Genomic DNA, 258,352 nt, shown 5'->3' with positions numbered 1-258,352 from the left:
CCCAGCGCAGAGGGCGCTGATTCCCTCTGTCCAGCCCTCAGAGCTTTATGTTTGAGGTGACATTATGCTAAACTCCAGGGAATAAAGATCAGTATCTCCACATAGAATAATCTGCAATCAGTCTGTTCAATCAGGCTGCCCCTTGATGTTTAAATTCTGTCTGATATGACATTTCTCCAATGAACATTAGAATTGCTAGATCTGGAAGCCTGCCAGACATGATATTATTGCTGGCAAGTGAAAGAAGCTTGCCTCCAAGTGAATTTGTGTCAAAAGCACATATATATGGGGCATTTAGTGCCAAGTGTATGTTCAGGGTCCGCTGCCCTGCTCACTGTTGCCTCTTATGGTCAGAGAATACTATTCCAAGGGAGTATAAATTGATGTGGAGATGCCGGCGTTGGACTGGGGTAAACACAGTAAGAAGTTTAACAACACCAGGTTAAAGTCCAACAGGTTTATTTGGTAGCAAAAGCCACACAAGCTTTCGGAGCTCTAAGCCCCTTCTTCAGGTGAGTGGGAATTCTGTTCACAAACAGAGCTTATAAAGACACAGACTCAATTTACATGAATAATGGTTGGAATGCGAATACTTACAACTAATCAAGTCTTTAAGAAACAAAACAATGTGAGTGGAGAGAGCATCAAGACAGGCTAAAAAGATGTGTATTGTCTCCAGACAAGACAGCCAGTGAAACTCTGTGGGGGTTACAGATAGTGTGACATGAACCCAATATCCCGGTTGAGGCCGTCCTCGTGTGTGCGGAACTTGGCTATCAGTTTCTGCTCAGCGACTCTGCGCCGTCGTGTGTCGCGAAGGCCGCCTTGGAGAACGCTTACCCGAATACCAGAGGCCGAATGCCCGTGACCGCTGAAGTGTTCCCCAACAGGAAGAGAACAGTCTTGCCTGGTGATTGTCGAGCGGTGTTCATTCATCCGTTGTCGCAGCGTCTGCATAGTTTCCCCAATGTACCATGCCTCGGGACATCCTTTCTTGCAGCGTATCAGGTAGACAACGTTGGCCGAGTTGCAAGAGTATGTACCGTGTACCTGGTGGATGGTGTTCTCACGTGAGATGATGGCATCTGTGTCGATGATCCGGCACGTCTTGCAGAGGTTGCTGTGGCAGGGTTGTGTGGTGTCATGGTCACTGTTCTCCTGAAGGCTGGGTAGTTTGCTGTGGACAATGGTCTGTGCCGGATCATCGACACAGATGCCATCATCTCACGTGAGGGTAAGCGTTCTCCAAGGCGGCCTTCGCGACACACGACGGCGCAGAGTCGCTGAGCAGAAACTGATAGCCAAGTTCCGCACACACGAGGACGGCCTCAACCGGGATATTGGGTTCATGTCACACTATCTGTAACCCCCACAGAGTTTCACTGGCTGTCTTGTCTGGAGACAATACACATCTTTTTAGCCTGTCTTGATGCTCTCTCCACTCACATTGTTTTGTTTCTTAAAGACTTGATTAGTTGTAAGTATTCGCATTCCAACCATTATTCATGTAAATTGAGTCTGTGTCTTTATATGCTCTGTGAACAGAATTCCCACTCACCTGAAGAAGGGGCTTGCAGCTCCGAAAGCTTGTGTGGCTTTTGCTACCAAATAAACCTGTTGGACTTTAACCTGGTGTTGTTAAACTTCTTACTGTATAAATTGAGGCAGAGGGTTTTGGCCACATTTAGAGTATTTTGTACGGTTCTTGACACCTAAGTCAAGGTGATCTTTAGGAAACACTACGGCCCTTTTTACACCTCCCACCCACGGTCACGACCCTGACTTTGAAAAAGCCTGTTTTAGATTGTTTCTCTGTGTGCTTTGTACTAAAATAAATCACTTCATTAACTTAGACAATAGGCGGAAACATAGAAATAGGAGCATGGCTGACTATCCAACTCCTGCCCCTCGCTGCCCCCCCCCCCCCCCCCCCCCCCCCCCCCGGACCCCCCGTCCCCAATCCTTTGATACCTTCACCCCAAAGTTATATCTATCTCCTTGAAAACAGCAGTAGGGAGACAAGAGAAGTTTGAGGACAGCACAGAAGTTAAAGAGAGCACATTAAGTAGTAAAGGCAGTGTCAGTAATCCTAGTACCAGACAGATCAGGCAAAACAGGACAGAGAGCAAGGGAAGTCCAGATTAAACTGCATTTGTTTCAATGCAAGAGGCCTGATGGGCAAGGCAGATGAACTCAGGGCATGGATGGGTACATGAGATTGGGATATTACTGAAACATGGCTAAGGGAGGGACAGGACTGGCAGCTCAATGTTCCAGGGTACAGATGCTATAGGAAAGATAGAACAGGAGGTAAGAGAGGAGGGGGAGTTGCACTTTTGATTAGGGAAAGCATCACGGCTGTACTGAAAGGGGATATATCCGAGGGTTCGGCCATTGAGTCCATATGGGTAGAACTGAGAAATAAGAAGGGGGAAATATCTTTGATAGGGTTGTACTATAGGCCCCAAAATAGTCGGCGGGAAATTGAGGAGCAAATATGTAAGGAGATTACAGATAGCTCCAAGAAAAATAGGGTGGTAATAGTCGGAGATTTTAACTTTCCCAACATTGACAGGGACAGCCATAGTATTAGAGGGTTGGATGGAGAGAAATTTGTTGAATGTATTCAGGAGGAATTTCTCATTCAGTATGTGGATGGTCCGACTAGAGAGGGGGCAAAACTTGACCTCCTCTTGGGAAATGAGGAAGGGCAAGTGACAGAAGTGTTGGTGAGGAATCACTTTGGGACCAGTGACCATAATTCTATTGGTTTTAAGATAGTTATGGAGAATGATAGGTCTGGCCCAAAAGTTAAAATTCTAAATTGGAGCAAGGCCAATTTTGATGGTATCAGGCAGGAACTTTCAAAAGTTAATTGGGGGAGTCTGTGGGAAGGCAAAGGGACATCTGGTAAGTGGCACGCTTTCAGAAGTGTGTTAACCAGGGTTCAGGGTAAACACATTCCTCTTAGAGTGAAGGGCAAGACTGGCAGAAGTAGGGAACCCTGGATGACTCGGGATATTGAGACCCTGGTCAAGAAGAAGAAAGAGGCTCATGACATGCATAGGCAGCTGGGATCAAGTGAATCCATTGAAGAGTATAGGAGGTGTAGGAGTAGAGTTAAGAGAGAAATCAGGAGGGCAAAAAGGGGACACGAGATTGTTTTGGCAGATAAGGCAAAGGAGAATCCAAAGAGCTTCTACAAATACATAAAGGGCAAAAGAGTAAGAAGGGAGAGAGTAGGGCCTCTTAAGGATCAACAAGGTCATTTATGTGTGGATCCACAAGAGATAAAATCATTGGGCGGCACGATAGCACAGTGGTTAGCACTGCTGCTTCACAGCTCCAGGGACCTGGGTTCGATTCCCGGCTTGGGTCACTGTCCGTGTGGAGTTTGCACATTCTCCTCGTGTCTGCGTGGGTTTCCTCCGGGTGCTCCGGTTTCCTCCCACAGTCCAAAGATGTGCGGGTTAGGTCGATTGGCCATGCTAAAATTGCCCCTTAGTGTCCTGAGATGCACAGGTTAGAGGGATTGGCTGGTAAATATGTGGGGGTAGGGCCTGGGTGGGATTGTGGTCGGTGCAGACGCGATGGGCCCAATGGCCTCTTTCTGCACTGTAGGGTTTCTATAATTTTAGATGGATGAGATCCTAAATTAATATTTCTCATCATTATTTACTGTTGAGAAAAGCATGGATGTTAGGGAACTTGGGGAAATAAATAGTGATGTCTTGAGGAGTGTACATATTACAGAGAAGGAGGTGCTGGAAGGCTTAAAGCGCATCAAGGTAGATAAATCCCCGGGACATGATGGTGTATCCCAGGACACTGTGGGAGGAAATTGCGGGTCCCCTCGCCGAGATATTTGTATCATCGATAGTCACGGGTGAGGTGCCTGAAGGTTGGAGAGTGGCAAATGTTGTGCCTTTGTTTAAAAAGGGCTGCAGGGAAAAGCCTGGGAACTACAGGCCAGTGAGCCTCACATCTGTGGTGGGTAAATTGTTGGAAGGTATTTTGAGAGACAGGATCTACAGGCATTTAGGGACGCAAGTACTGATTAGGACAGTCAGCATGGCTTTGTGAGTGGAAAATCATGTCTCACAAATTTGATTGAGTTTTTTGAAGGGGTAACCAAGAAAGTAGATGAGGGCAGCGCAGTTGATGTTGTCTACATGGACTTTAGCAAGGCCTTTGACAAGGTACCGCATGGTAGGTTGTTGCATAAGGTTAAATCTCATGGGATCCAGGGTGAGGTATCTAAACAGATACAAAATTGGCTTCTTGACAGAAGCCAGAGGGTGGTTGTAGAGGGTTGTTTTTCAAACTGGAGGCCTGTGACCAACGGTGTGCCTCAGGGATCAGTGCTGGGTCCACTGTTATTTGTCATTTATATTAATGATTTGGATGGGAATATAGGAGGCATGATACAGATGACACTAAGATTGTGGCATAGTGGACAGTGAAGAAAGTTATCTCCAATTGCAACGGGATCTTGATCAATTGGGCCAGTGGGCTGACGAATGGCAGATGGAGTTTAATTTAGACAAATGCGAGGTGATGCATTTGGGTAGATTGAACCAGGGCAGGACTTACTCAGTTAATGGTAGGGCATTGGGGAGAGTTACAGAACAAAGAGATTTAGGGGTACAGGTTCATAGTGCCTGGAAAGTGGAGTCACGGGTGGACAGAGTGGTGAAGAAGGCATTCGGCATGCTTGGTTTCATCGGTCAGAACATTGAATACAGGAGTTGGAATATCTTGTTGAAGTTGTACAAGACAAGTGTGCCCTATAATAGAAAGGATATTATTAAGCTGGAAAGAGTGCAGAAAAGATTTACTAAGATGCTACCGGGATTTGATGGTTTGAGTTATAAGGAGAGGCTGGATAGACTGGGACCTTTTTCTCTGGAGCGTAGGAGGCTGAGGGGTGATCTTATAGAGGTCTCTAAAATAATGGGGGGCACAGATCAGCTAGATAGTCAATATATTTTCCCAAAGGTAGGGGAGTCTAAAACTAGAGGGCATAGGTTTAAGGTGAGAGGGGAGAGATACAAAAGTGTCCAGAGGGGCAATTTTTTCACACAGAGGGTGGTGAATGTCTGGAACAAGCTGCCAGAGGTAGTAGTAGAGGCGGGTACAATTTTGTCTTTTAAAAAGCATTTAGATAGTTACATGGGAAAGATGGGTATAGAGAGATATGGGCCAAATGCGGGCAATTGGGATTAGTTTAGGGGTTTAAAAACAAAAGGCGGCATGGACAAGTTGAGCCAAAAGGCCGGTTTCCATGCTATGACTCTATACAATGTTTTGGCCTCAACTACTTTCTATGGTATCGAATTTCACAAGCTGGCCACTCTCTGGGTGAAGAAATTTCTCTTATTCTCAGTCCATAAGGTTTACCCTTTATCCTTAGACTATGGCCCCTGGTTCTGGACTCACCTATCATTGGAGCATCCTGCATCTACCCTGTCTAGTCCCATTAGAATTGTATAGATTTCTATGAAATCCCCCCTCATTCTTCTGAACTCCAGCGAATGTAATTCTAATCGATGCAATCTCTTCCCATATGTCAGTCCTGCCATCCCAGGAATCAGTCTGATAAACCTTTTCTGCACTCCCGCTATAGCAAAATAAATCCTTCCTTTTTTTTAGTGGAGATTTATTTATTTATTTTGCAGTTAATTTTGTGTGTAAAATCGGAGGGTTTTTTTCAAAACCGGAAGTAGGCCTGGGGAGGTTTGTTGCTGGCTTTAAAAGGCAGGCAGCACTTACGAGCGGGCAGTGTCGGGAGCGGGCAGTGGAGTGTGTGGGAAGCAGAGTGAGAGCTGTCAGGGCTTTGGCTCACAGGGCTTAGGCGGTAAGGGCGAGGCAGGGTAAGTTATTTTTATCCAAACCTATATAGGAAAAGGGTAACTATGAATGATAGGCCAGTTTGGTGCTTCCGGTGTGGGATGTGGGAGCTCCTGGAAACACCTAGCCTCCCGGAGGACCACTTTTGCACCAGGTGCGTGGAACTGCAGCTCCTGAGGGACCGCGTCACGGAACTGGAGCTGCAGATTGCTGACCTTAGTCTAGTCAGGGAGAATGAGAGAATAATTGACATAAGTTATAGGGAACTAGTTACACCGGGGCATCGGGAGGAAGACACATGGGTCACCGTTAGGAGGAGTAAAGGTCAGAAGGGTAACGTACCAGAGAGTATTCCAGTGGCTGTCTCTCATAATAGGAAGGGCTCGGCGACAGATGTGAGAGGGGAGGAGAGGGGAGTGAGCAATTAGTGGAGGGGTCACCTGTGGTTGTCCCCCTCCAAAACAAGTATATTGTTTTGGATAGTGCGGAGGAGGATGACTCTCCAGGGGTAAGCCATAATGACCAGGTCACTGGCACAGAGTCAGGCTCTGTGGCCCGGAAAGGAAAGAGAGGGGTTAGGAGAGCAATAGTGGTGGGGGATGCGTCGGTTAGAGGCACAGACAGGCGATTCTGTGGGTGCGAACGGGACTCCAGGATGGTAGTCTGCCTCCCTGGTGCCGGGGTAATGGATGTCTCCAAGCGGATAGGAGGCATCTTAAAAGGGGAAGATAAAGAAACGGATGTCATTGTACACATTGGTGCGAATGACGTAGATAGGAAGAGCAGGGGGATCCTACGAGAGCAATTCAGGGAGTTGGGAAATAGGCTAAAAAGTAGGGCCTCCAGGGTGGCCATCTCTGGGCTGCTCACAATGCCTCGTGCCAGTGAGGCTAAGAATAGGGAGTTAGTACAATTGAATGCTTGGCTAAAGGACTGGTCCAGCAGGGAGGGCTTCATTTTCCTCGATCAATGGGAAGTTTTCAGGAGAGGATGGTAACTGTACAAGAAGGACGGGTCACAACTAAGTTGGAAGGGCACGAATATCCTGGCTGGGAGTTTTGCTAGTGCAGTTCGGGGGGGTTTAAGCTAGTCGGGCAGTGGGGTGGGGATCAAAATATTAGGTCTACAAGTGTAGAGGCTGGGGACGAGCTTGGGGCTGGGACAAGGCTGGCAAAGAAGAAGAGCACTCTGGGGGAGGATGACCTCACTGGGCCTGGAGGTCTGGAGTGCTTATACTTCAATGCAAGGAGCGTAGCAGGTAAGACAGACGAACTTAGGGCCTTAATGCTCACGAGGAATTTGGATGTGGTTGCGGTGACAGAGACTTGGTTGAAAGAGGGACAGGACTGGCAGCTGAATATTCCGGGGTAGAAGTGTTTTAGGCGAGACAGAGGAGGGGCCAAAAGAGGTGGGGGAGTAGCAGTATTAGTTAGAGAGCATATTACAGCGGTGCAGAGGGAGGACAATTCAGAGGGGTCGTGTAACGAGTCACTCTGGGTGGAGCTTAGAAAATGGAAGAGTGCAGTCACTATGTTGGGGGTATACTACAGGCCCCCCAACAGCCCAAGGGAAGTGGAAGAACGGATATGTCAGGAGATACTGGATAGGTGCAGGAAAAATAGGGTTGTTGTAGTGGGAGACTTCAATTTCCCTGGCTTAGACTGGAAATCGCTGAGAGTTGGGACTCTGAATGGGGAGGAATTTGTAAAATGCATACAGGAGGGTTCTTTGGAACAATATGTAGATAGCCCGACTAGAGAGGGGGCTATACTGGACCTAGTACTGGGGAATGAGCCCGGTCAGGTCTTCACAGTTTCGGTAGGGGAACATGTGGCAAATAGTGACCACAATTCTGTTAGCTTTAGGATAGTGATGGAAAAGGTTGAGTGGTGTCCCAAGGGTGAGGTGTTGGATTGGGGGAAGGCTAACTTTAGTGGGATTAGGCAGAAATTGGCAGCTCTTGATTGGGAGAGGCTGTTTGAGGGTAAATCCACATCTGGCATGTGGGAGTCTTTTAAGGAACAGTTGTTAGGGCTGCAGGACAGGCATGTGCCTGTAAAAAAGAAGGATAGGAAAGGTAGGATTCGAGAACCGTGGATAACCAGGGAAATTGAGGGACTGGTCAAAAAGAAAAGAGAGGCGTATGTTAGGTCCAGGCAGCTAAAAACGGAGGGAGCTCTGGAGGAGTGCAAAGAAAGTAGGAAAGAACTCAAACGGGGAATTAGAAGGGCAAAAAGGAGTCACGAAATGTCCTTGGCAGACAGGATTAAGGAGAATCCCAAGACATTTTATTCATACGTTAGGAACAAAAGGTTGTCAGGGAAAAAATCGGACCTCTCAGGGACAAAAGTGGGGAATTGTGCTTAGAACCCAAAGAAGTAGGGGAGATCCTAAATGAATACTTTGCGTCGGTATTCACAAAGGAGAGGGATGTGTTTACTGGGAGTGTCTCGGAGGGGAGTGTTGAACCGTTGGAGAAAATCTCCATTACAAGGAAGTGTTAGGTTTGTTAGAAAATATAAAGACTGACAAATCCCCAGGGCCTGATGGAATCTATCCAAGGCTGCTCAGGGAGACAAGAGAGGAAATCGCTGGGCCTCTGACGCAAATCTTTGTCTAGTCACTGGACACAGGTGAGGTCCCAGAGGATTGGAGGATAGCTAATGTGGTCCCGTTATTTAAGAAGGGTAGGAAGGATAACCCGGGTAATTATAGGCCGGTGAGCTTGACGTCCGTGGTGGGGAAGTTGTTGGAGAAGATTCTTAGAGATAGGATGTATGCGCATTTAGAAAGGAATAAACTCCTTAATGATAGTCAGCATGGTTTTGTGAGAGGGAGGTCATGCCTCACTAACCTGGTGGAGTTTTTTGAAGAAGTGACCAAAATGGTTGACGAGGGAAGGGCCGTGGATGTCGTCTATATGGACTTTAGTAAAGCGTTTGACAAAGTCCCTCATGGTAGGCTGGTGCAAAAGGTTGGATCTCATGGGATAAAGGGGGAGGTGGCTAGATGGGTGGAGAACTGGCTTGCTCACAGAAGACAGAGGGTGGTAGTGGAAGGGTCTTTTTCCGGCTGGAGGCCTGTGACTAGTGGTGTTCCGCAGGGCTCTGTATTAGGACCTCTGCTGTTTGTGATTTATATAAACGATCTGGAAGAAGGTGTAACTGGGGTGATCAGTAAGTTTGCGGACGACACAAAATTGGCAGGACTTGCAGATAGTGAGGAGCATTGTCAGAAGCTACAGAAGGATATAGATAGGCTAGAAATTTGGTCAAAGAAATGGCAGATGGAGTTCAATCCTGATAAATGCGAAGTGATGTATTTTCGTAGAAATAATGTAGGGAGGAGCTATACGATAAATGGCAGAACCATAAAGGGTGTAGATACGCAGAGGGACCTGGGTGTGCAAGTCCACAGATCCTTGAAGGTGACATCACAGGTGGAGAAGGTGGTGCAGAAGGCATATGGCATGCTTGCCTTTATAGGACGGGGAATAGAGTATAAAAGTTGGGGTCTGATGTTGCAGATGTATAGAACGTTGGTTCGGCCGCATTTGGAATACTGCATCCAGCTCTGGTCGCCACACTACCAGAAGGACGTGGAGGCTTTGGAGAGAGTACAGAGGAGATTTACCAGGATGTTGCCTGGTATGGAGGGGCTTAGTTATGAGGAGAGATTGGGTAAACTGGGGTTGTTCTCCCTGGAAAGACGGAGGATGAGGGGAGACTTAATAGAGGTGTATAAAATTATGAAAGGTATAGATAGGGTGAACGGTGGGAAGCTTTTCCCCAGGTCAGTGGTGACGTTCACGAGGGGTCATAGGTTCAAGGTGAAGGGGGGGAGGTTTAACAGATATCAGAAGGACGTATTTTACACAGAGGGTGGTGGGGGCCTGGAATGCGCTGCCGGGCAAGGTGGTGGAGGCGGGACACACTGGGAACGTTTAAGACTTATCTAGGTAGCCACATGAACGGAGTGGGAATGGAGGGATACAAAAGAATGGTCTGGTTTGGACCAGGGAGCGGCACGGGCTTGGAGGGCCGAAGGGCCTGTTCCTGTGCTGTATTGTTCTTTGTTCTTTGTTGTTGTTCTTTGTTAGATAAGGAGGTCATAACTGCACACAATATTCCAGGTGTGGCCTCACCAAAAGTCCTGTATAATTGCAGTAAGGCATCCCTGCCCCTGTACTCAAATCCTCTCGCTATATAGGCCAACATACCATTTGTTTTCTTTACCGCCTGCTGCACCTGCATGCTTACCTTCGGTAAATGGTGTACAAAGACACCCAGGTCTCATTGCACATTCCCCTCTCAGCTTACAGACATTAGATAATAATCTGCCTTTCTGTTTTTGCTACCAAAGTGGATAATCTCTCATTTATCCAAATTATATTGCATCTGCCAGGCATTTGCCCACTCACCCAGCTTGTCCAAATCACACTGAAGTACCTCTGCATCCTCCTCACAGCTCACCCTCCAACCCAGCTTTGATCATCTCAAATTTGGAGATATTACATTTAGTTCCTTCATCTAAATCATTAATGTATATTGTGAATAGCTGAGGTCCCAGCACTGGTCCTTGCGGTACTCCACTAGTCATTGCCTACCATTTAGAAAAAGACCTGTTTATTCCTACTCTTTGTTTCCTGTCTGCCAACAAGTTTTCTATCCATCTTAATTCACGACCTCCAGTCCACGTGCTTTAATTTCACTTGTTAATCTCTCACGTGGGACTTTTGTCGAAAGCCTTCTGAAAGTCCAAACAAATCACATCCACTGCCTCCCCCTCATCAACTCGATTGCTTACATCCTCGAAGGGTTTGTCAAGATTGGTCAAGCACGATTTCCCTTTCATAAATCTATGCTGACTCTGTCTGATTCTGCCACTGTATTCCAAAAAAATACTTTAAATTTCATTTGCCCTCGTTGGCCCATTCCAACAACTTGTCTATGTAGTGTTGAAGTTCTAAACTATTCTCCTCACAGTTTACAATTCTCCAAGTTTTGTACACAGATATTGAAATTGTGCCCTGTACACCATGGTCTCCGGGTGATTAATGTACATCAGGAAGAGGAGGGGTCCATTGTGACTTTTGAACTGAACTATTCTGCTCATTTCTGGCCGGCTTCCAATTCTCCACCTGCCATTAACCAGAGTTTCTCTAAAACTCTGCTGCACTTCCTCTTTTTCGTATTCATTCATGGGAAGTGGATGTGGCTGATAAGGTCAGTATTCATTGCCCATGTCTAATTGCCCTTGAGAATGTGGTGGTGAGCTGTTCTTGAACTGCTGCAGTCCATGTGGAAAAAATACAGCCACGTGCTGTTAGGAAAATAATCCTCGGATTGTGACCCAGCGACAATGAAGAAACTCAATAAAATGATTTCAGGAAAAAAAATTGGAATTAAAAGTCTAATAATAATCATGAAACCATTGTCGATTGTTGTAAAGCCCATCTGGTTCACTAATGTCCTTAGGGAAGGAAATCTGCCGTCCTTACCCGGTCTGACCTACATGTGACTCCAGCCTGACACAGTCATACTCACAGAATCATACCTTAACATCTCAGACACCACCATCACCATTCCTGGGTATGTCCTGTCCCACCGGCAGGAGAGACCCAGCAGAGGTGGCAGCAGCACAGTGGTGTACAGACGGGAGAGAGTTGGCCTGGGAGTCCTCAACATCAACTCTGGATCCCATGAAGTCTCATGGCACAGGTCAAACATGGGCAAGGAAACCTCCTGCTGGTTATCACGTACCACCTCCCCCCCTTCCTCTCGGCTGATGAATCAGTATTCCCCCATGTTGAACAACATTTGGAGGAAGCACCGAGGGTGGCAAGGGCACAGAATGTACTCTGGGTGGGGGACCTCAATGTCCATCACCAAGTATCGGTCGCACCACCACAGACCTAAAGGACAGAGCTGCTAGACTGGGACTGCAGCAGGTGGTGAGGGAACCAACAAGAGCGAAAAACACACCTTACCTCATCCTCACCAACCTGCCTGCCGCAGATGCTTCTGTCCATGATGGTATCAGTAGGAGTGACCACCGTCCTTGTGGAGGCGAAATACCATCTTCAAATTGGGGAAACCCTCCATCATGTTGTGTGGCACTATCATTGTGCTAAGTGGGACAGACTTCAAACAGATTTAGCACCTCAAGACTAGGCATCCATGAGGCGCTGTGGGCCATCAACAGCAGAACTGTACTCCAGCACAATCTGCAACCTCATAGCCTGACATATCACCCACTCAACCATTACCACCAAGCCAGGGGATCAATCCTGGTTCAATGGAGAGTGCAGGTGGGCCTGGGTAAGATGCTCTTTCAAAGAATTGGGTGCAGACTCAATGGGTTGAATAGCCTAGTTTTGCACTGTAGGGATTCTGTGGTTCTATGGTACTTGTGAGTCAAACACCATAAACAGCAAGTAATAGACAGAGCAAGTGATTCCACAACCAACGGATCAGATATAAGCTCTGCAGTCCTGCCACATCCAGCCGTGAATGGTGGTGGACAATTAACTCACTGGAGGAGGCGGTTCCACAAATATCCCTATCCTCAATGATGGAGGAGCCCTGCGCATCAGTGCAAAAGATAAGGCTGAAGCATTTGCAGCAATGTTCAGCCAGAAGTGCTGAGTGGATGATCCATCTCGGCCTCCTCCAGAGGTCCCCAGCACCACAGATGTCAGTCTCCAGCCAATTAGATTCACTCCACATAATATCAAGAAACAGCTGGAGGCACTGGATACTGCAAAGGCAATGGGCCTGACAATATTCCGACAATAGTACTGAAGACTTGTGCTCCAGGACTTGCCGCTCCTCTAACCAAACTCTTCCAGTACAGCATCTACCCGATAATATGGAAAATTGCCCAGGTATGTCCTGTACATAAGAAACTGGACAAATCCAACTGGATCAATTGCCACCCAATCAACCTACTCTCGATCATTAGTGAAGTGATGGAAGGGTCATCAACAATGCTATCAAGCAGCACTTACTCAGCAATAACCTGCTAAGTGACGCCCAGTTTGGGTTTCGCCAGGGTCACTCAGCTCCTGACCTCATTACAGCCTTGGTTCAAACATGGACAAAGGAGCTGAATTCAGAGGTGAGGTGAGAGTGACAGCCCTTGAAATCTAGGCCACATTTGACCGAGCGTGGCATCAAGGAGCCTCTGAAACTGCAATCAATGGAAATCAGATGACTAACTCTCCGCTGGTTGGAGTCATACCTAGCAATGAAGGAACATGGTTGTGGTGGTTGGAGGTCAATCGTCTCAGCTCCAGGACGTACAGGAGTTCCTAAGGTGATGCCCTAGGCCCAACCATCTTCAGCTGCTTCATCAATGACCTTCCCTCCATCGTACGGTCAGAGTGGGAATGTTCACTGATGATTGTACAATGTTCAGCACAATTTGTAGTTCCTCAGATGCTGAAGCAGTCCATGTCCAAATACAGGTTTGGGCTGGCAAGTGGCAAGTAACATTCACACCACACAAGTGTCTGGCAATGATCAGCTCCAACAAGAGAAGATCTAACCATCACCACTTGACATTCAATGGCATTAACATCACTGAATCTCCCATTATCAACATCCTGGGGGTTAATATTGACCAGAAACTAAACTGGACTAGCCATATAAACACTGTGGCTACCAGGGCAGGTCAGTGGTTGGGGATCCATATGGACAGTGACTCACCTCCTGACTCTCCAAAGCCTGTCCACCATCTACAAGGCACAAGTCAGGAGTGCAATGGAACACTCCCCACTTATCTGGATGAGTGCAGAACCAACAACACTCAAGAAGCTCAACACCATCCAGGATAAAACAGCACACTTGATTGGCATCCCTTCCACAAACATTCACTCCCTCCACCACCAACAGATAGCAGCAGTGTGTACTATCTACAAGGTGCACATCAGGAAATCACCAATGTTTTTTAGACAGCTCCTTCCAAACACAGAACAGCTACCATCTAGAAGGATAAGGGCAGAAGGTCCATGGGAACACCACCACCTGGAGGTTTCCCTCCAAGCCATTCATCCTGACTTGGAAATGTATCATTGTTCCTTCACTGTCGTTGGGTCAAAATCCTGGAACATCTTCACTAACAGCATCGTGGATGTACCTATACCTCAGGGACTGCAGCGGTTTAAAAAAGCAGCTCACCATCACCTTTTTGACCAGTTCATCTACCTGGCCAGCCACCCTCAGGAATCAGAGAACATGCACTCCCTACACTCGTCAGTACTCTAACCATTTATTCTGTGCTCCCATTTCTCAGACACATGACCTCATATTTCTTTGGATTAAACTCCATTTGCCATTAACCTCGCTGACTGGCCCATTGATATAGTCCTGTAGTCTACAGCTTTCCTCTTCATCATCAACCGCACAGCCAATTTTTGTATCATCCATAAACTTCTTAATTATACCCATGATGTCTAAGTCCAAATCATTGGTACGTAACAAAAAAAACAAGGGAGCTAGCACTGAGTCCTTGGAACCTCATTGGAAACAGCCTTCTGGTCACAATTACACCCAATAACCATTACTCTTTGTTTCCTGTCTCTGAGTCAGTTCTGGATGCCTTGGGGTTTTACTTTTGTGATCAGTCTGTGTGTGGGGCCTTATCAAAAGTCTTGTTAAATCCATATGGACAACATCAAATGGCCCATCCTCATCAGCCCTCCTTGTTACTTACCTCCTCAAAAATTTCAATCACGTTAGTCAGTCGCAACCTTTCCTTAACAAATCCATTCTGTCTTTGATTGATTTGTGAATTTTGTAAAGGTTTATCCCGTCCCTCAGAATGTTTCCAATAGTTTTCTCCAAGCGAGGTTAGATTGTCCACCTCATTACTCAGTCTCCTTTCTCCCTTTTTAAACAATGATACAAATTCTCTCCCATTTTCACTCATATTTTTCTCTAACCTTTAATCTCTTTCTGAGTGTTTTCTTCTATTCTTTCTTTTCCCTTCTTTAGTTGTCATCCTGTTCTCTGACACCATATCTGAGAGGATTGCAAAATGATGGTCGGAACCTCCACCATTGCATTCCTTGATTCCATTCTGGGAATTTAACTACTTTCACAGATGTCAAACCTCTTAATATTTACTCTCTTACCATTTCAATTTCATCTAACATTTCACACCATCCCCCATGAACTGCAGCGGTTCAGAAAGCACCATCTTCTCAAGGGCAATTGAGGATGGGCATTGAATGATGGCCCAGCCAGCGACGCCCACATTCTCAAATGAATAATCCTCAATTTCTGTTGCAAGCATCCTTTCCCCCCGCTTTATGCCCCTTGACAGGGGCCTCTGGATTTATCAGATCTACTTTTTCTTTCAGGGAATATTCTTGCTCTGAAACCTGTCTCTGTTGAATGCCTCCTACTGAACTACCTTCAAATAGCTGTTCCCAGTTCACTTTAGCTGAATCATATCTCAGCTTTGTAACATTAGCCTTTCCTCAATTGAGAACTTTTATTCCTCCTGTCTTTATGTCCTTTTCCATAAGTACCCTCAATTTAATTGAGTTATAATCTCTTCCATCAATGTGCTCCCCAACTGATCACCCTTCCATTTGCCCAATTTCAATCCCAAGAACTAAATCCAGTCTTTTTTTTATTAATTCATGGAACATCACTGGCTGGCCAGCATTTATTACCCATCCCTAGTCAGCCTTGAACTGAGTGGCTTGCTAGGCCATTTCAGAGGTAGTTGAGAGTCAACCACATTGCTGTGGATCTGGAGTCACATGTAGGCCAGACCAAGTAAGGACGGTGGATTTCCTTCCCTAAAAGGACATTAGTGAACCAGATGGGTTTTTCCGACAATGGTTTCATGGTCATCAGTAGATTCTTAATTCCAGATTTGTTTTATTGAATTCAAATTCCACCATCTGCCGTGGTGGGATTCAAACCCTGGTCCGCAGAACATTAGCCACCTCCCCCCCCCCCCATTCTTCCTCAATGTACCTGAACAGAGTGTGGCGACCAGGGGATTTTCACAGTAACTTCATTGCAGTGTTAATGTAAGCCTACTTGTGACACTAATAAATACTAATTTTAAAAATGTAAACTTTGGATAGTGTGCACACTATCAGTTTGTGTATCTCATAAAATACCTTGCTTTGAGTAATGAGTGACTAAATCAAAAGTTAAAATGTAAACATTTGCTGAACAAGAGACGTGCTGCCAATGCTTTTTGTCTTTGATTCATCAGGACAGAGGCAAAAATGCCAAATTTCAAAGGAAGCAACAACTAGTCCTGCATGAGAAAAGGGTGATTGCCAAGTCGATTGTTTGCCAGGAAGTGATTGTCCCCCACTCTTTTACTTCAAAAAGGGCACAATGCCCTCTTTTTAGGTCAAACCAAATAAACAAACTCAGATTAAGTCAGGACAAAGTAAAAGGGGCAGCTCCCCAAAAGGAGGGGGAACAGCCCGAACAGAAATCAATGGTCATGTTCCTTTTGCCTGCAGAGGACAGGATGAATATCTGTAGCTTCTGGCAAACTTAAGTGAGCTACGTTGCAAGCCTAACTGATAATCTTAAACTGTTTCCGAGTATAACTCTGAGCACACATGGGGCAGCACTTACTGAATAATCAAGCCACCCCTGCCAATTGTGTGACTAATCAGAGCCTCTCCGTCAATGGGGGAAGAGAATCTGCTCACCTTCAATTTTTGATGGTTGCAAGGCACCCCACTGCAAAAGGATGACTTGGTAACTGAGTTAGTGAGGCCTGCAGACATTCAGAGCACCGGGAAAATTGGATTCCTTCCTCCTGGGTCAAAAGACCCCCAGCTGAACAAGTTCACTCAGTGTGAATATGCAGCATAGTTTCAGCTGGTTAGATTCCAGCATGAACCCTGCATGAAGCTATAGCTCCCTGAACTTACAGAAATGAGGGGTGGGCATCTCACATGCTAAACTGTATGTGTGGGGAGACTCCTACCACCCTGCAGCCAGCTGATCAAACCTCCACATTCTTTAACCCTGTTGATAAATGTCCCTCCCATCTCATGTCCTGATTGATTGGGAGAGGCAGTCGACACGTTGGCTCCAGGGTAAAGCACCCTCCTCCCTGCCCCAGTGCACCGTGGAACTCCAAAGCCACAAGAGTACCAGTGTTCCTTATGCACCATTTTCCATTGTCCACAGCACTCACTCTGTAGTCTGGAATTGGACAGAGTCAGCAAGGAAAATGATATTAGCAATGGAGCAGGAGAAAGCAAGTGTAAATCCAGCATGGTGACTGCCCGAGAAGCAATTTACAGTTAGCACAGCTCTCACACTCACTCAGGCCAAACACAGACATCAGGTTATGAAAAGAAAGTGTTTATTGACAACAAATCATAAATTGGACATCACGTCATACTACAGAATTATAAAATAACAAATACACAAAGCAACCCTGGACCTTCTTCTGCGTGACGGGAAAGGCAGAAACAGCTTCACCTTCTCTTCTGGAAGATGTTTCCACGGCCCATCCCACGGCCTCGCCCTCGGGCAGCCACTGGAAAGAATCACAGCTTGTTAATCATTTGGTCTTAGCAGCTTTGCAAGGTTCCAGGAGCTCCCAGGAACAGATTTTCACTTTTGGCATCATTGTTTGCAGGGAAGAGACATACTTGGTTATGCTCCCTCTACACTGTCACCATCAAAACTCCCAGGACAGGTAAGCACGGGGTTAGATACAGAGTAAAGCTCCATCTACACTGTCCCCAAACTCTCCCAGGATAGGTACAGCACAGGTTTAGATACAGAGTAAAGCACCCAGTCCACCATCCGCATCAAACACTCCCAGGACAGGAACAGCACATAGTTCAATTCAGAGTAAAGCTCCCTCTATTGTCCCCATCAAATTCTCCCAGGACAGGTACAAACACGGTTAGATACAGAGTAAAGCTTCCACTACACCATCCACATCAAAACACTCCCAGAACAGGAACAGCACATGGTTAAATACAGAGTAAAGCTTCCTCTCACTGTCTCCATCAAACACTCCCAGGACAGGCAGACCAGAGTTAGATATATTGTTCCATTATTTTCTAACCAGCCACCCCATCATTCCAGATGTAAAGCTAATGAAAAAAAAACTGATGATTTGGACTGAAATGTCTTGTCCAATCCACCCCAAGAACTTTTTCAGATCGCAGATTGTGGAGGATTTGATCCCTCAAGCGACTTCTTGCAAGCTGTGCACAGCATACCATCTAATTCTATCTTTTACTCTCGTTCTGTGCTTTTAAAACTCACTAATTCTTATAAATTCTAACAACTCTCTAATTCAATCTCCCTGCTAACTTTTAAATGGACTTACCTCGCATTAAGTTGATCTTTCTCTAAACCCTAGCTACGACTGTAACACTACATTCTGCACTCTCTTTTCCTTCTCTATGAACGGTATGCTTTGTCTGTATAGCGCACAAGAAACAATATTTTTCACTGTATACTAATACATATATCAATAATAAATCAAATATATCCAGTGCAGTGACCCCAGCAGTAGCTGTAATGTGGGAGCTGATTCTAGCTCAGCCCATGGTCCCGGAACAGGACAGTTCAGCCACAGCATCACATCAGCTCAATGAAAGCATTGAAGGATTAGGGTTTAAGATGCAGATATACTGACCTTGAGCTTTGAGGATTGCAGCTTTCCCTCGGCCAGCCCCTGTACCCTGGTTTTTATTCTTCATGCTCTTTAACATGGGGGCATTTTTCAGCATGTCCGGCAAGATGAGGAAGCGAATCTTGCTGCCACGGATGTACACCTGCTCCAGCTGAGCCACACGCCCATCGCGGTAGGTGACAGTGATGTTGGACATCTGCAGAGGAAAGAGGAACAGGGTCAATACGACTGGGTTCACAGGACCAGCAAAACTCAGAAGCTTATTAACTACCAAGGCTCCTTCAACAGGATAAGAACATAAGAAATACGAGCAGGAGTAGGCCATCTAGCCCCTCGAGCCTGCCCCGCCATTCAATAAGATCATGGCTGATCTGAAGTGAATCAGTTCCACTTACCCACCTGCTCCCCATAACCCTTAATTCCCCTACCGATCAGAAATCCATCTATCCGTGACTTAAATATATTCAACGAGGTAGCCTCCACCACTTCAGTGGGCAGAGAATTCCAGAGATTCACCACCCTCTAAGAGAAGAAGTTCCTCCTCAACTCTGTCCCAAACTGACCCCCCTTTATTTTGAGGCTGTGCCCTCTAGTTCTGGTTTCCTTTCTAAGTGGAACGAATCTCTCCACTTCTACTCTATCCAGCCCCTTCATTATCTTACATGCCTCTATAAGATCCCCCCTCAGCCTTCTAAATTCCAACGAGTACAAACCTAATCTGCTCAATCTCTCCTCATAATCTACACCCCTCATCTCCGGTATCAACCTGGTGAACCTTCTCTGCACTCCCTCCAAGGCCAATATATCCTTTCGCAAGTAAGGGGACCAAAACTGCACACAGTATTCCAGCTGCGGCCTCACCAATGCCTTGTACAGATGCCGCAAGACTTCTCTGCTTTTATATTCTATCCCCCTCACGATAAATGCCAACATCCCATTTGCCTTCTTGATCACCTGTTGTACTTGCAGACTGGGCTTTTGCGACTCATGCACAAGGACCCCCAGGTCCCTTTGCACAGTAGCATGTTTTAATTTTTTTCCATTTAAATAATAATCCAATTTGCTATTATTTCTTCCGAAGTGAATAACCTTGCATTTGCCAACGTTATACTCCATCTGCCAGATCCTCGCCCACTCACTCAGCCTATTCAAATCTCTCTGCAGACCTTCCGCTTCCTCCACGCAATTCACTTTCCCACTTATCTTCGTGTCGTCAGCAAACTTTGTTACCCTACACTCAGTCCCCTGCTCCAGATCATCTATGTAAATAGTAAACAGTTGAGGCCCCAGTACCGATCCCTGCGGCACACCACGAGTCACCATCTGCCAACCAGAAAAGCACCCATTTATTCCAACTCTCTGCTTCCTGTCGGATAGCCAATCCCCAATCCACGCTAACACCCTACCCCCAACTCAGTGTGCCCCAATCTTCTGCAGCAACCTTTTGTGAGGCACCTTATCGAATGCCTTTTGGAAATCCAAAAACACCACATCTACCGTTCCCCCCCCGTCAACCGCACTAGTCATATCTTCATAAAAATCCAGTAAGTTCGTCAAACACGACTTTCCTCTCATGAATCCATGCTGCGTCTGCTTGATCGAACCATTCTTATCCAGATGGCCTGCTATTTCTTCTTTAATGATGGATTCCAGCATTTTCCCAACTACAGACGTTAAGCTAACCGGCCTGTAGTTACCCGCCTTTTGTCTACTTCCTTTTTTCAACAGCGGCGTAACAGTAGCCGTTTTCCAATCAGCTGGCATTACCCCAGAGTCCAGTGAATTTTGATAAATAACCACTAACGCATCCGCTATTACCTCTGACATTTCTTTCAGTACCCTGGGATGCATTCCATCCGGGCCCGGGGACTTGTCTACCTTCAGTCCCATTAGTCTACCCAGCACTGCCTCTCTAGTAACAATAATTGTATTGAGTTCCTCTCCTCCGAGGGGGGGGGGGGAGGGGGGAGGGAGGAGGGAGGAGGGCGAGGGAGGCGGGCGGGCAGCGGCGGGGGCGGGCAGCGGGGGACAGGGGGGGGCGGGCAGCGGGCGGGCAGGGGGGGGCGGGCAGCGGGCGGGCAGGGGGGGCGGGCAGGGGGGGGCGGGCAGCGGGCGGGCAGGGGGGGGCGGGCAGCGGGCGGGCAGGGGGGGGCGGGCAGCGGGCGGGCAGGGGGGGGCGGGCAGGGGGCGGGCAGGGGGGGGCGGGCAGGGGGCGGGCAGGGGGGGGCGGGCAGCGGGCGGGCAGGGGAGGCGGGCGGGGGGGGAGGCGGTGGCGGGAGGGGGAGGGTTTGGAAATGGAACCGGCGGTCGCTCCCCGCCGGTCCTCGACCTTCGGCTGGGGCCTCACCTGACAGTTCATGTTATCCTCGGCCTCGATTAGCTTTCCCCGGTAAACCTCTCCGGTGTTGGTCTCGCAGGTCACGACATGGCCCTCGGCCTCATGCAGCACTTTGATAGGAACTCCAATCGACATGATTTCGCCTCACAGCACCGCGCGGTTCAACTCTGACTACCCCTCCACTATCCCAGAGAACACCGCGCCCTTCAACTCTGACTGATCCTCCACAATCCCAGAGAGCACCACGCGCTTCAGCTCTGACCGATCCTCCACAATCCCAGAGAGCACCACGCGCTTCAGCTCTGACTGAACTTCCACAATCCCAGAGAGCACCGCACTGTCCCCGGATAGCCTGAAGCGGAAGCTCAGTTTGGTGCACCGCAGTCAGTCCCACCCTTATCTGCTTCCCCAGTCATTGGCCTTTCAGCTGTTCTACCACACTGTATCTCCCAGCAATGGCCGTCCGGGGTGATTGTATCCCAGCGGCGCCGCCCTTTCGCCCGGTGAAAAAATAAAGCGGTTGTCGGGCCCTCGGTTGTCAGGGAGAGTGTAACCGGGAGAGAGGTTCCCCCGGCCTGGGAGCGATCGCCACTATGAAACCCACAGAGAGGGAGAGGCTGAGGGGTAAGTGCGAACCTGGAGCCTGGGATAGTGAGTGAGATGAGAACCGGGTTTAAACACAGGAATTTCTCGGCCTTTTGGCTAAGATCAAGTGTAGTATGGACAGGCTGCGCTTGGTTGAGGTCATTAGGTTACATTTAAGCTTCATTTGAAGCAATTTTAAAAAGCGGCATCTCTGCCTTTTAGCTAAGATGCAAATGATCAAGCCTTGGATGGAGGTGAGTCTGCACCTACTCCAATCAGCTTGGCTCATGTAGATCAGGCCCAAGACAGGAGTGTAGGCCCTGTCTTGTCAGCTTGGATCGGAAATGTCTTAACTTGTTGAGACTCTGAATTGGACTTGATTTGATTGAATTGGAAAAGTATTTAAAAAAAGGAATTTCCCCGGGAGAAAGGGGAAATCTTATTCGGCTGCTAACTCAGTCTGTTTTTCTCTGTGTCTCTCCTAGATGATCTGGTTCAGTTAAATGTTCCTGTCATTCAGCAATCCTTTCACTGGGATTGTGGACTCGCCTGTTCCAGGATGGTGCTGCAGTAAGTGAGAGAAAAACCCATTGAAACCCTTACCCCATTCCTGTTTAAAGTGTACAACATTGCAGAAAGAATCATTCTCATATCCTAATGGAGGGAGAGTACAGGAGCTCTGGATAAATCCAGTTTAACGTTGACAAATATGGAGTAAAACATTTCCGAAACCGAAAAGTTTCTAAGTGTTAAGGCAAAATACTGCAGATGCTGGAATCTGAAACAAAAATGAAAATGCTGGGAAATCTCAGCAGGTCTGACAGTATCTGTGGAGAGAGAATAGAGCCAACGTTTCAAGTCTGGATGACCCCAAAGGTCTATTCTCTCTCTACAATGGCTGTCAGACCTGCTGAGTTTCTCCAGCACTTTTTGTTTCCAAAAGTTCACTTTGTGGCAAGATCTCTAATCCAAAATGATGGGACAGAGAAGCTGCATAAATAAATAAAGGAGATTGTTTGGCCCATCATAGACTTAATCTTTCCATTGTGACACCAGGTTTCTTCTATGATTCCAAAAATATTGTCTTTCAAAGTCCATTCTAGATATCGATCAAAGTCCATTTTGGATATTGATCACAGTTTATGTCAAGTTATGCTTCCTAACAGTGTTCCCAAGCTTGCTTTGTATCTTTTTATGCATTGAAATAGTGCTGAATAACGTTTGCATACCTCGTATTGTAATCCATGACCCACTGGGTTACAATCTGCCCCAGTGCTACATCCTGACCAGCTCCCTACCATGTGTAACTGACATCATTGCCCTGCCAATGAAAGACCATAAGACATGGCAGAATTGAGCCACTCGGCCCATTGAGTCTGCTCCGCCATTCAATCATGGCTGATATTTTTCTCATCCCCATTCTCCTGCCTTTTCCCCATAACCCCTGTACCCCTTATTAATCAAGAACCTATCTATCTGACTTGGCCTCCACAGCCTTCTACGGCAAAGAGTTCCACAGATTCACCACTCTCTGGCTGAAGAAATTCCTCCTCATCTCTATTTTAAAGGATCATCCCTTTAGCCTGAGGTTGTGCCCTCTGGTTCTAGTTTTTCCTACTAGTGGAAACATCCTCTCCACATCCACTCTATCCAGGCCTCGCAGTATCCTGTAAGTTTCAATAAGATCCCCCCCTCATCCTTCTAAACTCCAACGAGTATAGACCCAGAGTCCTCAGCCCTTCCTCATATGACAAGCTCTTCATTCCAGGGATCATTCTTGTGAACCTTCTCTGGACCCTTTCCAAGGCCAGCACGTCCTTCCTTAAATACAGGGCCCAAAACTGCTCACAATACTCCAAATGGGGTCTGACCAGAGTCTTGTACAGCCTCAGAAGTGCATCCCTAGTGTATTCTAGCCCTCTCGAGATGAATGCTAACATTGCATTTGCCTTCCTAACTGCCGACTGAACCTGCACATTAACCTTAAGAGAATCCCAAGTCCCTTTGTGTTTCTGATTTCCTAAGCATTTTCCCATTTAGAAAATAGTCTATGCCTCCATTCCTCCTTCCAAAGTGCATCACCTCACTATTTTCCACCTGATTTCCACCTTTTAAAATTGCCAAGTTCCATTTGAACCACAGCTGGCCAGTCCTAAGGAGTAACCACTGCAGTCTCAGTTGGGGGCCATTGAATGGTTGATAAACCATATCTCCAGAATCCAAGCCTCCAAGTCTCTTGTGGACAGTGATGTTCTGATTCCAATATAGCCCAATAACTTAAAAAGGAAATTGAAATTTCATTTGGAAGGATAACACCAGAAGATTACACATTGAGACTTTTACTGTAATTATGTTTGTAGGCAGCTTACAAGCTACAAAAATGGCCCCTTTTAATTTACACACAAATGAAAAGCCCATTTCCGAGGTACATACTTTACACTGTCCTATGACTGTCCATCAGTTTTCCCAAACCCAGTCCAAAATGCTGCTTAGTCCCTGAGTGTTTATTTGCTGTGATGTTGCAAGGAGCTGGGGATAGGTGGGGTGGAATTCACTCAGTTCAATCGCGCTCACACTTTTCAAATACAGAAAAAGTGAATGTTTATTTAAAGATCTTAATATACTCAGCAAAAGAGAAAATGAAAGGAAATAAAAACCCAGCTCTTTTTTGGCCTAACTTCATGCACAATATATTTATTTTCAAATCTGGACAGCGAACCCGTTTCCCAGGGAAAACTCCACTCAGTATATAACAGCGACAGTCCTCCAGGAGGGTGAGGAAGGTCAAAACACCAGCGAGGGTTCTCATATAGATCAATGTTCAATCCACACCAGGGTTTGTGTACAGTCTGAGGTCAGCCACAAACACAGCAAATTCTTCACCCTCCTCACATTCACCAAGCTGCCTTTCACTTTAACACGACTCAGTGCTCTGCTTATATAGTCTGGCAAGGCTACACTGCTGATCATCATTGCACTGATTTCTGAAAGAGGTTTTCCATCGTCTGCCATGTGACTTCCAGGTTGACTTCCTCTCAGTAGGGGGAATCAACCTGTATCTGAGAGTTCCAGGGATAGCTTCCTCTCAACGTCCACCTAAATTGCAATGCAAAACACAAGGACCTTGTATTCAGGTAGAAGAGCTGATAAGCCATCCTTGAGACCCCAACACACTTATTGTGGAAGTAAATGGACACTTAAAGTACAGCTGACATTCTCAACACCTTCTTGGGAATTTGAAGAAACATGGATACTGTTGCCATTGCCTCAGTTTCCAGTAAAACAATCCAGACATCTCTTCAATCTTTAACAGACACACAACCCTGGCCAGTTGTTGGGCAGGTGTCAGAACAGGTCTTGTTCTGACGCCCCCCCCCCCCCCCCCCCCACTTTCCCTCTAAATTAAAGGGACAGTCCCAAAAACGTAACATTCTTAACAGCGATCAAAGTGGAGTAATGACTCATTTCATTACAACAACCATCAGACGCCACCAGTATCTCAGTTTATAGAAGGTTTGAGCAAAGTGCGACTGAACCATGTAGATGTGGGACCCAGTCTGGGCTGAGTGAGTTAATCCCAGGCCAGAGCTGCAGCAACTAACCTGAGATAAGGATAATCAGTTAGGTACCCTGCTCCTCGAGGCTGTGCTGTGTGGTCTTGGTGGACCCTCCTGACATTGAAGAATTGGGTGAATGTTCCTTCCCTTAACCATCCTAACTCCCTGTATCAGCACCCAACCACAACCATCCTAACTCCCTGTATCAGCACCCAGCCACAACCATCCTAACTCCCTGTATCAGCACCCAGCCACAACCATCCTAACTCCCTGTATCAGCACCCAACCACAACCATCCTAACTCCCTGTATCAGCACCCAGCTACAACCATCCTAACTCCCTGTATCAGCACCCAGCCACAACCATCCTAACTCCCTGTATCAGCACCCAGACACAACCATCCTAACTCCCTGTATCAGCACCCAGACACAACTATCCTCACTCCCTGTATCAGCACCCAGACACAACTATCCTCACTCCCTGTATCAGCACCCAGACACAACCATCCTCACTCCCTGTATCAGCACAGACACAACCATCCTAACTCCCTGTATCAGCACCCAGACACAACTATCCTCACTCCCTGTATCAGCACCCAGACACAACCATCCTCACTCCCTGTATCAGCACCCAGCTACAACCATCCTAACTGCCTGTATCAGCACCCAGACACAACTATCCACACTCCCTGTATCAGCACCCAGACACAACCATCCTAACTCCCTGTATCAGCACCCAAACACAACTATCCTCACTCCCTGTATCAGCACCCAAACACAACTATCCTCACTCCCTGTATCTGCACCCAGACACAACTATCCTCACTCCCTGTATCAGCACCCAGACACAACCATCCTCACTCCCTGTATCAGCACCCAGACACAACCGTCCTAACTCCCTGTATCAGCACCCAGACACAACCATCCTAACTCAGTGTGGCAACACCCAGCCCCAAACAGCAGAAAGACCCAGTGCCAATCCTGCACCCACTACTGAACAAGCTTCCCTCACTCAGGGCTCAACTCCCCAACACTGAGGAGGAGCAGAAATCAGCTGGGATTTTCATTCCTTTTAATTATCCAGGCACCACAGGCAGCAGTGTCTGGGAATGAGGATGGGATGACACTGAGCTGCCACCTCCCCGGCCTCTGACTCTCTCATCCTCAGACAATCCTATCATCTTAGGAATCAGTGTGGTGAGCCAGTGCTGCACTCCCTCTATGGCAGATATTTCCTTCCTTAAGGTAAGGAGACCTAAACTGTACCAAGTACCAAGTACAGTCTCATCTATATCATTTCAATAACACTCCTTTACTCCTGTACTCAAATCCTCTCGCAATAAAGGCCAAGAGAAGACCAGAGTGTGTGTAACATTTGAGATTTAATTAGGCATTGTACAGTCACTGGTAACTCCAACTTGTAACTCTCTCTCGCTCTCTTGGCCTCTCTCGTGTGTAAAGGTATCTCCATCCTGTGAGTGAGGAGGACTTCCAGACAGCCTGTTGGAGGTTGCAGCTCAATGAAAGTGTCTGGACGATAGACCTGGCTTATCTAATGCAACAGTTTGGAGTGATGCACAGGTTCTGCACACAGACACTGGGAGTGGACAAAGGCTATCGATACCAGGTGAGCTGACACCACAACCATGGCAGCATCCAATGTTTCACTGGTCCCCTCCACTCTGTCATATCTTTCACCCTTTCCTGCTGACAGTACGTTATTATTTGAAAGCTGACACACAAGCCTGTCCTTCTCCACTTGATGTGGAGATGCCGGCGTTGGACTGGGGTGAACACAGTAAGAGTTTTAACAACACCAGGTTAAAGTCCAACAGGTTTATTTGGTAGCAAATACCATTAGCTTTCAGAGCGCTGCTCCTTCGTCAGCTCCGAAAGCTAATGGTGTTTGCTACCAAATAAACCTGTTGGACTTTAACCTGGTGTTGTTAAAACTCTTACTGTCTTCTCCACTTGTACAGGAGTCTTGCAGGGGTTAGGGTTCACTGGCACTGTGGTACCTTGGCATCTCACCCAACTATCCGGAGCTTACTGGTGATGGCAGGGTAATATCCCCCATTCAAACAGACCCTGTCTCTGGTTGGACGTTTGTGTTATTGGGGCAGGAAGATGATTGATTGAATTTGCTCTTGCCTCCCTAAGGCCACATTGCTTGCTCCATATACCCTGTTTCTTTCAGTGTTAATATCTTCAGCGTTGTTGCAGTTAGTCTGAGATTATTGATTGCAGGGTCGGGGGGGGGGCTTCTTAATTTGTGAGACTGAACATAATCCTACCAGCCGCAGCAGTATTGCACTGAGGCCTTGTCTCCCTCACTCACAGCCCCATCTCCACATCCTCCTCCTCCTCCCCCCGCTTTATAAAATTCAGCCTGTCACTGATCCTGCAATGGAGGTTAACAGAGAACAGCAACACTGGTGTAGTGTTTGTCACTATTTGCTAATCCTTGTCAAACTCTTCATTTCAAACACGGTCTATTGTACAGATTCACTTAGACTTTCCTGGATGACTGTTGTTTTGATTTCAGAGTTTCCAATCCAGGCCCTTCTGCCCTCTTGTCCTTCCCATGATCCTCCATTTTATTTGGGGAGGGTTTATGCCTTTCTCTTGGATGTAAGGTTGGACGTGTTTGTTTGATTAGAGTTATTAGTGAGGTGGCTTTTACTGTGTACAGGCAGCACAGTGGTTAGCATTGCTGCCTCACAGCGCCAGGGACCCGGATTAATTCAGGCCTTGGGTAACTCAGTGTGGAGTTCTTTCCGTGTCTACGTGTGTTTCCTCCGGGTGCTCCGGTTTCCTCCCACAGTCCAAAGATGTGCAGGTTAGGTGGATTGGCCATGCTAAATTGCCCCTTAGTGTCAGGCAGATTAGCAGGGTAAATATGTGGGGCTACAGGATAGGGTCTGGGTGGGATTGTTGTTGGTGCAGACTTGATAGGCCGAATGGCCACTCCTGCACTGTGGGGATTCTATTCTAATCACATCCATGAGATGTATGAAAACCCTTAAAAGCCTATGAATTCTATTGTTCCTATTATTGTCGGTCTGTCTGTGTGGGGAGAATCCAAAGGTCTGATCAGTCATGATCAGGAATCCAGGTGATAATGATTGCAATTCTTTACACATTCATTGACCTCTTTATCTTGTCTGTAATTGCGTAACGGCTGAAAGAATTTACATTTATATTGTACCTTTTGAAACCTCCGGATGTTGTTTGTGCTTCACAGCTAATGAAGTATTTTGGAGGTGTGGTCACGGGTAATGCGGCAGCTAAGATGGCCACAGCAAACTCCCAACAGCAATAATGAAATAAATGATCACATAGCCTATTTCAGTGATGTTTGTTGAAGGATTAGAAATATCCTGTTCTTCCACAAATACGGCCATGAGATCCTGTATGTCTAGCAAAGAGGTATAAAATCTTACCTGAATGCCAGCACCTCTGACAGTGCGGCACTCCCTCTGCGTGGCACTCATAATTAGCTCATGAATATTTGTTAGCGCAGTTTCAAAGATTATAATTTCAAAAAAAAATCTTCCAAATTTTAGGGTAGTTTACCTGAATTTTCAAGCGTAATAGGCAATTTAAAAAGGATTTATTTTTCAATAACAACCTGTTTTCTAACCTGAAAAAACAATGATCATGAGTGGCGCTGAATGCCCTGTGCCGGAGGATTTTCTAACCATCAACAGTTCATCATGGCAGATAAGAAATGGGGGCAGATCCCTCGAGCCTGCTCTGCTGTTTCACACAGTCTGGGCTGACACTAGCCTCAACTTCAATGTTTAAATAAATAAAATTTATTATCGTCACAAGTAGGCTTACATTAACACTGCAATGAAGTTACTGTGAAAACCCCCTAGTTGCCACACTCTGGTGCCTGTTTGGGTACACTGAGGGAGAATTTAGCATGGACAATGCACCTAACCAGCACGTCTTTCAGACTGAGAGGAAACCGGAGCACCCGGAGGAAACCCACGCAGACATGGGAAGAACGTGCAAACTCCACACAGACAGTGATCCAAGCTGGGAATCGAACCTGGGTCCCTGGTGCTGTGAGGCGGCAGTGCTAACCACTGTGCCACCGTGCCGATCAATGTCAGCACTTGTTGGAATAAATCCAGAGAATTGAATTTCTTTGTTGAAGAAGTAAGAATTGCCATTGGCTGCTGAGTGAGTGATTCCTGTTGTTACATCAATTGTCTGGATGGAACTTTACAAATTTTGCACATTGCTGTGAATTGTGGCATTAAAGAAACATAAAGCTGAATGGATTCTATTTAAACGTTATTTGATTTTGTTTGAAATCTTGCTTTGACGTTAGTAATTTCACCTGAGAAATGGTGGGCTGTTTGTCGCAAAGGGAATTTTGAGTGATTTGATTGTACCATAGGTTTGTCAATGAACCAGTGTTTACCTGTACAATCCTGTTATGTTAGAAATTTCTATTCAGAATGTTGATGTGTGTATATTTCTGGGTGGGAAGGATGGATGATGTTTTGTTAATGTGCCTGTGCCACCTCAGGTCCAGTTATCTCATGAGAGCTGTTTGGAATATGATTTCTCTGAGAAAAGTGACCAGCTCTCTCGTTTCTTTTCCTCAGTCGTTCTATCGGAAGCATTTTGAGACGGAGGAAGACCGGGTGAACCAGCTGTTTGCTCGCGCAGAAGCAAATGGCGTTCAGGTAGAAAAGAGGTGAGAAGCTGGAGTGCTGCGTGCAACTTCAATCTGACTCCATCATCAGTGAGGGTGACTCAGAGCTCTGACAAATGGTCATCCAGACTCAACGTTGGATCTATTCTCTCTCCACAGAGGCTGTCAGACCTGCTGAGATTTTCCAGCATTTTCTGTTTCTGTGTGTGAGGTGGAGTCTAGGCCCTTGTTATTTACGAACCGCACAAACTGGTGAAGGGTCCCGAGGGTGGATGGTGTGGGAAATGGGGAGTTTGGTCGATGAAGTTAAGGGAGCTTTTGGGCTAAAAGGAAAGCTTTACCCATCACAACTAAACTCCAATTCATTCAAATATCAGATCACTGATCATTCCTTATTTCCTTTACCTGTATGTATGCTAACAAGGCTGGAAAATGAATGAACACAAATAAATGGGAGAACATTAGGACTTCGAGTATACATCTGGGCGGGGGGGTGGGTGGGGCGAGGGTCGGGACGCAGTGGGGGGTGGGGGCTGGGTCGGGGTGAGGGCCGGTGGGGGCAAGGGTCAAGGTGCCATGAGCCAGTGTCACAAGAGATTCCTAGTAATATATGAAAGGTTTTGTGCACAGCATGCACTTCTGATAAGATACTTGTTGTCCATTATATCTACATCCTGTTGCTGATTTATACATCCTCTAATCTCCTCTCTGCAACATCTCAGTCTTCAAAATGAAAATCCTAAAGTGAAAATAAATGTGTTCTAATTTTGACTGTTCCGACTCCAATTGAGATTGCCCATTTCCATTTCTTCCTTTTTGTGAGCCAGAGATAGAAACGTGGCTACCTCACATCCATTGACTCTGTCTACACTTCCCGCTGCCTCGGCAAAGCAGCCAGCCTAATTAAGGACCCCACACATCCCGGACATTCCCTCTTCCACCTTGTTCTGTTGGGAAAAACATACAAAAGTCTGAGGTCATGCACCAACCGACTCAAGAACAGCTTCTTCCCTGCTGCCATCAGACTTTTGAATGGACTTACCTTGCATTAAATTGATCTTTCTCTACACCCTAGCTATGACTGTAACACTACATTCTGCACTCTCTCGTTTCCTTCTCTATGAATGGTATGCTTTGTCTGTATAGCGCACAAGCAATACTTTTCACTGTATGTTGATACTTGTGACAATAATAAATCAAATCAAATCCTGGAGCGGGATAGCCCTGCGGCATCGAGAAGGTTCCAAAGCAAGTGGCAACTGCAAGTGCTGTAACTGTCTCAGCATTTGTGCCCCCAGTACAGTTAACAATGACTTGAATGATGGGGCCTTCAGAATTGTCAAGCCATGTAGCAGGTCCTGATGATCAGGGTGAAGTGAGGCACTGGGGATTGGGAGTCCATTTGTTGGTGGCTGTGGGATTGGGTCGGTGTGTTGAATCATTTCTTGGAGGCTGAGGTGATCTCTCTTTGTCCCTTGAACAGGTCTGTCACCATCCAGGAGATTCAGCAACATCTGGCCAAGGATCACGTGGTGATTGTCCTGGTGAATGCGGTTCTGCTTGTCTGTGACCTCTGCTCAGCTCCAGTCAAGTTCTGTTGCCTCCTGCCCATTGGACAGAAATGTTTCTGCAGGAAGCCTGACTATCAGGGACATTTTATTGTGGTGTGCGGCTACAACAGGAACTCGGGCTGCATCTTCTACAATAACCCAGCGTATGCTGACAGTAAGTGGAGTTCAGTGATCCACTGAGGGAGGGAGGGAGGGAGGAGGAAGCTCCCTGAATCGTTCATCGGGACCAGACTTGTGGATTTCCAACAAAATTCCCTCTTCCCTCCAGTCTCCACTGGAACCAGCCAGAAAAGAAACGATTATCGATTTTTGTGTAATGAGGCAGAGTTAATTAATCTCATGGGAAAGAATCCTCTACAGAATATTGACCATAATATAGAATTCCACATCGAGTTACTGAGTGACATCATTAAACTAGAGTAAAGAAAGTCAACATAAAGTATTGGGGGAGAGTTGGCTGAGGCAGATGGGAAATTAAGTTAAAATGTAGGTAAGCGTTGGTGAGCCTTGCATTCCAATGAGAAATAAAAACTCCATAGGAATAGGAATCCATCTATGACTAAATATCAAAGTGAAGGATAGTATTAGATTAAAAGAAGGGATTTCTAATTTTGCCAAGCAGAGGAGGAAGCCTGAGGATTGGGAGAGTTTTAGAAACCAATAAAGGATGACCAAAAGTTTGCTAAAGGGGTGAAAACAGATTGAGAGTAAGACAGCAAGAAAGTATAAAAATAGAATGCAAGAACTTCACGTATGTAACAAGGAGAGTAGCTAAAATAAATGTTGGCTTCTTGGCAGCAGACACAGGAGAAACTTATCATGGCAATGGGGAAATATATTAAACAAATGTTTAGTGTCTTGTCTTTCAGTAGCAAAGACTGTAACAATTCAAAAATGGGGAATCAAGGGTCTAATGAGAGTGAGGAGCTTAAAATAATATTCGTACTGGAGAAATTAGAGGTTTTGTGGCTCAATAGGAGGTGCCCCACCTCTCAGCCAGGAGTTCCAGTTAGAGATGGTGTTCAATTCAAAAAAGCATACAAATTGGCAAGAAAAAGCAATAGACCCTGAGGATTGGGAACAGTTTGAAATTCAGCAAAGGTGAGCCAAGGGATTGATTAAGAAGGGAAAATAAGAGTATGAAAGTAAGCTAGTGGGGAACATAGAAACTGACTGTAAAAGTTTCTAGAGGTATGTAAAGAGAAAGATGACAAAATGAAAGTAGGCCCCTTACAGTCAGAAATGGGAGAATTCATAACGGGGAATTAAATTTGTACTTTGCTTCTGTCTTCAAAGGAGCTTCAAAGGAGCTCTGTCTTCAAAGTAAGCTAGCGGGGAACATAGAAACTGACTGTAAAAGTTTCTAGAGGTATGTAAAGAGAAAGATGACAAAATGAAAGTAGGCCCCTTACAGTCAGAAATGGGAGAATTCATAACGGGGAATTAAATTTGTACTTTGCTTCTGTCTTCAAAGGAAGACATGAATAATGTACCAGAAGTTCTGAGGGAAACAAGTTTTAGTGAGGAGCTGAAGGAAATCAGTATTAGTAGAGAAATAGTTTTGGAGAAATTAATGGGATCGAAGGTGGATAAATCTCCAGCTCCTGATAATCTTCATCCCAGGTTAGAACATAGAACATTACAGCGCAGTACAGGCCCTTCGGCCCTCGATGTTGCGCCGACCTGTGAAACCAATCTAAAGCCCATCTAACCTACACTATTCCAATATCATCCATATGTTTATCCAATGACCCTTTAAATGCCCTTAATGTTGATGAGTCCAGTACTGTTGCAGGTAGGGCATTCCACGCCCTTACGACTCTCTGAGTAAAGAACCTACCTCTGACATCTGTCCTATATCTATCACCCCTCAATTTAAAGCTATGTCCCCTCGTGCTAGCCATCACCATCCGAGGAAAAAGGCTTACACTGTCCACCCTATCTAATCCTCTGATCATCTAGTATGCCTCTATTAAGTCACCTCTTAACCTTCTTCTCTCTAACGAAAACAGCCTCAAGTCACTCAGCCTTTCCTTATAAGACCTTCCCACCATACCAGGCAACATCCTGGTAAATCTCCTCTGCACCCTTTCCAATGCTTCCACATCCTTCCTATAATGTGGCGACCAGAACTGTACACAGTACTCCGAGTGCGGCCGCACCAGAGTTTTGTACAGTTGCAGCATGACATCATGGCTCCAAAACCCAATCCCTCTACCAATAAAAGCTAACACACTGTACGCCTTCTTAACAACCCTATCAACCTGGGTGCCAACTTTCAGGGATCTATGCACATGGACACCGAATCTCTCTGCTCATCCACACTACCAAGTATCTTACCATTAGCCCAGTACTCTATATTCTTGTTACTCCTTCCAAAGTGAATCACCTCACACTTTTCTACATTGAACTCCATTTGCCACCTCTCAGCCCAGCTATGCAGCTTATCTATGTCCCTCTGTAACCTGCAACATCCTTCCGCACTGTCCACAACTCCACCGACTTTAGTGTCATCCGCAAATTTACTAACCCAGCTTGCCCTCATCCAGGTCATTTATAAAAATGACAAACAGCAGTGGCCCCAAAACAGATCCTTGTGGTATACCACTAGTAACTGAACTCCAGGATGAACATTTCCCATCAACCACCACCCTCTGTCTTCTTACAGCTAGCCAATTTCTGATCCAAACTGCAAAATCACCCTCAATCCCATGCCTCCGTATTTTCTGCAATAGCCTACCGTGGGGAACCTTATCAAACGCTTTACTGAAATCCATATACACCACATCAACTGCTTTACCCTCATCCACCTCTTTGGTCACCTCAAAGAACTCAATAAGGTTTGTGAGGCACGACCTACCTTTCACAAAACCGTATTGACTATCCCTAATCAAATTGTTCCTTTCTAGATGATTTTAAATCCTATCTTTTATAATCCTTTCCAAAAGTTTACCCAGAACAGAAGTAAGGCTCACTGGTCTATAATTACCAGGGTTGTCTCTACTCCCCTTCTTGAACGTTTGCTATCCTCCAGTCTTCTGGCACTATTCCTGTAGACAATGACAACATAAAGATCAAAGCCAAAGGCTCTGCAATCTCCTCCCTAGCTTCCCAGAGAATCCTAGGATAAATCCCATCCGGCCCAGGGGACTTATCTATTTTCACACTTTCCAGAATTGCTAACACCTCCTCCTTATGAACCTCAATCCCATCCAGTCCAACAGCCTGCATCTCAGTACTCCCCTCGACAACACTGTCCCTCTCCAGTGTGAATACCGACAAAAAATATTCATTTAGCACCTCTCCTATCTCTTGGGACTCCACGCACAACTTCCCACTACTGTCCTTGACTGGCCCTAATCTTACCCTAGACATTCTTTTATTCCTGACATACCTATGGAAAGCTTTAGGGTTTTCCTTGATCCTACCTGCCAAAGACTTCTCATGTCCCCTCCTGGCTCTTCTTAGCTCTCTCTTCAGGTCCTTCCTGGCTAATTTGTAACTCTCAAGCGCCCTAACTGAGCCTTCATGTCTCATCTTTACATAAGTCTCCTTCTTCCTCTTCACAAGAGATTCAACTTCTTTAGTAAACCACGGTTCCCTCGCTCGACCACTTCCTCCCTGCCTGACAGGTACATACTTATCAAGGACACGCAGTAGCTGTTCCTTGAACAAGCTCCACATTTCGATTGTGCCCATCCCCTATATATTTCTTCCCCATCCTATGCATCCTAAATCTCGCCTAATCGCATCATAATTTCCTTTCCCCCAGCTATAACACTTGCCCTGCAGTATATACCTATCCCTTTCCATCGCTAAAGTAAACGTAATCGGATTGTGGTCACTATCACCAAAGTGCTCACCTACCTCCAAATCTAACACGTGACCTGGTTCATTACCCAGTACCAAATCCAATGTGGCCTCGCCTCTTGTTGGCCTATCTACATACTGTGTCAGGAAACCCTCCTGCACACATTGGACAAAAACTGACCCCTCTAAAGTACTCGAACTGTATCGTTTCCAGTCAATATTTGTAAAGTTAAAGTCCCCCATAACAACTACCCTGTTACTTTCGCTCCTATCCAGAATCATCTTTGCAATCCTTTCCTCTACATCTCTGGAACTTTTCGGAGACCTATAGAAAACTCCCAACAGGGTGACCTCTCCTTTACTGTTTCTAACCTCAGCCCAAACTACCTCAGTAGACGAGTCCTCATCAAACGTCCTTTCTGCCACCGTAATACTGTCCTTGACTAACAATGCCACACCTCCCCCTCTTTTACCACCTTCCCTAGGTTGACCCTAGAAGTAGTCATTTTCCAAAATTGTTTGGACTCTGGACAGTTCTTACAGATTGGAGGGTAGTTAATGTAAGCCCGCTATTCAGAAAGAGGGGTAGAGAGAAAACAGAACTATAGACCAATGAGCCTAATGTCAATACTAGGGAAGTTGCTAGAGTCCATTATCAAGGATTTCATAGCTCAGCATTTGGAAAGCAGTGATACAATCAACATTTACGATGTAAAGTTAAAGTGCATGGAATTGCAGGTAGTGTCTTGCGATGGATAGAAAGCTGGCTAGCAGATAGGAAGCAAAGAGTTGGAATAAATGGATCTTTTTCCGATTGGTATATATGGTACTTTGTAGATTCCTGGTCAGCCATTCTTCATGCGGAATGCTGCCCCTCAAGCCGCTAACCACTTGTCTCTGGGGAAGAGATGCCTATGGTCCCCGGTGGACAATACTGGGACTAAAGGCCAACGTGACCACCCAACCGAGCAGAGATAGAGTTGTAGAAATAGTGGATGTATTGGCTGTGATCTTCCATAATATCCTAGATTCTAAACAGATCTGTGCGGATTGGAAGGTTCAAATGTAACTTTACCATTCAAGAAAGGAGAAAGAGACCCTAACTTCTGACCTAGAAAATACTATTGTTATAAAAGTGATTACAATGCACTTAGAATATTATGAAAGGGAAATTGCGTTTGACAATTGTGTTTTCTTTAGAATCTAGTTAACAGGGTAGATAAGGGACACAGTGTAGTTCGATTTTCAAAAGCCATTCCGTAAGGTGCCGTTCAAAATGGTTCATGAGGTGAGGGCTGAATTGAGGATTGGCTGGCAGACAGAAAATGAGTAGGGATAGCGGATCATTTTCAGGTTACTGGGGTAAGGGGGTCACCCGTTTGGGACGGAGGCACCAGTGGGTTGTGCCAAGATCCATCGTTCACCATTTACAATCTGTATTGATGCTTCAGGTGAAGACTGAGTGTAATGTAGCCAAAGATCAAACTAGGTGGGAAAGTCAGCTGCAAAGAGGATACAAATAAATATAGATAGGTTATGTGAATGAGCAGATGGAATGTAAGGTGGAGAAATGCTTTAGCAGGAAAAATAGAAGAACAGATTTTAGTAAAATGGTGAGAAAATGTTAAATGTTGGTGCTGAGAAGTTTGGGTGTCGTACACAATAGCAAAAGTTAGCACATAGGCACGGTAAGCAATCAGGGAATTCAATGGTATATTGGCCTTGACTGCAGGCACCAGGGCTATGTTCATGCCACACCTGGAGTACTGTGTACTCCACTTTGGAGTCTATCTAAGGAAGGATATATCTGCTTTCAGAGGGGGTTCAATGAATGTTCCCTCGATTAATTTCTGGGAAGAGGGGTTTGTATTATGTGGTGAGATAGTGTTGAATGGGCCAATAGACTCTGGAGTTTAGAAGGATGAAAAGTGATGTATGTGGTGAGGAAATCCAGTAGTGTTTCAGGAGATTTTAGTTGTCAGAAGTGCATTAGATTGCAGCTTCTGGAGGAGCGTGTAAAGGAGATGGAGGGGGAGTTAGAGGAACTCCGCATAATTCAGGAGGCGGAGGTGGAAGTTGATAGGAGTTATAGAGAAATAGTAACTCCTAGAAATGAGGCTTGGGTCAATGCCAGGAGGAGGGGTAAGAAGCAATCGGGAAGACAATCCCCTGGGGCGGTTCCCCTCCATAATAGGTTTTCGGTGCTGGAGGCTACAGTTGAGGAGGAATCAACTGAGCATAGAGAGCAGATCTCTGGGGGTGAGCCGAGTGAGAAAGCTCAGGTGGTTAGGGGCTGTAAAAGACTGGGCCTTGTGATTGGGGACTCCACAATTAAGGGGACAGATAGGAGGGTCGGAACTAAAGGTAGGGACTCAGGGTTGGTGTGTTGCCTACCAGGGGCTGGGGTCCGGGATGTGTCTGACAGGGTATTCAGGACTCTTAGGGGGGAGGGAGATAAACCACAAGTTATTGTACATGTGGGGACACACGACATAGGGAGGATAGGGGAAGGGGATATTAGGCAGGGATTTATGGAGTTGGGGTGGAAACTAAAGGCCAAGACTGACAGAGTGGTTATCTCTGGACTCTTGCCTGTACCACGGGATAGTTTAGAGAGGAATAGGGAGAGGGAAGGTTTGAATTCATGGCTGAGGGGATGGTGCAGGAGGGAGGGGTTCAGGTACTTAAGCAATTGGGGCTCGTACTGGGGAAGGTGTGACCTCTATGAGAAGGATGGTCTACACCTTAATCAGAAGGGGACCAATATCCTGGGGGGTAAATTTGCTAAGGCCATGCAGGGAGGTTTAAACTGATTCGGGGGGGGGGAGGGATCCTGAGTAGTGGGGCTGAAAGTGAGGGATGCATGGATGGGGACTGCAATGCACGGCATTGCAGAGGTGGGGTGGAGCAGGGTTTGAAATGTGTATACTTCAATGCCAGGAGTATTCGCAATAAAGTGGGTGAACTTGCAGCGTGGATCAGTACCTGGGACTTCGATGTTGTGGCTATTTCAGAGACATGGATAGAGCAGGGGCAGGAATGGATGCTGCAGGTCCCGGGGTTCAAATGTTTTAGTCGAAGTAGGGAAGGAGGTAGAAGAGGGGGAGGGGTAGCATTATTGGTCAGAGATTGTATCACAGTGTCAGAGAGGAGGTTTGATGAGGACTTATCTGTTGAGGTAGTATGGGCGGAGATTAGAAATAGGAGAGGAGAGGTCACCCTGTTGGGAGTCTTTTATAGACCTCCTAAAAGTTCTAGAGAGGTTGAGGAAAGGATTGCGGAGTCAATCCTGCTTAGGAGTGAAAGTAATAGGGCAATTGTTATGGGGGATTTTAACTTGACTAATATTGACTGGAATTGTTATAGCTCTAGCTCGTTAGAGGGGTCAGTTTTTGTTCAAAGCGTGCAGGAAGGTTTTTTGACTCAGTATGTAGACAGGCCAACTAGAGGTGAGGCTATATTGGATCTGGTGCTGGGAAATGAGCCAGACCAGGTGCTAGACTTGGAAGTTGGTGTGCATTTTGGTGATAGTGACCACAATTCGGTTACGTTCACCTTAGTGATGGAAAGGGATAGGCATGAACCTCGGGCCAGTGGTTTTAGCTGGGGGAGGGGTAATTATGAGGCTATTAGGAGAGAATTAGGAAACATAGGTTGGACTAGGAGATTACAGGGACTGGGAACGTCCGACATGTGGAGTTTTTTCAAGGAGCAGCTACTGCGAGTCTGTGATAGGTATGTCCCTGTCAGGCAAGGAGGAATTGGTAGGGCTAGGGAACCGTGGTGCACCAAAAAAGTTTCTTTGTTGGTTAAAAAGAAAAAGGAGGCTTATGTTCGGATGAGACGTGAGCACTCGGGTAGTGCACTAGAAAGCTTTAGATTGGCTAAGAGGGAGTTGAAGAGCGAGCTTAGAAGGGCTAAAAGGGGACATGAGAAGACTTTGGCGGATAGGGTTAAAGAGAATCCTAAGGCGTTCTATAGGTATGTCAAGAACAGAAGGTTGGTTAGGGCAAGTTTAGGGCCAGTTATAGATGGCAGAGGGAAGTTATGTGTGGAACCGGAGGAGATTGGTGAAGCATTGAACCAATATTTCTCTTCGGTGTTCACGCAAGGGGACATGAATATAGCTGAGGAGGACACTGGGTTGCAGGGGAGTAGAATAGACAGTATTACAGTTGATAAGGAGGATGTGCAGGATATTCTGGAGGGTCTGAAAATAGATAAATCCCCTGGTCCGGATGGGATTTATCCAAGGATTCTCTGGGAGGCAAGAGAAGTGATTGCAGAGCCTCTGGCTCTGATCTTCAGGTCGTCGTTGGCCTCTGGTATAGTACCAGAAGATTGGAGGTTAGCGAATGTTGTCCCATTGTTTAAGAAGGGGAACAGAGACTTCCCCGGGAATTATAGACCGGTGAGTCTCACTTCTGTTGTCGGCAAGATGTTGGAAAAAATTATAAGGGATAGGATTTATAGTTATTTGGAGAGTAATGAATTGATAGGTGATAGTCAGCATGGTTTTGTGGCAGGTAGGTCGTGCCTTACTAACCTTATTGAGTTTTTTGAGAAAGTGACCAAGGAGGTGGATGGGGGCAAGGCAGTGGACGTGGTATATATGGATTTTAGTAAGGCGTTTGATAAGGTTCACCATGGTAGGCTTCTGCAGAAAATGCAGATGTATGGGATTGGGGGTGATCTAGGAAATTGGATCAGGAATTGGCTAGCGGATAGGAAACAGAGGGTGGTGGTTGATAGTAAATATTCATCATGGAGTGCGGTTACAAGTGGTGTACCTCAGGGATCTGTTTTGGGGCCACTGCTGTTTGTAATATTTATTAATGATCTGGATGAGGGTATAGTTGGGTGGATTAGCAAATTTGCTGATGACACCAAAGTCGGTGGTGTGGTAGACAGTGAGGAAGGGTGTCGTAGTTTGCAGGAAGACTTAGACAGGTTGCAAAGTTGGGCCGAGAGGTGGCGGATGGAGTTTAATACGGAGAAGTGTGAGGTAATTCACTTTGGTAGGAATAACAGATGTGTTGAGTATAGGGCTAACGGGAGGACTTTGAATAGTGTGGAGGAGCAGAGGGATCTAGGTGTATGTGTGCATAGATCCCTGAAAGTTGGGAATCAAGTAGATAAGGTTGTTAAGAAGGCATATGGTGTCTTGGCGTTTATTGGTAGGGGGATTGAATTTAGGAGTCGTAGCGTTATGTTGCAACTGTACACAACTCTGGTGCGGCCGCTCTTGGAGTACTGTGTGCAGTTCTGGTCCCCACATTACAGGAAGGATGTGGAGGCTTTGGAGAGGGTGCAGAGGAGGTTTACCAGGATGTTGCCTGGTATGGAGGGGAGATCCTATGAGGAGAGGCTGAGGGATTTGGGATTGTTTTCGCTGGAAAGGCGGCGGCTAAGAGGGGATCTTATTGAAACATATAAGATGATTAGAGGTTTAGATAGGGTGGATAGTGATAGCCTTTTTCCTCTGATGGAGAAATCCAGCACGAGGGGGCATGGCTTTAAATTGAGGGGGGGTAGTTATAGAACCGATGTCAGGGGTAGGTTCTTTACCCAGAGGGTGGTGAGGGATTGGAATGCCCTGCCAGCATCAGTAGTAAATGCGCCTAGTTTGGGGGCGTTTAAGAGATCCGTAGATAGGTTCATGGACGAAAAGAAATTGGTTTAGGTTGGAGGGTCACAGTTTTTTTTTTAACTGGTCGGTGCAACATCGTGGGCCGAAGGGCCTGTTCTGCGCTGTAATGTTCTATGTTCTATGATCTCAATGAAACATTAAAATTGAGTAAATGAGACAGGGATGGGCACCCAGGATGGTGTTTGTGGTGGGGGGGGTTGGTGCCGCTGATGGGGCAGGGCAGAGGGCGAGGGGCACAGCTCACGGGGTTGTTTTCCACAGGTTGGAGAGTCTAGAACTAGGGGTCATAGTCTGAGGATAAGGGGTCACCCATTTAACATCGAGATGAGAAATTTCTTCACTCAGAAGCCCTGAATTTTGGAATTTTCCACCGTGGAGAACAGTGGATGCCCAGTTCATGAGTATGTTCAAGGTGATGCTTAATAGGCTTGTGAAATCTTAAGGGAATTGAGGGATATTGGGAGAGAGCAGGAAAGTTGGAGTTGATGTAGATGATCAGTTATGGTCTTTTTGAAGGTGGATTGGGCTCAGTTGGTTTATGGCTGGGTCCAGTTCTTATTTGCAATATTCTATCTGACTCTGGGCACTCAGTCTCTCTCTCACTGACCAGGTCAGAAAGGTGAGAAGAGGTTGTGTTTATAGAGGATCTTTCAGAACCACAGGAAGTCCCAAAGAATGAAGAACTTTTGAAATGTGACAGGTTTGAGCTTTTCTCTGTAACAAAGCTGTTTCTGCCTGGAACGTGTTTAATGGAATAGTGCTGAGGTAGCTGGATCTCATGGATATTGGCTCAGGGATAAATATCCATCTGGACACTGGGAGAATCAATCCCATCAAATCCTTTACACCTACCTGAGAGGCATGTGGAAAAACTGGATATTTTACAGGAACTAAACAATAAGGCTGTTCTTTTCTATAAAGATTTTGAGTGAAATTATTTAAATTCCCATCACTTTGCTTTTCTCAGATTTACTTTCTCAATCAGTCTAACTGTTGTGGTACTGGACAAAAGTATTCCGTGTTCAGTTGTTTCCCTCTCTTGAGTTCTGTAACTTGCTCGTGTGCTTCCTATTGGCCTGTAAGTCAATTCCTAAGTCACCCTGCATTCCCTTACCCTCTCCCTGCAAGAGTTTTGAACCTTTTTGGGGGCTGCTTATTTGGCTTAGATTGCAATAGGCCTCAGCATCCTGAACTAAGGGAGGGGGCAATGTGTGTGTGTCACATTAGCTGAGGGTGGGATTTGTCTTGGCCGTGACGCCTCCAGTACTGGAATAGCTAGTCCACACTCGGGTGAATTCTGACCAGGTGAATGGGGTCACGTTCCCAGTCAGGGGCCAGAGTCCCTCAGAAATAAAAACAATGAGGGCGGTTTTTGAGTCGTGCTTGGCTGATACTTGCCTTGTTTCTACTCTGCAGGAGTCTGCTGCACGACTGTGAGTAACTTCAACGAAGCTCGCATGAGTTACGGGACGGATGAAGACATCCTGTTTGTTTACAAAGACAGCTGATTACAGAGTATGATTCCGACTCCAGTTCAAACACAACTACCTAAGGATACAAGATGGTGGCTTGGCGATGCATTCCTCACTTCGCACAGTGCGTTTCTGATCTCAGTCCCTGCTCGGCACCAAGGCTAAATGCCTACCCCCACCCCTGAATGAAGGTCACAGATTGGACATGAACTGTTGTATGACCCCTTTCCTCCTACTCGGAATGTTCTGGAGAATCATGATCTGGAGAAAAGTGACTCGCTCCAGCCCAGGAAGATGGGCCCAGGTGTCAGCGATCACATTAGCTCTCCATAGCCTGCTCAGCTTGCTAATTGCAAACCTCTGCTTTAAAAACACCAGAGTCAAAGCTGATTGTTTCCATACTTTAGATTTTTCTATAGGACTAAGAAGAGCTTTAATTCTTGTAAATGCTTTGGCTCTACCCACCAAGGATGCTGCTGCTATGTTTTTTTTTTAGGGACACAAAGGTGAGGGACTAGTGGGCACAAATATTGAGTACAGTACAGGATATAGTCTTCTGGCTAGTACCCGGATAACCTCAGGATCAGTCTCTTGCACTTGGGTCACCAGACCCCAGAACCTGTACAAATCTGTCTGATCATGGGCAGCGTGACATGAGAGCTGGCCACCTAGAAAGCTCTGGATCTGAGTTCCTGAGCTTGCTCTGTGCTGGTGTTTAATAATTGGGGCGGCACGGTAGCACAGTGGTTAGCACTGCTGCTTCACAGCTCCAGGGTCCCCGGTTCGATTCCCGGCTCAGGTCACTGTCTGTGTGGAGTTTGCACATTCTCCTCGTGTCTGCGTGGGTTTCCTCCGGGTGCTCCGGTTTCCTCCCACAGTCCAAAGATGTGCGGGTTAGGTTGATTGGCCAGGTTAAAAAAATTGCCCCTTAGAGTCCTGGGATGCGTAGGTTAGAGGAATTAGTGGGTAAAATATGTGGGGGTAGGGCCTGGGTGGGATTGTGGTCGGTGCAGACTCGATGGGCCGAATGGCCTCCTTCTGCACTGTAGGGTTTCTATGAATTCCAAGTCAAACTCCAGTCTAACTGTGGAGTAGTGTGCAGCTCAGTCTCGCCCTCTGCTCAGTGGCTGAGAGAAGAGTTTTCCTGATTGTTTCCACTGGAGACAACATTGGGATCTCCATCCATCTGCCTTTCAAATAGGAATCTACGCATCAACTGCTAAACAGCAAACTGTGTGTCTGGAAGCTTATTTTTTTAAAAAGGAAAATGATTGCTTAACAGGAAATTTTGAAAAAACTTTATAGAGAGGACAATATCCCAACCAATCTGCTTAGGAAATCAAGATCATAAAATGAAAGCTTATTGCATCTCAAAGGTCAGGATCACAGCCCCAAACCCTGGCTGTAACCTCCCCTCCCCACCCCGAGACTCCAGCTGTAACTCCCCTCCCCCAGAAACCCCAGCTGTAATTGGTCAAACCTTGTCTAATCTTGGAATGGCTAAAGGCAGTCACTCTATGAGCTGCTGCCATCTCCCTCGAGTCTATCAGGAAGTCTGTGCCCAGCACTGACACTGGTGTCTGATTCTGTGCAAGGTAAGGGCCAAACCCTGGGGCATTGTTGCAGCGCGCTCATTTCTCCTTCCTGTTCATGTTGTACTCATCAATGTTTTCATTGCGTTTACAATAAGTTTTCTTTGAATATCATAGGGTCCAAATAAAAGGTGATTTGATAAGTATTCCAGGTCTGATTTCTCAGCCATCTTCTCTGATGAATATTTCATTACACTGGTGGGGGAGGGCTTGAGCGTAAACACATCGAATTTCCACCCTTTAGAACGAAACCTTAACCTCCTTTAGGACGCTCCATGTAATCCGATACTTGGTTTGCTCCAATATTCCTACGTGGGTGTCACGTTTGGTTCTGTGAGGTGCCAGTGAACATTATTCTATGTTTGAGGGGTTCTATAAGTACCAATTGTTCTCTAGTTCCTGGCTAAAGGTTTGTGTTCTGTGGTAATGGGCACTGCATATAAATGGGATGTGCACAACATCTGGGGAAAAATAGGCAGTTTAAATTTCCTTTTAACAAGAAAATAGCTGCACCGTGGTCTGGATTAACAGCAATGTACACTTTAAAAACTTGCCACTCTGTGATAACAATCGGCTAAAACAGTGACAAAATACTGCAGATATTGAAAATCTGAAATACAAATAGAAAATGCTGGAACTATTCAGTAAGTCTGGCAGCATCTGTGAGAAAAGATCAGATCCAGTTCAGATGAAATGTCATTGAGCTGAACCGTTGGTTCTGTTCTCTCTCCATAAATGCTGTCAGACCTGCTGAGAATTTTCTCTTTCATTTCGTGACTAAGTTGCTTTTTAAGTAGAATAGGAATTCTCCGCTGCTAACTAGACCTGGAACATTCATCATCAACTGGCTTGCTCGTGGTTTTAAAAGGAATGACAAGGTGAACTTGATGCTAGACTTAGTTATTGGTACAAGTGAATTGTTTGTAGTAATTTCTACCTCGTTGGTCACAGCTCCCTGCTAAATACGACTAGAATGGACCTCCCTGCAATTTACTAAGTGTTATAATCTTTGCTGTTTCTGGGTGACAAACCCTGAATTGCAAAGCTCTAACGCGCACAGTACAGCAGGCTGTACCAAGTCACACTCCACTCCATTTGTTACCCAGGTTCAGATGTGAAACACTATTAACTTCTGATTCTGTCTCCCCTTGCTGGTGGGTGCAAGGATTGGTGGAAAATGGGAGTATGCCCATGAATTTGAAGGACTGTGGGTGGTAGGGAATAGCCACAGTCCTGAAACCACTCGAATCAAAGGTAAGAATAACATTCTATGTGACATTGACTATGGTAATTCCCCCCTCATTCTGCACACCTTTCTGCAGCCTCTATAATAGTTAAAAGCAGCACCATCCTCCAACACTTCACTGTCATCCAGCTGAGCCCATTCCTAGCTTTCGGTTATAGACAAAAAAATCACCTCCACATGCTTCCTGCTTCCATCATCCACCATAACCTCTGCCCCTAAGCCCTCACCCACTTACTGTACATATTTACCTTCTCCCTGGCTTATCAAAGTGGCTGGGATCTTTAAAAATACCTGCCCATCCCACTTGCCCAGCTTTGTTACCGCACCCTCTCTTGTAGGATCTATTATATACTGGCTTAAAAAATTCTCCTGGATGCATTTTAAGAATTCCGCTCTCTAAACCTTTCACACTGTGACTAACCTAGTTAATGTCGGAGAAATTGAAATCCCCCACTATCACTACACTGTTACTTTTACACTTCTCTGAAATTTGCCTACATATCTGCTCTATTTCCCTCAGAATGTTAGGGGCCCTCTCGAACACTCCCAGCAATGTGATTGCTCCTTTTTGGTTTTTAAGTTCTATCCATATGGCATCATTAGAAAAGCTTTCTAAGATGTCGTCCCTCCTTGATTCCCTGTTCAAAATTGCAACATCCCTTCTCTTTTACCTCCTTCCATCTCACCTGAAGATCCCATATCCTGGAATATTGAGCTGCCAATCCTGCCCCCTCTCAACCCTGTCTCAGTGACAGCAATGACATAATACCCCATCCTTTAATTTGAGGACGGGGATCTTTGGGCATGTGCAACGTGATGTCCCATGTGGTTCTGGAGATTGGGAGTTGTTCCTTCTCTGCTGCTGCTCTGCCTCATCACAAAGACTTTGTGATTCAAAGCGTGATACAGCTCGATGGATACGTTGTCGCCATTTTGAGGACTGGTAGTGAACTCCTCTCAGTTATTAATGTCAATGCTCTCACGCTTCAAGGAGAGAATCAAAGTGTCTTTGAAGTGTTTTCTTTGTTCTCTGGAATGTTGGCCATTTGAAGGTTGAGAAAACAGGACCTTGCAGGGGAGATGCTCTGGGTAGTCCTACAGTGCTGTTAAGAAGTGTCAGGATGGTGTGTGTTTTGGAGAGGATCTTGCAGGTGGTGGAGCTGCCCTTGTGTGTCAGTGGTGGAGGCAGTTAAGGTTGGAGGTGGTGGATGTGGTGCCAATGGTGCAGGCTGCTTTGTCCTGAATGGTGTTGAGCTTCTTGAGTATTGTTGGAGCTGCACTCATCGAGGCAAGTGGGGAGAATTCCATCACGCTCCTGACTTGTGTGTGGGGAGTCAGGAGGTGAGTTACTCACCACAGTATTCCTAGCCTCTGACCTCCTCTTGTAGCAACAGTTTTTAAGTGGCTAGTCCAGTTCAATGGTAACCCCTAGGCTGTCAATGCTGGGGATTCAGCAATGGTAATGAAGTTGATTATTACTCAACTTCCCTTCCCAGTCCCCAGATTGGTTGATAGTGTCAACTGTTCTTTCTCTTCTGTTCTCCATCAAAATTTCTGTCATTACTCCTCAAAAAAAGCCTTTATCCCTCTGTAAACTACTGCCCCATCTCCAGCCTCCCTTTCTTTTCCAAACTTCTTGAATTGCCTCCCTAATCTGTGCCAATCTTCCTCAAAACTCCATGTTGGAATCCCTCCAATCAAATTTTGCCCCTTCCTTGGTAGTGAAATAGTTGGCACAGAAAGCCAATGATCCACATTGACCTGACAAAGGCTAAATATCTTCCTCATCCTTCTCAACCTGTCTGCAGAATTTGACATGGCTCACCATTTCATCCTTCTCAATAATCTCTTCACTGTCATCCAGCTTCAGTTTTATCTACAGCCAGTGTATCACTTGCGATGACTTCTCTTCCTGTTCTTTCCTCTGGTGTCTTCCAAGGATCTATCCTTCGCTGCCTCCTGTTTCTTGTCTGCATGTTCCCCCAAGGCAGCCTCTTCTGAAGGCACTACTTTATTTTTCATGCGTGCTGATGACACTCACTCTTCCACTGATGTCTAGCCATGAGTCTGCTGAGCTGATATCCAGTACTGGATGAGCAGAAATATCTTCCAATGAAACAGTGGGATTTGGTCCTGACTACAAGTTTGGATCCCTAGCTGCCACCTCTCTCTCTGTGGCTAAATAAAACGGTTTGCAGTCTGTGCCAGATATGATGTCAAGGTGAGTTTCTGGCCACAGACCCATGCCATCACCTGATGAAGGGGCAGCGCTCCGAAAGCTTGTGGCTTGTGCTACCGAATAAACCTGTTGGACTTTAACCTGGTGTTGTGAGACTTCTTACTGAGGAAATGACAGCAGCAAACCCAGCTCAGTCAACCCTACAAAGTCTTCCTTACTAAAATCTGGGAGCTGGGGCCAAAAGTGGCTGTCGCACAGACTGGTCAAGCAACAGTCTGACATGATCATTCTCAAAATCATACTTTAGAGGTCATGTTCCGGACACCACCATCACCATTCCTGGGTATGTCCTGTTCCTCTGGCAAGACAGACCCAGCAGAGGTGGTGGCACAGTGGTATACGGTCAGGAAGGAGTTGTCCTGGGAGTCCTGAATATTTACTTGGATCCCCATGAAGTCTCATGGCCTACATGTGATTCCAGACCCAAAACAATGTGGTGACTCTTATATGCCCTCTGAAATGGCCTAGCAAGTCATTCAGTCCAAGGGCAATTAGGGATGGCAATAAATGCTGGCCCAGCCAGCAACACCCACATCATATGAACAAATTAAAAAAGTCAAACAAGGGCAAGGAACGTCCTGTTGATTACCACTTACCATCCACCTTCAGCTGATGTTGATCACTACTTGGAGGAGAAAGCACCGAGGGTGGCAAGGGCACAAAATATACTCTCTGCCAGAAGTGCTGAGTGGATGATTCATCTCAGCCACCGCCGGAGGTCTCCAGCATCATAGATGCCAGTCTTTAGCCAAGTCAATTCACCCATGTGATATGAAGAAATGGCTAAAGGTACTGAATACTGCAAAGTCTATGGGCCCTCACAATATTCTGGCAATAGTACTGAAAACTTGTGCTATAGAACTAGCACCTAGCCAACAGTGTTATCGTGTTGTCTTGCTTAGAATAACCTGCTCAGTTTGGGTTCCGCCAGGGTCACTCAGCTCCTGACGACATTACAGCAAAACTGGGAAAACTCTGTTGATTGTGGTGGTTGGAGGCCAATCATCTCAGCTCCAGGACATCACTGCAGGAGTCCCTCAGGGTAGTGTCCTCGGCCCAACCATCTTCAGCTGCTTCATCAATGATCTTCCCTCCATTATAAGGTCCGAGGTGGAGATGTTCGCTGATGATGTTCAGCACCATTCGCCACTCCTCAGGTACTGAAGCCGTGTCCAAATGCAGCAAGACCTGGACTTGAGCTGAGAAATAACAAGTAACATTTGCACATTGCCAGGCAATGACCATCTCTAACAAGAGAGAATCTAATTGTGCTAATCTATTATTGTAAAAGGACATTTTAGTTAAAAGTGCTATATAAAATCTGCTGATAGGTAGAGTCCCTGATGCATTTCTCAGTTGTGTAGAAAAGAATAAAAGAGGCCTTCCTATTCTGGCAGGCAGTTCAGTAGCAGATATGTGTGTGTGTGTTTGTATTCTCAATTGTTTACAAGTGATAAAACACTTCACCAGCCATTTCCTATTCACGCTCAATGGGATTACCACCACTGAATTACTCACTATCAATATCCTGGGGGGTTACCATAGACCAGAAACTGCAATTGCCATATAAATACTGTGGCTACAAGAGCAGGTCAGAGACTAGGAACACTGCGGCAAGTAACTCACTTCCTGACTCCCCAAAGCCTGTCCACCATCTACAAGGCACAAGTTAGAAGTGTGATGGAATACTCTCCACTTGACTGGATGGGTGCAGCTCCAACAACACTCAAGAAGCTTGACACCATCCAGGCCAAAGCAGCCCGCTTGATTGGCATCCCATCCACAAACATTCACTCCCTCCACCACCAGCATACAGTGGCAGCTGTATGTACTATCTTACAAGATGCACTGCAGGAACTCACCAAGGCTCCTTAGGCAGCACCTTCCAAACCATCACTCTCTACCATCTAGAAGGGGAAGGCCAGCAGATCCCTGGGAACACCACTACCTGGAGGTTCCCCTCCAAGACACTCTCCATCCTGACTTGGAAATATATCACCATTCCTTCAGTCACTGGATCAAAATCCTGGAACTACCTTCCTGACAGCACTGTGGGTGTACCTACAACACATGGACTGCACTGATTCAAGAATGTAGCTCACCACCACCTTCTCAAGGGTAATTAGGGATGGGCAATAAATACTCACCTAGCCAATGATAACCCGCTCCAGAGACAAAAGTCTCAGTCTATCCAGCCTCTCCTTACAACTCAATCCATCAAGTCCCGGTAGCATCCTAGTAAATCTCTTCTGCACTCTTTCTAGTTTAATAATATTCTTTCTATAATAGGGTGACCAGGATTGCACACAGTATTCCAAGTGTGGCCTTACCAATGTCTTGTACAACTTTAACAAGACATCCCAACTCCGGTATCGAATGTTCTGACCGATGAAACCAAGCATGCCGAATGCCTTCTTCACCACTCTGTCCACCAGTGACTCCACTTTCAAGGAGCTATGAACATGTACCCCTAGATCTCTTTGTTCTGTAACTCTCCCCAACGCCCTACCATTAACTGGGTAAGTCCTGCCCTGGTTCAATCTATCAAAATGCATTACCTTGCATTTGTCTAAATTAAACTCCATCTGCCATTTGTCAGCCCACTGGCCCCATTGATCAAGATCCCGCTGCAATTGGAGATAACCTTCCTCACTGTCCACCACGCCACCAATCTTGGTGTCATCTGCAAACTTACTAACCATGCCCCTTATATTCTCATCCAAATCATTAACATAAATGACAAACAACAGTGGGCCCAGCACTGATCCCTGAGGCACACCGCTGGTCACAGGCCACTAGTTTGAAAAACAACTCTCCACAACCACCCTCTGGCTTCTGTCAAGAAGCCAATTTTGTATCCATTTAGATATCTCACCCAGGATCCCGTGAGATTTAACTTTATGCAACAACCTACCATGCGGTACCTTGTCAAAGGCCTTGCTAAAGTCCATGTAGACAACATCAACGGCACTGCCCTCATCTACCTTCTTGGTTACCCCTTCAAAAAACTCAATCAAATTTGTGAGACATAATTTTCCACTCACAAAGCCATGCTCACTGTCCTTAATCAGTACTTGCATCTCTAAATGCATGTAGATCCTGTCTCTCAAAATACCTTCAACAATTTACCCACCATAGATGTGAGGCTCACTGGCCTGTAGTTCCCAGGCTTTTCCCTGTAGCCCTTTTCAAACAAAGACACAACATTTGCCACTCTCCAATCTTCAGGCACCTCACCTGTGACTATCGATGATTCAAATATCTCGGCTAGGGGTTTCCTCCTTATGAATGTGCAATTTCCCCCCTAGCCTCCCACAACGTCCTGGGATATACCTCATCAGGTCCCGCAGATTTATCTACCTTGATGCGCTTTAAGACTTCCAGCACCTCCTTCTCTGTAATATGTACACTCCTAATATTTTGTAATATGTACAAAAGAAGGATAGGAAGGGTAGGATTCGAGAACCGTGGATAACCAGGCAAATTGAGGGATTGGTCAAAAAGAAAAGAGAGGCGTACGTTAGGTCCAGGCAGCTGAAAACGGAGGGAGCTCTGGAGGAATACAAAGAAAGTAGGAACGAACTCAAACGAGGAATTAGAAGGGCAAAAAGGGGTCACGAAATGTCCTTGGCAGATGGGATTAAGGAGAATCCCAAGGCATTTTATTCATACGTTAGGAACAAAAGGTTGTCAGGGAAAAAAATCGGACCTCTCAGGGACAAAAGTGGGGAATTATGCTTAGAGCCCAAAGAAGTAGGGGAGATCCTAAATGAATACTTTGCATCGGTATTCACAAAGGAGAGGGATGTGTTGACTGGGAGTGTCTCGGAGGGGAGTGTTGACCCATTAGAGAAAATCTCCATTACAAGGGAGGAAGTGTTAGGTTTTTTAGGGAATATAAAGACTGACAAATCCACAGGGCCTGATGGAATCTATCCCAGGCTGCTCAGGGAGACGAGAGAGGAAATCGCTGGGCCTCTGACGCAAATCTTTGTCTCGTCACTGGACACAGGTGAGGTCCCAGAGGACTGGAGGATAGCTAATGTGGTCCCGTTATTTAAGAAGGGTAGGAAGGATAACTCGGGAAATTATAGGCCAGTGAGCTTGACGTCCGTGGTCGGGAAGATGTTGGAGAGGATTCTTAGAGATAGGATGTATGCGCATTTAGAAAGGAATAAACTCATTAACGATAGTCAGCATGGTTTTGTGAGAGGGTGGTCATGCCTCACTAACCTGGTGGAGTATTTTGAAGAAGTGACTAGAATGGTTGACGAGGGAAGGGACGTGGATATCGTCTACATGGACTTTAGTAAAGCGTTTGACAAAGTCCCTCATGGTAGGTTGGTGCAAAAGGTTGGATCTCATGGGATAAAGGGGGAGGTGGCTAGATGGGTGGAGAACTGGCTTGGTCACAGAAGACAGAGGGTGGTAGTGGAAGGGTCTTTTTCCGGCTGGATGCCTGTGACTAGTGGTGTTCCGCAGGGCTCTGTATTGGGACCTCTGCTGTTTGTGATTTATATAAATGATCTGGAAGAAGGTGTAACTGGGGTGATCAGTAAGTTTGCGGACGACACGAAAATGGCTGGACTTGCAGATAGTGAGGAACATTGTCAGAGGCTACAGAAGGATATAGATAGGCTGGAAATTTGGGCAAAGAAATGGCAGATGGAGTTCAATCCAGATAAATGCAAAGTGATGCATTTTGGTAGAACTAACGTAGGGGGGAGCTATACGATAAATGGCAGAACCATAAAGGGTGTAGATACGCAGAGGGACCTGGGTGTGCAAGTCCACAGATCCTTGAAGGTGACGTCACAGGTGGAGAAGGTAGTGAATAAGGCATATGGCATGCTTGCCTTTATAGGACGGGGCATAGAGTATAAAAGTTGGGGTCTGATGTTGCAGTTGTATAGAACGTTGGTTCGGCCGCATTTGGAATACTGCGCCCAGTTCTGGTCGCCACACTACCGGAAGGACGTGGAGGCTTTAGAGAGAGTGCAGAGGAGGTTTACCAGGATGTTGCCTGGTATGGAAGGGCTTAGTTATGAGGAGAGATTGGGTAAACTGGGGTTGTTCTCACTGGAAAGACGGAGGATGAGGGGTGACCTAATAGAGGTGTATAAAATTATGAAAGGCATAGATAGGGTGAACGGTGGGAAGCTTTTTCCCACATCGGTGGTGACGTTCACGAGGGGTCATAGGTTCAAGGTGAGGGGGGGGGGGGGAGGTTTAACACGGATATCAGAAGGACGTATTTTACACAGAGGGTGGTGGGGGCCTGGAATGCGCTGCCGGGCAAGGTGGTGGAGGCGGACACACTGGGAACATTTAAGACTTATCTAGATAACCACATGAACGGAGTGGGAATGGAGGGATACAAAAGAATGGTCTAGTTTGGACCAGGGAGCGGCGCGGGCTTGAGGGCCGAAGGGCCTGTTCCTGTGCTGTATTGTTCTTTGTTCCTCAAGACATCAATATTTAATTCCCCAAGTTCCCTAACATCCATGCTTTTCTCAACAGTAAATAAATACTGATGAGAAATATTCATTTAGGATCTCACCCATCTCTTGTGGATCCGCACATAGATTACCTTGTTGATCCTTAAGAGGCCCTATTCTCTCCCTTGTTACTCTTTTGCCATTTATGTATTTGTAGAAGCTCTTTGGATGCTCTTTGCCTTACCTGCCAAAACAATTTAGTGTCCCCTTTTTGCCCTCCTGATTTCTCTCTTAACTCTACTCCTACACCCCCTATACTCTAATTGACACCTCGAAACAGTTTGAATGGATTACTGTGATTAAAAATGTGCTGGCTGTCTGCATTGTATTTCAGATTCTCAGAATCAGCACGCAAGGGGTTAACACCCAAGTGTCTCAAAGATCAGCATTCAGTCAGATGCATTCAGAAAGGGCCATGCTGCTTTGAGGAGGCCTCCACAAGCTGGGACTTTCTGAGCAAATACAATATTGTGCTGGAGATATTAATAATTGAATTGATTGAGTCGTCACAATCCAGCACTAACTTCTCTGGACTGACTCTTCTGAAAAGCAGTGCTTTAACTGCCTTTTATTCCAGTTAAGCGGCCGAGGTGAACTGTCACAGAGACACAGCTTTAGAATCATAGAATCGCTACAGTGCAGAAGGAGGCCATTCAGTCCATCGAGCTTGCAAACAATTCTTGCCCTGCCCTATCCCCGCAATTCCACACATTTACTCCGCTAATCCCCCTAACCTACACAGCTTTGGATACTCAGGGGTATCTTTGGAGTGTGGGAGGAAACCAGAGGAAACCCACACAGACCGAGGGAGAATGTGCAAATTCCATACAGACAGTCATGCAAGCAGGGAATTGAACCCGGGTCCCTGGAGCTGTGAGGCAGCAGTGCCAACCACTGTGCCACCATGCCAGCCAGGTTCGAACCTGGACAGTAGTAGCTCTGACATCTTTAAGAAAAGGAAGGTAATTGATTGGTTGGAGCCTTTTCTGATTTCTCGAGGTTTCCAATGACATTGGATGTTGTCCTGGAGGTGTCTGCAGGGCCAAAGCCACCTGCATTTCAAAAGGTATTTTCACAGGGTGTGAATCCGAATAACAAGATTAGCAGTTGTAGACAGACCAGAAGAAATACATTGTCCTGCTAGTAGGAAATATGTTGGGAAGACGTTTGCACTATCCAGGGAAGGCATACATTTGTTAATGTTGGAACTAACAGAAGCTGAGAGGACAGACAGCTAATACAGAGAGAGAATCTTCAAAGGGAAATAATTGAGTTGTTTTGGAAGCAGGAGGCAGAGTCCAGCTAGCAGCCTGTAAGCCAGTGCTGGTGAGCAGACCAGAAGCAAAAGTGCAGAAAACCTTTGTGAAGGTAGTTAAAATATACATCTTCACTTAACCAAGAAGAGACATTCCCCAGAATAACTACTCAATCATATACAGGATGGGAACTATAAGCTGGCCTTTACTTAGAGATCTATTGGATTGGATATTGTTTGGTCCGAGGGAAATCCTAAAAGATCTTGTAAATGTACTTTGGATCAAAAGGCAGTCCAGTCAGTTTGCTTCTCTGAGTGTGGGTGTTTAGTAGTCTCTTCTACGTAAATGTTTTGGATCATTATGGTCCTGTTAGTGTATATGTGTTTTTTCTGTAGTGTAATAAATAGTCTTTAATAATGTTATACTATGACTGGGCTGGTTACTGTTCTCACTGGGTATCACAAGTGGCCTCACACTATTCCTGTAAACAAAACTATAAACCATCAACTGGTGTTTGCAAGTTGGAACACCCTCACAAGTAACATCAGCCAGGTTCATGTCAGTTTCTGATGTTGGGTCCACAATGTGAGACTGGACATCCTGACCTAAATTTTTACGCTCGAGGTGGCTAAACGAGGCTTTACGGAGAACCCAGACATCTATTGCTCTGGTTGAAAGAGCTGTGACCCAGTGAACACACAGTTTGACTGACAGCTCAGACTCTCTGTCAATTTCACATTATTTATCTACACATGGTTAAACAGTTTCAAGGACTTGCAGTGTCTGTTACTGACACTTTAAAAGGTCTGGATGATTGACACTTTTATTGCCTTGCAGTGAAATGGCTTTTTTAACACATTGCAAAATTATGCATTGATTATTTTTAAAGCTTTTGTTTACACATCTTATTGTCACACTTTCTATACAATGTATAGTGGGTCAATGGGCATGCAAGTACCATATCTTGGCAATGGCGGTGCAGGTGAGGGCAATAGCTTAGCACTGGGGGCATGAGGAACACCTTTCAAAATCACCTTTTAAAAGGTCCCCTCAAGCAGACAAGGTTCCTCACAGCCGAGTATGGGGAGGAGTTGACATGCCAATTTCTGCAATGGAGCCAGTCAGGTCAGCAGTGCCGGGTGCAAGTTTTAACAGCAACTAGCCTACATCTTTTAAAGGCATTCCCAAAAATCAGGCAGCCTGGGAATTGGGTCAGGAATCCTGGAATCCAAAACCATTCACCATGTTGAAAGGGCTCCCTAGTCAGTTTTAGGTATTAGATACATAGTGTGAAATTGGATGTTGTGTACCAGTTTGTGCAGTGAGCAGGTCAGATACTCTGTGTCAGGAAGCTTTAACCAGGCATAGTCGCTGGGCTAGTTTGGAATCACCAGTCTCTTTACACAAGGTTTGAAATGAGATCCATGCACTTGGTGACTCTGAAACCAAGGAAATACCTGGTGTGAAATCACAGTAATGCCCTTGGACAAAAGGAAGTCAGAATTAAAGAGAGCATGGCTGAGTGAAACAATATATTTCCTGATTAAACACTGTTATTCTCTGGTATTGCCTCCATACTGTGTGTCCAGGAACGTCAATAATCCACCACTATGTTGGGCTGAAACTCAGGGTACGTCGCCTCAGTCAGTTCCGCAGCATACAAGTCAAGTCTTCCTGTCATCTGAGAACAGAAATAAGATACAAGAGCGAGTGTCAAGAATAACTGGAGACAGCAATGTCCTGCCCAAACTCCGTTAACGTCGAGAGCACTGGCAGTCCAGTCAATTTGCTTCTCTGAGTGTTTCCCCTGTTACATAGAAACATAGAAAACTACAGCACAAAAACAGGCCCTTCGGCCCCACAAGTTGTGCCGAACATATCCCTACCTTCTAGGCTTACCTATAACCCTCCATCCTATTAAGTCCCATGTACTCATCCAGGAGTCTCTTAAAAGACCCTATTGAGTTTGCCTCCACCACCACTGACAGCAGCCGATTCCACTAGCCCACCACCCTCTGTGTGAAAAACTTCCCCCGAACATTTCCCCTGTACCTACCCCCCAGCACCTTAAACCTGTGTCCTCTCGTAGCAGCCATTTCCACCCTGGGAAAAAGCCTCTGAGAGTCCACCCGATCTATGCCTCTCAACATCTTATATACCTCTATTAGGTCTCCTCTCATCCTACGTCTCTCCAAGGAGAAAAGACCGAGCTCCCTCAGCCTATCCTCATAAGGCATGCCACTCAATCCAGGCAACATCCTTGTAAATCTCCTCTGCACCCTTTCAATCTTTTCCACATCCTTCCTGTAATGAGGCGACCAGAACAGAGCACAGTACTCCAAGTGGGGTCTGACGAGGGTCTTATATAGCTGCATCATTATCCCCAGACTCCTAAACTCAATCCCTCGATTGATAAAGGCCAGCACACCATACACCTTCTTAACCACCTCCTCCACCTGCGGGGCCGATTTTAGAGTCCTATGGACCCGGATCCTAAGGTCCTTCTGATCCTCTACAGTACAAGAGTCTTTCCCTTTATATTGTACTCCTTCATCCCATTCGACCTGCCAAAATGGACCACTATGCATTTATCTGGGTTGAAGTCCATCTGCCACTTCTCCGCCCAGTCTTGCACCCTATCTATGTCCCTCTGTAACTTCTGACATCCCTCCAGACTATCCACAACCCCACCAACCTTCGTGTCATCGGCAAACTTACCAACCCATCCCTCCACTTCCTCATCCAGGTCATTTATGAAAAAGACAAACAGTAAGGGTCCCAGAAGGGTCCCTGGGGCACACCACTGGTGACCGACCTCCAATTAGAAAAAGACCCATCTATGCACACTCTCTGCCTCCTTTGGGCATGCCAGTTCTGGATCCACAGGGCAGCAGCACCTTGGATCCCATGCCCTCTCACTTTTTCTAGAAGCCTTGCATGGGGGACCTTATCGAACGCCTTGCTAAAATCCATATAAACCACATCTACCGCTTTCCCTTTGTCAATGTGTTTACTCACATTTTCGAAGTACTCCACCAGGCTCGTAAGGCACGATCTGCCTTTGACAAAGCCATGCTGAGTATTCTTGAGCATACTAAACCTCTCTAAATGCTTATAAATCTTGTCCCTCAGGATCTTCTCCATCAGCTTACCAACCACTGAGGTTAGACTCACCGGTCGGTAATTTCCTGGGCTATCCCTATTCCCCTTCTTGAAAATAGGAACCACATCCGTAATCCTCCAATCCTCCGGCACCTCTCCCATCTCCATCGACGATGCAAAGATCATCGCCAGAGGCTCTACAATCTCTTCCCTCGTCTCCCACAGTAACCTGGGGTACATCCCATCCGGACCCGGCGACTTATCTATCTTGATGCCATTCAAAGATTCCAGCACAACCTCTTTGTTAAAGTCCACATACTCAATCTTTTCAGTCCACCGCAAGCCCACAGTACATCCACCCAGGTCCTTCTCCTCTGTGAAAACCGAGGCAAAATACTCATTAAGGCCTCTGCCATTTCTACAGGTTCCATACAGATTTTCCCGCCTTCACCTTTTATAGGCCCTATTCCTTCACGTCTCATCCTTTTACTCTTCACATATTTATAGAACGCCTGAGGGTTTTCCTTAATTCTACTTGCCAAGGCCTTCTCGTGACCCCTTCTGGCTCTCCTAATTTCCTTCTTTAGTCCCTTCCTACAAGCCGTATACTCATCTAGATCCCTATCTTTGCCAAGCTCTCTGAACCTTTAGTACACTTTCCTTTTCTTCTTGACTAGGTCCCGCACAGCTTTCGTACACCACGGTTCCTTTAACCTACCAACTCCTCCCTGTCTGCTCGGAACATTGTCCTGTAGAACTCTAGACAGACATTCCTTGAAAAACTGCCACCTCTCTTCAGTAGATTTCCCCGAGAATACCTCCTTCCAATTTACTCCTCTAATTTGCTGCCTTATGTCTTCATATTTCCCCTTACTCCATATAAACGCTTTCCTAGCTTGCCTGATTCTCTCTTTTTCCAATGCAAGCATAAAGGAGATGGAGTTATGATCGCTATCCCCAAGATGCTCTCCCACTGAGAGATCTGACACCTGTCCAGGCTCATTGGTCAGTATCAGATCAAGTACAGCCTCTCCTCTTATGGGCTTGTCCACATGCTGTGTCAGGAAACCCTCCTGAACACACCTAACAAACTCCTCCCCATCCAATCCCCTTACCCTAGGGATATTCCAATCTATGTTTGGGAAATTAAAGTCTCCTATCACAACAACTCTGCTATTACTGCAACTCTCCAGGATCTGTTTCCCTATCTGCTCCTCCACCTCCCTGTCACTATTGGGCGGCCTATAGAAAACTCCAAGCAAAATGATCGACCCCTTCCCACTCCGAACTTCCACCCACAGAGACTCTGTAGACAATCCCTCCACAGCATACACCTTCTCTACAGCTGTGGCACTATTCCTGATCAGCAGTGCCACTCCATCCCCTCTCTTGCCTTCCTCCCTGTCCTTCCTGAAACATCTGAATCCCGGCATCTGGAGTATCCAGTCCTGTCCCTGAGACATCCAAGTCTCCGTAATGGCCACCACATCACACTTCCAGGCATTGATCCACGCTCTGAGCTCATCCCCTTTATTCACTATACTCCTGGCATTAAAGTAGACACATCTCAATCCTTTGGTCTGAGCTCTCCCCTTCTCTGTTGCTGCAGCATAATGTGACCATGCACAACAACACTCCCCATGACAGCCACCCCACCTCAGCCTCCAACACCTCCCCGTCTCCGACACTCCCCCTATCTCCGACACTCCCCCCTCCCTTCTCCTGTAATTCCATCCCCCCCACCCCCCGCATCTCCCACACTCCTCCCACATTCTTCAACCACCATCCACCCGCCGTGTTCAGCACTGAGGACAGCCTGGGGAGCAGGCAGAGAAAAGGACCGGAAGCACGAGGAGGGGACCAGGCGCGCGAGGGGGGGCCGGAGGGAGCGAGGGGGGGGGGGGGGGGCGGGGGCGGACGGAGCGAGGGGGGGCGGCCAGAGGGAGGGGGGGCGGAGGGAGCGAGGAGCGAGGGGGGGGGGCCGGAGGGTGCGAGGGGAGGGAGGGCAGAGAAGGCGAGGGGGTGGGGCCAGAGGGAGCGAGGGGGGGGCCTAGAGGGAGCGAGGGGGGGGCCAGAGGGAGCGAGGGGGGGGCCCAGAGGGAGCGAGGGGGGGGCCAGAGGGAGCGAGGGGGGGGCCAGAGGGAGCGAGGGGGGGTCAGAGGGAGCGAGGGGGGGGCCAGAGGGAGCGAGGGGGGGGCCAGAGGGAGCGAGGGGGGGGTCAGAGGGAGCGAGGGGGGGGCCAGAGGGAGCGAGGGGGGGGGGGGGGGGCAGAGGGAGCGAGGGGGGGGGGGCCAGAGGGAGCGAGGGGGGGGCCAGAGGGAGCGAGGGGGGGGGCCAGAGGGAGCGAGGGGGGAGCCAGAGGGAGCGATGGGGGGGGTCAGAGGGAGCGAGGGGGGAGCCAGAGGGAGCGAGGAGGGGGCCAGAGGGAGCGAGGGGGGGGTCAGAGGGAGCGAGGGGGGGGCCAGAGGGAGCGAGGGGGGGGGCCAGAGGGAGCGAGGGGGGGGTCAGAGGGAGCGAGGGGGGGGCCAGAGGGAGCGAGGAGGGGGCCAGAGGGAGCGAGGGGGGGGGCCAGAGGGAGCGAGGGGGGGGCCAGAGGGAGCGAGGAGAGGCCAGAGGGAGCGAGGCGGGGCCAGAGGGAGCGAGGCGGGGCCAGAGGGAGCGAGGCGGGGCCAGAGGGAGCGAGGCGGGGCCAGAGGGAGGGAGGAGGGGCCAGTGGGAGGGAGGGGGGGACCAAGGTGCTCAGTCCCGTGGCGATAGCAGTTAGTTTGGGAATAATTTATGGACGCAGCAGTCAGCCGGAGCAGAGATGGGCTAAATTTCAGACTGAATAGAAGTAACCATCGTAATGGATTCGCTGTGGGCTGCGGAGGTCTAGGGGTCGAGGAAGGGCTGGGCGGCAGGGGAGGGCTAAGGGAGTAGGGGAGGGCTGTGGGGTGGGGGTGGCTGGGGGGTTGGGGGGAGGGCGGGGAGGATGGCTGTGGGGGCAGGTGGGGGGGTTGGGGCAAAGCTGATCCAAGGGTCAGTTCGAATGAAGCAGGATTGCATCGCCTTGATGGGAAACATTAAAAGTGGGCATTGTGGAACAGGACTGGATAGCAGTACAGAGACACGGTGTGTGTCTGGCTCACCCGGAAGGCCCACTTATCACTCATCTGCCGACACAGGTTGAGATCGAGCTCAGCAACTAGCAGCCCATCCCTGGTGCGAGACAGCCCGGGGGTCCGAGTCCCATCAGGAGCAGCTACATAACTGGAGCCATAGAAATGGCCAAATTCATGATGGGCTTTTGAGAAAAGACAGAAATACAGCGTTAATACAAAACACAACATCCGTGTCGATGGAAAATCTGTCTCACTCAGCCTTGCATAGATTCACTGAACCACTGCTCTCTGGGAAGAGAATTCTAAACACTAACTACCCTCAAAGGAGAACTTCTCCCCTTTAGAACTCCAATGTCAACTTTAAATCATCAAAAGCACTGCCATGTGGGAGACCGGAGATTGTAAATCAGAGAGACTCAAATAACTGTAATCCATAAAAGTTTATGATCTTTATCTGTACCCAGTCTGCGTGTGTGTGGGCGTGCGAGAGTGTGTAAGGTTGTGTTTAATCAGGGTGAGTGTGTGAGAATAATTAGCTTTCTTTATTTTTAAATTCAGGACAGCTTGCTGCTGGATTATTCAATAGGAATAGACATTTTAATCGTAAGAAAGTACACACCACTTTCCACACAAACATCCTGATCACAGGCAGCAAGGTACATTCTCCCTCAGACACTAAATCATGGATTGATTTGCTGGGTGGAGTTTGGAGTTTGTGTAAATGAAGTATCAGAGATCACAAAAGGCAATGATCGCCGACAGAAACGGCAGGGTTGAGCAGGGGAAAGGGGGGGGGTGCGGGGCGTCTGGGAGGGGGGGGGCGCGGAGGGTCCGGGAGGGGGGGGCCCGCAGGGGGTCTGGGGGGGGCTGCGGGGGGTCCAGGAGGGAGGGGGGTGCGTGGGGGGTCCGGGAGGGGAGGGCCGCGGGGGGTCCAGGAGGGGCGGGGGCCGCGGGGGGTCCGGGAGGGGCGAGGGCCGCGGGGGGGGGGGGGTCGCGGGGGGTCCGGGAGGGGGGCCACGAGGGGTCCGGGAGGGGGGGCTGCGGGGGGTCCGGGAGGGGGGGCCGCGGGGGGTCCGGGAGGGGGGGGCCGCAGGGGATCCGGGAGGGGGGGCCGGGGGGGGGTCCGACAGGGGGGCTGCTGGAGTCGAGGAGGGGGCTGTGGGGAGGGGAACAGAACAGCAGTTACCCTGGCTGGGGAGATTGGGAGGGGGTTTTATAGTTGGTGTGAGGGGCAGCAGGAGTGGTAATCCACAGATTCTGGGGTGGTTTCTGTGGATTCAAAGGTTGCAAATGTAACCTCAATGTCAGAGGGCAGTCCTGATAACAGTCATTAGCAGGATGCTAGAATCTATCATTAAGGACATGGTAACAGCACACTTACAAAATCATAATATGATTACGCTGAATCAATATGGTTTTATGAAAAATATATCGGTGTTTGACAAATCTATTTTTTGAGGATGTATCTATCAGGATAGTTACAGGGGAACCAGTGAATATGTTATATTTGGATTTGAGAAGGTATTTGAGAAAATGCCACATGAGAGATGGTGTGTAAAATGAGGGCTCATGCAGTTGGGAGTAAATATTAACCTGGAGCGAGGACTGATCAATGGACAGAAAACAGAGAGTAGGAATAAATGGGTCTTTTTTGGGTTGCCAGGCTGTAACTAGTGACTCAGTTCTGGGGTCTCAGCTGTTTACTATTGATGTTAAAGGACTGAATTAAACAAAGTGTTGGATTTCCCCATATTCAGGAAGAGGGTTGGGGGAGGTGCCCACCAAGGGGTGCGCCATCTACACCTGCAGCTACTTAACAGCCGATTGGGAGATGGTGGCGAAGTGGTAATGTCTCTGGCTAGTAACCCAGAGAGCCAGACTAATGCTGCAGGGACACGGCAGCTGGTGGAACTTAAATTCAATCAATAAATCTGTAATCAAATGACCATGAAACTATAATTGATTGCCAGAAAGGTCCATTGGAAATCTGCTATCCTTACTTGGCCTGGCCTACATGTGACTCTAATGCACATGACTAGGGAGGTGATGGCCTAGTGGTATTATCATTAGACTATTAATTCAGAAACTCAGCTAATGTTCTAGGTACCCGGGTTTGAATCCCACCACGGAAATTTAATTTAATTTTTAAAATGTGGAATTAAGAATCTACTGATGACCATGAAACCATGGTCGATTGTCAGGAAAAACCCGTCTGGTTCATTAATGTTCTTTAGGGAAGGAAATCTGCCATCCTTACTTGGTCTGGCCTACATATGATTCCAGAGTCACAGCAATGTGGTTGACTCTCAAATGCCTCCAAAGGCAACTATGGATGGGCAATAAATGCTGGCCAGCCAGCGACACCCACGTCCCATGAATGAATTAAAAAAAACTCTTAACTGCCCTGTGAAATGGCCGAGCAAACCATTCAGTTTAAGGAAAATTAGGGATGTGCAAAAGATGTTGGCCTTGCCAGCGATGCCTACATCCTGTGAAGAAATGACTTTTTAAAAAATGTCCATTCAGCAGGAGGTGGGAATTCAATGTCTCTGGATCAGGAAGTCCCGCCTCAGAGAGCTTCTGGCCAATCAGAGGCTGGCAGCTCCCCAGCACTTCAGGATGCAGGCACGTGGCGTTGGATTAGGAATTGGGTCAGTGTCAGGGTACAGGGGTCTCACCGAGTGCCAAGCAGGCAGTCCTGGACAAGGGAGGGGGGCTGGTGGTTTGAGAGACCATGGAATAAAACCATAGGGTGGCTCGCCAATGGAGACAGATGGTGTTCAGAAGGGAACTCCCCACCTACCAGCAGACTGTGCAGGGAAATCTGCTGGGTCATCTCTCTGTTAAATCCCGGGGGGGGCTGCTGGGTCATCTCTCTGTTAAATCCCGGGGGGGGGGGGGGGGGGGAGAGGGCGGCGGCTAGAAAGAGGAAGAAGAAGCTGGAAAGGTTTCCTCCTTACCCTTCTGTCCATCACCGGATGTAAATTCATTCTTGAAATACTCCTGGATGGTAAGAGAAAGAGAGAGGACAGAGTTATTGCAGGGGAAAGAACAGGGTACCCAATGAAAGATTAGTGAGAGGGCTACAATCAAAGCAGCCAGAAAATCCCAGCCTCCTAGATCAGTTACTGCACCACTCAGTTAGAGAACAAACAGCCCACACTAGGCAACTTAATGTTCACAATATTGACACTGTGACTGTTACATCTACACATGCACAGGAGTATCAATCATATATTCCCAAGATAGTGTCGGATACATGTAGCTGTCGCTGCCCCACTCCCCTCCCCTCCCCTCACTGCACCCCACTCCCCTCACTGCTCCCCCTCCCCTGTCCCCCACTCCCTTCCCAGCCCCATCCCCTGCCGTGGCCCCCTCCACTCCCCTCCCCTCCCCGAAACCCGGGAATGGGGTTGAGAATCACAAAATCTGGACCTGCCCACTAATTTTGAAGGGCTCCCAAGTCGTCCTGCCCTTGTTGAAAATCCAGCTCATCATATTTGCAACACTAACCCACAAGAAAACCAACCAAATCGGACAATCAGGGTTTGAAGTTCAAGTTTATAGAGTTCCAATCTTCCTGCAGATGAGTTTATTTTACCAATGGGGGCTTCACCCTCGTCCAACGTGAGCAGGAAGTCTCCTTTGCCATTTCACACAGTCTTTACAGTTTGCCCAGTACTTGTCTAACATGTTGCACCTGAGCTTCATATTTCTCATGCTGTTTTTGAAAACCTGTTTGGGTGGTGGGCTGTTTGGATCCAGGGATAGTATTCGTGCAGCTTTTTGGTTTCTTTGGTCTGACAAACTTCCTCACGAACATCAATTCTGATCACTGACAAATCATCTACTTTCTGCATACTGGTTGTTATGATCTGGGACTTAAGGAATTCCCTGACATACCACTGGATTTTTAAAAAATACTTTTCCAATTCAATCAAATCAAATCCAATTCAGAGTCTCAACAAGTTGAGACATTTCAGATCCAGGCTGACAAGACAGGGCGAGCGACCAAACCACCCTGTCCTGGGCCTGATCTACATGAGCCAAGCTGATTGGAGAAGGGGGAGGATCCTCCTCCAAGACTCGAGCTCATCTGCATCTCAGCCAAAAGGCCGAGATGCCGCTTTTAAAAATTGCTTCATATGAAACATATGAAGCTTCAGCGTAACCCAATGACCTCAACCAAGTGCGGCCGACAATGGGGTGCCGACCATACACTTGATCTTAGCCAAAAGGCCGCACTGGATTTAGCAATACTCCTTGTTTTTATTTGGAGTCAGACACTAGATCACCATTAGAGCTTTCTTTGGTGCTAGCTTCAGAGCTTTCACCTTTTAATACAGGTGCCAAACTATTCTGCCTGGATGTTAACACCTGATATAGAAACAGAAAATGCTGGAAAAACTCAGCCTGTCTGGCAGCATCTGTGGAGAGAGAAACAGAGTTAACGTTCCGAATCTGTATGATTTCTTCAAAATCTCCAGTTTTTTTTACCCGTCTGTAGTTTTATGTCCAAAAATGTTTGAGCCAGCCAATCATCTGAACTGAAATTCACAGCAGCTGAATTTGTTTCATCTGGTTTAAATTCAGGATCAATTTAGGTTCTTCTTCATGACGTGGCCTTCAATCTCTTTTTCCAGGAGACACATGCTTCACATTGTCTCCTTTAGTGAAAGCAGTTCATTTTCCTGCCAAGTCAAATGCTCTTTAGCTGCTTTGGTTATTTCAATGGTCAGCCAAGAAAGCTTGATAATCCTTTTTATTCAGTTGACACATTTTCCTACTTGTCTCCTGTTTTTCCATAGCCCACTGAACTTGAGCCTTGTCTAAGTCTATGCTAGCAAGAGAGATTTCTTCCTCATTCTGAGGTTTTAATTTATGTTCAATAACATAATTATTTTTCCTCACAGCTCTGAAACGTCAACACTGGACTCAACTTTTCCACTCTCTTTCAAAGAATGTAGGTAGGAAGAGCAGGGGGGTCATACGAGAGAAATTCAGGGAGATGGGTGCTAGGCTAAAAAGTAAGGCCTCCAGGGTAGCAATCTCTGGACTGCTCCCGGTGACTAGTGCAAGTGAGGCTAGGAACAGAGAGATTCTACAGTTGAACGCATGGCTAAAGGACTGGTGCAAGAGGGAGGGTTTCAAATTCATAGATAACTGGGAAGTCTTCAAGTCAGGATGGCAACTGTACAGAAAGGATGGGTTACACCTTAACTGGAAGGGAGCAAATATCCTGGCTGGGAGTTTTGCTAGAGTGTTTCGGCAGGATTTAAACTAGTGTGGCAGGGGGGTGGGGACCAAAACAGTAGGTCAGTAAGTACTGAGGCTGGGGTTGAGCTGGGGGCCAGGGCAAGCCTAGCAAAGAAGAGGAGCACTCTGGAGGAGGATGACCTGAGTGAGCCTGGAGGTCTGGAGTGCATCTGCTTCAATGCGAGGAGCGTAACGGCTAAGACAGACGAACTTAGGGCCTTAATACTTACACAGAATTTGGATGTGGTTGCGGTGACGGAGACTTGGTTAAAAGAAGGACAGGACTGGCAGCTGAATATTCCGGGGTATAAGTGTTTTAGGCGAGACAGAGGAGGGGCTAAAAAAGGTGGGGGAGTAGCGATATTAGTTAGGGAGCATATTACCGCGGTGCAGAGGGTAGACAACTTAGAGGGGTCATGTACTGAGTCGCTGTGGGTGGAACTCAGAAACAGGAAGGGTGCAGTCACTATGCTGGGGGTGTACTACAGACCACCCAACAGCCCACGGGAAGTGGAGGAAAGGATATGTCAGGAGATTCTGGATAGGTGCAGAAAAAATAGGGTCGTTGTAGTGGGGGACTTTAATTTCCCTGGTATAGACTGGAAAGTGCTTAGAGCTGGGGGTCCGGACGGGGAGGAATTTGTAAAATGTATACTGGAAGGTTCTTTGGAACAGTATGTAGATAGCCTGACTAGAGAGGGGGCTATACTGGACCTAGTTCTGGGAAATGAGCCCGGTCAGGTCGTCAAAGTTTCGGTAGGGGAACATGTGGCAAATAGTGACCACAATTCTGTTAACTTTAGGATAGTAATGGACAAGGATGAGTGCTGTCCTACGGGCAGGGTGCTAAATTGGGTGAAGGCTAACTATAGCCGGATTAGGCAGGAATTAGTGGACGTTGATTGGGAGAGGATGTTCGAGGGTAAGTCCACGTTTGGCATGTGGGAGTCTTTTAAGGAACAATTGATAAGGCTGCAGGATAGGCATGTGCCTGTAAAAAGGAAAGTTAGGAAAGGTAGGATTCGAGAGCCGTGGATAACCAGGGAAATTGAGGATCTGATTAAAATGAAAAGGGAGGCGTATGTTAAGTCCAGGCAACTGAAAACAGATGGAGCTCTGGAGGAATACAGAGAGAGTAGGAAAGAAGTCAAACGGGGAGTTAGAAGGGCAAAAAGAGGTCACGAGATGTTCTTGGCAGGCAGGATTAAGGAGAATCCTAAGGCATTCTATTCATATGTTAGGAACAAAAGAGTTGTCAGGGAGAAAATCGGACCTCTCAGGGACAAAGGAGGGGAATTATGCTTAGAACCCAAGGGAATAGGGGAGATCCTAAATGAATACTTTGCATCGGTTTTCACGAAGGAGAGGGACGTGTTAACCGGGAGTGTGTCGGAGGGAGGTGTTGACCCGTTAGAGAAAATCTCCATTACAAGGGAGGAAGTGTTAGGTTTTTTAGGGAACATTAAAACTGACAAAGCTCCAGGGCCTGATGGCATCTATCCTAGACTGCTCAAGGAGACGAGAGATGAAATTGCTGGGCCTCTGACGGAAATCTTTGTCGCTTCTTTGGACACAGGTGAGGTCCCTGAGGATTGGAGGATAGCGAATGTGGTCCCGTTGTTTAAGAAGGGTAGCAGGGATAACCCGGGAAATTATAGGTCGGTGAGCTTGACGTCCGTGGTAGGGAAGTTGTTGGAGAGGATTCTTAGAGATAGGATATACGTGCATTTAGAACGGAACAATCTCATTAGTGACAGATAGCATGGTTTTGTAAGAGGGAGGTCGTGCCTTACAAATTTGGTGGAGTTTTTTGAGGAAGTGACAAAAACGGTTGACGAAGGAAGGGCCGTGGATATCGTCTATATGGATTTCAGTAAGGGATTTGACAAAGTCCCACATGGCAGGTTGGTTAAGAAGGTTCAGGCTCATGGGATACAAGGAGAAGTGGCTAGATGGGTGGAGAACTGGCTTGGCCATAGGAGACAGAGGGTAGCAGTCGAAGGGTCTTTTTCCGGCTGGAGATCTGTGACCAGTGGTGTTCCGCAGGGCTCTGTACTGGGACCTCTGCTATTTGTGATATATATAAATAGAACATAGAACATAGAACATAGAACATTACAGCGCAGAACAGGCCCTTCGGCCCACGATGTTGCACCGACCAGTTAAAAAAAAAACTGTGACCCTCCAACCTAAACCAATTTCTTTTCGTCCATGAACCTATCTACGGATCTCTTAAACGCCCCCAAACTAGGCGCATTTACTACTGATGCTGGCAGGGCATTCCAATCCCTCACCACCCTCTGGGTAAAGAACCTACCCCTGACATCGGTTCTATAACTACCCCCCCTCAATTTAAAGCCATGCCCCCTCGTGCTGGATTTCTCCATCAGAGGAAAAAGGCTATCACTATCCACCCTATCTAAACCTCTAATCATCTTATATGTTTCAATAAGATTGATTTGGAAGAAGGTGTAACTGGTGTTATCAACAAGTTTGCGGATGACACGAAGATGGCTGGACTTGCGGATAGCGAAGAGCATTGTCGGGCAATACAGCAGGATATAGATAGGCTGGAAAATTGGGCGGAGAGGTGGCAGATGGAATTTAATCCAGATAAATGCGAAGTGATGCATTTTGGAAGAAATAATGTAGGGAGGAGTTATACAATAAATGGCAGAGCCATCAAGAGTATAGAAACACAGAGGGACCTAGGTGTGCAAGTCCACAAATCCTTGAAGCTGGCAACACAGGTGGAGAAGATGGTGAAGAAGGCATATGGTATGCTTGCCTTTATAGGACGGGGTATAGAGTATAAAAGCTGGAGTCTGATGATGCAGCTGTATAGAACGCTGGTTAGGCCACATTTGGAGTACTGCGTCCAGTTCTGGTCGCCGCACTACCAGAAAGATGTGGAGGCTTTAGAGAGAGTGCAGAGAAGGCTTACCAGGATGTTGCCTGGTATGGAGGGTCTTAGCTATGAGGAGAGATTGGGTAAACTGGGGTTGTTCTCCCTGGAAAGACAGAGAATGAGGGGAGATCTAATAGAGGTGTACAAGATTATGAAGGGGATAGATAGGGTGAACAGTGGGAAGCTTTTTCCCAGATCAGAAGTGACGATCACAAGGGGTCACGGGCTCAAGGTGAGAGGGGCGAAGTATAACTCAGATATCAGAGGGATGTTTTTTACACAGAGGGTGGTGGGGGCCTGGAATGCGCTGCCAAGTAGGGTGGTGGAGGCAGACACGCTGACATCGTTTAAGACTTAACTGGATAGTCACATGAGCAGCCTGGGAATGGAGGGATACAAACGATTGGTCTAGTTGGACCAAGGAGCAGCACAGGCTTAGAGGGCCGAAGGGCCTGTTTTCCTGTGCTGTACTGTTCTTTGTCTTTGTTTGTTCTCTCTTTCATCATTAGCAGTGAATACTGCTGCTATCTGCTTTGCCACACATTGCTCATGCTTCTTCAATTCAGACTGAATTGCCAGAGCTTCAGACCGGAGAGATTGGGCTGAAAAAAATCTGAATTGTCAATTGTCATGAGTAGGAAAACTAGTAAGACCTGAGTAAGACTCTATTCACACTCTGTGTCTAGGAAGGGGGGGGGGGGAGTGCATGCCTAGGCTGGAGAACAGGTCCCAGTGGGGTGGGGAGGGAAGAGAGCAGGCCCAGGCACAGGCCCAGGGGAGTGGCTACTCAGCCTTGCCGCAGGCCAGACCCAGTTGTGGTCTGCAGCATGAGCCACTCCTGAGGAATGGAACTTTGGGTTGGATTTTCTGTTCTGGAGACTGAATGCAGTGGCGGCTGAGAAAGGTGGAGTGGTTTCTGCTGCCCAGTGTGATGGGCTGCGGCGACGGATTATCCGCTTTCTGTCCTCATGTATATATGACACGTCCACCTCCCTCCCCCATACCCTCAGCGGCTCTTATTTCTGGGTGCCATATTTAAATGGCACTTGACCAGGAACTGCTGGGGTGAGTGATGGCAATGAGAAGACACAGATGCCCTGCACCCAGGTTCAGTGCCAATGGACTGCTGGCACTCCTCCAGGCAGCCAGACCCCCGTGATGGGAGCCAGAAGTGAATCGCCTCACTTCTTGGGCTTGAGAGGAGATTGCCAGTGTGGTCAATGCCAGCGCTTGGGGCAGGAAAAGACTGAATGATCTCATCCACTCTGCCCGGGCTAAGCTAAACGTCTCACCTCACACTCTCATACAAACAGCTAATCTTCCGAGGCCACATGACCCTTCTACAGTCATACAGACTGGAAATGTTAACTTGTGTTTCTCTCCGCACAGATGCTGCCAGACCTGCTGAGTTTATCCAGCATTTTCTATCTTTATTACAAGGGACATCATCACAGACAAAGTTACATCTACATTTCATGTCACATCATTGGCCTGCACATTGGTCTACTCAGCACACACAGAAGACAGACAAGCTCATCATCCTGTTCACAGTTTGTCCGTCTGTCTTTATGCCGGAAACGATCAGCTACAACAGGGAGAGATCCCAGATCGGAGGGAGGGGGGATCCTGGAGCTCAGGCCCCTCACCCTCTGCAGCGGCAGAGCAGGCTGGCGGAGCTCGGGGGGGGGGGTGGGGGGGATCAGCCCTCAGACAGATGTTGGAACTCCAAAGACAGGATGGGGCACATCAGGCAGGGAGTGTCAGAGCTCATTAGCAGATTAGAACGGAGGAATCTGTCCATGTTCAGTCCAATGTCTTGGCCCCGACATGAACACTGGAAGGATGGTGTCCACAATGGAGACCCTGGTCCAGATGAGGACAGACACAACATTGCTTCCAGCAGTAGCTAGGCAAGAGGGTGATGGGGCTCCTCAATCTCCCTCCAGGAGTCCCTTCTCATGAAGGAGCCAGAGAGGGGCATTCGGACATCCACAGGGAGAGGAATGAGCCAAACAACTGAGTGCATCCATCCAGGACTCTCCTGGGACAGCTAACCACTCCAAGGACCCAATGCTTGTGACCCCATCAACTCCAACTCCTCGGGCCGAGGAGGGGGCACCTGCAGCAGGAGACTCCAAGCAAGCCGGGGCCACCCAGGCCTCAGCCCCTCAGAGGATGCCTGCCAAGGTCATCACAGACAACAGGGCAGAGTGGTTAGCAGGCAGTCTGTGGTGAACCATCGTTGGTTCCCACTGGGTAGTGCTGAGCCTGGGGCTGGCCAGTACTACAAGGATGTACATATGTTACTGTTGGATTGTGCTATTGTTGCTGTTAGGGTGGGGTTGTTACACCTTGGTACTGTAGTGTTGTGGCACATCCCAGTCGGGCTCCGCCTCCCGGGAGAGGTATAAGAGTCCCTGCTCTGGCCGGGACCCCTTCAGTCTGGGATAGTGTATATAAGTTCTGGTAGCTTCATTAACAGTAAATAAAAGCCTTTCATTTACTGAGCTTCAAGCCTCGTGTCTGAATAGCGCATCAATTTTATTTACTGTCGTTAAACTCTCGTCGAGAAAAAAAAGAGAGTATGGAGCAAATTCTGAAGCCGGAACGCCTTACGCTAGATCCACGTGTGGTGGGCGCTTCTAACACCTTCGACCACTGGCTGAAGTGTTTCGAAGACTACCTGGCAGCCTCCGCAGCGGTCACCACAGATGATGACAGACTCCAGGTCCTCCATGCGAGGGTAAGCGACACTGTCTACCTCACGATCCGTGCGGCCACCAATTATCCTAAGGCCCTCGAGCTTCTAAAGAAGCGCTATACCAAACCATCTAATGAGATACACGCTCGTTACCTCCTAGCCACTCGACGACGGCAGTCTAGCAAAACGATGGAGGACTATGCGAATGAGCTCCTACAGCTAGCCAGGGGCTGTGACTGCAAAGCTGTGTCGGCTGAGCAGAGCATGTACGACCTCGCCCGAGATGCGTTTGTGGCCGGGGTCGGATCGTCGTACATTCGACTTAAACTGTTGGAGAAGGGTAACTTTAATCTTACCCAGGCCATCGAGTTAGCAGAGATGCTCGAGTCGGCCTCCAAAAGCTTAGTTTTATATCCGGAGGACCATGTGGAGACAACGTGGCAGGAGCAGTCGCAAATCCCTCCTCGTCCCTCGGGTTCGAAATGCTGTGTAATGGCGTGCTCCCATTCGGGCCAGACGACGGCAGCAGCCCCGGGCGGCCCGCGGTGCTATTTCTGTGGAGGAGCGAAGCATACTCGGCAAAAGTGTCCCGCTAAAGCTGTGTTGTGCACCGCATGCGGTAAAAAAGGGCATTATTCAAAAGTGTGCCGATCTAAACCCAGGAACGGCAGTGCGGCCTGCGATTCTTCAGAGCTCGGGTCTTCGTCGTCGAAGTCGTCACAGGGTTCGTCCACGTGCGAGACCAGGACGACGCCATTACGGTCGATGGAGTCGGAGGAGTATGACCACCAGGGGTCGCTGAGTTTGGCGCCCTCACCCACGTGCGATTCATGGGGGCAGCCATGTTGGTCGACACTGACCACGAACGACCAGCAGGGGTCCTCCTCATCGACTTCAGCTGCCTGCAGTGGCGCTCATGAACCAACGGTGGCGTCGATCATCCTGGACCAGGCCAAGCCTCATAGACTTGACAAATCTATGATGAATATCCAGGTAAATGACCACGTGATTTATTGTCTGTTTGACAGTGGGAGCACTGAGAGCTTTATCCACTCAGACACTGTGAAGCGGTGTGGACTCCAGATTCAACCTGCCAAACAGACAATCTCTATGGCATCAAGGTCCCGGTCTGTTGCCGTGCTAGGGAGTTGCGTGGTAACCTTGAAGGTGCAAGGCACAGTTTACGAGCGTTTCAAGCTCCTTGTGTTGCCGTATCTTTGCGCGCCAATACTTCTCGGACTAAACTTCATGGTCCACTTGAGGAGTGTAATCCTACAGTACGGTGGGCCACTCCCTTCACTGGCAGTGGGAAAACAGCAGCAGCCTCCAAATTGCCCAACGCGCACCGCCTGCAGCCTCTCGACGCTGAAGATCACCACACCCTCCTTGTTCCAGAATCTTGTGCCAGGCTGCAAGCCCATCGCGACTAAAAGTAGGCGTTACAGCACTGAGGATCGGATCTTCATTAGATCTGAGGTTCAGCGGCTCCTCAAAGAAAGGATCATACAACCCAGTGCTAGTCCGTGGAGAGCGCAGGTCGTGGTGGTCAAGAGCGGGAACAAACCCCGGATGGTCATTGACTACAGTCAGACCATTAACCGATATACGCAGCTGGATGCGTATCCCCTCCCGCGCATATCTGATATGGTCAATCAGATTGCACAGTACCGGGTGTTCTCCACCATAGACCTCAAGTCTGCCTACCACCAACTCCCCATTCGCCCAGAGGACCAACAATACACGGCTTTTGAGGCGGATGGTCGCTTGTATCACTTTCTCAGGGTTCCCTTTGGTGTCACCAATGGGGTCTCGGTCTTCCAGCGTGCTATGGACCGAATGGTGGACCAGAACGGGCTGCGGGCTACCTTCCCGTACCTGGATAATGTCACCATCTGCGGCCATGACCAGCAGGACCACGACACAAACCTCCTGAACTTCTTACGCACTGCATCTCGCCTGAACTTGACCTACAACAGGGAGAAGTGTGTGTTTCGTACGTGCCGTTTAGCCATCCTAGGATACGTGGTGGAAAACGGGGTCATTGGCCCTGATCCAGACCGTATGCGCCCCCTTTCTGAACTTCCCTTACCTGCTAGTGCAAAAGCACTGAGAAGATGCTTAGGCTTCTTCTCTTATTATGCGCAGTGGGTTCCCAACTACGCGGATAAAGCCCGTCCGCTCATTAAGTCCACGACTTTTCCCTTAACGCCAGAGGCCCGATTGGCCTTCGATAAATTGAAAGCCGACATCGCGAAAGCTACGATGCACGCTGTAGACGAGTCCATCCCCTTTCAGGTGGAGAGCGATGCATCTGATTTCGCCCTGGCCGCCACACTTAACCAGGCGGGCAGGCCCGTCGCATTTTTTTCCTGCACCCTCCAAGGCCCCGAAATTCGGCATTCAGCGGTGGAAAAGGAGGCCCAGGCCATTGTGGAGGCCGTCAGGCACTGGCGCCATTACTTGGCGGGAAAACGGTTCACCCTGATCACGGACCAGCGGTCCGTGGCGTTCATGTTTAACAACACGCAGAGGGGCAAGATCAAGAATGACAAGATCTTGCGGTGGAGAATTGAACTCTCCACCTATAACTACGACATCATGTATCGTCCAGGGAAACTCAATGAGCCCTCGGATGCCCTCTCGCGTGGAACATGCGCTCGTATACAGGAGGACCGTTTGCACGCCCTCCATAATGACCTGTGCCATCCTGGGGTCACTCGGCTCTACCACTTTATAAAAGCCCGCAACCTGCCTTACTCGGTGGAGGACGTCAGGTCAGTAACAAGGAGCTGTCGGGTTTGCGCGGAATGCAAACCGCACTTTTACCGACCTGACCGGGCACATTTAGTCAAGGCCACTCGTCCCTTCGAGAGACTGAGTGTCGATTATAAGGGCCCCCTTCCCTCAACAGATCGGAATGTGTACTTCCTCAATATCATTGATGAGTACTCTCGGTTCCCTTTTGTTGTTCCCTGCTCTGATACATCCGCTGCCACGGTTATCAAGGCATTCCGTGATCTCTTTACCCTGTTCGGGTACCCCAGCTACATCCATAGCGACAGGGGCTCGTCGTTCATGAGCGATGACTTGAGGCAATTCCTGCTCTCATACGAGATTGCCTCTAGTAGGACCACGAGCTACAACCCTAGGGGTAATGGACAGGTGGAACGCGAGAATGCTACAGTCTGGAAGGCTGTCTTACTGGCGTTGAAGTCAAAAGGTCTTCCAGTCTCCCGTTGGCAAGAGGTGCTCCCTGATGCGCTCCATTCTATTCGCTCCCTCCTGTATACGGCAACCAATGCTACTCCCCACGAGAGGATGTTCTCATTCCGTCGGAAGTCTTCCTTGGGGGCCTCATTACCGTCTTGGTTGACGTACTCAGGACCCGTCCTCCTGCGGCGACATGTAAGGGCCCGCAAGTCCGACCCGTTGGTCGAACAGGTCCATCTCCTCCACGCCAACCCTCAGTATGCCTATGTGGCATACCCTGACGGGCGAGAGGACACGGTCTCGATCCGAAACCTGGCGCCAGCAGGGGACGAAGCAACCCCTGTCGCTCCCATACCCCCTGTTACAAACCCTTTATCTCTTGTTTCTTCCCCGGACACGGCGCGGGCAGCATCGGGACCATTGCTTAACCATTTTACTCCCATGTACAGCTTGCCTGAGCCCAGAAGATGGTCGCCACCGCAGGGCGTGTCAGGATCCCCTGGACTACCGTCACCTCAGGGTCGACCGGCCTGTGAGTCCGTGGAAGAACAGCTGGACGCCGCTTTGGGGAGAACGCCACCGCAAGTGCCTACTCCAGTGTCACCGCCGGTATTGAGGAGGTCACAACGACGGTGCGGTCCCCCTGACCGTCTGAACTTATAGACTGCTGACACTTTATTCTGTTTTTTTGTACCCCGCCGGCCTTTGTTCTCAAAGGAGGGGTGAATGTGGTGAACCATCGTTGGTTCCCACTGGATAGTGCTGAGCCTGGGGCTGGCCAGTACTACAAGGATGTACATATGTTACTGTTGGATTGTGCTATTGTTGCTGTTGGGGTTAGGGTGGGGTTGTTACACCTTGGTACTGTAGTGTTGTGGCACATCCCAGTCGGGCTCCGCCTCCTGGGAGAGGTATAAGAGTCCCTGCTCTGGCCGGGACCCCTTCAGTCTGGGATAGTGTACATAAGTTCTGGTAGCTTCGTTAACAGTAAATAAAAGCCTTTCATTTACTGAGCTTCAAGCCTCATGTCTGAATAGCGCATCACAGTCTTTACCTCTGCCTCGGAGGTCAGGGATGCATCTAGACACAGCGTTAGAATAAGACAGTTTGAGATTTCAAAGAGCATGGGCGTTCACAATCTATGTACTATGCACATATTTCTGTGAACTTATCTAGTGAATGGCTCTTTGATCAGATGTAATGTTCTGAGATCATAAGTTTGGCAGAGGCTGCCCCATCTCAGATATCTCCCATCGTTTGCTTCAGGCCCTGGTGTCTGGCGCCATCGCGTTACAGAGTCGTCTTTCTGTGCACAGCAGAGTCATGAGCAAGGCCTCTGGCTCCTCAACATGCTAATTGGGCAATGCATATTGACTGAAGATGCTATAATATGGCCTCATGAGTATAGCTGTTGCAGTCTGGTTTATTCAGCTGATACTTCTGCACTGAAGAATGGTTCATGTGATCTGTGTATGCTTGAATGTTGAGCCATGTGAGAGTCAATTTCAATTGGTACGTCTTTCAATGGTTTCTTTCAATAGCCTCAATGTGATGACTGTCAGGTTTGAGTGCAGGTTACATCTCGACCAATAATTGAGCATCTTATAGGTCCCTGGTGGCCTGGTTGTGTCTGGATTTACAGCTTGATATCAGCCCTACAGCAGTCCCCACTTGTCCACCTGCACACTGCTAAGCTATGGACCCAGCTAATATTTGGTTACTCCCAAAATACTTAGGGTAATGACTATGCAAGATCAGAGGTTTGTGTCATAAGGGCCCCAGATGCCATGGAGGGGTGTCTCTCTGGACCTGAAGGCCTGGCTGACATGGCAGAGGCAACTCTCTGATGGGCTATCCACATGGGAATGTTGATGGTGGGAATGCCGTCAGTGTGCCTTGCTTCCCTGTAGACATCTGACACTTCTGGAATAAAAATGTGGAGGTTTCAAATAGGATCAGGGCAAAGCTTCACGACATCTGCTGTATGCTTGTCACAATTAACACCAAAATGGTGTTAATTAGTTAATCGTAACAAGCATCCAGCAGGCTCAAAAAGCAGCAGACACACCAGGAAGCATGGAAAACGTGCAGGTCTGCAGGTGAGTGTGAAACAATGCGGTCCCAAGGCCCCCCCTCTCCCCAGCTTACTGCTTGCAAATGTCCAATCTCTGGAAAACAAGCTACACAAACTTAGAGCCAGACTCACTTTCCAAAGAGAACTGAAGGACTGTTGTGTACTCTGTTTCACGGAGACATGGCTCACTCCTGCTTCACCGGACAGTGCCATACAACCAGAGGGCTTCTCAATCGATCGAATGGAGAGGCAAGGCTAGGGGAGGTGGGGTCTGCTTCCTAATCAACGCCTTGTGGTGCCTAGATATAACAACACTGACAACTTTCTGCTCCCCAGACCTAGAATACCTGACGCTACAATGCCGTCCCTACTACCTTCCACGGGGGTTCACCTCCGTTATCCTGATGGCAGTTTACATCCCACCCCATGTGGACGTGAAGATCGCGCTGGACGAAATATACACCACTACGAATAGCCTTGAGACGAAACATCCCGGGGCCTTGTTCATTGTGGCCGGGGACTTCAATCAGGTCAAGCTCAAGAGCGAACTACCAAGTTACCACCAACACGTCTCCTGTTCCACCAGAGGCCCAAACATCCTAGACACTGCTACACAAATATCAAACATGCCTACCGCTCTATCACCCGCCCACACTTTGGCAAATCAGGCCACAAGCCTGTGCTCCTGCTCCCAGCTTACAAACAAAAACTGAAGCGGGAGAATCCATCAAAGAAAGCTGTGCAATGTTGGTCTGAGGAAGCGGATGATCTCCAACGGGGCTGCTTGGAGTTAGTTAACTGGTCAGTATTTAAAAACTTTGCGACCAGCCTGAACGAGTACGCCACTACTGTAACTGACTTCATTAGTAAGTGTGTAGAAGACTGTGTGCCAAAGAAGCAAATCTGTGTTTTCCCCAACCGGAAGCCATGGATGAACAGGGATATCCACTGCTTGCTGAAGTCCAGGTCTGAGGCGTTCAAGTCAGGCTACACTAACCTATATAAGAAAGCCAGATACGATCTAAGGAGACCCATCAAAGATGCCAAATGACAGTACCGGACCAAGCTAGCGTCCCAGGCTGGCCACATCGACCCCACCAACTATGGCAAGGTCTGCAAGACATAACAGGTTACAAGATGAAGGCATGTAAAATCGCCGGCTCCAATGCACCCCTCCCTGATGAGTTCAATGCATTCTACGCCCGTTTTGAGCAAGAGATCAGCGAGAGCATGCCCTCCACCCTGGATGAACCTGTATCTGGGTCACCATTGCAGATGTCAGAGCAGCTTTCTCGAAGGTCAACCCATGGAAAGTGACTGGCCCGGATGGGGTACCCGGGCGAGCACTCAGATCCTGCGCGGATCAGCAGGCGGGGGTATTCACAGACATCTTCAACCTCTCTTTACAACAATCTGAGTCCCTACCTGCTTCAAGAGTACGACCATCATCCCGGTATCTAAGAAAAACCAAGCAGCGTGCCTTAATGACTATCGGCCGGTGGCTCTGACATCCATCATTATGAAGTGCTTAGAAAGGTTAGTCATGGCACGAATCAATTCCAGCCTCCCGGACTACCTGGATCCACTACAGTTTGCCTACCGCTGCAACAGGTCCACAGCAGACGCTATTTCCCTGGCCCTAGGTAACAAGGACACCTATGTTGGACTCCTATTTATTGACTACAGCTCAGCCTTCAACACTATTATTCCCACATCTCCAAACTTCGTGGCCAGGGCCTCCGCACCTCCCTCTGCAACAGCATCCTGAACTTCCTAACTCACAGACCACAATCAGTAAGGATAGGCAACAACACCTCCTCCACAATCATCCTCAACACCGGTGCCCCACAAGGCTGTGTTCTCAGCCCCCTACTGTACTCCTTATACACCTATGACTGTGTGGCCAAATTCCCCTCCAACTCGATTTTCAAGTTTGCTGACGACAATACCGTAGTGGGTCGGATCTTAAACAATGACGAGACAGAGTACAGAAATGAGATAGAGAATCTGGTGAACTGGTGCGGTGACAATAATCTCTCCCTCAATGTCAACAAAACGAAGGAGATTGTCATCGACTTCAGGAAGCGTAAAGGAGAACATGCCGCTGTTTTCATCAACGGGGACGAAGTAGAAAGGGTCAAGAGTTTCAAGTTTTTAGATGTCCAGATCACCAACAATCTGTCCTGGTCCCCCCATGCCAACACTATAGTTAAAAAAGCCCACCAACGCCTCTACTTTCTCAGAGAATTGAGGAGATTAGGCGTGTCAGCTACGGCTCTCACCAACTTTTACAGATGCACCATAGAAAGCATTCTTTCTGTTTGTATCACAGCTTGGTATGACTCCTGCTCTGCCCAAGACCGCAAGGAACTAAAAAAGGTCATGAATATAGCCCAATCTATCATGCAAACCAGCCCCCCATCCATTGACTCTGTCTACACTTCCCGCTGCCTCGGCAAAGCAGCCAGCATAATTAAGGACCCCACGCACCCCGGATATTCTCTCTTCCACCTTCTTCCGTCAAGAAAAAAATACAAAAGTCTGAGGTCACGTACCAACCGTCTCAAGAACAGCTTCTTCCTTGCTACTGTCAGACTTTTGAATGGACTTACCTTGCATTAAGTTGATCTTTCTCTACACCCTAGCTATGACTGTAACACTACATTCTGCACTTGCTCGTTTCCTTCTCTATGAACGGTATGCTTTGTCTGTATAGCGGGCAAGAAACAATACTTTTCACTGTATACTAATACATGTGACAATAATAAATCAAATCAAATCAAATGTAGTGTCTGCTTTCTCAGGCCCACAGATGCTCAGGCGAGGCTGCATGGGATGATGGAATAGTCCAGATGCAGGCAGGGTGATGGGTAAATGTCAGCTGTTGCTGAAACTCACACAAAGGTGGCCTGGTTCACCAGCATGTGTGATGGTGATAGAGGACTGTATTATAAAGAACCATCTCATGCTGTGGACTCTACGATGACCAGCCCTGAGCATTAATCTTGCATGAGGGATTGCGTCTGGACAGATCCCACAGACCGGATTCAGATCATAGAAATCATAGAAACCCTACAACGCAGAAGGAGGTCATTCGGCCCATTGAGCCTGCACTGGCCACAATCCCACCCAAGCCCTATCCCCGTAATTATCCTGCTAATGCCCTGAGACTAAGGGGCAGTTTATCATGGCCAATCCACCTAACCCGCACATCTTTGGACTGTGGGAGGAAACTGGAGCATCCGGAGGAAACACACGCAGGCACGGGGAGAAAGTGCAAACTCAACACAGACAGTGATCCAAGCCAGGAATCGAACCTGGGTGCCTGGCGCTGTGAGGCAGCAGTGCTAACCCACTGTGCCACCAATTAGATCTCAGACATCAAAGCAAGAACCCTGCCCCCCACAACCATTCCCTCCCCCCACCCCTCGCCCCCCCCCCCCCCATCCCCACCACACGTGCACACACACGCACACAAACTACTCCGCACCTCTCCCCAGAATGAATCGTGCTGTCTACAAGCAGGCTTATAAAATTTTTCTCTGGCATTGCTGACAACTGTGAAAGCTGCAGAATCTTCCGCCACAGAGGGGAGCTACAGGCTCATGTACCTGCATCCTTTGAGCAGCTAATGTCACTCGGGAACGGATCTGTTTGCTGCAGATCCTTCCTTGTGGCTGGAGCAGGAGTTGGCTCTCTCTCCAGCTGTCGCGGGATCACTCTCTCTCTCCAGCTGTCGCGGGATCACTCTGACAGTCATGTCATTTTGGACTCGCCCAGCTCGCTCAGTTATGGGGCTTCAGAGCCTCTCTTGATGATGGGCATTGAAGTCCCCCACCCAGAGTACACTTTGTGCACTTGCCACCCTCAGTGCCTCTTCCCAGTGATGTTCAACATGGAGGAGTACTGAAGAATGGGGCGAAGGAGCTGAGGATGAAAGTCAGCAGAAGGTTTCCTTACCCTTGTTTGACCTGACGCTATGAAACATCATGGCATCTGGAGTCGATGTTTCTGATTTAACTTCATGATGCTCTGCAGTGGGGGGGTTTGGGGGTGTGAGGAGCAGTGGGGGGTTCCGGTGATAATGGGCTTGGAGCATCTGAGAGACTCAGGGATAAGTGCAATGCGTCGTTCACTGACTTTCTGACCCAGTCACTGAACTTCAATAATATTTCCTGAGTAGTTCACATGAATGAGTGTGATGATCATAGAATAGAATAGAATCCCTGTAGTGCAGAAAGAGACCATTCTGCCCATCGAGTCTGCACTGACCACAATTCTACCCAGGCCCTATCCCCATAACCCCATGTATTTACCCTGCTAATCCCCCTGACAGTAGGGTCAACTTAGCATAGCCAATCAACCTAACCCGCACATCTTTGGACTGTGGGAGGAAACCGGAGGAAACCCACGCAGACACGAGGAGAATGTGCAAACTCCACACAGACAGTGACCCAAGCCAGGAATTGAATCCGGGTCCCTGGTGCTGTGAGGCAGCAGTGCTCACCACTGTCCTGCATTTATGATGACCCATGAGGCTAATTCAACTGAAGTATTCAAAGGCACAATCCAAATGTGGGATTTAATGGATTCTGGAGCTAGGGTTGGAATTGGTAAGTTGGAATCCACACATTGAAACGTGTTATTTAAATCTATTCATTTATTGGTTCGCATTGCTGGCTAGGCCAGCATTCATTGCTCATCCCTAATTGTCCTTGAGAAGGTGGTGTTGAGCTGCCTTCCTGAACCGCTGCAGTCCATGTGTAGATACACCCACAGTGCTGTTAGGAAGGGAGTTCCAGGATTTTGACCCAGCAACAGTGAAGGAAAGATGATATATTTCCAAGTCAGGATGGTAAATGACTTGGAAGGGAACTTGCAGGCGTTGCTGTTGCCATATGTCTGCTGCCCTTGTCCTTCTAGATGGTAGTGGTCATGGCTTTGGAAGGTGCTGCTGAAGGGACTTGGTGAGCTGCAGTGTATCTTGTAGATGGTACACACTGCTGCCACCATGTGTCAGTGGTGGAGGGAGTGAATTTTTAAGGTGGTGAATTGGGTGCCATTCAATTGGACTGCTTTGTCCTGGATGGTGTTAAGCTTGAGTGTTGTTGGAGTTGCACCCATCCAGGCAAGTGGGGAGTATTCCATCACAATCCTGGCTTGTGCCTTGTAGATGGTGAAAATGCTTTTTAGAGGGGGTGAGTTATTTGCCAGAGGATTTCCAGACTCTGACCTGCTCTTATAGCCACAGTATGGCTAGTCCAGTTCATTTTCTAGTAACCCCCAGAATATTGATAATACAGTTATCATGTTAATGCCATTAAATGTGATGGGAAAGTGGCTAGAATTTATCTTGTTGGAGATGTTCATTGCTCGGTATTCATGTGGCAAATGTTACTTGCCACATATCAACCAAACTTGAATGTTGTCCAGGTCCTGTTGCATTTGGACACGGACAACTTCAGTAACGGAGGAGTTGAGAATGGTGCTGAACATTGTGCAGTCATCAACAAACATCCCCACTTCTGACCTTTTGATGGATGGAAGGTCATCGATGAAGCAGCTGGAGATGGTTGGGCCTAGGACACTACCCTGAGGGACTCCTGCAGAGATGTCCTGGAGCTGAGATGACTGACCTTCAACAACCACAACCATCTTTCTTTGTACCCAGGAATGATTCCAACCAGCAGAGAGTTTTCCCGATTCCCATTGGCTTCAGTTTTGCTAGGTCTCCTTGATGCCACATTCGGTTGAATGCGGCCTTGATGTCACGGACAGTCTCTCTCACCTCACCTCTGGAATTCAGCTCTTTTGTCCATGTTCGAACCAAGGCTGTGATGAGGTCAGGAGCTGAGTGACTCTGGCAGAACCCAAACTGAGCAGGTTATCGGTGAGTGAATGCCACTTGATAGTGCTGTCGATGACACCTTCTATTGCTGAGAAGAGATTCAGGACACCAAAGAATGTAGGATATAATTAGAAGGAAGTATGTAGGCTGATCCTTTGAGGTTTTTCTGCATCTAAAGGTTCTCACATATCTGAGCAATGGAGTGCTTCCCATTAAATATTCAACATGGTGATGAAACCTTTCACAGTCTGTGGTGAATCATATTGTTAGTCGTATTGAAGACCATCTTTAAAATAAGGGCTGGATGAATGCCTAGTTGAGAATAAGATTGAGAGATATGACAATTGCTTCTGAGCTCCTGAGTTTACAGAATGTTACAGACTTTGCCCGTGGGAGGAACTTTTGTTGCGAGGATAAAGCGAGGAGTTATGAGCAATCCCATCAGGTGAGACTGAGTGAAGGAGACAGCCAAACAATAATTCCAGTTTGAAACTGCTCACTATCTGATTTCTTCACAATAGCTGCATGGGATGGGATCTGAGGGAAACAGTGCACCCTCAGCAGGAAGAGTGAAGGAGTGTGGGTACATATGTGGGAGGGCAGCTGGGGAGAAATGCAATCCAGACCCTAAAGAGCCAGGTCACTCAGTTCTATTTGTGCATATTGAGAGGGTGGTCTTGGGCTTCATAACAAGAGGCATTGAGTACAAAAGCTGGGAAATTACACTGAACCTTTATAAAACTGTGGTTAGGCTACAACTGGAGTATTGTGTCCAGTTCTGGTCACCACACTTTAGGAAGGATGCAATGGTCTTTGAGACAGTACAGAGGAGATTGACCAGAATTTAGTTACAAGGTTAGGGTGGAGAAGCTGGGGTTGTTCCCCTTGGAGCAAAAGAGGTTGAGGGGAGATTTGATTGAGGTGTACAAGATTATGATACTTTTAGTTAAAGTGAACAGGATTGCCAGGACCGGGGACACGAGTTAAGGTTTTGGGTGAGATGTACAGGGGGATGTGAGGAAGCACCTTTGTACACAGTGAGTGGTAATGATCTGGAATTCACTGTCCACGTGATCAATTATTTCAAAAAGGAAATCCAACAGACACATGAAGGAAATAAATTTGCAGGGCTACAGGGATAGAATGAGAGAATAGAACTGAAAGGCATGCTTGACTGGACTCAATGGGCCAAATAGCCTCTTTCTGTGGTATACATGACTATAATTGCACAATGACAAATAGTGGGAGGCATGGTTCTCCTGAACATTAGAATTGTTAGATTTGTTGTCAGAGATGCCGGTGTCATTTCTGAGCTAGTTGTAAGATGTTTTGAGGCCAAAGTGAAGACATTCCAGGCTCAATCTGCAGACAGGGAGGTGTGAACACCAAGGGGAGAGTTAGAGCTGACCTATAATGCCTGTTTTGTAGTCCATCAAATTTAAAATTCGTATCCTCAGTTTCAAATTCTTCCATGGTCTGTCCCCCTCCCTTTCTCTGTCTTTTCCACCAACCCTGCAAAGCCTCTCTGCAATCTGCATTCCTCTTCCATATCCCTGACTCCACTAGTGGTAGCTTTAGCTTCAGCTGTGTTGGTCCTAAGCTCTGGAATTCAAGCCCCAGACCTCATCACCTTGCAATGTTCATGAAAACCTTACCTTGATAAAGCTTCTGGTCACATGGTCCTATATGGCTCTGTGTTTGACAGTGATGCACCTTGGGATGTTTACCATGTTAAAGATGTCATAAAAATGTCAATTGCTATCTCCTCTGAGTTAATGTTCCTCTTCCTCCACCTCTTTGCCACTATTCCTTCTCCTCTGTCATTCTCCTCTTCTATTCATTCTCTGCTATTTCTTACTAAAGACTGGGCTTGTTTCCACTGGAGTTCAGTAGAGTGAGGGCTGACTTGATTGAAAGACCCTGAATGGATGTTTGCTCTTGTCGGTGAGTCCAGAACTAGGGGGTACTGTTTTAAAGTTAAGGGTCACCCTTTTGGAACAGAGATGAGGAAAAGTTTTCCTCAGAGAGTTGTGTGATCCTGCATCAGAAAGCAATGGAGGCAGGGTCACTGGATATTTTTAAGGCGGCGATAGATAGATTTACTTGCTTAACAAGAATCTAAGGTTATGGAGGGGTGGGGGGTAGATGGGAATGTGGAATCTGAAACACAAAACAGATCAGCCAGGGTCTTATTGAATGATGGAGCAGCCTTGAGGGGCTGAATCAAACAGCAACTTGTTCTCTCTCTAAAGTGGGACGCTCCCCCAGCTAACCTGACAGGGACTGCCTGATTGCATCAGGATTTTGACCTTACTTGGTGCTCCCACTAACAGACTTACCCAATCTCAGGTCACATTAATGAGTCAGGCTAACAGTCCCGAGACGACGATGCTCTTGGCTCAGTCATTGTCCAGCCCAGTCTCCCCCACACAGTCCAACTTCATCTCAAATTACTTTTACCCCAAACGTGACTCAAGGAAGGTGGACATTAGTCAGCAGTTGGTAAGTGGGAAATGTAGTGTTGAGCCCTCTGCAGATAGAAACGATATGCTGTGGGCTCTGCACTAGTGCCTTGTGAGAAAGGTGAGTTAATTGTGACCATTCTCCTGATCACAGCAGGAGCACACTGTACCCACCTGAATAATGGTTCCAGCAGGTATGGGTACAAAGCTTCAGCAACAGCTTCCCACTGAGATCCATCGTGGTGGGTGCTGAATTCTGGCTGGATGAACATCTCAGATAACAGCTCCCAGCAGACATTGCCTGGAGTCTCACAGCTCCATCAACTATATAATGATGTGGAGATGCCGGCGTTGGACTGGGGTGGGCACAGTAAGAAGTCTCACAACACCAGGTTAAAATCTAACAGGTTTATTTGGAATCACAAGCTTTCGGAGCGCTGCTCCTGACTCATCTGATGAAGGGGCAGCACTCCAAAAGCTCGTGCTTCCAAATAAACCTGTTGGACTTTAACCTGGTGTTGTGAGACTTCTAACTATATGATGGACATCTACATTCAGTTTGTAGATGTCCTTTTGATTCTTTCAGGCCTGTGGGCATTGCTGGCCAGGCCAGGCCAACACTTATTGCCCATATCTGCCTTTGAGAAGGTATACTTGTATTTACCATCTCGATGTTAGGGATGTCGGAGTCCAGACTCGCGCGCGCTGACTTGCCTCAGTGCAGGCTCATGCTGCCTGCCTATGGTACGACCTCACCCTGGCCTCCCCAGCCCCTTCAGCTCTGGCCTGGGGCTCGAGTCGCCCCTGCAGCTGATCCCCTCAACAACCTAAGCTGGCAGGTGTGCCGGTGGCTTGCTGGCTGCCTGGCTGCTGCTGCTGCATATCCGACTTGGCCTCTGCTCTCGCCTTCGCCAATCCGGATGTCCAGTCCTCCTCACTCTCAGTCCTGGCCTCGGGTCAAGCGCCCCGCTGCTCCCTGAAAACCGTGCCAGCGCCTGTCTGGCCCTCGCACCTCCCAACTCCTCACCTCTGACTTGGGCAGCTATGCCTCGAGCCTCGAGGACTGCATGTGCTGCTCGCTCACTGCCTGGCTGCTGCTGTCTTTATCTGGCCTGCCCTAGCCGGGTCGGGCCTCTCTCCTTTCTTTGGTTGGTTGCCTGCCCACCGTCCTCAGCCTTGGTCTGGAGTTTGAAAGTCACCCTGTGGACTCACTGCTCCATCGTAACCCTTTTAAAAAAATATCCCATACATTTATTGTGTCAATGCAAAAACCATCCCTGACTCCCACCTCAGGCCACCTGTCTCTTGTTCTTAAAGCTGCTAACGTCTTGTTGCAATCTCTCACAGCTACAGTTTAATATCCAACACATTTCTCCTTTTCTTCACTTGTGATGAAGAGTCAAATGGACTCGAAACATTGACTCCATTTTCTCTCCCTATGGATGCAGCCAGACACCATTCTCTGTTCTTGTTTCAGATTCCAACATCCACAGTATTTTGCTTATTTAACTGTTCCTGTTTAAATCTGTGCATGGTCTTACCTCTCACCAGCTCCTATACTCCTCCAGTCCTATAATGTGTCTCTCAGAACTCTGTGCCCCATTCAATCTGGCCTTTTGAGCACCTGTGACTTCCTTTTCTCCATCAGTAGCGGCTGTGTCTTTATCCACCGAGGCCCCAACTGGGTCTGGAATTCCTTTACAAAACCTCTCTGCCTCCTACATTTTTGCCTTCCTGCAAAACCTTCCTGAAAACCGACAGCAAGATTTGAGCATCGCTGCTAATATCTTATTGGGCTTGGTTTCTATTTTTGATTGAATAAGCTCCCGTGTCTTTTAAAAACAAACAGGTGACATTCTAATGCACTTTGTTCTAAGAACATAAGAACTAGGCGCAGGAGTCGGCCATCTGGCCCCTCAAGCCTGCTCCGCCATTCAATAAGATCATGGTTGATCTTTTTGTGGACTCAGCTCCACTTACCCGCCCGCTCACCATAACCCTTAATTCCTTTACTGTTCAAAAATGTATCTATCCTTGCCTTAAAAGCATTCAATGAGGTAGCCTCAACTGTTTAACTGGGCAGGGAATTCCACAGATTCACAACCCTTTGTGTGAAGAAGTTCCTCCTCGACTCAGTCCTAAATCTGCTTCCCCTTATTTTGAGGCTATGCCCCCTAGTTCTAGTTTCACCCACCAGTGGAAACAACTTCCCTGCTTCTATCTTATCTATTCCCTTCATAATCTTATATGTTTCTGTAAGATCTCCCCTCATTCTTCTGAATTCCAATGAGTATAGCCCCAGTCTACTCAGTCTCTCCTCATAAGCCAACCCTCTCAACTTTTGAATCAACCTAGTGAATCTCCTCTGCATCCCCTCCAGTGCCAGTATATCCTTTCTCAAGTAAGGAGACCAAAACTATACACAGTACTCCAGGTGTGGCCTCACCAGCACCTTATACAGCTGCCACAAAATCTCGCTGTTTTTAAACTCCATCCCTCTAGCAATGAAGGACAAAATTCCATTTGTCTTCTTAATTACCTGTTGCACCTGCAAACCAACTCCTTGAGATTCCTGCACAAGGACACCCAGGTCCCTCTGCACAGCAGCATGCTGCAATTTTTTACCATTTAAATAATAGTCCATTTTGTTGTTATTCCTACCAAAATGGGTGACCTCACATTTACCAACATTGTACTCCATCTGCCAGACCCTCGCCCACTCACTTAGATTATCTCTATCCCTTTGCAGACTTTCAGCGTCCTCTGCACACTTTGCCCTTCCACCCATCTTGGTGTCATCTGCGAATTTTGACACACTACATTTGGTCCCCAACTCCAAATCATCTATGTAAATTGTAAACAATTGCAGTCCCAACACTGATTCCTGAGGCACACCACTAGTCACTGATCGCCAACCAGAAAAACACCCATTTACCCCCACTCTTTGCTTTCTGTTAGTTAACCAATCCTCTATCCATGCTAATACATTACCCGTAACACTGTGCACCCTTATCTTATGTAGCAGTCTTTGGTGCGGCACCTTGTCAAATGCCTTCTGGAAATCCAGATACACCACATCCACAGGTTCCCCATTGTCCACTGCACATGTAATGTTCTCAAAGAATTCCACCAAATTAGTCAAACATGACCTTCCCTTCATGAACCCATGCTGCGTCTTACCAATGGGACAATTTATATCCAGATGTCTCGCTATTTCTTCCTTGATGATAGATTCAAGCATTTTCTCTACTACATAAATTAACCTAACCGGCTTATAGTTACCTGCCTTTCGTCTACCTCCTTTTTTAAACAGTGGCGTCACATTTGCTGAGACACTAATTGGGCTGACAGATCAGGCTGAGACACTAATTGTTCAGCTAAGTCAGGGATCTTTAACATAGAAACATAGAAACTAGAAGCAGGAGTAGGCCATTCGACCCTTTGAGCCTGCCCCATCATTCATTATGATCATGGCTGATCTTCAAATTCAATATCCTGATCCTCCCGTTCCCCATATCCCCTGATCCGTGTAGCCCCAACAGCTATATCTAATTTCTTCCTGAAATCAGACAATGTTTTGGTCGAAACTACATTCTGTGGTCGTGAATTCCATACATTCACCACCCTCTGGGTGAAGAAATTCCTCCTCACCTCAGTCCTAAAACATTTATCCCTAATCCTCAAACTATGAACCCTAGTTCTGGATTCCCCTACCATTGGGAACATTCTTTCTGAATCTACCCTATCTATTCCTGTTAGAATTTTTAAAGTTTCGATGAGATCTCCTCTCACTCTTCTAAACTCCAATGAATATAATCCTAACTGACTTAGTCTCTCCTCATATGACAGTCCTGCCGTCCCAGGAATCAGCCTGGTAAACCTTCACTGTACTCCCTCTGTAGCAAGGACATCCTTCCTCAGATAAGGACACCAAAACTGTACACAATACTTCAGTTGTGGCCTCACCAACACCCTAAACAATTGCAGTGAAATATCCCTATTCTTATACTCAAATCCTCTCGCTATGAAGGCCAACATACCATTTGCCTTCTTTACTGCCTGCTGTACCCGCACACTTACTTTCAGCGACTGATGCACAAGGACACCATAGTCTCGCTGAGTATCCACCTCTCTTAATTTACACCCATTCAAATAATAATCTGCCTTCCTCATATTTATCCACATTATACTGTATCTGCCATGCATATGCCCACACATTCAGCCTGTCCAAGTCATGCTGAAGCATCTCTGCATCTTCCTCACAGCTCACCCTCCCACCCAACTTTGTATCATCTGCAAATTTGGAGACAATACAATTAGTTCCCTCTTCCAAATCATTAATATATAATGTGAATAGTTGGGGTCCTGGCACAGATCCCTGCGGAACCCCACTAGTCATTGCCTGCCAATTGGAAAAGACCCAGTTATGCCAACTCTTTGCCTCCTGTTTGCTAACCAGCTTTCTATCCATCTCAAAATACTACCTGCAATCCCATGTGCTTTAACTTTACATAGTAGTCTGCTACCTTGTCAAAAGCCTTCTGAAAGTCTAAATAAACCACATCCACTGGTTCTCCCTTAGTTACATCCTCAAAGAATTCCAATAGATTCATTAAGCATGACTTCCCCTTTGTAAATCCATGCTGATTTTGTTTGATTATATCACTGCTTTCCAAATGCTAAGCTATGACATCCTTGATAACGGACTCCAGCAACTTCCCCAGTACTGACATTAGGCTCACTGGTCTATAGTTTCCTGTTTACTCTCCACCTCCCTTTTTGAATCATCATTTCCTTAAGGAGCCACATTCAAATAGGGATTCAGGAAGAATAATGACTGTTTCATCACAGTAAGAAGATTGGCAACCAAGGGCAGAATGAACACAAGCCAAAGAAAAATCTTATCACAATTGGACAAAGATCTCTGAAGGTTTACAATTCAGGATACCCTTCATCCGCACGTTGTTCTGTTCAAGTATTTTAACAAGTGCTTTGGAAAATTTGTTTGATTCACTAAAGCTCTAGCAAAATTTGAGTGCTAATGTACCGTGGTCCTGTCCCACTGACCTGTCGGCAGTTGAAGGTTAAATCAGAAGGTGTTACTCACCGTCCCTACTCGGTTGATGGCACAGGTGAAACAGTGGTTGGCAATGGCAGCATTCCTGGCTTCAATGGGCCACATGGGTTCACTGAAACAGTTACAATAACAAACTTAAAGAAGCACGTCCTTCCCTGGGGGGGGGTCTTTCCACTGCATCAAGAAATTTGGAGGATTGCCTGTTAACTGTGCCCCGTTAATTATATTTATCATTCATAACAACCTCCAAAAGAAAACTCTTGGGATAAAGCAACTGGGATGTAAGTCATAGAGTAGGTGGAAAGCACAAACTCTCCTGCTTAACAATATATTTGTGAGGGAAATGAAGAATAGCTCTCTCAGATTTAGCATGGTATTGGCCTCTTTAATTTTGTCATGGTGCACAATGAGTTAAAAAGCAGATTCCCTCACACAGGAAAATTCCAGCTCAATTTATTATGTTAATTGGCTGATCTGATTGAAAATAAATGTATAGGAGTGTGTGATATATACTAAGTACTAATTTATTTATCAATACATGTTGTTTCTCTCACAGACTGGGGTGGGGTTGGGCAAGGGTGTATAAATGCAGCTAAATGTTGTGGGATTGTCAGCAAACAAGCCTCACGCCTGACCTAATGATAGAGCGAAGGTCAATACTGAAGACGTTTGGACCAAGGACACTTCCCTGATGATGTCTTGGGCCTGAGATGCCTGGCCTCTGACAAACGTAGCCACCTTCTTCCTTGTGATAACACACTCAGTCAGATAGCCCTTGGTGAGAAGTGCAGTCACTCCCACCTTCATCTAATGTCTTTGTCTGGAGAGAGGCTCTGGTAAGCTCTGGAACAAGGTAATTCTGGCTAAACTGGAGCTGAGTAGGTTATGAGTGTGAAAGTGTCACTTGATAGCAATACTGGTAATTCCTTCACTGAGCATTCGGAGAGGCTGATAGGGCAATAATTGCTCGGATTAGAGTTATACACATAGGCTACATCCAGGCAATAGCCCACATTATTGGCCAGCTGTCAACATCATAGCTACACTGAAATATTCCCAAGACTGTAACCAGTATTCCCTCTGATTTTACTCTGGAATGCTGGGTGATTTCCTTCTGTGCGTGGACGCTTTAGATTATTTTTGTGTGGTAAAGTGGCCGGATTGTGCATGGTCGCACCAGGACCAGAGTTCAGACAGAACATTGACTGTAACCCACGATACAGTTAAAACCTTCTCTCAGCAGTGGTATCATGGAGATGGTTTTAGTTTGTGAGAAGCAGTCTAATCTAACAACTAATCTACTGAAAACTAAGCTAGTAAATCCTGCCATTGAAATGTATCTTTCCTGACCTTTTTCAATCAATACTTATGGAATCCTCCTCCAACCACACAGTCAGAATGACAAAAGGAGCAAATATCAGTGAACAAAAAGCCAATATAAAGGTTACAGGGCTGACTTAAACATAATACAGCCCTTTACTGACTGACTCACACACCTGAAATGTATTTTGATCAGATTAATAGAAAGCTACTTACCTAATCAAACTTGTCACTCCTGAGCCCCACTTTCACTGGCTTCTCCTCTTAAAGACCTCTTATCGACTGCAGGATATTAATAAATATCTTCTGTATCCACCCCCCCCCACCCTGCATCGTCTTGACAGCTGTCAAAAATATTTTAAATGAAGCAATGTCCCCTCAGCCTCCTGTACTGTATCAATGAAACACAATACAAGTTCAAGGAGCAGGAGATTTTCCTTTAATTAGGCGCTTTGCAACCTTCCAGACTCAACACTGAGATCAGCAATTTCAAACCCTAACTTTAATCCCTTTTTCCTCGGGCAGCTTTTGGTGGTAATTCCCCTTTTCCCATTTATACCTCAAAACCTACTCTTTCATTTTCTTTACTTGTCCCGTTCCCATCTCTTTTTACCTTGCACAATCATCCCTTTTCTTATTTATTATTGTTACGATCCCAGATGATTTTGTCATGGGACAAGTCAGAATAGCACCTGGCTTGATAGATCCCAACATTTGTTCGAAACTGGGGAGGGAAGGTACTGAGTAAATTCACAGGAATCTGATGAACTTTTAACAGAAAGTATATAACATTTATTAAACAAGAAAGATGAACTATATTACACCTGACAAAATGGTTGGGAAAAATCTCAATACAAACAAAATAAAATAATTCTGAAATTCAATATTCCTTTATCCCAGCTATATTTTTACAGACAGAAATTAGGAAAGATAAATCAATTCACCATATCCAGCTTATACTCTAATATTCAGTATACATGTGAATTAACAGGTGAACTGTAGACAGACACGCTGCACTCCAAAGTAAATGACGGATGTGACCAAAGCATATTCTATGGATTTCTCAACAATCCACCCAAATGCTTGTCACGCTGTGATCCAATCGGTCTCACTGAAACTTTGCCTGTCTGTCAAGGGTTTCCAATCTCCAAATTTGAAGAACGCGCCTTGGAATTCTCTCCAAACCTTGCTCCCACTCAGATGGCTACAACAAGAACCCACCTCCAGGGTTTTAATCTCACCGTCCGAGATTCCTTTCCTACAAGGCTCAAGTCAGAATTGCATGACTCTCACCCAGGTCAAAGTAGAATGAAGGCCCTAGCCAGGAATTGTGTGGTAGCTGGGCATTGACAAGGAAATAGAAAGGATGGTTAGTCAATGCCCGAGTTGCAAAGCTCAACAGGTTTTACCACCACTCGTGAATTTGCATCCATGGGAGTGGCCATGCTGACCATGGGTGAGGTTACATATAGATTTTGCTGGGCCATTCATGGGTCATATGTTTCTTGTGTTGGTAGACGCACAATCCAAATGGTTAGATGTGCAGTCGATGAAGTCCACAACAGCCACGGACACCATTGACAAGTTAACAAAGATATTCGCTATCCATGGCATTCCAGATGTGGTGGTGTCTCGTGGACAATGGCACATCATTCAGGACGGAAGAGTTCCAAAATTTCTCAAGTCCAACAGCATTCGCCATGTGAGGTCGGCACCATGCCACCCAGCATCAAATGGGCTGACAGAGCGGGCAGTGCAAACATTTAAATCGTCAAGAAAAAAACAAGTAAATTTTATGACCTCGCTTGTCCCAAAACCATGAAATCGTGCTCGAGGTCAATGGACCTTTTCATGGTCTGCTCCTCGTCCGCTCCAATTCCCGTGGTGGGCAGGGCGGTAAAATTCTGGCCATTGTCTTATAACACCACCCCAAACATGACCACAGGGGTCACACCAGCTGAGATAATGATGGGAAGCTATTTAAGAACATGACTGGATAGGATATTCCCAAATTTGGCAGGGAAGGTGGAGGTTGGGCAAGCTTTCCAGAAGGAAAATCTCGATTCAGAAAAAACAGAGAGTTCAATGTGGAAGATACCGTCGTTGTTAAAAGCTTTGCAGTAGTTCTGGCATGGGTGACTGGTTAAATAGTGGAGAGAACAGGACCGGTCTCCTACGTCGTGGAGATACAAGGCTTAGGAAACATGTAGACCATCCAATGAAGAGAGCAGTAATGAACACAGGGGATCTACAGGCGACCCCTGCAGACAGTTTGAGGATGTCAGGGTTGGTTATTGTGATTTCATTCAGAATGTGGGAGCAAAGATGAGGAGCCAGAAGCTGCAACGAGATCCTAGATTAATGAGTCTGCCTTTCTCATCTGTCCTGTCTGGTCCTTTAAATGTAGAAGAGCCGAACCGAGACCAACCACAAACTAACTATACTTGAAGGTATCAGGGTCAAGGGTGGGTACCGGTAGACAGGAAGGTGGGTTGAAGTGTGTCTACTTCAATGCAAGGAGCATCCGGAACAAGGTAGATGAACTTGGGGCGTGGATTGGTACTTGGGACTACGACGTTGTGGCCATTACGGAGACGTGGGTAGAACAAGGACAGGAATGGTTGTTGGACGTTCTGGGGTATAGATGTTTCACTAAGTGTAGGGAAGCTGGTAAAAGAGGTGGAGGAGTGGCATTGTTAATCAAAGATAGTTTAACGGCTGCGGAAAGGCACTTCGAGGGGGATCTGCACACTGAGGTAATATGGGCTGAGATTAGAAATAGGAAAGGAGCGGTCACGTTGTTAGGAGTTTACTATAGGCCCCCAAATAGTAATAGAGATGTGGAGGAAGAAATTGCTAAGCAGATTATGGATATGTGTGGGGGTCACAGGGTAGTTGTCATGGGGGACTTTAACTTTCCAAATATTGATTGGAACCTTTGTAGGTCAAATAGTTTGGATGGGGCAGTTTTTGTGCAGTGTGTGCAGGAGGGTTTCCTGACACAATATGTGGATAGGCCGACAAGAGGTGAGGCCACATTGGATTTGGTACTGGGAAATGAACCGGGCCAAGTGTTAGATTTGGTTGTAGGAGAGCACTTTGGAGATAGTGACCACAATTCGGTGTCTTTTGTTATTGCAATGGACAGGGATAGGGCCGTACGGCAGGGCAAGGTTTACAATTGGGGGAGAGGTAATTATGATGCGATTAGGCAAGAATTAGGGGGCATAAGTTGGGAACAGAAACTGTCAGAGAAAGGAACTAATGAAAAGTGGAACTTTTTCAAGGAACAAATACTGGATGTCCTTGATAGGTATGTCCCTGTCAGGCAGGGAGGAAATGGCCGAGTGAGGGAACCATGGTTCACGAAAGAGGTGGAATGTCTTGTGAAAAGGAAGAGGGAAGCTTATGTAGGGATGAGGAAACAAGGTTCAGATGGCTCGATTGAGGGTTACAAGTTAGCAAGGAATGAGCTGAAAAAGGGGCTTAGGAGAGCTAGGAGGGGACATGAGAAGTCCTTGGCGGGTCGGATCAAGGAAAACCCCAAGGCTTTTTACTCTTATGTGAGGAATAAAAGAATGACCAGGGTGAGGTTAGGGCCGGTCAAGGACAGTAGTGGGAACTTGTGTATGGAGTCAGTAGAGATAGGAGAGGCGATGAATGAATACTTTTCTTTCGTGTTCACCAAGGAGAGGGGCCATGTTTTTGAGGAAGAGAAGGTGTTACAGGCTAATAGGCTGGAGGAAATAGATGTTCGGAGGGAGGATGTCCTGGCAGTTTTGAATAAACTGAAGGTCGATAAGTCCCCTGGGCCTGATGAAATGTATCCTAGGATTCTTTGGGAGGCAAGGGATGAAATTGCAGAGCCTTTGGCTTTGATCTTTGGGTCCTCGCTGTCCACGGGGATGGTGCCAGAGGACTGGAGAATGGCGAATGTTGTTCCTCTGTTTAAGAAAGGGAATAGAAATGACCCTGGTAATTATAGACCGGTTAGTCTTACTTCGGTGGTTGGTAAATTGATGGAAAAGGTCCTTAGGGATGGGATTTACGACCATTTAGAAAGATGCGGATTAATCCGGGATAGTCAGCACGGATTCGTGAAGGGCAAGTCGTGCCTCACAAATTTGATAGAATTTTTTGAGGAGGTAACTAAGTGTGTTGATGAAGGTAGGGCAGTTGATGTCATATACATGGATTTTAGTAAGGCGTTTGATAAGGTCCCCCATGGTCGGCTTATGATGAAAGTGAGGAGGTGTGGGATAGAGGGAAAGTTGGCCGATTGGATAGGTAACTGGCTGTCTGATTGAAGACAGAGGGTGGTGGTCGATGGAAAATTTTCGGACTGGAGGCAGGTTGCTAGCGGAGTGCCGCAGGGATCAGTGCTTGGTCCTCTGCTCTTTGTGATTTTTATTAATGACTTAGAGGAGGGGGCTGAAGGGTGGATCAGTAAATTTGCTGATGACACCAAGATTGGTGGAGTAGTGGATGAGGTGGAGGGCTGTTGTAGGCTGCAAAGAGACATAGATAGGATGCAAAGCTGGGCTGAAAAATGGCAAATGGAGTTTAACCCTGATAAACGTGAGGTGATTCATTTTGGTAGGACGAATTTAAATGTGGATTACAGGGTCAAAGGTAGGGTTCTGAAGACTGTGGAGGAACAGAGAGATCTTGGGGTCCATATCCACAGATCTCTAAAGGTTGCCACTCAAGTGGATAGAGCTGTGAAGAAGGCCTATAGTGTGTTAGCTTTTATTAACAGGGGGTTGGAGTTTAAGAGCCATGGGGTTATGCTGCAACTGTACAGGACCTTGGTGAGACCACATTTGGAATATTGTGTGCAGTTCTGGTCACCTCACTATAAGAAGGATGTGGAAGCGCTGGAAAGAGTGCAGAGGAGATTTACCAGGATGCTGCCTGGTTTGGAGGGTAGGTCTTATGAGGAAAGGTTGAGGGAGCTAGGGCTGTTCTCTCTGGAGCGGAGGAGGCTGAGGGGAGACTTAATAGAGAAACCTCTTTACTTTATTCTTTCACAAGATGGGACTGGGTTTCAAATCCCACCACAGTAGAATTTGAATTCAGTATTTGAATTCTCTCTGGAGCGGAGGAGGCTGAGGGGAGACTTAATAGAGGTTTATAGAATGATGAAGGGGATAGATAGAGTGAACGTTCAAAGACTATTTCCTCAGGTGGATGGAGCTATTACAAGGGGGCATAACTATAGGGTTCATGGTGGGAGATATAGGAAGGATATCAGAGGTAGGTTCTTTACGCAGAGAGTGGTTGGGGTGTGGAATGGACTGCCTGCAGTGATAGTGGAGTCAGACACTTTAGGAACATTTAAGCGGTTATTGGATGGGCACATGGAGCACACCAGGATGATAGGGAGTGGGATAGCTTGATCTTGGTTTCAGATAAAGCTCGGCACAACATCGTGGGCCGAAGGGCCTGTTCTGTGCTGTACTGTTCTATGTTCTATGTTCTAACGCCTACCCCCCGAACTAGAGGCCTACTCCCCCCAAACTAGAGGCCTACTCCCCCCAAACTAGAGGCCTACTCCTCCCAAACGAGAGGCCTACTCCCCCCAAACGAGAGGCCCACTCCCCCCAAACGAGAGGCCCACTCCCCCCAATCTAGAGGCCCACTCCCCCCAATCTAGAGGCCCACTCCCCCCAAAGTAGAGGCCCACTCCCCCCAAAATGGAGGCCTACTCCCCCCAAACTAGAGGCCTACTCCCCCCAAACTAGAGGCCTACTCCCCCCAAACTAGAGGCCTACTCCCCCCAAACTGAGGCCTACTCCCAAACTAGAGGCCTACTCCCCCCAAACTGAGGCCTACTCCAAACTGAGGCCTACTCCCAAACTGAGGCCTACCACAGCCCAGAGTGTCTGGACCGATTAAATCTTTGCTGAGTTTTCCAGTGGTTTTTCCTGTTACCTGTTTTCTCCAGAGTCTATTATGAACCTATTAACCAAATCAGTGTTTTTACAGATTTCACATAAACTTCCTTACTTTTGTACTCTATGGCTCTACTCTAAGAGCTGGTCATTGGGATTAGGCTGGATAGTGCTTTGCCAGTCAGCACAGAAAATATGGGCTGAGTGGTCTCCCTCTGTGCCGTAAATCTTATCGTGAAAATCTATTTCTTTAACAAAGCTTCTGGTCTCTTGCCTTAATAAGTTATGTGCCTCAATGTCAAATTTGGTTTGATATTAATCCTGTGAAGTTTGACTTTGTTGAAAACTCAGTCTGTTCTCCATCTCAGTTCCAGCGAAGGGCACTGCCCACCGCTAACTCTCCAGGAACCAGCGATCCTCAGGATGCAACTCCTCATATTGATCCCAGGTTCAGGGCACAGCCAACATGCACAGCTCATACTGGACAAGAGTGTAGAGGTCTTAGCAATTAAATGTCAATGTGAAAATTGCTCTGCCAACATCACTTTGCAGCAGCTGAGAGATACAATATGTTTGGAAATGTGATTTAAATCTGATAATATGCTGACATAGATTTAGAAAGATTCCATCTGGTGAGGAGGACTTCCATCTGTACCTTGCATAGCTTCCTGATAATGTTCTCATTTGCTTAATTGGATTTGCATTACAGGCTAATCATGTATATGGGTTTATAATTTCAAACTGAGTACAAATACAGAGAGATCTCCACCCACCTTCCACCCATCATACTCTATTTGAAAGATTTCCAATATTTGGGGATGTGGGAATTTAGAAAACACAACAAAGTTTTGCCATTTTGAGAAAATATTGTTCAAAGTTCATGATGAATTCAATCACAATGAAAGTCATGGCCATCTGTTCTACCTAATACTGGCATAATGAAAGTAATCAGTGGAAGCGATGCACTGTGTTACATCAATAATTATTTGGCTAGAACATCGTAAGGTTCTTGCCAACCGGAGAGTGAAGTGTGACCAGAGGTACCATTAAAATCAGTCACACTGTTCTCTTACCTCAGCTCCCCGACAGTAGCACTGGGGTTGAAGATAATCTCAGCTCCGTTAATACTGTACATCAACCAGTTCAAAGGGTGGTGCCGACCAAAGCAGATATTAACAGCGATCCGTCCAAACTGAGTTTGAAATACTCTGTGTCCCGTGTTTCCCTCCATGTAGTACGTAGACTATGAAGAAGGAAAGACATCCGTAACTAGAATGAATGCATGCTAAAGACTTTATCAGGAATTCAAAAGGTTATTTATTAACAAGGAAAAACTGTAGAGGCTGGCACCCCCACCCCACTGCCCTGGAGCAGCCCACCAACTTCCCCAGTCCCTACATGTTTCAGACCATCTTCTGCTTAAGAAAGAGCTTCACCCCCTGGGTGATTATCCACTCTCGGTCCCAATTGGTCACTTAAGCCAGGAGACCCACTGCTGCTGTGTTGTCCATAAAGGCAGAATCACCACAGTACCAAAATCACGCGTTTCAATTCCAATGGAAGGTACAAGATCCAAAATGCCTCCAAATCACGCACCATCCTGATCTGAGAAATCAACATCACCATTCCTTCGTCTCTGCTGGCTCAGAATTCTGTTACTCCTTTCACTAGTAGGAGCAATGCAGTCTGCCTTCCTGCTAGCACCTTCAATCAGGACTATTCTATTTTAATTTAGAAGTAGCAACATTTAAATATAATGAAATGGAATATAATTGGATAATTGAGCATTGAATATAGAGGTGGACCACGTCAGAGTTTCACTTTTGGAAGGGCTATTGAAGATGTTTACCTTCTTGCATCAGTGCAGGAAGGTTACACAGAATGTACAGCACAGAAACAGGCCATTCAACCCAACTGCTCCATGCTGGTGTTTATACTCCATATGGGTCTCCTCCCAACCCACTTTTCATCTCTCCCCCATCAGTATAATCTTCTATTTCCCCTTAAATGCAACGTGACCATTCATCTCAATAACTCCATGTAAGAGCCAGTTCCACATTCTATTCACTCTTTGGGGAGATGGTGGGGCATTGCTAATCCAGAGATCCAGGCTAATGCTCATAAAAAACGCACGATAAATACATTGCATTTACACACTTTCATCACACCCTTTTGTTTTGAATTATTAGTGTGAAGGCATCCAAAACGAGGTGGCATAAATATTAAGATATTCACTAATAAACCCAATGGGGAATTCAGGAGAAACCTCTTTACTTTATTCTTTCACAAGATGGGACTGGGTTTCAAATCCCACCACAGTAGAATTTGAATTCAGTATTTGAATTCTCTCTGGAGCGGAGGAGGCTGAGGGGAGACTTAATAGAGGTTTATAGAATGATGAAGGGGATAGATAGAGTGAACGTTCAAAGACTATTTCCTCAGGTGGATGGAGCTATTACAAGGGGGCATAACTATAGGGTTCATGGTGGGAGATATAGGAAGGATATCAGAGGTAGGTTCTTTACGCAGAGAGTGGTTGGGGTGTGGAATGGACTGCCTGCAGTGATAGTGGAGTCAGACACTTTAGGAACATTTAAGCGGTTATTGGATGGGCACATGGAGCACACCAGGATGATAGGGAGTGGGGTAGCTTGATCTTGGTTTCAGATAAAGCTCGGCACAACATCGTGGGCCGAAGGGCCTGTTCTGTGCTGTACTGTTCTATGTTCTAATAGATCTGGAATATAACACTCATCTCAGCCATGGCGACCGTGAAACTATCAATTGTTGCAAAAACCCATCTGGTTCACTAATGGAAGGAAATCTGCCATCCTTACTTGGTCTGGCCTACATGTGACTCCAGACCCACAACAATGTGGTTGACTCCTAATGCCCTCTAATGGCCTAGCAAGTCACTCAGTGCAAGGGCAATTAGGTATGGGCAAATGCTGGCATTGCCAGCGATGCCCACATCTTGTGAAAGAATAAAGTAGAGGTTTCTCCTGAATTCCCCGTTGGGTTTATTAGTGAATATCTTAATATTTATGCCACCTCGTTTTGGATGCCCTCACAATAATAAAAATTCAAAACAAGAGGGTGTGATGAAAGTGTGTAAATTTATCGTGCGTTTTTTATGTTTCAGGAAAATGTTTTAAAGTTCAGGTTTTTTCTACAGATAGCGTGTCTGGCAAAAATACAGCTCAGATGCTGAGAAACAAAATAATTATTCATTTCAACCTTGCAAGTAATTATGTTGAGTTAAAACTTTTGTTTTCTTAAGTTCCCCTGGGATTTCAGGTCAGAGTGATTGACAGGGTCATGTGATATGGTTTGAGTGCAGTCCTGGGCCTGTAACAGAAACAGGTTTTTGCAGAAAGGAATTGGAGTTTGGCTGTTCTGATTGAAGTTAGGATAATTTAGTAGGCTTCTGAAAGCTCTGAATTTCTCTGAAAACTCCAAGGCTGTCTACACTCATTATAGCAAGTATATCGAGAGCAAGTATAGATTGTTAACTATATTTAAAGAGGATTTTTAAATCTGTAAGAAAGATGTTATTCATTTGGAACTGAAATAGTGACAAATTAGAAATTAGAGTGGTTTCTTTCCACGTTTAAAGATTGTTCAACTGTTAGGAGTTAAACTGCTTCATTTTGTCCGAGTTATACTTAAACTGTGTTATGAATAAAAGTTGTTTTGATAAAAGATCCCTAATTTGTCAGTGGAATTACTCAGAGTGGAGCAACCTATCCTCACATTTATGCCAAAATGGAAAATTGTTGGCGTCTAGTCTGACTTCCTAATGTCATTTGGGATTCTGGGCCACGACCCTAACAAGGGAGGCAGAAAGCAGGAAACTATAGGCCAGTTAGCCTAACATCTGTCACAGGGACAATGATAGAATCCATTATTATTGATGTGATAACAGGACATTTAGAAAATCATAATACAATCAGGTAGAGTCAACATGGTTTTGTAAAAGGAAAATCATGTTTGAAAAATTTATTATTGTTCTTTGAGGATGTAACAAGTGGATGGATAAAGGGGAACTAGTAGAAATAGTGTATTTGGATTCTCAAATGGCTTCAATAATGTGCCAAATAAATGGTTACTATACAAGATAAGAGCTAATGGTGTTGAGGATGATTAGCATGAATAGAGATTTGATTAGCTAACAGGGAGTAGATAGTGGGGGAAATGGGTCATTTTCGAGTTGACAAATTGTACATAGTGGAGTGGCATAGGGATTAGTGTTGGGGCCTCAACTATTTCTAATCTAGTAATGATAAGGATGATGTTACAGACTGTGTGGTAGCCACATTTGTTGATTATACAAAGACAGGTAGAGAAGCAAGTTATGATGAGAATACACACTGCAAATAGATGTTAAGTGAGTGTAGAAAAAATGAGCAGATGGAGAATAATGTGGGAAAATGTGAACTTGTCCTCTTTGACAGAAAGAATGGAAAATCAAAATATTATTTAAATGGAGAGATTACAAAATGCTGTGGTATAGAGGGATCTGGGTGTCCATGTACATGAACCACTTTAGCAAGTAGCTACAGCAAGTAATTAGGAAGGCAAACAGAATGTTTGCATTTAGAGCAAGGGGAATGACAAAGGGTCATCTAGACTCAAAGCATTAGCTCTGTTCTCTCTCACCAAGTCTGTGAGGATAATATAATTCACAGCAATATCATGCAGGCAACGCAAGTACCGTCGATGGAATGACACATATGGAAATTTGAGCAGGATTTATAACAGGTGATCCATATAATATCTGCTGCTATTCGACCTGGGCTCAGTATAAAATTAACTCCTACACTTACAGCAGTTTCAGTAGAAGCGGGTTTTTTTTTTACAGAACACAAAGATGTCTTTTCAGCTGATCAAAAGTACACCAGAGATAAAAGCATCATAGTTGCTTATTGTAAACATTTGGATATAAAGATTATTGAAAAGCTATCACATGGAGTGGCAGCAAAGTCATTTAGACGCCTCCAAAGATTTTCTGGCTGTCATATAGTACAAAGTTAGTCGTACACTAAAAGGTTTAGTCTATTTTAATGGGCCTATTTAACCTCTTTCCATAAATCAAGGCACATTGAGCCTTCTTTAAAGGACAAGCTACAAAATACAATTAACTGCTTTAATGATTTTTGAGTTTCAAAAATAGGGGTTATTATTCCTCACACAACAGTGTCCTCTCAGTAAGCAATCTTGCTCTCTCAGTCTGCCGTTATTGAGAGTCTGAAATCAAATCCATTGTGTGAAATTATTGGCTTTGGAGAGAAATTAAAATTTAAAAAGTCGATGTGTAAGCTAAGAACAAACTTGTAGCATTCCTGTAGTGAATACAGAAAAATAAAATCACTCTGTACCTGTGGGCTGTTTGTGTTACATTTCACTTGGAGAAACAAGCTCCAGGGGAACAGGTATTAGGGGAACAGCTGTACAGCACCCAGAGTTACACATGTTCCATACCTTCTAGAAATGAACAAGATGGTGCAGCCTATGAATGGTGTGTCACAATGTGAATTGTGCTGTCACAATGTGTTTAGTTTCCAATTTTGGCCATGCAAGCTTCCATACGGAGACAAAATCAGGCACTTCCCCATCAGGAGGAAGAATGAAAGGGAAAGAGCCAAATTGTCTTGGAGTCGCCCCATGTTATAGTCCAGCTGTTGGCAGAACAGGGAAGCAATTTGCTATTAAATGACAGTTTCTTAACCACCAGATTAAACATCAGGAGCCTAACCACATATGATTCAACTTTAATTATCTCTTAGCTTCAGTGTCAATGGGCTGGATTATACAGGGTGGCATAGTCTCCACACCCCCCAGCTCGAAGGTTAGAGGCTGAACCCACCATCCCGACAACTTCCCCGCAGCAATGCAACACCGGGAGGGGTGTTCATTGCTTTAAGGTGAAACTTCATGCCCCATCCCAGGAGGAAGCCCCACCTTTGGGAGGTGCTGGCCAATCAGATGGCGTAGCTCTGTCTATAATCCCAGTCAGGCATAGTGGCTGCTGCTGAGATTATAGCCAGTTCCCACCATGCCGAGGAGCCCAGCTAAGTCCAGGCTCAGGGATCGCAATAGGTGGAGGCGGGGGAGGGGAGGCACGGGGAGGTGGTGGCTGGGTTCAAGACATTGGCAGGGGGAAGGGTTAAAGATGGGGTTGATTTTGTGGGAGCAACTCCGATTGTCCCAGGGAGCACCCATTCCCCCATGTGAGAAGAATTCTATCCCCCCCCACTCCCCTCTCCCCCACTTCCCACTCCTCACTCCCCCCCCCGGCCACTCACTCCCCCCCACTCCCCCATCTTACCCAACACCAGCCCACACTGCGAAAACTGCCCGGCCTCCTGCCTGGCTTGGGCCTCACCCAGCCACAGGTAAAATATCAGCGGTGCCTGGATGTGGCCCGTGTGGGGCAACTAGAGCTCTCAATAGACCCAAGGGTGGGTGGGCCACCCACCACCTCCCCTGCCCCCTGTAAAACTTCAGATAGAAACATAGAAGATAGGAGCAGGAGGCGGCAATCTGGCCCTTCGAGCCTGCTCCGCCATTCATTACAATCATGGCTGATCATCCAACTCAATAGCCTAATCCTGCTTTTCCCCCATAACCTTTGATCCCATTTGCCCCAAGTGCTACATCTAGCCGCCCCTTGAATACATTCAATGTTTTGGTATCAACTATTTCCTGTGGTAATGAATTTCACAGCTCACCACTCATTAGGTGAAGAAATGTCTCCTCACCTCTGTCCTAAATGGTCTACGCTGAATCCTCAGACTGTGACCCCTGGTTCTGGACTCCCCCACCATTGGGAATATCCTCCCTGCATCTATCCTGTCTAGTCCTGTTAGAATTATACAAGTCTCTATCAGATCCCCCCCTCATTCGTCTGAACTCCAGCTAAAACAATCCTAACCTAGTCAATCTCTCTTCATACATTAGTCCTGCCATCCCTGGAATCAGCCTGGTAAACCTTTGCTGCACTCCCTTCAGAGCAAGAACATCCTTCCTCAGAAAAGGAGACCAAAACTGCACACACTTCTCTAGGTGTGGCCTCACCAAGGCCCTGTATAACTGCAACAACACATCCCTGCTCCTGTACTCAAAACCTCTTGCAATGAAGGCCAACATACTATTTGCCTTCTTTACCACCTGGTCAGGGAAGTTCAGGAAGGCCGACTGCTGGATTTTACTTTCCCCCCGCCCCCATGAAACCTACTGGCGGAGGAATGTAAAATCCAGTCCCATGTGAAAGCAATCCCAATGGACAACTTTCTCTTCCCATGTCCTGTAATGTTTTGTGTGTCCAGGTAAGTTCCTGTACATTTCCCAGGTTCTGAAAACACTCCATTCCTGAAGACATTGTTAATTCAATCCCACACACATCAGTACCTTCTGGTACCTTGTCCAAATGGTGGTGGGTAAGGATAACTAAATAGTTGCTGTAACGGTTGTGTGTCTCACAGGAAGTCTAGAGGCTTGTACGGTCGAATGTGAAGTGTTTATTGTTACCCTGTAACTATTTGCATATCATTGGTACTGTCGTGTTTGGCTGTTATCTCCATGATGGAGACTCTACTCCAGAGTCTACAATCATGTGACTCTGCACGTGGGCAGTACTGTTCTCCAAGTCCCACATTAACCCTCGATCTGCCAAACATCCTTATACTACACCAACCAATATACTTCCCCAAGGCAGGAACATGGCCGGAGACCAGCATACTGACTGACAGTTGAAAACTGTGGCCTGTCTGCCGCCATTCCCGCCCCCCCCCACCATTCCTCCCCCCCCACCCCCCCCCCCCCCCCAGCCACTGTCTCTCCCAAATCCCACCCCTGGTATCAGACAGCAATAGGAGTAAGAGCCAGAAAAAACCTAACCATGTATCAGTGTATGGCGGATAGGGTTAAAGAGAATCCTAAGGCGTTCTATAGGTATGTCAAGAACAGAAGGTTGGTTAGGGCAAGTTTAGGGCCAGTTATAGATGGCAGAGGGAAGTTATGTGTGGAACCGGAGGAGATTGGTGAAGCATTGAACCAATATTTCTCTTCGGTGTTCACGCAAGGGGACATGAATATAGCTGAGGAGGACACTGGGTTGCAAGGGAGTAGAATAGACAGTATTACAGTTGATAAGGAGGATGTGCAGGATATTCTGGAGGGTCTGAAAATAGATAAATCCCCTGGTCCGGATGGGATTTATCCAAGGATTCTCTGGGAGGCAAGAGAAGTGATTGCAGAGCCTCTGGCTCTGATCTTCAGGTCGTCGTTGGCCTCTGGTATAGTACCAGAAGATTGGAGGTTAGCGAATGTTGTCCCATTGTTTAAGAAGGGGAACAGAGACTTCCCCGGGAATTATAGACCGGTGAGTCTCACTTCTGTTGTCGGCAAGATGTTGGAAAAAATTATAAGGGATAGGATTTATAGTTATTTGGAGAGTAATGAATTGATAGGTGATAGTCAGCATGGTTTTGTGGCAGGTAGGTCGTGCCTTACTAACCTTATTGAGTTTTTTGAGAAAGTGACCAAGGAGGTGGATGGGGGCAAGGCAGTGGACGTGGTATATATGGATTTTAGTAAGGCGTTTGATAAGGTTCACCATGGTAGGCTTCTGCAGAAAATGCAGATGTATGGGATTGGGGGTGATCTAGGAAATTGGATCAGGAATTGGCTAGCGGATAGGAAACAGAGGGTGGTGGTTGATAGTAAATATTCATCATGGAGTGCGGTTACAAGTGGTGTACCTCAGGGATCTGTTTTGGGGCCACTGCTGTTTGTAATATTTATTAATGATCTGGATGAGGGTATAGTTGGGTGGATTAGCAAATTTGCTGATGACACCAAAGTCGGTGGTGTGGTAGACAGTGAGGAAGGGTGTCGTAGTTTGCAGGAAGACTTAGACAGGTTGCAAAGTTGGGCCGAGAGGTGGCGGATGGAGTTTAATGCGGAGAAGTGTGAGGTAATTCACTTTGGTAGGAATAACAGATGTGTTGAGTATAGGGCTAACGGGAGGACTTTGAATAGTGTGGAGGAGCAGAGGGATCTAGGTGTATGTGTGCATAGATCCCTGAAAGTTGGGAATCAAGTAGATAAGGTTGTTAAGAAGGCATATGGTGTCTTGGCGTTTATTGGTAGGGGGATTGAATTTAGGAGTCGTAGCGTTATGTTGCAACTGTACACAACTCTGGTGCGGCCGCACTTGGAGTACTGTGTGCAGTTCTGGTCCCCACATTACAGGAAGGATGTGGAGGCTTTGGAGAGGGTGCAGAGGAGGTTTACCAGGATGTTGCCTGGTATGGAGGGGAGATCCTATGAGGAGAGGCTGAGGGATTTGGGATTGTTTTCGCTGGAAAGGCGGCGGCTAAGAGGGGATCTTATTGAAACATATAAGATGATTAGAGGTTTAGATAGGGTGGATAGTGATAGCCTTTTTCCTCTGATGGAGAAATCCAGCACGAGGGGGCATGGCTTTAAATTGAGGGGGGGTAGTTATAGAACCGATGTCAGGGGTAGGTTCTTTACCCAGAGGGTGGTGAGGGATTGGAATGCCCTGCCAGCATCAGTAGTAAATGCGCCTAGTTTGGGGGCGTTTAAGAGATCCGTAGATAGGTTCATGGACGAAAAGAAATTGGTTTAGGTTGGAGGGTCACAGTTTTTTTTTTAACTGGTCGGTGCAACATCGTGGGCCGAAGGGCCTGTTCTGCGCTGTAATGTTCTATGTTCTATGTTCTATGTTCATATATGGTGGAGGGTTCAAAATTATTTGGAAAAGGCAAGAATAGTTGAATATGTTGTTTATGGACTATATCTCAGCAATCTGCTGAAACAAACCCTGCATTGCTTCACTCTGCTTTCTCCTTCTCCACCTCAGTTAGCTTCCACTGCACTCACCCTGACTGCTGCATGTTATTTATACAAATGACATTACATCATATACAAAATAAACAGATTAGGCAGGAATTCAATTCAATATATTTGCCAATGTTAATAAAGTGCAGCAGTGACGCATTTGGAAATGACAAGCTGCTGTCTTGCTGCCACCTATTTGTTATCCTATATTTAGACCCCATTGCACTGAAGGTAGACAAATGTTCATTGTAGGTGTCTGGGTAATAATTGCTTTTGCCTCTGGGCTCAGTCACGTCACAGTGCAGATATTTCACGGATGACATTTACTATAATCCGTCTGTTAAAGGTGTAAAGTAATAAATATCCATGCAATACGAGTTCACTAATGCTTCAGTAAGTTTATTCATTGATCAAAAATATTCCCTGGCCTAATGAATTTGAGAAACAAATAGTATAGAAGCTGCAGCTGAGGCCTAATGATCCTGCACCATGTTCTGCTCACTTTCACCTTTACGTTCCTTCACCTACACTGGCTTCTCACTCCTTGTGCCCCCAATTTAAAGTTCTCGTGCTCCTGTTGACAGTCCTTTGCTGTGTCACTCTTCCCTATCTCTGTAACCTCCTCCAGTCCCACAACACTCTCCATTTCCCTGATCTGCATCCCCCTTCCTTTCACCCCATCACTGGTGGCTGTGCTTTCAACCAAGGAGACCACAGGCTCTGGAAAATAACACTATAACATTCTTCTACCACTTCCCCAGTAAGAAGGCAGACAGAGACAACAAGAATACATGTTAATAATCTTACTGGCTTTTCCCTCCAAGACAGGAAAAGGGTTACCAGAAATTGAACTGGATAGCCATATAAATGCTGTGGTGACAAGAACCAGTCAGAGGCTGGGAATTCTGCGGTGAGTAATTCACCTCCTGACTCCCCAAAGCCTGTCCATCATCTACAAGGCACAAGTCAGGAGTGTGATGGAACAGTCTGCCCTTCCCTGGATGGGTGCAGCTCCAACAACACTCAAGAAGCTCAACGCCATCCAGAACAAAGCAACCCCCGCTTGATTGGCACCCTATCCACAAATATTCACTCCCTCCACCATTGACACACAGTGGCAGCAGTGTGTACCATCTACAAGATGCACTGCGGGAACTCACTAAGGTTCCATTAATAGCATTTTCCAAACCTGTGACCATGACGATCGAGATGGACAAGGGCAGCAGATACCTGGGAACACCATCACCAGAAGGTTCTCCTCCAAGTCACTCACCATCCTAGAGTCATAGAGGTTGACAGCATGGAAACAGGCCCTTCGGCCCAACTTGTCCCTGTCGCCCAGTTTTTATTATTAAGCTAGTTCTAATTGCCTAATTTAATTAACTAATTAAATTAGGCAATTAGAACTGATGACACTGATGACTGATGTCAACATCCCTAATCTAGTTCTAATTGACCGCATTTAGCTCATATCCCTCTATACCAATCTTACCCACATAACTGTCTAAATGCTTTTTAAAAGACAAAATTGTACCTGCCTCTACTACTATCTCTGGCAGCTCATTCCAGACACTCACAACCCTGTGTGTGAAAAAATGCTCCTCTGGACCCTTTTGTATCTCTCCCCTTTCACCTTAAACCTATGCCTTCTACTTTTAGACTCCCCTACCTTTGGGAAATGATGTTGTCTATCTTCCTTATATATGCCCCTCATTATTTTATAGGCCTCTATAAATCACCCCTAAGTCTCCTACGCTCCAGGGAAATAAGTCCCAGTCTATCCAGCCTCTCCTTATAACTTAAACCATCAAGTCCCAGTAGCATCCCAGTAAATCTTTTCTGCACTCTTTTTAGTTTATTAATATCCTTTCTATAATAGGGTGAACAGAACTGTGCACAGTATTCCAAGTGTGGCCTTACCAATGTCTTGTACAACTTCAGCCAGATGTCCCAACTCCTGTGTTCAATGTTCTGACCAATGAAACCAAGCATGCCGAATGTCTTCTTCACTACCCTGTCCACCTGTGACTCCACTTTCAAGGAGCTATGAACCTGTACCCCTAGATCTCTTTGTTCTATAACTCTCCCCAACTCCCTACCTTTAACTGAGTAGGTCCTGCCACGGTTCGATCTACCAAAATGCATCACCTCACATTTATCTAAATTAAACTCCATCTGCCGTTCATCAGCCCACTGGCCCAATTGATCAAGATCCCGTTGCAATCCTAGATAACCTTCTTCACTGTCCACTATGCCACCAATCTTGGTGTCATCTGCAAACTTACTAACCATGCCTCCTAAATTCCCAGCCAAATCATGATATAAATGACAGATAGCAGTGGATCCAGCATTGATCCTTGAGGCACACCGCTGGTCACAGGCCTCCAGTTTGAAAAACAACTCTCTACAACCATTCTCTGTCTTCTGTCATCAAGCCAATTTGGTATCCAATTGACTACCTCACCCGGGATCCCATGAGATTTAACCTTGTGCACCAACCTATCATGCGGTACCTTGTCAAAGGCTTTGCTAAAGTCCATGTAGACAACATCAACTGCACTGCCCTCATCCACTTTCTTGGTTACTGCTTCAAAAACTTAATCAAATTTGAGAGACATGATTTTCCACTCTCAAAACCATGCTGACTGTCCCTAATCAGTCCTTGCCTCTCTAAATGCCTGTAGATCCTGTCTCTCAGAATACCTTCCAACAACTTACCCACTACAGACGTTAGGCTCATGGCCTATAATTCCCAGGTTTTTCCATGCAGTCCTTAAACAAAGGCACAGCATTTGCCACCCTCCAATCTTCAGGCATCTCACCTGTGGCTGTACATGATTTAAATATCTCTGCTTGGGACTGACTTGGAATCAATGTTCATTCCCTCCCTAACAGCACTGTGGGAGTACCTAGACCTTAGGGATTGCAGCGGTTCCAGAAGGCAGCTCACCACCACCTTCTAAAAAGGGCAACTAGGGATGGGTAACAAATATTGGCCTAGCCAGCAACACCCACAATCTTGTGTATGAATAAAAAATAAGCAGTGTTTTCTCCCCCTACTGACACAATCTGAGTGAATGAATTGTAGAAAATGTTTAATGTTCCAGAAATATTAAAACAGCTGAAAAGAAATCAACCAGCAGGAAATGATGGTAATTATTATGAAGTGCTATGATAAAGCAGAAGGAAATTTGTGAGGCACTGCCAATTATAATGAGCTAAGTAATGGAGAATTAGTAGTCCATTAGAAACAGGCTAATCTGGTGAAAATTCCAACCGTGAGGTAAAGCAGACATAGGTAATTACAGATCTATTCGCTGCACATTCATTCAGTGTGAAATGATGGAAGTAATTATCAGGAGTAAAGTTGAAGACAGTCTGAAAAGCAATAACTTAGGCTAGAGGTTCCACACCCCCCTCGCCCCCCCCTACAGTCCCCCAAACCCCCCTTCACCGTGGAGGGGCTGGCAAGCAATTGAAATCTTTGTTCACATTGGCGGGACCGGAAGATCCCACCACCAGTGTGAAGTGTTGGAAAATTCCAGCTTTAGCATACAACTTCCAGTCTGCAATTCCCAATCCACAATTGCAATAGCACTGCTGCCTCACAGCGCCAGGGACTCGGGGTCGATTCCCAGTTTGGGTCACTGTCTGTGCGGAGTTTGCATGTTCTCTCTGTGTCTGCGTGGGTTTCCTTCGGGTGCTCCGGTTTCTTCCCACAGTCTGAAAGATGTGCTGGTTAGGTGCATTGGCCATGCTAAATTCTCCCTCAGTGTACCTGAACAGGCACCGGAGTGTTACGACTAGGGGATTCTCACTGTAACTTCATTGCAGTGTTAATGTAAGCTTACTTGTGACAATAATAAATAAACTTAAACTTAAAAACCACAGCAGGTGGGAGCAGGGACTCTTCCCTGGAGCAGAGATAATGGTGCTAACAGTATCTCAGTTACGCTGAAGCAGCTCAGCATGGAGCAGCGATTCCTTCCTTCCTCAGTGGGCTGCAGTTTACCCCACTCAGGTACACAATTTTCTATAACGAATTTTCCAGCCCTTCACACAGGCAGAGTCTTCCAGTGAACGAAGATTTTGATGGCTCATCGGTCCTGTCGGAATGGCCCCACAAAAATTTGGCCAATGTTTCTATTTTGACTGACCAAAAAGACCAGGACACAGACAGAATAGTTCATCAGTGCAATTCTCCTGTATCTTACAGATTGAAATACTCGGTTCATTAACTCCACGTTCTTACCTCATTAAAATCTCCAACCCGGGGAATGTGGTTCTTCCTGGTCTTGCCAATTACATTGCCAGAATTAGAAATCACCACCGCAGTGTTCCACAGTGTCCCTCCATGAACCTCATCTCGCTCCAAGATTGGGGACACCACAACCATGTTATATTTTCTTGCAAGCTGCAGAGAGAAAGAAAGAAAAACCCCCAAGAATGTATTAAGGACTAAGTTGGTCACTGGCGACAGGCTATCGGTCTGAAATAATACCTCATTTTCTCTGTCCGGATGTTGCCACGACTGCTAAGCAGTTTCCTCATTTTTTGATTTTTATTTCAGATTTCCGGCATTGGCAGTATCGAGTCTGCACCGACTCTCCGACAGAGCATCTTACCCAAGCCCTATCCCACGTATTTAACCCCACATATTTACCCCACTAATCCCCATAATTATACATCTTTGGACACAAGGGGCAATTTAGCATGGCCAATCCACCTAACCAGCGTGTCTTTGGATTGTGGGAGGAAACCGGAGCACCCGGAGGAAACCCACGCAGACACGGGGAGAAAGAGCAAACTCCACCCAGACAGTGACCCGTGGTTGGAATCGAACCTGGGTCCCTGGCGCTGTGAGGCAGCAGTGCTAACCACTGTGCCGCCTGTTTTAGATTTGTAGCTTTTGGTTCAAAAGCTAAGAGGTTGAAAGATGTCGAGTCAATGAAACACTTCCACATGTACCAAATTTTATCAACTGGCACAGAGTCTGTCCTTGTTGCTCAGAAGGGAAGGGGGGGAGGAGTAGAGCATTAGTTATTGGGGACTCCATAGTTAAGGGGATAGATAGGAGACTCTGTGGGAACGAGAGAGACTCACAGCTGGTGCGTTGCCTCCCAGGTGCCAGGGTCCGTGATGTCTCAGATCGTGTTTTCGGGATCCTTAAGAGGGAGGGGGACCAGCCCCAAGTCGTGGTTCACATAGGCAGCCAAGACATAGGTAGAAAAAGGGTTGGGGATGTAAGGCAGAAATTCAGGGAGTTAGGGTGGAAGCTTCGGGCTAGAACAAACAGAGTTGTTATCTCTGGTTTGTTACCCGTGCCACGTGCTAGTGAGGAGAGGAATAGGGAGAGAGAGCAGTTGAACACGTGGCTACAGGGATGGTGCAGGAGGGAGGGATTCAGATACCTGGACAATTGGGGTTCATTCTGGGGTAGGTGGGACCTCTACAAACGGGATGGTCTACACCTGAACCAGAGGGGTACCAATATCCTGGGGGGGAAATTTGCTAATGCTCTTCAGGAGGGTTTAAACTAATTCAGCCGGGGGATGGGAACCTGAATTGTAGCTCCAGTGTACAGGAGGTTGAGAGTAGTGAGGTCATGGATAGGGTTTCAACGTCGCAGGAGTGGATTGGCAGGCAGGAAGATGGTTTGAAGTGTGAACATTTCAACACGAGGAGCATCCGGAATAAGGTGGGTGAACTTGCAGCATGGGTTGGTACCTGGGACTTCGATGTTGTGGCCATCTCGGAGACATGGATAGAGCAGGGACAGGAATGGTTGTTGCAGGTTCCGGGGTTTAGATGTTTCAGTAAGAGCAGGGAAGGTGGTAAAAGAGGTGGAGGTATGGCATTGTTAGTCAAGGACAGTATTACGGTGGCAGAAAGGACATTTGATGAGGACTCGTCTACTGAGGTAGTATGGGCTGAGGTTAGAAACAGGAAAGGAGAGGTCAACCTGTTGGGAGTTTTCTATCGGCCTCCGAAAAGTTCCAGAGATGTCGAGGAAAGGATTGCCAAGATGATTCTGGATAGGAGTGAAAGTAACAGGGTAGTTGTTATGGGGGACTTTAACTTTACAAATATTGACTGGAAAAGCTATAGTTCGAGTACTTTAGAGGGGTCAGTTTTTGTCCAATGTGTGCAGGAGGGTTTCCTGACACAGTATGTAGATAGGCCAACAAGAGGCGAGGCCACATTGGATTTGGTACTGGGTAATGAATCAGACCAGGTGTTAGATTTGGAGGTAGGTTATAGCTGGGGGAAAGGAAATTATGATGCGATTAGGCGAGATTTAGGATACATAGGTTGGGGAAGGAAACTGCAGGGGATGGGCACAATTGAAATGTGGAGCTTGTTCAAGGAACAGCTACTGCGTGTCCTTGATAAGTATGTACCTGTCAGGCAGGGAGGAAGTGGTCGAGCGAGGGAACCGTGGTTTACTAAAGAAGTTGAATCTCTTGTGAAGAGGAAGAAGGAGACTTATGTAAAGATGAGACGTGAAGGCTCAGTTAGGGCGCTTGAGAGTTACAAGTTAGCCAGGAAGGATCTAAAGAGAGAGCTAAGAAGAGCCAGGAGGGGACATGAGAAGTCTTTGGCAGGTAGGATCAAGGAAAACCCTAAAGCTTTCTATAGGTATGTCAGGAATAAAAGAATGACTAGGGTAAGATTAGGGCCAGTCAAGGACAGTAGTGGGAAGTTGTGCGTGGAGTCTGAAGAGTTAGGAGAGGCGCTAAATGGATATTTTTCATCAGTATTCACGCAGGAAAAAGACAATGTTGTCGAGGAGAATTCTGAGATACAGGCTATTGGACTAGACAGGATTGAGGTTCATAAGGAGGAAGTGTTAGCAATTCTGGAAAGTGTGAAAATAGATAAGTCCTCTGGGCCAGATGGGATTTATCCTAGGATTCTCTGGGAGGCTAGGGAGGAGATTGCAGAGCCTTTGGCTTTGATCTTTATGTCATCATTGTCTACAGGAATAGTGCCAGAAGACTGGAGGATATCAAATGTTGTCTCCTTGTTCAAGAAGTGGAGTAGAGACAACCCTGGTAATTATAGACCAGTGAGCCTTACTTCTGTTCTGGGCAAAGTTTTGGAAAGGATTATAAGAGATAGGATTTATAATAATCTAGAAAGGAATAATTTGATTAGGGATAGTCAACAAGGTTTTGTGAAGGGTAGGTCGTGTCTCACAAACCTTATTGAGTTCTTTGAGAAGGTGACCAAAGAGGTGGATGAGGGTAAAGCAGTTGATGTGGTGTATATGGATTTCAGTAAAGCATTTGATAAGGTTCCCTACGGTAAGCTATTGCAGAAAATATGGACGCATGGGATTGAGGGTGATATAGCGGTTTGGATCAGGAACTGGCTAGCTGTAAGAAGACAGAGGGTGGTGGTTGATGGGAAATGTTCATCCTGGAGTTCAGTTACTAGTGGTGTACTGTAAGGATCTGTTTTGGGGCCACTGCTGTTTGTCATTTTTATTAATGACCTGGATGAGGGGGTAGAAGGATGGGTTAGTAAATTTGCGGATGACACTAAAGTCGGTGGAGTTGTGGACAATGCGGAAGGTTGTTTCAGGTTACAGAGGGACATAGATAAGCTGCAGAGCTGGGCTGAGAGGTGGCAAATGGAGTTCAATGCGGAAAAGAGTGAGGTGATTTACTTTGGAAGGAGTAACAGGATTACAGAGTACTGGGCTAATGATAAGATACTTGGTAGTGTGAATGAACAGGGATATCTCGGTGTCTATGTGCATAGATCCCTGAAAGTTGGCACCCAGGTTGATAGGGTTGTTAAGAAGGCATACGGAGTGTTAGCTTTTATTGGTAGAGGGATTGAGTTTCGGAGCCAGGAGGTCATGTTGCAGCTGTACAAAACTCTGGTGCGGCCGCACTTGGAGTATTGCGTACAGTTCTGGTTGCTGCATTATAGGAAGGATGTGGAAGCATTGGAAAGGGTGCAGAGGAGATTTACTGGGATGTTGCCTGGTATGGTGGAAAGGTCTTATGAGGAAAGGCTGAGGGACTTGAGGTTGTTTCCGTTAGAGAGAAGAAGGTTAAGAGGTGACTTAATAGAGGCATACAAGATGATCAGAGGATTAGATAGGGTGGATAGTGAGAGCCTTTTTCCTCGGATGGTGATAGCTAGCTTGAGGGGACATAGCTTTAAATTGAGGGGTGATAGATATAGGACAGATGTCAGAGGTAGGTTCTTTACTCAGAGAGTAGTAAGGGCGTGGAATGCCCTGCCTGCAGCAGTAGTGGACTCGCCAACATTAAGGGCATTTAAATGGTTATTGGATAAACATATGGATGATATTGGAATAGTGTAGGTTAGATGGGCTTTAGATTGATTTCACTGGTCGGCGCAACATAGAGGGGCGAAGGGCCTGTACTGCGCTGTAATGTTCTATGTTCTAACTGTAACCTTGCCATGAGAATATCTGAAACAATGACAGCATAAAGCACTAATCTACCGTGCCACTGAATGGGAAGATGTGATTGGACCGTAATCATCGTCCCTTGACAATTGTCAGTCTCCACTTTCGTTTTATTCATTTACGGGATGTGGGCGTCGCTGGCTAGGCCAGCATTTACTGCCCATCCCAGATTACCCTCGGGAAGGTGGTGGTGAACCACCTTCTGAATTGCTGCAGTCCCTGTGGATGATCTTTTTCAGCATGTTCGGTACAACTGAGTGCCTCACTCGGCTATTTCAGAGGGCAGTTCAAAGGTCTGGTTGAGTTCTTTGAAAATGTGACCAAACACATTGACGAAGGAAGAGCGGTGGATGTGGTCTATATGGACTTCAGCAAGGCGTTCGATAAGGTCCCCCATGCAAGACTTCTTGAGAAAGTGAGAGGGCATGGGATCCAAGGGGCTGTTGCCTTGTGGATCCAGAACTGGCTTGCCTGCAGAAGGCAGAGAGTGGCTGTGGAGGAGTCTTTCTCTGCATGGAGGTCAGTGACCAGTGGAGTGCCCCAGGGATCTGTTCTGGGACCCTTGCTGTTTGTCATTTTCATAAATGACCTGGATGAGGAAGTAGAGGGATGGGTTGGTAAGTTTGCTGACGACACCAAGGTAGGTGGTGTTGTGGATAGTTTGGAGGGATGTCAGAAGTTGCAGCGAGACATAGATAGAATGCAAGACTGGGCGGAGAAGTGGCAGATGGACTTCAACCCGGATAAGTGTGTGGTGATCCATTTTGGCAGATCCAATGGGATGAAGCAGCAGTATAATATGAAGGGTACCATTCTTAGCAGTGTAGAGGATCAGAAGGACCTTGGGGTCCGGGTCCATAGGACTCTTAAATCGGCCTCGCAGGTGGAGGATGCGGTCAAGAAGGCGTACGGCGTACTGGCCTTCATTAATCGAGGGATTGAGTTTAGGAGTCGGGAGATAATGCTGCAGCTTTATAGGACCCTGGTTAGACCCCACTTGGAGTACTGCGCGCAGTTCTGGTCACCTCATTACAGGAAAGATGTTGAAGCCATTGAAAGGGTGCAGAGGAGATTTACAAGGATGTTGCCTGGATTGGGGGGCATGCCTTATGAGGATAGGTTGAGGGAGCTTGGTCTCTTCTCCCTGGAGAGACGAAGGATGAGAGGTGACCTGATAGAGGTTTACAAGATGTTGAGAGGTCTGGATAGGGTAGACTCTCAGAGGCTATTTCCAAGGGCTGAAATGGTTGCTACGAGAGGACACAGGTTTAAGGTGCTGGGGGGTAGGTACAGAGGAGATGTCAGGGGTAAGTTTTTCACTCAGAGGGTGGTGGGTGAGTGGAATCGGCTGACGTCGGTGGTGGTGGAGGCAAACTCGTTGGGGTCTTTTAAGAGACTTCTGGATGAGTACATGGGATTTAATGGGATTGAGGGCTATAGATAGGCCTAGAGGTGGGGATGTGATCGGCGCAACTTGTGGGCCGAAGGGCCTGTTTGTGCTGTGGCTTTCTATGTTCTATGTTCGGAGTCACATGTAGGCCAGACCAGGTAAGGATGGCAGATTTCCTTCCCTAAAGGACATTAGTGAACCAGATGGGTTTTCCGACAATCGACAATGGTTTCATGATCACCATTACTGAGGCCAGTTTTTAAAAAAATTCAGATTTATTTACAGCTATCCTTCATTTAGTATTCCTAATGTGTTCCTAAAACACGGTGTGCTATATGAAAATGTGCTTAATGAAAATAATCTTTTCATAAGAAATCATGCTGGAAGGGCAGGTTACGATTCTTACCTGTAATATCTACGTTAAAAACCTATCGGCTGCCTTGCACCTAACTGGCCCAGAACTTCTTTCACTAACTCTTAACTTTTACTAACTTACTAACACTTTCCCCTGCTCATGGCTTCCCCCAGCCCTCCCATACCCTCTCGATGAGTAACAGCTCAGCACAGGATGGTGAGAGGGAGGAAATGAGAGGGGCTGCAAGTTGCAGGGAGCGAGTGGGAAGTATGGTGGGAAGCAGCAAACAGGAGTGGCAATAAGAGGGAGGGCCAGTGAGATTACAGAAGGTAGAGTGTGGGACAGCAGCCAGGAGTGCGTTGGAATAGATAAGTCTAGAGGTAACAAAGGCCTGGATGAGAGTTTCAGCAGCAGATGAGGTTAGTCGATGTTATGACGTTGACAATGTACAAACAGAAGGTCGTTGTGCTCCACCTTGTCACCTACACCTTGAAGGAGGAGGAAGGGATGTACAAGAATTATTTTCTGTGAGTCTCTTTAGCACTTGGTCAGGGTTTATAAAATCCCATTTCCCTGCACTGACAAAAACAGCCACTGGACTCAAGAAAACCTCATCAAAAACAAAATGACACACAAGCGCAGGCTTGGTCATGCTACATTGAGGGGTAATTTATAGACTAGGTTACTGGCACATGAAGAGCTGTTATTATCAGTGAGCCAAATACATGACTTTAATGAGCCCAATCAGAATGAAATATGGGAAGTGAATGGAAGTGGTGTTTCTTTCCAATATTGAGATTATAAAATTGCCTGAGCAACTGTGAAATACACAGATATATGATGTTTGCTAACTGCCATCCCTTCCCAGTTTCCTCCCCCTGATGATGCAGAATCCTGCTGGGATAAGGTCCCAATAGCACTGGCAGCCATTTCTTGTGTGGCTCTAATTCATTGGGAAATCCAGACAGTTTGTCATAAAATTATTCAACCGTGGAACATAAATGCCAACTTCACCGGGTTTCTAAAATGCACATTCTTGATATATGGGGGTCCCTAGCATTTATTGTTCATCCCTAGTTGCCGTGTACAGCTGAGGGGTTTGTAAAGCCACTTGAGGGTGACTCAGGATAAAGGCTGTGGATCTGGAACGAGACCTGTGTGTGGATCAGGCTGCCGCCTCTCCCTCACAGACATTCCGGATCAGATTTTGCCGACAAGCTGATTGCTTCAGGCCAAGATTAGCAATAGGAGCGTTTTCTCTTAAAGTGATTTCAAAATGTGAAACTAGCAAAATGGAAAATGAAATGGAATATCAACTGGATTATTCAACACACACGCCCCCTCGCTCCCTCACTCACACACATGCACGCCCCCTCGCTCACACACACGCACCCTCATTCTCTCACTCTCACACACGCACCCTCACTCTCACACACGCACCCTCACTCTCACACACGCACCCTCACTCTCTCACACGCACCCTCACTCTCTCACACGCACCCTCACTCTCTCACACGCACCCGCACTCTCTCACACGCACCCGCACTCTCACACGCACTCTCTCACACGCACCCGCACTCTCTCACACGCACCCGCACTCTCTCACACGCACCCGCACTCTCACTCTCTCACACGCACCCTCACTCTCTCACACGCACCCTCACTCTCTCACACGCACCCTCACTCTCTCACACGCACCCTCACTCTCTCACACGCACCCTCACTCTCTCACACGCACCCTCACTCTCTCACACGCACCCTCACTCTCTCACACGCACCCTCACTCTCTCACACGCACCCTCACTCTCTCACACGCACCCTCACTCTCTCACACGCACCCTCACACTCTCACACGCACCCTCACTCTCACACACGCACCCTCACTCTCACACACGCACCCTCACTCACTCTCACACGCACCCTCACTCACTCTCTCACACGCACCCTCACTCACCCTCTCACACGCACCCTCATTCACTCTCTCACACGCACCCTCACCCTCTCTCACACGCACCCTCACTCTCTCACTCGCACCCTCACTCTCACTCTCTCACACGCACCCTCACTCTCTCACGCACCCTCACTCTCTCTCACGCACCCTCACTCTCTCACGCACCCTCACTCTCTCACGCACCCTCACTCTCTCGCACGCACCCTCACTCTCTCGCACGCACCCTCACTCTCACATGCACCCTCACTCTCTCACACGCACCCTCATTCTCTCACACGCACCCTCATTCTCTCACACACACCCACACCGCAACCCTCCCTCTCTCCCTTTCACTCACACTGTTTCTCTCTTGTTAACATAGAAACATAGAAATTAGCTGAAGTAGGCAAATTCAGCCCTTTGAACCTGCTCCACCATTCAATCAGATCATGGCTGATCTCTCCCTGGGTTCAAATCCACCTCCCCACCTGTTCCCTATATCCCTTAAACCCATTTTGTATCAGAAATATATCTATCTCCTGCTTGAAACCATTTAATAATTCAGACTCCACCGCGCTATGGGGCAGCAAGTTCCACAAATTCACCACCCTCTGCGAGAACTAGTTCCTCCTCATCTCAGTTTTAAATCTACCGCCTCTCAACCTATACCTGTGACCTCTTGTTCTAGATTGTCCCACAAGGGGAAACATTTGGTCTACATTTACTTTATCAATCCCTTTTAGTATTTTATATACCTCGATCAAATCCCCTCTCATCCTTCTAAGCTCCAGCGAGTATAAGCCCAAACTGTTTGATCTCTCCTCATATGTCAACCCTTTCATCCCAGAATCAATCTGTTGAACCTCCTCTGAACTGCCTCCAGTGCCACTACATCCTTTCTCAAATAAGGAGACTAAAACTGGACACAATACTCCAGATGTGGTCTCACCAACAACCTATACAATTGCAACACTTCTCTACCTGTTTGTTTCCTCTTTCAGAAACAGATGTGTTTATTACTTCTTTCTATTCCTCTTTCAGAAACAGATGTGTTTATTACTTCTTTCTAGCAATTTTTGTTTAGATTCAATTTTGATTTATTGTCACATGTATTAGGATACAGTGAAAAGTATTGTTTCTTGCACGCTATACAGACAAAACATACTGTTCATAGAGTACACAGGAGAGAAGAAAAGAAGGGTGCAGAATACAATATTGCAGTTACAGATAGGGTGAAGAGAAAGATCAGCTTAATATACGATAAGTCCATTCAAACATCTGATGGCAGGGAAGAAGCTGTTCTTGAGTCGGTTGGTGCGTGATCTCAGACTTTTGTATCTTTTCCCTGATGGAAGAAGGTAGAAGAGAGACTATCCAGGGTGTGAGCGGTCCTTGATCTTTTCCAAGGCAGAGGGAAGCGTAGACAGAGTCAATGGATGGGAGGCTGGTTTGCGTGATGGACTGGGCTATGTTCACATCCCTTTGTAGTTTCTTGCGGTCTTGGGCAGAGTAGGAGCCATACCAAGCTGTGTTACAACCAGAAAGAATGCTTTCTATGGTGCATCTGTAAAAGTTGGTGAGAGTCATAACGGACACGTCAAATTTCCTTAGTCTCCTGAGAAAGTAGAGGCGTTGTTGGGCTTTCTTAACCATAGCGTCGGCATGGAGACCAGGACAGGTTTTTGGTGATCTGGACACCTAAAAACTTGAAGCTCTCAAATACTTCCACTTCATCACTGTTGATGTGGATGGAGGCATGTCCTCCACTATGCTTCCTGAAGTCGATGACAATCTCCTTTGTTTTACTGACATTGAGGGGGAGATTATTGTCTGTGCATCAGTTCACCATGAAGGATTTGCATCTTTTAGCAGTTAAAAGAAAGAAGGTTTAATTGTTGGTGAACATTGAGTGATTTACACAATGCCTTGTTTAGGAAATGTGCAATTAGGGATGGCGCTGTCAATAAACTACACAAAAACAATTGCTCACAGTATCACTCACACCTATAAAGCACTCAAAGGAAGTCGACTGCAGTGAACCAGTGGAGAATTACTGGTATGATTGACACCGTTCCCTGTTTGAGGAGTGGACTGATTGCAATAACGTGAGGTAATGGAGTGATCACAATGTGTCTTCTCCTTTTCCAAGTTACAGCATCTCAAAAATGAGACATTTCTGCTACCTTTACAGAGTGTTCCGTTCTATCTCAGGCTGGATCTGGTAAGCGAGATTGCCTCGAGGCCAGTGACTCATTGTCTTCACTTCACAAAGGATGACAGCACTGTGGTGGCTATATCAATGCTTTATGCCAATTAAAGGAGATTAACTTCCATCTTGCTTAAGGCCTCATTTTATATTCTATCTTGGCAGCTTTCAATTGAATAGTGCTAAACAGTCAGACCTCAAGGAAAGTAGGTCTGTAAATTATTTTCATAGTAGCTAAGAACATTGGTGCTATGGAGATGTTCAACTAATTGAAACTATTGGAGATGCAAAACTCATTAATCGCAATTCTCCATAGTGTCTGTCAATTAACTACACCTCCACAAAATACTTTAATAACACATACTTTTAACTTATTATAAGGCAAGTAGAAGAGGAATAATAGAAAAGGGTAAAGTCTCTTCCTGTTAGTTAAATAAATGAGACAAACCAGGAGCAAAAGAGAAGAAAGGCCATGACAAAAATGTATGAATCTAATTCAGATTTCCAACTACACATTCATGATCAGAGAGAAGGTCTCAGTATTACAGGAAGGTAGGATGAAGAGTACACATGGGGCACAGTGGCTAGCACTGCTTTCTCACAGCGTCAGGGACCCAGATTCAATTCCGGTCTTGGGTCACTGTCTGTGCAGAGTCTGCACGTTCTCCCCGTGCCTGTGTGGGTTTCCTCCAGATGCTCCGGTTTCCTCCCACAGTCCAAAGGTGTGTAGTGTGATTGTCCATGCTGGATTGCCCCCTGGTGTCCGGGGATGTGTGGATTGGGTAGATTTACCATGGTGGGTGCAGGGAGTTGCGGGGATAGGTGGTGTGCTCTTTCGGAGAGTCGATGCAGACTCGATGGGCTAAGCGGCCTGCTTCTGCACTGTAGGGACTATAACAGCAGTCACAAATAAAGATCACAGTGTCAAACTCACCAGGGGATGCTGAGGCAGTATCCTGACAAGAGGCCCAGGGTAGGTGATTTTAAAGAGACTTTAATAAGGAGTAGACCTATCCCAGCTAGGCACCTTGGGCTTCCTCTACCCATATCATGGACTTTTCCCAATCCTCTGCTACTCATAATTTACCTTGCAGGGATCATTTCCATGAGCCTCTGGTGTGGACTGGTTGAATACCTGCCCTGAGTGTCAGGGACATTATTGCTGCAGCTTCAGGTGGGGCTGAATTGCGCAGTCAGTAGCAGAGAATACTAAAGAATACTAGAATGATAAGAATTTGACTGTTTTTAATCATGTGTTGATTCAGTATTGAGCTGTGCTGTTTCGTTTGTTTCTTCATTAACCTGAGCAATTATTTTAAACCTCCACGTACGGAATTGGACAGATGTATCTCCTTTCAGGGGGAGATCAGCAGTGACTGAGTCAGACGTTCCTGGGATCAATTCCTAGTCTGTGGCCTTGAGCACAAACCCTGGGCTGACACTCTGAGGCACTGCTGAGTGATGCTGCACTGTCGATGGCGCAGTCTCCTGGATAGGAAGTTAAAGCTAAGCCTCGTTTGCCCCTCAAGTGGATGTCAAAGATCCAACAACTCTATTCCAAAGGCTTTCTCCCTGGTAACCTTGGGATGAGAGGGCAGGTGGACACACAGCTGGAAACAACGAGGGAAGAGGAGTGAAGAGTAGAGGAAATGCTTCAGCCGCCAGTGATGGACTCCCCCCCTCCCCTCTGACTCCACCCCCCGCACCGATGGACCCCACGCCTCCGTTGCCAGTGATGGACCCCCCCTGCCCCCCTCCCCCCAACCCAAACCCCCTGCCACCAATGGACCCCGTGTCTCCCCTGCCAGTGACGGGCCCTCCCCACCCCGCCAACTCCGACAATGGCAACAGGGTTGGCCCCACCTTCAGCAACAGACCCACCCCCACCTACCTACCTCCGATGACGGACCCGTCTGCCTCCAGTTAAGGACCACTCCCCAACCCCTCTATCTCTGGCAACAGAGCTAGACTATGGTCTTTCATAGGTTGCGGGTGTCGCTGGCAAGGTGGACATTTGATGGCCATCACTAATTGCCCTTGAACTAAGTGGCTTGCTAGATCATTTCAGAGGGCAGTTAAGAGTCAGTTTGTTGCGGGTCTGCAGTCACATGTAGGCCGGGTAAAGATGGCAGATTTCCCTCCCTTAGGGGCAGATGAGTTTTTCTGACAACCGACAATGGTTTCATGGTCATCATTACTGAGCCTAACTTTACAATTCCAGATCATTAACTGAATTTAATTCCACCAGCTCCCATGGTGGGTTTTGAATCTTTGTCCTCAAAGCATTAACTTGGACTTTACCTCCAGGCCAATGCCTCCCAGATCCCACCTCCATCTCAGCCTCCCATTCCTTCCAACCAGTTTTCTAGTGTCTGGTAAGTGGAGGGGAGTAACCTCTTATTCATCACCCCCCCCCCCCGTCCCCGTCCCCCCCCCCCCCCCCCCCCCCCCGTCCAAACCCCCCATCCCACCCGCCGATCCTCTCCCTCCCCCTACCCCCCACACCCCCGACCGTTACATTCCAAGCTTGGAGGGAGGAGGGTAGTCAGAATCATTCTGATTGGAGAATCTGTTGCTGATTTGTAGACATTGAGGAAATAGATTAACAAATCTTTAATCTTCAAAATCAAATTTCCCTCACTGGTAATCACTCTCCTCCAGTTCACAACTTCTGAAATCAGTGAAACAATTGAACAACATGTCCATCTCAAATCATTGAAATAATCTCATTATCCAACAAGCTTCCTCTGAATTTGAATTCACTTTCCCACTTCTCCTTTCACTCACACTGACCGGTCTGGACAGTACCCCGCACTGTGTGGGTGTTGACCACCCTTCCCCCCCCCCCCCCCCCCCCCCCCCGGGCATTGCCCCCAGTGTGGACACTGCTCTCCCTCCCCCCCAAATGCGGACACTGCCCCCAAATGTGAATCCTTCCCTACCCCCTCCCCCCACCATGCAGATACTGCCCCCGTGTGAATCCTTCCCCCTCCCCCCCCGCCCCATGTGGACACTGCCCCTCACGTAAGGCTGCGGTGTGGAGTGAAGGGTGTGGGGGTGGGGCAGGAAATTTCCCAAAACTGATCTCTGCCCAATAAGATGCGATGAAAATTGAACACGTTTGAAAAGTGGGCATGCAAATTGGCATGATGCTACCCGCAGCTGAATAGCCTGACAAAACACTCAGTCCAGGGCCAGGCAATAAACATGGCCTTTGCCAGGGTCATGACCCAGGATAGAGCATGTAGAAACTCCAATGATGTAATCAGTAGATGTTCTTTCCAGGATAACTTCCACAGGCTCCAAGATGTCTTTTATAAAAGAACATATTTCCCCTGAGGGAGAGAGAGGGGAGAGGAAGGAGTGAATTTGGGAGGTTTTGTTGACATTGGGCTGCTTGTGTCCACATCCAGCAGTCAGCTCCAGTAGCAAAGTGTTTAAATCAGCGGCCTCATTCTCCCATCAGCCACTTTGAGGGAGATAACTTCAATGATATAAAATCACTTGCCGATCAAAACTAAATTTGGGTGACAATTTTCTTAAATAACAAAGATTAACGATAAAACACAAAAGGACAATGTGTGCGTGGCAGCGATGAACACTGCTCACATGGAGGGAGCACCTGCAGAGTGAATGAATGGACATCATTAGCAATTCACTGCACAGATCAGAGGCAATCAGTAAAAAGGCCAGCATGTAACGCTACGTGATAAACTGCTCGTCCCAATGCAGATACCTGGCAGTCTAAGCAGAGATTTATTCACTTTTCTGCCTCTCAGTAATACATAGTCTTGCAGCTTGAATGATATCAGAAAACATGTAGGAACTGGTAGGCTTCAGGGAAACAATTTATGACTTTGGAATAAATGTCCACAAGTTTAGCAGCACTGTGATGGGAAATAGTTTATCCTACAGTTTTACTTAAATTCCTTTCACATCTAGCGATGATACTATACAAGGTTAAAAAAAAGTCACACCATCATCTCCTCCCCGATTTGACGAGATTATGGGTTTGCTATCCACTATTGTCATTCTGAACAGAGTGGGACTGCTTCTAAAACAACAAGGGGAACAAACCAGTGGCTTTTCAAAATGGATCTTAAATTGCCATTGCTGAAATGGACAACAGCCCTCAGGCCCTAATCTGCCATCGTGGTAGGAGGAACACGGTAATAGTTTTAACAACACCAGGTTAAAGTCCAACAGGTTTATTTGGTAGCAAATACCATTAGCTTTCGGAGCGCTGCTCCTTCGTCAGATGGAGTGGAAATCTGCTCTCAAACAGGGCACAGAGACACAAAATCAAGTTACAGAATACCGATTAGAATGCGAATCCCTACAACCAACCAGATCTTAAAGATACAGACAATGTGGGTGGAGGGAGCATTAAGCACAGGTTAAAGAGATGTGTATTGTCTCCAGACAGGACAGCCCGCAAGTCCAGGAGACAAGCTGTGGGGGTTACTGATAATGTGACATAAATCCAACATCCCAGTTTCGGCCGTCCTCATGTGTGCGGAACTTGGCTATCAGTTTCTGCTCAGCGACTCTGCGCTGTCGTGTGTCGTGAAGGCCGCCTTGGAGAACGCTTACTTGAAGATCAGAGGCTGAATGCCTGTGACTGCTAAAGTGCTCCCCCACAGGAAGAGAACAGTCTTGCCTGGTGATTGTCGAGCGGTGTTCATTCATCCGTTGTAGCGTCTGCATGGTTTCCCCAATGTACCATGCCTCGGGACATCCTTTCCTGCAGCGTATCAGGTAGACAACGTTGGCGGAGTTGCAAAAGTAGGTACCGTGTACCTGGTAGATGGTGTTCTCACGTGAGATGATGGCATCCGTGTCGATGATCCGGCATGTCTTGCAGAGGTTGCTGTGGCAGTGTTGTGTGGTGTCGTGGTCACTGTTCTCCTGAAGGCTGGGTAGTTTGCTGCGGATAATGGTCTGTTTGAGGTTGCGCGGTTGTTTGAAGGCAAGAAGTGGGGGTGTGGGGATGGCCTTGGCAAGATGTTCGTCTTCATCATGGAACATGGACAGACAATATAAAATCAGGAGTAAAATTCCTAGAGGGGTGGAGGAACAGAGGGAGCTGGGTGTATCTGTGCACAGATCATTGAAGGTGACAGGAGAGGTGGAGAGAGCAGTTATAAAGCATATAGTATTCTGGGCTTTATTAATAGGCATGATGTGGAGATGCCGGCGTTGGACTGGGGTAAACACAGTAAGAGTTTTAACAACACCAGATTAAAGTCCAACAGGTTTATTTGGTAGCAAATGCCATTAGCTTTCAGAGCGCTGCTCCTTCGACACTTCCCGCTGCCTCGGAAAAGAGCCAGCATAATTCAGACCCCATGCACCACGGACATTCTCTCTTCCACCTTCTTCCGTCAGGAAAAAGATACAAAAGTCTGAGTTCACGTACCAACCAACTCAAGAACACCTTCTTCCCTGCTGCTGTCAGACTTTTGAATGGACCTACCTTGCACTAAGTTGATCTTTCTCTACACTCTAGCTATGACTGTAACACTACATTCTGCACTCTCTTCTTTCCTTCTCTATGAACGGTATGCTTTGTCTGTATAACGCACAAGAAACAATACTCTTCACTGTATGTTAATACATGTGACAATAATAAATGAAATCAAAATCACTAGTTAAACCTCAGCTGGAATATTGTGTACAATTCTGGATGCCACACTATAGGAAGGATGTAAACACATTGGAGAGAGTGCAGAAGAGGTTTACAAGAATGGTTCCAGGGATGAGAAACTTTATCGATGAAACTATAAGGATAGATTGGAGAAGTTGGGACTGTTCTCCTTGGAGAGAAGGCGGCTAAGAGGAGATTTGATAGAGATGGTCAAAATCATGAGGGTGCTGACCAGAGTAGATAAGGAGAAACTGTTCCCACTCATAAAAGGATCGAGAATGAGAGGGCAGAAATTAAAAGTGATTTGCAAAAGAAGCAAATATGATGTGAGGAAAAATATTTTCACACAGCGAGTGGTTGCGATCTGGAATGCACTGCCTGGAAGTGTGGTGGAGGCAGCTTCAATCAAGGCATTCAAGAGGGTATTAGATGATTATTGAATGGAAACAATGTGCAAGGGTACAAGGAAAAGGGAGCAGAATGGCACTAAGTCATGATGCTCATTTGGAGAGCCAGTGAAAACATGATGAGGGGCAGCACGGTGGCACAGTGGTTAGCACTGCTGCCTCACAGCACCAGAGGCCTGGGTTCGATTCCTGGCTTGGATCACTGTCTGTGTGGAGTCTGCACGTTCTCCTCGTACCTGCATGGGTTTCCTCCGGGTGCTCCGGTTTCCTCCCACAGCCTGAAAGACGTGCCAGTTAGGTGCATTGGTCATGCTAAATTCTCCCTCATTGTACCTGAACAGGCGCCGGAGTGTGGCGACTAGGGGATTTTCACAGTAACTCCATTGCAATGTTAATGTAAGCATACTTGTGACATTAATAAATAAACTTCAAAAAGGCCTCCTTCTGCACTGTTTTCTAATCTTGTTTCGCTCTTCCATCTTCAAAAGTGACCTTTCAATCTCAATTTTTGTCGCATCTTTCAACTCTCCCACTTCCTGTTCAGTGACCACATGCTTACACTGCAATATAAATAAATAATCAGAAATTTTGCCCATCCAAACAAATTCTCCTTCACTCTGCTAAGTTAATCACATGGCTAAAACAAGTGCACCTCTCTCAATTTTACTCGGATAATCCTTCCTGACTGTAATTATATCCCGTTAAGCCTGAAAAACCGTATAAAGCAGAGAGCAGGAGAGGAGCATCATCCTGTTCTAGCACACTGAGACTTTGGTTTTAACTTTAATTATCTAAGGCAATGTTTCAATAGCCACTTTTTGCAAGATGGAACTGCACATCCTGGCTGTTTACACACTAATAGATTTTATCTCATGCAGATTTTCTTTAAGCTCCTTAAATGGCCACTTAATGGCCTTTTCCCACTCTGCCTCAATTTGATTTGATTTATTGTCACATGTATTAGTATACAGTGAAAAGTACTGTTTCTTACATGCAACACAGACAAAGCATACTGTTCATAGAGAAGGAAGGGAGTGCAGAATGTAGTGTTGCAGTCATAGCTAGGGTGTAGAGAAAGATCAACTTATTGCAAGGTAAGTCCATTCAAAAGTCTGACAGCAGCAGGGAAGAAGCTGTTCTTGAGTCAGTTGGTACGTGTCCTCAGAATTTTGTATCTTTTTCCCGATGGAAGAAGGTGGAAGAGAGAATGTCCGGGGTACGTGGAGTCCTTGATTATGTTGGCTGCTTTTATGAGGCAGCGGGAAGTGTAGACAGAGCCAATGGATGGGAGGCTGGTTTGCATGATGGACTGGGCTTTGTTCACGACCGTTTGGAGCTTCTTGGTCTGAGCAGGAACCATTCTAAGCTGTGATACATTTGGAAAGGATGCTTTTTATGGTGAATCTGTAAAAGTTGGTGAGTCTTAGCGGACATGCCAAATTTCCTTAGTATCCTGAGAAAGTACAGGCATTGGTGGGCTTTCTTAACTATAGCGTTGGTGTGGAGGGACCAGGACGGGTTGTTGGTGATCTGGACACCTAAAAACTTGAAGCTCTCACCCATTTCTACTTTGTCCCCATTGATATACATGATGTGGAGATGCCGGCGTTGGACTGGGGTAAACACAGTAAGAAGTTTAACAACACCAGGTTAAAGTCCAACAGGTTTATTTGGTAGCAAAAGCCACAACTTTCGAAGCCTTAAGCCCCTTCTTCAGGTGAGTGGGAATTAAGGCTCCGAAAGCTAGTGGCTTTTGCTACCAAATAAACCTGTTGGACTTTAACCTGGTGTTGTTAAACTTCTTACTGTGTTTACCCCATTGATATAGACAGGGGCATGCCCTCCACTATGCTTTCTGAAGTCAATGACTATCTCCTTTGTTTTGTTGACATCGAGGGAGAGTTTGTCAGTTTAAAGACACATTCAAATTTGGGCACCGTCCCCTCAGAGACCTGGGAGCTCCACCCAGTTTTTCCTTTGTAGTTTCTGTTGACAGCCCAAGGCAGCAAATGTTAATGAATATGAATTGGCTGTTAATTATATTTCAGTGGAAGGTGTTCACTGGGGATTCAGCTTTGCTCAGATAAACAAAGGCAGGCTGAAAAAGAGGGCTGAAATATAAAACAGAAAGTGCTGGAAAAATCAGCTGGGCGTCTGGCAGAATCTGTGGTGCGAGTAACAAGAGCTAATGTTTTTAGTCCAATATGACTCTCTGATAGATGGCTGTACTATTTAAAAATGCACAATATGCAATATGTACCCTTGCAAATAAAAGCTAATAAGTGAACTAAGTATCCTATCCCTCACTGCTCAGCTATTGAGAACCCAGAAGATTGAGAGATAATCAAGTTTTATCGTCTCACAATGTTGTGGTGGATCATATTTCACCTTCTGGATCCCATTACTTTTAGAAAGTAATATGTTTCAGATGAATGGGATATGTGCAGCAAATCTGGAATTGCCCATTTAATCCAGGGAGTATAAAGTGATGTTAGACTTTGGCAACACTCGCTCGTTGCATAATACAATAAACAGTGAGATCCTAAATGAATATTTCTCATCAGTATTTACTGTTGAGAAAAGCATGGATGTTAGGGAACTTGGGGAATTAAATATTGATGTCTTGAGGAGTGTACATATTACAGAGAAGGAGGTGCTGGAAGTCTTAAAGCGCATCAAGGTAGATAAATCTGCGGGACCTGATGAGGTATATCCCAGGACGTTGTGGGAGGCTAGGGAGGAAATTTCGGGCCCCCTAGCCGAGATATTTGAATCATCGATAGTCACGGGTGAGGTGCCTAAAAAGATTGGAGAGTGGCAAATGTTGTGCCTTTGTTTAAAAAGGGCTGCAGGGAAAAGCCTGGGAACTACAGGCCAGTGAGTCTCATATCTGTGGTGGGTAAATTGTTGGAAGGTATTTTGAGAGACAGGATCTACAGGCATTTAGAGATGCAAGGACTGATTAGGGACAGTCAGCTTGGCTTTGTGAGTGGAAAATCATGTCTCACAAATTTAATTGAGTTTTTTGAAGGGGTAACCAAGAAGGTAGATGAGGGCAGTGCAGTTGATGTTGTCTACATGGACTTTAGCAAGGCCTTTGACAAGGTACCGCATGGTAGGTTGTTGCATAAAATGAAATCTCACGGGATCCAGGGTGAGGTATCTAAATGGATACAAAATTGGCTTCTGTAGAGGATGGTTGTAGAGAGTTGTTTTTCAAACTGGAGGCCTGTGACCAGCGGTGTGCCTCAGGGATCAGTGCTGGGACCACTGTTATTTGTCATTTATATTAATGATTTGGATGAGAATATAGGGGGCATGGTTAGTAAGTTTGCAGATGACACCAAGATTGGTGGCATGGTGGACAGTGAGGAAGGTTATCTCCAATTGCAGTGGGATCTTGATCAATTGGGCCAGTGGGCTGACGAATGGCAGATGGAGTTTAATTTAGACAAATGCGAGGTAATGCATTTTGGTAGATTGAACCAGGGCAGGACTTACTCAGTTAATGGTAGGGCGTTGGGGAGAGTTACAGAACAAAGAGATCTAGGGGTACATGTTCATAGCTCCTTGAAAGTGGAGTCACAGGTGGACAGAGTGGTGAAGAAGGCATTCGGCATGCTTCGTTTCATCGGTCAGAACATTGAATACAGGAGTTGGGACGTCTTGTTAAAGTTGTACAAGACATTGGTAAAGCCACACTTGGAATGCTGTGTGCAATTCTGGTCACCCTATTATAGAAAGAATATCATTAAACTAGAAAGAGTGCAGAAAAGATTTACTAGGATGCTACCGGGACTTGATGGATTGAGTTATAAGGAGGGGCTGGATAGACTGGGACTTTTTTTCTCTGGAGCGTAGGAGGCTAAGGGGTGATCTTATAGAGGTCTATAAAATAATGAGGGGCATAGACAAGATAGATAGTCAATACCTTTTCCCAAAGGTAGGGGAGTCTAAAACTAGAGGGCACAGGTTTAAGGTGAGAGGGGAGAGATACAAAAGTGTCCAGAGGGGCAATTTTTCACACAGAGGGTGGTGAGTGTCTGGAACAAGCTGCCAGAGGTAGTAGTAGAGGCGGGTACAATTTTGTCTTTTAAAAAGCATTTAGATAGTTACATGGGTATGATGGGTATAGAGGGATATGGGCCAAATGTGGGCAATTGGGATTAGTTTAGGGGTTTTAAAAAAAAGGGCGGCATGGACAAGTTGGGCCGAAGGGCCTGTTTCCATGCTGTAAACCTCTATGACTCTATCACTAGGCTGGCAGGGCTAGCTCTGTCACTGGCAAACCAGCCAAAATTCTGGCAGCATCAGTCTGCCCACAAAAGCCACTGTAGATCAAACAGTTGCTCTCCACATATGGGAACTGTGCTCATGGATCTAAGCTGCAGTCACATCAAGCAATTCCACTCACATATGGAACCCCTCATAACATTTAAGAAGTATCTAGATGAGAACTTGAAATGTCATAGTATACAGGGCTATGGGCCAAGTGCTGGAAAATGGGATTAGAATGGATAGGTGCTTGATGGCCAGCACAGACATGATGAGCGGAAGGGTCTCTTTCCGTACTGTAAAACTTTATGAGTTCATGGGGAGGCAATGACTTATTGGTATTATTGCTAGACTATTAATCCAGAAACTCCGGTAATGTTCTGGGCACCCGGGTTCGAATCACGCCACGACAGATGGTGTCCAGATCACCAACAACCTGTCCTGGTCCCTCCATGCCGACGCGAAAATTAAGAAAACCCACCAACGCCTCTAGTTTCTCAGAAGACGAAGGAAATTTGATATAGAAACCCTACAGTGCAGAAGGAGGCCATTCGGCCCATCGAGTCTGCACCGAGCACAATCCCACCCAGGCCCTACCCCCACATATTTACCCGCTAATCCCTCTAACCTACGAATCTCAGGGGCAATTTTAACCTGGCCAATCAACCTAACCCGCAAATCTTTGGACTGTGGGAGGAAACCGGAGCACCTGGAGGAAACCCACGCAGACACGAGGAGAATGTGCAAACTCCACACAGACAGTGACCCGAGCCGGGAATCGAACCCGGGACCCTGGAGCTGTGAAGCAGCAGCGCTAACCACTGTGCTACCGTGCCGCCCTGTCAGCTACAACTCTCATCAGCTTTTATAGATGCACCATAGAAAGCATTCTTTCTGGTTGTATCACAGCTTGAAAGACCACAAGAAACTACAAAGGGTCGTGAACGAAGCCCAGTCCATCACTCAAACCTGCCTCCCACCCACTGATTCCATGTACGCTTCCCGCTGCATCGGAAAAGCAGCCAGCATAATCAAGGACCCCATCCCGGACTTCTCTCTTCCATCTTCTTCCATCAGGAAAAAGATACAAAAGTCTGAGGTCACGTACCAACCGACTCAAGAAGAGCTTCTTCCCTGCTGCTTTCAGACTTTTGAATGGACCTACCTCGCATGAAGTTGATCTTTCTCTAACTCTAGCTATGACTGTAACACTACATTCTACACTCTCCCCTTTCCTTCTCTATGTACGGTATCCTTTGCCTGTATAGCATGCAAAAAAAATACTTTTCACTATATGTTAATACATGTGACAATAAATCAAATCAAATTTGAATTCAGTAAAAAATATCTGGAATTAAGAGTCTATTGATGACCATGAAACCATTGTCAATTGTCAGAAAAACCCATCTGATTCACTAATGTCCTTTATGGAAGGAAATCTGCTGCCCTTATCTGGTCTGGCCTACATGTGACTTCAGAACCACAGCAATGTCCAGCTCTTGAATGCCCTCGTGCAACTAGGGATGGGCAATAAATGCTGGCCAGCCAGCAACACCCATGTCCCACAAACAAAAAATGCAATTGAGTATAGCTGTGTTGACCTGGACACATTGTTCACACAGCTAATTATGAACACCCAAAGCTGTCTATCTGCAGTCTGGGAATTACAATAGAGGTGGGGCAAGTGAAATGCTATAAAGACACACTGAAGAAGAACTTAAATCTTGCAAGATTAACCTCAACAACTGGGAAGACACAGTCACTGGCAGACCACAATGGCAGCACACCTGGCAGGTCAGGTTGAGTGAGTTTGAGGCTGCAATGTTGCTGGGATCTGACACCAAGTGCCTGGCACACAAGACAGTTTCCTCTCCTGCACTGCCTGACTTTCAATGCAATATGTGCAGGCAGGATCAGACTCTCCTTCCATTCTCGTACACTTAATAACGGAGACTCGTGGACAATAATAGATTGTTTGCAATTATCCAGTGCCACGCACAACCTTCTATAAGCAATGAAGTATTTTTTGAAGCTCCTGTTAAAATGTAGGAAAAGCCAACTCGTATGAAGCTTTGAAAAAGTCACCAGATAATCTGTTTGAGTGATGCAGTTTGAAAATAAGAATGCAGAGATATAATATTTAATACTTACCTACAGCCCAAACTATTCACATAAAATATATCTGACAAAGTGCTGCAGTGAGGGAACTGGCAGTATGAAGCTCATTTCAACACCGAACGATTGCACACAAACAAATTGCTCCTGTTTATTCATCCCAAATAATTGCTCTAATTATGAACTAAGTCATCGTAACCTAATCTATTCCATCCAGGTTCAATTTCATGGACATCGGGTTATTCCTGCAGCTGTTGCATTATCAGGGAAATATAATTGGTAACCATCTGGTAAGTAATAGATTGTTTATCTGAAATATTCGTGCCAAAGGTTATAATTAATCAGAAAACTTCAACTAAACATGATTGGCATAACAACTGCTATTTTCACTTCGCAATACATAATTTATTAAAATATTTACCTCATTGCAAAACGAGAATCATAGAATCCCTACAGTGCAGAAGCAGCCATTCAGCCCATCGAGCCTGCACCAAGTCTCTGACAGAGCATTGCACCCAGGCCCTCTCCCCCACCCCCACCCTATCCCTGTAACCCCACGTATTTACCCCACTAATGCCCAAACCTACACATCTTTGGACACTAAAGGGCAATTTGGCATGGCCAATCCACCTAACCCGCACCCGGAGGAAACCCACACAGACACGGGGAGAATGTGCACCCTCCACACAGACAGTGACCCAAAGCCGGAATCGAACCTGGGTCCCTGGTGCTGTGAGGCAGCAGCACTAACCGCTGTGCCACCATGCCGCAGAAAGCAGAATGGAGATTACAAACTCATTCTCCGAGGTGCTGCTGATTTTTCTTGTGGCTTTTTTTTTTTAAGAATGAGATTCTGAATGGAGTTTTTCAATAAAGTACTTGACATGAGCCTGAATTTTGCGAACACAGCGAGTCCCTGATCAGCGGGCCCAGAAGCGGATGTGATATTCATTTCTTGCAAAGTTGAATTTGTGAAGTTGGAATTTGATGTTGGTAAAGATGTAAAAAATTGTGAAAGTGCTCGAGGGAAAAAACGTTGTGGTGTCCCTTAAAGGCTGGTGTATTGCTTCAGTGCTTGGAGGTTTAAAAGGCAAAGTACATACAGAGTCCAAGTTAAACATTTGTATCAAAAAGTCAAGCAATAGTCTTGACAAGACAAGCTATTTTTTAAAAATTTAGTCCAATCAATTTAAAGCAGGCACTCAGCTACCAGGAATCTCTAAAATTTGAATTTGATAGTGCTGACATCAGACCAATCCTATTGTAGGAAAATTGATAGGTCATTACAGGTATAAAAGAGAGCGCAGGGGGGAAAAACAGCAGAGCAACAGAAAAACAAGAGAGCAACTGAAGGACTGCCACCTCTCAACCCTCGAGAGGGAGAGAGCAGCTCTCAACTCTGCCAGCTTCAGATATCTCTTAAGAGAATTAACCATCTAACTAGCGAAAGGTACCAAATTAGTAAGAACTTACAGACAGAGGAATCAATACAGGAACTCCAAAAGATTCCGAAAGCCACAAACCTGGTTGTATTTTTGAAAATGACTGAATTCTATTATTATATATTTTTTGTGTTAATGATTGGATATTGTATTTATTTGAACAGCATTCCAGTAGAATCTTATGTGATTCAGTATGTTAATTGTTTAGTTAAGTTCCCGGATAGTTAAATAAATAAATTGTTAAGTGTTCATTTTAAAGTGAGTGTCAGGTATTTCTGTTAGTTACCCACTAAACATTACTGAAGGACAGTTCACCTTCCCACACACTTAACAGATTAGGAGGCGAGGTATTCCTCTTTGGGGGATTTGGCGTTACTCCTCAAAAGGGGGTCAACCTCCACATCGTAACACACTCCCCGCCGCAATCAGATCTATGACACGATTTCACGCACCCCGACATTGGTACAGATTTGTCAGTGGGGTGGGAGCTTGGTGGGCACCAGGTCCAATGGTGACCCAGAGAGGAAGCTATAAAGAGCACAGTCAGCTCTCTGAAGACTGGCAGGAGTCACTGAGGAGACTCAGAGTTGTCCACAAGAGATTTGCAGACTTACTGTTTTGCAGGAGTCATGGCCTCAGCACCTGCTGAGTATGGCCAACAGGAGGGCAACAACAATGGGTACTCTGCCCCTGCGCAATCTTATGAGTAAGAGTTTTAACAACACCAGGTTAAAGTCCAACAGGTTTATTTGGTAGCCATTAGCTTTCGGAGCGCTGCTCCTTCGTCAGATGGAGTGGAAATCTGCTCTCAAACAGGGCACAGACACACAAAATCAAGGTACAGAATACTGATTAGAATGCGAATCTCTACAGCCAACAGGTCTGGTTGGCTGTAGAGATTAGCTCCGAAAGCTAATGGCATTTGCTACCAAATAAACCTGTTGGACTTTAACCTGGTGTTGTTAAAACTCTTACTGTGTCTACCCCAGTCCAACGCCGGCATCTCCACATCAATCGTATGAGGACAGTGAGTGCCCATGAATGCCCGGCATGACATCCTCATGCTGCAGAATGGCAAGAGAAGGCTACTGCACCAGATAAAGAAGGCCTGGTGGCTGCCCTGGTGAGCGGGCATAATGTTGTGTATCACACATGGATCCATTATTGCTGATGTGGAGATGCCGGTGTTGGACTGGGGTAAACACAGTAAGAAGTCTAACAACACCAGGTTAAAGTCCAACAGGTTTATTTAGTAGCAAAAGTGGCTTTTGCTACCAAATAAACCTGTCGGACTTTAACCTGGTGTTGTTAGACTTCTTACTCCATTATTGCTGCCAAAGGTTCAATGATCTTCTGTGCTCCGGAAGGGTGACTTGACATTGGACCACATTCTTTGTGGTACTCGGGTGTGAGATGCAGAGTGCCAAATGGCATGTGGCCCTGTGCTGGTCAAGCCTGGGAGATACGGCCACTTGCCTTGGGTGAAGGTTGGTATGATGTTGCAGGTGGAGGGCGGACTAATGAATGCACTTTTATCTGTACAGGAAAGGAGAGGCTGGAGTGCACACAAACTGGAAGGGTGGCCAATCTGCTGATACACCGGAGTTTGAAATGGAGGTCCTGGGCATGGAATGTGAACAAGGTTCACTGGTTGCGGAAATGCAGCGTCTTGGAGGAAGGCAAGAGTCCAGTGAATAGGGGAGATGCTGGGGAAATGTGCAAGAAATGTTGGTCCCTCACATCTGTAATGAGAAGCTCCCCATTGCTCGTCCAATCACAATGCCCCAGTGAGGTAGTTGTCCACTGTGTCTAGATATTGTTGTGCACGTACAGTCACTTTGAGGAATCCCCGCCCCTTGATACCCGAGGAGAAGCTATGGACAGATGCATCCACATCACATCCTCTGAACCAAACACCAGCGCAGATACAGCTGCGTCAGTAGGCAATAGTGCGTTGATCAAATGGGTAGTACACCAAGGTGAGGTCACATCACACTGGCGTGTGGAGCTGGTGGAGGCAGAGAGTGCCCAGGGTGCCAGTAATGAGTGGACTGCTGGAGATCATGCCGAGTCTGAAGCAGGTACGAGCCTCTGGAGTCGTCCATCAGGACAGATGCCCATTGGGATGCCCATGAGGATCTGGCGGAAATCCCAGAGGTCTGGGGCCATGGTCTCTGCCTTGGGGGAGCCCATGTGGAGTGTGAGCACTACTCTGCCCAGCAGCTCTCATGGAGAGGCACCTTCAGGGACAGAATCAGAGCTTTCTGGGTCTGTGCTTGGATGTGAAAGCTCACACACTGGCAGGAAACTCAGGTCATCATTGCCAATGTGAGAGATAGATGAGGCACCGAGTCTCTCTAAGCGCCCACCCATCAATGGTGGGCAGGGAGGTTCAAGCCGACCTCACGCTGGCGGGCGAGTTGCCCTTGCATCTGAAATCCCCTCTCATGGTGCTCCAGATGAGGGCAGCAGTTCTTCCGCCCCTGTCAGTGCCCATGGCATCTGATGACACTGTGACACCTGTGGAGTGTCCAGCCATGATGCTGGAAGCTCCCTCCAAGTCAGTACCAGCCAGAGGATGGCTGCCAAAGTCATCAGGGCCGACAGGACATCATTGTCAGCTGGCTGCCTCCAATGTTGCTGCCAGGAAGAAGGGGGCACTAAGGTGCAGCATACTCAAGCGGAAGTTTAAAGTACTGTGAACACAAGAGGGACTGTCATGGGTGATCCAGCATGTTCTCCGTTTAAATTGTGTTTACATAGTCACCAAATAAAGATGTCGTGATGTGTCATGTCCTGAACGTGCTTCATGTTTTTATAGGTGCTGGGAATGGGAGTGGCCAATGACCCGGGGAAGGGCTAAAATCTTTATTTCAGAGGCAATAACTTGACATAAAGATGAGGGATGGCCTCATCAAGAACACTCATTAAGGTGCCATCACCCTTTCCCTCACTTTCAAGCTATGCCCTGGATGCCGAGCTAAAGAACGGAGAATGCAGGCCTCCCTGCCTCCCAAAAGGTTCCTCGCTTCTGCATACACATACTCATCTTGGGCCTCCTCCAGCTCCTCATCAGAGTCATCACTTGAGTTATCCTCTGTAGCCTGTGGAGCAGCCTTGCTATCTTCACGCTCCAGTGGCTCCCCCCTTTAACAGAGCCACATTGTGCAGTGTGCGGGAGACACCGACAGTAAGCAAGACACGCTCTGGAGGATACTGCAGTGCTCCCAGTGATTGGCCCAGGCAGCAGTGGAACCCCATTCAGAGCAGTGCACTACCCTTGTAGAGCCTGACATTTCCTCGTACAATTTCGGATCAACCATGTGCACAAAGTGTAAAAGTTGTTTTTCAAATCAATGATATGTTTGCACATCTGATTGAGGGGAAAGGTCACATCCTTCCCAGTGGTGACCAGAACTGCACACGGTACTCTAGTTGTGGCCTCACCAAAGTTTTATATAACTCTCACATGACTTCCCTGCTTTCGTAATCTATGCCTCAGTTGTTAAAGGCAAGTATCCCATCTGCCTTCTTCACCACCCTACTAACATGCCCTTCTTTTACACCACTAGACACTAGCTTCCAGTCACTAAAGCAGCCTTCTGTCCTCACCCTGTTTCCTACAACTGAAGCAATTTTGAACCCACTTTATTAAATTACTTGTATCCCATGTGCGTTTGCCAACCCATCAGGCCCTCACAGAATATGCTATATGCAAGGCTCACCATCATTGAGGATGGGGAATGGTCGTGGTGGCTCTCCTCTGGTTAACTGTTTAATTGTGCACCATCATTCATGGCTGGATGGAGAGCTTTGAATTTTTATGATGGTTGTGGGATCGCTGAGTTCGGCCTATCGCATGCTGCTTCCATGGCATACAGGCAGTAGTTTCAGCACATTAGTATTTCAGTTTTAGGTATGCCCGATACTGCTCCCGGCATGCTCTCCTACACTCCTCATGGAACCAGGGTTGGTCTCCTGTTTTATGGGTAATGACAGAGTGAGGAATATGGCAGGACACAAAGTTACAGATGGTGATTGAACGCGATTCTGTTGTTGATGATGCTTCACAGTACTTCATGGATATCCAGTTTTAAGTTGCTAGATCTGTTCCAAATCTATTCCATTTAGCATTGTGGTAGTGTCACACAACATGATGGAGAGTACACTCAGTGTGAAGAAAGGACTTCATCTACACAAGTGTGATCACTCCTACCAATACTACCATGGACAGATGTATCTGAGACAGGGAGATTAGTGAGGGTGAAGTGAGGTCGGTTTTTCCCTCTTGCTGGTTCTTTTCCCCACTGTTGCAGACCCAGTCTAGCAGCTATGTCCTTTAGCCACCTTGGCCAATAGTGGTGCTACCGAGCCACACTTGTGTTGGACATTGGAATCGCCCATCCAGTGTACATTCTGCACCCTTGCAACCCTCAGTGCTTCCTCCAAATGATGCTCAACATAGAGGAGTACTGGTTCATCAGCTGAGAGAGGGCAATAGGTTTCCTTGTCCATGTTTGACCTGATACCATGAGATCTCATGAGGTCCAGAGTCAATGCTGAGGACTCTGGTGGTTGCTCTTAATTCTATAATCACTGTGCTGCCACCTCTGCTGGGTCTCTCTAGCGTGTGGTTTAGGACATACCCAGGGATGATGATGATGGAGGAATCAGGACATTCTATCCATAACTCATGCAAGGAATTTTGAAACTATGCTTCATGTGATTTTTGATAAATGTTGTTTGTATTATGACCTGGATTAAAATTTAATTCCCTCACTCTCTCCATGTCTCCATCCGATTTCCCTCTCTGGATCTTTCGCTTTCATTCCCTCGCTATGTGTTCCTTTTCTCCATTCATCCATTCTTTCTATTAATCTCTCTTGCATCTCTTTACTTTGTCTTCCTCAATCCTTCCTCTTGCTTCCTCTCATCTCGCTCATTCCTCCTCTCGATATGTCTCACGCTCTCTCCCATCTGTCAGTTCTTTTCTCTTTGGAAAAACAATTCTGTTCTGTGAATGTCTGCTGCTCAAGTTAAACCTAGGTGCCTTCATGTCATTTCTTCTTTGTTACGGATGCCTGTAGATCTGAAGGGAATTGCTCTTGTTGGTGGCAACAATGTTATTCCCATATATGCCGGTGTTAGTGGAGGGATGAATGTTGACAGGATTTGGAGAGCCCAACAAATATTGGCACAGCCTGTTTGGGATCCATTCGGATACTACAACAGGCAGGCACACCTCAGTCAAACATTCCATCTGCAGGGTGGCACCTCCAACACTTAAAACACCAGCTAGATTGTGCATTCAAATAATGCACTGTGACACACTAAAACCATGACTTTCCTACTCAGAGAGGAGTGTTGCCAACAAGCCAAGCAGAAAGTTTCAATTAGCAGAATGAAGACGGTTATATGGTTTGTTATGGGAATGAACAGGGAAGGAAAAAGTTCTAACTTTTCCATAAATGACTCCAATTACTCCCAAACCGAGCCCAGAAACTGATCATGTCAGTATTCATTTACAAGGTCTGAATGCACCCAAAACAACTGTACCACAGTCACTGTCCTTCAAATAACTTGGTGTTTGTGAAGCACTAACAGCTGGAAAAGTTACAAGAGAAATGCTAGTTTCATTTTTAAGAAATGGGTTTAACTTGTTGAAACAGACAATTTCAATGTGTTTAGATGTCCAAAAATGACAAAATAATGATCGCTGAAATGAAACTGCCATTTAGTGCGAATCGGGGCCTGTGAAAAGGGAATCCACAAAAATGATGGTTATATTGATTTGCCGATGAAAACTCTGGAATGGACTTGTTATGAAATAAGCCACTTTGTAACATTATATTTGATTTGTCCAATTTGAACCCGGGTGCCACCAGATCCACTCTGCTCTTTATGTTAGTTGGTCTGGAACTCAAAAAAGAGGAAAATTGAAGCTCCCAGAATAGTAAAAGGCTTCATTGTTATGTCTATGATAGAAAAGAAATGAGGTGGGGATGAAGTTACATGGGGTTATGGAACACGTGCTGCTGTGAGTAATGAGACAGCGAAAGGACAACGCAGAATTCCTTTCAATGGCTTCCCTTCAGCCACAGAAAGAAATGATAAAACCCATTCTCTGTGAAAATTGGGCGAAAAGGGGGTTGATTTTAACTTGCTGTCCAGGTGTTCAACCAGTGCTACACATCAGCTACTTGTCACAGAAACCCTCTGAGGATGACTGATCACTCCAGTGGAAGTGGCTATCCCTCTTGTCCACACTGAGTGTTTCACTAGTGATAATCACACGATCATTCTCAATTTCCAGAATGCTTTCGGAATTTTCATGCTGATATGAATTCTGTCCATTATTTGAGAGAGCCAGGGGAATGAGTGAGCAGGGGAGTCTGAACAACGACTCAAGTAGTGTGTGTGTGTAAGCTCAATGAAAAACTTTCAGAGATTCAAATCCAATGTGACTCTCATGCTGCAATGTGGGATTCAGCTGAAGGGCATTGAGCGCCTGTGTGAGGGACTGATTAGATCCCCGACTTCCATTCAATAGGAAATCAGAGCATTACATAGCTGAAGAGGTCATAATGAGATTAGAGTAGATCGGTGCATGATGGCTGGCCAAATGAATGGGCCAAAGGGCCTCTTTCTGTGCTGTATGACTCTATATCATTACAGTTATGCTAGACTAGGCTCAGGTTTTTGTTAAGATCCGGCTAGGGACCAATAATGTTTTGTTTAAAATAACAAAGGTTTCTATATGCAGCAAGACCTGGACAATATCCAGGCTTGGGCAGATAAGTGGCAAGTAACATTCACACCATTCACACGCCAGGCAATGACCATCTCCAACAAGAGAGAATCAAATCTTCTCCCCTTGACATTCAAGATGTGGAGATGCCGGCGTTGGACTGGGGTAAACACAGTAAGAGTTTTAACAACACCAGGTTAAAGTCCAACAGGTTTATTTGGTAGCAAATGCCATTAGCTTTCGGAGCGCTGCTCCTTCATCAGATGGAGTGGATATCTGCTCTCAAACAGAGAGAAAACCCTGTTTGAGAGCAGATATCCACTCCATCTGATGAAGGAGCAGCGCTCCGAAAGCTAATGGCATTTGCTACCAAATAAACCTGTTGGACTTTAACCTGGTGTTGTTAAAACTCTTACTATTCAATGCTATTACCAGCACTGAATGCCCCTTCACTGTCAACATCCTGGGAGTTACCACTGACCAGAAACTGAACTGGACTAGCCATATAAATAGCGGCTACAAGAGCAGGTCAGAGGCTAGGAATACTGCGGAAGTAACTCACCTCCTGACTCCCCAAAGCCTGTCCACTATCTACAAGGTACAAGTGAGGAATGTGATGGAATTCTCGCCACTTGCCTGGATGAGTGCAGCTCCAACAACACTCAAGAAACTCAACGCAATCCAGGACAAAGCAGCTTACTTAATTGGCACTTCATCCTGACTTGGAATTATATCACAGTCCCTTCACTGTCACTGGGTCAAGATCCTGGAATTCCCTCCCTAACAGCACTTTGAGTGCACCGACACCACAAGGACTGCAGCAGTTCAAGGCGGCAGCACACCACCACTGTCTCAAGGGCAATTAGAGATGGGCAGTAAAAGCTGGCCAGCCAGTGACGCCTATATTTCATGAACAAATACAAAAAAAACTATCACAACTATCAATGGCAGAGGAGTTAAACAGATATTTTACATCAGTCTTCACAGTGGAAGATACTTCAAACATTCCATTAACACTAAAGAATACGGTGGGGGGGGGGGAATTCAGTACTATCACCATCACTGGAGACATAGTATTCGACAAACTAATGGGGCTAAAGTCCCTGGCCCTGATGGTTTGCACCCAAGGATCCTAAAAGAAGTAACTACAGAGATAGTGGATGCATTTGTTACAATTTTCCAAAAATCCTTGGATTCTGGACAAAGAACAATACAGCACAGGAACAGGCCCTTCGGCCCTCCAAGCCCGCGCCGCTCCCTGGTCCAAACTAGACCATTCTTTTGTATCCCTCCATTCCCACTCCGTTCATGTGGCTATCTAGATAAGTCTTAAACGTTCCCAGTGTGTCCGCCTCCACCACCTTGCCCAGCAGCGCATTCCAGACCCCCACCACCCTCTGCATAAAATACGTCCTTCTGATATCCGTGTTAAACCTCCCCCCCACCTTCACCTTGAACCTATGACCCCTCGTGAATGTCACCACCCACCTGGGAAAAAGCTTCCCACCGTTCACCCTATCTATGCCTTTCATAATTTTATACACCTCTATTAGGTCACCCCTCATCCTCTGTCTTCCCAGTGAGAACAACCCCAGTTTACCCAATCTCTCCTCATAACTAAGCCCTTCCATACCAGGCAACATCCTGGTAAACCTCCTCTGCACTCTCTCTAAAGCCTCCACGTCCTTCCGGTAGTGTGGTGACCAGAACTGAGCGCAGTATTCCAAATGCGGCCGAACCAACGTTCTATACAACTGCAACATCAGACCCCAACTTTTATACTCTATGCCCCGTCCTATAAAGGCAAGCATGCCATATGCCTTATTCACTACCTTCTCCACCTGTGACGTCACCTTCAAGGATCTGTGGACACCCAGGTCCCTCTGCGTATCTACACACTTTATGGTTCTGCCATTTATCGTATAGCTCCCCCCTACGTTAGTTCGACCAAAATGCATCACTTCGCATTTATCTGGATTGAACTCCATCTGCCATTTCTTTGCCCAAATTTCCAGCCTATTTGTATCCTTTTGTAGCCTCTGACAATGTTCCTCACTATCTGCAAGTCCAGCCATTTTCGTGTCGTCCGCAAACTTACTGATCACCCCAGTTACACCTTCTTCCAGATCGTTTATATAAATCACAAACAGCAGCGGTCCCAATACAGAGCCCTGCGGAACACCACTAGTAAGAAGTCTCACAACACCAGGTTAAAGTCCAACAGGTTTATTTGGTAGCAAATACCATAAACTTTCGGAGCACTGCTCCTTCGTCAGATGGAGTGGAAATGTGCTCTCAAACAGTGCAAACAGACAAAATCAAGTTGCAGAATACTGATTAGAATGCGAATCCTACAGCCAGCCAGGTCTTAAAGGTACAGACAATGTGGGTGGAGGGAGCATTAAACACAGGTTAAAGAGATGTGTATTGTCGCCAGACAGAACAGCTCGTGAGATTCTGCAAGCCCAGGAGGCAAGCTGTGGGGGTTACTGATAATGTGACATAAATCCAACATCCCGGTTTAGGCCGTCCTCATGTGTGCGGAACTTGGCTATCAGTTTCTGCTCAGCGACTCTGTGCTGTCGTGTGTCGTGAAGGCCGCCTTGGAGAACGCTTACCTGAAGATCAGAGGCTGAATGCCCGTGACTGCTGAAGTGCTCCCCCACAGGAAGAGAACAGTCTTGCCTGGTGATTGTCGAGCGGTGTTCATTCATCCGTTGTCGTAGCGTCTGCATGGTTTCCCCAATGTACCATGCCTCGGGACATCCTTTCCTGCAGCATATCAGGTAGACAATGTTGGCAGAGTTGCAAGAGTAGGTACCATGTACCTGGTAGATGGTGTTCTCACGTGAGATGATGGCATCCGTGTCGATGATCCGGCACGTCTTGCAGAGGTTGCTGTGGCAGGGCTGTGTGGTGTCGTGGTCACTGTTCTCCTGAAGGCTGGGTAGTTTGCTGCGGACAATGGTCTGTTTGAGGTTGCGTGGTTGTTTGAAGGCAAGAAGTGGGGGTGTGGGGATGGCCTTGGCGAGATGTTCGTCTTCATCAATGACATGTTGAAAGCTCCGGAGGAGATGCCGTAGCTTCTCCGCTCCGGGGAAGTACTGGACGACGAAGGATACTCTGTTCACCGTGTCCCGTGTTTGTCTTCTGAGGAGGTCGGTGCGGTTTTTCGCTGTGGCGCGTCGGAACTGTTGATCGATGAGTCGAGCGCCATATCCTGTTCTTATGAGGGCATCTTTCAGCGTCTGGAGGTGTCTGTTGTGATCCTCCTCATCCGAGCAGATTCTGTGTATTCGGAGGGCTTGTCCGTAGGGGATGGCTTCTTTAACGTGTTTAGGGTGGAAGCTGGAGAAGTGGAGCATCATGAGGTTATCCGTGGGCTTGCGGTACAGTGAGGTGCTGAGGTGACCGGCCTCAGTACTCAATGTCGTCAACTGCCAGTTTCCAGATGCAATTTTACGACTCATCCGCTTCATCCTGGACCACAATGTCTTCACCTTCAACAACCAGTTCTTCATCCAGACACACGGAACAGCCATGGGGACCAAATTCGCACCTCAATATGCCAACATCTTCATGCACAGGTTCGAACAAGACTTCTTCACCGCACAGGACCTTCAACCGATGCTATACACTAGATACATCAATGATATTTTCTTCCTTTGGAGACATGGTGAACAATCACTGAAACAACTATATGATGACATCAACAAGTTCCATCCCACCATCAGACTCACCATTCACTACTCTCCGGAATCGGTTGCATTCTTAGACACACGCATCTCCATCAAGGAGGGTCACCCAGCACCTCACTGTACCGCAAGCCCACGGATAACCTCACGATGCTCCACTTCTCCAGCTTCCATCCTAAACACGTTAAAGAAGCCATCCCCTATGGACAAGCTTTTGCACCAACCTACCACGAGGGACTTTGTCAAACACTTTACTAAAATCCATATAGACCGACATCCACGGCCCTTCCCTCGTCAACCATTCTAGTCACTTCTTCAAAAACCTCCACCAGGTTAGTGAGGCATGACCTCCCCCTCACAAAACCATGCTGACTATCGTTAATGAGTTTATTCCTTTCTAAACGCGCATACATCCTATCTCTAAGAATCCTCTCCAACAACTTCCCTACCACGGACGTCAAGCTCACCGGCCTATAATTTCTCGGGTTATCCTTCCTACCCTTCTTAAATAACGGGACCACATTAGCTATCCTCCAATCCTCTGGGACCTCACCTGTGTCCAGTGACAAGACAAAGATTTGCGTCAGAGGCCCAGCGATTTCATCTCTCATCTCCCTGAGCAGCCTTGGATAGATTCCATCAGGCCCTGGGGATTTGTCAGTCTTTATATTCCCTGAAAAACCTAACACTTCCTCCCTTGTAATGGAGATTTTCTCAAACGGGTCAACACTCCCCTCCGAGATACTCCCAGTCAACACATCCCTCTCCTTTGTGAATACCGACGCAAAGTATTCATTTAGGATCTCCCCTACTTCTTTGGGCTCTAAGCACAATTCCCCACTTTTGTCCCTGAGAGGTCTGATTTTTTCCCTGACAATCCTTTTGTTCCTAACGTATGAATAAAATGACTTGGGATTCTCCTTAACCCTCTCTGCCAGGGACATTTCCTGACCCCTTTTTGCCCTTCTAATTCCTCGTTGGAGTTCTTTCCTACTTTCTTTGTATTCCTCCAGAGCTCCCTCCGTTTTTAGCTGCCTGGACCCAACGTTCGCCTCTCTTTTCTTTTTGACCAAACCCTCAGTTTCCCTGGTTATCCACGGTTCTCGAATCCTACCCTTGCTATCCTTTTTTACAGGCACATGCCTAACCTGCAGCCCTAACAACTGTTCCTTAAAAGACTCCCACATGCCAGATGTGGAGTACTGGAGGATTGGAAAACTGTAACACCCCTATGCAAAAAAGGGAGGCATAAAGACAGTAACTATAGGCAGATTAGCCGAACATCTATTGCTGGAAAAATGTTGGAATAAATTATTAAGGAAGTAATAGCAGCACATTTGGAAAATCATAATCTAATCAAGCAGTCGGCATGGTAGAGTTTTTCGAAGAAGTCTCAACCAGAGTGAGGGGTACCAGTAGGTATTATATTTGGACTTCCAGAAGGCGTACGACAAGGTACTTCACAAACGTTATAAGAGCCCATGGTGTTGGAGGTAGTATATTGGCATGGATAGAGAATTGGCTAATGGGCAGGAAACAGTGAGGGGGGATAAGGAGTTATTTTTCAGGTTGGTGACCTGTAACCAGTGGGGTTCCACAGAGATCAATGCTGGGACCGCAACTGTTTACAATATATTAATGGCTTGGAGGAAGGAAGCGAATGTACTGTAGCCAAATTTTCAGATGACAGAAAATGTGGAAAGGCAAGTTACGAAAGAGATACAAACAGTTTACAGAGATATTGATAGGTTAAGTGACTGGGCAAAAAGTTGGCAAATGGAATATAATGTGGGAAAATGTGAAGTTGTTCATCTTGGAAAGGAAAAAAAGTCTTATTTAAATGGGGAAAAACTGCAGAAAGCAGCAACATAAAAGGGACTTGGGGTAATTGCGCATGAAACAGAGAAAGCTAGCACACAGGTGCAGCAGGTAATCAGGAAGGCTAATGGAACGTTGGCCCTTATTTCATGGGGGTCTTACTGCAACTGTACAAGGTAGTGGTGAGTCCACAACTAGAGTACTGAGAGCAGTTTTGTGCCCCTTATGTAAGGGAAGCTATTATTTAATTGGAGAGTGAAGGGGGCAACCTTTATGCTTAAGACGACTTTTATGCTTAATATCATGGACATTTTTACGCGTGTATATCAAATTTATTTTAAAATATTGTCAGCAGCTCACAGCACTGCGATGATTCATGGGCACCCCTTAATCACTTCAGACAGCCTAATCACTTTTGACTCCAAGCAGGGAAAACATAGACAATAGCTCAACTGATTAGATTATGCAAGAAGCTCAAAACACAAAGGGAACCCTCCAGAAAGAGATCAGCCCAGGGAAATGGGTTCACATCATCATCAGCCACAGATCAATTCCACCTATCTATAATGGCTTTTTAATATCTCGTTATTGTGCCACTGCTTTGTGTTATTAGCAGGCACTGATCATGTAACTGGTAGTAAATGATGAGCCTATTACCATATGTTTGGCGCAAAGTTCAAAACCCTATAAATTGTAAAGTACACAATGGCCAGGAGAGCAGTTGACGAGCAGCTGTCTCTCCCCAGGCCTGCGATTTTTGATATTTTAAACAGAGAATAAAGTTTGTGTTGCCTTTTTGTACTGAACTCATGTCTGCTTGTCTTTTATGCTGGTAGGAAGCAAGAAACTTCTCCTTACAGAGAGGATTCAGAGAAGGTTCACTCAGATGAGTCCTGGTATGGAGGGATTGTCTTATGAGGAAAGATTCAACAGGTTGGAACTCTATTCATTGGAATTTATAAGACTGAAAGGTGATCTCATTTAAACCTACTGGATTCTAAAGGGGCTTGACAGGATAAATAAATGCTGAGAGGATGTTTCCCCTTAGAGTCTAGCACCAGAGGGCATTGTCTCAGAGTAAAGAGGCGCCAATTTAAGACTGAGATGAGGAGGAATTTCTTCTCTGAGAGGGTTGAGTGTCTTTGGAACTCCTTGCCACAGAGCAGTGGGGGCAGAGACCTTATGTTCATTTAAGTCCGAGATAGATTTTTGATCAGTAAGGGTTATGGGGAAAAGGGCAGGGAAAGTGGATGTTAGGAATGTTGGATCCTATTGAATGGTGGAGCAGGTTCAAGGGGCTGAATGACCTATTCCTGTTCCTATTTCTTATGGTCTAACAGGTAATCAATGGTCAAATGTAAACCTTTAAATTGCACCTTAAATGGCTGATAAAACTTAAAAACAGATATTACAAATTGGCTCAAACAGTCTACTCAGATTTTAGTGATCACATCCAGTCACAAATTTCTTCCAACTCTGTCTTCCACATGATGAGTTTAAGTTCCTCTCCTACTGGGGATTAGTCTGATTCACTTGCTGACAGCAGCGTACGACCTGTGGTCTTTATCACAAAATGGCACACATCTGCAGAAACCGCTCAACTTGGTCTGGAAGGGGTAGACTCGCCAATGTTCTCTTCCAGTAACAGAAACAGCTGCAGCAACTTATTCTCAGCTCCTTGATCCGGAGTCCAGCATCCTCAGCTTGCCTATTCGGCACCACTGGACTTATCACCTGCTACTGCTCAGCTTGGACTGATCTGTGTCCTTTTATATCTTTCAAACAGGTTCAATTTGCCAGACATTTTGGTTTCCAAACTTGTTTGTTTTGTTTCTTTACAAACTGAGGTCAGTCTTATTTCTACCTTTACTTGCTCCGTTCACTTTATAGTTTAGTTTCTATTTTAGTCAGCATCTACCTCAAAACTATAACTTTAAGGGCACACATTTCCATATAACCACTTCAACATAATATACCACTACTGTGAAACTAAGCACTCTTAAATCAAGGTTATTTCATGACTGCCAAAAGGGATTCATTATTAATAACATCTGTTGCTTTGGTACAGCTAACCTGATTTTTCTTTCATTATTACTTTCTTTGGACAGACTTCAGTTCACATTTTATCACTTTCCTGTCAGATATCAGAGGATGTCCAAATAATGGAATGTGAACTGCTCTAAATACACCGAGGCTGTCTGGCCTCCCATAAACTGATGTTGTCACTTTGGGTTTTGATGTGGAACGTCAGACAGGATGTTAAGAACAAAATTCACAAGATGTTCTGTTGGGGAGAGGAGAAAATAAATAGTGCTATTTTGGAGACTGGCCAATGCGTCTTTTCGAAATAGCTGAAATGTATGAATGATTGAAAAATACGCAACCACTTTCAAATGTTGCGATTAGTTTTATTTTAAACCAGAGTGGTTAAAGTCTATAGAAAAGAGCATTAACAAAGGTTGGCGACACGAGAAAGCAAATCAGGGTGAGGATGAGCTGGTGTTTGTAAAGATTGATGACTGCAGCTGGGATGGAAGAAGAGAGAAGGGTTTTTAATATCAGAAAAAAAACAGTGAAATAGGGCTGTTGAGTTCTTGCACAAGAAGCATTACAAAATGTCAAGATATGAAAACTGGCCATTTGGCCCATCAGACTTGATTCCCAGTTCTCTCTGGCCCAGATTCAATGTCTACAGCCAAGCCCAGTAAGTTACTCTGGATGTTTCTCAAATAACATTTTATAATGGTCAAATTTCAAATGTATTCATCATTAGTTCTAAAGATATGATCACTCGATCCACTGACCTTTGCAATACTGAGTTCACCGCACCTATTCCTTTACTTACCCTGTTTAAGCTTGGTTCCCTTTGCAATTTTCTCTCTACATTAGAATCCATCAGTGCCAAATGAGACCATTTGGCCCATCATGTCAGTACTGGCTCTCTGAAGGAGCAATTAACCTAGGCCAGAATTTTACGTGAGTGAAGTCGACACGGGCTCGGCCTGAACTCCATGAAATCACGCAAGACGACGTTGTATGTATGTCTCAATGTCACCACGCATGCGTGTAATATCGTCAGTGGGAGCATGTAGGAGTTGGTGCTGCACCTGCCCACAATTAAAGGGCCAATCAAGGCCATTAAAGACCTTATTGACAGCGATTTTACACTGCCCGTGCGATTTTGTGGGTCGTCACATTTTCAACAATTTCTCATCAAAGGGCAGGATATCAGTGCTCCAGAGCAGAATCATTGTCAGTTTAGATTAGAGTTTGGTGCTCTTAAGTTTAGGAGATTTGAGAGGTTTCTCTTTGATTTGTGTTGCATTCTATGCCTGACTAGATTTTTCTTTTAAGGACTAAATTGTCTCACCAGTTTTCTGAGAGAATTTCAGCAGCATACGCCCTTACAGGTAAGAGACAGCGTTTGTGCATTTCTACTAATAGGGATTGTATACTCAGCTTCCTCTGAGGAGGAAGGGAGGGTCAGGGTCAGGAAGGAGTGGAGACAGTGAGTGTCCTTGGGAGCAACCTGTGGGACGAGAGGTGCAGGCACAGGTGGTGCAGAGCGAGCAGGGAGTTCAAGGCGGAAGGATCCACAGCAGCCAGTGTCCAGGCAATGCTCCGCCACCTCAGTATATCTAAGGTCCAGTGTCGAAGGAGGCTCCGCCTCTCTAGGGAGTGTGTCATCATCACATGCCAGATAATTGGGCTGGAGATTGCCTTCAACCATGTGGGTGGCCACCCAATGCTGCGGCTCTGACGGTCACAGTGGCCCTCAACTTCTACACTTTCGATTCTTCTCAGGGGTCAGTGGGAAATCTGTGTGTGCCAAACTGCTATCCACAGTTGCATCAAGCTCGTTCCTGACGCTCTCTTCAGACAGGTCACGATGACATCCATTCATATGGGACAGACAAGGCCAGCCAGGTTGAGATCGCCAGAGGCTTTGTAGCTATTGCTGGCTTCCCCCGTATCCAGGGTTCCATTGACTGCCCTCGTGACCATCCTCGTGTGGCTTCCTCTTGCCATCCCTGGCATCAAGGCTTCACACCTGGCACTGACCTCCACTCGGAGTCTGTCAACTTGGCAGTGAAATGGGTGGGGCACGGGGTGATCAGGCAGAGTGCCCACCAAGTGCTGAGGCCAGTGCAGATGAACAGAATCCTTCTTGTTATTGTTGAGCTTGCCTCCTTAACCTTCCCACAACCTCTGGCAGCCTTCAAGAAGCTGCTGTCACTTTACAAATCCCACAACTCATTTGCCCCCCGGGCAGACCAACCAGAGAAAGCATTCCACACAGGGTGGGTCTTGCCAGCATCAAATCACGTTTATTGCGTGATTGCATCAGGAGCAGATTCTACATCTGTGTCCTGGCCCGTCAACAGGGTCCTCGAGGCACTCCCCCACCTTCCCATAGCCCTGTCCAATCTTCCTTTTCAGATAATAATCCAATTGTCTTTGGAATGCTTCAATTGAATCTGCCTCCACCACACCCTCAGTCAGTGCATTCCAGACCCGAGCCAGTTGCTGCAGAAAAAACTTTTTCCTCAAGTTGCTATTATTTATTTTGCTAATTACTCAAATCCTTTTGATCTTTCCACCGAGGGGTACAGTTTCTCGCTGTTCTGTCCAGAGGCTGGATAGCTTCACCTCCAGGGCAGGATTCCCTCAGCTACAGTCTGTCATGCTCTGTACCTATATGGCTATTCATGCTGCTTCAGAGCAGCCAGTGTGTTTAGAAATAGGAAGTCCTTATGACCACCACAAAAGGATCCTGCAAGTGTTTGCAAGGTTTCAGGGCAGCTGAATTCCTGAGGAGACTGCCTCAGGTGGTGTTTTCAGTATAGTGCAGAGATATGCACCAGACCTGAGAGTTAATGCATATTCCTTGAGGATGTCATCTGTTATTTTAATCAACTCCTTTAGAAACAAAATCCATCATTGTCTCAAGGTTTGTTAGACTCTCAGTTTGGAGAACCTGTTTTCAGCAGAAACGTGCTTCAACCAGCTGGAAGACGTACGGCAGCCTGGTCGGACCCGTCCATACATTTTTCCAGTCACTCCGTGCTGCTGTCCCTCTCTGTAGGGGACGTGCTTCTGTACAGCTTGTGGATAATTCATAAACAGAAAATGTCGCCAATGTTTAGCAGCTCAGGCAGCGTTCCAATCCCACCTGCTGAATATTTTGCAATATTTTTTGTACGGATTTCCTGCAGCATGTTGCCTGTGTGAAGCCATTTCTCTTCCTCTCTGCCCAGTATATTTTTAAAAACAATTTTTGTAAATGTGAGCCCTCTGGTTACTGACCCTCCTGACAGTCTCTCCTGATTTCTTCTATCAAAACCCCTCAATTTCTCAATACGATAAAATCGAACTCTGCAACGATGGAACCAACACCTTCAACATTTGACAAAGTGGTTCTGGTTTCTTTACTTCTCAATGAGAAATGTCAAGTCAGGTAAAATCTAACTCTATGCACGAGATGAAAGACTTTCCGAGAGACAAACCGTTTCCTCTCTGGCAGTCATGACCTAATGCATTATTAGCGTAGGCAGAATTGAACTCCATAAAATAAATGAAAATACTGATGGGAAAGATTGGCTGAAATGCACAAATGTTTAAAAATGACTGCTAAATTACAATTTGTTCCCAGTGCAATTGTTATGGAATCGGCACTAAATATCCATCAAATCATGAAGCTCAAATAGGAACATACACCATGTGTTGTGGCATGGAGCCAAACACATCAGCAGAGGCCAGTTTCAATCTCCAGTCCTTATCGTTAGCTCGACATCAAGCTGAGGAGAGTCCAGATTCCAGCTCCTGAACAAGGACGAATTTAGAAAACTCAGGATAGGAAATGAAAAAAGGAAATAACAGAAACAAAGACAGAATATGAGTAGAGGCTGGCAGTTAACATAAATGGGAATCCAAGAGACTTCCATAGGCTTATAAAAGGGTAGTAAGAGTCAGAGGAGTGGGCCCAATTAGGGGACCAAAAAGGGGATTTATGCATTCAGTAGAGGGGATTGCTGAGGTACTAAATGCGTACTTTGCATCCGTCTTACCAAGGAAGAAGATGCTGCCAAAGTGACAGTGAAACAGGTGGTGTTGAGACACGGGGTGGGCTAAAAATTGATAAAGAGGTGGCAATTAGAAAGGTTGTCACTACTTAAAAGATGATAAGTCACCAGGACCAAATGATGTGCATCTGAGGATACTGAGGGACATAGTGGGCTGGTGAGGGTGATGGGGATTTGAAGTGGTGTATATAGAGCTACAAATGGCTTTAAATAAAGTGCCAAATAATAGGCTCATCAGCAAAGTTAAAGCCCATGGAATAAAAAGGACAGTGGCAGCATGGATACAAAGTTGGCTCAATGACAGGAAACAGTGTGGTGTGAATAGTTGCTTTTCGGACTGGAGGATGTAGTGGGGGTCCCCAGGGTTCTGTCAGTCGAGCACACACTAGTTCTCAGCATAAACAATTCAACTAGTCCCACTACCCCACCTTTTTATTGTAGTCTTGCAATTTCTCTCTCTTCAGGTACTCTGCTTTTCCAATTTCATTCTGAAAGCCATAATTGAACCTGCCTCCACCACACTCGACCCTAACAACTGACTGTGTAAAATAGCTTTTCCTGCTTTCGGTTCTTTCACCAATTACCTTAAATCTGTGTCCCTGGTTCTCAACCCTTCCACCAATGGGAACAGATTCTCCCTTTCTACTCTGTCCTAGACCCCTCATGATTTTGAACACCTCAATCCAATCTTCTCCCAACCTTCATTCCTCCAAAAAGAACAGTCCCAGATTTTCTAATAGAGCCACATAACTGAAGTCTCTCATCCCTTTGAGCCACTCTTGTAAACCTTTCCCACACTCTCTCTAAAGCCTTCACATCCTTCCGAAAGTGTGGTGCCCAGAATTGGACACAGTACTCCAGTTTAGGCTGAACTAGTGTTTTTTTAATTCATTTACAAGATGTAGGTGTCATTGGCTAGGCCAGCATTTGTTGCCCATACCTAGTTGCCCTTGAGAAGGTGGTGGTGAGCTGCCTTCTTGAACTGTTGCAGTCACTGAGGTGTAGGTACAACCACAGTACTGTCAGGGAGGGAACTCCAGGATTTAAACCCAGTGACAGTGAAGGAATGGCCAATATATTTCCAAGTCAGGACGGTGAATGACTCGGAAGAGTACTTCCAGGTGATGGTGTTCCCAGGTATCTGCTGCTCTCATCCTTCTAGATGGCAGTGGTCATGGGTTTGGAAAATGGTGTCAAGGAAACCTTAAGAGAAAATGCTGGAAAATCTCAGCAGGTCTGGCAGCATCTAGGGAATCTTGATGAGTTCCTGCAGTGCATCTTGTAGATGGTACACATGGCTGCAATGCTGTCGGTGGTAGAGGGGTTGAATGTTTGTGGAAAGGGTAGCAATCAAATGGGCAGCTTTGTCCTAGATAGTGTCAAGCTTCTTGAATGTTGTTGGAACTGCACTCATCCAGCAAGTGAAAATTATTCCATTACACTCCTGACTTGTACCTTGTAGATGGTGGGCATGCTTTGGGGAGTCAGGAAGTGAGTTACTTGTTGCAGGATTCCTAGCCACACAGTATTTATATGGTTAGCCCAGTTCAGTTTCTGGACAATGGTAACCCTCATGATGTTGATAGTGGGGAATTCAGCGATGGTAATGCCATTGAATATCGAAAGGAAGATGGTTAGATTCTCTCTTGCTGGAGATGGTCACTGCCTGGCACTTGGATGGTACGAATGTTATTTGACACTTGTCAGCCCAAACCTGGATATTGCCCATGTCTTGTTGCATTTGGACATGGACTGCTTCAGTATCTGAGGATGGTGCTGAACATTGTGCAATCATCAGCGGACATCCTCACTTCTGACCTTATCATAGAATCCCTACAACACAGAAGGTGGCCATTCGGCCCATTGAGTCTGTACTGGCCACATCCCATCCAGGCCCTATCCCTGTAAATCCACTAACTTAACCTGCTAATCCCCCTGACACTAGGTCAATTTAGCATGATCAATCAACCTAACCCGCACATCTTTGGACTGTGGGAGGAAACCGGAGCACCCGGAGGAAAGCTACAGATATGGGGAGAATGTTCAAACTCCACACAGACAGTGACCCAAGGTCGGAAGTGAACCTGGGTCCCTGGAGCTGTGAGCAGCAGTGCTAACTACTGTGCCGCCCATATGACTCCAACCAGCAGAGAGTTTTCCCCGATTCCCATGGACTCCAGTTTTGCTAGGGCTCCTTGATGCCACACTCAGTCAAAGGGCACTCACTCTCACCTCAGGAATTCAGCTATTTTGCCCATGTTTGAACCAAGGCTGTAATGAGGTCAGGAGCTTGATTGTGAGCAGGTGCTTCTTGATAGCACTGTTGATGACCCCACCCATCACTTTACTGATGACTGAGAATAGACCGAGTGGGCAGTATTTGGCCAGGTTGGATTTGTCCTGTTTCTTGTGCACAGGACATACCTGGACAATTTTCCACACTGACAGGTGGATGCCAGGATTGTAGCTGTGTTAGAACTAAGGTTCACCATGACCCCCTTGCTTTGTACACAACCACCTGAACTCTGTCCTGTGTCGAGAAAATTACCAGTTCCTCAAACCCCACCTCGGGAGAAAATGCCCAAATGGTCAGATTTTCATTCTGCAGAGAGGGATGTTAATGGGATTGGGCCTGTCTACACCGAGACAGTTTGTAAGCAGCAAAAGGGTTGCCAGGTGAGGAGTGGGCTGGTCAAAAGCACTTTGCTTTAGCTGCAAAAATAACAATAAAACACAAAAACCCCTCTAGCCCTTACCCCACATGCAGTCTGCATGCCCCATCCATGCAACCTCATGCCCCCCCATCGCACCCATAGCCCCTTATACCCATCATGCCAAGATATGTTCTCCATCCACCATTAGGGCCCTTTAGAGCCCATATGCCAACAACCCCTCCACCCTTTGCCCTACACTTTCCATCCCATCTCGTCCAGTATCCACCATGGGCAGACCTCACGACCCATGCTGGGGGGAAATAGAATAAAGTACTAAGTGTTTTTTAAAAATCCTCATTGATAAAGCTTCATTCGCTGCATTTAAATTCCGTCAACCACTTAATCCCTTAAAACAAAAATTTGTATTCAGAGCCCTTTGTCCAAGAATTTATAAGGACTTGGGAGCTGCCAATGAACTGCGAACTGACAGGCATTCCACTGTGATGATGATTATTGTGAAATTAATCATGTAGAACAACTTGTATAATTTATAATAGCCCTTGGACTTATAACAACAAACAGAGTGAGGTAGTAAACACTGATTTTTTTTTTAACCTGCAGGCTTTTTAAAAAACTTAAAGGCCAGGAGATTGAAATCTTTTGACAGTGTGACTGTTCCAATGAGCTTTGACAGTTCCCTTAACTGCTCCCTTGATGGTTTCAATTGGTTTATCCAGTTTTTAACACACATTCATGTCTAATTTTAACAATCTCATAGGACACCTTAGCTCTCCCAAATGTGTTCCTGTACCTATCCATGGGTATCCTACTTCTCCAAAGAACTCAATTAAATTTTGGAACCTCTCCTGATAGGTCTAAACGGCACAAGTCGTGTTGGCCATTCCACCAGTAAAAAATGGATCTGACTGAAGGTGGTTACACGTTAACATGTGCAGCTGCCTCCATACAAAGTAAAACCTGCTCCCAGTTTTCTCCCCTTGCAAAAATGGTAGGTGCCAGATTCAAGGCAGACTTCCAGAATCCCGCCTCCAGTGCCATTTCAGATAAACTGGAAACTCTCCCTTCGTTGCAAAAATTCTGGCCCATGCCTCTAGTTATAAAGATTAGGATCCTGTATGCCTTTAATCAATCTCTCAATCTGCTCAGCCATCTTCAACAATCTGTGCACATACTCCCAGATCTCTCTGTTTACTGCACTCCTTTTAGAATTGTATCCTTTGTTCTTCCTACCAAAATGCATTAATTCACACTTCTCTGCATTATATCTCATCTGCTGGTGGACATTCCATTAGTCTGACTATATCCTCACTGAGATTTATCACTATTCTCCTCACAGCTCACAACACTTCCACGTTTTGTGCCATCTGCAAATTTTGGAACTGTGCCCTTGTTCACTCAAATCTAACTCATTAAATTATATCAGGAAAAGCAGTGGTCCCAGTACTGACTCCAGAGAACCCCACTGTATACTTTCCTCTATTCTGAAAATCAACACTTTACCACTACTCTCTGTTTCCTGTCACTATCAGCCAAATTCCTAAGCATGTTGCCACTGATCTTTCATTCCATGAGCTCTTAACTTTTTTCACAAATCTTTTGTGTGGCACTTTATCAAATGCCTTCTGGAAGTCCATGTACACCACATTAACAGGACAGCTGCTGAAGGGGTTTTGTTGACGTCAAGGCTTCTGCACAAACTAGCTACTCCCAGTCATCAGGGTGAGCACTTCCTTTGCAATACAGCCAGACCTGGAGAATGCAGGCAAACCAACAACACAATACAACAGCCACAAGCCGGAGAGATCACTTGTGCTGACATCTCACAAGTAATGTTATGGGAAATTTATTAATCTATAATAGATCAGAACACGTGTCATGCTACATATTTACACCACACCCAGATGTCAGATCTATATTTCTGATCCTTCAATCCCTGAGCAGGTTTTGTGACGCAGTGGTAGTGTCCCCACTCTGGGCCAGAAATCCTACATCAGGACGTGTTGGCCATGGAAGGAGCGTTCACGATGCAATTCAACTGGCTGATAATTATCCCAGGAATCCTTCTACTACCTCCGCAATATTCACCAAAGGGAATGAAATGCGTGTGAAAAAACATTTAAAAAATGAATCCCCCCAGCTCCTGATTTGTACTTCCCTGGCACAGTGGAAAACATTCTTACAAGCAAATTGGAAATTTGGTACCATAGATATTGTCATCGTACTTTGGTAAGTTTACTCAGAGTAATTCACTCAGAGCCGATTAAAATGTGCAGAAGCACAGAGTCAGCCAGCATCCCTTCTTGGACAACAGGGCATGTGTTTATAAAGATATTCAGTAGTCTAAAAGTTTTGCTTATTTGGCAGGGCCAAAAGAAAATGACAACAACATTCCTATGGACACTATCCAAGCAAGAAAACCATGTAACCATCATTAACAATAACAGATTGGGAAGCCATTATCTTTGGGCCCCAGCAGAAGTTCCATTTCCTGCCCACCATTTTGATCGCTGGCAATTGTCCTTAAGCTATGAAAGATCCCGTCCAAGTGTGGAGGTGACCCCGAGATGAGTTTTCAGCCACAAATCCGTATCAGCGCTAAGAACGCCTACTTCCGTCTCGACAACACTGCCCGAATCTGACCCCATCTCAGCTCATCCGTTACTGAAACCTTCATCTCTGCCTCTATTCCAACCTGCACCTGGCCAGCCTCCTGTCTTCCACTCTGCATAAACTTGAGCTCACCTGCTGCTGCCTGTATCTTACCTCACCTGCTGCTGCCTGTATCTTACCTCACCTGCTGCTGCCTGTATCTTACCTCACCTGCTGCTGCCTGTATCTTACCTCACCTGCTGCTGCCTGTATCTTACCTCACTTCAAATCTCATTCAGCCGTCACCCTCACTGACCTACAGCAGCTCTCTGTCCGATAATGTCTCAATTTTAAAATCCTCATCATTTTTTTCAAATCCTTCCATGGCCTTGCCTCTCCCTATCTCTGGAATTTCCGATATCACACTCCTCTAATTCTGGTCTTCTGTGCAATCCTGGTTTTAATCACTCCATCATTGGTGGCTTTCAGGTACTTTGGCCCCAAGCACTGGAATCCTCTTAAACTCCTCTGTATTTTTAAAACCTACTTTCTCAAACAAGTATGTAGTCATCTGTCTGGATATCTCCTTCAGCGGCTCAATGGCAAAACCATTGTTATTGAGATTGCTCGTTAAACACCTTGGGACATTTCACTATTAAGTATGCCATAATCTGCAGTATATGCAAATTATGTAAATGCTTCTCAGTAATTTGGGGAAACCACTCACCTCTTGGCAAAATCGAGTGGTCGGACCATCCTCTGCAGATTCAGCAAACTCTGTCCACGGCAACTTTTCTCTGGTGCAGAAGGCAAAGGGCATAGCTACAAAAAAAAACATTGCAATGATTCCCAGCAAAGAATTATGACTGAGCACTGGTCCAAATATACGTTCAAAAAGATGCCTAGGACACATCTGGCACCTGGGTGGGTGTCGGGGAGGGAAACAGGGACACATCAGACACCCAGGGCGTTGGTGGGGGTGGAGACACACAGTCATCCAGGGTAGGAAAGAGGTGGAGATATGTCAGAGACCGGGTGGGGTGTATTAGAGCAGTGGTCAGCAAGAGCCCGGAGAAGGAAACACCAATCAGCACATTGAACATCATTGCTTCCTCTCCTGAGACATGAGTTCTACTGATTAGATTTCTATCCACTCCTCAACTTCAGAAACCACCCAGATTGAGTTGGAGTAATTGAAGGCACTGCCTGCACATGGAGTTATCCAGATCACACAGAGCATCAGGGAATTCCCAAAAGCAACTGTGACCAATGGATCTCAGTTGTCCCATCAATCAAGCCTAGCTACTTGTATATGTTTTTAGTTTAGTATGCTAAAATACTCCTATTGTTTGATTATTTATGTATACCAGATATGTTCATGCAATTTGGATCCCTTTAACAATGGTAGCTTCTACTTAGTTAATCCTGATCCCTTTGATCTAATTAATTTTCTGCTCATTTATATATTTACTGTTATCCCTTAAATTAAGTTACTTAACTTTCTGACTCATATTGCAACAATTGACCAACAGGGGCACTAGGGAACTGTTTTATAAACACGAGGGAGGGAACGAGCACTTCACCTTAACACAGACAGTATGGGCTGCAGATACTAACTACAACCCAACCTGACCAGTCTTTGCAACTGTGTGTCCTGAGGGAGCAGATCTTAATTGTGTGCAAATTCTGATCAGCATAAAAATCCTAGTCTGTAAGCCCTGTATTACCGGGATGTGCAGTTGGGAAGCTGTGTTTTATAGATCGAGGAAACACCCCTTAAAACTACAAACAGTGTGAATAGAAAGGAAGGAACTTGGATTATTTCACAGTGTCAGGATGTCCCAGTGCTCGACAGGACTTTTTGAAGTGTCATCACTGCTGTAGCAAACACAGCCAACTCCCTCAAGAATGAGATAATGACCAGATAATCTGTTGTTTGAGGGATAGATATTGACCCGGAGACTGAGGAGAACTCCCTACTCTTCATCAAATATTGCTAAGGGATCTTGTACATCCATCTGAATGGGCAGGCAAGGCCTTGGTTTATATCTCATCTGAAAGGTGGTAGTGCAGCACTCCCTCAGCACTGACCCTCTGACAGTGCAGCACTCCCTCAGCACTGACCCTCTGACAGTGCAGCACTCCCTCAGCACTGACCCTCTGACAGTGCAGCACTCCCTCAGCACTGACCCTCTGACAGTGCAGCACTCCCTCAGCACTGACCCTCTGACAGTGCAGCACTCCCTCAGCACTGACCCTCTGACAGTGCGGCACTCCCTCAGTACCGACCCTCTGACATTGCAGCACTCCCTCAGCACTGACCCTCTGACAGTGCGGCACTCCCTCAGTACCGACCCTCTGACAGTGCGGCACTCCCTCAGTACTGACCCTCTGACAGTGCAGCACTCCCTCAGTACTGACCCTCTGACAGTGCAGCACTCCCTCAGCACTGACCCTCTGACAGTGCAGCACTCCCTCAGCACTGACCCTCTGACAGTGCGGCACTCCCTCAGCACTGACCCTCTGACAGTGCGGCACTCCCTCAGCACTGACCCTCTGACAGTGCAGCACCCCCTCAGCACTGACCCTCTGACAGTGCGGCACTCCCTCAGCACTGACCCTCTGACAGTGCAGCACTCCCTCAGCACTGACCCTCTGACAGTGCGGCACTCCCTCAGCACTGACCCTCTGACAGTGCAGCACTCCCTCAGCACTGACCCTCTGACAGTGCGGCACTCCCTCAGCACTGACCCTCTGACAGTGCGGCACTCCCTCAGCACTGACCCTCTGACAGTGCAGCACTCCCTCAGCACTGACCCTCTGACAGTGCGGCACTCCCTCAGCACTGACCCTCTGACAGTGCAGCACTCCCTCAGCACTGACCCTCTGACAGTGCAGCACTCCCTCAGCACTGACCCTCTGACAGTGCAGCACTCCCTCAGCACTGACCCTCTGACAGTGCAGCACTCCCTCAGTACTGACCCTCTGACAGTGCAGCACTCCCTCAGTACCGACCCTCTGACAGTGCAGCACTCCCTCAGCACTGACCCTCTGACAGTGCAGCACTCCCTCAGCACTGACCCTCTGACAGTGCAGCACTCCCTCAGCACTGACCCTCTGACAGTGCAGCACTCACCCTCTGACAGTGCAGCACTCCCTCAGCACTGACCCTCTGACAGTGCAGCACTCCCTCAGCACTGACCCTCTGACAGTGCAGTACTCCCTCAGCACTGACTCTCTGACAGTGCAGCACTCCCTCAGCACTGACCCTCTGACAGTGCAGCACTCCCTCAGCACTGACCCTCTGACAGTGCAGCACTCCCTCAGCACTGACCCTCTGACAGTGCAGCACTCCCTCAGTAATGCACTGAAGCGTCAGTCAAGATTACATGTTCAAGTCTCTCGAATGAGACTTACAACCTTCTGAGTCAAAGGTGAGGGTGCTCCCCATGAGCCACAGATTTGAAGACACCTTTGATGGTTTTGAGATTAGTTGGAAGACTGGCAGTAAAATGGCCTTTTGGCAGGTTGATGCTAAACAAACACAGCAAATAAATTGCACAAGAGAATCCTTGTGTGTTGTGTGGGCACTTGTTATACTTTACAAAGGCAGGGCCACTTACTCCAAGCTTCCTGCAGGCAAATGATATTCACTCCACACAGGGCAGCCACTTCCATAATGTCTCCGATTCGTTTCTGAATTGCTGCAATCTAAGGGTTTAAAATAAAAGAGAAACAATGCCGTTATTGGCTGTACAGTTAGGAAAAATATATACTTTACTAAAGCTCCACTTGACCTGTTACTGCTGAAAGGTGGTGAAGGGGTCTTTCTAAATAACAGTGCCGCTGTGATTAGAGCCCCATTATTGATATTACGTTCTTGGAAGGCCTGTTCTAAAGCTGTGCGGTTACCATGGTTTCACAAATAGGGATCGGCAATGAATGCTGGTTCACATCCCATAAATGAATTTTTTAAATGGTTGTCATTAATATCATAGTCAAAAAGAAATATCACCCCATCTCCACACAGTGCTCACACTCTCTCTATATAAACTACATTTCAATATCAAATACCCAGAATCAAAAGACCTAATAGTTTTGAGAATTTTATTTGTAAGCTTCACAATCAGATGAAACCAGGGACATGCAATGAAGAGGAAAGATTCTAACTGCCTGTTACCATTGGTGAAAACAAAGAACAGACTCACATCAGGTGTCAGCCTGACTCAGTGACAGCACCCTCAGCTCTGAGGGGAAGATGTAGCTTCAAGTCCCGTTCCAATGTGTTAAATATATAACCCAGGCTAAAACTGCAGTGCAGTAACTATAGAATCATATAATCCCTACAGTGCAAAAGGAGGTCATTTGGCCCATCGAGTCTACACTGACTCTCCGACAGCGTATTTTACCCAGGCCCAATCCCGCCCCATCCTCTTAACCCCACGCATTTACCCTGCTAATCCTCCTAACCTTCAAATCTTGGGACACTAAGGGGCAATTTAGCATGGCCAATCCACCTATCCTGCACATCTTTGGGAGTGTTGCACTGTTGAGGATGTCGTCTTTCCAAAGGAATGTAGGTAGAGGCAATATATATTAATGGTCCCGTACTAAAGTGTGTACAGGGACAGAGGGATCCTGTGTATAGATTGTAGAAGGTGGCAGGACATAGTGGGAGGTTGGTTAGCAAAGCATATGAAATTGTATGGGCAAGTGATGTACGGGGAGGATTTGAGAGGAATAGCTTTTTTCACAGTGATAATAACCTCGAACAGTGGTTCCCAACCTTTTATGTGTCACGGCACACCTCTATACTATAAAAAATATTTTGAGGCACAGCTATTTTCTCTATCTTCTTCTCTTACTGAGAACTTTGTTTTCAAAGGGTGGCACAGTGGCTTGCACTGCTGTGTCACAGCGCCAGGGATCCGGGTTTGATTCCAGCCTTGGGTGACTGTCTGTGCAGAGTCTGCACGGGTTTCCTCCGGTGCTCTGGTTTCCTCCCACAATCCGAAGGTGTGTGGGTTAGATTGATTGGCCACATATCCCACTCATCTGATGAAGGAGGAGCACTCAGAGCTCGTGATTCCAAATAAACCTGTTGGACTTTAACCTGGTGTTGTGAGACTGCTTACTGTGCCCACCCCAGTCCAACGCCAGCATCTCCACATCATGCCCCTTACTGTCAGCGGGGGGTTTGCAGGGTAAATACATGGGGTTACAGGAATAAGCGCTGGGTAGGATTGTTGTCAGTGCAGGTTTGATGGGCCGAATGGCCTCCTTTTGCACTGTAGGGATTCTATGGAACGGCCCCCTGTCCTCTTGCCTGTTTTTTATTAATCTCTTCCCTATCTTTCTTGCTTCTCCCAGGGTTTTTGAACACTTCTTGAGTTTTGCCTTCTGTGAAGCATATGCGGCCTTTGTCTTCAGCTTCAAGTGCTGCTGGTCATGCGCATGGACCTGCCCAACACAAACACAATCTGAACCACACATGTGTGGCTTATTCCCAGCCATTTCCCCAACTGACAGGATGACAGTGATGGAATGCGGGCAATGGGACGGAGTGAAATGTTCTCCAGAGAGACAATGTCAGCTCAATGGGTCAATCTGCCTCTTTCTGTGTTTTAACAATGTTGTCTCCATGTTAAACTCAGATCCTTTCTGCTCTCTCTGTGAGCACAAAATATGATGTGGAGATGCCGGCGTTGGACTGGGGTAAACACAGTAAGAAGTTTAACAACACCAGGTTAAAGTCCAACAGGTTTATTTGGTAGCAAAAGCCACACAAGCTTTCGAGGCTCTAAGCCCCTTCTTCAGGTGAGTGGGAATTCTGTTCACAAACAGAACTTATAAAGACACAGACTCAATTTACATGAATAATGGTTGGAATGCGAATACTTACAACTAATCAAGTCTTTAAGAAACAAAACAATGGGAGTGGAGAGAGCATCAAGACAGGCTAAAAAGATGTGTATTGTATAGTGATCATGATTGTTTTTAATTCTCCTCTGTCCTTTGCCTCTTGATTTTACACTGTCATTGGGAGGCTTTTAGTGTCTTCTATTGTGAAGACAGATACAAATACTTGTTCAAAAATGAAAGGTATTTAAGGGGAGACTAGCTAAGCAGATGAGGGAGACAATACACATCTTTTTAGCCTGTCTTGATGCTCTCTCCACTCCCATTGTTTTGTTTCTTAAAGACTGGATTAGTTGTAAGTATTCGCATTCCAACCATTATTCATGTAAATTGAGTCTGTGTCTTTATAAGTTCTGTTTGTGAACAGAATTCCCACTCACCTGAAGAAGGGGCTTAGAGCCTCGAAAGCTTGTGTGGCTTTTGCTACCAAATAAACCTGTTGGACTTTAACCTGGTGTTGTTAAACTTCTTACAGCACAAAATATCCCATGGTTGGAATTTTCCGATATTTTGGCAAAGCATCAATCTGTCGTGTCGCCCACCGGAGACAGTTTTTCCTGCTGCATCTTTAAGACAGAAATTTTTTCTCGGTTTCACGGTGCCTCTGTGGTGGGCAGAGTCTGATTCACTCGGCTCACCATCAGGCTGACTGCTTCAATTACTGGGCAGTTCCACTGAAACACCTCCCCAGCACCTGCTTCAAGTCCAAAGCAGAGGAAAGCTGTGCTAACTTGTCAGGCCGGGACCTGACCAGAATGCTGGACGCGGTAGAGGGACAATCCTTTATCCTCGGGCGAGGAGATTCTCCAGTAGGGAGTGTCCAGCCCATCTGACACCCTCCCTTCTGTGACTGTTCCAGCCTCGCACACACCGAGGAAGGCGGTGCTACCAAGCCACAGCGCACTGGGGACCGCTTTGTGAGGATGCCTGCCAAAGTCATCACAGACAACATGGCGTGTAGACAAAACACTGCCTCTGCTGTGGATCCTAACCAGACGCCAAGTCATAGAGGTGAGTTTCGGAGTGTGAAGAGGGTTCAGTTGCACTGAGTGGATACTGGTGTTGTTAGGCAATTGTAGAAAACAAGCACTTATATAAGGATTAAAGCACCTTTGTCAATGTGTTAAACCTCACTTTTTGCACCCTGTTTGTGCCTGCCTGCCCTCTGACCCACTGCCTGAGCACAATGGCCACCCATGGTACACATATGCAAGTACGTACATGAAGCAGGTGGGGCCTTTGTCTTCAGCTTCAAGTGACGTATGTACGCATGCACACACAATTTCTCTGCTAATACTTCTTAACTGACCATGGGGTTTGCACGCTTCCAGACAGCATAGTGAAGCTATTTCACACACTGATCACTATTACTGTGGAATATACAGCAGAGAAACAGGCCATTCAGCCCAAAGCACACATGCTAGTATTTATAATTCAGCCTCCTGCCATCCTTCCTCATTTACCTGTTGGAATAGTCCTCTGTGGCCTCCTCCCTCATCTGCTTAGCTAGTCTCCCCTTAAATACCTTTCATTTTTGAACAAGTATTTGTATCTGTCTTCACAATAGAAGACACTAAAAGCCTCCCAATGACAGTGTAAAATCAAGAGGCAAAGGACAGAGGAGAATTAAAAACAATCATGATCACTAAAGAAAACTAATGGGACTGAAGGCTGACAAGTTCCATGGACCTGATGATCTGCATTCTGGAGGAGGGGGTGCGGAGTAAGTCCACAATCGGACCAGTCACGATCTTACTGAATGGTGGCGGAACAGGTTTGAAGGGCCTACTGATGCTCCTATTTCTTATGTAAATGGCTGCAGTGATAATGGATGCACCAGGTCAAATCTTCCAAAACTCCCTGGATTTTAGACAGTCCCATCAGATCAGATTGGAAAATCGCAAATGGAACGACTCTAATCGAGAAAGGAAAGAGACAGAAAGCAGCAAACTATAGACATATCTATAACAATAGTCTCTTGGGAAAATGCTGGGATCCATTATTGAAGAGCTGGTAGCAGGACATTTAGAAAATCATAATACAATCAGACAGAGTCAACATTGTTTTGTGAAATGGAAATTGGGTTTAACAAATTCATTAGAGTTGAGGATGCAACAAGCAAAGTGGATAAAAGGGAGCCAGTGAATGTTGAGTGGGATTATTCTCCCTCTCTGCGGTGTGTTTCATGGCAGCGGGAGGCAATGCACTGCTCGCTGGTGGCAGGATTTGATGGTCCCACCATTGTCAATGGGGTTTCCCACTGAACGCACCCCTCGCTACTGGGAAACTCGTGGCAGGGGTGTGCCATTGGTGGGACCGCAAGATCCCGCTGGTGGGAACATTGGCAAGATTTCAGCGATAATATGCTTGGGTTTCCAAAAAGCATTTGATCAGGTGCCACCTGATCAATGTTACTGCACAGGATAAGGGGTTGTGATTTTGGATGTCTCCATAATCATAGAACATAGAACAGTACAGCACAGAACAGGCCCTTCGGCCCACGTTGTTGTGCCGAGCTTTGTCTGAAACCCAGATCAAGCTATTTCCTCCCTATCATCCCGAAGTACTCCATGTGCCTATCCAATAGCTTCTTAAAGTTTCTGACTCCACTATCACTGCAGGCAGTCCATTCCACACCCCAACCACTCTCTGAGTAAAAGACCTACCTCGGACATCCTTCCTATATCTCCCACCATGAACCCTATAGTTATGCCCCCTAGTTACCACTCCATTCACACGAGGAAATAGTCTTTGAACGTTCACTATCTATCCCCCTCATCATCTTATAAACCTCTATCAAGTCTCCTCTCAACCTCCTCCGCTCCAAAGAGAAAAGCCCAAGTTCCCTCAACCTTTCCTCATAAGACCTACCCTCCAAACCAGGCAGCATCCTGGTAAATCTCCTTTGCACTCTTTCCAGTGTCTCCACATCCTTCTTATAGTGAGGTGACCAGAACTGCACACAATATTCCAAATGTGGTCTCACCAAGGTCCTGTACAGTTGTAGCATAACCCCACGGCTCTTAAACTCAAACCCCCTGTTAATGAATGCCAACACACTATAGGCCTTCTTCACGGCTCTATCCACTTGAGTGGCAACCTTCAGAGATCTATGGATATGAACCCCAAGATCTCTCTGTTCCTCCACATTCTTCAGAACCCTACCTTTGACCCTGTAATCCACATTTAAATTTGTCCTACCGAAATGAATCACCTCGCATTTGTCAGGGTTAAACTTCATTTGCCATTTTTCAGCCCAGCTCTGCATCCTATCTATACCTCTTTGCAGCCGACAACAGCCCTCCACCTCATCCACTACTCCACCAATCTTGATGTCATCAGCAAATTTACTGATCCACCCTTCAGCCCCCTCCTCTAAGTCATTTATAAAAATCACAAATAGCAGAGGACCAAGCACTGATCCCTGTGGCACTCTGCTGGTAACCGGTTTCCAGTCCGAAAATTTTCCATCCACCACCACCCTCTGTCTTCTGTTAGATAGCCAGTTGCCTATCCAATCGGCCAAGCTTCCCTCTATCCCACACATCCTTACTTTCTTCATAAGCCGACCATGGGGGACTTTATCAAACGCCTTACTAAAATCCATGTATATGACATCAACTGCACTACCTTCATCTACATACTTAGTTACCTCCTCAAAAAATTCTATCAAATTTGTGAGGCAAGACTTGCCCTTCACAAATCCGTGCTGACTATCCCGGATTAAGCTGCATCTTTCTAAATGGTCGTAAATCCTATCCCTGAGGACCTTTTCCATCAACTTACCGACCACCGAAGTAAGACTAACCGGCCTATAATTACCAGGGTCATTTCTATTCCCTTTCTTCAACAGAGGAACCACATTCGCCACTCTCCAGTCCTCTGGCACCACCCCCGTGGACAGTGAGGATGCAAAGATCAATGCCAAAGGCTCTGCTATCTCATCCCTTGCCTCCCAAAGACTCCTAGGATATATTTCATCAGGCCCAGGGGACTTATCAACTTTCAGTTTATTCAAAATTGCTAGTACATCTTCCCTCCGAACATATATTTCCTCCAGCCTATCAGCCTGTGACACCCTCTCTTCCTCAAAAACATGGCCCCTCTCCTTGGTGAACACCGAAGAAAAGTATTCATTCATCACCTCTCCTATCTCTTCTGACTCCAAGCACAAATTCCCACTGCCGTCCTTGACCGGCCCCAACCTCACCCTGGTCATTCTTTTATTCCTCACATAAGAGTAAAAAGCCTTGGGGTTTTCCTTGATCCGACCCGCCAAGGACTTCTCATGTCCCCTCCTAGCTCTCCTAAGCCCCTTTTTCAGCTCATTTCTTGCTAACTTGTAACCCTCCATCGAGCCAACTGAATCTTGTTTTCTCAACCTTACATATGCTTCCTTCTTCCTCTTGACAAGACATTCCACCTCTTTTGTGAACCATGGTTCCCTCACTCGGCCATTTCCTCTCTGCCTGGCAGGGACATACCTATCAAGGACACGCAGTATTTGTTCCTTGAAAAAGTTCCACTTTTCATTAGTGCCTTTCCCTGACAATTTTTGTTCCCATCCTATGCTTCCTAATTCCCGCCTGATTGCATCATAATTACCTCTCCCCCAATTGTAAACTATGCCCTGCCGCATGGCCCTCTCCCTCTCCATTGCAATAACAAAAGACACCGAATTGTGGTCACTATCTCCAAAGTGCTCTCCCACAACCAAATCCAGCACTTGGCCCGGTTCATTTCCCATTACCAAATCCAATGTGGCCCCACCTCTTGTCGGCTTATCCACATATTGTGTCAGGAACCCCTCCTGCACACACTACACAGACACTGCCCCATCCGAACTATTCGACCTATAAAGGCTCCAATCAATATTTGGAAAGTTAAAGTCCCCCATGACAACTACCCTGTGACCCCCACACCTATCCATAATCTGCTTAGCAATTTCTTGCTCCACATCTCTATTACTATTTGGGGGCCTATAGTAAACTCCTAACAACGTGACCGTTCCTTTCCTATTCCTAACCTCAGCCCATATTACCTCTGTAGGCAGATCCCCTTTGAAATGCCTTTCTGCAGCCGTTACACTCGCCTTGATTAACAGTGCCACTCCTCCACCTCTTTTACCAGCTACCCTACACTTACTGAAACATCTATACCCCGGACCTTCCAACAACCATTCCTGTCCTTGTTCTACCCATGTCTCCGTAATGGCCACAACATCGTAGTCCCAAGTGCCAATCCACGCCCCAAGTTCACCTACCTTATTTCGGATGCTCCTTGCATTGAAGTAGACACACTTCAACCCACCTTCTTATCTGCTGGTACCCACCTTTGACCATGATACCCTTCCCAGTACCTCACTACACTCACTGACCTCTGGGCTACAACTCCTTTTCCCATCCCCCTGACAAATTAGTTTAAACCCCCCCGAAGAGCTGTAGCAAATTTCCCTCCCAGGGTATTGGTGCCCCTCTGGTTCAGGTGCACCCCGTCCTGTTGGTACAGGTCCCATCTTCCCCAGAAAGTGTTCCAATTATCCACATAGCTGAAACCCTCCCTCCTACACCATCCCTGCATCCATGTGTTTAACTGCACTCTCTCCCTGTTCCTCAACTCGCTATCCCGTGGCACCGGCAACATACCAGAGATGACAACCTGTTTTGTCCTGGCTCTCAGCTTCCACCCTAGCTCCCTGAATTCCTGTTTTAAATCCCCGTCCCCTCTCTTACCTATGTCTTTGGTGCCGACGTGCACCACGACTTGAGACTGTTCCCCCTCCCCCTTTAGAATCCTGAAGACACGGTCGGAGATGTCACGGACCCTGGCATCCGGGAGGCAACATACCATCCGTGAGTCTCTCTTGTTGCCACAGAACCTCCTATCTATCCCTCTAACAAACGAGTCCCCAATAACTATAGCTCTACCGCTCTCCACCTTTCCCTTCTGAGCCACAAGGACGGACTCAGCGCTGGCGATCTGGTCACTGCGGCTTACCACTGGTAGGTCGCCCCCCCTCACCTGTATCCAAAGTGGAATACTTGTTGCTAAGGGGAACGACCACAGGGGATCCCCGCACCGACTGCTTCCTCCCAGCCCCTCTCACTGTCACCCATCTATTTTCATTCCCTGGAGCAACTATGTCCCTGAAGCTTTGTCTATGGCCCTCTCTGCCTCCCTGATGACCCTAAGCTCATCCAACTCCAGCTCCAGCTCCCTAACGCAGTCTTGGAGGAGCTGCAGATGGGTGCACCTCCCACAGGTGTAATCAGTAGGGACACTGACGGTGTCCCTCACCTCAAACATTCTGCAGGAGGTACATTGCACTGCCTTCACTTCCATCCCCTCCATATAACTTACTGCTACAAAGAAAAAGAATTGCTCCAATGGAACACTGAACCCTTTTTCCCCTTCCTCAGAGTGCACTGGGAAAGAAGTTTAAAAAGCAGGAACACAGAGCGGTGACAGTTTAAAAAGCAGGAACACAGAGCGGTGACAGTTTAAAATGCAGGAACACAGAGCGGCGACAGATGAAACCCAAAACTGATATTAAATCCAAACAAACTGAGATTAAATCCAAACAACTGATATTAAATCCAAACAACAACTGAGATTAAACCCAAACAACTGATATTAAATCCAAACAACTGAGATTAAATCCAAACAACTGAGATTAAATCCAAACAACTGAGATTAAATCCAAACAACTGAGATTAAACCCAAACAACTGAGATTAAACCCAAACAACTGAGATTAAACCCAAACAACTGAGATTAAACCCAAACAACTGAGATTAAACCCAAACAACTGAGATTAAATCCAAACAACTGAGATTAAATCCAAACAACTGAGATTAAATCCAAACAACTGAGATTAAATCCAAACAACTGAGATTAAACCCAAACAACTGAGATTAAATCCAAACAACTGAGATTAAACCCAAACAACTGAGATTAAATCCAAACAACTGAGATTAAATCCAAACAACTGAGATTAAACCCAAACAACTGAGATTAAATCCAAACAACTGAGATTAAATCCAAACAACTGAGATTAAACCCAAACAACTGAGATTAAATCCAAACAACTGAGATTAAACCCAAACAACTGAGATTAAATCCAAACAACTGAGATTAAATCCAAACAACTGAGATTAAACCCAAACAACTGAGATTAAATCCAAACAACTGAGATTAAACCCAAACAACTGAGATTAAACCCAAACAACTGATATTAAATCCAAACAACTGAGATTAGAACATAGAACATAGAACATAACAGCGCAGAACAGGCCCTTCGGCCCACGATGTTGCACCGACCAGTTAAAAAAAAACTGTGACCCTCCAACCTAAACCAATTTCTTTTCGTCCATGAACCTATCTACGGATCTCTTAAACGCCCCCAAACTAGGCGCATTTACTACTGATGCTGGCAGGGCATTCCAATCCCTCACCACCCTCTGGGTAAAGAACCTACCCCTGACATCGGTTCTATAACTACCCCCCCTCAATTTAAAGCCATGCCCCCTCGTGCTGGATTTCTCCATCAGAGGAAAAAGGCTATCACTATCCACCCTATCTAAACCTCTAATCATCTTATATGTTTCAATAAGATCCCCTCTTAGCCGCCGCCTTTCCAGCGAAAACAATCCCAAATCCCTCAGCCTCTCCTCATAGGATCTCCCCTCCATACCAGGCAACATCCTGGTAAACCTCCTCTGCACCCTCTCCAAAGCCTCCACATCCTTCCTGTAATGTGGGGACCAGAACTGCACACAGTACTCCAAGTGCGGCCGCACCAGAGTTGTGTACAGTTGCAACATAACGCTACGACTCCTAAATTCAATCCCCCTACCAATAAACGCCAAGACACCATATGCCTTCTTAACAACCTTATCTACTTGATTCCCAACTTTCAGGGATCTATGCACACATACACCTAGATCCCTCTGCTCCTCCACACTATTCAAAGTCCTCCCGTTAGCCCTATACTCAACACATCTGTTATTCCTACCAAAGTGAATTACCTCACACTTCTCCGCATTAAACTCCATCCGCCACCTCTCGGCCCAACTTTGCAACCTGTCTAAGTCTTCCTGCAAACTACGACACCCTTCCTCACTGTCTACCACACCACCGACTTTGGTGTCATCAGCAAATTTGCTAATCCACCCAACTATACCCTCATCCAGATCATTAATAAATATTACAAACAGCAGTGGCCCCAAAACAGATCCCTGAGGTACACCACTTGTAACCGCACTCCATGATGAATATTTACTATCAACCACCACCCTCTGTTTCCTATCCGCTAGCCAATTCCTGATCCAATTTCCTAGATCACCCCCAATCCCATACATCTGCATTTTCTGCAGAAGCCTACCATGGTGAACCTTATCAAACGCCTTACTAAAATCCATATATACCACGTCCACTGCCTTGCCCCCATCCACCTCCTTGGTCACTTTGAGATTAAACCCAAACAACTGAGATTAAACCCAAACAACTGATATTCAACCCAAACAACTGATATTAAACCCAAACAACTGATATTCAACCCAAACAACTGAGATTAAACCCAAACAACTGAGATTAAACCCAAACAACTGAGATTCAACCCAAACAACTGATATTAAACCCAAACAACTGATATTAAATCCAAACAACTGAGATTAAACCCAAACAACTGAGATTAAACCCAAACAACTGATATTCAACCCAAACAACTGATATTCAACCCAAACAACTGATATTAAACCCAAACAACTGATATTCAACCCAAACAACTGAGATTAAACCCAAACAACTGAGATTAAACCCAAACAACTGAGATTAAACCCAAACAACTGATATTAAACCCAAACAACTGATATTAAATCCAAACAACTGAGATTAAACCCAAACAACTGAGATTAAATCCAAACAACTGAGATTAAATCCAAACAACTGAGATTAAACCCAAACAAGTGATATTAAATCCAAACAACTGAGATTAAACCCAAACAACTGAGATTAAACCCAAACAACTGAGATTAAATCCAAACAACTGAGATTAAATCCAAACAACTGAGATTAAATCCAAACAACTGAGATTAAACCCAAACAACTGAGATTAAACCCAAACAACTGAGATTAAATCCAAACAACTGAGATTAAATCCAAACAACTGAGATTAAATCCAAACAACTGAGATTAAATCCAAACAACTGATATTCAACCCAAACAACTGATATTAAACCCAAACAACTGATATTAAACCCAAACAACTGATATTAAATCCAAACAACTGAGATTAAATCCAAACAATTGAGATTAAATCCAAACAACTGAGATTAAATCCAAACAACTGATTGATATAAAAACAACCCAAACAACAATCGCTAGATGTCATTGACATTTAGAAATCTATCAATCTCTATTTTAAAAATACTCAATGAGCAAGCTTCCACTGCCCTCAGGGTATAGAATTCCAAAAATTCACAATCCACTGAGTAAAGAAAATCTCCTCATTTGGATCCTAAGTGACTTCCCCCTTGACTTTTAACAGCTCTCCAAATGTTCCCATCACACCTGTGACAATGCCTGTCCACATGGAGGCTGGAAAATCCTGCCCAAAGAGTATGCAAAGGGACATAGACAGGTTAAGTGAGCAGGCAAAACATTGGCAGATGGAGTCTAACATGAGAAAATGTGAGCTTGTCCACTTTGGCAGGAAGAATAGCAAAGCAAAATATTATTTACAGAGATAGAGACTGCAGCATGCTGTGGTACAGAGGGATTTGGATATCCTACTACATGACTCACAAAAACAGGTACAGCAAGTATTTAGGAAGGCAAATGGAATGTTGGCATTTATTGCAAAAGGGATTGAGTATAAAAATAGGGAAGTGTTATTACAACTGTACAGGCCATTGTGGAGACCCGTAGCTAAAATACTGTTTGTAGTTTTGGTCTATTTAAGGAGTGATATTCTTGCTTTGGAAGCAGTTCAGAGAAGGGTCACTGGGCTGATCCCTGGGATGAAGAGGTTGTTTTATGAAGAAAGGTTGAGCTGTTTGGGCCTGTACTTGTTGGAGTTTAGAAGAATCAAAGGTGCTTTTACTGAAACATACAAGATTCTGAGGGGCGTCAGGCCCGTCAGACCAGGGTAGATGTTGAGAGGTTGCTTCCCCCTCATGGGGAATCTAGAACTTGGGGATAATTTCAGAATAAGTGTCTCCAATTTAAGACAGTGACAAAGAGGAATTTAGTTTTCAGAGGATGGTTAATTTTTGGAATTCTCCTTCCCAGTGAAGTGGAGGTTGATTCATTGAAGAAATTCAAGGCCGAGTTAGACAGAAGTTTGATCTACAAGGGAGTTAACAGCTATGAGTCGCAGACAGGAAAGTGGAGTTAAAGCCACAATCAGATCAGCTACGATCTTATTGAATAGCAGAGCAGGTTAGAGTTCTCCCACTGCTTCTATTTCTTATATTCTTATGTAATATTCACCTCAACTGATCCCCATGGTAGAGGGGTCCACATTCTTATCACGCTCTGGATAAAGCAGTTTCTTCTGAATTCCCTATTGGATTTTCTTGGTGACTGTCCCACATTGATCGCCTCTAGTGGAGCTCTTCATAGAATCCCTACAGTACAGAAGGAGGCTATTCAGCCCATCGATCCTGCACTGACAACAATCTCACCCCCCAGGCCTTATCCCCATAACCCCAACCTTGCTAATTCCCCTGACACTAAGGGGCAATTCAGCATGGCCAATCCATCTAACCTGCACATCTTTGGAATGTGGAAGGAAACTGGAGCACCCGGAGGAAATTCATGCAGACATGCGGAAATGTGCAAATTCAACACATACAGTCCCCAAAAGCTGGAATTAAACCGGGTCCCTGGCACTGAGACAGCAGTGCTAATCACTGTACCACCCTTTCTCACCAGAGGAAACACTTCCACTGTTCACTCCACCAAAACAGTTTCAACTCGTTTCAATCCTGTTCCCACAGTTTAAAACATTCACAAATTGTTACAATGCAGTTCGAGGCCATTCAGCCAATCATGTCAGCACTGGCTCTCCAAATGAGCAATTCACTTAGTACCATTCTCCCTGTAACCCTGCACATTTTTCCTTTTTAGATAACAATCCAATCCCCTTCTGAAAGCCTTGATTGTGCTGGAGGCAGGTTCATTCTCAGAGACTGCATTTTAGACCTCAGCCGCTCGTTGCGTGAAAAAGTTCCCTCTCACATCGCTTTTGCTTCTTTTGCCAATTATTTAAAATCTGTGCCTTCTCGCTCTTGATCCTTTCATGAGCGGCAAAACCATCTCCATATCTACTCTCGTCAGACCCCTCGTGATCTTAAATACCTCTATCAAATCTCCACTTTATAAAATGCTCGATTGAACCTGTCCCAATATCTCTGTCGCATTAACACTCCTGTCAAATACCTTGGGATATTTTATTACGTTAAAGGAATTAAACTAATGCAAGTTATTAATTCATGGTACAGTCCACTTATCCCAAAATAATGTCACCTCTCACTGTTACCAATTGCCCTTCCATCTATGTTGTGGATGCCATCACAGAAAGTTGACTTTAAAACTTGATTGTACATTATAAAGAAGTCAGTGCATATGATCTAATAATCCAATCTCCTTATTCTGTTGGCGTTTAGCAACTGTTTGAATTTCATTCTTGTAATTTGTCTCTCTGGAGCCACTAGATGGATCACTGACTGTCAGACAACTGCTGCGCCTGCATTTTCTTAAACCCCAGGCACAACTGGAAAAAACAATTAATTTCCCAGCTGTTAAGCAAAGTTATTAAATTGTTTAGCATGCTTTTTCATTATTACACTCTATTTTTATCATACATTATCACAGACCATTAAAAATAGCACAGCAAGTTTAAAAAAAACATTCAAGAAGGATGGCAGGGCCTTGCAGTTCATTGAAAGGGATAGAATTGAAGCTAAACTAGTGCACACCACACCGTTCTGGACAGAATGTTATGTCCCTCTCCGCGACCTGAGGTTTGTAGATGAGGGGGACGGGGGAAGATTGCCCGGGGTGGGTGGGGGAGGTTACCGACTAGGTCCTGCCTATCTCAACCTCTCTGCAACTTTACACTAGGACAGGCAAAGCTTAGGCTGGCCCACTCGCTCTTGCCTCAGGTAAGGCCCTAAAGTGGTTAATTCTTGACCTTCTATGGGGCATTTCCATGCTGGTGAGAGGAAGCCTGAAAATTCACTCCGTTCAGGTCTCGGTCAGGAAAGGGTGGTGGGGATGCCACCTTGAGCAGCCTTCTTAACATTGGACCCCCCCTCCCCACACTTCCCCATGCGAGGCTCCATCCCCCCCCCCTCCGCCTCTCCACTGACACCCCCAAACCCTCTTTGCCCAACCCTCCTCCCCCATGAGGTCCCCCAGAACATGGCTGGTCAGATTGGTCAGCAACTCGGAGGCAGGACTTCCTCCTGAGTAAGGGATAAAAGTCCTGCCTCCAGCCAGTTAATGCTCATTGGAGTGTGAAATGGCTGCTGGGGGAGGGATGTGTTTTTATCCAACTCCTCAGATGGCAAGAAGGGAAGCTCCAACCAAACGAAATATCATGTTCCATTTTACCAAAAGACACTGGAGAGAGTGCAAAAAAAGATTCAAGGATGATACCAGAACAGAGATGTTATGCCCATCAGGAAAGACTAAACAAGCGAGGGTTCTTTTCCTTAGAAAAAAGGCCCAGGAGTGGTTCAATAGAAGTCTTTAAAATTATGAAGGAAATTGATAAGAGTAGATAGAGAAAATATTTCTGCTTTTGGGGGAGTCCAAAACTAGGGGCCATGATTGTAAGATATCACTAATAATTCCAATCAGGGTCTCAGGAGAACCTTTTCTATCCACACAGTGGTTAGGATGTGGAACTCCCACAGGAAGTGGTTAAGATGAAAAAGGATGAGATTTAAATGGAAACTAGATAAATACATGAGGAAGACAAGAATAGTAGATTTGTTGATAAGCTGGGAGAAGCATCAGGATAGACTAGTTGGGCCTGTTTCCAGCCTGCGTGTTCTATACAGTTCTACATTGCTTACGAAATGTGCTTGTATTGGTTTGACCATTGTATTGGTTTTCATTTAAACACTGAAGCACACCCACACACTCTCCGCACCTGCTCAGACACAGGTGAATCAGTAGGCAGGAGAATCTTGTTCTGGATTAATCCCACTCGGACAACTCGAGGCTGACGGAGCTGCTCAGGAGAGGCCTCAAACCCATAAGCCTTCAGCTGAAAATCCTTTTCCAGGGATGCTTCCATTGTAGACTTCAACACATCCAGCTTTCTGAAAGACAGTCAAGCCAACATTTACAATCATTGTCAGACAATCCGAAAGCCTGGCTTTTTATTTGTGATTATATTACTGCGTCTGTCCAAAATCTTAGCTTCCGAAAGATAGATGCCCACGAGGGCGCGAGAAAATAAAAATCAAAGCTTCGAGGATTCACATGCAACAAAAATCACCTCATGCCAATAATTTCAGTTGTGGAAACAGCAGATTGATTTGCTGTGTCCCAGAGCTAGGGGCAGGATAAGAAGGTTGGATTTCCATTGTTGATTGATTTGTGTCTATTAGAGAGCAGGCAGGGCTGGATAATCATCTTAGCGGGGGAGGGTGTCTGAGAAATGAACGACAAAGTGGGTGCTTTGACTTCAAACTGAAACTAGAATAGGTAAAATGTGAGAGGAGTTATCCTTTCAGTATATCTGTAGTAGCCAGACACTGTTTAATGGGAGGTACCATGTTGATATACATCCCGCCCAGGCACGCACCATGGAGAGATCACTCCAGTGACCAATTGGCACGCACCCATTGTCTCTCAAGACAGGGAAGCCAAGGAAGCACCATTTTAATTTGTGAATGTTACTCAAGAGATCGGAGATCCTCTGGCCCTCAGTTGACCTCAATATTTGTACAGCTGCTGGCTGGCCTTTGATGCCCCGACTCCAGTAAAAGTTTCATTCTCTCCCAACCTGACAAAGTCCCACATGGCAGGTTGGTTAAAAAGGTTAAGGCTTATGGGATACAAGGAGAACTGGCTTGGCCATAGGAGACAGAGGGTAGCGGTCGAAGGGTCTTTTTCCGGCTGGAGGTCTGTGACCAGTGGTGTTCCGCAGGGCTCTGTACTGGGACCTCTGCTATTTGTGATATATATATATATATATATAAATGATCTGGAAGAAAGTGTAACTGGTGTTATCAGCAAGTTTGCGGATGACACGAAGATGGCTGGACTTGCGGATAGCGATGAGCATTGTCGGGCAATACAGCAGGATATAGATAGGCTGGAAAATTGGGCGGAGAGGTGGCAGATGGAATTTAATCCGGATAAATGCGAAGTGATGCATTTTGGAAGAAATAATGTAGGGAGGAGTTATACAATAAATGGCAGAGTCATCAAGGGTATAGAAACACAGAGGGACCTAGGTATGCAAGTCCACAAATCCTTGAAGGTGGCAACACAGGTGGAGAAGGTGGTGAAGAAGGCATATGGTATGCTTGCCTTTATAGGATGGGGTATAGAGTATAAAAGCTGGAGTCTGATGATGCAGCTGTATAAATGTGGTTAGGCCACATTTGGAGTACTGCGTCCAGTTCTGGTCGCCGCACTACCAGAAGGATGTGGAGGCGTTAGAGAGAGTGCAGAGAAGGTTTACCAGGATGTTGCCTGGTATGGGGGGGCCTTAGCTATGAGGAGAGATTGGGTAAACTGGGGTTGTTCTCTCTGGAAAGACGGAGAATGAGGGGAAATCTAATAGAGGTGTACAAGATTATGAAGGGGATAGATAGGGTGAACAGTGGGAAGCTTTTTCCCAGATTAGAAGTGACGATCACGAGGGCTCAAGGTGAGAGGGGCGAAGTATAACTCAGATATTAGAGGGATGTTTTTTACACAGAAGGTGGTGGGGGCCTGGAATGCGCTGCCAAGTAGGGTGGTGGAGGCAGACACACTGACAGCGTTTAAGACTTACCTGGACAGTCACATGAGCAGCCTGGGATTGGAGGGATACAAACGATTGGTCGAGTTGGACCAAGGAGCGGCACAGGCTTAGAGGGCCGAAGGGCCTGTTTCCTGTGCTGTACTGTTCTTTGTTCTTTGATTGTTCGCGTAGTATGGCACTAGTCTTTGCTTCCTCATCCACAAGGTAACGAGTGTAGAGAGAGACTCCGCAGACAAAACTGGCCCCATTCCAGAATCACCAGAGATAATTATAATTTCGCTCTGCCCCTAAACTTCTCAAACTCTTTCCTCCTTCCACCGTCACCTTCAAGAACAAACCACAAGGAGCTCATGAACTTGTGCCATTAAGGTCCCAATTATCATAGAAATCATAGAAACCCTACAGTGCAGAAGGAGGCCATTCGGCCCATCAAGTCTGCACCGACCACAATCCCACCCTGGCCCTACCCCCACATATTTTACCCACTAATCCCTCTAACCTACGCATCCCAGGACTCTAAGGGGCAATTTTTTTAACCTGGCCAATCAACCTAACCTGCACATCTTTGGACTGTGGGAGGAAACCGGAGCACCCGGAGGAAACCCACGCAGACACGAGGAGAATGTGCAAACTCCACACAGACAGTGACCCGAACCGGGAATCGAACCCAGGACCCTGGAGCTGTGAAGCAGCAGTGCTAACCACTGTGCTACCGTGCCGCCGTGTTGCTGGTGGTGTTCCCCAATCCCACAATTCCCTACATGTCAAACCCACTCTCTTCCCAGCACCCACATCACACCAGCACCTGCCTACGCTCAGCTCCCTCAGTTTCTGTCGTCTCCCCTGATGTTCATCTTGTCAATGAGATCTCTCGAGCCTCAAAACTTTGAATGGCTTTGTACCCCTTATCTAAGAAAAGATATACTGGCATTGGAGGCAGTCCAGAGAAGGCTAACATAGAACATAGAACAGTACAGCACTTCGGCCCTCGATGTTGTGCCGAGCTTTGTCCAAAACCAAGATCAAGCTATCCCACTCCCTATCATTCTGGTGCGCTCCATGTGCCTATCCAATAACCGCTTGAAAGTTCCTAAAGTGCCCGACTCCACTATCACAGCAGGCAGTCCATTCCACACCCCAACCACTCTCTGAGTAAAGAACCTACCTCGGACATCCCTCCTATATCCCCCACCATGAACCTTATAGTTATGCCCCCTAGTAACAGCTACATCCACCCGAGGAAATAGTCTCTGAACGTCCACTCTATCTATCCCCCTCATCATCTTATAAACCTCTATTAAGTCGCCTCTCATCCTCCTCCGCTCTAAAGAGAAAAGCCCTAGCTCCCTCAACCTTTCCTCATAAGACCTACCCTCGAAACCAGGCAGCATCCTGGTAAATCTCCTCTGCACTCTTTCCAATGCTTCCACATCGTTCTTACAGTGAGGTGACCAGAACTGCACACAATATTCCAAATGTGGTCTCACCAAGGTCCTGTACAGTTGCAGCATAACCCCATGGCTCTTAAACTCAAACCCCTTGTTAATAAACGCTAACACACTATAGGCCTTCTTCAGGGCTCTATCCACTTGAGTGGCAACCTTCAGAGATCTGTGGATATGAACCCCAAGAGCTCTCTGTTCCTCCACAATCCTCAGAACCCCGCCGTTGACCCTGTAATCCGCATTCAAATTTGTCCGACCAAAATGAACCACCTCGCACTTATCAGGGTTAAACTCCATCTGCCATTTTTCGGCCCAGCTTTGCATCCCATCAATGTCTCTTTGCAGCCTACAACAGCTCTCCATCTCATCCACTACTCCACCAATCTTGGTGTCGTCAGCAAATTTACTGACCCACCCTTCAGCCCCCTCCTCCAAATCATTGATAAAAATCACAAATAGCAGAGGACCCAGCACTGATCCCTGTGGTACGCTGCTGGTCATTAGGTTGATCCCGGGGTATGGACGGATTTTCTTATGAGGAGAGATTGAGTACGTTGGGTCTGTACTCACTGGAGTTTAGAAAAGGGGCAACTCTACTGAGACATAGGATTCTCAGGGGGCTTAGCAGGGTAGATGCCGAGATGTTGTTTCCCCTTGTGGGAGAGTCTAGGACCAGAGGGCATAAACTCAGAGTAAGGGGTCACCCATTTGAGAGAGAGATGAGTGAGGAATTTCTTCTGAGGGTAGTAAATCTGTGGAAATCTTTACCACAGAGGGCTGTACAGGCTGGGCCATTAGGTATGTTCAAGGCAGAAATAGACAGGTTTTTAATCAGTAAGGGAATCAAGAGTTATGGGGATAACGTGGAAAACTCAGGATTATCACATCAGATCAGCCATGATCTCAATGAATGGGGGAATGGACTCCATGGAGGTCTGGAGTGCATCTGCTTCAATGCAAGGAGCGTCACGGGCAAGACAGACGAGCTTAGAGCCTTAATACTTGCGCGGAACTTGGATGTGGTTGCAGTGACAGAGACTTGGTTAAAAGAAGGACAGGATTGGCAGCTGAATATTCCAGGGTACAAGTGTTTTAGGCGAGAGAGGAGGGGCGAAGAGAGGTGGGGGAGTAACAATGCTGGTTAGGGAGCATATTACAGCGGCACAGAGGGTGGACAATAAGGAAGGGTCAGGTAACGAGTCACTGTGGGTGGAGCTCAGAAACAGGAAGGGCACAGTCACTATGCTGGAGGTATACTACAGGCCTCCAAACAGCCCACGGGAAGTTGAGGAACGGATATGCAAGGAGATTCTGTACAGGTGCAGAAAAAATAGGGTGGTTGTAGTGGGAGACTTTAATTTCCCTTTGATAGACTGGAAATCGCTTAGGGCTGGGGGCCTGGACGGGGAAGAATTTATAAAATGCGGACAGGAAGGTTCTTTGGAACAATATGTTGACAGTCCAACTAGAGAGGGGGCTATACTAGACCTAGTACTGGGGAATGAGCCTGGTCAGGTCATCAAAGTTGCAGTAGGGGAACATGTGGCAAATAGTGACCACAATTCTGTAAACTTTAGGATAGTAAAGGAAAAAGATGTGTTGTCCTATGGGTAAGGTGCTGAATTGGGGGAAGGCTAACTACAGCCGGATTAGGCAGCTGTTGCTTGGGAGAGGCTGTTCGAGGGTAAATCCACATCTGGCATGTGAAAGTCTTTTAAGGAGCAGTTGATAGGACTGTAGGACAGGCATGTGCCTATAAAAGAGGAAGGATAGGAAAGGTAGGATTCGAGAGCCGTGGATAACCAGTGAAATTGTGGGTCTAATCAAAAAGAAAAAAAAAAAGAGGCATACATGAGGTCCAGACAGCTAAAAACAGATGGAGCACTGGAGGAATACAGAGAAAGTAGAAAAGAACTCAAACAGGGAGTTAGAAGGGCAAAAAGGGGTCACGAAATGTCCTTGGCAGGCAGGAGTAAGGAGAATCCCAAGGCATTTTATACATACGTTAGGAACAAGAGGGTTGTTAGGGAAAGAATTGGACCTCTCAGGGACAAAGGAGGGGAATTATGCTTAGAACCAAAGGAAGTAGGTGAGATCCTAAACGAATACTTTGCATCAGTATTCACAAAGGAGAGGGACATGTTGACTGGTAGCGTCTCAGAGAGATGTGTTGACCCGTTAGAAAAAATCTCAATTACAAGGGAGGAAGTGTTAGGTTTTTTTGGAAACATTAAGACAGATAAATCCCCAGGGCCAGATGGCATCTATCCTAGACTCCTCAGGGAGGCAAGAGATGCAATTGCTGGGCCACCAACAGAAATCTTTGTCTCTTCACTGGACACAGGTGAGGTGCCAGAGGATTGGAGGATAGCAAATGTGGTCCCGTTATTTAAGAAGGGTAGCAAGGATAACCCGGGTAATTATAGGCCGGTGAGCTTGACGTCCGTGGTAGGGAAGTTGTTGGAGAAGATTCTTAGAGATAGGATATATGCACATTTAGAACTGAATAACCTCATTAGCGATAGACAGCGTGGTTTTGTACGAGGGAGGTCATGCCTCACAAATGTGGTTGGGTTTTTTGAGGTGGTGACAAAAACGATTGACGAAGGAAGGGCCGTGGATGTTGTCTATATGGATTTTAGTAAAGCGTTTGACAAGGTCCCTCATGGCAGGCTGGTGCAAAAGTTTAAATCTCACGGGATAAAAGGTGAGCTAGCTAGATGGGTGGAGAACTGGCTTAGCCATAGAAGACAGAGGGTAGCAGTGGAGGAGTCTTTTTCCGGTTGGAGGTCTGTGACTAGTGGTGTTCCACAGGACTCTGTACTAGGACCTCTGCTGTTTGTGATATAGATAAATGATTTGGAGGAAGATGTAACTGGTGTGATCAGTAAGTTTGCGGACGACACGAAGATTGCTGGAGTTGCGGATAGTGGTGAACATTGTCAGAGAATACAGCAGGATATAGATAGGCTGGAACATTGGGCGGAGAAATGGCAGATGGAATTTAATCCAGATAAATGCGAAGTGATGCATTTCGGTAGATCTAATGTAAGGGGGAGCTATACAATAAATGGCAGAACCATCAGGAGTACAGACACACAGAGGGACCTGGGTGTACAAGTCCACAGATCCTTAAAGGTGGCAGCACAGGTGGAGAGGATGGTGAAGGCGGCATATGGCATGCTTGCCTTTATTGGTTGGGGCATAGAATATAAAAGTTGGCATATGATGTTGCAGCTGTATAGAACGTTGGTTAGGCCACATTTGGAATACTGCGTCCAGTTCTGATCGCCTCACTACCAGAAGGACATGGAGGCTTTGGAGAGAGTACAGAGAAGGTTTACCAGGATGTTGCCTGGTATGGAGGGTCTTAGCTATGAGGAGAGATTGGGTAAACTGGGGTTGTTCTCCCTGGAAAGACGGAGGATGAGGGGCGACCTAATAGAGGTGTATAAAATTATGAAGGGCATAGATAGGGTGAACAGTGGGAAGCTGTTTCCCAGGTTGGAGGTGACGAACACAAGGGGTCACGGGTTCAAGGTGAGGGGGGCAAGGTTCAACACAGATGTCAGGGGGACCTATTTTACACAGAGGGTGGTGGGGGCCTGGAATGCGCTGCCAAGCAAGGTGATTGAGGCAGACACGCTGGAATCGTTTAAGACTTATCTAGATAACCACATGAACAGACTGGGAATAGAGGGATACAAAAGAATGGTCTAGTTGGGCACATGAGCGGCGCAGGCTTGGAGGGCTAAAGGGCCTGTTCCTGTGCTGTATTGTTCTTTCATGGGCTGAATGGCCGACTTCTGCTTTTATGTCTTACGGTGTTACTAAACTGCTCATCACCCAATTGTACAAGGTTTTGGTGAGGCCACATCTGGAATATTGTGTACAGTTTTGGTCTCCACATTTAAGAAAGGATATACTTGCATTGGGGACGGTAGAGTGAAGGTTCACTAGACTGGTCCCTGGGATGAGGTTGAGTACATTTTCTCTGAGTTAAGAAGAATAAGAGGCGATCTCATTGAAACTTACGAGATTCTGAAGCAGTTTGACAGGGTGAACACAAAGATTGTTTCCGCTGGTCAGGGAATCTAAAGCACAAGGTCACAGTCTTAGAATAAGGGGTCCATCATATAGGACTGAGATGAGGTGAAATTAAAATGATAAACAAGAAGATTAGCATTGGGGTGAGGTGTTAGAATGTCAAAAATCCAAATCCTGCCTCCAGCTCCAGATTTTTACAGAGGCTGTAAGAGACCGGCAAACAACAGAGTCACAGGAAATGGGTTGATATTTGAGTTTGTGTAATTATCATTTTAAATTTGGATGGTTGGGTTTTCCTCCAATGGTATTGCCCTCATTTGGTTCAACTCTTATCTATCCAATCATACCCATAGTATCTCTGAGAATGGCCCGTCTCTCTGGAGGTCCCAAGCTCTCCTTCAGCTACGAGCTGCCCCTGAGCAACATCAACCACATAAATGTCCCCTCCTCACCCAGCCCTGATACCGCTCTCAAACTCTTCGCTGCCCAAGGTCTCACTCTGCCTGTCCTCCAATACCCAATTACAGACCAGTCATAAATTCATCCAGATCAAAACCATCATAGAACCATAGAAAATTACAGCTCAGAAACAGGCCTTTTGGCCCTTCTTGTCTGTGCCGAACCATTTTTTGCCTAGTCCCACTGACCTGCACTTGGACCATATCCCCCCACACCTCTCTCATCCGTGAACCCGTCCAAGTTTTTCTTAAATGTTAAAAGTGACCCCGCATTTACCACTTTATCCGGCAGCGCATTCCACACTCCCACCACTCTCATAGAACATAGAACAGTACAGCACAGAACAGGCCCTTCGGCCCACGATGTTGTGCCGAGCTTTATCTGAAACCAAGATCAAGCTATCCCACTCCCTATCATCCTGGTGTGCTCCATGTGCCTATCCAATAACCGCTTAAATGTTCCTAAAGTGTCTGATTCCACTATCACTGCAGGCAGTCCATTCCACACCCCAACCACTCTCTGCGTCAAGAACCTACCTCTGATATCCGTCCTGTATCTCCCACCACGAACCCTATAGTTATGCCCCCTTGTAATAGCTCCATCCACCCGAGGAAATAGTCTTTGAACGTTCACTCTATCTATCCCCTTCATCATTTTATAAACCTCTATTAAGTCTCCCCTCAGCCTCCTCCGCTCCAGAGAGAACAGCCCTAGCTCCCTCAACCTTTCCTCATATGACCTACCCTCCAAACCAGGCAGCATCCTGGTAAATCTCCTCTGCACTCTTTCCAGCGCTTCCACATCCTTCTTATAGTGAGGTGACCAGAACTGCACACAATATTCCAAATGTGGTCTCACCAAGGTCCTGTACAGTTGCAGCATAACCCCACGGCTCTTAAACTCCAACCCCCTGTTAATAAAAGCTAACACACTATAGGCCTTCTTCACAGCTCTATCCACTTGAGTGGCAACCTTTAGAGATCTGTGGATATGGACCCCAAGATCTCTCTGTTCCTCCACAGTCTTCAGAACCCTACCTTTGACCCTGTAATCCACATTTAAATTAGTCCTACCAAAATGAATCACCTCACATTTATCAGGGTTAAACTCCATTTGCCATTTTTCAGCCCAGCTTTGCATCCTATCTATGTCTCTTTGCAGCCTACAACACCCCTCCACCTCATCCACTACTCCACCAATCTTGGTGTCATCAGCAAATTTACTGATCCACCCTTCAGCCCCCTCCTCTAAGTCATTAATAAAAATCACAAAGAGCAGAGGACCAAGCACTGATCCCTGCGGCACACCGCTAGCAACCTGCCTCCAATCCGAAAATTTTCCATCGACCACCACCCTCTGTCTTCGGTCAGACAGCCAGTTACCTATCCAATCGGCCAACTTTCCCTCTATCCCACACCTCCTCACTTTCATCATAAGCCGACCATGGGGGACCTTATCAAACGCCTTACTAAAATCCATGTATATGACATCAACTGCCCTACCTTCATCAACACACTTAGTTACCTCCTCAAAGAATTCTATCAAATTTGTGAGGCACGACTTGCCCTTCACGAATCCGTGCTGACTATCTCGGATTAATCCGCATCTTTCTAAATGGTCGTAAATCCCATCTCTAAGGACCTTTTCCATCAATTTACCAACCACCGAAGAAAGACTAACCGGTCTATAATTACCAGGGTCATTTCTATTCCCTTTCTTAAACAGAGGAACAACATTCGCCATTCTCCAGTCCTCTGGCACCATCCCCGTGGACAGCGAGGACCCAAAGATCAACGCCAAAGGCTCTGCAATCTCATCCCTTGCCTCCCACAGAATCCTAGGATACATTTCATCAGGCCCAGGGGACTTATCGACCTTCAGTTTATTCAAAACTGCCAAGACATCCTCCCTCCGAACATCTATTTCCTCCAGCCTATTAGCCTGTAACACCTTCTCTTCCTCAAAAACATGGCCCCTCTCCTTGGTGAACACTGAAGAAAAGTATTCATTCATCACCTCGCCTATCTCTACTGCCTCTACTGTTCCCACTACTGTCCTTGACCGGCCCTAACCTCACCCTGGTCATTCTTTTATTCCTCACATAAGAGTAAAAAGCCTTGGGGTTTTCCTTGATCTGACCCGCCAAGGACTTCTCATGTCCCCTCCTAGCTCTCCTAAGCCCCTTTTTCAGCTCATTCCTTGCTAACTTGTACCCTCAATCGAGCCATCTGAACCTTGTTTCCTCATCCCTACATAAGCTTCCCTCTTCCTTTTCACAAGACATTCCACCTCTTTCGTGAACCATGGTTCCCTCACTCGGCCATTTCCTCCCTGCCTGACAGGAACATACCTATCAAGGACATCCAGTATTTGTTCCTTGAAAAAGTTCCACTTTTCATTAGTTCCTTTCTCTGACAGTTTCTGTTCCCAACTTGTGCCCCCTAATTCTTGCCTAATCGCATCATAATTACCCCTCCCCCAATTGTAAACCTTGCCCTGCTGTACGGCCCTATCCCTCTCCATTGCAATAACAAAAGACACCGAATTGTGGTCACGATCTCCAAATTGCTCTCCCACAACCAAATCTAACACTTGGCCCGGTTCATTTCCCAGTACCAAATCCAATGTGGCCTCACCTCTAGTCGGCCCATCCACATATTGTGTCAGGAAACCCTCCCGCACACACTGCACAAAAACTGCCCCATCCAAACTATTTGACCTACAAAGGTTCCAATCAATATTTGGAAAGTTAAAGTCCCCCATGACAACTACCCTGTGACCCCCACACATATCCATAATCTGCTTAGCAATTTCTTCCTCCACATCTCTATTACTATTTGGGGGCCTATAGTAAACTCCTAGCAACGTGACCGCTCCTTTCCTATTTCTAACTTCAGCCCATATTACCTCAGTGTGCAGATCCCCCACGAAGTGCCTTTCCGCAGCCGTTAAACTATCCTTGATTAACAATGCCACTCCTCCACCTCTTTTACCAGCTTCCCTACACTTAGTGAAACATCTATACCCCGGAACGTCCACCAACCATTCCTGTCCTTGTTCTACCCACGTCTCCGTAATGGCCACAACATCGTAGTCCCAAGTACCAATCCACGCCCCAAGTTCATCTACCTTGTTCCGGATGCTCCTTGCATTGAAGTAGACACACTTCAACCCACCTTCCTGTCTACCAGTACCCACCCTTGACCCTGATACCTTCCCCAATACCTCACCACCCTCACTGACTTCTGGACTACAACTCCCTTTCCCACTCCCCTGACAAATTAGTTTAAACCCCCCTGAAGAGCTGTAACAAATTTCCCTCCGAGGATATTGGTGCCCCTCTGGTTCAGGTGCACCCCGTCCTGTTTGTACAGGTCCCACCTTCCCCAGAACGTGTTCCAATTATCCACGTATCTGAAACCCTCCCTCCTACACCATCCCTGCAACCACATATTTAACTGCACTCTCTCCCTGTTCCTCAACTCGCTATCACGTGGTACCGGCAACGTACCAGAGATGACCACATGTTTCGTCCTGGCTCTCAGCTTCCAGCCCAGCTCCAGAAATTCCTGCTTTAAATCCCCGTCCCTTCTCTTACCTATGTCATTGGTACCAATGTGCACCACGACTTGTGACTGTTTCCCCTCCCCCTTCAGAATCTGGAAAACACAGTCTGAGACATCACGGACCTTGGCATCCGGTAGGCAACATACCATCCGTGAGTCTCTTTTGCTGCCACAGAACCTCCTATCTATCCCTTTAACTAACGAGTCCCCAATAACTATCGCCCTCCCGCTCTCCCCCTTTCCCTCCCGAGCCACAGAGACGGACACAGTGCTGGAGATCCTCTCACTGCGGCTCCCCACTGGTATGTCATCCCCCTCAACCGTATCCAAAGCGGAATACTTGTTGCTAAGGGGAACGACCACCGGGGATCCCTGCACGGACTGCTTCCTCCCAGCCCCTCTCACCGTCACCCATCTGTTTTCAATCCTCGGAGTAACTGTATTCCTAAAGCTTGTGTCTATGGCCATCTCTGCGTCCCTGATGATCCTAAGTTCATCCAACTCCAGCTCCAGTTCCCTAACACGGTTTTGGAGGAGCTGCAGATGGGTGCACTTCCCACAGGTGTAATCAGTAGGGACACTGTCGTCGTCCCTCACCTCAAACATAGTGCAAGAGGAACATTGCACTGCCTGCACACCCATCCCCTCTAGATACCTTGCCAGTACCAGGTAGAAAGTGCAAAAATGAATTCAACTCACCCCTACTCGCCCTTTCAGCCTAAGCCCTGTGAGCCAAAGTCTTATAGCTCACACTCTGCTTCCCACACACTCCACTGTCCGCTCCCGACGCTGCCCGCTGTATACTGCAGCCTACCTTTTATACTTCACGCGCTTAAAAAACCCTTCCCAGACTCCTTTGCTGCCCACTTCTAGTTTTCACTTTAAACTTGAAAAACTGCTGTTAAAGTAAAGGCCAAAAAAATACACACACTAGCTGACTAATTAAATAAATAAACAATTCAATTAATCTCTCACCAGCACTGCTGCTTTCAATCACCCCTCTCAGCTTGCTCCAGTGGATCAATGAGGGGGAACCTCCCAGGTAACTGACTTTTAAAGTTAAAATAACAACCCTTCCCAGACTCCTTTGCTGCCCACTTCTAGTTTTCACTTTAAATTAAAGAAATTTCACTTTAAATTAAAGAAATTCTTTAAATTAAAGAAAGTTTTCACTTCTTCTGCGTGAAGAAGCCCCCCCTAATATTCCCTTTAAACTTTTCTCCTTTCACCCTTAACCCATGCCCTCTGGTTTTTTTCTCCCCTAGCCTCAGCAGAAAAAGCCTGCTTGCATTCACTCTATCTATACCCATCAAAATCTTATACGCTCCAGGGAATAAAGTCCCAACCTATTCAATCTCTCTCTGTAACTCAGCTTCTCAAGTCCCGGCAACATCCTTGTGAACCTTCTCTGCACTCTTTCAATCTTATTTACATCCTTCCTGTAACTAGGTGACCAAAACTGTACACAATACTCCAAATTCGGCCTCACCAATGCCTTATATAACCTTACCATAACACTCCAACTTTTATACTCGATACTCCGATTTATAAAGGCCAATGTACCAAAGGCACTCTTTACGACCCTATCCACCTGTGACGTCACTTTTAGGGAATTCTGTACCTGTATTCCCGGATCCCTCTGTTCAACTGCACTCTTCAGAGTCCTACCATTTACCCTGTACGTTCTACTTTGGTTTGTCCTTCCAATGTGCAATATCTCACACTTTAAGGGCGGCACGGTAGCACAGTGGTTAGCACTGCTGCTTCACAGCTCCAGGGTCCCGGGTTCGATTCCCGGCTCGGGTCACTGTCTGTGTGGAGTTTGCACATTCTCCTCGTGTCTGCGTGGGTTTCCTCCGGGTGTTCCGGTTTCCTCCCACAGTCCAAAGATGTGCAGGTTAGGTTGATTGGCCAGGTTAAAAATTGCCCCTTAGAGTCCTGGGATGCGTAGGTTAGAGCGATTAGCGGGTAAAATATGTGGGGTGGGATTGTGGTCGGTGCAGACTCGATGGGCCGAATGGCCTCCTTCTGCACTGTAGGGTTTCTATGATTTCTATGATGACTTGTCTGCGTTAAATTCCATTTGCCATTTTTTAGCCCATTTTTCTAGTTGGTCCAAATCCCTCTGCAAGCTTTGAAAACCTTCCTCACTGTCCACTACACCTCCAATCTTTGTATCATCAGCAAACTTGCTGATCCAATTGACCACATTATCATCCAGATCATTGATATAGATGACAAACAACAATGGACCCAACACCGATCCCTGCGGCACACCACTAGTCACAGGCCTCCACTCAGAGAAGCAATCCTCCACAACCACTCTCTGGCTTCTTCCATTGAGCCAGTGTCTAATCCAATTTACTACCTCCCCATGTATACCGAGCGACTGAACCTTCCTAACTAACCTCCCATGAGGGACCTTGTCAAAGGCCTTGCTGAAATCCAGGTAGACAACATCCACCGCCTTCCCTTCATCCACGTTCCTGGTAACCTCCTCGAAAAACTCTAATAGATTGGTCAAACATGACCTACCACGCACAAAGCCATGTTGACTCTCCCTAATAAGTCCCTGTCTATCCAAATATTTGTAGATCCTATCCCTTATCACACCTTCCAATAACTTGCCCACCACCGACATCAAACTTACTGGCCTATAATTTCCCGGATTTCTTTTGGAACCTTTTTTAAACAACGGAACAACATGAGCCACCCTCCAATCATCCGGCACCTCCCCCGTGAATACTGACATTTTAAATATGTCTGCCAGGGCCCCTGCAAGTTCAACACTAGCTTCCCTCAAGGTCCGTGGGAATACCCTGTCCGGTCCTGGGGATTTATCCACTCTGATTTGCCTCAAGACAGCAAGCACCTCCTCCCCTTTAATTTGTAAAGGTTCCATGACCTCCCTACCTGTTTGCCCTATTTCCGTAGACTCCATGCCCGTTTCCTCAGTAAATACGGATGCAAAAAAACCATTTAGTATCTCCCCCATCTCTTTTGGTTCCATACACCGTCTACCACTCTGGTCTTCAAGAGGACCAATTTTATCCCTCACTATCCTTTTGCTCCTAACATACCTATAGAAGCTCTTTGGATTTTCCTTCACTCGGTCTGCCAAAGCAACCTCATGTCTTCTTTTAGCCCTCCTGATTTCCCTCTTAAGTAGCTTCTTGCACTTTTTATACTCCTCGAGCATCTGATCTGTTCCTTGCTGCCTGTATATTTCATACAACTCTCTCTTCCTCTTAATCAGTGTTACAATCTCCCTTGAGAACCAAGGTTCCTTATTCCTATTTACTTTGCCTTTAATCCTGACAGGAACATACAAACTCTGCACTCTCAAAATTTCTCCTTTGAAGGCCTCCCACTTTCCATTTACATCCTTACCAGGGAACAGCCTGTGCCAATCCACACTTCCCAGATCCCTTCTCATTTCATCAAATTTGGCCTTTTTCCAGTTCAGAACTTCAACCTGAGGACCAGATCTATCCTTATCCATGATCAGGTTGAAACTAATGGCATTATGATCACTGGATCCTAAGTGTTCCCTCACACTCACATCCATCACCTGCCCTAACTCATTTCCCAATAGGAGATCCAATATCGCATCCTCTCTAGTTGGCACCTCTATATACTGATGTAGAAAATTTTCCTGAACACATTTTACAAACTCTACCCCGTCTAAACCTTTAACAGTATGCGAGTCCCAATCTATATGGGGAAAATTAAAATCCCCTACTATCACAACTTTGTGTTTCTTGCAGTTGTCAGCCATCTCTCCGCTGATTTGCTCCTCCAATTCTCGCTGACTATTGGGTGGTCTATAATACAACCCCATTAATGTGGTCATACCTTTCCTGTTTCTCAGCTCCACCCATAGGGCCTCTGTAGACAAGCTCCCTAATCTATCCTGCCTGAGTACCGCTGTAACATTTTCCCTGACCAACAATGCCACCCCCCCCACCTTTTATCCCTCTGCCTCCACCCCGCCTGAAACATTGGAACCCTCGAACATTGAGCTGCCAGTCCTGCCCCTCTTGTAGCCAAGTTTCACTAATGGCTATAATGTCATATTTCCATGTGTCTATCCACGCCTTCAGCTCATCTGCCTTCCCCATAATACTCCTGGCATTGAAATAGACACACCTCAAAAGATTATTTCCACCACACTCAACCCTTCCATTTGTGATTTTGCTTGAACTAACCTGTCTTTTTACCCCTGCTCCACTATCTGCTCTGGCACTCTGGTTCCCATCCCCCTGCAAATCTAGTTTAAACGCTCCCCAATAACACTAGCAAATCTCCCTGCAAGTATATTGGTCCCCTTGTAGTTTAGGTGTAACCCATCTCTCTTGTACAGAAGAGGTCCCAATGATCCAAGAATTGGAAACCCTGCCCCCTGCACCAGTTCCTCAGCCACGTGTTCATCCGCCCAAGCATCCTACTCCTGCCCTCACTGGCATGTGGCTCAGGTAGCAATCCTGAGATTACTACCCTCGGGGTCCTGCTTTTTAACTTCCTTCCAAGCTCTTTGTACTCACTCTTTAGGAGCTCCTCACTCTTCCTTCCTACATCATTTGTACCGATGTGTACCACGACATCTGGCTGATCACCTTCCCACTTTAGAATGCTGTGCTCGCGATCAGAGACATCGCTGACCTTGGCACCTGGGAGGCAACAAACCATGCGGGAGTCTCTATCCCGACCACAGAACCTCCTGTCCGTACCTCTGACCATTGAGTCCCCTATCACTACTGCTCTCCTCTTCTTCATCCCACCCTTTTGCGCTGTAGAACTAGACTCAGTATCAGAGTTCCGGCTGTCCCAGCTTGTCCCAGGTAAAGCATCTCCCACAACAATATCCAATTCAGTATACCTGTTGTGGAGGGGTATGGCCACAGGGGAACCCTGCTCTGCCTGTCCTTTCATATTGCCATTTCCTCTCCTTACAGTAACCCAATTTCCTGTGCTCTGATGCTTAGGTGTAACTACCTCCCTAAAGCTGCTGTCTATAAACTCCTCATTCTCCCGAATTAGATGGAGGTCATCAAGCTCCTTCTCCAGTTCCCTAACATGCTTTGCTTGCAGCTGCAGCTGGATGCATCTTTTGCAGGTGCTGTCGTCAGGGATACCGGAGGTCTCCCTGATCTCCCCCATCATCTTCAGCATGGAGGTCCAATATAAATCCAAGCAACAACTTGTATTTATATTGCAGCTCGAAGATAATAAAACATCCCAAGGTGCTTTCACAGGAGAGTTACAAAGCAACACCAAGTCACAAGAAGAGCTGATGGGTATAAGCTTGATCAAAGTGGTAGATGTTAGGGGGTGTCTTACAGGAGGAAAGAGAGGTGGTGGGGGGAGAGGAGGAAGGAAATTCCAGAGCTTGGGGCCAAGACAGCTGAATGAACAGTCACCAATGGTGAAATGATCAAAATTGGAGATGCTCGAGAGGCCAGAATTAGAGGAGCATAGAGATCACGGAGGCTCATGGGGCTGGAGGAGTTTCCAGAGATAGGGAGAAATGAGGTCATGATAGGATTTGAAAACAAGTCTGAGAAACATTTTTTATTCGAAGTTTTTCATTTTACATGTGCCACAAATTGCAACAAATTCCTAAAATCTAGTAATCATTATTCCACACAAACAAACAGAAAAGACCAGAGAATGTTCACACAAATGAGTCCAGTTATCAGTCATTGCAATCGTTGTAGTCGGCATCTCCTCTCATATGGATAAAGAAAGGATTATAGTTAATCCTGGAGGGTTTCCTTTGTCAAGAAGAAGGTCATATCTTTCCCTGAGATACCCTGTGGATGGTGTCTTGAAGATTCTTCTTCTGTTTGTTGGTAAGGTTTCCCTGGTAGAAAGTGGTTACTAACAGTACCGCTATACTCTCAGTGAAAATGCAAGGATTACAGCACAGAAAACAAAACAGGTAAATACCGTACAGCCCTCATTTCATACAACTCCTCAATGGAAAGGAGACCCACAAATAATTAAACTGCAGCATTCTTTGTTCCACCATCAGAGCTTGTCAGCTGACGAATACCATCAAAAATTAAAACAGATCATCCACATTTGCGTAATATAAGACAACAGGCAAGAAACACCCTGACACTAGGGTGATTTAGCATGGCCAATCAACCTAACCCACACACCAGAATCTCAAAACCAGGAGTATAATCTCAAGGGAACAAAGTTCAGGATTAAAGATGAGTTGCAGGATAATATAACCACCCAGAGAGCTTGAAAAGGCCAAAGCCATGACAGGATCATTGAGCAACATCCAGGATCCAGCCAGAGTTCCACTGAAGCCTCTGCACCTCCACCATGTCGTCATCCCAAAGCCATGGTAAAGAAAAGCCTCAGTCCTGGCAGATGGAGAAGACCGATTGCGGCCGGCCACCTCCACCCTTTCTCAACAAACACCAAAGACAAGACAATGCAAGACCGGTGGTCTGAGTCTTCGACCTATTTCCACTCCATCTGACGAAGGAGCAGCGCTCCGAAAGCTAATGGTATTTGCTACCAAATAAACCCGTTGGACTTTAACTTGGTGTTGTTAAAACTCTTACTGTCTTCGACCAACCCCAGGCCTCAAAGACCGGATACAATGTGCTCCATTGAACGCAAAATGCCCAGCCTTCAAGTCGAGATTGTGAAAGCATGGCAGCCAGTTCTCAAATTTGGCTGGGAATTCATCCCCAGCGCCCCTCAGGAGGCTGCGTGCACGGATACTCCTTCTCTGCCCCCATCTCCCCAAATCAGCCAAGATGGTCGACATAACCATGCAGCAGGATTTCCAAGGACTGAAGGTGAGTCTTCACTGAGGAGACTGCCCTCTTCATTGACAGGATTTGCCTCTCCACTTTACCGATTCCCTTTAGGATGTCTCGTAGCTCACCAGAATGAGCACCAAATATCTGTGCCGGGGAGCCGAGACTGTTGTCCACCCCATCACTCATAATGGCAGCCATCATCTCAACACCAACAGCATCACTGAAGCGTAGGCCCTCTCACCAGTAAAACCACCACTGTGAACTGGGCCCCACCCCAGCAAGGCCTGGAGTCAGACATTGTCACGGAGATGGAAATAGGTGATCTTAGAGGAGCATGGCTGTGTTACTGTAAGCTTAATATGCGGTCAAGTCCAGTTCATGCTGCTGCCAGGGAGACTCGGAGTCAGTAGCAAGGGAATAGTTTGTAGCATACCGTAGGACAATGCCTACGGTATTCCCAAACGCTGGAGCCAAACTCCATCCCCTTTCTCATGCTTGCCTCAGGTTGACACAGGAAACTTTGTTTTACTCTATTTGACTCCATCTGTTTGATCATAGAAACAGCCCCTTGCCATTCTCTGCCCAAGCCTCAGCCTCTCACACTGATGCTCCCAGCCTCATCACTATCACTTCCAGACTCTTTTCCAATACTCTCCTGGCTCGGTCTTCCAAACCCCAGTCTTCATAAATTTGAGTTCATCCAAACCTCTGCAGCCTGTATTATGCCCTGGTCCACAAGGACACCAGGGCCTATTCTCTTAATAGTACTCGCTGACCTACTCCAGCCCCCAAATCCTCAAATTTCTGTGTTTAAATCTGATCATGATCTTGCCCCTCCCTCAGCCCTACAGCCATCAAATCCCCCAACTCTGGCCTTTTATTCCTCAGCCCAGGGAGTGGTGGATGGGTGGTGTGGGCAGGGTCCAGGAGAAGGGGCTGCAGATGAAGCAGGAAGATCGGGCTCTATGTTGTAAACAGTTTCTTGTTGCCCAACCCCAGGCTGCCAGAGCCACAGAGGTGAAAAATCAACTTCAACAAAAACAGATCAGTTAGCCCAAGTTCTGATATTTTATCTCCTCTGTCAGTAACAGATCAGTTTCACTTGGTCACTGAGGCGGTTTCCAACCTTCAGGCTGCATCATAATTCCAATTTCCTTTTTAAAAAAAGCCCACCAGAAAACCACAAAGCTAACTTAAAGGGAGAAGCAAGAACGGAGAGTGTTCCTGCTTGAAGAAAGATCAGTCAAATCCCTGTACTTTTACAATCAATTGGATGCTATGTGGGAGGGGAGGGGTGGAGGAGGGCTGAGGGAGTTTGCAGGAGTGTTGGGGGAAGATTAGGAAGAATTGGAAGAGGAGTTGGGGGGGTTGGAGGAGGAGTTGGGGCTGGGGGGAAAACAGGTTAGCTACAGAGTGCATTGATTTGTAAATGTAGCATTTATTTGCAGCCACTTTCCTAACAGCAGTTCATTCCTCTGTGATTAATTATCCTGTGAGAATCAGCAATAGGCCTCCAATTCACTATTGCACCAGTCACTCTGCTGACTGCATGCAGCTGTAATGAAATTAAAACAAAACCTACATTCATATAGAACCTTCCATAATGTCCCAAATCACTCTACAGCCAATTAAATACTTGTGCGTTGTAGTCACTGGTATACTGTAGGCATTGTTATCAAAGGGGGAAGAAGGTTCGAGGGGCCGAATGGCCTACGTCTGATCATAACGTGCATGTTTGTATGCTATTCTGGGATGAACTGGGCAAGGTGGACTTTGTCATCCAGTACTAGCTGTGAACAGAGGCTGGAGTTCAGTTTGCTTAGTTACTGGTGAAAGTTTACTGTGAGTGGACTTTGTGGAGTGAAATTGCCAGGAGTATATAATAGGCTCATAGTGAATCAGTAAACTGTCTTACACGGTGCACTATTCTCAATGTTATTGACTTCAATCTTGTCATTTTATCTATTTACCCATTATCTCACTCCATCATGATGCTTTTTATGAGTTTTTGAGGTATTGAAATACGGTGATCAAGTTGCGTTGCATCGTAGATACTAAAAACATATTGCAGTCTTCAGATCTGCTCAAAGGAAAAACGGATATCTCTGTGAACCATTTTGTCCTCTGGCTGAGGGCTCCAATGCTTCTCGCTGACAGTGAGGAACTGTGTTGATCAATAATGCCACTTTGTTGCTCAGGAGTTATTTGATCTTTCTACCTTATCAGATGATTGATAAAATAGAATCTAATTACACCCCTTCTATGAAATAATTATATTGAATATCATGCATCCAGACAGGAGAACGTCTTCTAATTCTTCTACAGAATGGAAAAGATCTTGTACAGTTTATCCAGGTTACAAGTATCGAATTTTCCCCCAATTTACGGTCAGCATGTCCACATGGTGCAATGAGCAGAACATGTTAATGAGAGTTGAGGCAGTCGCCAATATCAGTGTTATTGTCTGCACAGTGTTAGAAATAACCAAATGGGGTATTTTCCTTTCAAATTAACAATATTGCACGATGCTGTTAGAGCAAAATTTGTACTTTCTGGTTTGTTTAGTAGTCACAAGATATTATCTATAGGTCACACACAAACTAACACTGTTATAACACTGGGTGGCACAGTGGTTAGCACTGCTGCCTCTCAGTGCCAGGGACCCAGGTTCAACTCCAGCCTCAGGTCACTGTCTGTGTGGAGTTTGCACTTTCTCCCCGTGTCTGTGTGGGTTTCCTCCGGGTGCTCCGGTTTCCTCCCACACTGCAAAGATGTGTGGGTTATGTTGTTGACCATGATAAATCACCCTAGTATCAGGGGAATTAACAGGGTAAACGTGTGGGTCAGGGGAATAGGACCTGGTTGGGATGTGGTCGGTACAGACTCGACAGGCTGAATGGCCTCCTTCTGTACTGTAGGGATTCTATGATTTCATTGCTGCTCTTAATATTAATGACACATGCAGCACTTTTGTAATCAGACAATATTTATAACCAGACAGGAACAATGGAGGTCACCATTTTACCATAAGACATAGGAGCAGAATTAGGCCACTCGGCCAAGAGTCTGCTCCGCCATTCAATCATGGCTGATATTTTTCTCATCCCCATTCTCCTGCCTTTTCCCTATAACCCCTGATGCCCTTATTAATCAAGAAGCTATCTATCTCTGTCTTAAAGACACTCAATGACCTGGCCTCCACAGCCTTCTGCAGCAAACAGTTCTGCAGATTCACCACTCTCTGGCTGAAGAAATTCCTCCTCATCTCTGTTTTAAAGGATCGTCCCTTTAGCCTGAGGTTATGCCATCTGGTTCTAGTTTTTCCTACTAGTGGAAACATCCTCTCCACTCTATCCAGGCCTCGCAGAATCCTGCAAGTTTCAATAAGATCATCCTTCTAAACTCCAGCAAATACAGACCCAGAGTCCTCAACCGTTCCTCATACGACAAGCTCTTCATTCCAGGGATCATTCTTGTGAACCTCCTCTGGACCCTTTCCAAGGCCAGCACATCCTTCCTTAGATATGGGGCCCAAAACTGTTCACAATACTCCAAATGGGGTCTGACCAGAGCCTTACGCAGCCTCAGAAATACATCCCTGCTCTTGTATTCTAGTCTTCTCAACAGAAATACTAACATAGCATTTGCTTTCCTAACTACCGACTGAACCTGCACCTTAACCTTAAGAGAATCTTGAACAAGGACTCCCAAGTCCCTTTGTGCTTCTGATTTCCTAAGCATTTTCCCATTTAGAAAATAGTCTATGCCTCCATTCCTCCTTCCAAAGTGCATAACATCATGCTTTTCCACATTGTATTCCATCTGCCGCTTCTTTGCCCACTCTCCTAACCTGTCCAAGTCCTTCTGCAACCCCCTGCTTCCTCAATACTACCTGTCCCTCTATATATCTTTGTATCATCTGCAAACTTAACAACAGTGCCTTCAGTTCCTTCCTCCAAATCATTAATGTATATTGTGAAAAGTTGTGGTCCCAGCACTGACCCCTGAGGCACACCAGTAGTCACCGGCTGCCATCCTGAGAAAGACCCCTTTATCCCCACTCTCTGCCTTCTGCCAGTCAGCCAATCCTCTATCCATGCCAGGATCCCTTAACACCATGGGCTCTTAACTTATTTAACAGTCTTCTATGCCCTTGTCAAAGGCCTTCTGGAAATCTAAATAAATCATGTCCACTGGTTGTCCTTTATCTAACTTCCTTGTTACCTCCTCAAAGAACTCTAACAGATTTGTCAGACATGACCTCCCCTTGACAAAGCCGTGCTGACTCAGTCCTACTTTATCATGCACTTCCAAATACTCTACGATCTCATCTTTAATAATGAACTCTAAAATCTTGCCAATGACCGAAGTCAGGCTAACTGGCCTATAATTTCCTGTCTCCTGCCTCCCAAACAGCGGTGTTACATTAGCTACTTTGCAGTCCTCTGGTACCCTCCCTGCCTCCAGTGATTCCTGAAAGATCACCACCAATGCCTCCACAATTTCCTCAGCTATCTCTTTTAGAACTGAGGTGCAAGTCCATCCAGTCCAGGTGATTTATCCACCTTCAGATCTTTCAGTTTCCCCAGATCCTGATGGCCACTACACTCACATGTGCCCCCTGATTCTCCCGGAGCTCTGGCATCCCACTGGTGTCTTCCACCATGAAGACTGATGCAAAGTAACTATTCAGTTCTTCTCCCATTGCTTTGTTTCCTATTATTACTTCTCCAGCCTCATTTTCTAGTAGTCCAATGGCTATTTTTGCCTCTCTCACCTTTTATATATTGAAAAAAATTCTTCCCATCTTCTTTTATATTACTAGCTAGCTTACACTTGTACTTCAGCTTCTCCCCCCTTATTGTTTTTTTAGTTGTCCTCTGCTCGCTTTTAAAGGCTTCCCAATCCTTGCTATTTTGTATGCTTTTTCTTTTATGCTGTCCTTGACTTCCCTCATCAGCCACGGATGCCTCATCCTCCCCTTAGCATGTTTCCTCCTCCTCCTCGAGATGAATTTCTGTTGTGCCTCCCGGATAACTCTCAAAAACTCTTGCCATTGCTGTTCCACTTGTCTTCCCTGCTCGGCTCCCTTTCCAATCAACTCTGGCCAGCTCCTCCCTCATGTCTTTGTAGTTACCTTTATTTAATTATAATACCGTTACATCCGACTCCAGCTTCTCCCTCTCAAACTGCAGAATAAATTCCATCATATTGTGGTCACTGCTCCCTAAGGGTTCCTTCACTTTAAGTTCCCTAATAAGGTCTTCCTCATTACACAACACCAAAGCCAGAATTGCCTGTTCCCTAGTAGGGTCTGCCACAAGTCCAAAGATGTGCAGGTTAGGTTGATTGGCCATGCTAAAAATTGCCCTTAGTGTCCTGAGATGCATAGGTTAGAGGGATTAGTGGGTAAAACATGTAGGGATATGGGGGTAGGGCCTGGGTGGGTTTGTGGTCGATGCAGACTCGATGGGCTGAATGGCCTCTTTCTGTACTGTAGGGTTTCTATGATTCTATGAAGCTGCTCCAAAAAACCATCTCTGAGACATTCCACGCATTCCTTTTCTTGGGATCCGTTACCTACCTGATTTCCCAGTCCACCTGCATATTGAAGTCCCCCATGATTATTGTAATATTGCCTTTTTTATATGCCTTTTCTATCTCCTGATTTATTTTCTACCCCACATTCCGACTACTGCTAGGGGGCCTGTACATAACTCCCATCAGGGTCTTTTTACCATTGCGATTCCTCAACTCTACCCACAGAGATTCTATGCCTTCTGATCCTATATCACTTCTCGTTATCGATTTAACTTCATTCCTTACTAACAATGCAACCCCGCCCCCTTTGCTCATCTACCTGTCCTTTCAATAGGACACATATCCTTGGATATTTAGATCCCAGCCCTGATCCCCTTGCAGCCACATCTCTGTGATGCCCATAACATCATACCGGCCAATTTCAATGTGCGCAACAAGCTCATTTACCTTGTTCCGTATACTGCGCGCATTTAGGTCCAACACCCTCAGTCCTGCATTGACCACCTCCCTTCTCATACTTGTCACCTTTTTTACTCTGCCTGAGGTTAGATTCCTGCCACCTTCTATACCCTCTGTTCTATTACGTGGTCTGGAAACTTTACTAACCTCTCCTGAGCCCTCAGTTCCATTAACCTGCACTTCTCCCCTCTCCTTCAACTTTGATTTTCTAATTCTCCATACAACTGAACCCTTCCCCCACTATTTAGTTTAAAGCCCTATCTACCGCCCTAGTTATATGATTCGCCAGGACTCTGGTCCTAGCATGATTCAGATGAAGACTGTCCCATCGGAACAGGTCCCTTCTGTCTCAATATTGGTGCCAATGTCCCATGAATTCAAACCCATTCTTCCCACACAATCTTTGCGATTACTACCTTTTCGGTTCTGCTGTTCATATCCTCTTAGCAAAATCTTTGTTCCTGTTCTATCTATGTCATTGGTACCTACATGGACCAGGACAACTGGATCTTTACCCTCCCACTCCAAATTCTTCTACAGCCCAGATGAGATATCCCGAACTCAAGCACTAGGCAACACAATCTTCAGGATTCTCGATCCTGGTCACAGAGAACAGTGTCAATGCCCCGAACTATACTATCCCCAATTACGACTACATTTCTTTTTTCTCCCCCCCCACTTGAACGGCTCCCTGTACCACGATGCCGTGGTCAGTTTGCTCATCCTCCCTGCAGTACCCATTCCCGTCCATACAGGGAGCAAGAATCTCGAACCTGTTGGACAAGTTCAGGGACTGAGGCTCCTGGAACCCTACCTCCTGGATCCCTCTACCTGCCTGACTCGCAGCCACACCCTCCTGTCCCTGACCACTGGCCAAATTCAAGGTATTTAATCTAAGGGGTGTGACTGCCTCCTGGAACACAGTGTCCAGGTATCTCTCCCCCTCCCTGATGTGTCAGTGTCCGAAGCTCAGAATCCAGTTCATCCACTCGGAGTTGGAATTCCTCAAGCAACTAACACTTACTACAGACATGCTCACTGGGAACCACAATCGGGTCCACCAGCTCCCACATCATGCATGAACAACACATTACCTGACCCTCCATCTCTATTTTATTTAATTAGTTTTTAATTTGGGTTTTAAAATTTTCTTTTTATTTAAATTTTTTTTTAAAATTATATATCTCAACACAATGTCTAACCAGTAATTTAAATGGGTTTTCAAATGTAGTACAGCTCCCTGTTAGCCAATCAAATCACAGCCCTTCTGTGATGTTGCTTTTAAGTTTTTTTTTAGTCCAAACTCACTGTCAGTTTCAGAGAATCAAGAGTAACCATTACTGACCAATCAGCACTCTCCCTTACAGCCTCTGTTGCCTAACTCCCTGTTTTCACCCAACTCCAAAAGCGCTTCTCGCAGTCAGAGCAGCGCTCGCCGCGCAGTCAGAGCAGCGCTCGCCGCGCAGTCAGAGCAGCGCTCGCCGCGCAGTCAGAGCAGCGCTCGCCGCGCAGTCAGAGCAGCGCTCACCGTGCAGTCAGGTTTACCAGGAACTTTGTGATTGGTGAATCGTGAAAGGGGAAAAATGCATTACTGAAGGGGATGGTGTGGGGAATAAGGGGCCCAGAAACAGCAGCACCAGAGACCATGATTGTTCTCCCTGTCCCTGGGCGTTGGGGAGTGGATGTGGAGGGTCAATGTTAGGAAAGAACAAAAGAAAGGGTGGAAATCAGTGCTGGGGAAAGCCAAAGGCTTCCTGGAGGGGCCTAGAGGGAGCACTCTTGCTTCTCCTGCCCAGAAAGGGTACTAAAGTGTGCATAAAGAGCCATTTACCTTGCAGAGGGGCAGCTTTATCATCACATTTCGCAACTCCTGGGAAATCTGCACAGTGCCAGTTGACTTCAAAATGGGGCAAGACTGGAGGAGCCCAGTCTAATTATATTAACAAGTTTCCCACCACTCCACCACACAGGCACCCCAATATCTACACAGCAGCCAGAGTATGTTTGGTATGATATGGATTTGTCATTTAACTTGCTTCCTCACCCATCACGTAGAGATTGATAAAAACCAATATTACTGAATATTGTCTGCATGAAACGACCCACTTCTGAGGTCTTGGAGAGTTGAGAGGAGAGAATTCTGACTGAAGAAGCTCTTGGCATTAAAGGAATGTTTACAATGTGCACCTTGAATCTCAGCTAGTGACATGTCACAGACTCATAAATGGGCTCTAGCACCCCAGTGGAAGCGCCAGTCTCTGCCTGGTCCTCCGGACATGGGCAGCACAGTGGTTAGCACTGCTGCCTCACAGCGCCAGGGACCCAGGTTTGATTTTGTCTGGAGTTTCCACATTTATGATGTGGAGATGCCGGCTTTGGACTGGGGTGAACACAGTAAGAGTTTTAACAACACCAGGTTAAAGTCCAACAGGTTTATTTGGTAGTTTATTTGGTCTAATGGTATTTGCTACCTAATAAACCTGTTGGACTTTAACCTGGTGTTGTTAAAACTCTTACTGTGTTTCCACATTCACCCAGTGTCTGCGTGTAGGTTAGATGGATTGGCCATGGTAAATGTGCAGGGTTATGGGGACAGGATGGAGGGGAGGGCCTGGGTAGGATGCTCAGACTCGATGGGCCGGATGGCCTCTTTCTGTACTGTAGGTTCTATATGGCATCCATGACTAGGCAACTTTGAATGGTTAGATGGCTCAGTTGGTAGTTCCAATCTACAAATGAACCCTCACTCACTCATCCAAAACTTTAAACAAGTGACATTTGCAGCAACTGTGGGAACCTAAAGTGAACAGCTACCTTCATGGGAACACAGTTGCCAAAGCCACACCCCACTTGGATCTGGTCTTCTACTCACTCCTCCCAAAGACTCAAACACTGGTGCTTACAGCTTCCTGTCACCTTATCCTGTTTGCCACCACTCTCTCCATAGAGCTTTCAACCTCTCTTTCTACAAATCAAATCTTGAGAACTTCATCTTCAGCCGTGCTCTCAATCTCATGCTTTCTAATTCATCCTCCATTCTCAACGCCCAGTACCTCGGAACATTGTCAACTTTAAAAAGATACTTTACAAGTTTTCATTATTCAACCGTGCTAAGACCAACAATTTCATCAAAGCTGTGGAATAATTAAAGTCATTGGCACAGTTTTCAATGTTTCATAATCTGGACTGGGTGAAGGGAATCAGTAAATATCCAGTTAATCTGTAAACTCAAGATTGATTATTAACAATATCCATTTTAGGGTCAGGTTAAGAGAAACACTTTGAACAACTACTTAGAAGGTCATTGGGAATTTTGAATGAAAGAAAGATATGCATTTATACAACACTGTATATTCCACATTCTCAGGATATCCCAAAGCATGTTACAGCCAATTCAGCATTCTTGTAATGTAGTCACTGTAGGACACATGAAAGACAACTTCTGCACAGCAAGATCCCACAAACAACAACGTGAACGATGTTAACCAAGATAAATATTGGTTTGGCTGGTGTTGTTTTCCTTAGAACACAAAAGGCTTTGGGGGAGGGGGGGGGCAGCAGATCGAGATGTACAAAATTATGAGGGACATGGACAGGGTGGATAGGAAGAAACTTTCCCCCTTGGTAGAGGGGTCAATAACCAGGGGGCATAGATTTAATATAATGTGAGGAGATTTAGCTAGGATATGAGGAAAAACCTTTTCACCCAGAGGGTGGTGGAAATCTGGAACTCACTGCCTGAAAGGGTGGTTGTAAGAAATCCATGGAGGCCAAGGTCCCGTCACCAAACGTTCCTTTATATACACAAGACATATTACACAACAGAGTGCTCCCTGCTTCAGCAAGCAGAGGGACTGACATACCTGCTTTAAATAGGGAACATGAGGCTCCCTGATTGGGCCATCAATTAGGACTCAATCAAGGATATCTTTGTGTTGAACCAAATCAAACTAACTTAAGAACAACTCAAAAAAGACAGCTCCCTAAAATGAGGGAAACCGCCCGAAACAAAAGACAACGCGGAAAGGAAACTTAAAACATCAAATTAAAATGTGATTAAAGGGGTCAATAACACACCCCAATTCCTGCGGTGCCCAGCAGGCATGGAAGGCTTCAGTGGTGCCCTCGGACGCCACATGCTCCCTTTCCAGGAACACTTGGTCGGAAACATAGCCGTAGTAGAGGGACAAACAGTCAGGTTGGACGACCCCCTCGATCGCCCGCTGCCTGGACCTGTAGAGGACTCAATCAAGGAGTTCATACTCTAGCAGGCCAACCTCATTTGCCTGACTGAAGTCATCACAGTGGTAGAGGCGCGAATCCTCACATTTAAGAAGCATTCGGATGAGCACTTGAAATGCCACAGCATACAAGGCTACAGACCAAGTGCTAGAAAATGGAATTAGAATAGACAGTTGCCTCATGGCCCACACAGACACAATGGGCTGAAGGGCTTCTTTCTGTGTTGGAAAACTCTATGACTCTATTAACTATACTGTGTCATGGGATCTTCGACAAGCAACCAAGCAGGCAGATGTGGTCTTGTTTTAACGCCTCATCTGAAAGATGGCATTTCCGACATTGCAGGGTGGGGGCAGGAGATGGTGATGAGAAAGCTGCATTTCTACAGCACCTTTCACAGCCTAATTCACTAATGTGTTTTACAGCTAATAGAGTAACTTTAAAGTGTGGTGTTGTCAAGTCGGAAAATACAGAGGCCAATTTGCAAACAGCAATGATAAAGGCCAGAGAATCTGTATGAGAGAAGCAGAATCATAGCAGAGGAACAGATGGGGAGAATTACATTAAATATATTCCCTTACTGGAGTTCTGTGCTTATTTTTACCTGGCTTAATGGAACATTGGGTGGGTAAGTTTTGTTAGCAGCAGAGTGTTGCTGTTTATTAAAGGAATTATAGAGCTAGATTCTGTCTTCCAGCTGTTTGCCCAGCCCGCGGTGCTGTCTGGGCGATGTAGTTCCCTCACCCAAAGCGCACAGCGGACGAGGCTGCGGGAGGACTACATTGTCCATAATGCCCCGCGATGTCCTCTGGGAGCGGTAGTTCCCTCACCCACAATGCCCCCGCTGCGCGGCCCGCGGTGTTCTCTGGGAATTGTAGTTCCCTCGCCCACACTGCACAACCGGCAGGGCGGCTGGGGAAACCACATTAACCACAAACACCTGCGACGCGGCCCACTCTCACCTCAGCTCTTTGCCGTACAGGATGGTGCGGAGCTGCCGCAGCTGCTCTGGCGGGAGGTGCTGCTCCAAACACTCTTCCACCGAGCTCATCTCTGCCGCCTCCATCTCCACCAATACTGCTGCCGGTGAGCTACCGTCCCGGAGCCGCTCTCAGCTCCACAACAGCCGGTGCCCCGCCCCGCCCGCTGATTGGTCCAAACCCCAAACCGCTCCCTGATTGGCCCAAACCTTGCCCCGCCCCTGAAAGGGCCAAACGGGGCGGGGCGCTGAGGGCTTACATTTGTGTAGTGCCTTTCACAACGTGGTAGGCCTGATGTGCTTTACAGTCAATAGTGCACATTTAAAGTATACTCCCTGTTATCAGGTGGGAAATAGAAACCAATTTGTGCATAGCAAGCTCCCACAAACAGCAATGTTATAATGGCCAGATAATGTGTTTTTGTAATGATAACTAAGGGATAAATCATAGAATCCCTACAGTGCAGAAGGAGTCCATTCAGCCCATCAAGTCTGCACAACCACAATCCCACCCAGGCCCATCCCATAACCCCATGTATTTACCCTAGCTAGTCTCATTGACACTAGGGTCAATTTAACATGGCTAATCAACCTAACCGCGCATCTTTGGATTGTGGGAGGAAACCGGAGCACCCGGAGGAAACTCACGCAGACACGTGGAGAACTTGCAAACTCCACACAGATAGTTAAGCCGGGAATTGAACCCGGGTCCCTGGCGCTGTGAGGCAGCAGTGCTAGCCATTGTGCCACCAAATATACAGAAAAGGGAGACATGAGGTGTGGTGGTACATGGATATGAGGACAAAGGAAGGTAGAGAGGATACAGTGAGGAATGAAAGAGAGAATGAGAGAGTAATGAGTGGTGGTTCAATGTGTAGCTCAGGAGAGTGATATAAAGCAAATACAAGAGATATATGTGTCCACAAAGACTATGGAATGAGGGAAGAACGATATGCAAGCTGATAGAGACAGGATCATGGGAGAGGAATAGGTGGAGAGAATTAGATAAAAGATACTCACTCAGTACTGCACTGGGATTTTACATATGGTAAAGAAACAGGCCATTTTATGTTTCTTCAAGACTATCCTCTACTCAAGACTCCCATCCTTCCTCATCTATATCTATCATTGTAACCTTCTATTCTCTTTTCCTTCAGTTATCTAGTGTCACCTTAATTGTATCTATATTTTTCACTTCAGCCACTCTGGATTCTCATTACTGTGCTAAGAAATTACTTTTGAATTCCCTTTCTGACATTTTGGCGACTGTCTTACACTGATGGCCCTTGTCTTTCCCACAAGTGGAAACATTCTTTTTCTATTCTCTGTATCAAAACCATAATTTTAACAACCACTATTAGGTTGATCTTGGCCTTCTGTTAAGACTTGTTCTTCCTTTTCTGAGATAGGTATAATCTCATGTTTGGTCTATCTTTCTTACACACCCTCCACTGCCTCTATATCCTTTTATCTTTCTCCATGGTTCAATTCTATCCCTCTAGAAATAAACCGTAATGTTTGGTTTGCTTTTTAAATTGTCTGGCTAAGCTGTGGCGGAGGTTATAGTGATTTGTATGTTTGTACGCACAGATCCTTTACCCCATCTTTGATTCCTATTTTCCAAGTAATGTGCCCAACATCTTTACTTTTCTCACCAAAATGTAATAACTCACACTTCATCTCTTTGCTGAAATTGATATTGCCAATGAGAGAGGCACTTGAGTAATAAGAGAGAGGGGCATTGGGAATTGGGAGAAGGATGGATGGACTGCATGAGAGTCACAGGGGAAAACAAATGATAGATGTGGGGACATGGACACTGTGGAAGTACAGGAGGGCACAAAGGAGAGCGGAGTGCAGGAACACAGCACCTGAGGTGTGTGGAAGGGGGTCATATAGAGATTGTGAGATGCACTGAGATTGGACCCTGTACATTTGAACAGATCCACCTTGTTGATGACCAATTTACATGAATGAATGAGACTGGAGCCAATTTGTGACAGGTAGGTTAGTTAAGCAAGTTGTCAAGATAAATGTTGGCCTACATTTGGCTAATTGTCTTGTCAAACAGAACAAGTGGATTTGGATCTGGGCAGCACCTTGAATGATCAGCTTCTTCTCTCCAGTATGGGGATCAAAGGTCAATTGATATTGAGTCAATGCCTCTGGGATCTTGGTATGATCTCCATCTTCCAGCTCCAAACCAACTGCAACAAATCTCTGAAGCTCACAGCTCCAAAAATCACCCCTCTTTCAAATCAAATTGGACCTCCTACACCACTGCTTTGAGCATGTCTCAACTCTACGGTTGTAACTGGACTAAGCCATCTTATTTGAAACAGTCCTGAACCGTGATAGCAAGGAGTTTTCAACTAAACAGTGGCACAATGGTTAACACTGCTGCCTCACAGCTGCCAGGGACCCGGGTTCTTTGCCCAGCTTGGGTCACTGTCTGTGCGGAGTCTGCACGTTCTCCCCGTATCTGCATAGGTCTCCTCCCACAGTTCAAAAGATGTGCTGGTTAAGTGCATTTGCCATGCTAAATTCTCCCTCAGTGTACACGAACAAGTGCAGGAGTGTGGTGATTAGGAGATTTTCACAGTAACTTCATTATAGTGTTAATGTAATCCTACTTGAAACATAAATAAACTTTTAACAGGAGCCTTGATAGATTTCAGGCAGGCAAACCATTTTAGCTGGTATGGATATAAAACTCACGACTTTGGCGTTATTAGTATCACGTTCTAATTCTGAGCGAATTCTTCCGGCGGAGCGGGCAAAGAGGGGAGCGATTTTGGAGGGGAGAGCTGGAAGATAAACTGAGTTTATTTTCAATTACTTTTTCGGAGCTTTTTTTAAAGCAGCAGGAAACCGGAAGTCGGCCGTGGGGAGACCTGGGTAATTTTGTTTTACCCAATAAATTTGAACAGTGAGGAAACCCGAGACATTACACATGTAATGTCTCCCAGCCTCCCTCCTCCACTAACCTAAAAAAAAGACTCGGTGTGAGAACAGGTAAGCTTTTCTTTTTCTAACTCTTATTATCTTGTTGGGAGTTTGGGTGGAGAGGATGGCAGTTAGGGCAGTTCAATGCTCCTCTTGCAGGATGTGGGAGGTAATGGTAAGGGACACCATTAGTGATCCTGCTGACTTCACCTGTGGGAGGTGCACCCAGCTCCAGCTCCTCACAGACCGCCTTAGGGAATTGGAGCTGGAACTGGATGAACTTCAGATCATTCGGGAGGCAGAGGGGGTGATAGATAGCAGTTATCGGGAAGTGGTAACACCTAAACACGAAGCTGGCTGGGTGACAGTCAGGAAAGGGATGGGGAGGAAGCAGTCAGTGCAGGGATCCCCTGTGGTTGTTCCCCTCCAAAATAAGTATACCGTTTTGGATACTGTGGGGGGGGGGATGATGTTCCAGGGGTAAGCCATGGTGACCAGGTCTCTGGCACGGAGTCGGGCTCTGTGGCTCAGAAGGGAAAGGGAGAGAATAGGAGAGCAATAGTAGTGGGGGACTCGTTAGAGGCACAGACAGGCGGTTCTGTGGGCGCGAACGAGATTCCAGGATGGTAGTCTGCCTCCCTGGTGCCAGGGTCCTGGATGTCTCCGAGCGGGTAGAAAGCATCCTAAAAGGGAAGGGTAATCAGACAGACGTCATTGTCCACATTGGTACAAATGACGTAGGCAGAAAGAGCAGGGGAGTCCTGCAAGAGCAATTTAGGGAGTTAGGTAGAAGGCTAAAAAGCAGAACCTCTAGGGTAGCAATCTCTGGATTAGTCCCCGTGCCACGTGCTAGTGAGGCTAGGAACAGGGAGATTGTGCAGCTGAACACGTGGCTAAAGAACTGGTGCAGGAGGGAGGGTTTCAGATTCGTGGATCACTGGGAAGTCTTCCAGGGAGGATGGGACCTGTACAAGAAGGATGGGCTACACCTGAACTGGAGGGGCACCAATATCCTGGCTGGGAGGTTTGTTAGTGTGGTTCGGGTGGGTTTAAACTAATGTGGCGGGGGGTGAGGATCAGAACAAAGGTCAACAAGCGTAGACGCTGGGGACGAGCATGGGGCCAAGACAAGGCTACCTAAGAGGAAGAGCAATTGGGGGAAGGCTGAACTCAGTGGGCCTGGAGGTCTGGAGTGCATCTGCTTCAATGCAAGGAGCGTAACGGGCAAGACAGATGAACATAGAGCCTTGATGCTTGCGCGGAACTTGGATGTGGTTGTAGTGACGGAGACTTGGTTAAAAGAAGGACAGGACTGGCAGCTGAATATTCTGGGGTACAAGTGTTTTAGGCGAGACAGAGGAGGGGCTAGAAGAGGTGGGGGAGTAGCACTACTGGTTAGGGAGCATATTACAGCGGTACAGAGGGTGCACAATTTAGAAGGATCATGTAACGAGACACTGGGTAGAGCTCAGAAACAGGAAGGGCGCAGTCACTATGCTGGGGGTATACTACAGGCCTCCCAACAGCCACGGGAAGTTGAGGAACAGATATGTAAGGAGATTATGGACAGGTGCAGAAAAAATAGGGTTGTTGTAGTGGGAGACTTTAATTTCCCTTATATAGACTGGAAATCCCTTCGGGTTGGAGGTCCGGAGGGGGAAGAATTTGCAAAATGTGTCCAGGAAGGTTCTTTGGAACAATATGTTGATAGTCCAACTAGAGAGGGGGCTTTACTGGACCTAGTACTGGGGAATGAGCCCGGTCAGGTCATCAAAGTTTCAGTGGGGGAACATGTGGCGAACAGTGACCACAATTCTGTAAACTTTCGGATAGTCATGTGAAGGAGGAAAAATATACAGATGGGTACACATAAGATGGTTGCCTGGCACACAAACAGTCACCTGGGAGAGAGACATTAAACGGACACTGACTTTCAGTACAGACAGCCACCTGAGATTAAAACATAAAGGACAGACAGCTATCCAAAGTTAAACATGCAGGAATCAAATCCTACAGGAAGCCAGCCAGGGCTTAAAGATAAGGACAATAGGGATAGATAATGAGATTAACTACAGGTGGGATCAGGAATACATAACTGCAGGAAAACCAATTACTGTAAATTACTATATGAATAGGCCGAAACTAAAAACCATTGATAGCCACTGACGTAGGAAATGTATCCATTCCTAAGATAATGCGATGTTAACATGTTCATGTCTGTATTTGTCTGTATTTGTCTATAACGATGTGTTAACGATTGATCACCGACTTGATTACAATGATGTGATAATGGCTAGATGTCCGGTCCATCTATTGTGTATTTCTTTCAACACCAACCAAGTAAACAAACTCAAATTAACTTAGGGACAAATTAAAAGGGGCAGCTCCCCAAAAAGAAGGGGGAACAGCCCGAACCAAAACCAAAGTAGAAAGGAAACTTAAAACATCAAACCAAAAGGTGATTATCGGGGTCGATAATACACCCCAGCCCCTGCGGTGCCCAACGGTCGCGGAAGGCGTCAACCGCGCCCGTGGACACCGCATGCTCCCTTTCCAGAGACACCTGGCCGCGAATGTAGCCGCGGTAGAGGGGCAGACGGTCGGGATGGACGGCCCTGTCGATCGCCCGCTGCCTGGACCTATTGATGGCGCGTCTCGCCAGGCCCAGGAGCAGGTTTCCATCTATTGTGTAAAGGGTATAAAGATAGACCGCTCCTATTGTCTCATTGAGGGAAGGTTTTGCTGCTTGTTAGTGCCTTTTCTCCACGAAGCTTCGTTAAAATAAAACTGTATTCTTGAAACCTTCAAGCCTGACCTAGTGGTACTTTTCCCACAACATCATGGAAAAGGATGAGTGTTGTCCTATGGGTAAGCTGCTGAATTGGGGGAAGGCTAACTACAGCCGGATTAGGCAGGATTTGGTGGCTGTTGATTGGGAGAGGCTGTTCGAGGCTAAATCCACATCTGGCATGTGGGAGTCTTTTAAGGAGCAGTTGATAGGAGTGCAGGACAGGCATGTGCCTGTAAAGAGGAAGGATAGGAAAGGTAGGATTCGAGAGCCGTGGATAACCAGAGAAATTGTGGGTCTAATCAAAAAGAAAAAAGAGGCATACATAAGGTAAAAACAGATGAAGCACTGGAGGAATACAGAGAAAGTAGAAAATAACTCAAACAGGGAGTTAAAAGGGCAAAAAGGGGTCACGAAATGTCCTTGGCAGACAGGATTAAGGAGAATCCAAGGCATTTTATACATACGTTAGGAACAAGAGGGTTGTCAGAGAAAGAGTCGGACCTCTCAAATATAAAGGAGGGGAATTATGCTTGCAACCCAAGGAAGTAGGTGAGATCCTAAATGAATATTTTGCATCAGTATTCACAAAGGAGAGGGACATGTTGATTGGTAGTGACTCACAGAGATGTGTTGACCCGTTAGAACAAATCGCAATTACAAGGGAGGAAGTGTTAGATGTTTTAGGAAGCATTAAGATAGACAAATCCCCAGGGCCAGATGGCATCTGTCCTAGATTACTGAGAGAGACAAGAGATGAAATTGCTGGGCCTCGAACAGAAATCTTTGTTTCTTCATTGGACACAGGTGAGGTCCTAGAGGATTGGAGGATAGCAAATGTGGTCCCGTTATTTAAGAAGGGTAGCAAGGATAACCCGGGTAATTATAGGCCGGTGAGCTTGATGTCCGTGGTAGGGAAATTGTTGGAGAAGATTCTTAGAGATAGGATCTATGCGCATTTAGAACTGAATAATCTCATTAGCGATAGACAGCATGGTTTTGCACGAGGGAGGTCATGCCTCACAAATTTGGTTGAGTTTTTTGAGGAGGTGACAAAAATGATTGACAAGGGAAGGGCCATGGATGTCATCTACATGGATTTTAGTAAAGCGTTTGACAAGGTCCCTCATGGCAGGCTGGTGCAAAAGGTTAAATCTCACGGGATAAAAGGTGAGCTAGCTAGATGGGTGGAGAAGTGGCTTTTTAGCCATAGAAGACAGAGGGTAGCAGTGGAGGGGTCTTTTTCTGATTGGAGGTCAGTGACTAGTGGTATTCTGCAGGGCTCTGTACTGGGACCTCTGCTGTTTGTGATATATATAAATGATTTGGAAGAAGATGTAGCTAATCATAGATCATAGAATCCCTACAGTGCAGAAGGAGGCCATTCGGCCCATCGAGTCTGCACCGACCACAATCCCACCCAGGCCCTACCCCCACATATTTTACCCGCTAATCCCTCTAACCTACGCATCTCAGGAGTCTAAGGGGCAATTTTATTTTTAACCTGGCCAATCAACCTAACCCGCACATCTTTGGACTGTGGGAGGAAACCGGAGCACCCGGAGGAAACCCACGCAGACACGAGGAGAATGTGCAAACTCCACACAGACAGTGACCCGAGCCGGGAATCGAACCCGGGACCCTGGAGCTGTGAAGCAGCAGTGCTAACCACTGTGCTACCGTGCCGCCCCGCTGGTCTGATTAGTAAGTTTGCGGACGACACAAAGATTGCTGGAGTTGCGGATAGTGATGAACATTGTCAGAGAATACAGCAGAATATAGATAGACTGGAAAATTGGGCGGAGAAATGGCAGATGGAATTTAATCCAGATAAATGCGAAGTGATGCATTTTGGTAGATCTAGTGCAGGGGAGAGCTATACAATAAATGGCAGAACCATCAGGAGTATAGACACACAGAGGGATCTGGGTGTGCAAGTCCACAGATCCTTAAAGGTGGCAGCACAGGTGGAAAAGATGGTGAAGAAGGCATATGGCATGCTTGCCTTTATTGGACGGGGCATAGAGTATAAAAGTTGGCATATGATGTTGCAGTTATATAGAATGTTGGTTGGGCCACATTTGGAATACTGCGTCCAGTTCTGGTTGCCACACTACCAGAAGGACGTGGAGGCTTTGGAGAGAGTACAGAGGAGGTTTACCAGGATGTTGCCCGGTATGGAGGCAAGGTATGAGGTGAGATTGAGTAAACTGGGGTTGTTCTCCCTGGAAAGACGGAGGTTGAGGGGCGACCTAATGGAAGTTTATAAAATTATGAAGGGCATAGATAGGGTGAACAGTTGGAAGCTTTTTCCGAGGTCAGAAATTACAAACACAAGGGGTCACAAGTTCAAGGTGAGGGGGGGCAAGGTTCAATACGGATATGCGGGGGACGTATTTTACACAGAGGGTGGTGGGGCCTGGAATGCACTGCCAAGCAGGGTGGTTGAGGCAGACACGCTAGGATCATTTAAGACTTATCTAGATAGCCACATGAACAGACTGGGAATAGAGGGATACAAACGAATGGTCTAGTTAGGAACACATGATTGGTGCAGGCTTGGAGGGCCGAAGGGCCAGTTCCTGTGCTGTATTGTTCTTTGTTCTTTAATCGACCAGCCAGCCCTGAGCATATCCCAGTTGTCGAGATCCAAACATTGGGAAGTGAGTGGCATTAGAACAGGATAAAAGCAGCTTTAACAGTCTCAAGTGCAACTCGTTAGAAGTGACCTCAATCTATTTGATGAGCTCTGCAGATCGAAACGAAACACAACTGACTTGCCAATCTAGCTGTGTGGGAAATGGAAGGATCACACTGGCACAGGAAGGCAGGTGCTATGTTCATTTAGGCTGCATCTCCCTCTCACCAATTCCTTCCTAACCGAAGATAGCAGATGTTGCTGGGCCTTGATGGTAGAGAAATAGGAAACATCCAGAACTGGATGAAACCTCATCCCTGCTCGACTTGAAAATGTAAATTCCACAGATGATGGCATTGTTGCATCACTAACATCAATGCCAGAATTGGATTATTTTACTACAAGCAGATGCAAAACAGCCTGAAAGTTTACAATCCCACACACAGCAACACAACCATCCAGATTGGATTGACTCCTGAGGGACTGAACTCTTCCAAAAACAGCAACATTCCTCAAATCCCATTGCAGGGGTCTGATGCGTTCACCACCATAGTGATATTTGTGGTTCACTGTGCCTCTGAGAACTCAGTCCTCAAATTCAGTGACTCATGATCCTCTCAAGGAATTTGGGAAAATCAGGGTGGATTCCTTATTCATGTCTGTGCACCTCCAGGACTCTTGAGACAAAACTGAGAATCTTTTCCCGACATTACAACAGTGACTAAACTTCAAAAGAACTCTGCTGGCTGTAAAGTACTTTGGGAAGTCCTGAGGTTGTGAAAGGCAGAATAGAAATACAAGTTGCCCTTTTATCCTTCAGTCATCAGACTGACTAATCTGACAAACAGATGTGCTGCTAGATATCTCAACTATCTTCCCAAGAACCCTTATATTTTTAAACGCAAGTGAATCATCTTCTGCCTGTTTCACTCACTGTTCCACATGTTTTTAGCTTGCTTTAGTATAATCTCATAAATGTCATCTTTTACTCAATCATTTGTTATTTTCATTTGAGCTATTCCATTAACAGAACCATTTTACAATCTCAGCTTCAGTCACAATTGGAAAATCAGAAACACATTGAAAAGCTTCCCTGGTATTGATACATCGTTCAGTCGGAGGTGAGGTGAATTTATCATAAACCATCGTTCTGGGAAGCTAGCAGGATAAGGTTGAACCTTGGTGTTTCACTCTGTCAAATTTTACTCCCCATGGAGTTGAAGATGGAAGTTTCAGGTTAAGTGTTGACCAACCTCAGTGACTGGCAGGCTTTGAGGGGGAGAGTGGGTACAGGGATGAGGCTAGATAAATTGCTCTTGCAGGGAGCCCAGCACAGACATGACGGGCCAAATGGCCTCCATTTGATAGGCCTGAAAGCAGTGCAGATTAAAGTAAAGTTTAAAGTTTATTTATTAGTCACAAGTAGGCTTACATTAACACTGCAATGAAGTTACTGTGAAAATCCTCTAGTTGCCACAGTCCAGCGCCTGTTCGGGTACACTGAGGGAGAATTTGGCATGACCAATGCACCTAACCTGCACATCTTTTGGACTGTGGGAGGAAACCGGAGCATCCGGAGGAAACCCACGCAGACAAAGGGAGAACATGCAACCTCCACACAGACAGTGACCAAGCCGGGAATCAAACCCAGGTCCCTGGCACGGTGAGGCAGCAATGCTAACCACTGTGCCACTGTAATACACCAGTTCCTTCCAATGAAGGTTAAGCCAACATAAGGTGCATGTCAGTGCTAATTTCATTACTGAATCGCTGCATGTCTTAGTTCATGTGAGGTTAATACCACTTAAAGATGGCCTGCATTACACAAAGTGGAGTCCCAGTGTAGCTGCAAAAAGCGCTGGAGGTGGCTGCATTGGGAAAGAGTGGCTGACCTGCAAAAACATTGGTAAACGATGCAGCAGGGCAGAGAGTGTGTTCCAAGGATCTCCAACACAATCCTGGAGGCTGAGGAGAACAGAAGGGGAGCTGGTCCTCCCTCCGCAGGGGGCCAGGAGACCCTCCAGACAGACTGAGAAGGGCAGTGTGAGCAGATACCCATCACAATCAACCCATCACAGGGGCCTCGCTCAGAGGACATAGATTTTTGATTTGATTTATTGTCATATGTACTAGTATACAGTGAAAAGTATTGTAACCATAGAACCATAGAAAATTACAGCTCAGAAACAGGCCTTTTGGCCCTTCTTGTCTGTGCTGAACCATTTTATGCCTAGTCCCACTGACCTGCACTTGGACCATATCCCTCCACACCCCTCTCATCCATGAACCCGTCCAAGTTTTTCTTAAATGTTAAAAGTGACCCCGCATTTACCACTTTATCTGGCAGCTCATTCCACACTCCCACCACTCTCTGCGTGAAGAAGCCCCCCCTAATATTCCCTTTAAACTTTTCTCCTTTCACCCTTAACCCATGCCCTCTGGTTTTTTTCTCCCCTAGCCTCAGCGGAAAAAGCTGCTTGCATTCACTCTGTCTATACCCATCAAAATCTTATACACCTCTATCAAATCTCCCCTCAATCTTCTACGCTGCAGGGAATAAAGTCCCAACCTATTCAATCTCTCTCTGTAACTCAGCTTCTCAAGTCCCGGCAACATCCTTGTGAACCTTCTCTGCACTCCTTCAACCTTATTTACATCCTTCCTGTAACTAGGTGACCAAAACTGTACACGATACTCCAAATTCGGCCTCACCAATGCCTTATATAACCTTACCATAACACTCCAACTTTTATACTCGATACTCCGATTTATAAAGGCCAATGTACCAAAGGCACTCTTTACGACCCTATCCACCTGTGACGTCACTTTTAGGGAATTCTGTACCTGTATTCCCAGATCCCTCTGTTCAACTGCACTCTTCAGAGTCCTACCATTTACCCTGTACGTTCTACTTTGATTTGTCCTTCCAAAGTGCAATATCTCACACTCGTCTGCGTTAAATTCCATTTGCCATTTTTTAGCCCATTTTTCTAGTTGGTCCAAATCCCTCTGCAAGCTTTGAAAACCTTCCTCACTGTCCACTACACCTCCAATCTTTGTATCATCAGCAAACTTGCTGATCCAATTGACCACATTATCATCCAGATCATTGATATAGATGACAAACAACAATGGACCCAACACCGATCCCTGCGGCACACCACTAGTCACAGGCCTCCACTCAGAGAAGCAATCCTCCACAACCACTCTCTGGCTTCTTCCATTGAGCCAGTGTCTTATCCAATTTACTACCTCCCCATGTATACCTAGCGACTGAACCTTCCTAACTAACCTCCCATGAGGGACCTTGTCAAAGGCCTTGCTGAAATCCAGTCCAGTCCAGTCCAATTTCTTGGACAAAACATACCATTCATAGAGTACATAGGGGAGAGGGTGCAAAATATAGTGTTACAGTCACGGCTAGGGTGTAGAGAAAGATCAGCTTAAGATGTAGTATTCAAAAGTCTGATGGCTGCAGTGAAGAAGCTGTTCTGGAGCTGGTTGGTACATGTTCTCCAACTTTTGTATCTTTTTCCTGATGAAAGAAGGTGGAAGAGAGTATGTCCGGAGCACTTAAGATTCTTGATTATGCTGGCTGCTTTTCTGAGGCAGCAGGAAATGCAGACGGAGTCAATGGATGGGAGGCTGGATTGCGTGATGAATTGGGCTACATTCCCAACCCTTTGCAGATTCCTGTGGTCTTGGTCACAGAGCAGGAACCATACCAAGCTGTGAAACAACCAGAGAGGAAACTTTCTATGGTGTATTTGTAAAAATTGGAGAGCCATAGTGGACTTTCTAAATTTCCTTAGCCTTCTGAGAAAGTAGAGGCATTGGTGGGCATTTTTAACCAAAGCGTCAGCGTGAAAGGACCAGGAAATGTTGTTGGGTGATCTGAACACCTAGAAACCTGAAGCTCTGCACCATTTCCACTTCATCACCGTTGGTGTAGACAGGGGCATGTCCTCCACGATGCTTCCTGAAGTTAATGACTATCTCGTTCGTTTACTGACATTGAAGGAGAGATTGTCATCGCACCATGTCACCAGATTCTGTGTCTCTTTCCTGTACTCCGTCTCATCATTGTTTGAAATCTGACCACTACGGTGGTATTATCAGCAAAATTGAAAATTGATTTGGAGTGGAATTTGGCCACACATTCATTAGTGGATAAGGGGATACATAGGTGTACATGTAGTCCCAAAGAGGTTCAATAACATAGAACATAGAACATAGAACAGTACAGCACAGAACAGGCCCTTCGGCCCACGATGTTGTGCCGAGCTTTATCTGAAACCAAGATCAAGCTATCCCACTCCCTATCATCCTGGTGTGCTCCATGTGCCTATCCAATAACCGCTTAAATGTTTCTAAAGTGTCTGACTCCACTATCACTGCAGGCAGTCCATTCCACACCCCAACCACTCTCTGCGTAAAGAACCTACCTCTGATATCCGTCCTGTATCTCCCACCACGAACCCTATAGTTATGCCCCCTTGTAATAGCTCCATCCACCCGAGGAAATAGTCTTTGAACGTTCACTCTATCTATCCCCTTCATCATTTTATACACCTCTATTAAGTCTCCCCTCAGCCTCCTCCGCTCCAGAGAGAACAGCCCTAGCTCCCTCAACCTTTCCTCATATGACCTACCCTCCAAACCAGGAATAACCTCACAGGAATATTCAAATTAGTGAATTCATCTTCAAATGTCACATTCAGCATGGTGACACGGGTTCGATTCCCAGCTTGGGTCACTGTCTGCATGGAGTCTGCACGTTCTCCTTGTGTCTGGTGTGGGTTTCCTCATCGCAGTGTTAATGTAAGCCTACGTGTGACACTAATTATTCAGTTTTAAACTTTAAAATAAACTTATTCCACCAACTGCCTCAGGCATCTATCTCAGTGCTCAATGCAGCTGTAATGTTCTGTGTTAGGGGTTGTGGATTGTACGTAAAAAGAAAAAGACATGGTTTGCACACGTAGATTCAAACTAACAACAACAGATTTATTCGACAAAGTCTTGCCTGTACAGAGTACAAATTCTGCAACACCCTAATGACATCACTATCAAATCATGTGGTCAGCTCTTAAAGCAACCTGCAACCACTTAAATATATAGAATCCCTCCCCCTTTACTTCTGTAGTCATGACAACAAATCACTACAATGTTTATAAACAGGATCAATAATACTCTAGAAACAGTACTAGGCTCTATTAATCATTATACACAGCCACTAAGGAAATCGATGAGGAGGACATGTTCCTTTGTTTAAGAAGGGTAGCAAGAATAATCCAGGTAATTACAGGCCGGTAAGCCTTACATCAGTAGTAGGAAAATTATTGGAGAGGATTCTTCGAGACAGGATTTATTCCCACTTGGAAATAAGTGGACGTATTAGTGAGAAGCAATATGGTTTTGTGAAGGGGAGGTCGTGTCTCATGAACTTGATCGAGTTTTTCGAGGAAGTGACAAAGATGATTGATGAGGATGTTGTCTACATGGACTTCAGTAAGGCCTTTGACAAGGTTCCTCATGGCAGACTGGTGCAGAAGGTGAAGTCGCATGGGATCAGAGGTGAGCTGGCAAGGTGGATACAGAACTGGCTCGGTCAAAGAAGACAGAGGGTAGCAGTGGGAGGGTGCATTTCTGAATGGAGGGCTGCGACAAGTGGCATTCCTCAGGGATCAGTGCTGGGACCTTTGCTGTTTGTAATATATATAAATGATTTGGAGGAAAATGTAACTGGATTGATTAGTAAGTTTGCGGACGACACAAAGGTTGGTGGATTTGCGGATAGCGATGAGGACCATCAGAGGATACAGCAGGATATAGATCAGTTGGAGACTTGGGCGGAGAGATGGCAGATGGAGTTTAATCCGGACAAATGTGAGGTAATGTATTTTGGAAGGTCTAATACAGATAGGAAATATACAGTAAATGGCAGAACCCTTAAGAGTATTGATAGGCAAAGGGATCTGGGTGTACAAGAACACAGGTCACTGAAAGTGGCAATGCAGGTGGAGAAGGTAGTCAAGAAGGCATACGGCATGCTTGCCTTCTTCGGCCGGAGTATTGAGTTTAAAAATTGGCAAGTCATGTTGACGCTTTATAGAACCTTAGTGAGGCCGCACTTGGAATATAGTGTTCAATTCTGGTCATCACACTACCAGAAGGATGTGGAGGCTTTGGAGAGGGTACAGAAAAGATTTACCAGGATGTTGCCTGGTTATGGAGGGCAATAGCTGTGAGGAGAGGTTGGAGAAACTTGGTTTGTTCTCACTGGAGCGACGGAGGTTGAGGGGAGACCTGATAGAAGTCTACAAGATTATGAGAGGCATGGACAGAGTGGATAGTCAGAAGCCTTTTCCCAGGGTGGAAGAGTCAATTACTAGGGGGCATAGGTTTAAGGTGTGAGGGGCAAGTTTTAAAAGAGATGTACGAGGCAGATTTTTTACATAGAGGGTGGTGGGTGCCTGGAACTCGTTGCTGGGGGAGGTAGTGGAAGCGGATACGGAAGTAACTTTTCATAGAATCATAGAACCATAGAAACCCTACAGTGCAGAAGGAGGCCATTCGGCCCATCGAGTCTGCACCGACCACAATCCCACCCAGGCCCTACCCCCACATATTTTACCCGCTAATCCCTCTAACCTACGCATCCCAGGACTCTAAGGGGCAATTTTTTTAACCTAGCCAATCAACCTAACCTAATTGAACACTAACTTTTAAGGGGCGTCTTGACATTTGAGATGGGAATAGAGGGATATGGTCCCCGGAAGCGTAGGGGGTTTTAGTTAAGTCAGGCAGCATGGTCGGTGCAGGCCTGGAGGGCCGAAGGGCCTGTTCCTGTGCTGTAATTTTCTTTGTTCTTTGACATATATTCTTCTTTGGTTGTATACTATGTTCTGGAATTTGGCTGTTCTTGACCCTAGAAGTACGATTTGAAACTTCAGGAGTCACTTAGAACTAATTCTGTATCATTGTCATCTGGTATGGTAGCTAGGACACAATCAATCATCGGGCAACTCGGATTCAACTAAGTCTTCCGTAATAGTATTCACAACACTAGGGGCTAAAGAAGTTGGCACTTCTGGAGATGATTCTGAGAAAGAATTTTGAGATGACAACAACTGCATTGTAGGGATTCTCCAATTCTATTAAATTGTAGGTATTACTTCCTATTGTATTGAGAAAAGTTGAAACAATTTTATTCACTTGTACAAAGTACTGCAAATGCTCGGCACAGGAACTCCACGATTAATTTTCTTCATTGAAAGGACCCATTGCGTCTAATTGTCCCACCATTTCTCTTGCAGGCACTAGTGATTCGAGACTGTTCAGTATATTATTTTGTTTTTAAAACTGTCTTCCCAGTATTCTCCTTTTTACCCTGGAGACCATTGACTTGATGTATTTTTTTTCAAACAACCCCAGCCATACGGCAAAGTATCTGTAAGAGGGAATTCAGAATAACCTGGGACTAAAAGTCTAATAGACTAGAATAGATTAATTTAGAGTAAATATAGTATAGAAAAATCAAAGAACCTGGAGTTACAAAGGTACTGTTTGCAGAGAAACACATAACCACTGTTAGAGAATTTAAACATGTATTTTTTGAAAATATATTATATTCTGTATTAAAAGCATACATCTTGGCTAATGACATACTCAGCTTTATCCCATCATGCCTCAGAGCAGTGTAAGATGAACAACATTCTTTAAGAACAATACAGCCACAGAGCACAATTCTTATCAGTATGGGTTCTAGGCAGTACAAATCTTCCCAGACAGCAGAAGGAATAAGACCATACAAATTTCCTGGAAAAGAGTTGCTGGGAGATATTAGGAAAGGACTTTACCTACGTAATCCCATGCTGTCAGAGAGTAAAATGTTATTGTCCAAGGTAAATAATTCATATTAATAATGATTGGCTCATCATTGCCGGGGCGAGCAGAATGACTTTTGAAAAATGTATAACCCGTGTTAAGAGGATTGGCAGGGTAAGTATTTGGGGTTGCGGGGAAAGGGCCTGGGTGGGATTGTTGTCAGTGCAGGCTTGATGAGCCAAATGACCTCCTTCTGCACTGTAGGGATTCTATGAATCTTCTTCTTCTAACTATAATGTTGAGTGTAATGTAATTTTAGAGTGATCGTGGAACGTCACCGAGCTCGCTCTTCCAGCATACATTGGCCAATAAAGAACGTCTTTAACCAGGATACTTCTCCACAAGTCTTTGCATTTAGCCGAGAAAGCCAGCATAATACATGGTCTCTGAAAAATGCTCCTACAGTATCCCTTCTTTTCAAATATGTCAGATACTATCTGGAATCTCACCTTTCACTGACCGGGGAAAAAAATTGCTAAAACCATGCAGAGAGTTTGTTTCTTACTTTGTCTTCCTGCACTGGCATGTTAATCTTTAATCCTGTGGTTGCTTCTCCCTGGCTTTCTAATATCCAAAGTGTGAGGATTCAATTTTTTTGTCTTCTACTTAGGATCTTTCCTCAATGTTCTCAATGAAATAAAACCCCAACTTGCTGCCAACTTTCTTTTTGTAATGTTGTAACTATGTTAGGAGTTGTGAATTTTGCATGATAAGGACATGATTTACACACAGAATAAATCTATTGTTGTTAGTTAGGCGGCACGGTAGCACAGTGGTTAGCACTGCTGTTTCACAGCTCCAGGGTCCCGGGTTCGATTCCCGGCTCGGGTCACTGTCTGTGTGGAGTTTGCACATTCTCCTCGTGTCTGCGTGGGTGTCCTCCGGGTGCTCCGGTTTCCTCCCACAGTCCAAAGATGTGCGGGTTAGGTTGATTGGCCAGGTTAAAAAAAAAAATTGCCCCTGAGATGCGTAGGTAAGCGGGATTAGCGGGTAAAATATGTGGGGGTAGGGCCTGGGTGGGATTGTGGTCGGTGCAGACTCGATGGGCCGAATGGCCTCCTTCTGCACTGTAGGGTTTCTATGAATTTCTGAGGTCTGGCCTCTCCCCCAAAACAAGGTGGTGCATAAATGGAAGCAGAAGCATCTAACCGGTTGGAGACAGACATGGATGCATGTCCTAACCCCATCACAAATGAGTCACCAGCCGCTGGGCTGAAACCACAGAAGATACTTGCAATTTCCTACCTAATCCTCCTCACAAACCACTTCCATCTCCCCCCACAATAGCCTTTGATTGACAAGCCGTAAACATGGAACTCTTTCTATACTGCCAACATGGATACCATCTGGGAACAAGAATGGCACCCATCGTTCCAAAGGACAGGAGCTACGCAACAAAATTTAATTGCTAATGATGCCACCCAGTGTCTCAGCTCACAATTATCAGACAAGCAGAAAACAATAGCATCAGGAATACAGCGAGAGTGAAGTGTGTGGAAAAGCCAATCCAGTTACTTAACAGGCATCTAAGACATCAGGATAGAGAAGCTTTCTAGAAAATTCATGGAACTTGATCTTTATTGCCCTTTTAAAGCATTTCTCTTCAGCTGAACACTCAGATTCCTGGCTCATTCGTGGTTCTGAGGGAGGTGGGACATGTGCAGGCTGGATGGGCTACACCTCAACAGAACTGGAACTAATGTCCCGGTGGGCAGTTTGCTAGTGCGACTGGGGTGGGGTGGAAATATCTTCCCCATCACTGGGTTAAATTCCTGGAACTTCTCCCTAACAGCATCATGGGTGTACCTACACCAGTGGTTCCCACCTGGTGTGTTGTGAAGACACCCCAAGAGTGCCGCGAAAAATGATTAAAAATGAATGTAATAAAACTAAAAAAAACCTTTATCTTCAGCTCTATGGTCACTATCTCCAAGTCACGACAAACCTCAAATGTCTGATAGCAGCAGGGAAGCAGCTGTTCTTGAGTCAATTGGTACGTATCCTCAGACTTTTGTATCTTTTTCCCAACGGTAAAAGATGGAAGAGAGTGTGTACGGGGTACGTGGGGCCCTTGATTATGCTGGCAGCTTTTCCGAGGCAACAGGAAGTGTAGACAGAATCAATGGATGGGAGGCTGGTTTGCGTGATGGACTGGCTTTGTCCATGACCCTTTATAGTTCCTTGCGGTCTTGGGCAGAGCAGGAGCCATAGCAAGCTGTGATACAACCAGAAAAAATGCTTTCTATGGTGCATCTGTAAAAGTTGGAGAAAGTCATAGCTGACATGCCAAATTTCCTTAGTCTTCTGAGAAATTAAAGGCGTTGGTGGGTTATCTTAACTATAGTGCCGGCATGGGGGGACCAGGACAGGTTGTTGGTGATCTGGACATCTAAAACACAATAAAACATGAAGCTCTCGACCATTTCTACTTTGTCCCCGTTGATGTAGACACGGGCATGTTCTCCACCACACTTCCTGAAGTCGATGACAATCTCCTTCATTTTGTTGACATTGAGGGAGAGATTATTGTCGTTACACCAGTTCACCAGATTCTCTACCTCTTTCCTGTACTCATCACTCAGATTCATGGAATAAGAGCAGCTGATCCCAGTGTCACATGTTATAAACATGAAGTGGTAATAATCTTTTCAATCACAATGACCTTGCTTCCATTGTGGAGAGCTTTGTCTGATAGCACATTGCTGTTTAAAGTATGGCCATTTTTTCCTGGAATGTGAAAATGATACTGTAGTATAAATTTTAACTTGTTAATAAAGAATAATGTTCTGCTCTGACTCCCTTTACATTCATATTCTCTCCATTTTATTGCTTCTCACCTCTACTGCAATCAAGAAGTGAAATATGCAAAATTACATCTGAGACTCAGGCCAAAGTCATTCAGGACATTTACCCTCTGCTTTAACCAAGTGGGCAGACCTTTACCGCGCTCTCTTCATTGTTGCACCAGCTCAGCTAGTCAGTCAGAGGTGCTCGAATCGGTTGGACAATGGTTGCTCCTTCCTTAATTTTCCGATAGGGAAATAGCAGCATCTGCCCTGTGCTAATGCAATCAGCAATTCACTGAGACAGTGCACACCGCTGCCTTGGATAATAACTAACTGATTTCCCATATTGTTACTCATTCTCTAAAGAAAGATTAGTATTTATTCAGTGCCTTTAACCTCAGGGTCACAGTTTGGGAGTGGACAGTTGCCCACTTATCATGGAGTTCACCCCCAATGAAGGGAAAGTGGGTGCAGCAGAAACCCAGCCGATTGCTGAGCAGTTTGATAATATACATTTGTGCAGGAGCAGAATTTCTCTCACATTTTGACGTTTCTGACAGCGACAGAATGATTTTCACTCAGGCCATTGCAAGTGGCTGTAGGAGAGTGACTAAATCGTCCTTTAAACCACTTGAAATATGTGTGGAATTCAGCAGCAACTGTGAACTAACAACACGTTTAATTCTGTGACCAAGGCTGTCTGGTGATTCTTGTCCTCTGGGACTAGGAATGAAGACACTAATGTGCTTACTGTATGAGACCCAGTTGTTCTGTCCACATTGTTGCATAATTAAATGGGTAAAGAACACCACTGTCCAGCACCCACACACTCCAACCTCTTCTGAAGGCCTCCTTTCTTACTCACTCAGCTGCCCACTGTTGGCATGTGAACCTAGATGGGTCAGATTTGGATATTCCTCCTTGGCCAGTTTACAGAAACAACAATGAGATTTGGTTTGGCCTTCCTTTATCCCTGAGTGGCAAGTGTCTATTATAGGAAGACTCTTATCGGAGGAGAATGGCTGGAGTTCCCAGATTACAATTAAGGTAGTGGCTGAAGTCTGTAAACAGATGTCTTTGACCTCAGGGATAGGAAGCCTGAAAGATGTGATCCAGGATTGGCACGGAAGAGTGCCACATCCAGCAAGTTCTGGGCAGCGACTTATTGCTGACAGGCATTGGGTGGCTTCCCCAGGTTATCCCAGGGAAGGCAGGCAGTCACAGCTGGAAGCAGTGCAGTGTTAGAAGCATGTTTCACTTTGCCACTTGCCTGTTTTCCACACTCTTGATAGTGATTGTTGGTAGACACAGAGGCACGGATGTCAGTGAGTGACAGAGAGGGTGCCTTGCTGTTTAATCAGTCTGGCATCTATTGCTGAAATGATTCACAAAGGCCCTTTGCACAGCCTTCCTTCCCTGGCAAACCCTTCCCTTCCCTTCCCTCACAGCACTGAATCACAGATTGTCAGAACTGTCCAGATGAGTTTCATGCACCTGTTCCAATGGAATGTTCCCTCACATTCCTTTTCATAGCAGGAACTATAAATATATGCAGATATTCATTGATTTCATTATGAATTAATATTTAGAGACATTAGCATGTTCAATCTCTCTACTTTCTCTATCAAAGCGACAGAGGCAAGTAGCCAAAGGAAAAATTGTCACCTCAATTCTGCAACCAAATATGGAAAATAAAAGCTAGTCTCTGTCATGCTGACCATGAATCTATCAGCGATTGTTGCAAAACCCATCTGGTTCACTAATGTCCTTCAGGGAAGGAAATCTGTTGTCCTTACCTGGTCTGGCCCCTGTGTGACTCCAGACCCACAGCAATGTGTTTGATTCTTGAGCTTTAGTCTGCCACCCCTGAACCTTCTGCCACTGAGGAGAAACTAAAGAGATGTAGGTGGGGCCAGGACTGAACAGGCACATGTTTTGAGGCCCCAAGATAGATATTGGGAATGGTACAAACCATCGGGAAAAAAACATAGTTGATTTAATTGCAATATTTTTTAATGCTGGTGATGTAAGAGCACACTGATTCAGACTAAGATAGGGAATGTCTTTGAAAGAAGAACCTGGGTCATTAAGAAGAGATTATGACCAGAATTGTCCAGCTGATCCTGTCCCACTGTCGCTCCCAGTGAGAATGGAGAATTTGGCGCTCAGCTAAAACTCCATCTACTGCAGCGGGACTGGAGAATCCCATCTACGGGCGAAGGTAGATAATTTGGCCCTACATGTAAACATTGGTAGGGTGGGTGAGGTGGGTAAGAGGGTAGGATGATTACATGGGTAGGATGGGTAGAGGGCGAGGGAGTGAGGTGGGTGAGGGAGTGAAGTGGGTGAGGGAGTGAGGGAGTGTGAGTGAGGTGGGTGGGTGAGTGAGTGAGGTGTGTGTGAGTGAGGTGAGTGAGTGAGTGAGGTGGATGAGTGTGAGTGAGGGAGTGTGAGTGAGCTGGGTGGGTGAGTGAGTGAGGGACTGTGAGTGAGCTGGGTGCGTGAGTGAGGTGGGTGGGTGAGTGAGTGAGGCAGGTGAGTGAGTGAGCGAGTGAATGAGTGAGATGGGTGAGTGAGTGAGGTGGGTGGGTGAATGAGGTGGGTGGGTGGGTGGGTGAGTGAGTGAGTGAGCGAGCGAGCGAGGTGGGTGGGTGACTGAGTGAATGAGTGAGCTGGGTGAGTGAATGAGTGAGGTGGGTGAGTGAGTGAGCTGGGTGAGTGAGTGAGGTAGGTGGGTGGGTGTAAGTGTGTTGGGTGAATGAATGAGTGAGTGAGGTGGGTGGGTGAGAGAGGTGGGTGGGTGAGTGAGTGAATGAGTGAGTGAATGAAGTGGGTGAGTGAGGTGGTTGAGTGAGTGAGTGAGTAGTGAGTGAGATGGGTGGGTGAGTGAGGTGGGTAATGAGTAAGCTGGGTGAGGTGTGTAGCTGGGTGAGTGGCTAGTTGGATCGGGGTAGTTGGGTCAGGTTCAGCAGGGGTAGTCAAGTTGGGGGGGGGGGGGGAACGTTAATTGGGTCATAGGTAGAGTGATCGGGTGCTCAAGAAAGGTAGACATATCTGATTGGGAGGTTGAGTTCAGTCAGGGGTTAATTTGACAGTTGTTGAGTAGTTGGGGGTTGGTTGTAGAGTTACCCAGATATTAGACTAGGTTTTAATTGTCTAATATTTCCTGATTAGCTACCCAGGTAAGTACTCTGGAACTGTCCAAAGTCTCTGACTCCAGCTCAGAGGATCCCATGGAACAGGAGAATTGTCAATCAGAAGTTAAATGTCTTCGGCAATTCCCACATAAATCCACACATTAGGTTTTCTGCAGGCCCCCAATGCACATCTTCAATTGTCCGTCCAGTCTCAACCAATTCAGTGACCAGAGGATTTGGCCGTGATCTTTTCAATCTGCCATCTCTCGGCAGGACAAGTCCATGACCTCTGAGGTCCTGAAGCGTGCTAATTTTATCAACATAATTGTATTACCATGCAAACAACTTCCACAGTGGGATAGATGACGGCCGTTTTCCCAAAGACAATCTGTACAGTAAATTGGTCACTTACCTCTAATTTCTGCCTCAATATCAGTAAAACAAAGGAGCTAGTCATTGAATTCAGGAAGCGTAGTGGAGGACATGCCCCCTGCCTACATCAACAGTGTCGAGAGCTTCAAGTTTTGAAGGGGCGAATTTTCCTGTTCCACTTGCCACAGGAATCGTAGCGGGCAAGGGGCGGACCATAGAAAGGTTAGTTGACCTCGGGTGGGATTTTCCGGTTTTGGGACGAGCGCGGCCGGATAATCCCATCCTAGGTGTCCAGATCATCAATTTGTCTTGGACCCTCCACGCCAGCACTATAGTTAAGAAAGCCCACTTGCGCCTTTACTTTCTCAGAAGGCTAAGGAAATTTGGCATGTCCATCACGACTCTTACCAACTTTTACAGATGCACCATAGAAAGCATTCTTTACGGATGTATCACAGCTTGGTATGGCTGCTGCTCTGCCCAAGACCACAAGAAACTACAAAGGGTTGTGAACATAACCCAGTCCATCACGCAAACCAGCCTCTCATCCATTGACTTTGCCTACACTTCCCGTTGCCTTGGAAAAGCAGCCAGCATAATCAAGGACCCCATGCACCCCAGATAAACACTCTTCCACCTTCTTCTATCGGGAAAAAGATACAAAAGTCTGAAAACACATACCAACCAACTCACGAACAGCTACTTTCCTGCTGCCATCAGACCTTTGAATGGACCTATCGTATATTAAGCTGATTTTCCTCTTCACCCTATTTGTAACTGCAACATTATACTCTGCACTCTCTGATTTCCTTCTCCCCTATGTACTCTATGAACGGTATGATGTCAGTATGGCACGCATGAAACAATACTTTTCACTATATCCCAATACATGTGACAATAATAAATCAAATCAAATGACCTCTACTACCAGGATACCCGCAAGTGAGATCTGAAGACGGTGGACATCAACATTGACAACTGGGAGACTGTTGCCAATGGTGATGACCTCTGGAGGCTGAATGTTTAGAGAGGCATTGGAAGAGGCGAGGAGAAATGGAATGATCAGGTGGCCAAAGGACTCAGAGAAAACAGAAGCCAGCAAGTCCTGCACCTTCTCATTGTCTTCCTCTGCAGCAAGCAATAGATAGAGTAAGGAATTCCACAACCAATGTGAACGGTGATGGACAATTAAATAGCTCACTGGAGGAGAAAGTTCCAGAGAAATTCTCATCCTCAATGATGGAGGAGCCCAGCACATCAGTGCAAAATCCAAGGCTAAGGCATTCGAACAATCTTCAGCCAGAGGTGCCAAGTGGATGATCCATCTCGGCCTCCTCCAGTGGTCCCCGGCATCTCAGATGCCAGTCTTCAGCCAATTTGATTCACTCCACATCAAGTAATATCTGAAGGAAAAGTTTCTGGGCCCTGACAACATTCCAGCTGAATGTTGACTGAATAGGACTGAAGACTTGTGCTCCAGAACTTGCTGCTCCCCTAACCAAACTCTTCCAGTACAGTTACAACATTGGTATCTACTGGCAATGTGGAAAATTGTCCAGGTATGTCCTGTACACAAGAAACAGGACAAATCCAACCTGGTCAATTACTGCCCCATCAGTCTACTCTCGATAATCAGTAAAGTGATAAAAAATTAAGTTTGTCGACAGCGGTATCAAGTGCCACTTAGACAGCAATAACCTGCTCAGTTTGGATTCTGCCAGGGTCACTCAGCTACTGACGTCATCACAGTCTTGGTTCAAACGTGGACAAAAGAGCTGAATTCCAGAGGTGAGGTGAGAGTGACTGCCCTTGACATCAAGGCAGCATTTGACTGAGTGTGGCACCAAGGAGCCCGAGCAAAATTGAAGACAATGGGAATTGGGGAAAACTCTCTGCTGGTTGGAGTCATACCTGGCACAAAAGAAGTTGGTTGTGGTGATTGGAGGTCAATCATCTCAGCTCCAGGACATCTCTGCAGGAGTCCCTCAGGGTAGTGTCCTAGGCCCAACAATCTTCAGTCAGGGTGGGAGGGTGAACTGTGATGAGGATGCAGAGATCCTTCAGAATGATCTGGACATCACGCAAACCAGCCTCCCATCCATTGACTCTGTCTACCTTTCCCGCTGCCTCGGCAAAGCAGCCAGCGTAATTTAAGATCCTACACACCCCGGACATTCTCTCTTCCGCCTTCTTCCTTCGGGAAAAAGATACAAAAGTCTGAGGTCACGTACCAACCGACTCAAGAACAGCTTCTTCCCTGCTGCTGTCAGACTTTTGAATTAAGTTGATCTTTCTCTACACCCTATTCATGACTGTAACACTACATTTTGCACTCTCTCATTTCCTTCTCTATGAACGGTATGTTTTGTCTGTATAGCGCGTAAGAAACAATACTTTTCACTGTATGTTAATACATGCGACAATAATAAATCAAATCAAATCAAAATGTTGGGTGAGTGAGCAAATCAATGGCAGATGCAGTATAACTTGGGTAAGTGTGAGGTTATTCACTTTGGAAGCAAAAACAAGGCGCAGATTACTACCCGAATGGCTGTAAATTGGGAGAGGGGAGTGTGCAGTGGGACCTGGGTGTCCTTGTGCACCAGTCACTGAAGGTAAGCCTGCAGGTGCAGCAGGTGGTAAAGGAGGCAAATGGCATGTTGGCCTTCATTGTGAGAGGTTTCAAGTACAGGAGCAGGGATGTGTTGCTGCAGTTATACAGGGCCTTGGTGAGACCACACTTGGAGTACTGTGTGCAGTTTTGGTCTCCTTTTCTGAGGAAGGATGTTCTTGCTCTCGAGGGAGTGCAGCAAAGGTTTACCAGGCTGATTCCGGGGATGGCAGGACTGATGCATGAGGAGAGATTGACTAGGTTAGGATTGCTGGAGTTCAGACGAATGAGGGGGTAATCTCATAGAGACTTATAAAATTCTAACAGGACAAGACAGGGTAGATGCAGGGAGGATATTCCCGATGGTGGGGGAGTCCAGAACCAGGGGTCACAGTCTGAGGATTCAGGGTAGACCATTTAGAACATAGAACATAGAAAACATACAGCACAAACAGGCCCTTCGGCCCACAAGTTGCGTCGGTCATGTCCCTACCTACCTAGGCTTATATATAGGCTTACCTATAGCCCTCAATCCTATTAAGTCCCATGTAGGACAGAGGTGAGGAGACATTTCTTCACCCAAAGAGTGGTGAGCCTGTGGAGTTCATTACCACAGGAAGTAGTTGATGCCAAAACGTTGAATGTATTCAAGGGGCGCCTAGATGTAGCACTTGGGATGAATGGGATCAGAGGTTATGGGGAAAAAGCACGATTAGGCTATTGAGTTGGACAATCAGCTATGATCATAATGAATGGCGGAGCAGGTTCAAAGGGCCAAATGGCCTCCTCCTGCTCCTATCTTCTATGTTTCTATGTTGCTTCATCAATGACCTTCCTTCCATCATAAGGTCAGAATATTTGCTGATCATTGCATAGTGTTTCAGTTCACCTACAGTAATCATATATGTTAAACTATATATTATAGTAGCTGTGATGTACATTCCAGTTTAGCTACAGCAATGATGTATGTTGCACTATATATCACACTAGTTGTGATATATGTTCCAGTTCTCAGGATCACAGAATTGTTATGGCACCAGCTGTACAAACGAGCATCATGACTTAGTGCCATTTCCTCGTACCCCTGCACATTGTTTCTATTCAAATAATCATCTAATATCCTCTTGAATGCCTCAATTGAACTTGCCTCCACCACATTTCCAGGCAGGTATGAAAAGGTTTTTCCTCACATCACATTTGCTTCTTTTGCAAATCACTTTAAATCTGTGCCCTCTCATTCTTGATCCTTTTACAAGTGGGAACATTTCTTCCCAACTGTTCTGCTCCCCTCAAGATTTTGAACATTTCTATCAAATTTCCTCTTAGCCTTCTTCTCTCTGAGGAGAACAGTCCCAACCCCTCCAATCTATCCTCATAACTAAAGTTTCTCATCCCTGGAACCATTCTTGTAAACCTCTTCTGCACTCTCTCCAATGTGTTCACATCCTCCCTACAGTGTGGCACCCAGAACTGTACACAATACTCCAGCTGAGGTCTAACTAGTGTCTTGTATAAGTTCAGCACAACCTCCTTGCTCGTGTACTCTATGCCCCTATTAATAAAGCCCAAAATAATATATGCTTTATTAACTGCTCTCTCCACCTGTCCTGCCACCTTCAATGATCTTTGCACATATACACCCAGCTCCCTCTGCTCCTGCACCACGTTAAGAATTTACTTATTTTATATAGTCTCTCTATGTTCTTGTATCAAAATGCATCACCTCACACTTCTCCTTATTGAACTTCATCTGCCATCTCCACCAACTTGTCGATATCCTTTTGAAGTTCTACACTATCCTCTTCAGTTTACAATACTTCCAAGTTTCAGATCATCCGCAAACTCTGAAATTGTCCCCTGTACAACAAGATCTAGATCATTAACATATATCAGGAAAAGCAAAGGTCCCAATACCAACCCCTGGGGAACACCACTACAAACTTTCCTCCAGCCTGAAAAATATCCTCTCTAATTCCTATTATTCAGCCAATTTTGTACCCACGTTGCCACTGTTCCTTTTATTTCATGAGCTATACATTTTCTCAAGTCTGTTGTGTGGCACTGTATCGAATGCCTTCTGAAAGTCCATGTACATCACATCAACCCTTTCTATTACCTCCTCAAAAAACTCCAGTAAGTTAAACACAATTTCCCTTTTAGAAATTCATGCTGGCTCTTTCTAATCAACCCACTTTTTCCAAGTGACTGCTCATAATATCCCAATAATTTGTAGATGTTTGCCCACCATTGCCATTAAACTGACTGCTCTGTAATTGCTGGGCTATCCATACAACCTTTTCTGAACAAGGGTGTAACATTTGCAATTCTCCAGTCCTCTGGCACCTCCCCTGAGTCTGGAGAAGGCTGGAAGATTATGACCAGCGTCCCTGCAATTTCCATTCTCACTTCCTTCAATATCCTTGGATGCATCTCATCCGGTCCCGGTGTCTTGTCAACTTCCAGTATGACAGTCTATTCAACGCTTCCTCCTTATCAATTCTGGACCCTTCTGGGGACAGAGTTCCCTCGTCTGTTACCATGTCCTGGGTAAAATCTACCTCATTGGTAAAGACGGATGAAAAGTCCTCATTTAATACCTCAGCCCTGTCCCTGCCTCCATGTGTAAATTCCCTTTTTGATCCCAAATCAGCCTTACTCTTCCTTTTACTATTTATATTCCTATAGCAGACTTTGGGATCTGCTTTATGTTGGCTGCCAGTTTTTTCTGATAATCTGTATTTTCCACCTGACACCTGTCATAAGCACACTTTTTCTTCCTATCTCCTTTTTCAGCCAGGGAGCTCAGGACTGGATTGTTTCCCAATCTTTCCATTTTATGGGAATATACTTTGACTGTGTCTGGACCACTTCTGTTTTGAAAGTAGCCTATTGTTCAGGTACAGTTTTAACAGCCAATCTTTTAGTACAAGAACTGCCGATCGTTCTGTACAAGAAGGACGGGTCACAACTAAATTGGAAGGGCACGAATATCCTGGCTGGGAGTTTTGCTAGTGCAGTTCAGGTGGGTTTAAACTAATATGGCAGGGGGGTGGGGATCACAAAATTATGTCTACAAGTGTAGAGGCTGGGGACGAGCTTGGAGCCAGGACAAGGCTGGCAAAGAAGAAGAGCACTCTGGGGGAGGATGACCTCACTGGGCCTGGAGGTCTGGAGTTGATGCGCGTTATCACACACGAGGCTTGAGATGCTCAAGGAAATAAAGGTTTTTATTTACTATTACAACGAAGCTACCATGTATAGTACACGATCCCAGACTGAGGGGTCCCAGACAGAGCAGTGACCTTTATACCACTCCCAGGAGGCGGAGCCCGACTGGGATGTACCATAATGACTATAATACAGGTGTAACAGCCCAACCCTAACCCCAACAGCAACAAGTAGAACAACCCATCCCTAACCCCAACAGCAACATATATACATACTCGTAGTACTGGCCAGACCCTGGCTCAGTACTATCTAGTGGGAACCAACAATGGTTCACCACATTCACCCCTCCTTTGAAGACAAAGGCCGGCGGGGTACAAAAAAAACAGAATAATTTGTCATCAGTCTATAAGTTCAGACGGTCAGGGGGACCGCACCGTCGTTGTGACCTCCTCAACACCGGTGATGACACCGGAGTAGGCACTCGCGGTGGCGTTCTCCCCAAGGCGATGTCCAACGGTTCCTCCACAGTCTCACGGGCCGGCTGACCCCGAGGTGATGATAATCCGTTGAGTTCCGACACGCCCTGAAGTGGTGACCATCTCCTGGACTCAGGCAAGCTGTACACGGGAGTGAAAGGGTTAAGTAATGGTCCCGATGCTGCCCGCGCCGTGTCAGGAGGGGAAACAATAGTTGGGGGGTCTCTAACAGGAGGTATGGGAGCGACAGGGGTTTCTACGTCCCCTGCTGGCGCCAGGTCTCGGATTGAGACCGTGTCCTCTCGCCCGTCAGGGTATGCCACATAGGCATACTGAGGGTTGGCGTGGAGGAGATGGACCTGTTCGACCAACGGGTCGGACTTGCGGGCCCTTACATGTCGCTGCAGGAGGACAGGTCCTGAGTACGTCAACCAAGACGGTAATGAGGTCCCAGAGGAAGACTTCCGAGGGAATGAAAACAGCCTCTCATGAGGAGTAGCGTTGGTTGCCGTACACAGGAGTGAGCGTATGGAATGGAGCGCATCAGGGAGCACCTCTTGCCAACGGGAGACTGGAAGGCTTTTTGACTTCAACGCCAGTAAGACAGCCTTCCAGACTGTAGCATTCTCACGTTCCACCTGTCCGTTACCCCTAGGGTTGTAGCTCGTGGTTCTACTAGAGGCAATCCCGTATGAGAGCAGGTATTGCCTCAAGTCATCGCTCATGAACGACGAGCCCCTATCGCTGTTAATGTAGCAGGGGTACCTGAACAGAGTAAAAAGATCACGGAATGCCTTGATAACCGTGGCAGCGGATGTATCAGAGCAGGGAATAACAAAAGGGAATTTCGAGTACTCATCAATGATGTTGAGGAAGCACACATTCCGATCTGTCGAGGGAAGGCGGCCCTTAAAGTCGACACTCAGTCTTTCGAAGGGACGAGTGGCCTTGACTAGTTGTGCCCGGTCAGGTCGGTAAAAGTGCGGTTTGCATTCCGCGCATACCCGACAACTTCTCGTTATGGACCTGACATCCTCCACCGAGTAGGGCAGATTGCGGGCTTTTACGAAGTGGTAGAGCCAAGTGACCCCAGGATGGCATAGGTCATTATGGAGAGCCTGCAAAGGGTCCTCCTGTATACTGGCGCATGTTCCACGCGACAGGGCATCCGAGGGCTCGTTGAGTTTCCCTGGACGATACATGATGTCGTAATTATAGGTGGAGAGTTCGATTCTCCACCTCAAGATCTTGTCGTTCTTGATCTTGCCCCGCAGCGTGTTATTGAACATGAACGCCACGGACCGCTGGTCCGTGATCAGGGTGAACCGCTTTCCCGCCAAGTAATGGTGCCAATGCCTGACGGCCTCCACAATGGCCTGGGCCTCCTTTTCCACCGCTGAATGTCGAATTTCGGGGCCTTGGAGGGTGCGGGAAAAAAAGGCGACGGGCCTGCCCGCCTGGTTAAGTGTGGTGGCCAGGGCGAAATCAGATGCATCGCTCTCCACCTGAAAGGGGATGGACTCATTAACAGCGTGCATCGTGGCTTTCGCGATGTCGGCTTTTAGTTTATCAAAGGCCAATCGAGCCTCTGGTGTTAGGGGAAAAGAGGTGGACTTGATGAGCGGACGGGCTTTGTCCGCGTAATTGGGAACCCACTGTGCATAGTAAGAGAAGAAGCCTAAGCATCTTCTCAGTGCTTTTGCGCTAGTGGGCAGGGGAAGTTCAAGGAGGGGACGCATACAGTCTGGATCAGGGCCAATGACCCCGTTTTCCACCACGTATCCGAGGATGGCTAAACGGCGCGTACGAAATACACACTTCTCCCTGTTGTAGGTCAGGTTCAGGCGAGATGCAGTGCGTAGGAAATTCAGGAGATTTGTGTCGTGGTCCAGCTGGTCATGGCCGCAGATGGTGACGTTATCCAGGTACGGGAAGGTAGCCCGCAGCCCGTTATGGTCCACCATTCGGTCCATAGCACGCTGGAAGACCGAGACCCCATTGGTGACACCAAAAGGAACCCTGAGAAAGTGATACAAGCGACCATCCGCCTCAAAAGCCGTGTATTGTCGGTCCTCTGGGCGAATGGGGAGCTGGTGGTAGGCAGACTTGAGGTCTATGGTGGAGAACACCCGGTACTGCGCAATCTGGTTGACCATGTCAGATATGCGCGGGAGGGGATACGCATCCAGCTGTGTGTATCTATTAATGGTCTGACTATAGTCAATGACCATCCGGGGTTTGTTCCCACTCTTGACCACCACGACCTGCACTCTCCAAGGACTAGCGCTAGATTGTATGATCCCTTCCTTGAGGAGCCGCTGAACTTCAGATCAGGGCAGCACGGTAGCACAGTGGTTAGCACTGCTGCTTCACAGCTCCAGGGACCTGGGTTCGATTCCTGGCTTGGGTCACTGTCTGTGTGGAGTTTGCACATTCTCCTCGTGTCTGCGTGGGTTTCCTCCGGGTGCTCCGGTTTCCTCCCACAGTCCAAAGATGTGCGGGTTAGGTTGATTGGCCATGCTAAAATTGCCCTTAGTGTCCTGAGATGCGTAGGTTAGAGGGATTCGTGGGTAAAATATGTAGGGATATGGGGGTAGGGCCTGGGTGGGATTGTGGTCGGTGCAGACTCGATGGGCCGAATGGCCTCTTTCTGTACTGTAGGGATTCTATGATTCTATGAATGAAGATCCGATCCTCAGCGCTGTAACGCCTACTCTTAGTCGTGATGGGCTTGCAGCCTGGCACAAGATTCTGGAACAGGGAGGGTGTGGTAATCTTCAGCGTCGAGAGGCTACAGGCGGGGCGTGTTGGGCAATTTGGTAGCTGCTGTTCTCCCACTGAAAGCGGAGGGAGTGGCCCACCGTACTGTAGGGTTACACTCTTCAAGTGGACCATGAAATTTAGTCCGAGGAGTATTGGCGCGCAAAGGTGCGGTAACACCAGGAGCTTGAAGCGCTCGTAAACCATGCCCTGCACCGTTAAATTTACCACGCAACTCCCTAGCACGGTGACAGACCGGGACCTTGATGCCATCGAAATCGTCTGTTTGACAGGTTGGATCTGGAGGCCACACCGCTTCACAGCGTCTGGGTGAATAGAACTCTCAGTGCTCCCGCTGTCAAACAGACAATAAATCAAGTGTTTGTTTACCTGAATGTCCATCATAGACTTGTCGAGTCTGTGAGGCTTGGCCTGGTCCAGGATAATCGACGCACCGTTGGTTCGTGAGCGCCACTGCAGGCAGCTGAGATAGATGAAGATGACCCCTGCTGGTCGTTCGCGGTCGGTGCCGACCAACATGGCTGCTCCCATAGGTCGCACGTGGGTGATGGCACCAAAATCAGCGACCCCTGGCGGTCGCGCATCTCTTGCGACTCCGTCGACTGTAATGGCGGCGTCCTGGCCTCGCACGTGGACGAAACCCTCGACAATGCCGACGACGAAGAACCGGGCTCCGGGGAGTCGCAGGCCGCACTGCTGTTCCTGGAAGTAAGTTTGGATCGGCATACCTTCGAATAGTGCCCCTTCTTACCGCAGGCGGAGCACTACACAGCTTTAGCGGGACATCGCTGCCGAGTGTGCTTCACTCCCCCACAGAAGTAACACCGCGGGCCGCCCGGAGCTGCTGCAGTCGTCAGGCCCGAGTGTGGGCACGCCATCACGCAGCTTTTTGAACCCGAGGGACGAGGAGGGATCAGCGACTGCTCCTGCCACCTTGTCTCCACGTGGTCTTCGGGATACAATACTAGGCTTTTGGAGGCCGTCTCCAACGTATCTGCTAGTTCTACCGACTTAGTGAGATCAAGATTACCTTGCTCCAACAGTCTGAGTCGGATATAAGATGATCCAATTCCCGCCACAAAGGCATCTCGAGCGAGGTCGTTCATGTTCTGGTCTGCCGACACTGCTTTGCAGTTACAGCCCCTGGCTAGCTGTAGGAGCTCGTTGGCGTATTCTTCCGTCGTTTCGCCAGGCTGCCGTCGTCGAGTGGCTAAGAGGTATCGAGCATGCATCTCGTTTGGCGGTTTAATGTAACGCTTCTTAAGAAGCTCGAGGGCCCTTGTGTAGTCGGTGGCCGCACGGATCGCGAGATATACGGTGTCGCTTACCCTCGCGTGGAGGACCCGGAGTCTGTCGTGACAGAGGAGGGGCCAAAAGAGGTGGGGGAGTAGCAGTATTAGTTAGAGAGCATATTACAGCGGTGCAGAGGGAGGACAATTCAGAGGGGTCATGTAACGAGTCACTGTGGGTGGAGCTCAGAAACAGGAAGGGCGCAGTCACTATGTTGGGGGTATACTACAGGCCCCCCAACAGCCCAAGGGAAGTGGAAGAACGGATATGTCAGGAGATAATGGATAGGTGCAGGAAAAATAGGGTTGTTATAGTGGAAGACTTCAATTTCCCTGGCATAGACTGGAAATCGCGTAGGGCTGGGAGTCTGAATGGGGAGGAATTTGTAAAATGCGGACAGGAAGGTTCTTTGGAACAATATGTAGATAGCCTGACTAGAGAGGGGGCTATACTGGACCTAGTACTGGGGAATGAGCCCGGTCAGGTCTTCAAAATTTCGATTGGGGAACATGTGGCAAATAGTGACCACAATTCTGTTAGCTTTAGGATAGTTATGGAAAAGGATGAGTGGTGTCCCAAGGGTAAGGTGTTGGATTGGGGGAAGGCTGATTTTAGTGGGATTAGGCAGAAATTGGCAGCTGTTGATTGGGAGAGGCTGTTTGAGGGTAAATCCACATCTGGCATGTGGGAGTAATTTAAGGAACAGTTGTTAGGGCTGCAGGATAGGCATGTGCCTGTAAAAAAGGATAGGAAGGGTAGGATTCGAGAACCGTGGATAACCAGGGAAATTGAAGGATTGGTCAAAAAGAAAAGAGAGGCGTACGTTAGGTCCAGGCAGCTAAAAACGGAGGGAGCTCTGGAGGAATACAAAGAAAGTAGGAAAGAACTCAAATGAGGAATTAGAAGGGCAAAAAGGGGTCACGAAATGTTCTTGGCAGACAGGATTAAGGAGAATCCCAAGGCATTTTATTCATACGTTAGGAACAAAAGGGTTGTCAGGGAAAAAATTGGACCTCTCAGGGACAAAAGTGGGGAATTATACTTAGAGCCCAAAGAAGTAGGGGAGATCCTAAATGAATACTTTGTGTCGGTATTCACAAAGGAGAGGGATGTGTTGACTGGGAGTGTCTCGTTAGAGAAAATCTCCATTACAAGGGAGGAAGTGTGAGGTTTTTTAGGGAATATAAAGACTGACAAATCCCCAGGGTCTGATGGAATCTATCCAAGGCTGCTCAGGGAGACGAGAGATGAAATCGCTGAGCCTCTGACGCAAATCTTTGTCTTGTCACTGGACACAGGTGAGGTCCCAGAGGATTGGAGGATAGCTAATGTGGTCCCATTATTTAAGAAGGGTAGGAAGGATAACCCGGATAATTATAGGCCGGTGAGCTTGACGTCCGTGGTAGGGAAGTTGTTGGAGAGGATTCTTAGAGATAGGATGTATGCGCATTTAGAAAGGAATAAACTCATTAACGATAGTCAGTATGGTTTTGTGAGAGGGAGATCATGCCTCACTAACCTGGTGGAGTTTTTTGAAGAAGTGACTAGAATGGTTGATGAGGGAAGGGCCGTGGATGTTGTCTATATGGACTTTAGTAAAGCGTTTGACAAAGTCCCTCATGGTAGGTTGGTGCAAAAGGTTGGATCTCATGGGATAAAGGGGGAGGTGGCTAGATGGGTGGAGAACTGGCTTGGTCATAGAAGACAGAGGGTGGTGGTGGAAGGGTCTTTTTCCAGCTGGATGCCTGTGACTAGTGGTGTTCCGCAGGGCTCTGTATTGGGACCTCTGCTGTTTGTGATTTATATAAACGATCTGGAAGAAGGTGTAACTGGGGTGATCAGTAAGTTTGCGGACGACACGAAAATGGCTGGACTTGCAGACAGTGAGGAACATTGTCAGAGGCTACAGAAGGAGATAGATAGGCTGGAAATTTGGGCAAAGAAATGGCAGATGGAGTTCAATCCAGATAAATGCGAAGTGATGCATTTTGGTAGAACTAACTCAGGGGGGAGCTATATGATAAATGGCAGAACCATAAAGGGTGTAGATACGCAGAGGGACCTGGGTGTGCAAGTCCACAGATCCTTGAAGGCGACGTCACAGGTGGGGAAGGTGGTGAAGAAGGCATATGGCATGCTTGCCTTTATAGGATGGGGCATAGAGTATAAAGGTTGGGGTCTGATGTTGCAGTTGTATAGAACGTTGGTTCGGCCGCATTTGGAATACTGCGCCCAGTTCTGGTCGCCACACTACCAGAAGGACGTGGAGGCTTTGGAGAGAGTACAGAGGAGGTTTACCAGGATGTTGCCTGGTATGGAAGGGCTTAGTTATGAGGAGAGATTGGGAAAACTGGGGTTGTTCTCACTGGAAAAACGGAGGATGAGGGGTGACCTAATAGAGGTGTATAAAATTATGAAAGGGATAGATAGGGTGAACGGTGGGAAGCTTTTTCCCAGGTCGGTGGTGACGTTCACAAAGGGTCATAGGTTCAAGGTGAGGGGGGAGGTTTAACACGGATATCAGAAGGACATATTTTACACAGAGGGTGGTGGGGGCCTGAAATGCGCTGCCGGGCAAGGTGGTGGAGGCTGACACACTGGGAATGTTTACGACTTATCTAGATAGCCATATGAACGGAGTGGGAATGGAGGGATACAAAAGAATGGTCTAGTTTGGACCAGGGAGCGGCGCGGGCTTGGAGGGCCGAAGGGCCTGTTCCTGTGCTGTATTGTTCTTTGTTCTTTTCTTTCGTCTAACCAGCCCAGCTCTGTTCGAGCCACAATGAAGTCAGTTCTCCCCCAGTTAATTATTTTTATGCTTAATTGTCCAGTTCTTTTTCTTACAGGTGATATAAGTTACACTACGTATCACACTAACTGTGATATGTTCCAGTTGAGTTGCAGAACCGATTTGCATGGAAAAGGTTCAATTCTCTCCTGAAGGAATTGAGCAAATCGGCCTTCACTATACTCCACAGGTCAACTACTCGATATTACTTGCAAACCTGACCCCTGATCCTCTTAACATATTAGCTGAAATCATTGGCCAACATAAACACAGTCTGGTTCCTTTATTATTTTGTGGGACAACTTGAGTTGCTCTTGCAGACCAAGTGGCCTCCTCTGTGCTGTAACCATTCCATGATTCGGCATTTGTCTAGCAGTTGTTGCTTCATGAGAGAAATGGAACCTTCTCAAGCATTGCTAAGCCATCAGGATAAAATGTGCCCTGACAGTGTTCCTGATGTTATTCAGCCTGACTGTTCTTAGAAAATCTTAGAAACCCTACAGCACAGAAAGAGGCCATTCGGCCCATCGAGTCTGCACCGACCACAATCCCACCCAGACCCTACCCCCATATCCCTAGATATTTACCCACTAATCCCTCTAACCTATGCATCCCAGGACACTAAGGGAAATTTTTTTAGCATGGCCAATCAACCTAACCCGCACATCTTTGGACTGTGGGAGGAAACCGGAGCACCCGGAGGAAACCCACGCAGACACGAGGAGAATGTGCAAACTCCACACAGACAGTGACCCAAGCCGGGAATCAAACCCAGGTCCCTGGAGCTGTGAAGCAGCAGTGCTAACCACTGTGCTACCGTGCCACCCAGTGTTCTGTGCTGTTCCTCCTCATCTCTCTTATCTCTCTATTGGAATCACTGGCTTCACAACCAGATAGATCTTCCACCCAATGTAATAGTTTGTGACGTCTGACATTTGCTGGGAATGACCAGATCCAGGCTGCCTGGCGTCTCCTGTCTTGGCCTGCTGTGTGATGATGGCCTACACAAGCCTACAGCCTTCCAACTTCCAGCGTACAGGGATTTTCCTGGAGGTGTTGACAGGCAGCAGGAAATGGGAGGGGACAATCCAACTAACCTGAGACACCCCCATCAAGAGTTAAAGGAAATTGTGTGTCAGTTTTTGGCAGAAGGCAGCAAGACTTGAAAACGGTTGCCTGGTTAATGCTCTGAAGCACTCCCACTTTGTTACCATAACTTCAGCACAAACTCTCTTCATCAGTACAGAGCAGGCGAACCTGTGCAAAATCTCGTCGTCTGCCCAGGGCGGCACAGTAGCACAGTGGTTAGCACTGCTGCTTCACAGCTCCAGGGACCTGGGTTCGATTCCCGGCTCGGGTCACTGTCTGTGTGGAGTTTGCACATTCTCCTCGTGTCTGCGTGGGTTTCCTCCGGGTGCTCCGGTTTCCTCCCACAGTCCAAAGATGTGCGGGTTAGGTTGATTGGCCATGCTAAAATTGCCCTTAGTGTCCTGGAGTGCGTAGGTTAGAGGGATTAGTGGGTAAATATGTAGGGATAGGGGGGTAGGGCCTGGGTGGGATTGTGGTCGGTGCAGACTCGATGGGCCGAATGGCCTCTTTCTGAGCTGTAGGGATTCTAAGATTCTCATTAAACAACCAGTGCCCTAATGGGCGATGCTGGAAAGGCTGTACTGGGTGGGGTACACTCAGGGTCAATCCACCTAACGAACACGTCTTTTGGACTGTGGGAGGAAACCGGAGCACCCGGTGGAAACCCACGCAGACACGGGAGAACTTGCAGACTCCACACAGACAGTGACCCAAGCTGGGAATCGATCCGGGGTCCCTGGCGCTGTGAAGCAGCAGTGCTAACCACTCTGCCACCCTCAATATGGAGAGAGTCAAGGGTCTCCACACTCACTTGTAGATCTTTCTGTGGGTCATTCACAATAATGGAAAAATAAACTTCTAAGTATTTCCTGGAGTGCTGGCCTTTCTCCTGCCTATTTGATCTTACTATTTAAAGCAGTCAGCTGCAGCCTAAAACCAGGATGTTTCTATGTTACATTCTGCTGATCCAGCCGATCCACTAACTCCCTTTCTTCATTCGCTTCCCACCCAATGCAAAGGATCTTGTTTGTCTCCTTGACTTCTGAGGGTCAATTCCTACATGTGGATCATGCAAAGGCTAGGATAGAGCCTGAGAATATGGGATAATGGGGAGCATCCCTGGGGAGCATGAGAACAGCCTCATCATGACCATTTCTCACAGGACAGAGCTGTGAATCTTACTTCAATGTTGACTGTCGGCAGGAATTGTCATTGCATAAACCTCCTGGAATATTCTCTGCATGCTGCTGGAGAAACCCAGGAGGATCAATGACTCCTTTGTGTCCAATTGATAAAAATCCAGCTCAAAATGCTGTCACGTAGCCACTCATTCAACATGAAAATTGTCACAAAGACACCGGGATTAAATTAACATTAATCTCACACAGAGTGACTCAGTGTGGGAGGGAAAAAGTGCCTCAGGGAAGTTGAGGCTGAGTCACATTTCTCAAGTGGCACGGTGGCACAGTGGTTAGCACCGCTCCCTCACAGCGCCAGGGACCCGGGTTTAATTCCCAGCTTGGGTAACTGTCTGCGTGGAGTCTGCACGTTCTTCCTGTGTCTGCGTGGGTTTCTTCTGGGTGCTCCGGTTTCCTCCCACACGTCAAAGGTGTGGGTTAGGTGGATTGGCAATACTAAATTGCCCCTTAGTGTCAGGGGGACTAGCTAGGGTCAATACATGGGTTTATGGGGATAGGGCCTGGGTGGGATTGTGTTGGTGCAGACTTGAGGGGCCGAATGGCCTTCTTCTGCACTGTTGGATTCTATGATCTAAGCAGAATCGAGGAAATTTTACATCTCCCTGTGCTGTATCTGACCTGGGAGTTTATCTCCCGCCTCACCCACACTCAGTGTATTCATCTCATCCAGGAGACTGACCTCTTGTTCCCTCCACCATATTTCCAACTCCCCTCCTGCCCATGAAGTAGCTAACTCTCTCTAGCCCCCCCAACTCCCCACGCCCCCTCTCTAGCCCCCCAAAACCCCTCCGTGCCCCTCTCTAACCTCCCCAAATCCCCTTGCACCACTCTCTAACCTACCCGAACCCCTCCCCCCCATCCCTCTTACCTCCCCAAATCCACCGACCTTCTCTCTAACTTCCCCAAACCCTCCCGCCCCTCTCTCTAACCTTCCCAAACCCCTCGCCCAATGTGGATCATTGCGGTCAATACATAGAGCACCTTAGATTATTGTTTAGGGCCAATAAATAGAGGATAAGGAGAAACCACAGATTATACTGTCGTCAATATGTAGAGTCCAAATGTACAACTTGATCCGGAGCTTAACCTCTCCAGAGATCCCAATACGAAACCTTTTGAGCAGCTTGTGGTATTACTAAAGGAGCACTTTCCTCCCTCACCATCTGTAATCATGTAGTGGTATAAATTTAACTAGCAGGAACCCGGAATAGTCTATCGCAAAGTTTGTGGCCAGATTGAGACAGTTGGCTGAAATAATGCAATTTCAGAATAATGCTCCAAGATATGCTCAGAGACAGGCTAGTCTGTGGGGTGAACAATTTGACCATACAGAAAAGGCTGCTGGCTGACAGGGATGTTACATTGGCCAAAGCCATGGAGATTGCATAGGCTACGGAGAGTGCTGAGAAGGATGTTTTGGAACTACAGGGTGTGCAACATTGTGTGGTGATAAGGCTTAGGGGAGCCCCCCCCCTGTTTTGGCACCAGAGTTGAGGGTGCAGAGGACTACGCAAGCAGGAGCAATGAACAAGAGCGGGGACAAAGGAACAGAAGATGGGATCAGTTGACCCGGAGGTGTGGAAGAGTGTTAATGCTAGTGGGGTGAGCACAATCAAGAAGTGTGTAGATTTAAGAGCATAATGTGCTTCGAATGCCATATCCGCATTCATTGCAGAGAGAGGAAGAACCAATAGAGAGGCAAACAAAAAGAAAACAACTCTGACTCAAGTGTGCAATATAAAGAGAGACTCCACAGTGTTACAGTTGAATAATTTAAGTGTGTGTAAATCAGTCCCCATCGTAATTGCATTGTTGGTAAATTGCCTTCCATCTACATGGAGCTTCAGCCACTGTGATGGGAGAACATACGTATAAATATTTGAAGGGTGGCATTCAAGAGATGAAGTTATAGAGTCATAGAGGTTTACAGCATGGAAACAGGCCCTTCGGCCCAACTTGTCCATGCCGCCCTTTTTAAAAAAAACCCTTAAGCTAATCCCAATTGCCCGCATTTGGCCCATATCCCTCTATACCCATCGTACCCATGTAACTAAGTGCTTTTTAAAAGACAAAATTGTACCCACCTCTACTACTACCTCTGGCAGCTTGTTCCAGACACTCACCACCCTCTGTGTGAAAAGTTGAAAGACATGTCAGCGAGATGAGCTATATATACAGGCAAATCCTTAAAAATATTAGGAGCAACGTTCGTGCCCGTGATGTAACCGCATCAATCGGCTCAACTACCTATCATCATTGTGAAGAGCCAGGAGCCCAGCCTATTGGGACAAGATTGGTTGAGCCAGATAAAATTATATTGGCCGGAAATCTTCAGCATAACTGACAATAGTTTCCAAGAGATTTTAAGGAAAAGCCAAGATCTTTGTTAATTTGGATTCCACTCCCAAATGTTTTTGTGCTCAGCCCATGCCCTAAGCTTTGCATAAATGAGTCACGGTGGAATTGAAGAGGTTAGAAGAGTTGGGAATAATAAGATCAGTACAATTCTCAGAGTGGGTGACCCCCATTGTCCCTGTGGTGTAGCCAGACAGAACAGACTACAAATTAACCGTGAACCAAGTCGCCAAGCTGGATGGTTATCCAATCACTAAGAATGAGGACCTATATGCAAAGTTAGCAGGAGAACAAAGATTCACCAAACTCAGCATGAGCCACGCTTACTGGCAGTTGGAGCAGGATGAGGACTCAAGGAAGTATGTGACGACAAATACTCATAAGGGTCTGTACCAGTACACCCAGTTACCCTTTGGCGATTCATCAGCTTGTGCCATTTTCCAATGAACCATGGAGTTTGCTGCAGGGTATACCTAAGGTACCAGTATACCCAGACAATGCGTTGGTCACAGGGATATCCCAAGAGGAACATTTGGCGAACCTCGAGGAAGTACTAAAGAGATTTAAGGATGCAGGAGTAAGACTCAAACAAGAGAAATGTAACTTTCAGGCCTCTGAGGTCATGTATCTGGGTTTCAAGTTCGATGCTCAAGGATTGCGTCCTTTAGTGGAGATGATCAAGGCTATCAAAGAAGCAGAGCTGAAGTCCTTCTCGGGCATGGTAAATTATGGGGGCTTCATATACAATCTGTCTATTAGCACCTCAATATCAGTTGCTGAAAAAATTATCAGCAATGGTATTGGAACAAAACCAGGCACACCTGAGTGAGTCCCAACTCCGCTCCCAAATAAACCAGTGTGTCACATGATCTTTCAGGAAAATGTCCCTTAAAGGGCTCCAACACCACATTGATCGGCAGCCGAGTTGGGACTCACTCAGACTTGCCTGGCTTTGTTCCAGGAGTCGGAGTTTTGGGCCATATACTCCTACCCTATTTGATAAAAGCAATTGTCTTGCACCACTCATATTACAATCAATGAGATCAACACTCTATTCATATTTGTATCAATACCCGATTGTTAACACAATCGATCACTACGTCCAGGTCTATAATGAATACTGTCAAAGGCATGTAGATGATGTAGAGTTTAAATTGTTCTGAATTGAAATACCTCCGGTAACAATTACATTCAGAGGTAGGCAGACAGACTAATTATTTAATTGTCTTCCTGACAATCACTGATGGACAATTCATTCTGCAGACAGAATCTGTTGACATTTCCATCCAGTCTTTCTGAATGTTTCTAACATCCCACAATTTGCTCCAATAAATGTCCAGATTCCAGCAATGTGCTATTCTTAATGCTGAACCTAATCAATAAAGTTATTCACGTTCCAGCTGTTCACAGTTTGTGAAATAAAAACCACATCAACATTTAAAAAGTACCTAAATCTCCTAGTATGAGGAAAAAGATCTAAAAACCCACATTTCCAACAATGTGAGGATAACAGTAAATTTCCCTGGACAAGAAGGCCATTGGGAAGCATAAAACTTGACAGCAAATAAAAAAAGTAGAGAAATGATTCAGAAATGGCAACAACATGATATGTCGCACACCCTCTATAATGCTGACTGTTATCAGAATCTATGATACTGTCTGTTACAAGGTACATGGTTTGGGAGGAGTGGTATTTCTGACGCCCACTCCTCCATTTTCTAGTGTCCTTTCATCCCTCAACATTGCTGCTGAGTACAGCTAAGCCTCACACAAGATGGCTGCCAGAAATCCCAGCAGGAACTGGTGATCTTCAACCCAGAAGCACTTCCACATCAATGTTGGTGACAAGCTGCAAATGCTTAAATAGACCAATTAATTAGATCACTGAGCAGTAGTAAAGGACAGAAACCTTAGGGTGGAAATGAGGTGGATGTTAGATTCCTGTTTGAATTACTTGCTGTGGGCAAATTGCTGTGTGCTTTGTGGGTTATGACCAGTACCGTATTTGGTCTTTTGATTGTCTACTTTGCATCTCTAAACCTCACCCCATCCGACCCCTTGCAATATCATAATTGGTGAAGAATGTGGGCCTAAGCAATGGGTTGTTTACAGAGAGCAAAGAGACATGGACCTTCTTATTCAGCAGCTTGCCAGGCAATGATGACTCAACATGAGACAATCCGGCTACAACAAGAAGCAACTTGGACACAAGCCACCGCCAGCTAGTTGTTGTTGGAAGAGCAAAGTCAGAGTCAAAAACAGCTCCGGGCAGAACTCCAGAGACTCTGCCATGCTCTCTATCGCACTGACCGCTCTCCACCTCTGTTGTGCCATAGGACCATAGAATCCCTACAGTACAGAAGGAGGCCACTAGGCCCATCAAGTCTGCATCAACTCTCCGAAAGAGTATCTTATCCAGACCCACTCCCCTCCACCCTATCCCTGTAGCCCCATGCATTTACCATGGCCAATCCACCAAACCTACATATCTTGGGACATTAAGGGGGGGGGGGCTAACTGCCCCCCCCCCCGCCCCCCCTTCTAACCTGCACATCTTTGGACTATTGGAGGAAACCGGAGCACCCGGTGAAAACCGACGCAGACATGGGGAGAATGTGCAAACTCAACACTGACAGTGAGCCAAGCCGGAATCGAATCTGTGGCGCTGTGAGGCAGCACTGTTAACAATTGTGCCACCCTACACCTCTTGGTCTTTTTAATACTAGCTGTTCAGATCCACATTACTGGCTTATAACGAGGTGCTATAAAATTCAGGGACTTACAGGGACAACAGCCCTTACAGGCGGACATCACAGACAGACAACTGCGCAACATCACCATGAGGAGCTGCCCAGAGTCCTCAAGGGAGCTTCCCACGAGCTGTTAACATTCTTCGCCATTAGAGATGAGCTGACTGTACAGGATGGACTGATACTGCATAGTAAGGAGTCTAACAACACCAGGTTAAAGTCCAACAGGTTTATTTGGTAGCAAACACCACTAGCTTTTGGAGCGCTGCTCCTTCGTCAGGTGAGTGACCTGACAAAGGAGCAGCGCTCCGAAAGTTAGTGGCGTTTGCTACCAAATAAACCTGTTGGACTTTAACCTGGTGTTATTCGACTCCTTACTGTGTTTACCCCAGTCCAACACCAGCATCTCCACACCATGATACTGCATAGCCAGAATTCACCATCTCTACTGCCCCCCAGAGGTACTACACACAACAACAGCACCAAAGACACCCTGGCACCCAGGTTGGATGCAACCAGATACATGGCCAAGGAATCACTGTCCTGGCCCTCGATGTACACAGATATGGAAAGGGATGTTTCCAGATGTACATCGTGCAATGCACTCAAACTGCATCAAGCGAAGGAAACACTGTACTTACATGAGGTCTCGGACCTCCCACGGTCACACACAGCAGCTGACATCTTCGCACTGAATGGTAAACAATATTTAATCTTAGTTGATTCATATTTGAACTCGACTACCTGCCAAACATGACAAATAAAACAGTCATCATCAAGCTGAAGAGACACTTTGCCATACATGGCATCCCTCAGAGACACATGACAGACAACCTTTCAGTGTACTGCCGAATTAATTGCCTTAATCACCTCATTATTTGGAAGGTGGGCAGGCTTCCTATTTCGCTCCCCGCTTACCTTCCATACATGACACCGATTTTACGGGGGGGGGGGGGGGGGGGGGTGGTTGTGGCTGGATATGACTTTATGAAGCCAGTGGGAATCAGTGGGAACCAATCCCCCCCCCCTCCCTCCCCCCCCGCCACTGTTGGGAGTCATACCAAGCACAAAGGAAGATGGTTGTGGTGCTTGGACGTCAATCATCTCAGCTCCAGGTTATCACTGCAGGAGTCCCTCAGGATAGTGTCCTAGGCCCAACCATCTTCAGCTGCTTCATCTGTGACCTTCCATCCATCATAAGGTCAGGAGAGAGGGTGATGATTACACAATGTTCAGCACCATTCACTACTCCTCAGATACTGAAGTTGTGAGGAGAACACAGAGGTTGCAAAAAGACATAAATAAGATATCAAATGGAGTGGGGAAGTGTGAAGTTAGGTAGGATGTTCAGAGTGTCTTTTTTCATTCACAGGATGTGGGGATCACTGGCTGGGGCAACATTTATTGCTCTCCAGAGGACATTTCAGAGTCAGCCACATTGCTGTGAGTCTGGAGTCACATGCATCCCAGACCAGGTAAGGACATTAGTGAACTAGATGCGTTTTTACAACAATTGACATTTTAATTCCAGTCTTTTTTTTATTGAATTAAAATTTTATCATCTGCCATGATGAGGTTGGAACCTGGGTCCCCAGAGCATTACCCTGGGTGTCTGGATTACTAGTCCAGCAACAATAACATTCTACCACTGCCTTCCCAGAGAGTCTTAGATATATTTGTACAAGGAACAAAGGAAGTTAGCATGCAAGTATAACAAGAAATTAGGAAGCCAAGTGGCGTATTGACCTTTATTGTAAGGGGATTAGAGCACAGAAATAAAGAATTTTTGCTACAGGATTATGGTAGACCACACTATTCATACTGTGTGCACATTTGGTCTCCATATTTAAGGAAGGATAGATACACTTGCAATGGGGGAAACACAGCAAAGGCTCACACAGTTCCCTGGGGTATGAGGGTTGTCCTGTGATAAAAGGCTGAGTAAAATGGGTCTTTATTCTCTGGAATATAGAAGAATGAGAGGTGAGCTCATTGAAACATTCAGGATTATGAAGGGGCTTGACAGGGTAGATGAGACTAATGAATCTCGAACAATGGGAGCACAGTCTCAGGGTAAGGGGTTTAGGACTTTTAGGACTGAGATGAGGAGAAATTTATTCACTCCAAAGGGTTGTGAATCTTTGGAATTCTCTTTGCCAGAGGATTGTGGATGGTCCATTGTTGGATATATTTAAGTCTGGGAGAGACAGAGTTTTTAGTCTCACAGGGAATTAAGGGATATGGGGAGTGGGCGGGAAAATGGAGTGGAAGCTCAGGATCAGCCATGATTGTATTGAATGGTAGAGTAGGCTCGATGGGGCGAGTGGTCGACTCTTCCTCATCTTGGGTCAACTTTCCAAAGTAAAATGGAAATGAGTCAGTCAGAAGACCTGGAATCATGAAAGATCTATACAAGGGAAGGATCACCTAAAAGGGTCAAAGGTCATTGGCCCCCATGAGTGTTGTGAACTCTGGTGGAGACACCTCAGTGAGGAGGAGAAGAGGAGAAGGAGGGGGAAGAAGATAGCTGGTCATGGGCAGCAACACCCTGCCAATCAAGCACACAAGACAATGTTCACATTAAAGGACTGAAATCCCCCAATAGCAACTTCCTGGGGATTAGCATTGACCAGAAACTGAATTGGACTAGCAGGTCAGAGGTTAGGAATCTTGTGGCAAGTAACTCACTGGCTCCCTAAAGCCTATTCACCATCTACAAGGCACAAGTCAGGAATGTGATGGAATATTCTCCACTTGCCTGGATGGGTGCAGCTCCAACAGCATTCAAGAAGCTTGACACCTTCCAGGACTAAGCAGCCCACTTGATTGCCACCCTTCTCCATCACCAACAAACGCTAACAGCCATGTGTACCATCTGCAAGATGTACTACAACACACCAAAGTCCCTTGGGCAGCACCTTCCAAACCCATGACCTCTATCATCTAGGACAAGGACAACAGATACCTGGGAATATCGCCACATGCAAGTTTCACTCGTCATTCTGACTTGGAAATATATCACCATTCCTTCATTGTCACCTCTGGAATGCCAAGGGCTTAGACTTTCCCTTGTTGGAGATGGTCATTGCCTGGCACTTGTGTAGCTTAACTTGTGTATGCCTCGGCATAATTTCTGTAACCAAGAATGACACAAATTCACACTCGAGAACAGAATGACTAAGACTCTCACTGGAACCCTCACTATACCTTGTCATCCTGTCTGTAGCCTTTGAAACAGTTAACCATTCCATTCTCCTCCAGCCCCTCACCACTGTTGTCCAGCTGGGTGGGACTGCTCTCCCCTGGTTCCATTTTTATCTATCTAATCAGAGTATCATTGGCAATGGCTTCTCTTTCTGCTCCCACACTTATCAACTCACTCTTCTGCTGCCTGTGTGTTAACTTGCAGCAAGAAATGAAAGGCAATAAGTGGTAGAACTGGCATTTTTTCTCCACTTGCAACTGCAAAACTCCGAGATTGCATCAGAGTTATTTAACAAGAGCCAATACAAGCAGCAATGCTTTTAATGCTGCTGGGGAGAGACAGGTACAAATCATATTCCACTCGAACTCTATCCAATAAACAGAAAAAGCAAATGACGAAGATTCTGAAAGCCTTCCAGGCACCTGGAACCCCAAGTGAACGTAACTTATGAACAGTATGTATTCAACATTGAAGTTCAAGGTGAAAAAGAGTCAATTGATCAGTATGTGATGCAGCAACATAGCTCGCAGAATCCTATGAATTCAAGCAGCTAAAAGATCTAATTAAATTTAGGACTGTCTTAGGTATAACAGATCCAACAGTGAGAGCACATATACTGAGAAAGAAGACATTTTTTCTCAAAAAAATAGTAGACATGTGAAATGTGGAGGTTGTAAAATGTCAGGTAGAGCACTTGTGTCAGAGCAGACCAGAAGACACATTACACTGAGAAACATTTCAGGCTGAAAGAGCAGAGCAATCACAGACAAAGGACAGCATACAAAGCAAAAGAGGGATTATCCAGTATGATTTCACGTACAAGTGTTTGGCTAGAAAGAAACAAAATAAATTGATACATACTGGAGTGATATCGGCTGAAGAGTCTAATGAAGAATTATACATGATACAACAGTTTGGCCCTGGCAAGTCTATAGGAGATAAATGGTTTGAGACTGTTAGAATGATGACTGCAGAAAAAGAGAATCAAGTGAACAGGAAGTGTCAGATAGACACTGGTGCACCATGACCTTCAGTGACCTTTGTGAAGTGCCTCAACATGACAACCCAAAAATGAAACCCTCAAAAGTAAGATTGAGGCTTTACAATGGCACAATATTCATACCAAGAGGACAAATTTGGCTGCACGCCCAATGCAATGAATTTTAAAAATTTGTTTATGGGATCTGGGGGTCACTGGCCAGATCAGTATTTATTGGTCTTCTCTAGTTGCCCTTGATAAGGTGAGAGCTGTAGCAATGACGTAGCGGCCAGATGTGAAAGCAATGCAATGATTTGTGAATCATTTAACAAAACTTTTTGCCTAACTTGTTGCAGAGTGTGAACCTTTTCTCATGCTTGCTGCATAGGACATGCAGTGTTATTGGGGCACAGGACAAGAGGCCGTGTTCACTAAAATTAAACAGCTCGTGACCACAACATCACTGCTGAAATACTGTGATGTCAATGAGGAAGTCTCCTTGCAGTGTGACGCCAGTGGGACAGCTTTTGGAGCAACACCAACGCAGCACGTACAACCAGTAACATTTTCATCCAGGGCACGAATGCAAATGGAACAATGACACAGATTGAGAAATAGTGCCTGGCTATTGTTTTTGCTTGTGAGGATTTTCATTAATATCGGCTTGGGAAAGACAAAGTAACAGTGGAGTCCGACCATAAGCTATTTCAAAGCATTCTTCACAAACTGCTACTATCTGCTCCAAATCGTCTGCAGAAAATGTTTTCGTTCATAGAGATATCATCTGGATGCGACATACAAGCAAGGGAAACAGATGTACATTGCAGACGTGCTGTCGAGAGCAGCACTCCCCATGAAGAAAGTTGAGGGTGCTACAACAGAATGTGAAATCTTCCAGTTTCAATCTGAAGCAGCAGCTTGACATGATCTGGAAGTCATTAACCCTGATGTGGAGATGCCGGCGTTGGACTGGGGTGAACACAGTAAGAAGTCTCACAACACCAGGTTAAAGTCCAACAGGTTTATTTGGTAGCAAATACCATAAGCTTTCGGAGCGCTGCTCTTTCGTCAGATGGAGTGGAAATGTGCTCTCAAACAGTGCACAGAGACACAACCTTTCACTCCATTTCCACTTACCAACTTTGATCTGATCTTCTACTCACTCCTCCCAAAGACTCAAACACTGGTGCTTACAGCTTCCTGTCACCTTATCCTGTTTGCCACCACTCTCTCCATAGAGCTCTCAACCTCTCTTTCTACAAATCAAATCTTGAGAACTTCATCTTCAGCCGTGCTCTCAATCTCATGCTTTCTAATTCATCCTCCATTCTCAACGCCCAGTGCCTCGGAATATTGTCAACTTTAAAAAGATACTTTACAAGTTTTCATTATTCAACCGTGCAAAGACCAACAATTTCATCAAAGCTGTGGAATAATTAAAGTCATTGGCACAGTTTTCAATGTTTCATAATCTGGACTGGGTGAAGGGAATCAGTAAATATCCAGTTAATCTGTAAACTCAAGATTATTAACAATATCAATTTTAGGGTCAGGTTAAGAGAAACACTTTGAACAACTACTTAGAAAGTCATTGGGAATTTTGAATGAAAGAAAGATATGCATTTATACAACACTGTATATTCCACATTCTCAGGATATCCCAAAGCATGTTACAGCCAATTCAGCATTCTTGTAATGTAGTCATTGTAGGCACTTAAAAGTCATTAACCCAGCAGAGACAATGAATCTGACAGACAAGCGATTTGCTCAAATCAAACAAGCTACCCAGCAAGAGGCAACTCTCCAAGTACAACAAGAAGTAGTGATGAAAGGATGTCCCGTGAGCATCAAGGACACACCTATGGTCACAAAAGCATATTGAGATGGCATCTTGTACAAATGAAATCGAGTCATCATTCCGAAGATGATGAGTGGAGAGATGCTGATTCCACGCAAGCCAACAAGGAATTGAATTCAGTCGGAGAAAGGCAAGGGAAGTGATCTACTGGGCAAACATGAGCAAAGAAATTGAAGACCATATTGACCAGTGCTGTGTTCATAATGAGTACCAAGCTAAACAAGCTAGAGAGCCATTGATAATGCATGGCTCCCAGAGTGACCATGGTTGAGTCTGGGAGTAGTCCTCTTCACTATAGCAGGAACTGATTATCTTGTCACTGTAGACTACTAATCTGACGACTTGGAGTTAGACCAGCTGACTTTCAATGATGACAGGAGAAATAGTAGAATGCCTGAAAGCACACTTCAGCTCTTATGACATTCTGGACATTGCGATGAGTGACAATGGCCCTCAGTCCACAAGTGAAGAATTCAGTTGTTTCACAAAACATTGGGAAATTCAATACTATATATCATCTTTGCATTATCCCCAATTGCATGCCTGGTAAATCAGTACTGACCACCAGCACCCATGCATGCTTGGTATATCAGTGCTGGCCACAAGCACCCATGCATGCCTGGTATTATTAGTGCTGGCCATGAGTGCCAGCAGGGTACAGAAGGGGAAGGGTGGTGTATGGAGATCATTGTCAAGGCTGATCCTGTGACACAAGGAAATGCTCCATCAGGGAGCCTTCGGGATGTGATCCAAGAAGAGCTGTTTCTGGCAGAATCCATTCGGGGACAGAATCATAAAATTTGAGCCAGACTGTTCAGGAACAAAATTAGGGGACACCTTTTCACATGAAGGATGATATTGCAGACTTGACAACATTATGCATTGGAAAGACTGGGAATAACATGGATTTCTGCCAAATTTATTAGAGTGCTTTGAGGATGCAACAGGTGGGGTGGATAAAGGGGAACCAGTAGATGTGGTGTATTTGGATTTCCAAAAGACATTCAATAAGGTGCCAAACAAAAGGGTATTGTGCAGGTGCTGGGGTGATATGTTAGCTTGGATAGAGGATTGACTAACTAACAGGAAACCAAGTCAGGATAAATGGATCAGTTTTAAGTTGGCAAACTGTAATATTGGAGTGCCTCAGAGATCAGTGCTTGAAGCCTCAACTATTTATAATCCATATTAATCACTCAGATGCAGGAACTGACTGCATTGTCACCAAATTTGATAAAAAAAGATAGCTTGGAAAGCTGTGAGGAGGATACAAAGGGTGGAATTTAATGGCCCCTCCCACTGGCAGAATCTTCCAGCAGCGGAGTTTTAAACAGTTAGCTGCATTTTCTTATCCCAGAGAGCAATGGAGGCTGGTAATTGTTATATTCAAGGCTGAGATTTTTCATTCACAAGGGAATCTAAGGTTATGAGGAACAAATGAGAAAATGGAGTCAAAGCCACAGTCAGATCAGCCATGATCTTGGTAAAAGGGACAGCAGGCTTGAGGGACCAAATGGCCTAATCCTGCTCCTATTTCTTCTGATGTTATATTTATGGACTATAACCGACAGGCTGTCAAATCAAGAGGACTAAGGAAAAAATAACCATTTTAAAAAATCCACTCCCTAACAACATAAAAACAGAAACATTATCATCCAAGGCAAATCAGATCCCGGTGCAACAGCAGTGAGACTGTGCTCATTCCCTTCTTGTGCAGACAGTGTTTGTCACCACTGCCCTTTAATATTGAACTGTGTTTTACTGTTCCACATCACAGCAATGCACATACCAGCATTTGGTCGAAATGCAATCTGACTGTGGTTATAGTTACTTTGACTGAAGGCATTAATACATCTCCTTCAATCTTTCCTGAAAGAAAGAATATCTTCTCCTCCATCTGAACTTGTCACACTCATTTTAGCATGAGAAATATTTGGTGAGTTGCGTGTGTTCAATTAGGGAGGACTGCTATTTAGGGGGTCTGCTGTTGAGGAAGTAAGACCCCTTTCTCTCAACTACCACCCAAGGTGGAATCAGGCAAGTCAACAGGGAAGTTTTCTTGCTTCTCATTGGCTGGGGACAAAACACAGAGATATGGAAAATCCCTGACTGCTGTGGTAGGGGAGGAGGAAAGTTACATGGTCAGAGTTCAAAGGTAGCTCATTGTAGTCCTGGAGTGTGAT

The 258,352-nt window shown here is 46.3% G+C and overlaps 3 protein-coding genes across 3 annotated transcripts; 1 reads left to right on the top strand and 2 right to left on the bottom strand.

Annotated features, from left to right (window-relative positions):
• Nucleotides 1-17,186: 17,186 nt before the first annotated feature.
• On the bottom strand, nucleotides 17,187-21,073 carry snrpd3 (small nuclear ribonucleoprotein D3 polypeptide). Its single transcript, XM_078227625.1, has 3 exons — nucleotides 20,849-21,073; nucleotides 18,505-18,697; nucleotides 17,187-17,385 (listed from the first exon to the last, which is right to left on the bottom strand). The coding sequence occupies exons 1-3, from the start codon at nucleotides 20,972-20,974 to the stop codon at nucleotides 17,324-17,326; spliced, it is 381 nt and encodes a 126-aa protein (XP_078083751.1). The 5' UTR covers nucleotides 20,975-21,073; the 3' UTR covers nucleotides 17,187-17,323.
• Nucleotides 21,074-21,249: 176 nt separating this feature from the next.
• Nucleotides 21,250-43,892, top strand: gucd1 (guanylyl cyclase domain containing 1). Its single transcript, XM_078226775.1, has 6 exons — nucleotides 21,250-21,463; nucleotides 21,910-21,994; nucleotides 26,442-26,607; nucleotides 29,603-29,694; nucleotides 31,136-31,377; nucleotides 42,100-43,892. Exons 1-6 carry the CDS (start codon nucleotides 21,433-21,435, stop codon nucleotides 42,189-42,191), a joined length of 708 nt encoding a protein of 235 aa, XP_078082901.1. The 5' UTR covers nucleotides 21,250-21,432; the 3' UTR covers nucleotides 42,192-43,892.
• A 10,903-nt stretch (nucleotides 43,893-54,795) lies between these two features.
• Nucleotides 54,796-207,236, bottom strand: upb1 (ureidopropionase, beta). The gene is made up of 10 exons (XM_078226774.1): nucleotides 207,047-207,236; nucleotides 177,711-177,882; nucleotides 162,254-162,341; nucleotides 159,358-159,452; nucleotides 111,059-111,220; nucleotides 98,013-98,182; nucleotides 89,756-89,837; nucleotides 63,150-63,192; nucleotides 60,217-60,371; nucleotides 54,796-55,667 (listed from the first exon to the last, which is right to left on the bottom strand). Exons 1-10 carry the CDS (start codon nucleotides 207,148-207,150, stop codon nucleotides 55,581-55,583), a joined length of 1,158 nt encoding a protein of 385 aa, XP_078082900.1. The 5' UTR covers nucleotides 207,151-207,236; the 3' UTR covers nucleotides 54,796-55,580.
• Nucleotides 207,237-258,352: the final 51,116 nt, after the last annotated feature.

This window comes from Mustelus asterias, chromosome 13, assembly GCF_964213995.1.
Source record: "Mustelus asterias chromosome 13, sMusAst1.hap1.1, whole genome shotgun sequence".
Taxonomy (NCBI): domain Eukaryota; kingdom Metazoa; phylum Chordata; class Chondrichthyes; order Carcharhiniformes; family Triakidae; genus Mustelus; species Mustelus asterias.
The sequence above is the reverse complement of the archived record's forward strand: the minus strand, read 5'-3'. Positions and strand labels throughout refer to the sequence as shown.

Excerpts from the sequence above, each read along its gene's own strand:
- snrpd3 (XM_078227625.1), bottom strand. The coding sequence starts at position 20,974 with ATGTCGATTGGAGTTCCTATCAAAGTGCTGCATGAGGCCGAGGGCCAT. Across the intron at positions 18,698-20,848 it reads AGGATAACATGAACTGTCAG|ATGTCCAACATCACTGTCAC; the intron begins GTGAGGCCCCAG and ends TTTCCTCTGCAG. Across the intron at positions 17,386-18,504 it reads TGCAATCCTCAAAGCTCAAG|TGGCTGCCCGAGGGCGAGGC; the intron begins GTCAGTATATCT and ends GATTCTTTCCAG.
- gucd1 (XM_078226775.1), top strand. The coding sequence starts at position 21,433 with ATGAAACCCACAGAGAGGGAGAGGCTGAGGG. Across the intron at positions 29,695-31,135 it reads GGCGTTCAGGTAGAAAAGAG|GTCTGTCACCATCCAGGAGA; the intron begins GTGAGAAGCTGG and ends TCCCTTGAACAG. Across the intron at positions 31,378-42,099 it reads TAACCCAGCGTATGCTGACA|GAGTCTGCTGCACGACTGTG; the intron begins GTAAGTGGAGTT and ends TCTACTCTGCAG.
- upb1 (XM_078226774.1), bottom strand. The coding sequence starts at position 207,150 with ATGGAGGCGGCAGAGATGAGCTCGGTGGAAGAGTGTTTGGAGCAGCAC. Across the intron at positions 159,453-162,253 it reads TTGCCTGCAGGAAGCTTGGA|CTATGCCCTTTGCCTTCTGC; the intron begins GTAAGTGGCCCT and ends TTTTTTTTGTAG. Across the intron at positions 89,838-98,012 it reads GCTACTGTCGGGGAGCTGAG|TGAACCCATGTGGCCCATTG; the intron begins GTAAGAGAACAG and ends TAACTGTTTCAG.